At 60.6% G+C, this 250,267-nt stretch overlaps 15 protein-coding genes and 1 long non-coding RNA gene across 61 annotated transcripts; 8 read left to right on the top strand and 8 right to left on the bottom strand.

Moving 5' to 3' along the window:
* Positions 1–26,694: 26,694 nt before the first annotated feature.
* Positions 26,695–41,963, top strand: LOC309605873 (mucin-6-like; the record flags this gene model as incomplete). The annotated part of the gene is made up of 33 exons (XM_082342192.1): positions 26,695–26,752; positions 27,610–27,737; positions 29,329–29,677; positions 29,764–29,991; positions 30,399–30,639; positions 30,709–30,835; positions 31,138–31,228; positions 31,309–31,418; positions 31,592–31,799; positions 31,986–32,108; positions 32,600–32,720; positions 32,828–32,966; positions 33,055–33,159; positions 33,303–33,375; positions 33,463–33,600; positions 33,880–34,041; positions 34,120–34,214; positions 34,307–34,439; positions 34,526–34,775; positions 34,853–34,905; positions 34,997–35,106; positions 35,561–35,712; positions 35,861–36,002; positions 36,099–36,209; positions 36,560–36,745; positions 36,830–37,069; positions 37,193–37,349; positions 37,520–37,663; positions 37,890–37,952; positions 38,977–39,171; positions 39,267–39,494; positions 40,206–41,036; positions 41,950–41,963. 33 exons carry the CDS (start codon positions 26,695–26,697, stop codon positions 41,961–41,963), a joined length of 5,505 nt encoding a protein of 1,834 aa, XP_082198318.1.
* Positions 41,964–48,972: 7,009 nt separating this feature from the next.
* Positions 48,973–53,365, top strand: LOC309604997 (mucin-6-like). Its single transcript, XM_082340093.1, has 4 exons — positions 48,973–49,961; positions 51,526–51,564; positions 52,085–52,187; positions 52,514–53,365. The coding sequence occupies exons 1-4, from the start codon at positions 49,565–49,567 to the stop codon at positions 52,689–52,691; spliced, it is 717 nt and encodes a 238-aa protein (XP_082196219.1). The 5' UTR covers positions 48,973–49,564; the 3' UTR covers positions 52,692–53,365.
* A 1,837-nt stretch (positions 53,366–55,202) lies between these two features.
* Positions 55,203–118,424, bottom strand: AP2A2 (adaptor related protein complex 2 subunit alpha 2). 5 transcript variants are annotated; one of them, XM_082341981.1, is made up of 22 exons: positions 118,211–118,424; positions 92,404–92,472; positions 84,047–84,189; positions 82,463–82,656; positions 79,323–79,452; positions 76,212–76,313; positions 73,033–73,141; positions 71,565–71,715; positions 70,515–70,683; positions 68,851–68,988; positions 67,741–67,923; positions 67,093–67,190; positions 66,471–66,702; positions 66,189–66,362; positions 62,981–63,141; positions 60,311–60,393; positions 58,758–58,847; positions 57,961–58,084; positions 56,895–57,011; positions 56,737–56,806; positions 56,458–56,592; positions 55,203–55,602 (listed from the first exon to the last, which is right to left on the bottom strand). In XM_082341981.1, the coding sequence occupies exons 1-22, from the start codon at positions 118,275–118,277 to the stop codon at positions 55,525–55,527; spliced, it is 2,817 nt and encodes a 938-aa protein (XP_082198107.1). In that variant the 5' UTR covers positions 118,278–118,424; the 3' UTR covers positions 55,203–55,524. The 5 variants fall into 5 exon arrangements, with proteins under 5 accessions (XP_082198107.1, XP_082198108.1, XP_082198109.1 ...); XM_082341982.1 differs by having other exon boundaries at positions 71,565–71,712; XM_082341983.1 differs by lacking the exon at positions 118,211–118,424 and adding an exon at positions 97,201–97,234.
* Positions 111,127–118,001, bottom strand: LOC309605769. The gene is made up of 2 exons (XR_014231536.1): positions 115,884–118,001; positions 111,127–115,799 (listed from the first exon to the last, which is right to left on the bottom strand). It is a non-coding gene; the product is annotated as an uncharacterized lncRNA (long non-coding RNA).
* Positions 118,425–126,954: 8,530 nt separating the features above from the next.
* CHID1 (chitinase domain containing 1) lies at positions 126,955–151,297 on the top strand. 5 transcript variants are annotated; one of them, XM_082340747.1, is made up of 13 exons: positions 126,955–127,100; positions 129,886–130,039; positions 130,565–130,714; positions 130,974–131,106; positions 131,661–131,705; positions 132,497–132,603; positions 133,017–133,078; positions 136,089–136,181; positions 142,156–142,257; positions 142,783–142,938; positions 150,676–150,756; positions 150,935–150,977; positions 151,123–151,297. In XM_082340747.1, the coding sequence occupies exons 2-13, from the start codon at positions 129,929–129,931 to the stop codon at positions 151,219–151,221; spliced, it is 1,182 nt and encodes a 393-aa protein (XP_082196873.1). In that variant the 5' UTR covers positions 126,955–127,100; positions 129,886–129,928; the 3' UTR covers positions 151,222–151,297. The 5 variants fall into 5 exon arrangements, with proteins under 5 accessions (XP_082196873.1, XP_082196877.1, XP_082196876.1 ...); XM_082340748.1 differs by lacking the exon at positions 126,955–127,100 and adding an exon at positions 127,109–127,212; XM_082340751.1 differs by lacking the exon at positions 142,156–142,257.
* A 2,547-nt stretch (positions 151,298–153,844) lies between these two features.
* TSPAN4 (tetraspanin 4) lies at positions 153,845–175,052 on the bottom strand. Of its 11 annotated transcripts, none has more exons than XM_082340742.1 (11): positions 174,269–175,052; positions 168,808–168,903; positions 165,600–165,679; positions 162,820–163,001; positions 160,609–160,696; positions 157,838–158,029; positions 156,486–156,560; positions 155,493–155,594; positions 155,263–155,394; positions 155,107–155,190; positions 153,845–154,319 (listed from the first exon to the last, which is right to left on the bottom strand). In XM_082340742.1, exons 3-11 carry the CDS (start codon positions 165,660–165,662, stop codon positions 154,251–154,253), a joined length of 987 nt encoding a protein of 328 aa, XP_082196868.1. In that variant the 5' UTR covers positions 165,663–165,679; positions 168,808–168,903; positions 174,269–175,052; the 3' UTR covers positions 153,845–154,250. The 11 variants fall into 11 exon arrangements, with proteins under 11 accessions (XP_082196868.1, XP_082196865.1, XP_082196871.1 ...); XM_082340739.1 differs by lacking the exon at positions 174,269–175,052 and adding an exon at positions 173,659–173,807; XM_082340745.1 differs by lacking the exon at positions 174,269–175,052 and adding an exon at positions 173,326–173,620.
* POLR2L (RNA polymerase II, I and III subunit L) lies at positions 173,846–175,420 on the top strand. Its single transcript, XM_082340778.1, has 2 exons — positions 173,846–174,074; positions 175,145–175,420. Exons 1-2 carry the CDS (start codon positions 173,980–173,982, stop codon positions 175,251–175,253), a joined length of 204 nt encoding a protein of 67 aa, XP_082196904.1. The 5' UTR covers positions 173,846–173,979; the 3' UTR covers positions 175,254–175,420.
* A 1,263-nt stretch (positions 175,421–176,683) lies between these two features.
* CD151 (CD151 molecule (Raph blood group)) lies at positions 176,684–181,402 on the bottom strand. 3 transcript variants are annotated; one of them, XM_082340765.1, is made up of 9 exons: positions 181,250–181,402; positions 180,233–180,297; positions 179,311–179,395; positions 179,028–179,219; positions 178,589–178,663; positions 177,986–178,125; positions 177,725–177,883; positions 177,505–177,591; positions 176,684–177,420 (listed from the first exon to the last, which is right to left on the bottom strand). In XM_082340765.1, exons 3-9 carry the CDS (start codon positions 179,363–179,365, stop codon positions 177,361–177,363), a joined length of 768 nt encoding a protein of 255 aa, XP_082196891.1. In that variant the 5' UTR covers positions 179,366–179,395; positions 180,233–180,297; positions 181,250–181,402; the 3' UTR covers positions 176,684–177,360. The 3 variants fall into 3 exon arrangements, with proteins under 3 accessions (XP_082196891.1, XP_082196892.1, XP_082196893.1); XM_082340766.1 differs by having other exon boundaries at positions 177,986–178,090; positions 181,250–181,396; XM_082340767.1 differs by lacking the exons at positions 178,589–178,663; positions 181,250–181,402 and having other exon boundaries at positions 177,986–178,090.
* Positions 181,403–182,257: 855 nt separating this feature from the next.
* On the bottom strand, positions 182,258–188,378 carry CRACR2B (calcium release activated channel regulator 2B). Of its 8 annotated transcripts, none has more exons than XM_082340730.1 (10): positions 187,525–188,378; positions 185,445–185,668; positions 185,255–185,366; positions 184,639–184,828; positions 184,040–184,186; positions 183,821–183,911; positions 183,588–183,680; positions 183,213–183,401; positions 182,932–183,003; positions 182,258–182,750 (listed from the first exon to the last, which is right to left on the bottom strand). In XM_082340730.1, the coding sequence occupies exons 2-10, from the start codon at positions 185,607–185,609 to the stop codon at positions 182,520–182,522; spliced, it is 1,290 nt and encodes a 429-aa protein (XP_082196856.1). In that variant the 5' UTR covers positions 185,610–185,668; positions 187,525–188,378; the 3' UTR covers positions 182,258–182,519. The 8 variants fall into 8 exon arrangements, with proteins under 8 accessions (XP_082196856.1, XP_082196855.1, XP_082196857.1 ...); XM_082340729.1 differs by having other exon boundaries at positions 185,445–185,632; XM_082340731.1 differs by lacking the exon at positions 187,525–188,378 and adding an exon at positions 186,832–187,506 and having other exon boundaries at positions 185,445–185,632.
* A 152-nt stretch (positions 188,379–188,530) lies between these two features.
* PNPLA2 (patatin like domain 2, triacylglycerol lipase) lies at positions 188,531–193,596 on the bottom strand. The gene is made up of 9 exons (XM_082340727.1): positions 193,252–193,596; positions 191,259–191,491; positions 191,111–191,176; positions 190,543–190,752; positions 190,245–190,305; positions 189,956–190,132; positions 189,702–189,834; positions 189,373–189,495; positions 188,531–189,281 (listed from the first exon to the last, which is right to left on the bottom strand). The coding sequence occupies exons 1-9, from the start codon at positions 193,436–193,438 to the stop codon at positions 189,011–189,013; spliced, it is 1,461 nt and encodes a 486-aa protein (XP_082196853.1). The 5' UTR covers positions 193,439–193,596; the 3' UTR covers positions 188,531–189,010.
* A 3,267-nt stretch (positions 193,597–196,863) lies between these two features.
* RPLP2 (ribosomal protein lateral stalk subunit P2) lies at positions 196,864–198,845 on the bottom strand. 2 transcript variants are annotated; one of them, XM_082340777.1, is made up of 5 exons: positions 198,691–198,845; positions 198,382–198,505; positions 197,828–197,876; positions 197,080–197,178; positions 196,864–196,972 (listed from the first exon to the last, which is right to left on the bottom strand). In XM_082340777.1, the coding sequence occupies exons 2-5, from the start codon at positions 198,502–198,504 to the stop codon at positions 196,899–196,901; spliced, it is 345 nt and encodes a 114-aa protein (XP_082196903.1). In that variant the 5' UTR covers position 198,505; positions 198,691–198,845; the 3' UTR covers positions 196,864–196,898. The 2 variants fall into 2 exon arrangements, with proteins under 2 accessions (XP_082196903.1, XP_082196902.1); XM_082340776.1 differs by having other exon boundaries at positions 196,864–196,975; positions 198,691–198,842.
* PIDD1 (p53-induced death domain protein 1) lies at positions 198,823–211,105 on the top strand. Of its 9 annotated transcripts, none has more exons than XM_082340698.1 (17): positions 198,823–198,953; positions 199,032–199,168; positions 202,221–202,600; positions 203,037–203,450; positions 203,788–203,997; positions 204,084–204,138; positions 204,294–204,495; positions 204,573–204,698; positions 204,790–204,969; positions 205,048–205,195; positions 205,311–205,446; positions 205,526–205,676; positions 205,769–205,892; positions 205,970–206,088; positions 206,167–206,280; positions 206,419–206,618; positions 206,868–207,254. In XM_082340698.1, the coding sequence occupies exons 2-17, from the start codon at positions 199,143–199,145 to the stop codon at positions 207,124–207,126; spliced, it is 2,844 nt and encodes a 947-aa protein (XP_082196824.1). In that variant the 5' UTR covers positions 198,823–198,953; positions 199,032–199,142; the 3' UTR covers positions 207,127–207,254. The 9 variants fall into 9 exon arrangements, 7 of the variants coding, with proteins under 7 accessions (XP_082196824.1, XP_082196823.1, XP_082196828.1 ...); XM_082340697.1 differs by having other exon boundaries at positions 198,833–198,920; positions 199,032–201,565; XR_014231289.1 differs by lacking the exon at positions 198,823–198,953 and adding an exon at positions 210,990–211,105 and having other exon boundaries at positions 198,998–201,565; positions 206,868–207,177.
* On the top strand, positions 210,992–215,669 carry SLC25A22 (solute carrier family 25 member 22). 3 transcript variants are annotated; one of them, XM_082340754.1, is made up of 10 exons: positions 210,992–211,131; positions 211,228–211,353; positions 211,564–211,619; positions 212,033–212,138; positions 212,408–212,498; positions 213,159–213,277; positions 213,395–213,569; positions 213,652–213,806; positions 213,899–213,974; positions 214,053–215,669. In XM_082340754.1, exons 2-10 carry the CDS (start codon positions 211,329–211,331, stop codon positions 214,201–214,203), a joined length of 954 nt encoding a protein of 317 aa, XP_082196880.1. In that variant the 5' UTR covers positions 210,992–211,131; positions 211,228–211,328; the 3' UTR covers positions 214,204–215,669. The 3 variants fall into 3 exon arrangements, with proteins under 3 accessions (XP_082196880.1, XP_082196879.1, XP_082196878.1); XM_082340753.1 differs by lacking the exon at positions 212,033–212,138; XM_082340752.1 differs by lacking the exon at positions 212,033–212,138 and having other exon boundaries at positions 213,159–213,569.
* A 370-nt stretch (positions 215,670–216,039) lies between these two features.
* CEND1 (cell cycle exit and neuronal differentiation 1) lies at positions 216,040–218,555 on the top strand. Of its 2 annotated transcripts, none has more exons than XM_082340080.1 (2): positions 216,040–216,132; positions 217,513–218,555. In XM_082340080.1, exon 2 carries the CDS (start codon positions 217,610–217,612, stop codon positions 218,048–218,050), a length of 441 nt encoding a protein of 146 aa, XP_082196206.1. In that variant the 5' UTR covers positions 216,040–216,132; positions 217,513–217,609; the 3' UTR covers positions 218,051–218,555. The 2 variants fall into 2 exon arrangements, with proteins under 2 accessions (XP_082196206.1, XP_082196207.1); XM_082340081.1 differs by having other exon boundaries at positions 216,042–216,109.
* A 6,880-nt stretch (positions 218,556–225,435) lies between these two features.
* GATD1 (glutamine amidotransferase class 1 domain containing 1) lies at positions 225,436–232,392 on the top strand (the record flags this gene model as incomplete). Of its 7 annotated transcripts, none has more annotated exons than XM_082340760.1 (8): positions 225,560–225,735; positions 227,284–227,360; positions 227,815–227,920; positions 228,289–228,396; positions 229,532–229,626; positions 230,338–230,431; positions 230,600–230,711; positions 230,793–232,392. In XM_082340760.1, exons 1-8 carry the CDS (start codon positions 225,567–225,569, stop codon positions 230,797–230,799), a joined length of 768 nt encoding a protein of 255 aa, XP_082196886.1. In that variant the 5' UTR covers positions 225,560–225,566. The 7 variants fall into 7 exon arrangements, with proteins under 7 accessions (XP_082196888.1, XP_082196887.1, XP_082196886.1 ...); XM_082340763.1 differs by lacking the exon at positions 225,560–225,735 and adding an exon at positions 225,796–225,851; XM_082340761.1 differs by lacking the exon at positions 230,793–232,392 and having other exon boundaries at positions 225,557–225,735; positions 230,600–230,715.
* Positions 232,393–233,800: 1,408 nt separating this feature from the next.
* On the bottom strand, positions 233,801–249,863 carry TALDO1 (transaldolase 1). Its single transcript, XM_082340755.1, has 8 exons — positions 249,704–249,863; positions 238,805–238,928; positions 236,995–237,102; positions 236,637–236,768; positions 234,760–234,935; positions 234,474–234,671; positions 234,133–234,278; positions 233,801–234,006 (listed from the first exon to the last, which is right to left on the bottom strand). Exons 1-8 carry the CDS (start codon positions 249,798–249,800, stop codon positions 233,974–233,976), a joined length of 1,014 nt encoding a protein of 337 aa, XP_082196881.1. The 5' UTR covers positions 249,801–249,863; the 3' UTR covers positions 233,801–233,973.
* Positions 249,864–250,267: the final 404 nt, after the last annotated feature.

Below are 250,267 nucleotides of genomic sequence, written 5' to 3'. Positions count from 1 at the left end.
ACTCAGCACAGCCCCAAGTCTGAGAAGGTGGGGTCCTCCCTGGGGTCTGAGAAGGTAGGGTCCCCCTTGGTCTGAGAAGGTGGGGTTGGGTCCCCCCTGGGTCTGAGAAGGTGGGGTCCTGGGTCTGAGAAGGTGGGGTCGGGTCCTCCCTGGGTCTGAGAAGGCCGGCCCCATGGACCCTCTGGGTGGGGAAGCAGGTGTCCCAAGGCCCACACCCCTCTTGGCACAGACGCAGGTTCTCGGGTGGGACCCATGAGCAGTGCCATCAGGCGTGCGGACTGGGGTGGGCGCGGAGAGGGCAGGAGGGACGGAGCTGGCGGGAGGAGGTGGAGAGGGCTTGGTTCCCCCATGGGACCTCTGGTCAGTCTCCCGGCCGCTGGGCAAACTCAATCATGGCGGGTCCCTAGCAGGTAAGTCCCTGGAAAGTACCTGAATAGGACACCTGGGTGCTTAGACACGTCCATCCATCCGTCACTTTAACTCTTGTGGATGCAGGAAGAGGCCCCTCGGCCTGTGACGCTCCACTCAGTATGCTGGAGCCCCGTTCCCGCCCTACTGGGACCCCCACCCCTCGCTGAGGCAGAGTTGAGGAAACTGCCCAGGGTCCCTCTGTGACAAGGCTGTGACGCCCAAAGGCCACCAGGACACTACTCTGGCCAGCCACAGCCGGGGGCTGCTGAGGGGGCTGACTGCCTGCCCACCAGTCAGGTGGACCCGCCCGGGGCACAGACCCGCCCCGACACACACACGCACGCCGGCCTGGGCAGCCCCGGGCCTCCCCCCGCCAGGCCCCACACCCAGCAGTGTTTATCCCAACAGCACACTGTTCCCAGGACTACAGTCTCTGGAATCACAGTCTTGACCACAGGGAGGAGGCCACAGAGACATCACGAAACGCAGCCTAAAACAACTGTCCACTGCGGTCTGTCCACAAACCCTGCCTCATCAGGAAGTGGAAGGGTGGGGAATGGGGGCAGGGGTGGGGGGGGAGGGCGACTCATCAGGGAGTGGGAGGGAGGAGGGGCGGAGGGGGTCTATAAAAGAACAAGGATCTATATGTGTAGACCCTTCTCAGACCCTGGGCCCAACCCCGGGCCCTCGGCTCCGGTGGTCCGGCCACGGTGGGCAGATGGAGGGTGTGCCCAGGGAAGCCGTGGCTTCCTAGCCCTCTGGACACCCAAGGGAGCCCACAGCCCCAGCCAGCCACCGGACAGAGTCCCCGGTGGGTAAGCGTCTGAGGACTCGGAGGCAGGCAAACAAAATACCAGCCATGCCCACCCCCTCCCCATGTGCTCCCCGAGACAATGGAAAGGGTAACTCAGACCTGGCCAGCACCCTCAGAGGATCTGAAAGACCTGGGGGTGTGCAGGCCCAGGCCTCACACCACCTCCCCTGGCCTGCAAGGGTTTACAATAGGACACTACCTATCTGCCCCCGCCACGCTTGAAGAGTAGGCGGGTTAACACACAAAGGTGTTTGTTCCCATGCAAGTGGGGCAGGGCCAGGTCAGCGGGCTCTGCTCCTCCACCCACGGCACGGGCCCGGCCTCCCTGGGGGTAAAGGGCCGCTGCACCTCAGGAGACCAGTCACCTCCCAGCAGTCATCCCCGCCTCGAGACCTGGCCCTTACACTGACCATTGGCCTCACCACCCTGGCTGCGCTGCGTGACCACTGCTGGCCTGCAGGCTGTGAGCACCTTGAGGGCAGCAGCCTGTGTGGGCGAGCGTCACAGTAGACACTCAGTGGCTTTGCTTCCGGGTGGGTAGGTGGGTGGATCAGGAATCTCTGATTCCCTTACCATTAAAGTCCTCCACAACCTTGGGAGGCAGGCGCTCACACTGCTTCATTCTAGAGACAAGGAAACCAACGATCGGAGAAGGTGAAAGAGCCCCCCGAGCTCGCCCAGCCAGAGGCCACTCACAGTGGTCCTCTCCGCCCCCAGCCCACACTGTCCACCACTTGGCAATTGTGTGGCCATTTTTCAAGAAGGTTGACTGTTGCTCTTTGCGGAAACCAGTATGAGTAACAGAAAATCCGGTTCCTGGGTGGTGTCATAGCCCCAGGGGAGAAATCTGCTTCTCCTGCCTTCCTGGAGTGGTGCCCCAAGAACAGAGCACCACCCCCCCCCGCTTTTCCTGCACCCCCCACCAGTGAAGCTGATTCATCCATTTGCAATACAGTTAGATGGCTTTGTCACATTTCTGCACGCCATCCTGGGATCCCCCAACCTCCTAATTAGCTCTTGTATTTTGCATGCATTAAGGTTCACTATTTGTGCTGCAATGTTCTATGGGTTTTGACAAATACATAGTGTCATGCACCCCCATTATGTATCAAATCTCCCTTCACCTCCTAAACCCTCCCCACCAAAACCCCTGCAAGCACTGATCTTTTTCACCATCGCTATAGTTTTAGCTTGAATATATTTTTATGATTAATTTTAGATCTCTAACCGCTAAAATAACTCTAGAACGTCATGCAGCCATTATAAATTATGGCTATGATTTTCTGTTACAAGAAGGAAAACACTTAGGATTCACTGGTCTGGAAAACTCAGGACAAGTTTTGTCTAACAGAACCAATCTGAAATATTTTTTCGAAGTTTTACGGAGGTGAAATTGATATACAATAAAGTGTTGATTTGATCAGTTTTGACATAAATACACACCTGAAGCCATCGCCACCATCAGGACGGTCAATGTATGTACACCAGTCGCCCAGGAAATCTCATACCCCTTCCCCACGAACTGCTTCCTGGCCCCAAGGGTTAGCTTGCATCTTCTAGAATTTTATGTAAATAGATCCATACACAGGTACTGTTTTTTGGTTTTGGCTTCTTTCACTCAGCATAATTTTTTTTTTCCAAAAAAAGGTGACTTTTATTTTGGAGAGGTTATAGAAACAGACAATCACCCTTAGGAAAGCACCACTTCCAAATCAGTGGAGCAAAAGCCTTTGAAACCCTGGCCTATTTTCCGGATATATCCATATCTTTTGACTATTATAAATTCTGAGGTCTCTTCTGTACTTTTGTCTAAACTTTGAATTATTTTCCCTCTTATTTCCATTCATTGGGTCAGCCCGTATTCCTCACACACGTTGGTGGGGAAGAGAAAACTTACTTTGTGGGGATCTGCTTTCTGAACATGGGTGGTCAGTTTCTTAGGGGATCATCGACTGTTTTTTTTTTTTTCCCCTATTTTTTGGCCACGCTGCATGGCTTGCTGGATTTTAGTTGCCCGACCAGGAATCAAACCCGGGCCCCCTGCAGTTGAAGCGCGGAGTCCTAACCACTGGACAGCCAGGGAAGTCCCCATCAACTGGTTTTTATTGTGATTTTCCGGCTTCTGGTCTCTGGCTACTTCCTCTGTTTGCCGTTATTGCCGCCAGCTCTTCACAGAATCAGCATAATTATTTTGAGATGCACCCACAATGTTGCTTGCATGGATGGTTCATTCCTTTTTATTACTGAGTGGCTTTCTTTTGGGTGGAAATTCTTTCTTTTCTTTTGGGTGGAAATTCTGTTCATTTCTTCAGCTGCTGATGGCCTTTGGGCTGTTTCCAGTTTGGGACCATCACAGATCACACTGCCATGAGCGTGTGCACAGGCGTCTTTGCACTGACCTGGGAGCGGAGTGTCTGGACCACACAGCATGTGCGTGTTCCACTTTCTCCAAAACGGCCAGGCTGTTTCCAAAGGGGTTGTGCATCACATCCCCGCAGCGGTGGATGAGACCTCCCTGACCCTGTCCCAGCCACGCCTTTGGTCTTTTCCATTTTGGCTGTTCTAATAGGTGCATGGTGGTATCTCATCCTGGTTCGAATTTGCATTTCTATTCACTAATGAAGTTGAGAACATTTCCGTGTGCTTACCTGCTACCTACCTATCTTCTTTGGTAAACTGTCTGCTCAAATCTTTTGCCAATTATTTATTGGGTTATTTGGGTGGATTTTTTTAACTGAGTTCTAAGAGTGGTTTATCTATTCGAGATACCAGTTCGGTACTAGAGATACTCTTTGCAAATATTCTTCTTCCTCTCTGTGGCTTGTTTTGTTCAGTCTCTTAACAGTGCCTTTGGAAGAGTAGAAGGTTTTCATTTTGATGAGGTCCAGTTTATCCATTTACTCTTTTATGAATGGTGCCTTCGGGATGATAGGGTATCGGTAAGAAAGCTTTGCCCAACCCAAGGTCACAAATATTTTCTCCTGCATTTTCCTCTAGAAGTATTATACCTTTAGGTTTTACACAATGTATTTTGAGATTATTTTTGCATATGGTGTGAGGCATGGCCTGAAGTTTCCTTTCCTTTCCCAGTTGTTCCATCTCTTTCTGGACAAGGCTATCCTTGCTTCCCTGTGTTGCTCCTGTGTAAAAATTTAGTTTTTTATACATGTGAGTTTATTTCTGGACTCTCTCTTCTGTCACACTGATCTATTTGTCTATCTTTGTGCTAATACCACACTGTTCTGATCACTGTAGCTTTGCAATAATTCTAATATCACCTAAATCTCACCCTCTGATTTTGTTTTTCTTTTCCAGAATTGTGGGTTTTGTTTTGTTTTGTTTTGTTTGGCTATTCTCTGTCCTCCGCATTTCCATCTGAATTTTAGAATCACTTTGTCAATTTCTACGAAGAAAAAGCCTGCTAGTAGTGACTGAGATTGCATTGAATATATAGACCAGTTTGGGAAGAATTAAATCTTAGCAATACTGGGTCCTCCAACCCATGAACAAGGTACAACTCTCCATTTATTTAGATCTTTAATTTCTCTCAGCAATGTTTTATAGTTTTCAATGTACGGGTCTTTCGTTTCTTTTGTCAGATTTTTGTCTAAGTATTTCATGTTTTTTATCATATGGTAAATGGTCTTTTTCTGTCAATCTCTGATTGTTCCTAATATATAAAAATACAGTTGATTTTTGTGGTACCTACAACCTTGATAAACTCACCCACTAATTATAGTAGCTTTTTTGTATAGTTCAGGTTTTCTACATAGAAGATCATGTTACCTGTAACTAAAGGCAGTTTTACTTCTTCCTTTCCAGTCTAGTTCTTTTTTTTTTTCTTTCTCTTCCTGGGTGTACTGGCAATGACTCCCAGCACAATGTTGATTAGAACGGATAAGAGCAGGTGCCCTAATCTTGTTCCTGATTCCAGGGAAAAGCATTCAGTCTGTACGTATGACTCCAGCTGTAGGCTTTTTGAAGATGCTCTTTATCAGGTTGAGGAAGTTCTCTTCCATTTTCAGTTTGCTGACGGATTTTATCTGGAAGTGGTGTTGAAATCTGTTAAATGCCTTTTTCTGCCATCTATTGAGCTGATCCTATAATTTTTCTTCTTTAGTCTGGTAATATTGTGAATGATAGTGATTCATGAATGTTAAACCCACCCTGTATTCCTGGGAAAAAAAAACTTAGTCATGATTTTCATATGTTGCTGGATTTGATTTGCTAAAATTTTGTTTAGACGTTTTGCATCTATGTTCATGGGGGAGATGCTCTACAGTTTTTTTCCCCCTTGGGGTGTCTTTGTGTGGTTTTGGCATCAGGGTAATACTGGCCTCATAGAAAGAGTTGAGAATATTCCTTCTGAGGCTTCCCTGGTGGTGCAGTGGTTAAGAATCCACCTGCCAATGCAGGGGACACGGGTTTGAGCCCTGGTCCGGGAAGATCCCACATGCTGCGGAGCAACCAAGCCCGTGCACCACAACTACTGAGTCTGTGCTCTAGAACACGCGAGCCACAACTACTGAAGTCTATGCGCCCAGAGCCTGTGCTCCACAACAAGAGAGGCCACCGCAATGAGAAGCCCACACACCGCAAGGAAGAGTAGCCCCCGGTCGCCACAACTAGAGAAAGCCCGCATGCAGCAATGAAGACCCAACACAGCCAAAAGTAAGTAAGTAAATAAATAAATAATTCTTTTTAAAAAAATATTTCTTCTTTTTCAGTCTTTCTAGAAGAGTCTGTGCAGATTTGGTATTATTTCTTCCTTAAGTGCTTGATGGAATTCACCACTGAAGCAGTCTGGGTCTGGAGCTTTCTCTGTGGGGAGGCTTTTGGTTTTGTTTTGTTTTCTATTTCTTGAATATATAAGGCTCTTCAGTTATTTCTTCTTCTTGAGTGAATTATGTCTTTCAAGGAATTTGTCCATTTCACCCAAGTTGCTAAATTTATTGGCAGAAAATTGTTCATAATATTCCCTTATTATCCTTTTAATATCTATAGAATCTGTGGTGATGTCACCACTCTCATTCCTAATAATGGTAATTTGTGTCTTCTTTCTTTTTTTTCTATCAGTCTGGCTAGAGGTTTATCTATTTTATTGATCTTCTCAAAGACCCAGCTTTTGGGTTCCTTGCTTTTTTCTCTAGTACTTTGTTTGCTGTTTCATCTTATTAATGATATTCCTTTCTTCCACTTATTTGGATTTAATTTGCTCCTTTTCTTTTCTAATTTCTGAAGGTGGAGTCTGAGGCATTGATATGCGACCTTTCGTTCCTCTTTTCTATCGCAGCTGCTTCGTGCCTGACAGGTCCCCCAAACACTGCCTTCACAGCCTCCCCTCCTCCCTGGGGCTCTGTCTCTAGGGTGCCCATCTGCCCTCCAGTCTCTTTCCTGACTTTGGACCCCGGACTGACCTCGGAAATCCACCCAGTACCACTTACTGTCCCATCAGAAAAATGAAACCACAGAAGGTATTTCAAACAGACGAGATTCAGCACAGAGCTGGTTACGCAAGTGCTGGAGGTTGTGAGGACAAAAGGAGGCCTTGGGGGAGCTGCAAGAAGTAGCTTCCACCCCCAGGGCTGGGGGAGCAGAGAGGAGGGGCCTCCTGGGGCTAGGGCGCCGCTGGTGGTGGGACCGCCCAAGAGCCACCCTCTGGGACGGCAGGGACTCCAAGAGAAGCCAGAAAGGAGACGGGAGTTCCTCCTCTCTCTCCTCTCTCTCCCCTCCCCACCCACCAACGGTGCCTTCCAGGGATCCAGCCGGCCAGGGAGTCCAGAGACACAACTTGCAAAGTCCCAGCCACAGGTATAAATCAGCCATCACCCACAGCACAGCACCTCAAATCCAGCGTGTTCAAACCATAAACACAGGATAGATGATAGATACATAGATATATAGATGACAGATAGATAGGTGATAGATAATAGATAATAATAATCGTTATAATAATAATAGCTAGATAGGTGACAGATAGATGATAGATAGATGATAGATAGATAGATAGATGGATATAGGTAGAAAGGTGATAGGTAATAGATAATAATAGTAATAATAATAAGAGATAGGTGATAGATAGATAACAGACAGACAGATGGGAGATAGATAGACAGATGGGTGATAGATAGGTGATAGATAGATAGATAACAGACAGACAGATGGGAGATAGATAGATAGACAGATGGGTGATAGATGGGTGACAGACGTGTATGCAGTTGGTGTCTTTCTAGTGCTGTCCCCCGAGAGGGCCTGCAAACAGGACACCTCACAAGCAGTGACCACACCCAAAGCCCAGATCTGTGTTCTCAACACCACCCTCCAATAAAAGGAACCAGGGCTCCTTGGAGGAGTAGCCGAGCTTCTGGGCAAGAACATTGAGATGACCTAGAGCAGCATTGTGTGACGTCAGAGAATAAGCGTCCCCCCTAAGCGTCCACCATCAGGAACCAAGGCCTGCTGTCCTGCACCGGGCCTGGATGGATTAAGGGCCGTGAGGCTGGACCCCAGGACAGCCCACAGCCGTTAAAAATCAAGTTCGCAGTGAATATCTAATGTTTGATTTCATTTCCCCGATATACTGTTGGGAGAACGAGGTCATAAAACAGTCTAAGGTGACAGCCAGGGAAAGGGGGGAGCGCCCAGCGGGCCGGGGCATGAGGAGACCCACCAACACCCTTGAAGGCTCACCACACCCAGCAAGGGTGTCGCCAGCCCCGCAGACCCGCCATATTCCTCCAGGACGAAGGTCCCCGTCAGCCCGCCCACCAGCTGCCCCTGGGCCAGGCGGGCGACCCTGGCCCGCAGCCCCTTGGCCGGGCGGTGGGCGCTCCTTGCTGAGGAACCCTGTGGCCTCCAGCTGGTGGGGGTGTCCGTGGGCGGCTAGCAGTCACTCTTGATCCACGCTCACTGCAAGGGAAACACAGGCGCGGGAACCCTTGCCTCCTGGGACCGGGGGCTCAGGGCCCTGAGGCAGGGGCGGGGGAGCCGGGGTGTGGCCCCTCTGTAGGGGCCGGGATGGGACCCCCAGGCCGCTGACTGTTCAGAGAAGTTAATGTTATTTAGTAAAGAGAACTGGGTACAAATTGTCCCCAAGATGTTCAGACACAGAAACGGCTCCAGGAGCTGCACGGAAGAGCTGGGAGGGAGGCCATCAGGGCCAGGACGGCGGTCTGCGCGTCCAGCTCCTGGGCTGATGGAGCAGGGCCGGCGCTCAGAAAGGAGCAGTGTGTCTGGCGTCTCTCCAAACCCCTGCCACGTGGGTGTGGGCAGGGTGACGTCACACCACTCACAGAGACGCCAAGGCCAGGCTCGCCCAAGGCCATTAAACGCCTGCTTCCTGCCCCTCGGGGACCTCCTGACGCAATCACAGCACAGTAAAGATAGGACACCGGAAAGACAGGCAAACGTCAGTCCCCAGGCCCACATCCAGCATCCTGCCCGCCCCGGGCTGGGGGCTGGGGCCCTCCCTGACCGGACAGGGAGGCCTGGGCCTGAATCCCAGCTGCTCTCCAGGCCTTGGTTCTGAGACTCAAGACACACAGACACCTGGGCCCCGGGGGAAGCTCTGCAGGCCCTTCTAGGGGCAGGAGACCCCGGGACACCCTATCCTGGCAGAACCCCTGGGCCTCTGAGCAGACAGGCACCAAGGACAGGGGCTCCCCAGGGAAGAGGAGGCAGCAAGAGAGGGGCGCGGGAGCCCGGGCGGGAGTGTCTGGCAGGTGGCAAAGGGGCCTGGTCTGAGCCCTGGGGCCCGCCAAGGATGGACCTCAAGCTAGAGGCCAGGGCACCACACCCACCAGGCTGCCCATTGTCCAGAAAACAGACAATAACAAGTGCAGACGAGAACATGGAGAAACCAGAACCCCGTGCGCTGTTGGTGGGAATGTAAACTGGTGCAGCTGCTGTGGGAACGGTACAGAGGGTCCTCAAAAAATTTAAAACAGATCTGCCATTTGATCCGGCAATCCCACTTCTGGGTACGTCCCCAGAAGAAGTGAAAACAGGGACTCAGATACTTGCACACCCGTGTTCACAGCAGCTAAAACATGGAAGCAACCCAAGTGTCCACTGACGGACGAATGGGTACACAAAAGAAGGAAATTCTGACACGTACTGTAAATGTGGATGAATCTTGGGGACATTACACTCAGTGAAATAAGCCAGAAACAGAAGGACAAATCCTGTTTGATTCCACCCACGTGAGGTCGCTGGAGGAGTCCCATCCACAGAGACAGGAAGTAGACGGTGGGGATGAGGGGCTGGTGGAGGGGAGGGGAGTGAGTGTTTCATGGGGACAGGGTTTCGGTTTGGGAGGATGAACAAGTTCTGGAGGTGGATGGAGGTGATGGTCGCAGAACAACGCGAATGTGCTTCACGCCCCTGAGCTGTGCACTTAAACATGGCTAAAATTGTAAATTTTACGTTACGTGTACTTTACCAAAATAAAAAAACAGTTTTTTCAAAAGAGAGAGAAAATTTATTTGAAGTAATAAATAAATAAATGCAGGTCAGGGAAGCAGCCCCCAGTTGGGACCCCTCAGGGAGGGGCCCAGAGCAGGGGCAGGTCTATCGTGGGGCGCTCCGGCTGGGTCAGCACCTCTGCATGGGGGCAACATTGCCACCCCCCAAGGTCAGAGACCCCCCCCCAAGAAGGAGCATGCATTGTGGTTGGCAAGAAGGGGGTCCCCAGCAGGACAGGACGAGCTCCTCCACCTGAAGACCCCTTTACACCTTAAAAAGCATTGAGAGCCCCCAAAGAGCTTTGGTTTATGAGGGTGCTATCTCTCGATATTTGCCATGTTAGGCAATAAAACTGAGAAATTTTTTAAATGTTTATTTCAGTTAAAAATAAATACACTACATGCTAACATAAGTAACATTTTTACCCCCCAAAAGTATATTTTCAAAAAAAAAAAAAATTCAGTAAGAAGAGTGGCATGAATACACGTTTCTGCGAATCTCCCTGACATCAGGCTTCTCAGCAGCAGCTGGACGTCGTCACCACGTCTGCCTTCGGTCAGTTGCGAAACGTCGTCTTGGTCGAAGCATCCGGAGAAAATCCGGCCTCGCCCAGACTTGCAGCTGGAAAGGCAGGAGCACGTGAACAGCCTTTTGGGATCCTCGCGGACTTTCTCCTCTGCTCCGACACCAAACCCCGGCACGTGGCGTCTCTCGGGGCGGCTGCAGTCTGGACCGGGAGCCCACCCCGTGCACGGCTCACTGGGGCCCCGGGGACCCTCGGTCCATCTCGCCCCGTGGACGGGTCTCTGGCCGCCGTGATGCTGTAACATCGCGCATCGGTCGTTTGGAAAACGCTGGTTCAGAGTCTCCCATTCCATGTCCATGTGGAACTCACACTTACATCACAAGCTTGGAGAAAGGCCTTCAGGTCGGGAAGCTGTCTCGCTGATGCTGGCAGGTTCCAAAATTCTCATTCCCACTAGAGAGCTCGAGTTTACCGTGGCAACAAAGACTGTCCACTGTTTTTCTCGTTTTGGAGAAAACGTCTGCCAAGAACCCCGGTGTGAACAACCACGGCCCGTCGGTCAGTGGTTCTCACCCCTCGCCCGTCGCCCGAGCCCAGCGCAGCGGGACGCTCGCGCCACCCGACTCCTCACGCGCCAGGGCCCAGACTGAAGTCAGTTAAATTAGGAACGTTTGCTGAAAGCGCTTCTTTCCTTGGGAGTGTGTGGTGAGGAAGACGGGGGGCCCTGCCCCGTGGCGACACCGGGATCCTTGCTGAGGAGCCAACAGCTTTACACACTGGGGCTTTTGCACCGTCTGTGCCACGGGAGCCCAGTGAAAAAGGCAGATCACTCGGTCTTGTTATGAAAATAGTTTAGAGCTCTCAGCCTTCCCCCAAAAAATGTCTCGGGGACCGTGCTGGGGAGTGGCTGAGACGATGCATCACCTGATAATATTATTAGAATCACCCAGGTGAACACTGATGCCTGGGTGGGGACCCTGTCCAGGGGCAGTCAGCAAGGAGCTGGAAGAAACACTATAACCTCCCCCGATGTGGCCCCTTTCCAGACTAAAATATGAAAGTGATCATTTCTGCCTCAACTGACCCCACCTTCCTCAATCCAAGACGAGGCCAGGCCATGGAAGGGATGGACCCCGGGGCCCTGATCCCAGCTCAGGGCTGGCCAAGTGGACACACGCAGGCCCTGCCTTTTCTGGGCCTGTTTGCCTGCCTGGTCACTCTCCAGGCCTGTGCCCCACTGTTGGGTTGGGGGGGGCCTGTGTCTGCAGCCCCAGGGCCCCCAGGGGAGCCCCAGCCCCCACCGGCCCCCTCCCCAGGCCCACAGAGGAGCCTGCCAGGGCTTGGGCAGGCAGGCAATGCCACCCACACTCTCAAGGAACAAACAAAGGTGGCCATTCCTGGGAAGAGCTGACAGCTGGGGGCCAGGCTGGGGGCAAAGTCCGCCAGGGAGGGTCAGCAGTCCACGCCAAAGCCCCCACCCCGCCTGTTTATGGCCAGGTCCTGTTGGGGCACAGGTCCAGCGCCACCACCCTCCCTCCTCCCGGCATCTTCCAGAAGCCAGCCGGGGATCCCGGGGGCCAGGAGGCCCCGGCCAGGAGGACACCCACTTCTCACTTCCCAGAGATGGAGGAAACAGCCAGCTGTACCCCCATCCAGCTCACAGAATCGGGGGCAGTGTCACAGAGAGCAGAGGACAGGTGCTCCCATGGTCCAGGCTGCCCTCCGCCCCGGGTGGACGCGGGGAGCAGACGTCCTGGACGAGGCACATGGTCACACACTTGGGGTGCAGCCACAGTGGGGACCCACCTGCCTCCCCTGAGCCTCCATGTGTTAAGTCAGCTGAGGCTAGGGAAGAGGTGGATAGGGGAGGGTCCGGAGAATTGGGGGATCAGCCCAGAGTGCTGGGGTGGGTGGATTTAGGGAGGGAGGTGAGAATGGGGTTGGGGGTTAAGGGGTACAGCTTTGGGCACAGGGCAGGGTCTGAGGGCTACAGTGTTAGAGCCAAGGGGACCTGGGGTGGGAACTTAGGGCAGGTGTAGCAGGGGTGAATTCCCCCTGAATTCCCTGAAGGGGGGAAATTAGGATCCAGAACCCGGGGTCACCGTCACCCACTAAATGACGGGACGCACTGCTCTGGGAAGCAGTGAGGGCAGCAGGGTGGGACCCGGGCGCCCACCCCTGCGGCAGGGCCTCCAGTGGTCAGCTGGGGGGGGGCCTCCTCGTCCCTGCATCCTTCGCGAGGGCAGGGGAACGCCAGCCACATCCAGCCGACCCCTCCCTTCAGCCAGGGCCCAGGCAGCCACCGGGAGACCAGCTGCCCTCGGGCCCAGAGCCACCAGGTGGGGGCCACCAGGCATCTCCTTAACAGCTGGATGGGTCCTTGGTGCCTAGGCAGCCCATCTTGGCTCTGCCCCAGGGCGGGCCTGAGATGCAGAGCCTGGTGGCCCCACTTCTCCAGCCACAGGTAAGATCACCGGGGAAATCATTTCCTCCAGGCCCATCTATGGGCTGGGGCCGGGGGGACGATGACCATACCCACTCCCAACACCGCCCCCCACCCCGAGGCTCCTGCAAGTATCTCAACCAGGCAGCCCGCAGGGGCACCAAACAGCTGGGGTAAGGTGGGAGGGGGCGGGGGGGAGAGGAGCTCCGCCCAGGCGGCCCGGGTTGGGAGTGGACGTCGGGGGGGGATTCTGGAACCGCAGGTCCTCGCCGGCCCTCAGAGCCACAGCCCGCTGCTCGCGCCCGGGCCCCCACCCTCAGCGTGCTCTGCGTCCAGCTGGCACTCAATAAACACCCGAGGTTTCGGACGGCGGAGGGCGGTTCCATTGCACACTGTGGCACTTCCGGGCCCCCGTGTGGGCTGCCACTTCGTGCCCCCACCTGTGCCCTCTGGCCAGCGAGTGGCCCTGGGAGTGCGGGCAAGCTGCAGGGAGGGAACAGGGTCCTGGGGGGGAATCCCCGCAGACTCAGGCGGAACCTTAGTCTGGGGTGCAGGGGCGGGGGCTGCTGCCAGCCTGGGGGTCTTCAGGGACCTGGCGGTGGATGGGGGTCAGCTCTGAAACCGCACATCACCCTGGGGGGGCCATGAGCAGCGGGGGCGGGGAACCGGCCTCCTGTGTCTGCGGTCTGGTTGGCAGCTGCCCCTTCTGCACGTTCACAAGCAAGGGGGGGCTCGGCACAGCCATGGGGAACTTGGGACCCCCCCACCCTGGAGCCCGACACAGGGCCCGCCAGGCCCAGAGGTCCCAGGAGCCGGGCGGGCCCTTGCCCCCCACCCCCGGCGCCACCTCGTCTGCCCACCTCAGTGCTTCCTCTGGGCACTGGGCGCTGCTGCGGCCACACGTGCAGGGAGCTCGCCCCCCTCCCAGTCCCGGGTGTGCAGGAAGGGTCTCAGCATCCGGGAAGGCCCACACCTCGGCCAGCGTGACCGGCCCACGGAAGGTTCGGGAGGCGGGAGGCACGCGGGATGCCGATTTTGTGCAGCAGGTGGCGCCCAGCGTCCGCACATCTTCCGGGAGGAGAGCTGCGCGTGCGCCCTCGTGTGCCGGAGCGTGGGCGGGCCCGAGCGTGTGTGGGTGTGGCTGTGACTGAGCGGGTCACGCCCACTCGGACGGACCTTCGTGGGTGTGGCTCGAGTGGACCACGCCCACTCGGAGGTCCCCTGCGTCTGCATCTGGGCCTCAGTGGCCCTGGAACGGAGTGGGGGGCGGTCGGTCAGAGGGCTTCCCGCGGTCACCTGACCCCACCTGTCTCTGCACCGCGGCCCCTGTGACAGGTGGGCGCCGTCTGCTGCCGGGTCTGCGTCCTGCATGTGAGGCAGGCACACAGGCTGGGCCGGAGGGAGTCGGCCCCTCCGCTTCCTCCTGCCCGAACTTGGCCTCTCTCATCTGCACAGTGATGGTCAGGAAGCATCAGTCACTCTAAGCATTACACCCGGTGGGGACCCTTCCCCAGCTGGGCAGCCCTGCCCGTCCTGGCCCTGAGCCCTCCCTGCCCGGCCCTGCCCCACAGAGGGCCGCCCATCTCTGACCCTGTGCTTGGGGAACTGGGCGGCAGCGGGCAGGTGCAGGGGAAACTCCTGACGTTCGGCCAGATGAGCGCACGGAAGGCCATTGGGCATCCTGGCGGCCTCCCTCCTCCAGAGGGGAGCCCTACTCCACCCGGAGGCCCTGGGGCTCTGCCTGCAGCTCCCTGGGGATAGTCAGGGCTCTGAGGCCTCAGCCCACACCCTAGAAGGCCCTTCATGACCAGGCTACCTGGGGCCCACCTGGCCTGAGCCCTTCCCTGGGAAGCCAGGGGGCAGGATGAAGGCAGAAGGGCCACGCTGGTGGCCAGCCCCTGGGGCAGGGGACGCGGGAGGGTTCAGAAGTGCCCAGAATGATAGCCCCAGCTCTGGGGGTGGGAAGAGGTGGGACCCTGCCTGGAGTCGGCCACAGCGCCAGCCCCGCCCGTGGGCTGTGAAGCTTGGATGACTGGAACCTGCCCCTCCTTCCCTCAGAAAGGGCGCCTGTCCTCCCCAGGCGTGGCCACATCTGGCCTCGGCACAGCGGCCGTACAGAGAGCCTCTGGTGTCCCAACTTCCTATGGTGGGGAGTGCAGCTGTGAGTGGTGACCCCCCAGGAGGGGCCAGAGCCCCGCACAGCAGGCCCAGAGCTGGACCTGGAGCCAGGCCTAGTGCCTCAGTGCCGCGGGAGCAGGGACATGCCTTGTGCGCAGGCCTCGAGGAAGCGGATCTGGCCTCTGCACTAGCCGATTACAGAGCTGCCGAGGGGTAGAGTCAACAGAAAGCTCTCAAGGAGCCGCTGGGGGGGACTGCCCTACCCGTCACCTGTGGGCCAGAGTCACTCCGGGGGCAGCAGCACAGGAACGGGGCCCAGCGGGCAGGGCCGGACTCCAGGTGCCCCCACCAGCCACAAACACTCAAAGGGCAGAGCCCGGCGCAGGGCTGTAAGCGTGGACTGCAGTGACAGCCATTGCCGTGTTTCTTGTTATTATTGCTGGGAAGCCTACCCTTGTTCTACAAGCCGTGTGTGCCCAGTGAGGCTACAGCCAGAGGGCTGGGGGCTGACTCAGGCCAGCAAGGCCCAGGCCTGGGGGCACCGCATTCATCTCAGTGATACCCAGGAGGAGGGGAGGGGAGACTCCTACCCTGCGTGGTCCCCCAGCAGGTGGGGAGGCCCGAGGGAGAGAGATCCAGCTCAGAGGGTGTATCCATGGCCTCTGGAGGCCCCCCAGCAACTTCGGGCAGGACCCCCTGAGATGGGCATCTCCTTTGGGAGAGTGGTCCAGGATGTTGGCAGGATGGAGGGTACGGGCAGAGCCTTGGGAAGAACGGGCCTGCCCCACCCGTTCCCCACAGAGATGAGCAAGGTGCACAAGGTAGCCCCCCAAACAGTCTCCAAAGGAGAGAGGAGTCCCTGTACATGGCCTCCTGTGGAAATGCACAAATTTCCAGGTCGAAGTCCTGACCCCCAGCACCTCAGAATGGGACCTGACATGGAGGTAGGGTCCTTGCAGATGTAATTGCTTAAGATGAGGTCACACTGGAACAGGTGGGCCCTAATCTATACGAGTGGTGTCCTTATAAAAAGAGTGAACATTTTAGTCAGACACGCACACGTGGAGAAGGCCACGTGAAGATGCAGGCAGAGATGGGGGTGATGTGTCCACAGGCCATGGAACTCCAAAGGTAGCCAGGAAGCAGCAGGAAGAGGAGGGCTGTGGACCAGATGCTCCTCCCAGCCCCAGGGGACCCAAATCTGTTGACCCCTGATCTCAGACTTCAGCCTCTGGAACCGGGAGACAATAAATTCCAGGCATTCGAGGCACCCTGGAAAAGTAAAACAGGTGTCACGACAGTGCTGCCCAGCGTCTCACACACAGAAGACAGCCAGGAGGAGACACCGCAGAGGGCTAACGGCTAACAAACAGGGCGTGGGTGTGGGCAGAGGGACCCCGCGGGGCAGTGCTTCTCTTCTGGCTACTTTTCTGCATTTGCCCACATTCTGTTAGTGACTATGAACCACAATATAAGGTTTTTAGATTCCATCTCTTCAAGTTCTTCCAGCTCCAACCTCCAAAAAGAGTAACACAGGCTGAATGCACTCCCGCCTGAAACAACTAAAAGATGGGACGAAACATGGGAAACAACAGTGGTCAAGATGCTGGACATCAGGCAATGAAGAACAGGGATCCCAGGGGAGATGGGGCATGCACCAGGGGCGCCCTACAATTTCCCGGGTCACTGCCCTGAGATAGCTTCCAGGACAAGGTGCAGGGAGGGGACCAGGAGGAGCTCAGCTGAGGCCCCTGGACACCAAGGTAGCTGGAGTTCAGGGGATGCCGGAGAGGACAGGGCTGCAGAGAGTGAGCCCTGGGTGGGCAGAAGCTGCCCGAGACCCACGGGGCAGGACACACAAGGGAGGATATGCCCGGGCTGGGAGGAGCCACTTGCGGGGACCGGAGAGAGCAGTGGTCGGGGCTCCCACAGGCAGGGAGCAGCCACCACCTCCCCCCGAACCAGGCAATGCTGGAAAACCTCAGCATCACAGTGCAGCTGGTAGACACTCCCCAGCCCTGCCTGGACAGAGCACTGCTCCAGCCCCATCTGATGGTTCACAAAAGTAAGAGCTGAAAGACCGAACTGCATCCACGTACCTTAACCGTGTCCCAGAACAAAGCTCAAGAAGACAAAAATATCCAGCCCCCACAAGGTAAAATTCACAATGTCTGGCATCCAATCAAAAAGTACCAGGAAGGCAGAGGAAAAGGACAATTCAACCCGCAATCAGGAGAAAAATCAGTCATTCGAAACCAGCCTAAATCTGACATGGATGTTAGAATGAGCAGACAAAGACATTAAAACAGTTATTATAACTGTATTCCCTGTGTTGAAAAAGCCATAGAAAAGACTGACCATGTTAAGCAGAGACCAGAAAGATATATAGATAGATGGATGGATAGATAGATAGATGGACGGATAGATAGATAGATGGATGGATGGATGGATGGATGGATAGATAGATAGATAGATAGATAGATAGATGGATAGATAGAGATATATTTTAAAGATCCAAATTACAGTTCTAGGGATGAAAACCATGACCACGTATGAGATGAAAAATGCACTGGAGGGGTTAATGTCCAATTAGACCTGACAGAAGAAAAGATTCGTGAACCTGAAGACACAGCAATAGAAACTACCCAAAATGAAACACAAAAGACAAAAGATTCCAAAAACAAACAGCTCATGAGTGAACAGTGGGGCAAATTTAAGCAATTTAATTTACATGTAACTGGTTCCGCAAAGGAGAGAGAGACAGAAAACAGACTGAAGAAATAATGGCCAAAATTTGTTCAAAATAATGAAAACCAGAAGCCCACAGATGCTCAACACTCCCCAAGTACAAGAAACATGAAGAAAACTACACGAGACAAATCATCAAATTGCTCAAAACCAGTGATGAAAAGAGAATCTTAAAAGAATCCAGAGGGGGGAGCACACAGATGACGACGGAAACCAGCAGAGAAAAGGACAAAGAAGCGACCATCCTGAAAAGTATCTTCCAAAAACAGAGGCAAAGTGACAGTGTTCACAGATGTGCCACCATCACACAGGAGAGGTTCAGGCAGAAGGAAACAACACCTGATGGTTGCGCGGGTTCACACAGAAATGGAAGCAGCTGGAATGGCAATTACACAGGTAAATATATAGGATATAGGATTTTTTGCTTATTTTATTTAAATCTCTTTAAAAGATAACCGACTAAACAAAAATAATAACCACGTAGCTAGTGAGGGTCTATAACATGTGGAAGTAAAGTGCACACAGAGCACAGGAGGAGGGAGAAGGGGGCACAGCACTGTGGGTTCTCATCCCACATGCTGTGTCTCTAAAGGTGGGATCTGACAAGTTAAGGCAAACACTATAACCCTGACGGCGACAAAAATAACAAGACGAAGGATTCCAGCAAAGAAGGCAGCAAAGGAGGTAAAGTGGATTGTGAAAAACTGCTCAGTGGATCCAAAACAAGGCAGAAGAGATGGAAGAAATAGAAAACAAACAGCAAGATGGTGGGTTTTAACTGAACTGTGTCAATAATCGTATTCAGTGTAGCCTCTGAAACCCCAGTAAGAAGGTATGTGTTGTCAGCATAAAAAAGCAAGGCTCCTCTATCAGCTGCTCACTAGTCATTCAAAGTAAAAGGATAGAAAAAGACATGCAAACAGATGGGAGGAAAATGGAGCGGCCATGTTAACATCAGACAGAGTAGATTTCAGAGCAAAGGGTATCACCAGGGATAATGGAGGTCACTTCATCATGATAAAATCCGATTTCTTAGACGCAACGCTGGAAAAGCACGATCCGTAGAAGAAAACTTGGTAAATTGGGTTTTGTCAAGATTAACAACGTCTGCTCTTTGAAAGATACTATTCAGGATAAAAAGACAAGCCACAGACTAGGAGAAAATCTTTGCAAAGCCTCTATCTGGTAAAGGACTTCTATCCAGAATAGATAAAGAACCCTCAAAGCTGAATAACAAGTAAATAATCCAATTTTTCTAATGTGGAAAGATTTGAAGGACACGTGACCAAAGAAGACATATGGATGGCGAGTAAGCACGTGAATGCGAGACACCACTATCTGTAAGAATGGCTAAAATTTGAAAGACTGAGGGTGTCAAGTGCTGACGAGAATGTGGAGGAACCAGAAATCTCATCCGTGGCTGGCAGGGATGCAGATGGTGGGGTCACCCTGGAAAACAGTTTGGCTTAAAAACTCCAACAGATGCCAAACGTGCAATCCAGCCATGCCACCCCTGGGTATTTACCCGAGAGAAACAGGAGCATATGCCCAAGTGAGACCAGACACACCTGTTCCAGCAGCTCTATTTGTAATGGCCCCAAACTGGAAACATCCCAGTGGCCACCAGTGTGGGACAGAGAAGCAGGCCGGCTCACCCAAACCACTAAGTACTGCTCAGTGATAAAATGGAGCCAACGATTGGATCAAACTACGACATGGATGAATCTCAAAATAATTTCACTCAAAAAGCTGAGTGAAAGAAGCCAGAGCAAAAAGGTACATATTGTATGATTCTATTTACATAAAATTCTAGAAAATGCAAACAAATCTGCAGTGACAAAGAGCAGGTCCACAGCTGCTGCGGGTTTCGGACGGGTCGTTCCCAAGGGCACTGGACACTTCTGGGGATGGAGGTGACTGCTGTCCTGGTGGCGGTGATGTTTTCCCGGGTGTGTGCTTGGGTTGAAGCTGATCACACGGAACTCTTCAAGGACAGGCAGACTCATTTTATTGAGCTTGGCAAATATCACACTTTTTTTTTTTTCTTCTAAACAAACTGAAGGTTTGAGGCAACCCTGCGCCGAGCCAGCCTATTGGCGCCATTTTTCCAACAGCATTTGCTCACTTTGTTTCTCCGTGTCACATCCTGGTAATTCTCGCAGTATTTCAATCTTTTTCGTTATTATATTTGTTGTGGTGACCTGTGATTAATGATCTTTGCTAAGGGCTCCGATGATGGTTAGCATTTTTTATCAATAAAACATTTTTTCGTTAAGGTATGTGTAACGTGTGTGTGTCAGAAATCATGCTGTTGCACACTTAATAAACTACAGTAGACCATCCCTAAACTCTAAGATCACAGGGTCACAGGGACCCAGCTCCAAGCCTGGAGCAGACCGGGCAGCAGCTGGGAGGGGGCGTGTCGTGCCTCTGCAGCTGGGCTGGGACTGGGGCCCCAGCAGCCCCTGAGCCCTCCTGCACCTGCCTCCCATCTGAAACTCTGTGGAGTGAGGCCACGGCTTGTATACAGCAGGTGCTAGTGCCCCGAGCCAGGTTCCCAGGTGAACCGGCCCCCCAGGTCCCAGGGCTGGGCCATGGGGCTGCCTTCCCTGCGGCCCAGGCTTGGCCCTCCGGTCCCGCGAGCGCTGGAGCCCCTGGCAACTGCCTCCGTGCCCACAGCCCAGCGGCCACTCGCTGTCTGAGGCCTGCAGGTACCTGCATGACACCTCCCCCAGGTGACCAGAGTGACACCATGGCCGCCGGACAGCAAGTCTGGGCCCCAGGACTCCCCTGGGCCAGTGCCTGGCATGAGTGGCCCCGGAAGTCCACCTGGTCCCATATGGCACGTGCTGAATCCCCATGATCAGCCAGGCAGACTGGCCATTGTAAGCCTGGGAGCCTGGACCTGGGATCCTCCCCACCCGGCCCGGCCTGCTCTCCCTGCTTCCTGCCGGGTACCTGGATCGCTGCCCCACCACTTTGTGCAGGCCCCCCACCCTGCCATTCATCCGCAGTTTACCCACTTCTCCCAGCTCACGCTAGGCCCAGGACACCCTCTGGCCTGGCCCCGGCCCCCTCACCAGTGTCTCCACAGCTAAGCAGGCACTTCCGGCCTCGGCAGGGCCTCTCCCCACCCCAGATCCAACCCCGGGCCTTGAGGGTCTGGCTGCCCCTCCTCTAGCCCACCTCCTCCAGGAAGCCTTCCCGGGCTGCTCAGGGCCCTCCCAGCTCTGAGCTGTGTCTGCCCTCAGAGACCACTTGACTTGTGCTTCTGGGGTTCCTACCGGGCCCTCCAACCTGACAGCCCTCCACAACCTGGTACCACCCGTTTGGGGCTGCATGTTTGTGTTTCCCCAAAATTCATACGTTGAAGCCCTGACCCCAGGGTGATGGAATCGGGCCTTTGGGAGGCGATGAGGTCGTGAGCGTGGGGCCCCATGATGGCATCAGTGCCCTCCCCCCTCTTCCCACCAGACCCAGGAGGAGCCCTCACCAAAGCCCGGTCCCGGGGGGACCCTGACCTCGGACCTCAGTGTCCAAGGACTGTGAGAAGCGGTGTGTGTGGGCGAGCCACACGGTCCGGGGCTCTGTTCAGCAGCCCGACTGACCTGGGCACCCTGCTGAGAACGCCCCCCATGTGCTCCCCACCGCCCTCCCACCCCCCAACGGAGGGACGGATCGTGTGCACCAACCGGCACCACCACCTGGCCACCAGCTCCCAGGTCACACCCACGGCGGCCGGCAGCCCCTCACGGCCACCAGCGGAGGGCAAACACTCAGTACCCGCCACGTCCGCACCTGGAGCCACAAGCAGCCCGATAACCCCGGCCCGGTGTGAGGCTCCCGTCCCGCTGCTCCTGACCAACCTTATCTGTTTGCTTTTCACCCAACATCCGCTGGCACTCAGCACAGCACAGCACCGGGCGGGGGGCCGGGGGAGCCCGCTCAGCCGGGGGGGCCAGGGTGCGCTCTGAGCCGGCCCACAGCTGAGGGGCCGAGGGGGCAGGGGGCTCTGGCCAGAAGCTGAAGACGTCATAGTCTCCTCCGGCACCTTGGAGGTGGAGACTTCGGGACCCTCAGCTCAGGGCTGGAGGCGGGTGGGTGGCAAGCCAGGCCCAGGAGAAACGTGACTCGGAGCCCCTGAGGGGCAGCCCCGGGTCCCCGAGTGGGGTGGGAGTGGGAGTGGGTGCTGGTCAGGAGGGGCCACTCCACCGCCGTGGGGTCAGAGGTGCCCAGACTCCGAGTGGAGGAAGGATCGTTCAGAGCACGGGCCGGGGCCGGGGGGCACCCCGGGTGCTGACCGAAGAGCTGGGCCGGGCACTGCCTCCTGGGAGCACGTCTCCCCGACCCCAGCGCCGCTCCCCCCTGGCGGGAGGGGCAGGTGGCCAGGCCCCCATCCGGCCGGAGCTGCCTGGGCAGCAGATGGGCATCCAGCCCCAGGCCTGCTTTCCCAGCCCACCGTGTCTCAACCTGCCCCTCGGTCCCCTTGTGGTCCCCCCATCAGGCCCCAGCCCGGGGCCAGGCACCTAAAATATACACAAAGGACCAGAGGCCCTGGCCAGGAGCGGGGCGGAGGTGAGCCCGTCCAGGAGCACGGCTCCACCAAGCCTGTGGCAGTGACTCCCCCACCCCGGACCCCCTAACCTGTCCCAGCGCCAGTCCCGCGCCTCAGCCCCGCGCCTCAGCCCCCTCCTGCTGCCGCAGCCATGAAGTTCTGCCCGTCTGACAGCTACACGATGGGGCTGTGGGCGGCAGTCAGCACTGGGGCTGCCCTGCAGGGGCCCGCGTGGTGGGGGCAGCACACCCCCCAAATCCAGGCCCAGGAATCTGGGGGGAGAGCTGGGGCCCAGGGGTAGGCGCTGGGCTGGCGGGGAAGCCCTGGGCCCCCGGAGGAACGGCCTGCCCCAGCCCCTTGCAGCACCCTCCCTGGGTGCCCAGGCCGCTCGCCTGTGGCCCTGGCTCAGTGGTTTCACTTCTGCCCGGCAGGGTTGATCCCAGCAGCTCAGGATGGCGGTCTGGAAGGGCCAACGGGAAGCAGGAGTTGGCCGGGGAGCGGACAGGAGGCCAGGGAGCTGCAGGTAAGGTGGCTGGGACGTGGCGGGGAGAGCCTGGGTCACCCTCTCAGCCCTCAAGCGGCTGCTCCCAGCTGGCTCCAGGGTGGGGGTCTCGAGGAAGGGGCTGCAGGTGACTGGGGATCAAGAGCAACAGTGGGGAGGGGGGCCGGCCGGGACCCCAGCGGAGCAGCCTGCCCAGGACCTGCCCCCCCGGCCACACACAGGATGTTAGGGCAGGGCTGGGGCTGGGGTGGCTGGTGACTCCACCCCCAGGCCGAGGCCCCTCGGGGAATCTTTGCTCCGGCTACTCTGGACCCAGGGTCTCCTGGTCTGCACCATCTTCCCAAGCATCAGCTCTCAGGAGGGGCCCAGGCTCGGGGCACTGGCCACTCGAGGTCTCACAGCTCCCGCACGGCAAAGGCTCAGCCAGCCGGCCGCTCAGCGCTGGCCTCAACGCCGGGGTCCAGGACAGTTGCAACCTTGTGTCCCGACTCAGCAGGAAGTCACTGCTGGCTCTGCAGTGAAAGGCCCGTCATCCCAGCGCTCCTGTCCTTACAGTCCTACCTGCCACCCGGCCCACTCCCCAAACAGGCAGTGGCCACAAGGCTGACTCCCCTCCAGGCTGAAATCTTGCCCCAGCATGTGCTTCATGAAGCCACCGCCCTCAAGCCTCAGAGGTTGAAGCCCCCCTGCCCTCCCCCAGGACCACCGCATGTGCGGGGGGCGCCCAGAGGGGAGCTTCTGGAAGCACCTGCTGGTGTCCCCACCCAGGCCCTCGGCCCCAATCCCAGGGAGCCACGGCCTAGGGGACAGGGCCCACCCTCCCAACTGAGCCAGGAAGCTGGAAACGGTGTGTAGGGCCCTTTTCCTGGACAGGAAAAGGCTCTGGGGCTGGGGGTAGGCTCAGGGCAGGCTTCGGCCAGGGCTCAGGCCCCCTCGGGCTCCCTGCCTCATGGCGCCGGCGGGAGCCCTGGGGTGACCAGCGCTGCTCAGGACCGGCCACACAGGCGGAGGGAGCGAGGGCAGACAATCACCCGTGTGTCCGGGGTTCCGCTCCCCGAGGCCGGCCAGCGGGACGCACTCCTGTCGCCCAGGCTGCAGGGGCACGATGGCGAACAATGGCCACACACATGCTTATCTCCCCGCCACTGTTTGCTCAGCGCATTCCAGCGCCCCCAGGTCAGCAGGCAACAATGCCATGCTCTGTGGTTTCCCGCCAAACCACTGTGTAGAAAGGGAAAAGGGGCCTCAGCCCTGCCTTGCTGGGATGGAACTGAACCCGGGTGCCAGCAATGCTGAAAGGTCAGAGCTGTCCGCTAATTTCAGGGCCTGGGCCGCCTGCGGTGACAGATCCTGGACCGCACGGCATAACTTTCCCAGGAAACTCAAACCAAGTCACACGCACACATACACGGGCCTCTGATCCAGGCCCCGGGGGCAGCCGATTGCAATCCGGTGACATCCCACACCAGCAAGGGCCACGCCTGCAACCCTCAGGCTGCTGGGAGGTGACCCTGGGCCCCAATGAGGGAGCCCCTTGCCTGCCACAAGCCCCGCCCCACCCAGGACACAGGAGTGTCCGGAGACCACAGTCTGCCCCACCTGTCCCCTGATGTGTCCCGAGGCGTGGGCCCCCTGCAGGGGCTGGGACACACTGAGAACAGGCGGATGGGCCCGTGGGGGGAGGACCTGCTGGGAGACACAACAGCACCCAACGTGCAGGGTGCAGTCTGGAGAAGGGGACAGAGAAGGCTGTCAGAGGGGAGGGGAGGAGCCAGGGGACATCTGGGGGCCGTGTGCAGGACACCAAGGGCAGCAGACGCCAAGGCCCTGTGGTCGGGCGCCTGCTGGGCAAGGGCTGAAGCAGCTGGGGACCCGGAAGGGTCCGGGCAGAGGGATGGAACGGGGGCCATGAGAGAGAAAGGCTTGGGGCTTGATTCCACAGCCAGTCCTGGTGGCAGGGGGACCTCTGGGGGACAGCCCCACCCGGCCCATTCTGGAGCCTCGAACTGCCCACCGTGGGCTGCACCCAGGCCCCGGGGATGGCTTTGCCTGGTGGGAGACGGCCCGGGTGGCCTTCGGAGCCCCTGATTCCCTGCTTGTCCCGAGGCCCGATGGGCCGTCTCCCTGCAGCCCCCCAGTGTGCTCACCCTCGCGGGGCCCTGGCCAGGGCTGAGGCCGGAAGGGAGGGCCCAAGGGCCCACCCTCTTGCCCCTGAGAGCCCCCACCCACCAGCCTTCCCTGGCCCTCCGTCTGGAGCTGCATGAGTCCCCCTGTGAGCGGGAGCTCCCCGAGGGCAGGGGGAGCCCCCACGGAGGCCCCTCGGCAAAGCCCGGGCAGATGGCCACGTGAGCCCACTCATGCTCAGACCACAGGCCCCTTTCAGCACCATCCCTCCTGCAGGGACCCCAGCCGGGAGGGTCCGGGGTAGGGGCACCCAGGGGGGCCTCCCTGGGACCCCCCTTGCCCAGCCCTGCCTGGGCCGGGAGCATTCCTAGGCCTGGGGTTCTCCAAATGGGGTGCCAAGAGCATGGAGGAGAAATGACAGAGAACTGGGTCCCCAGAGCAGCCCGCGTGCCCGCCCGCCCACCAGGGCTGAGGCACCCCCCAGGCCAGCAGCTTGCCGAGAGCGGTTTCCTGTTAAAACAACTTTCTATTAAAACTAAAATGTATTTAAGGTAAATAACACAGAATCTTCTGCATCTGTGAGCCAGGAGGGGGTGGCCCCGCAGAGCTGGGTGGTCTGTGAGGTATGGGAAGGCCCCAGACACAGAGTCTCTGTGGAAGGAGCCCAGGTCCACGTGGGGCAGAACCGCCCCAAGAAGGCGGAAGCCCCCTGTGCCAGGCCCCCCGGGCTCCTACTCAGGGTCAGGATGCCCTGGAGAGGTCGGACCCACCCTGCTCCCTGACTGCGAGACGGTCCCGTGGAGAATTCAAAACACCTGTGCCCCGACCCTCGCCTCACCCTGACCCTGACCCTGATCATGACCCTCACCCTGACCCCTCGCATTGCGGGCGTGTGAGCTGCCCGTGGACAAGTGCCCACTGGCCCCACCCGCCTCCTGCTCCCCAGGGTGCCTCCCCCAGGAGCCATGTCCTTCTGTCCTTCTCCCCTGGGGGTGTGGGCACAGCCCCTGCTCCTCTGCCTGAGCGGGCTGGGCACCCTGAGGCTGGCACAGGAGATGCCCCCCCAAGGCCGCCTCACTCCTGCTGTGCCTGAAGCAAGCAGCTCAGAGCCATGTGGGTTCAGACAACCGTAATTAGGGGGCCCCAGGGTCCAGCAGGACCACTCTGCCCCTCCCACGACCCAAAGTCCCAGGGGGCCAGCTGAGAAGGGGGCCTCCAGCAACGAGCTGGCCAGCCAGGGCCCTGCACCCCAGGGATGTGGTGTCAGCCCCACAAGCTCCTCAGGCCTCCAGGGAGGCATCCATCTGAGTCCCAAGGCCAGCGGCCCATGCATGAGAGCCCCCAGCCTGGACCCCACCCCGAGGGGCAGTCTGGACTGGCTTGCCCTCTGGAGAGTCCCTGCCACTGGGCAGTCTTTCCTCCCAGGGTGGGGGTGGGACCCAGTGTGCTGGCACCTTGTAGGGGTCCTGGGTCCAGGTGAGGATGCAGCGCCCCCCCAGGAGCTCTCTGTGTAGCACCCTGGAGGGGGTGCCCAGGCGTCTCCCCCCACATGTCCTGGACAAGCCCCCTCTCAGTCCCCAGGTGCCCACGCTGACTCCCTGGACTGACCCCCAGGGAGACCCCTGGCAATCGAGGTTTACCCCTCGCCTCGAGTAAACACCGGAGATGTTTGCAGGACCCCGGAGGGTGTGTGCCAGCCCCCTGCTCAGGGGTGAGTGACAACGGGGCCGCTGCCCGCTGAAGAATTTTCCAAAGGCCAGGTCCTGATAAAGCAGCGCCCCAGATCCTGTTTGGCCACCACTGGACTGGCTGTCCATGGCAATTACCGGACGGGAGCGTGGGGCACAAGCAGGCGTGGCGGGGCAGGGCCCTTGGCCCCTATATAAGGCGTCGGGGGAGGCCACTCAGGCCGCACAGGTGCGGCGAGCCTGCCCAGTGTCCCGCAGTGGGAGGTGTCGGGTCCGGCAGTGACCGCTCTCCTCTCCGCGCCATGCTCGGGCCCCGGCTGCTGCTGTTCCTCTCCTGCGGGGGTGCCCTGCTCAGCGCCGGTGAGTGGGGGGGGGCCTGCAGGCCGTGCACCAGGGTTGGCCAGACACCCTCCGAGGGCCCCTGTGCGTGGGAAGTTCTCCCAGGCCTTCTCGCCTCTGCGGCTTGGCCGTGGGGACACTGACGAATGGGAACGGGAGGGGAAGCCGGGCCCAGGAGGCCTCTCCTCGCTCCGTGGCTGCCCCACACTTGCCGAGGCCCCGGTCTCCGCCGGCGGCCTCGGAGCCTGGCCCAGCCCGTGGGAATCAGAGGCGACAGACAGTCTCCTCCACAGTAGTGGGTGCGGCATGGGCGTGCGAGGCAGGGACAGTGCTGGGGCCTCAGCGCTCAGAGCCTGGCCCTGTCACTCTCCCCACTGGGCCCTGGGTCCCGAGATGCCTCTGGGGGTCCCCAAGGGGCAGCCAGAGGGCATGTAGGGGGCCTTGTCAAAAGACTGAGGAGAGATCCCGGCTCCACGGGGTCCTGGCTGCGAACAGACAAACCACGATGTGGGCTCTGGGCCTCAGTTTCCAGGTCTGTACAAGCGCGGGCGACGCCTCCCTTTTGTGTGGCTGCCGGGAGGATTGAAGACCTGGGAGGCTGGAAGGGGCCGCCCCGCCCGAGTGCCCCCAGCCTCACCCATCAGGCTGTTGGGACGGGGGTCCCCTTCCTCCTCCCACAGGTCCCTTCGGCCAACTCCCCCAGGCACGGCAGATGCCGCAGGCCTAGGAGGCGCTCACCCCGGCCCCGCCCCCCAGGAGGGGCCAGCCCCAAGGGGTCCCCAGTGGCCAGGGGGGAAGCCCCTTCCCGCTGACTGCAGGCGCCCGCCCCAGAGCCCCGGTCTCCGAGCCAGCGGGACTCGCTCCTGCCTGCCTCATAGGTCCTTGCCCCGCTGCCCTCTCCTTGGCGGCCCCAGAGCCCCACCAGCCTCAGCTAGGAGCCAGGGAGAAGCGCCAGGCCTGCCGTCTGGCCATGGCCCAGGCGCTGGGGGCAGGCTGGGGGCTCCGAGTAGAGCAGGCCCCCCCGGGCCCATTCCACCCCTTGCCTCCCACGAAGCCCCTTCCCCGCCCCCCAGGCACCAGCTTTCCCACCAAGGGTGGCTCTGAGCACTCAGGACCCCTGCCCATCTGAGGCCGCCTCCCTGGGCCCACCCCGGGCCCTGGGGACCCCCAGACCTGGACCCAGAACCAGGGCGAGGAGGGAGGTGCCCAGGAGCCACGCAGGGCGGGCTGTAGGCCAGCAAGTGTAGTGAGGGGCGTGGCTTTGGGGAGCCACGGGGGTCCAGGCTGTGAATGCTGCACGGGGCGGGGGGGACAGGGGCCTCTCCACATTTCAGCAAACACTCTTTGAGCACCGATTCCGTGCTGGCATCAGGGGGAGCGAGAGGCAGGCCCTGCCCTCCTGGACCAGAGGCCTCAAAGCACCAGTTCAGACATCAGGGTCTTGGGGGCTGGGGATTCCGGGACAGAGGCCCCTGAGCAGGGCCAGGGTTGACCCAGAACGGGCAGGCCATGCAGGGCTGCCAAGCGTGCAGAAGGAACAAACAGCGTGTGCCCCAGCCACCACAGGGCCCGTCCAGGGGCTGAGAAAGGCCAGGGGCGGCGGACCAGCCCGCCCTGCAGGCCCCGCGGGTCCCAGCCAGGGACCTGAGCGCGATGGGAAGCTCAGACAGTCCTAGGCGGGCAGCAGCAACGCTGCTGGGGGGCTGTTGTTCAGACGGTGGGGCCGCAGGGCCGGGCGGGGACTGGGCAGAGCCGAGGGCCGGAACGCAACAGGGCTCGGGACGCTGGTGCTGGGTGACAAGGCGGAGAAGGGAGGAGCCGCTGCGAGGGGGCACCTGGAAGTGACCCTCGGGGGCACAGTGGATGCGACTCTAGGCATCGTGGGGGCCAGCGGTGAGCCGAGAGGCGGGGCCCCAGGCGTGGACGTGCGTGGTGGGCACTGCAGAGGAAGGGGGCCAGGTGTCACCACCCGCCCAGCCTAGGGACCCTGTGCCATCGGGCAGGCACCCCTGCTCCCTGGTGTCACCCAGAGAAACAACGCTGGCAGCGACCAGCACCGTGACTCGGGAGGTCAGTGTCACCCAGGAACGCACAGACCCCGGGGAAAAGGGGGCGCGGTGGGGAGCAGGAGGGACGGGACCCCGGGGGGCCGCATTCAGCGGATGACCCTGCTGCCCGCCAGCACCGGGCCTCATCTCCCACGGGGCCCACGGGGCCGCAGGGAGGACTGCAGCAGGGCAGGGATGGGGGAGGCGAGGCTGGGCCCGTGCTTCCTGTCCCGACAGTCACCATGAGCAGCCTCACCGGGCATTTCTCTGGCGATGGCCAGCGCGCCGGGAGGTTGACAGGGAGGAAGGAAGCAAAGAAACAGCCACTTTTAGGGCCCAGAAGAGGGAGAAGTCCTCCGTGGGCCTCAGCCTCACTCAGCCTCTGAGCTGGCGGCAGAGCGGGCACGGACCCCAGAGGGAGTGGACCCGAGGTGGGCTGAGCTGGGAACTCGGCGGGTGTAGCCGGACAGCGGCACGCTGCCGGCCAAGTCACCCACCGACGCCCGGGCACCCCTGCCCAGCTCTCCCTGACCCTCCCGCCGCTTGCAGACCACCGAGCCCCTCTGGGCTCAGGGCTCCTCACCCCCACCTGCAGCTACCACCCCCCACGAGGCCCACACGGGAGCCCACTGGGAGCCAGCGCAGCCGGGAGCCCCTTTATCACGCGCCACCTGCGTGCGCAGCGCCCGGGCTTCTCTGGGGAGCGAGCCAGTGCCTGGAGCCCGGCAGGCAGACCTGCAGGTGCTGCGGGCCAGACGCCACCACGGACAGCCGGGGCGCAGCTCGCCCAGCCCTGAGCCCCACGCTCGGGACCCCGTCTCCCCAGGGACCTCCCGGCTCCCAGCGCCTGCGGCTGCCCCCTCCTCACCCTCTGGCCCCACTCACCACCCTTCCACGCGTGCGTGTGCCTGGGGGCAGGGCCTCATCCCCACTGTGTCCCCAGCCCCAGCAGGTGACAGCTCAGAGAGGTCCCTCTGAGGCGAGCAAAGGAAGGGACGGCGGGGACGGCGGAGCTTGTGCAGCCCAGGAGCGGCCCCGCTGGCGCTCCCCGCCGTGCCCCGGGCCCGGCTCACCCCAACCACGCTGCCGGCCACAGCCCTCGAGCAGAGCTGGGCAGCCCCACACTGACCGCGGGCCCTGTCCACGCAGGTCTGGACAACAGCTCCTTGGTGCCCCCAGGCCTCCAGAGGCTGAAGGACTCCCCGCAGACAGGTGAGGGTCACGGCAGCCCCCTGTCCCCGTGTCCACCGGCCACGGTCCTGCTACAGGGTAACCGTGTCTGGGGTTTCCACGAGAGGCTCCAGCTATGGAAGAGCCTCAGACCACCCTCGCCTGGGGGAGACAAGCCCCTGCTGCCCCTGCTGGATGGGGGCTAAGTTGCAGCTTCATGTCCTACAGACCCCAGGGCTGATGGCACCATAGACCCCAACCACAACAGAGGCCTGTGCTCCCGTAGGCAGGGGATGGGTGTGTGGGGCGGGGCCTTCTCCCGCCCACCCTAGGAGGGCCTAGAAATTGGGAAGCCTCTTGTCTCCCAGTGTGGGCTCCCCGGGGCCCCAGACCTGCCCCACCAGCCGGGAGGACGCAGGGCTCCGAGACCCCGCCCGCTCTCTCCGCAGCTCCAGACAGGGGCTGGTGCTCCACATGGGGGGCCAGCCACTTCTCCACCTTCGACGGCCACGTGTATGATTTCTCGGGGACCTGCAACTACATCTTTGCGGCCATGTGCAAGGATGCCTCGTCCACCTTCAGCGTGCAGCTACGGCGAGGGCCGAGCGGGAACATCTCCCGGGTCATCGTGGAGCTGGGGGCCTCTGTGGTCACTGTGGAGAAGGCGGTCATCTCCGTCAAGGACATGGGGTAGGCTGCAGAGCCGGGCCGGGCGGCTGGGGGCCCGAGGGGCGCCCGCTGACTGCTGTCACCCTGCAGGGCCGTCAGCCTGCCCTACACCAGCAACGGGCTCCAGATCACACCCTTCGGCCAGAGCGTGCGGCTGGTGGCCAAGCAGCTGGAGCTGGAGCTGGTGGTCATGTGGGGTCCGGGCACCCACCTCATGGTGAGGACGCGGCAGGGGTCGGGGGACCGGAGCTGCGGAGCTGCCCTCCTGGGGATGGGGGCCCTGACCCCGGCCAGGAGCCTGGGCTTTTTGTTGGCTCAGTTCCCTCCATCGAGCAAGAATGGAGGTCCCCTGGGAGGAGCCGGGCGGGCAGACCCTGGGGTGGCGTGGCGCCAGGACCCTCCCCGTGAGGGGTGCTCTGGGCCCCTGGAGCAGGCGTGAGCAGCTTCCGAGGGGTCCTGGGGCCCTGGGAGCCCTGTGCGCCTCCCCGCCCACCCGACGGCGGTGCCCGACCCCTCCAGGTCCTGGTGGAGAAGAAGCACATGGGCAAGATGTGTGGGCTGTGTGGGAACTTCGACGGTGAGAAGACAAATGAGTTTCTGAGCGAGGACGGTAGGTAGGGGGAAGTGGTGGGGAGACCCCTCTGTGGCCCAGCAACCATGGTGCTGACCTTGCCCCACCCCACACCGCAGGCCGACTCCTGGAACCCCCTAAGTACGCCGCCCTCCAGAAGCTGGATGACCCCAGCGAGATCTGTGCCTATGAGGCCAGCCCCAGCCCCCGGGTCCTGCAGGCAGGGAACGTAAGTGAGGCGGTCAGGCTCCCCGGGGCCGAGGGGGCCCTTCAGCCAGGGTGGGGCCGGCTCACGGGATCTGGCAGGGTCCCGAGGCCAACGACACCCCCAGACTTCCAAGTCACATGCGTGGTGTGGGATGTGGCCTTGACCCCTATGACCCTGAGTGTCCCTGTGCCCAGGCCCAGACCTGCATCCAGCTGCTGACCCTGGTGTCCCCCGAGTGCAACGTGCCCAAGGAGCCCTTCCTGCTGAGCTGCCAGGCGGACATGGCCACGTGTGCCCAACCCGGCCGGCACAACTGCAGCTGTGCCACGCTATCTGAGTACTCGCGCCAGTGCAGCATGGCCGGCCAGCCCGTCAACAGCTGGCGGGGCCCTGGCCTCTGTTGTGAGTCCTGGGGAGGGTCGGGGGGAGGGCCAGGGCTCCAGACACGATGCCCCCAATCCCCCCTTGTCTGTGAGACAGAGGAGATCCAGGTGGAGGAGGGGCTGGCCTAAGTCCTCGGCCAGGGTGGGGTGGGTGGCCAGGCCCTGGGCGCCCGACCCCTCTCACGAGGGCCACACGGGCCTGCAGCTGTGGGCCAGTGCCCAGCCAACCAGGTGTACCGGGAGTGCGGCGAGACCTGCGTGAGGACCTGCTCCAACCCGCAGCACAGCTGCTCCAGCTTCTGCACCTTCGGCTGCTTCTGCCCGGAAGGTGAGGACAGCTGCTCTCCCAGGACCCTTGGAAAGGAGCCCAGAGACAGGGCATCAGCTCCGCCCACACCCATGCTCGGAACCCCCGGACCCTCTGCTAGGACTTAGCCCGGGGAGGGCTCTGCCTGCACTGTGCTCACAGCCGCCCCGGGCCACGGCCGCATGTGCCCGTCCACGGGGAGTAAGGTGGTGGGCAGAGGCGGGGTCGGAGCTGGACAGGGCCCGCTGCCCAATGAGGAGCCGCACCTAGCACGAGGGGGCGGGAGTCTGCGAGGCAGGCGGGGCTGAAGGCGGAGGCTCTCCTGGGGCACGCCCCCAGCCCCGCCCCAGCCCCGCCCCAGCCCCGCCCCCCGCCCCCAGCCCCCAGCCCCCAGGCCCCCAGCCCCCGCCGCCCCCAGCCCCCACCGCAGGACAGGGTGGGGGAGGGGCTGCCCAGCAGGAGGGCGGGAGGGGTCTCCTTGCCCGCAGCCCCAGGGAGCCCCTCTCCTGCAGGTATGGTTCTGGACGACATCTCCAAAAACCACAGCTGCGTGCCTGTCCCCCAGTGCCCCTGCATGCTCAGCGGGGTGGTCTACGCCCCTGGGGAGGTCACGACAGCCGCCTGCCAGACCTGGTGAGTGCAGGGCAGCAGGAGAGGCGTGCAGGCAGGCAGGGGACAGGGGTGGGGACGCGGCGGCCTCAGCCCCGGGGGCCACCTGGGTCATGCCTCCTCGCCCACAGCCGGTGCTCCGGGGGCCACTGGGAGTGCGTGGAGCGGCCCTGCCCCAGGCGCTGTGCCCTGGAGGGCGGCTCCTTCGTCACCACATTCGACGCCAGGCCCTACCGCTTCCACGGCACCTGCACCTACATCCTCCTCCAGGTAGGACACGGCCTCCGCCCGGGGGCCCGCCACGGGGGGTCGCCGTGAGCACGCCGGGCCCCCCGTGCTGAGCCGCCCCTCCTCCCAGAGCCCCCAGCTCCCCGACGGGGGCTCGCTCATGGCCGTGTACGACCAGTCTGGGTACTCACGCTCGGAGACATCGCTGGCCGCTGTCATCTACATGTCCAGCCAGGTGAGGCCACCCCGCCTGCCACCTGCGCCCACCCAGGGCCCCGAGCAGATGCGTCCCAGCTTCCCCTTCACCCTGCCTGGCCCACGGGAGGCGGAGGCCTCCGCAACTCCCGGCCCCCCGTAACTCAGCCACCCTCCCCGCAGGACAAGATTGTGATTTCTCAGGACGAGGTGATCACCAACAACAGGGACACCAAGTGGCTGCCGTATAAGACTCGTACGTCCTCAGCCCCCACCCGGCACCCAGGGCCCCACGAGCCGGGTCCCAAAGCAGGCCGCCTGCTGAGGCCCCCTATCCCCTCAGGCAACATCACAGTCTTCAGGCAGACATCCACCCACATCCAGATGGTCACCACCTTCGGGCTGGAGCTCGTGATCCAGCTGTGGCCCGTGTTCCAGGTGTACATCACTGTCGGGCCCCAGTTCAGAGGCCAGACCAGAGGTGAGTCCCTCCCCCGGCTGCCCAGGGTCGGCCCGGCTGCCCCGTCCCCACCCGGCTCGGCCACTCCAGAGGAGGAGGGGCCCAGCAGAGCCCTGCACTGACCCAATGTGTCGGGCGCTCACGGCCCAGGCCGGCTCCACCTAGCCGGCTGGTCCTCCCAGGGGTGTAGCCAGCCATGGCCTCTCACCCTGGGCGTGGTTAGGGGCGAAGACGGGCTTTGGGGAGGGCGGGGCAGGACAGGGGCATGGGCCAGTCCACCCTCACGCCCGGCCGGCCCAGGGCTCTGCGGCAACTTCAACGGGGACACGACGGACGACTTCACAACCAGCGTGGGCATCGCCGAGGGCACCGCCTCGCTCTTCGTGGACTCCTGGCGGGCAGGAAACTGCCCAGCCGCGCTCGAGCGTGAGACTGACCCCTGCTCCATGAGCCAGCTCAACAGTGAGTGCCGTCCAGGAGGGCTGCGGGGTGGGCGGGAGACCCCAGCGGACGGCTGACCCACGCCGGCCTGCCCCCCAGAGGTGTGCGCGGAGACCCACTGCGCGGTGCTGGTGAAGAAGGGCACGGTGTTCGAGAAGTGCCATGCCGCCGTGGACCCCAAGCCCTTCTACAAGGTGGGCGGCCCCGTGGGCAGCGGGGGTGTGGGGGGCGCGGGGGGCACCCTTGGGGTCCTGGGTGGGCACCCACGGCCCCTGTCTGCCCACAGAGGTGCGTGTACCAGGCCTGCAACTACGAGGAGACCTTCCCGCACATCTGCGCCGCCCTGGGCGACTACGCCCTTGCATGCACCTCGCGGGGCGTCCTGCTCCAGGGCTGGAGGAGCAGCGTGGACAACTGCAGTGCGTACGGGCCGGCGGGGCTGGCGGGGATGGTGCCACCCCCCCCCCACACACACACACCGGGCCTGACTCCGGGTCCCCCGCAGGCACCCCTTGCACAGGCAACCAGACGTTCAGCTACGACAGCCAGGCCTGCGACCGCACGTGCCTGTCGCTGTCCGACCGTGAGGCTGAGTGCCACCCCAGCGCCGTGCCCGTGGACGGCTGCAACTGCCCCGAGGGCACCTACCTGAACCACAAGACCGAGTGTGTGCGTAAGGCCCAGTGTCCCTGCCTCCTGGACGGCTCCAAGTTCATCCTGGCCGACCAGTCCACCATGGTCAATGGCATCATCTGGTGAGCGAGGGGTCCAGAGGGCGGCCCCCGGCCTGCAGCCCAGCCCAGGCGGCGCTCACCGGGCCTCTCTCCCGCAGCTACTGCGTCAACGGGCGGCTGAGCTGCCCGGCACAGCCTCAGATGCTCTTGGGTACGTAGCTGCGGCCGAGGCTGGCGGAGTTGGACTGTGGGTGCCTCGGCTCCTCCAGGCCCGCCTCACCCCAGGCCCCTTGTCTCTGCAGCAACCTGCTCGGCCCCCAAGACGTTCCAGTCCTGCAGCCGGTCCTCGGAGGACAAGTTCGGGGCAGCCTGCGCCCCCACCTGTCAGATGCTGGCCACCGGCACCCCCTGTGTAAGACCGGTGGAGCGAGGGGCACGCGCGCTCCTCAGAGGGCAGGTCCCACTGCCTGGGGGTGCCGGGGACACCCTGGGCTAGATATTCCCACGGCAGACGCCCCAACATCTTCTCCTTGGCCCACAAGAAGATTCCCACAGACCCCTCATGAAAGGCGGGCCGTGCTCCATTCCCACCATCCCATGATGCACGTGACCGGTGGCGTGGCCGCCGTGTGCTCCTTTGTGAGCTCCCTGAGGACCGTGGGCCCTGCCAGCTTGGGGAGGGCATACAACAGCCCAGCCATGACGCAGAGGTGATGCCCCTCAGAGAGGGGCAGCTGTGCTAAGGGAAGGCCCAGAGCAGGATGGACGCAGGGAGCAGGTCTGGGGAGAATGCTGGGGAGTCTCAGAAGGTCCCAGGGCTGCAAGCAGGGCCACCCTCCAGGGGCCACTGACCCTCCTCCCTGCAGGTGCCCACCAAGTGTGAGCCTGGCTGTGTCTGTGCCAAGGGGCTCTACGAGAACGCCAACGGGCAGTGTGTGCCCCCCGAGGAGTGCCCGTGCGAGTTTGCAGGCGTCTCCTATCCCAAGGGCGCCGAGCTCCACACGGACTGCAAGAGCTGGTGAGCCGCAGCCCTACCCGCAGACCCTGGTGGCCCAACTGCCCGTGAGCCCTTGGGGCGGGCAGGGGTCCCTACCAACCCGTGAGGTCAGGGCCCTGCGGGGGTGCGTGTACCCCGGTCACCCCAGAATGCCCTGCTCCTCCCACAGCATCTGCTCTAGGGGGACATGGATGTGCCAGCAGAGTGCCCACTGCCCATCCACCTGTACCCTCTACGGGGAGGGCCACGTGGTCACCTTTGACGGGCAGCGCTTCGTGTTTGATGGCAACTGCGAGTACATCCTGGCCACAGTGAGTGCCGGCCTGGGCCCCAGGGGACCACAGGGGGGCCACGGGGGGCCCGGGGGGCCGCAGGGCCGGCTCCTCCTCAGCGCCGTCTCCCCACAGGACAGCTGCGGTGCCAGCGACTCGCAGCCCACCTTCAAGATCCTTACAGAGAACGTCGTGTGTGGGAAGTCAGGCGTCACCTGCTCGCGGGCCATCAAGATCTTCCTGGGGGTGAGCAGGCGGGTGGCCTTCCCAACCTCCCCCTGGGGCCCCAGGGCCTGGCCTCTCGGGGCCCTCACGGCCCTGTGCCCTGGCCTCCACGTCCACATCACGGCAGCAGTGTCCCCGGAATTGGACAACCGTGCAGCAGGGAGGGGTTCTCCCACAAGCCTGACCCTCAGCCCTTGGCACAGTTTCCAGTATGTTCTGGAACCTTCTGCCGGCAGCAGGCTCTAGAGGGCAGACCCCCCAGGCCAGGGCTGGCCCTGCCACGGAGAGCTCAGGCCGGGAGGCAGAGCCCAGCGGCACTTAGCGGCCACCCAGGACGTGGGCAGGCATCCTGTGACAGCCGCACCCCACAGGGCCTGTCCATCGTGCTGGCGGATAGGAACTACACGGTCAGCGGGGAGGACCCCAGCATGCACTTCCGGGTCAAGGCCAGCTCCCTGCACCTGGTGCTGGATGCCACCATCAGCAGCACGTACCACCTGACCCTCATCTGGAACAAGCACATGACCGTCTTCATCAAGATCGCCCGTGCCTCCCAGGTACCGCCGCCCCTGCCCCACAGCCCCAGGGAGTGGTGAGTCCCTGCCTGCCGGCCACCTGACACCTGACACCAGCACCCGCAGGACGCCCTCTGCGGCTTGTGCGGCAACTACAACGGGAACATGAAGGACGACTTCCAGACACGCAGCAAGTACCTGGCGTCCAGCGAGCTGGAGTTCGTGAACTCCTGGAAGGAGAGCCCGCTGTGCGGGGACACCACCTTCACGCTGGACCCCTGCAGCCTCAACACCTTCCGTCGCTCCTGGGCTGAGCGCAAGTGCGCCATCATCAACAGCCAGACCTTCGCCGCCTGCCACGGCCAGGTGCCCCCCCAAGTGCCCCGTCCTGCCCTGGCCGGCGCCCCGGGCTCCGCGGCCAAGCCGTCAGGGGAGGGGTGGCCGCGAGGAGCTTGGCCCCGGCCTGACGCTGAGGGCCGGCCCCCACAGGTGTACCGCCTGCCTTACTATGAGGCCTGCGTGCGCGACACGTGTGGGTGTGACGCCGGCGGGGACTGCGAGTGCCTGTGTGACGCCGTGGCCGCCTACGCCCAGGCCTGCCTGGACAAGGGCGTGTGCGTGGACTGGCGGTCCCCAGACTTCTGCCGTGAGTCCCGCGCCTGCCCAGAGGCCCCCGCGGGGCCACAGGCGGCATGTCCGGCTGCAGCGCTTCTCCCGGGCGGGCGGCACCCCCAGGGAGGCACAGGCGCCTGGGGCCCGCTGGCAGGTGCGGGCTCCCAGGCCAGCTCTGCCGCCTGATGGTGCCCTTCCCCCCAGCCATCTACTGCGACTTCTACAACACCCACACGCACGTGGGCGGCGGCAAGTACCAGTATGCCCAGGAGGCCAACTGTACATGGCACTACCAGCCATGCCTCTGCCCAGAGTGGCCGCAGAGCGTCCCGGGCGCCAACATCGAAGGTACTGGGCACAGAGAAGGAGACGGGAGGAGGGGCGGGCCTGGAGGGATTGGGAGTGCTGGCGGGCAGGATGTGGAGGCGTGTCTGACAGTGGGGACCCGGGCGGGCACCTGTGCCTGGGGATCGGGGGAGAGGCCGGCAGAGAGAGGGGAGGGACCAGGCCTGGGGAAGAGGGGCTTCTGGCTCTGGACACTGAGGTCTGCCTGTTCTCTGCACGCCCCCCTCAGGCTGCTACAACTGCTCCCAGAACGAGTACTTCGACCACGACAAGGGGATGTGCTTGCCATGCAGTAAGCTCAGCCCACTGCCCAAGAGCCCCCCATGCCCCCCCCCACAGAGCTCCCAGCTCCAGCCCAAACCTCTGGCCAGCCCCCTGGCACCCCCACTCCCCAGGGGCACAGCCAGAGACCAGGGCAGCCAGAGACACAGGGAAAGGGGTTGACCCTCGCCTCCCCTCCCCTCCGCAAACATCCACTCACCCAGCCTGCGGCCACAGGGCACACCCGGGTCCTGCCAGCCTGCTGGGGTGTGTGGGTGCAGAGCAGGACCTCCTGGGAGTTCGGCAACAGGCGGCCTGGTGGGCACTGGACACTACCTGCAGCTACCCTTGGGCAGCACCCCGGCTGGCCCCTCCACTCCCTGCCAGGCCCATCAATGCAGAGGTGGGGGGAGGGGAGAGAAGATGGGGAGGGGAGGAGGGTGGGGAGCAGGGGTCCCGGCACGTCTGCGGTACGTCCATCCCCCGTGTCCTCTGAGTCACACCCTGGGGACACAGCCGAAGGCTCTGAAGGGCCCAGGCAGGCGGAGGCGGGGCGGGAGGAAGCACCCCCGACCACCCCTCCTCTTGCAGCGTCATCGCCCACCGTGCCGCTGCCCACAGCAGGTGATTGCACACATGCAAGGTGCCAAGGTGAAGCAGGCTCTCTCCCAGGGCTCTTCCCCGGCTCCACCAGCCGGCCTGCAGCCGGCCCAGCCTGTGTCTGTCCGCCCAGCGGCAGCAGCCAGGCTTGCGGGTGTGGGGCGGGGCAGGGTGTACCTGGGCTGGCCCTGGGCTGCTCGGCACCGTGGGGCCAGCAAGTGCTGACCAGGAAGTCAGACAGGAGGGGCTCGGCAGGCCCCACTGGGCCCTGTTGCCTGGCCACCGAGCACAGCAGGGCCAAAGGACACATGCCCTGCCAGGGACCCCCACTGCCCTGAGGGCTCCTGCCCAGCCTGCGTGGCTTGGGGGCCCAGCAGGGAAGCGAAGGGCTCCTCCCAAAGGGAGTGCCAGAGCAGCTCCCTACCCCACAACAACAGCATGTGTGCCACACTCAGGCTTGCCTGGCACAGAAACCAGGCCCACCACAGCCACGGCCAGTACCACAGTGACCCCCAGCACCACTGGGCTGAGCTCCCCCAGACCCTCGCCAAGCTCCCCGGCCACACCTGAGGCCCCGACCCGGACACCCAGCCTTCCGGCCACAGCCACAGCCCCCACCACCCGGACACAACCAACATTCTCCTCGGGAGGTAAGGCCCCCGGGCCAGGGCCCCGGGGTGGGTGAGGAGGCGCCCGCGGCAGTGCGGACGGGGCTGAAGGGGATGTCGGGCGTTGTTCTCTGCAGAGTCGTCTCGAACCACCTCCACTGTCACCACACGGGCCACAGCAGCGCCGACCGCCACGGCCACTCAAAGGTCGACAGCCACAGCACCCACCGTGACCCGGGCCACAACGCAGCCCACAGGATCCTCCCCCAGCACAGCCACGCGGTCCACAGCTCGGTCCACGGCGCGAACCACAGCAGCCCCGCCAACCCCGGCAACATCAGGGACCTCCACAGTGTCCCCCGCAAGTAAGCATGCCACCACTGCCTGTCCCCACAGAGGGGCCTCGGCGGGGCAGCCCCAGCGCCCAGCCCAAGCTGTGTGGGGCCGCGTGGAAGACGGCAGCCTTGGGCCACCCCCACGACCACACAGGGCTGGCTCAGGCCCGAAGGAGGGGGCAGCCTGGCTGGCTAATCACACTCCTCTTTGCACATCTCCCCAGCCACAGCACCCAAGCCCCCACCCACCACGGCCACCCCCACCAAGGGAGTCCACAGGCCCCAGGGCAGACCAGGGCTCCAAAAGGCCCCTGACCCAAGTGCTGGCACCGACCCTGGGGCAGGGCCACAAACCTCCGATTCCCCTGACAGCAGGCGAGAAGAGAAGCCCTTTCCCGAGGCCAGTGGCAGGGGAGCCATGTAGGGACAGCCGAGCCCACCCGAACAACGGCCGCCCTGAGAGCAGCATTGAGGGGGCAGAGCCATGCAGGGCTGCTGGGGAGGGACCCCAAAACCCACTACAAGCAGCTAAGATGCAACAAGGGTCCACAGAGAATGCCGGGGTGGGGTTTGGGAGAGGAACGAGATAGTCATTCAGAAAACTCCTGGACACACCACCAGGGACACACAGAAGCCACATGTGAGAAAGACGATGTGGAAGGTGTGGGTGATGAACAGGTCACACCCCAAGATACGGTAACGAGGAGGAGGGAGTGAACTGACCACCACTGTTTTCTACAGCGTCCTCAACACACCGTTGGACCCCTGAAACCCCCGTCAGCCAGGAGACACAGCAGACGGACCCTCCACAACCCCCGGAGAGCACCACAGGCCACAGCACAATGCACACCAGTCCACTGTCAAGAGCCACCACTGCTAGGGCCGAGGGGAACACCAGTCACACCACACACTCTGCATCCAACCCCCTAACACACACCACCACGGCCACACCCACCACGCCACACATCCCTTTCAGGACTCACTCCACTCCCACCCGTTCTGTCCCCACTACCACCCACACAACAGGTCCGCCCACGGGAACGCCTTTCTGGACCACCACCACCTACCCCACCCCATCACACCCAGAGACCCTTCCCATCCACGTGTCAACATCTGCCACCTCCTCGGTGGCTTCAACCTCTCACCAAGTCATCACCCCAACAGAGTCCCATGCTACCTTCTCCACCCCAAAGCCAACTGGCACCCCACCCACATCGACACACGTCCCTGTCACAGAAACAGAGCCCACACCCAGAACCCCGCCACGGACAAAGACCACAACAAAGACCGCCACACCCACAGCCCCACCACTGACAGAGACCACAACAGGGACTGCCACACCCAGAACCCCGCCACTGACAAAGACCACAACAGAGACCACCACACCCACAGCCCCGCCACTGACAAAGACCACAACAGGGACCGCCACACCCAGAACCCCGCCACTGACAAAGACCACAACAGGGACCGCCACACTCACAGCTTCACCACTGACAAAGACCACAACAGGGAACACCACACCCACAGCACCACCACTGACAAAGACCACAACATGGACTGCCACACCCACAGGCCCACCACTGACAAAGACCACAACAGGGACCGCCACTCCCAGAACCCCGCCACTGACAAAGACCACAACAGGGACCGCCACACCCAGAACCCCGCCACTGACAAACACCACAACAGGGACCACCACACCCACAGCCCCGCCACTGACAAAGACCACAACAGGCACCGCCACACCCAGAACCCCACCACTGACAGAGACCACAACAGGGACCGCCACACCCAGAACCCTGCCACTGACAAAGACCACAACAGGGACCGCCACACCCAGAACCCCGCCACTGACAAAGACCACAACAGGGACCGCCACACCCAGAACCCCGCCACTGACAAAGACCACAACAGGGACCGCCACACCCACAGACCCACCACTGACAAAGACCACAACAGGGACCGCCACACCCACCGACCCGCCACTGACAAAGACCACAACAGGGACCACCACACCCACAGCCCCGCCACTGACAAAGAGCACCACACCCAGAAACCCGCCACTGACAAAGACCACAACAGGGACCGCCACACCCAGAACCCCGCCACTGACAAAGACCACAACAGGGACCACCACACCCACAGCCCCGCCACTGACAAAGACCACAACAGGCACCGCCACACCCAGAACCCCACCACTGACAGAGACCACAACAGGGACCGCCACACCCACAGACCCACCACTGACAAAGACCACAACAGGGACCGCCACACCCACAGACCCGCCACTGACAAAGACCACAACAGGGACCACCACACCCAGAACCCCGCCACTGACAAAGACCACAACAGGGACCACGCGAGCCCAGAACTCGGTCAGCACAGCCACAACCTCCACGGCCCCGGTATCACACTCTACTTCAAATGCCCTCCATGTAACCACGTCCCCACCATTCACCACCAACTCCCGTAAATCCACCACTAGAGGTGCAGGCGTGACACACACCACCACCGCCATCCACACTGGGCCACACACCCCTTTCACCACTCACTCCACCCCTACCCGTTCTGTCCCCACCACCTCCCAAACAACAGCTCCATCCACGGGAACACCCTTCCAGACCACTACCACCTACCCTATCACATCACACCCAGAGACCCTCCCCATCCATGTGTCAACATCTGCCACTTCTTTGGTGACTCCAACCTCTCACCGAGTCATCACCCCAACAAGGTCCCACACTACCTCCACCACTCCAAAGCCAACTGGCACCCCACCCACATCAACACACGTTCCTGCCACAGAAACAGAGCCCACACCCACAGCCACACCATTGACAAAGACCACAACAGAGACCACCACACCCACAACCCCGCCACTAACAAAGAGCACAACAGGGACCGCCACACCCACTGCCCCACTGTTGACGAAGACCACGACTGGGACCACGCGAGCCCAGAACTCGGTCAGCACAGCCACAACCTCCACGGCCCCGGTATCACACTCTACTTCAAATGCCCTCCATGTAACCACGTCCCCACCATTCACCACCATCTCCCTTAAATCCACCAGTAGAGGCACAGGGACACCCGTGACACACACCACCACGGCCACCCACACTGGGCCACACACCCCTTTCACCACTCACTCCATCCCCACCCGTTCTGTCCCCACCACTTCCCAAACAACAGCTCCATCCACAGGAACACCCTTGCAGACCACTACCACCTATCCCATCACATCACACCCAGAGACCCTTCCCATCCACGTGTCAACATCTGCCACCTCATCGGTGGCTCCAACCTCTCACCGAGTCATCACCCCAACAGAGTCCCATGCTACCTCCTCCACCCCAAAGCCAACTGGCACGCCACCCACATCGACACACGTCCCTGTCACAGAAACAGAGCCCACACCCAGAACCCCTCCACTGACAAAGACCACAACAGGGACCGCCACACCCAGAACCCTGCCACTGACAAAGACCACAACAAAGACTGCCACACCCACAGCCCCGCCACTGACAAAGACCACAACAGGGACTGCCACACCCACACACCCGCCACTGACAAAGACCACAACAGGGGCCACCACACCCAGAACCCCGCCACTGACAAAGACCACAACAGGGACCGCCACACCCACAGCCCCGCCACTGACAAAGACCACAACAGGGACCGCCACACCCAGAACCCCGCCACTGACAAAGACCACAACAGGGACCGCCACACCCACAGCCCCGCCACTGACAAAGACCACAACAGGGACCGCCACACCCAGAACCCCGCCACTGACAAAGACCACAACAGGGACCGCCACACCCACAGCCCCGCCACTGACAAAGACCACAACAGGGACCGCCACACCCACAGCCCTGCCACTGACAAAGACCACCACACCCAGAACCCCGCCACGGACAAAGACCACAACCAGGACCGCCACACCCAGAACCCCGCCACTGACAAAGACCACAACAGGGACCGCCACACCCACAGCCCCGCCACTGACAAAGACCACAACAGGGACCACCACACCCACAGCCCCGCCACTGACAAAGACCACAACAGGCACCGCCACACCCACAGGCCCACCACTGACAAAGACCACAACAGGGACCGCCACACCCAGAACCCCGCCACTGACAAAAACCACAACAGGGACCGCCACACTCACAGACCCACCACTGACAAAGACCACAACAGGGACCGCCACACCCACAGCCCCGCCACTGACAAAGACCACAACAGGGACCGCCACACCCAGAACCCCGCCACGGACAAAGACCACAACAGGGACTGCCACACGCACAGCCCCGCCACTGACAAAGTCCACAACAGGGACCGTCACACCCAGAACCCCGCCACTAACAAAGATCACAACAGGGACCGCCACACCCACTGCCCCCCCACTGACAAAGACCACAACAGGGACCGCCACACTCACAGCTGCACCACTGACAAAGACCACAACAGGGAACACCACACCAACAGCACCACCACTGACAAAGACCACAACAGGGACCGCCACACCCAGAACCCCGCCACAGACAAAGACCACAACAGGGACCGCCACACCCACAGCCCCGCCACTGACAAAGACCACAACAGGGACTGCCACACCCACAACCCCGCCACTGACAAAGACCACAAAAGGCACCGCCACACCCAGAACCTCGCCACTGACAAAGACCACAACCGGGACCGCCACACCCAGAACCCCGCCACTGACAAAGACTACAACAGGGACCGCCACACCCACTGCCCCGCCATTGACGAAGACCACGACAGGGACCACGCGAGCCCAGAACTCGGTCAGCACAGCCACAACCTCCACGGCCCCGGTATCACACTCTACTTCAAATGCCCTCCATGTAACCACATCCCCACCATTCACCACCATCTCCCTTAAATCCACCAGTAGAGGTGCAGGGACACCCGTGACACACACCGCCATGGCCACTCACACTGGGCCACACACCTCTTTCACCACTCACTCCATCCCCACCCGTTCTGTCCCCACCACTTCCCACACAACAGCTCCATCCACAGGAACACGCTTCCAGACCACTACCACCTATCCCATCACATCACACCCAGAGACCCTTCCCGTCCATGTGTCAACATTTGCCACTTCCTCAGTGACTCCAACCTCTCACCGAGTCATCACCCCAACAAGGTCCCACACTACCTCCACCACTCCAAAGCCAACTGGCACCCCACCCACATCGATACACGTCCCTGTCACAGAAACAGAGCCCACACCCACAGCCACACCATTGACAAAGACCACAACAGAGACCACCACACCCACAACCCCGCCACTAACAAAGAGCACAACAGGGACCGCCACACCCACTGCCCCACCATTGACGAAGACCACGACTGGGACCACGCGAGCCCAGAACTCGGTCAGCACAGCCACAACCTCCACAGCCCCGGTATCACACTCTACTTCAAATGCCCTCCATGTAACCACGTCCCCACCATTCACCACCATCTCCCTTAAATCCACCAGTAGAGGCACAGGGACACCCGTGACACACACCACCACGGCCACCCACACTGGGCCACACACCCCTTTCACCACTCACTCCATCCCCACCCGTTCTGTCCCCACCACTTCCCAAACAACAGCTCCATCCACAGGAACACCCTTCCAGACCACTACCACCTATCCCATCACATCACACCCAGAGACCCTTCCCATCCACGTGTCAACATCTGCCACCTCCTCGGCTCCAACCTCTCACCGAGTCATCACCCCAACAGAGTCCCATGCTACCTCCTCCACCCCAAAGCCAACTGGCACCCCACCCACATCGACACATGTCCCTGTCACAGAAACAGAGCCCACACCCACAGCCCCACCACTGACAAAAACCACAACAGGGACTGCCACACCCAGAACCCCGCCACTGACAAAGACCACAACAGGGACCGCCACACCCAGAACCCCACCACTGACAAAAACCACAACAGGGACTGCCACACCCAGAACCCCGCCACTGACAAAGACCACAACAAAGACTGCCACACCCAGAACCACGCCACTGACAAAGACCACAACAGGGACCGCCACACCCACAGCCCCGCCACTGACAAAGACCACAACAGGGACCGCCACACCCAGAACCCCGCCACTGGCAAAAACCACAACAGGGACCGCCACACCCAGAACCCCGCCACTGACAAAGACCACAACAAAGACTGCCACACCCAGAACCACGCCACTGACAAAGACCACAACAGGGACCGCCACACCCACAGCCCCGCCACTGACAAAGACCACAACAGGGACCGCCACACCCAGAACCCCGCCACTGACAAAGACCACAACAGGGACCGTCACACCCAGAACCCCGCCACTGACAAAGACCACAACAGGGACCGCCACACCCACAGGCCCGCCACTGACAAAGACCACAACAGGGACCGCCACACCCAGAACCCCGCCACTGACAAAGACCACAACAGGGACCGCCACATCCAGAACCCCGCCACTGACAAAGACCACAACAGGGACCGCCACACCCACAGCCCCGCCACTGACAAAGACCACAACAGGGACCGTCACACCCAGAACCCCACCACTGACAAAGACCACAACAGGGACTGCCGCACCCACAGCCCCGCCACTGACAAAGGCCACAACAGGGACCGCCACACCTAGAACCCCGCCACGGACAAAGACCACAACAGGGACCGCCACACCCACAGCCCCGCCACGGACAAAGTCCACAACAGGGACCGTCACACCCAGAACCCCGCCACTGACAAACATCACAACAGGGACCGCCACACCCACAGCCCCGCCACTGACAAAGACCACAACAGGGACTGCCACACCCAGAACCCCTCCACTGACAAAGACCACAACAGGGACCGCCACACCCAGAACCCCGCCACGGACAAAGACCACAACAGGGACCACCACACCCAGAACCCCTCCACTGACAAAGACCACAACAGGGACCACCACACCCAGAACCCCACCACTGACAAAGACCACAACAGGGACGTCCACACCCACAGCCCCGCCACTGACAAAGGCCACAACAGGGACCGCCACACCCAGAACCCCGCCACTGACAAAGACCACAACAGGGACCGCCACACCCACAGCCCCGCCACTGACAAAGACCACAACAGGGACCACCACACCCACAGCCCCGCCACTGACAAAGACCACAACAGGGACCGCCACACCCAGAACCCCGCCACTGACAAAGACCACAACAGGGACCGCCACACCCAGAACCCCGCCACTGACAAAGACCACAACAGGGACCGCCACACCCACAGCCCCGCCACTGACAAAGACCACAACAGGGACCGCCACACCCAGAACCCCGCCACTGTCAAAGACCACAACAGGGACCGCCACACCCAGAACCCCACCACTGACAAAGACCACAACAGGGACCGCCACACCCAGAACCCCACCACTGACAAAGACCACAACAGGGACCACCACACCCAGAACCCCGGCACTGACAAAGACCACAACAGGGACCGCCACACCCACAGCCCCGCCACGGACAAAGTCCACAACAGGGACCGTCACACCCAGAACCCCGCCACTGACAAACATCACAACAGGGACCGCCACACCCACAGCCCCGCCACTGACAAAGACCACAACAGGGACCGCCACACCCACAGCCCCGCCACTGACAAAGACCACAACAGGGACCGCCACACCCAGAACCCCGCCACTGACAAAGACCACAACAGGGCCTGCCACACCCACAGCCCCGCCACTGACAAAGACCACAACAGGGACCACCACACCCAGAACCCCGCCACTGACAAAGACCACAACAGGGACCGCCACATCCAGAACCCCGCCACTGACAAAGACCACAACAGGGACCGCCACACCCACAGCCCCGCCACTGACAAAGACCACAACAGGGACCGTCACACCCAGAACCCCAGCACTGACAAAGACCACAACAGGGACTGCCGCACCCACAGCCCCGCCACTGACAAAGGCCACAACAGGGACCGCCACACCCAGAACCCCGCCACTGACAAAGACCACAACAGGGACCGCCACACCCACAGCCCCGCCACTGACAAAGACCACAACAGGGACCGCCACACCCACAGCCCCGCCACTGACAAAGACCACAACAGGGACCGCCACACCCAGAACCCCGCCACTGACAAAGACCACAACAGGGACCGCCACACCCAGAACCCCGCCACTGACAAAGACCACAACAGGGACCGCCACACCCACAGCCCCGCCACTGACAAAGACCACAACAGGGACCGCCACACCCAGAACCCCGCCACTGACAAAGACCACAACAGGGACCGCCACACCCAGGACCCCGCCACTGACAAAGACCACAACAGGGACCGCCACACCCAGAACCCCGCCACTGACAAAGACCACAACAGGGACCGCCACACCCAGAACCCCACCACTGACAAAGACCACAACAGGGACCGCCACACCCACAGCCCCGCCACGGACAAAGTCCACAACAGGGACCGTCACACCCAGAACCCCGCCACTGACAAACATCACAACAGGGACCGCCACACCCACAGCCCCGCCACTGACAAAGACCACAACAGGGACCGCCACACCCAGAACCCCTCCACTGACAAAGACCACAACAGGGACCGCCACACCCAGAACCCCTCCACTGACAAAGACCACAACAGGGACCACCACACCCAGAACCCCTCCACTGACAAAGACCACAACAGGGACCACCACACCCAGAACCCCACCACTGACAAAGACCACAACAGGGACGTCCACACCCACAGCCCCGCCACTGACAAAGGCCACAACAGGGACCGCCACACCCAGAACCCCGCCACTGACAAAGACCACAACAGGGACCACCACACCCACAGCCCCGCCACTGACAAAGACCACAACAGGGACCACCACACCCACAGCCCCGCCACTGACAAAGACCACAACAGGGACCGCCACACCCAGAACCCCGCCACTGACAAAGACCACAACAGGGACCGCCACACCCAGAACCCCGCCACTGACAAAGACCACAACAGGGACCGCCACACCCACAGCCCCGCCACTGACAAAGACCACAACAGGGACCGCCACACCCAGAACCCCGCCACTGACAAAGACCACAACAGGGACCGCCACACCCAGAACCCCACCACTGACAAAGACCACAACAGGGACCGCCACACCCAGAACCCCACCACTGACAAAGACCACAACAGGGACCGCCACACCCAGCACCCCGCCACTGACAAAGACCACAACAGGGACCGCCACACCCACAGCCCCGCCACGGACAAAGTCCACAACAGGGACCGTCACACCCAGAACCCCGCCACTGACAAACATCACAACAGGGACCGCCACACCCACAGCCCCGCCACTGACAAAGACCACAACAGGGACCGCCACACCCACAGCCCCACCACTGACAAAGACCACAACAGGGACTGCCACACCCAGAACCCCGCCACTGACAAAGACCACAACAGGGACCACCACACCCAGAACCCCGCCACTGACAAAGACCACAACAGGGACCGCCACACCCACAGCCCCGCCACTGACAAAGACCACAACAGGGACCGTCACACCCAGAACCCCGCCACGGACAAAGACCACAACAGGGACCGCCACACCCACAGCCCCGCCACTGACAAAGACCACAACAGGGACCGTCACACCCACAGCCCCACCATTGACAAAGACCACAACAAGGACCACCCAAGCCCAGAACTCGGTCAGCACAGTACTACCACAAAACTCTAGCTTTAGCTCTACATTATCTTCTCCAACTCCTCTAAACCCAAGCCAAAGTCCTTTCACCACTTCTGTTTCTGTATCGAATCTTCCACATTACTCCTCGTCTTCATCCAGCACCTCCACTCTCTCCTCCCTGCCCACGACTTCCTCTCTTCCTTCTCACGTGTCCTCACACACCACTCCTCCTTTTATATCATCTTCCCCATCACCTTCAGCGGTTTCCACTTCACAGAGCATCCCAACCGTTAGTTCAGCTCCGCACAGCCCTTCCCCCTCTGCACCCGTGACCATATCACATACAGCCTCCCTGTCTACCAGCCCCTTTTCCCCAGCCACCATCATGCCTGTCAGGTCCTCCTTCTCACCTCCATCCTCTCCCACCCTGTCCCCTCTCCCCACTTCCAGTAGCACAGTCCTGCCTACCTCCCGGACCACAGCCAGCAACCCCACCTCCTCAGCTCTGTCCTCTCGGTCCACTACCTCACAGCCCACCTCTCTCACGACCCGAGCCCCTACGCAGGGCCTCCTGTCTTCTACCCTGGGGGTGACAGCCATCCCGAATTCTCCAGCCACCAACCTCACCACCAGACAGCCAAGTACCACCGGGTTGCCGGCCACCGTATTCCTGACCAGCTCCATCACTGCGCATGGAAGCTCCTCCTTGCCCACTGCCGGGTCCTTTTCCACCAGGGGCCAATCCATCTCCTCTCTCATCACATCTCTACCCAGTTCTCCAGGTGAGTGACATCTCTGCAGCCACCTCATGACCTGTGGTGCACACTTTTTCTCAGCTTTGTCTCTCCACTCTGGACAACACTCTGGGTCACTCCCATGGGCTCTCCGCCTTTTCTCGTCCCCTCACACTTCCTGATGACCCTATGGGCACTGCCTCTCGGCCTCTGCTCCCACCTCTGCTGCGCCCCATCATGACCTGCACACACCCCCAGAGGCTGGCCCAGCCCTTGCAGCAGGGGTGTCTCCTTTCCTCCCCCTAAAGCCTTCACTTTCCTTGCCTGGGGGTGGCCAGGCAGCACAGGGCACTGAGCAGACTCGGGGTCGGGCACAGCCTGGGGGAGCCCCCGCTCGGCCTCTGACCAGCCCTGGAGTGCCATTCCAGGTCTCTGAGCTTTGGTACTTCAGCTGTGCCCTGGGGGTGTCTAGAAGGACAGGGCCCCCACCAGCAGGCGGTGGCCAAGTCACATCTCCCCCAACCCCCTCTCCAGCCTGTCCTCTGCTGTATGTTGCTTACGTGTCCTCGGGGCCTCTCCTCAGCCTTTCTTGGCCAGGTCCCAGATCCTTTCTCCCCTCTTCTCAGGGCTCAGCTCCAGTGAATTCCAGTCTGGCCTAAATGGGCGCCTGGCCTCCCCCAGGTGGCCCCCTTCCCCACCTCAGGGCCTGACTGTCCTGCACCTGCCTCCCTCAGCCCCCCGCCCCTCCATGTCCCTGCTGCAGTCCTGGCCTCCCTTTGAGGTGACCCCCTCAGCAGCCTTCTACAGCGACCCTCTGCAGAGCTCAGAAGGACCTTGAGTTTCAACTCTCGCAACCCTCCCCCTGGTTGCAGAAAGCAGGCACGCGCCTCACCCCAGGTGATCGTCGGGGCCCGAGCTGGGACTAGCGGCCGGGGCACCTGCACTCCAGGGTTGGCGCCCACCCAGGTCTCAGTGCTGCAGGTGCCTCCAGCTCTGCTCTACTTTCCTGCCCCAGGCCTGCCTAAGCCCACCCTGTCCTCCAGGGACACCCCCTCCCCTGCACAGCCCCCGTCCCCTGGAGCGGGCTCCCCTCTCACACCCCCAGCCTTTCCCCGGCAGGACTGTCCACCACCGCATGACGGTGTTGAAAAAAGAAGTGTTTTCTCTTGTGGGACAAGGATGGGGTGGAGGCCGCCCATGAAGAGGGGACCCAGGACGTGGGGCGAGGGAGCAGGAGCTCAGGAGGGGAGGGGAGCTGGGGGCAGTGGGAGCCACAGCGAAGTACCCAGAGCCCCATCCCCGCTGGGCCTCTTGTTCCACCTCCACTGGAAAAGCAGGGCAGGCAGGGCTCGAGGCCACAGGGAGACCTTGGACGGGGGCAGGTGGGTAGGCAGGAGAGACGGTCCAGTCTTTGCCTTTTCACTCAAGTCCCACACTGGCAGCTCCTAATGGCAACACTGCTCTGCCGACTGTCGGGGCACCCACCACAGTCTGTCCCCTGGGACAGATGCAGGACAGAGCTCACAGCCAGGTCCACACCCCTGCAGGGAGCTCTTGTGACGCCAAGTGTCCCCTCAGGGGATGCTGATATCCTACCCAATCCCGACCGCAGGTACGGAGCCCAGCAGACCAGAAACACCTCTGCCCACAGGTTGGTGTCAGGCCAGGAGGGGAGGTGGAGAGGGAGGCTGGGGCCAGTGCTGGGAATCTGCCTCGTCCTCTGAGAAAACCCTTGACCCTGGGGGACTCCCAGTGTAGCCAACTTTCAGGAAGAAAACACACAACGAGAGACTTGGTATCAGGCTTTGTTCCCATGCAAAGCCATGAGGTCTGAGCTCAGTGGGGCTCGGACAAGGGGAGATGGCCTGGGGCAGGGGCCCAAGTGCAGGGTGGGGGCCCAGGGAAGATGCCACTGTGGGCACGAAAGTGCTGGTGGGTGCCCACACGGCCACATCCAGATCATCTAAGCTGTCGGGCACCTGGCAGCCTTCCCTTGGTGGAGCCGGCACTATCACCGTGCCACAGGAAAAGGGATTTAAAAACCCGAGGCCCAGAGCCAGGTATGTCAGTTCCTGCCCTTGAGAGGGCCAGGAGCGGAGCCCCCAGAGGCCACGCCTGTCCTCCAGCCCCACCGCGGGGCCGCCGTCTGATGCCTGCCTCTCGGCTCCCAGGGACCTGCAGCGTGAGGGAGTTTGAGGAAGAGGTCACTTACCAGGGGTGCACGGCCAACGTGACGGTGACCCGCTGCGAGGGCGTCTGCGCCTCCTCAGCCAGGTGAGTTGTCGGCCCCGTGCGGTCCTTGTCCAGGTCCCAGACTTGGAACCCGCCCTGCTCGACAGAGGCGCTCCTAGTGGAAGCTGGGGAAGATCCACCGAGAGCTCCCGGCCCAGGCAGCGTGCCGCCCCATCGGGTGGCCCCGGCCCGCACCCACCTCCACCACACCTGCCGGGAGCCGGGGAGGTCAGCGATGCGAGGCCAGCCCCTCCCCGAAGGCGCAGCCTGGGACCCTGGCGTCCACCTCTCCGAGCGACCGGGGAGGGGCAGGAGCGCTCCCGAGGCAGCGGCCCTGACCTGCGCTCCCCGCCGCCGCCCCTCCGCAGCTTCAACACCGACACCATGCGAGTGGACACCAACTGTAGCTGCTGCCACCCGCTCAGCTCCCACGAGAAGCAGCTCGTGCTGCCCTGCCCGGACCCCAGGGTGAGGGGACAGCGGCTGACGCTCACGCTGCAGGTATTCAGCAGCTGCACGTGCCGCTCCCAGCGCTGCAGAGACTAGAGACCTGGCCCCGGGAGTGAGGACCAAGCCGCGCCCCCGACACCCGCTCACCCCGACTCACTGTGCCCAGCAGCCCCTTTCCTAGGCACAGGGCATGGCCTCAAAGAGCCCTCAGATGCAGCTCCCCCGGGCATCTGAAGAGAAAGGGGCTGCAGGCGGGGGTCGTGCAGACCCTGACCAAACCCAGCAGGCTGCACTGGACTGCCAGCCTTGGGACTGCACGGGGCACTGCCCACGCTCCTCCACACAGCCTCCCGGCCTTTGAGGGCAGCCGTCCGGTCCTGCCGGGACCAGAACTCCGCCCCCGGTGGCAGGAGCCGGGAAGGCTGCTGCAGAGGGGGTTCCTGGGGAGACAGGGGCTGCCCAAGCAGAGAAGGGTTGGGGAGAGGCTCGGGTCACAGCGAGGAGAGGGGCCCTGGAGTCGGGGAAGGGAAGGGAGAGGCCAGCGTCACCGCCTGCCCACCAACAAAGCTCACCCTGGGGAGGGGACACCAGGCGCCTGTGCACCATGAGCCCCGCGTGAACAGACAACAAATAAACTGGCACTGGTCAAGGCACAAAGGCTCCTGAGCTCTGTTCCTGCTGTCTCCCACGCCCCTCGGGCATTCCTGAGTCCCCAGACCCACGGCCGGCCCATGGGGCTGGACCCGCACCAGTCTGGACCAAGAAGGGATGCCACTGCGGGCCCCCAGCCTTCCCCTCCCCTCCCCTCCCCTCCCCTGCAGGCCCTCTCACCCTTCCCAGCTCAGGACTACTCTCCTGTGAGGCCCTCCGTCCCGTGGGACCCTGTACCCTGCCTGTGGCTGGGGTCACCCCGCCTGAGCTCAGCAGGCTCACTCCCCAGGAAGGAACCCCTGGGCCCACTGGTCCCCTAGACCCAGGCCTCCAGAAGGCAGGCCCCCAACGCGCACCATGGAGTTGGGGGAGCCGAGGCCAGGCCGCGGGCCCCACCAGGATGAGTCCCACAGGCTCAACCCACGTCCCAAACCCAAGTGCAGAACAAAAGGCACGTCACCTCGACACACCTAAGCTTCCAGCCCCGTGACTGGGGAACAGGTTCCGGACGACGGGCCCGTGTCATCGGTTCTCAGCGCCCCATGCAGCCCCACAGGACGGGACCTCGAGCCGTGTGCCGGGCGCCTTTCCCTCCAAAGACCACACACATTCCGATCGCCATCCCAGCATTTGTTCTTCTTTGCTGATGGATGCTCACCCAGAACGGTGGGTGGAGGGAGGGCGTCGGCTGACATAAGAAACCAGCCCTGAGCTGGCAGTCCGAACACTGGAGCCCAAGCACCGCACACCGTCCAGCACCTTGAACAAAAGCACGACGGCCATGCCATCCGTCTGCAGTGCAAAGCGGTGCCACCAGCGGCCACGCTGCCACACGCGCAAGGCCTCAGCCTCCACAACTGCGCGCTGCAGGGGCCGCACAGGCTGGTGGGTGTGGGAACCTTGAGTGGGGCGTCCGCAGCGCGGGGGGCCCCAGTACCCGCATGGCGACTCCCAGAAGCTGCCTCCCCGCGACCCGCACCACGGCAGAGGGCCACTGTGTTGCCCTGCCCCACATGGTTTTCCCCACCGCGCGGCAGGGAGCCCGGTCCCTGCTGGAAAGCCAGGGTAACCAACAAGGGCCCCAGCTCTCCCTGGGCCCCTCAGTGCCGAAAGCAGACGTTGTCTGTCGAGGACAAACCTGCAGCCTGTGCCTGCCGCCCACCTGGTGCATCTGCCGCTAACAGGACACGGGCCCCCGCCTCGGCATCTCGAGGCGCAGGGGACGGCACGTGAGAGCCGCGCGCACGGGGCGGGGGCGGGGACAGGTGCCAGCTCATGCCCGCTCTGCTCTCTGCTTCCTGACCACACGCAGGCCTCCCTCCTCCCACTGCACAGGCCAAGGTCCACAGCACCCCAGCCTGCAATCATGACCCCGGCACATTTAGGCCACTGCACAGGGAAGAGACCAGCTCGCCTTCCAGAAATCTTCTCTGTTGGCCCACAACAAACGCTGCCATTACAATCAGGAACCAGTCCTGGGCCACTGTGGTGACGGTGCACTCATTTGAAACCCAAAGATGCATGAGGTTAGGTACACACCCTCTAGAGCCACCAGGAACCCTCCCCCCAGCACTGCACACATAAGGTCTCAGTCAGGCGGCTTTACAAATCTCACTTTAAGAACACAGTGCTGGGAAAAAGGAAAATACAATTAAATCTAGCCAGGATACGTGTTTTTGTTGATTGTCATTGAGAACACAACCCTGTCTAACTTCTAGATTCAGAACCCGGCCCCGGCAAGCCCCCAGGCACTGTGCTCTCACCCTGGCCGAGGTCGGCGCTTGGGCCCCATGTGGACATACCCATCAGACCCTGGGCCACCTCCCCGTCTCCCATCCAAGTAGCCAAGATCTATTCCCATGGCAGACAGAATGCCGCCTCTCCTCTCAGAGCATCAGAGATGAACTATCAGTAAGATAGCACCAGCATCTTGATAAAATTTCAAAAAACTTTCCATTTTCATTCAAACTTCTAAATTCCCTTTAATTTGTAGACTTAGCCACAGAACTGTCTTGATTTCTATAAGAGTGGATCCCGGGATCCACGCCCCTCTCCTCCTGACTGGGCAGGCCGGCTGGGTCCAGGTTGAGCCTGTTCTTCCTCAGCGGCACACAGGCTCCCCATCCATCCCCAGAAGGGACGAGGCCAGAGAAGCAGGGCTGGGAGGCGCCCGGGCTGCGACGCTAGACAGGGCATGGACTTGCAGCATGGCAACGAAGACGATAGTGGAGATGAAGAAAAACGCAGACACAGGAGCCTGACCCTCTGTCCTTGTTGATTAAAACTGTTCCGAAAGCAATTCACACAATCTCTGAGAGACGGTTTCTCTACTCGTCCGCAGCGTGAGTCGGTACATCTGAAACAGAGGACACAGCAGGTCAGTGGCGGTGCCAGGGCAGACACTGTGGGGCCAGCCCTGCCCCGCGGCCCCTCAAGGCCCCCTGCTCAGCCCTTCCCTGGAGGCGCCCACTGTTGACAGACTCAAGCCATCGAACACGCTTTCAGTGGCAAAAATAAAACAGCTTGACAATAACAAGTGCTCGTGTGCATGTGGACCAACTGGAACCTTCACGCGTGGCTGGTGGGCGTCTGAGACCGCATCGCTGTCGGGGCAGCAATGCTTACCGTGCCCGGACCCCATGAGCCGGCAATCCCACCCTGACTGTTCCCCATGTGAAATGAAAACACGGGCTGGTGGCACCGCCGGGGACAGGCGCCACCTCTTCCCGTTCCCAAGCAGTCCGTGTCCTACACAAAGGCACGCCCGGATGTTTGCAGCAGCCCTATTCAATGCCTCCTGAAACAGGGGCAGCCTGATGTCCATCGACAGGAGGGCTGGGCAAACCAGCGTGGCACCTCCCCGTAAAGGAGGGCCACGTGATCCACGAGGACCCACCGTGGACACGGCAGCAACACGGTGACTGCTGGAGCCCGGGGCCAGGCAGGCCCCACACTGGGCCACACGGCGCTGCCTCCTAGGGAGGCCGGGGCTGATGCGGGCGTGCCAGGGAACTTTCTGGGGCAGTGGAAATGTTACACGCACCAACAGGTGGTGGTGGTTACACAGGTGTACACATCTGTCGAAACACATCAAACTACCACATTTGGGATCTATCTGCACATCTCACTGTGTATGAATTACACCACAGTAAAAAAAAAAAAAAAAAAAAAAAATTTAAGCGTATTCAGCGATTCCCTCAAGGTGCTTGACCTGGGCTTGCAGATTCGGCTCCAAACGCAGTAAGCATCCAATCTGGGTGGTTTTGGTGTGTATGATACCGGCTCCCACAAAGTTTGCAGGATTAGGATCGACTTCCTCTAGGAGTGCAGAACCAAAGCCAATAATCTGTGGGAAGAACCGGGAGAAACAGGAGCCCCTTGCACCGGCGCCAGCAGAGGTGGAGGGTTCTCTGAGGGGAGAACCCGCCAGCCTCCTCCGAGGGCTCCGGTCGTGTCCCGACCCTGGGAACATCCACAGCAAGACCTTTACCTTGGCTTTGGTGATCTCTGTGTCCATTGGATGCTTCGCCTTGAAGATATTCTGCACTTCCTGCTGAGGACTGTGGGAAACAGAGGCCAGCGCGGGTGCCGTCAGCTGAGACAGAGCCGAGGCCCCCCGCCCATCCGGGGGCACAGGGCGCCACTCACTTGCTCAGCTGCTTCCAGCGCTGGAAGAAATCCTGAGAAGCCATTTCCGTGGGCTGGAAAAACTTGTTGAGTGTGATAGGCAGCTTCACAGACACATTCTGAAAGGTTCCCCCATACCTGTGAGCAACACAGAGGCATGCTGGGAAGAGTCCAGGTCCCGAGCATGCCACCTCCAGGGCACAGAGGGGCCGCGTGCAAAAGGTGGGGCGGAGAGATCTGGAAGGGCAGCCCGGGACTCCAGGGAGGCTGGTCCATCTCCGGCGCACCGTCATCGATGGCCGAGGACGTCGGGGAACGTGCCCTTGCCACCCCCGGCCAAGGCTGCCGGGCTGGTCGCACCACCGGGGACAGGCGCCACCTCTTCCCATTCCCGAGCAGTCCATGTCCTACAACTCCAAGTTTAAATCATGTGGGTTTTTTCTTTTTTCCATGAAAAGACTAAAAGAAAACAGTGCGCCTACGGAATGAAACAAAAATTCTGCACGTCTATTTCCCTATATTTTACAAAGTACACCATCTGCAGGTCTCTGTATACTTCGTATTTGGAAAGGTGCTTTTTCAAAATTTAACCTTACAAATAGCCAGCAGGGAAGGCTGGTGTGCACACTCTACCGCAGTCACTGAAAGATGGCAGGAACGAGCCGAGAAGCAACACAGACACGGCACAAAAAATCATCAAACCGGCCTGTGTGCTCAGAGTACAACACACAGGGGCTCACACACCCGACGAGGACCTGGAGGGCCCACCACCCTGCAGCTGACCTCTGGGGCAGCAGGCCGGGCAGCGCCGCGGCGCAACAGGCCCTCGGTCTCTGGCCTGAAAGCTCCGGGCCTTGGGAAGAAGGCCCCGCCCACCCGGCGTCCCAGACCCCGGGCACGCTTTCCCTCCCCCACTTCCCACACCCCCTGTAGCAGACGCCGGAGTGTGCACGGCAGGTCACCCCTCGGTCCTCACCACACCCTCTGAAGGAAGGATGCAGAGGTCCCACGTCACAGCCACGCACCAGCCCAGCCTGACACCCCCGCGGCCAGCAAGAGCGGCTGGTGCCTCGGCCGGGGCTCCCACCTGAACTGGATGTTGAGGACGGGCGCCTCGGTGAAGTCGGACACACACTCTATGTTGACGGCCTGCTGCACCTGCGCGCCCCCATCCACGGTGGGGTCCACGGGCTTGGTCTGCAGGCTCAGATGTGCGTGTGTCAAGGAAGCTGTGGCGACGCTGGGAACACAGGCTGAGCCCCGTGAGCCCCGAGGTCAGAGAGGCTCCAGAAGGGGCCCGGCAGGAGTCGGCGCTCACATCCTGACCTCGGACGAAACCTGCCGTACGTGTGTTTTTAATGACTATCCCGAAACACTTAGCTTTAACGGTCCACGTTTAAAACGTGCTTATCTTAAAATAAAAATAGATCTGGCCTGTAGTAAGGAGGTTCCCGCTTCACACGGCTTTTCCAGGGAAGGCGGCATCCTTGGTGGTCAAGCTGGGCCTCCTTCTCCCTCACTTTACCCGGGCGGCCCGTCCTCGCGGGAACAAGACACCTGGATGGCAAGGCTGACGGGCTGGAGAAGCTCACGTCCCAGTTCTGCCGTTTATATGGGACTGTCTCCGGTCGCAGCTCGTCCCAGGTGGCCCATCACTCGCTCTGCCTGGGCAGCAGCTCCCTGGGAGACTCCCCAAGGAGACCAGAGCCCCAGCGGATGTGGAGGCCGGAACAGGCCTGCATGAACTTCACCAGCGTCATAAACAAGCAACGTTGAGTGTGGGAAGGCCCCCTGAGGCTGCAGTAACAGCACCTGGAAACGTCCTCCTAGTCTACCCTCCACCCGCTTCTGCCAGGGGCCGAGGGGCAACGGAACCAAGGATATTGGCCTGGAGGTCGTCCGAACAGATGAGCGTAGGAGTAAAGCTCAGGAACTGCGTGGAGGTCTTATTACCGTAAAATATGAACATCCGGCCTGGAAGGAAGCAGAGGAGCTTGTTCCCGCGCCACAGCCCCCGCCCCACACAAGTGCCGCCCCGAGCCCGCGGCCTCGGCACTTGGGGGGCTCGGAGCCAGCACAGCAGAAACCGCCACACAGACCTCTGTGAACGTCTTTACGCCCTCAGAACTCAGAATGGAACGTGAACTTCCAACCTCCTGAAAAGGACGCACAGGTGGGCATGCCTCTCCCACAGCCTAAGAAACACCACGGCTCCTGGCTGACGCCACCGTGGCCCGGAGTCTAACCCCTTCATCAAATGAGAAACCAACACCTCCGTCCGTCCTCAGTGAGAAGGAGTCTGAGGGGCCCTGCGGGGCAGACGCGCTGCCTTCCCACCCTCCACTCGTTTCCGCAGACAAGGCTCCACGATGGTGCCAAGAGGGAGGCGGGGCCAGCAGCCCACAGGGCCCCTCGGCAGCAGCCCCAGTAGTCAGTGGGCATAATTTTGGGGGGCTGGGGGAAACAGAAGGCTTTTTTTAAAAATGGGGTAAAACATACAGTATACAGCCTGCAATTTACCATCTCAGCCACGTCTAGGTGCACAAGGCGGGGCACGAAGCACATGCACATGGTCGTGTTACCTTCCCCACCATCATCCCCGGAACGTTCGGTCTTCCCAAACGGACGCTCTGTCCCCATGAACACTCACTCCCCTCCCCTCCCCCACCCCGGGCCCCACCGTCTACTTCCTGTCTCTATGGATCTGACTCCTCCAGGGACCTCCTGGGAGTGGAATCAGACAGCATTTGTCCTCCTGTGACTGGATTATTTCACTGAGTGTAACGTCCTCAAGGTTCACCCTGTGTAGCCTGTGTCACAGTTTCCTTCCTTTTTAAGGCTGAGTAGTGTTCCGTTGTGTGTTTAAACCACATTTTGTGTATCCACTCAAATGGACGGACACTCGGGTTGCCTCCACCCTTTGGTGACTGTGAACGTGGGCGTGCGAGTACCTGTTCCAGTCGCTGCTTTCCTTTCAATTCTTTTGGGTAAATACCCAGAAGTGGGATTGCTAGGTCATATATATGGGAGTTCTATTTTTAGTTTTTTAAGAAACCTCCAGACTGTTTGCCACAGCAGCAAATACATCCCCCCAGCGCACAAGCTTCCAATTTCCCTACGTCCTCGCCAACACTTGTTTTGTTTTTTACAGCAGCCGTGCTGATGCGTGTGAGCTGGTACCTCGACGGGTCTGATTGCGTTTCTCAGACTATTAGTGATGCTGGGCACCTTTTCATGCTCTTTTGGACATCTGAATGTCTTCCTTAGAGAAATGTCTAAGACTTTTGCCCATTTCTCAACTGGGTTGTTTTTCTGTTGTTGATTTGGAGTCCTCTATATATTCTAGAAACTAGACCCTTTTGAGATATGTGATTTGGAAATACTTTCTCCTCATAACTTCTAAGAGAAGTTTTCATTAAGTAAAGTAAAACACGTACCTAAATTCTGCCGAAACTCAGACTTCAGTCCAATCTGAAGAAGCTGGTTTTCAAACAACACACCATTATTTTTACAGACAAACCTGGGGGACAAGGGACAGCATGTGAGTCACTCAAAGCCACCCACCCACCGAAAATACCAAGATCAGTTTTGAAAAAGGGTTTAAAGAACACGAAGACCAGAAAAACCTCTCTGGGACATGAGGGAAGGGAAAAGCAGCAAATATTCCAACAAACACCATTAAAAGCGCCCGCTAGAGATGGGAGGTAAGCTGAGAGGGTGACACGGCGCAACCAAGGAATGACCGCAGGAGCAGGTCGTCTGCCTTCCATGAAGGTGCTGCTCAACCGTGAACAGCTTCCACTGACTCAGGACACGGGCGCCACGGCAAAAGCACACACGTCTGTTCAGGTCGGCCCACAGGCTCGGCCACCTGACATGCCACCGGGGCTGTGCGCAGGCCACGCACACCCACGCCTACACCCAGGCGGCCCTCCCCGCGCCTCCCGTCCTCCCCTCCCCTCTCCCCCGCTCCCCCTTCCCCTGGTGCTGGGAAAGCTGGACAGCTACGTGGAAAAGCATGAGCCTAGAACATCTCACGCTACATACAAAAATAAACTCAGAATGGATTAAAGACTGACATGTAAGCCTGAAACCATAAAACTCCTAGAAGAGAACACAGGCAGAGCACACTTTGACATAAACCGCAGCAAATATTTTCTTGGATCTGCTCCTAAGGCAAAGGAAACAAATGCGAAGATAAACGAGACCTAATTAAACTTAAAAGCTTTTGCACAGCAAAGGAAATCATCAACAAAACAAAAAGACAACCTACTGAATGGGAGAAAATATTTGCAAATGGTAAGACCAATAAGAGGCTAATTTCCAAAACATATAAGCAGCTCATACAACCCAATATCGAAAAACCAAACAACCCAATTAAAAAACAGGCAGAAGACCTGAATAGACATTTTTCCAAAGAAGACATACAGATGCCAACAGGCACATGAAAAGATGCTCAACATCACTGGTCATCAGGGAAACGGGGATCAAACCCACAAAGAGACAACACGTCACACCTGTCAGAATGGCATCAGCAAGAAGCCCACAAGTAACAAATGCTGACGAGGACGTGGAGAAAAGGGAGCCCTGGCACACTGTTGGTGGGGACGTAAACTGGTGCAAACACTGGAGAACAGTATGGAGGTTCCTCCAAAAACTAAAAATACAGCTACCACATGATCCAGCAATTCCAGTCCTGGGTATATTCAAGGAGAATGAAAACACTAATTTGAAAAGATACACACACCCCAATATTCACAGCAGCATTATTTACACAAGTGAAGATATGGAAGCAACCTAAGTGTCTGTCAGCGGATGAGTGGATCAAGATGTGGTATAATATACAATGGAATACACACACACACACACATACACACACTCACTCAGTCAGCCATAACAAAAATGAAATTCTGTCATTTGCAACATGGATGGACTTGGAGGGCGTCATGCTAAGTGCAATAAGTCAGACAGAGAAAGACAAATACTGCATGCTGCCATTCACGTGTGGAATCTGAAAAATAAATGAATATAACAAAGCAGAAACAGACTCACAGATATAGAGAACAAACTAGTGGTTACCAGCAGGGAGAAGGAAGAGGAGAGAGGGAAGACAGGGTACGGGAGTAAGAGGTACAACCTGCTATGCATAAGATAGATAAGCTACAAGGACATATTGTACAGCACAGGGAAATACAGCCACTATTTTGTAATAACTTTAAACGGAATATAACCTAAAACAGTTGAGTCCCTACGTTGTACACCTGACACTAATATGATGTTGTAAACCAACTAACTATACCTCAGTTTAAAAAAAAGAGAGTCTGTTTTCAGCCAGAGACGGACAACCAGCGGCACTGCAAACCTGCCCTTCCCCAGTCATTTCCAACAAGCAACAGGAAAGACGAATTAGCACGCGGGGTGAACGGAGAGAGACTGGAGAAACTAGACAACCCAAGAACTCTTCCGTGGTCACAAAGACCGAGGACAAGCAGCCGCTCCTCGGAGACAACAGAACTCACACCCACGCTCCTCTCGGAGGGCGGCCCCCACCTCCTGGCTGGATTTAGATCCGCAGAGACAGGGGGACACAGAGCAAGCAGGGAAAAGCGACAGGACCCGCGCAGCAAAGCACGGCCAAGAGCAGCCTGGGATTTCGCCTTCAAAGTGGGGGAACGGGGCCAAGTCGACCGCACGCAGGACTCTGCTGGCCCACAGCAGGGGTGTGAACGTCGGGACACCGGTCAGACAGAGGTGACAAGGATGGAACGGGTCAGCGGAGGAGCAGGAAGTGGGCCTTGGAAGCAGACCCCACAGGACAAAGCAGTGACTGTGAACTGAAGAGCGTTTCTTCAAAAAAAAAAGCTAGGTGCCTGGAGGGCAGACACGGGGCGTGATCAGAGAGCCCAGGGGCACAGCACGGAGAGCAGAGTACAAGCGTCCGGCAGGGCAGGCGCAGCCCACAGCAGCAGAGAGCACGCGGGGCGCCCGCCGCTCCCTCACCCGCCCAGAGCCTGAGCCTCCTTCCTCCCTGAGGGCAGGGCGCCCAGGGCACAGGCCTGGCAGGGGCGGGGGGAGCCCCTGTCCTCGGGAGGCAGGCGGCAGACTACCTGGCGAAGTTGTCCTCGGAGCCGGGAGCCAGGGGAGCGACCGCGGAGGGTGAGTCTGAGAAAACGTCCACGAGCAGCCCGCCGGCGGAGGGTGGCGGTCCGGTGGGCACGGGGGGCGCAGGGCCCAGCCCCAGGAGGTCTGCTGACGGAGACGGCGTGGACTGGAAGAGAGGGCGGGGGGGGTCAGCGCGGAGGCTCCTGCGCCCCCCTCACCCTGAACAGGGGCGTCGGGCGGCAGAGAGGAGCCCGCGCACGTCACTGTGAACCACGTAACCAGGCTGCGAACACGACAGGAGTGAAAGCAAGCGGCTTAGGAGGGTGCGTCCTAATCGTTTCTATGTTCCATTTCGTTGCAGAGAAAAAGCAGATAAAACGCCTGCAGAACAGGGTTTTGTTTTTAAATAATTGCTTTTTTCCTTGTTTTGTCTTTTTTTGTTGTTGTTGAAGTATAGCTGATTTACAATGTTGTGCCTAAATAGCTGCTTTTTGATCCTAGGCAAAAGACAAAGAACAAAGCCAAAGCCCTTCCCAAATCACTCTCCAGACTCACACAGGAGACACCACAGTGCACTCACCATACGCTCACTCCCCAGACGTCCCCCCACCGGCTGCACAGAGAGCTGGCGCCGCCCCTGCCAGGGCGGACACGTTCCAGAAACGTGCAGGGTCCTGATGACCACGAGGATCGTGTCGCAGCAAGAACCAGGCCTGTGAGAACTCATCTGGAATGACGCTTAAATGTCCCACTGGACCGTCCTGAGGGCAAATATCCACTTACAGTCACCTGAGGCTACATCCGAGAGCTGCTTTTGGTCACTGCAGTGAACATCTTGCTCGGTTTTACGACACACTCCCTCATCTTTCCAGGAACGCGGCCACGCTGGCAGCCACGCTGAGAGCCAAAGGAGGCCAACGCCCTTTCTTTCTCAGGAGTGTGGATGCACCCACCCTGGGCACTGGCCAGTCCGCCCTCAGGCCATGCTGAGGACGTACACGCAGGAATCATTACGTTAGCATAAATAACTACTTATTTCCCTTTTATATTTAGAGCACTGCACTGAATTTCTAGCAAAATCACACATGTAGGCAGACGATCTTCTGTATGGATTCCACGCTGAGACAAAAGAGGCGTCACAGAACACGTGTCCCGTCCCGCAGAGAGGACGTGGGCCTGAGCCGGCTGAGAGCTCCGCTCCGCGTGCCGGGCCCTCCTTCCCGGGGCTCCAGGGCAGGCAGCACGCCAGGCCCACCCTGCGGCCGGAAGCGGGCGGCTCCGGGTGCAAGGGGCTCCTGGGTAGAGCGGACAGGCCAGGCCGGGCTCCCCAGGAGAAGGGGAGGGGGCCCCAGAGGAGCTGTCGAGCTTCATCAGAAGCTTCTGCGCCGTCGGGGAGAGTCTGGATGAAACGGCCACGGGGGCTCTCGGCCCTGCACCTGGGACGACACTCCCGCACACACAGCCCCTCACAACAGCCTCCCGCCAGCGAGGCCACCTTCGGGAGCCTGGCCACCCAAGGTTAGGAGCTGCTCCCGGGGGGCCCCGAGCCTCCTGTGAGTGACGCGAGAAAGGCCTCTGCCTGGGCCGCAGAACCCGCAGCCTGACGGGGTCACTGCACCTCTGCCACCTACTGCACAATGTCTCCACTGGTTCCCGAAGAACAGCGCAAATGCTTTTTAAAGTAGGAAAACCCTTCTGTCCCGTTAAGTCAAACACGGACAGACAAAAGCAAGGCTGCTCCTTGGGGAGGCCCCGCTAGGACGCCTGCTCCCTCCCCAGACCCCACGTGCAGGCTCCACCCTGCAGCACTGGGACCCCCCGCCTCTTCTCAGGACTCGGGGAGACCCTCCCCAAGGAGCCGGCCTGGCACCCACTCTGCACAGGTCACACCCGCTCGAAGCACCGCACACCACAGGGCGCAGGGCGGCTCCGGGCTCCTCCGCCAGCCCAAAGCCCCAGGAGGACTGGCGGCCTCCAGACAGCCACCCTCAAGGCGCACAGACAAGCACCCCGAAGCCACAGCTGAGCTGAGCTCCCAGGAAGGCCACAAAGAAAATCACTTCCTGGCGTGACCTGTGAGCCTAAACAAAAGGCATTCTGGCCGATATTACACAAAGCAAAAGGCGTCACAGGTTTTCTTGTAAAATCCAGACATCTCAATGCCACTTTGAGGCGGGGCCTCCCTTCTGAGTTTGAAGACAGGAGAAAGAAGACACCAGGAGGAGAATCCCAGCCAGGAGGGACCCCAGCCTCTTCTGTCCTGCTGCTTCTGCCTCAACTCCCCAGCCCCGTCAAGGCCTTCCCCCTGCCCCAGCTCCCTGAGCCGCGAGGACAAACGGGAACTCACATCCACAGGGCCACGAAGGGCGCCCCTGGAGAGAAGGTATCAGGGCTCAGGTGAGAGGTCCTGACTATGACGGGGCCCCAAGTCAAGGGCCAGGCCAGGTCTGAGCACAGGCCGCACGGCGGGCCCGAGGCCCCGGGGCACACAGGGAGATGTGGAGCCAGGCGAGCGGCCCCCCGCAGAGCACCAGGACTCAGACACGAGCACGCGCTGGATGAGCAAACCACCCGGGCCCCAGGCCGTCCGCACGCGGGCATGCGCCGCCCTCACAGACGCCGCCGGACAGTGTAAGCAGCACCGTCCATGGCGCTGGACCGGCGTCCTGGAGGGGAGACACAGCTCTCCAGGCTGCCTCCCGACGGGCCAAGCGTAAAGCCCAAGGTCCTCGGGAGCCGCGCGCAGGGCCACGGGGGCTGCTGCCCAGCCGGGCTCACGCACCTGCGCCCCGGGCTCCCTCCAGCGAGCCGAGAGAGGAAACCCAACTCTCCAAACGGCATGTTCCCCGACGAACGCCGAAGGACACGTTCTCAGGGCATCGTGCGCGAACAGCACGCGCGCTCTGATGTGCTCACTAGTGAAAAACCTCTGAGGACAGCAGGAGGCGGGTCCACTGGAAACCAGCGAGCGGCACGGGACTATACGGCAGTCGTGCAAGAGACGGGTGACCACGCCTTCTAAATCCAAAGCCGAGGGGAGACGTGGGAGCTGACCGCGGACCCCAGACAACCATCCGACAGACACAGTCTGGCCGACAGACACAGGTGTCTGGGTCAGCCCGCCCCCCAACGACAACAGTCCAGGGTCACGGATCTCGGGGACCAGGTGCCCCAGGAGCTCACGCAGGGTACGGCCCTCAGGAGGCGACCCACCGCGGCGCTGGTGCTGGACGGGGCGGGCTCAGGGCCCCCATTGACGTCGGCGCTCCTCTCCCGCTTGGCCTCCTCCAGGTCAGTCACCGTGCTGGGGCCCTTCTTCTTCTTGAGCTTGGCCAGGATAGAAGACTCACGTTCTGGAAACGGAGGCATCTCCTCCAGGACAGTCGCCTGGGGGGAAAGGAGTCCTGGGTGAGCGCAGCACAAAGCCCCATGGCCCCCGGCCCCCAGACAGGGCGGCCAAGGCGAGGCGTGGGGGAAGAGAGCAGCGTGGCGCACCAGGATGTCGGTGCTGGCGACGGTGCTGAGCCGCAGGTACTCGACGGCGCGCTGCTGCAGCTCCACGTCAGCGTTCTTCAGCTGGCTGTCACTGCGCAGCACGTCCTGGATGGTGCCCTTCACCTCCGGGAAGAGGTTCACGAACTTGATGTAGGTGGACAGGAGGAGCGCCCTGGTGGGGACGCTGCACAGGTGGAACTTGGAGTGCAGCAGGTGGAACTGGGTCAGGGGGCTGGGGGGGGCACACGGGGCACGGCGTCACCGCCACGCCTCACGCCCCGCCTGGCCCACCCCGCCGGAGCCTGACCCCCGCGCGTCCCCGCCGGACGGGGAGTGAGCGCGGAGTGACGCGGGGAGGTGAGCCCACGCTCCGCCAGAACCTGCGCGTTCCGGCTCCAGGCCGAGCCCAGGCTTCCCTCTGAAGAGCGCTGGCCATCGGCCACGCCTCCTTTCCCCCCAGAATCCCCGTGTTCCGTACAGTCAACCAGAGTGGACGTGCCCTCGCTCCGGGCTGTCCTGGGGAGCTCGGGACATCAGCTGGCCTCTACTAGGCCATCGGGTGAGAACCACTGGGCACAGGCCCGGCACTGGACGCGGGACTCCCGGCCCCCGGGTGACTCACCTGGATCTCGGGTCTCCTGCTATCAAGTTCCCAAACTCCCCTAGGATGTAGCCACCGACTTTGACCAGGTTCTCGTGGCATGCTGGGGCCTGCAGCGCCTACGGAAGAGCACACGCGGTGAGCCTGGTGCCCAGGCAGAGGAGGCACCGGTAGCGCTCGGCCTCCGGAGAAAGCCACCGAGCCGCGTGACGAGCCAGGAGAGCGGGCTCAGGCTGCCTTCCCGGGGAGCCTGCTGAGCCCCTCCCGAATGCACTCCCCGCCCCATCCTCCCTCCTGGCCACTTCGGCAGAGGAATCAGTAGCAGGGGAGCCCCACGGGCAGGGCCGGGGCCGACCCCACCCCTGGAATGAGAGCTGCTCCCAAAAACTGACGCTTGGGCCCTGGGCAGGGGTGGGGGCACACGGCCCTCGCCGACGGAGACCGCGAACCCCCCGTGGCGGCCCCACGCTTGCTCTCGGACACACAGAGGCCAGCCCGAGGCCCCGGCCCGGGCAGCTTGCTCAGGAGGCCGCTCGCTGACCGAGAGCCTCCCACCCGGGGCCGCCGTGCTGAAATCAGGGAGAGAGGGCACTGAGACTCCAGCGGAGGCAGGAGCAGTGCCGGAGCCCGGCCTGCGGGAAGGCTGGCGGGGGCGGGGCGGGGCCACACCTCAAACACCGTCTTGGCAGCGTAGCCCTGCACGTCGTCCCGGTTGATGACGATCTGGATGACGCGGTACCACACCTCCTCGCTCACGTAGTCGCCCGCGATGCGGATCAGGTTCAGGATGGTGTCCACGTACCACGTGTAGTCCACGGCGTACTTCTCCGCCAGGATGGCGACCTTCAGCACCTGCAGGGCACGGCCACTCAGGGAGGGCCTCAGAAGGGCCTGAACCCACGCCAAAGCGACCCCCACCTCTCAAAGGCGCCCGTAAGTCTAAGGTTCCAGGAGCAGACGTGGAAGGACGTGTCGAGGGAGAACAGGCGAGACGGGCACAGCTGCAGGAGGCACGGCGAGCCCCGCCAGCCCCGCCCACCCGGCCCGCGGCCGAGGCAGCCCCGCTGGCAAAGCGCCGGCCGCGCTCGCTGGGCCTCCTGCTCCAACAGCCCTTCTCACCGGCTCCCCAGGGCCCCTGCTCCGGGCTGTGGAAAGGAGACCCCTCACCTCCCCAGGGTACAGCCTCCTCCTGCACTGAGCCTGCCCTGAGCAGCACTGCCGCCGACCTGGAGCCCGGCCCCCCGCGCTGCCGCCCTCACGCCCACCTTCCCCAGCGTGACCTCCTGACCGCGCCCCAGAGGCCCCGTCCACCTGCTCTGCACACCCTCTGGCCTCCAAGTCGACCCTCCGTAACGACCCCAGAGCGTCGCTCCAGGACACCCGCCTCGTCACCGCCCTCGGCTTCAAGTCCTTCAAGCCCAGAGCTGGCCCCAAAGCTGGGCGCTGGGGGCCCCTCACTGCCACGCCGGCCTGTGTCTCCGCTGTGCCCACCCCCCACGCACGCCCTGCTCCCTCCGTGCTGAGCACCTGCCTCCTGGGACCTCTGCACAGGAGGGGGAGGCGGAGGAGGGGGAGGAGGGGAGGAGGGGGAGGGGAGGGCCTCTGCAAAGTGATTCTGAAAGACCGGAAGGCTCCACTGAAAACGCTGATAAAAAACTAAAGCAAAGGACTCTTCCATCCAGTATGCAGTAGACTCCCAACAAAGGCTGTAAGAAGGCACCTCAGCTGAGACACACAAGCATCGGTGCCGGTGACGACACAGAGGCCGCCAGAACTCACAATCTCTTCTCGGATAGAGTAGTCGGCCGTCTCCAAGTAGCTCAGCATCTCGGCCACGATCTGCTGGGCGTTGCTGCGGTCGCACATGGCGTAGAGGAGGTCCACGGCCCGCTGCCGCACGCTCACGTCCCGCTCCGTCTGGGGAACGAGCACAGAGCCAACAGCCACATGAAAGGAGCCTGGGCAGGGGACGGTGGCAGTCCGCTGTGACACATACCCTCCCATGGTCCCGAGCCGGGCGGCTCAGGCACACCCCCCCGACCCCGTCCCAATGCTCACTCGGAGCTCTCCCCACTCACCTCCCAAATCCAGGGCCCCGAGAGCCCCTCACTTGCCACCCCACTGCCCCCCTCACTCCGGCACTCGGACCAGGCGGCTCTGGACCGGCCAAGATCACGACCCCGCTCCATCCCCAGGGGGTGGGTCAGAGGCCGGCCCCTTCCGCGTCGCCTGAGAGCCTGTCCCCGTGCTGGCTCCCAGCCCCAGCGCGGAGCCTCAGAAACAAGAGCACGGCTGCTCCCCAGCACAGGACAGCATGAGAGGCGCTGCCGTGGGCCCAGCCACAGGCACGGCAAGAGCAAGTCTTTCTCATCCAGGCAGTGACCGAAAGAGACGCCAAAGCCACCCAGGAGGAATTCGAAACACCAGAAAGCGAAATTCCAAACCTTTGTACGGCCTCTTGTTCAAAACACACACCAAAAATGTCTATTCAGTACATGCAAAGCCAAAGGAACAGGGTCAGACGTGTTCTCAGCAGTAAGCCCAGGACCAAGACAGTGGGTTCTGTGGCTTCCCCACCTGCCTTCAGTTTTCTTTCTGTGGCTTCCCCACCTGCCTTCAGTTTTCTTTCTGTGGCTTCCCCACCTGCCTTCAGTTTTCTTTCTGTGGCTTCCCCACCTGCCTTCAGTTTTCTTTCTGTGGCTTCCCCACCTGCCTTCAGTTTTCTTTCTGTGGCTTCCCCACCTGCCTTCAGTTTTCTTTCTGTGGCTTCCCCACCTGCCTTCAGTTTTCTTTCTGTGGCTTCCCCACCTGCCTTCAGTTTTCTTTCTGTGGCTTCCCCACCTGCCTTCAGTTTTCTTTCTGTGGCTTCCCCACCTGCCTTCAGTTTTCTTTCTGTGGCTTCCCCACCTGCCTTCAGTTTTCTTTCTGTGGCTTCCCCACCTGCCTTCAGTTTTCTTTCTGTGGCTTCCCCACCTGCCTTCAGTTTTCTAACACGTAGGAATGCAGTGGATGTGGCTGTGTCGGACCCTGAGGAACCAACCCTCATTAGAGCAGAAGACCTCAGCTTGGCTCTTCCAGCTCTGGAATTTCAATTCCCTGGAAAAAGCAAATATTCTTCTGCAAGGAGTGAGTTTTCTCGGAGACGTGGACAAAATATTTCATCCTTCTACCAAAAAGAACAGTTTCTATTGATCCCAATTTTCATTGCGACTCTGCTCACGTGCCTGGCCCAGCAGGAGATGCCCTGTGTGGTCATGGTCTCTCGCGGGCAGAACCCAGAACCGCCCGGGGACGCACGCAGCCGGCCAGATTGCCCGGGGCCTGAGAGCACGGCCCCAAGTGACCGCGGGACCCCCCCCACCGGTAGCTCATGAGTGACAGCATGAGTGACACAGGGACAAGGCGCCCCCGTGGCCAGGCAGCCCCCGGAAGGGCACACTTGCCTTCAGGGCGCTGATGACCGTCTCGATGTGCGTCTTCACGGCCTCGTGGGAGAACTCGGAGCTGGCCAGCGCGCACATGCTCTCCAGGGCCAGGTAGCGCAGGTTGGTCTCCCGGTGCTGCAGGAACTGGCCCAGCTGGTTACAGGCGCGGACCAGCAGGTTTGGCTCGCTGTGCGGACGGGAGAGGTGGGTGGGCAGGGGTCCCCCATCAGCCTAGGCCGTGCCACGTTCACGGCCACCACGGCCTCCCGGGGCGCAAGGCCTGACGCTCACTCTGGTTGGCACCACACGAGGACCCGCGCCTCGCGTCCCCCAGAGCATTTCTGAGTGCATCTGCAGAACCCCTGACTCCAGAGGGTCGAGGGCAGCTGAGACCCTGAGCCTCCACGCCAAGCTGGCGGGGCGGGGGCGGCAGGGGGACCCGGCTTTCACCAAGCCTCACCCAGGGGGTGGCTCTCAGCCAGAGAACCCGCTTGGCCGACAGCCGGACAAAAGCCACGACGCCAAGAGACAGACGCACAGACAGAGATGATATAAAAGAGGTTACTGGCTATTTAAGTACCGACTACATGAAACTTGGCGTTAAGTCTCTGCTCGCTCTTTACTCTGCCCTCTGAACACAGTTAACAAGGACAAGGAGGCCCCTCCGAGAGGGACAGTCTTGTTACCGGTGCCCAGCCCCGTGGACCGCAGAGCTCAGGCAGCTGCACCTGGCGGAAGCGCTGCAGGAAGGCGGGGCCGCAGGAGCACCCCCCACCCCCTCCCCTCCCTCCGCCTCCCCCTCCCCTCCCCGTGCCACCTCCACACGCTTTCCCACCACAGCCTCGGACCAACAAAGCCTACAGGGCGCACGTGCTCACGCCGCATTCCCAGGTGGCCCTGGGAGCAGCGGGTCGGGCAGGACGCCCAAGAGAAGCCGGGGAGCCCTCTGGGGGAAGTGAGACCACGGCAGTCAAGCTCACGGCGTGGAGGCTCTGAGGCCAGAGCGCGCGCGGGGCGGCTCAGAGCGCGGCGCCCTCAGGCCGCCGGGGAGGGCGGCGCGGGGCCCACCTGTCGTGGTGGATGATGAGGCTGATGGCCTCGAAGAGCACGGCGTTCTTGGCGTTGGAGTGCTGCACCTTCTTGGACTTGGGCGGCTCCTGGGCCTTGTTCAGAATCGTCTCCAGGCACTCGGTGAGGCGGCCTCGCACTGCAGGGTCTTCTGGGCGAGACAGACAGACGTTGGCCCGGCTCCCCTCGGCCCGCACGGCCGCCCCACCTGCGTACTGGTACCCCTCATCTCACAACCCCAAAACGAAGGGCGAGGACCCCTACTCAAACCGTGTGGCTGCTTAAAATAAGAGGATTTGACAGCCAGGGTAACTACACGTACATTTTAACACAAATAACATACACAAGTTTTTGCTGAAATATAGATTATGTAAGTCAAGGAAAATAAAATCTCAGAGACATGGACAAAACACATGATATGAAAGTCTGAGGGAAGGGGGAGCAAAAGGTTTTTTCCTCTACCTGCTATTACCAATAGAAACAGAGAAAACACTATGAAGAGCAATAAAATGAGAAAGAAAATTTTAAAGTTCTAGTCAAACCAGAAGAAAAGAAATAACGGACCAAAAAAAGACTAAGAAAGCAATAAAAATACCAAAACTCCAGAAACTGTTGCAGCACATCTAAGGCACCTACCCAACCACCAGCTGCTCAGGGAGGGCAGGCCCTGCACACCTGAGCGGACGGAGGGCAGGGCCCCCAAAGCCGCCCCGGGATGGGGGGCAGGGGCCTGAAAGGAGGAGGAGGGTGATGAGATTCACCCCCATCGGGGGTCGGAGTCGCCCCAGGTCTCGGAATAAAGGAGGCAGAGGTCAGTTCCACGGAGAGAACTACTGCCGCAGGGGAGACGGGGGCGGCCGGCGGGCGGGAGGGGGAGGCAACGGTGGGGTCCCGCTCCCGCTCCCACGTGAGGGCTCTGCCGCAGGGTGTGCGGCTCACGCTTTAGCATAAAACAGACTCAGAATGGAAAGTTACTGGAATTTAACAAAGACATACCTTGTACAAACATAAATGAAGATTAAAATGTAAAGGTTACAACAATAAAACCATCTTTGTAGAGGCAATTTGGAAGTATTGAACACAAATTCTCTTGTGCATTCTTCAACCAGGAAATTCTATTTCTAGATACCTATCACACTAGTCAAACGTAACGTTTTAGAATAAAACACGAACATAACAATATCCGTGATGTGTACTTTAAGGTTACACAGATTGTTAACAACTTAGGATGTAAGGTGTCAAACAGTTTCCAGAATTACTCATAAAAACAGAGATCACCCCGAGCCGTACCAAAATTGTGATTTCTCTACCAGCTGCTGGGGAAAGCCAAGAGCCATGGCAGCATCACAGAAAGATCCCGAGAACAAGAGCCAGCACCGGAGAGGACTTTAAAGATAGCAAACAAGAGACCTAACCCTAACGCGCTGCAGTAAACCCCTGCGGAGAGGCCTCTGCTGCACGCTGTCACCTGGGGGCGGGTAGCACTGCAGGAGCCGCAGAAGTTTGACCGACAGCCAGGGAGCCGGGACGAAATAGTACGTGTAATCCTGGAGGTCTGTGGAGGCCGACGTCACGATCTGCAAAACAGCACGGGGGATGAGACACCGTGGGCAGGTGTGCTGAGAGCGTGCGGCGCACCTGTCTGTGTCTGAGGGGCAGGAGCACAGCCGCCCAGGCCCCAGGAGGAGCCACTGTGCGATGACGCCCCTCCCCCGCGGGACACAAACCCTGGGCACCGGACCCTCGAGAGCGCCACAGCGACCCCGCCCTCGGTACAGCGTTCTCGGAGCCTGGACTGGGAAAGTGCATTAAACGCAGAAGGGAGGCCTTCGGTCCCGGCCCTGCACCCACACCGCCCCGAGCACAGGCCCCGCCGCGAGCTGCCCAGGCCCGAGAGCAAGCGGCCTCCCATCACGCTGCCACCCGCCTGTCCCACACAGTCTGGGCAGGACAGACACCCTCTCAGCCTCCTGAACACGGGACTGTCCCTAAGGCAGCACACGCCCACCAACACGCAGCCCGGCGCCTCCCCACGTCCTGCGTCTGGGAGCTCGGAGCGGCTCCTGTCATAAAGCTCGCAGTGGAGACACTAGGTCATGAGTGACCTGAGACACGGCCACTCCTGCAGTGGGTGAGCTCCAAGCCGTGTAAAGCACTGACAAGACCAGCAGAAGCGGGTGCGGGCGCACCAAGTGGAAGAAGGACCGCGCCACCGCGTGGACACAGCCGGCCAACAAAGGCTGCCTTTCGAATACGTCTCATGCAGCTAATGCCACACTTAGAGACAAACTTACAGCTTTAAATGCACACAATGAAACAAATACAAAAACAAAAGCATTGAAGAATTCATCTCAAGGGTTCAGAAAGAGACTGGCAAATTAACCCAAAGAAAGTAGAGAAAACAATAAAGATATAAGCAGAAAGTAATAAGGTAGAAAAATCAAAATAGGACCAACAAAGTCAAAAGAAATTCTTACACACTTGATGAGATTAATCAAGCAAAAAATGAAAAGGGCAAATATCCAGCATCAAAATGGAGAAGAGAGACCTCAATATGAAGCCGACACACAGAATAACTTCCTGCCAATATGTCTGAATATTTACACAAGTTAGCAAATGTCAAGAATTGAATTTGAATTGAATGCATAATTAGAAGTTGTCTCACAAAGAAAACCCTAAATTCAAATGGCTTCACCAGTTAATCAATGATAAAAATGTTAGCAAAGATATAGAAAGGAATTTCCTTAATGTGGCAAAGAGAAGGAACACTGACAAAACCAGCCTACGTCGTACTTAACAGTGAAACATCATAGACCTTCCCCCTTCGAGAGTAGAAACAAGACACCAATTATCCCTCATGTTCAACACTGCAGTGGAGGTCCCGATTGGAGCCATAAAGCAGAAAGTATAAACAAATATGGACTGGGAAAGGAAAAAAACTGTCATGGTCCACAGACCACATGATGGAATACGAGGAAGACCCAAAGCAATCCACGTATCAATTACCAAAATTAATAGGTGAGTTTGGCAAAATTGCCAACATCAAGAGCAATAAACAAAAACCAACTGTGCAAACCAGCATACGCTATTGTATAATAACATTTACAGGGTGTCATTGAGAACAGCATTTTTTAAATAAAGTATATAAAGACAAGACGAATAAAAAATAAAAGAACCTCTACTCGAGAAGTTGAAACATTTTTGAGAGAAATTAAAGATTAAGTAAATGGAGAGAAATACCATGGTCATAGATTGAAAATCTCAATACTACATAGATTTGAATTCTCCCAAAACTGACCTACAGGTTAAAGGCAGCCCCAGTAGGATTCTGTTGAGTGGGGGAACACTGGCCCCACGAGGCATCAAATTAACCCAAAGTCACACCACTGGTGCAAAGATGTACAGAGAAACCAAGGGAGTGCAGCACAGACTCAGCTGCTGGTGTGGGACCAAGGGGCAGCACAGAGCCTGCGGGGAGGAAGCAGCACCACACAGAGACACCTGTCCCAGGTGGATCGTCGCCCTGCACGCGAGCCCTCAGACAGGGAACAACTTCAGACATGTAAGGACACGAAGGCATCAGCCATACAGGAAAGGATTAGTAAGTCTGACTATATTAAAATGTGGAATTTCTGATCATAGAAGACTTCATAAGAGACTGAAATGGCAAGTTACAGAGCAGGACAAGATTTTTAAACAGAGTAGGCTGAACCATACGAAGCTGGCATTTTTGTAGATCAATAATGGTTAAAAGTTGGCAATTCTGTTTGGTTCAACCCCATCTAACCAACAAAGTGCTCATATCTAAAATATATAAAGGGGACTTCCCTGGCGGTCCAGTGGCTAAGACTCCTCACTTCCAGCACTTCCACTGCAGGGGGCCCGGGGTCGATCCCTGGTCGGGAACTAAGATCCCACACGCCATGTGGCGCGGCCAAAAAATAAGTAAATATAAATGTAAAAAGAAATACGAAATTAAGGTAAATTAACAAAATAAAACAAGAACTTCTATAAAACAATGAAAAAGACAACGCCATGGGAAAGTGGGAGAAAGACTGGACAGGCTCTTCACAAAAGAAGGTATTCCAAGAGCTAGTAAACGTGCAAAGCTGCCCAGCTCGTAGGTAATCAGGAAAACGCAGACCAGATCACAACGCGAGAGGGCGCCCAGCGCTGGGTGGGGCCAGGCTCCTCAGTCACCTCCGGGGGAGGGCTAAGTGCTGGACAAGACAAGGCGCAGGCGGGCGGGGCACAGACGCTGCACGGCAGCAGGGACCAGCCGTCGGCGCGCGAAACAATTCGCCAACTTCACGTGTCGAGCAAAGCAAGCCAATCACAAAACGACATATGCTATGTGATCTTGCCACACAAAATTTAAAGCGCAGAGCTGAATGCAGTTTGAGGACGCTCCCTCCCCGTAGCGGGGCCAGGGGCTGAGCCGCCCCGCTCTGTGCACTCTGCTGCGCGAACAGGGCACTTCTGACAAAAAGGTCGAAAGAAAAGCCGATCAGCTATTAACCGAGACACGTCCACCCCTGAACTTACAAACTGACCCAAACCTCTTGCATTTCAAAAAGTACATATATTAATTAAAGAAAATAACTAAGACCAAAACCCACCGAGTTCTGTTCCCCTCGACGGACTTACTCTGCTTAACCTGGAGACGGCCAGAGAGACAGAGGTTTTAAACTCTTCCGGGTTCTTCTGTGCTAAGGTGGTGATGAGGCTGGCGGCGGCGGTCACCACGCCCTGAGAGGAGACACACACACATTTAGATGCCAAAGCTCCTGACGACACCCCCTCATTTTAAACTCATTTTCTAAACAGAACTTTAAACTCCGAGGAACAAAGGTAGAGGCAGCCCAGGGCCACCTCGGGCCCACTCTGATCAGCTCTCAATGTGCTTAGAAAGCGAGGTGCACACATAGGTTGTTTTCTTGTTCTAGTTTCTCTCTGAAAACCGGGAAATCCAGCACCCCTCTAGCCCAGACCCTGCCTCAGTGAAGGCCAGTGCGGGGCAGCGGCTCCGGGCCCCAGTCTCCACCCGCCCATCGCCTGCCTCTGCACTCGCTGCCCCAATCTAGATCATTCCGGGTGGGCACACCGTGTTCACACTCACATGAATCTTTACAACCCAAAACTGAGATCGTGTAAAACGGCAACTGAAAAGCCCATTCTTCCCCATTTTGAAGAGTGGTCCAAGCCGTGTCTCTGCCCTCTGTCCTGGAAGCACCACCGGGCCCGGATGAGACCCGACCCTCCCCACGGAGCCCCGCGGCCCCTGGCCTCAGCACACGGGGACCTTCCACGCAGCCCAGGGGAGTCTCTACCGACGTCCTGGGACACTAGTATTTACTCCCAGTAACTCACGTCTCCTGGAGGGAGACACTGGCTAAGTAGAGAAGGTCTCTTGCAAATATAAGAAAGAAGAGACAAAACGAATGACACCCATTGACGAAAACGGGCGTAAGGATGCCAACAAAGCTCCCTCGAATCATCACATAATCCCCCCAGTCCCTCCCCCTCCCCCACTCCTGAGCAGGGGGGAGAAGGCGGCAGAGTTTCTGCAGCGAGGCGGGGTCAGGCCTCACCAGAGGCCGCCGCCGTGCTATTCTCCCGTCGTTCTGATGGAAGCGCGAAAGCCACGCTACAGAAACGGACCTAACTGGCCTCACTGTCCGCTTCTCAGTGGGCAATAAGGGCCCAACACAGAGCTTTAACAAACAGGCATTTGCAACACGCGGCTTCCGCAGGGCAGAGTCTCTTTCACCGTGGCTTCTGAGTGTTTGGGACACAGCCTGCTTCCCCAGGAAGATTCACCTGCGGGATGAATCAGGCAACATTCTGACAAAAGTCAGTTGGGGCTGGTTGGCTCCCGAGGCGCCGTTCCTCACGTTCCCTGCGCGCCCGGTGGGTCTCCGCAGGAAGGCGGTGTGAGGAGAGGGCTGGGGGCCCACGCAGCCGTGGCTCTGCCGGCCCCCAGCCCCCCACCCCCGACCCGGGCCGCCTCCTCTCCCTGCTCGGGACACGGCTCGGGCCGCGCAGGACTCAGGGCGGGCCAGGCCTGGCACAGGGCTCCGCGCGTCACAGCCCTCCTGCCTCCTCGGCTGCTCTCAGAAGGGCTTGCTCCCTCTGGGTGGGCGAGTGACACTCTTCCTGGGGTTTCCTGACCTTGAGACCAAAGAAGCCAAATCTCACGCCTTTGGTGGCAAAGTCAGGAGGTGTGTGACACAGAAGCCACGGCCCCGCGGAGGACAGAGCGCAGGTGCAGAGAGCAGCAGAGGTGAAGGGAGAGCTGGCCGGCGGGCACGGCCTCACCCTGGGCTGGCTGAGACGCCCCTCCACCTCGCCCAACGCAAGCTGGGCTCCTGTGGCCTAGAACCACAAAGGTGCCAAGCAGTGCACCCGGCCACAGAGCGGGTACGTGAAAATACAAAAGCGAACGAAACAGCCGGGCACAGAAGCGTCAAAGGAGGAGAGCCTCCTGGCCGGCGAGACACGGCTCCGCCACCCTGGAAAGCGCTCGGTGTGGACGTCGCTGGCCTTGGGCCTCGGCACCTGTCGGCGTGTGGCTGCAGAAAGCTCCCCCGACAAGGCAGGAGTGATGACAACTCCTGGTAAAATGCCACGAACCGTACCCAAGAACGCCTGCTCAGAGCACTGGGCCGCGTCCCCGCCACACCTGGGCTCTGGACGGCCCTGCCTTGCCGTCGGCTCCGGGTTCAAGCCCGGACCTGTGCGAAGCTGTCCAACCTCTCTGAGCCTCAGTTTCCTCGTCTGCAAAACTGGAAAATGCCCCACGGCCTCCAGCCTGGCCTCCCGGCTCCACGGCAGGGCCTGAACCCGAAGAGATGGAGCACGGCCCGGCCCGAGGCCCCTGGCCCCGCAGCACGGCCTGCAGACGCCCCCTCCCCTCCGAGGAAGGGCTGCCCTGTGCAGACTCGAACGTTCCCGGTAAGCGTCGGAAACGACGGAGGGGCAGCGCGCCGGGCAGCGCAACAGGCGAGCCGCCCAACCACCAGCTCTCATCTCTGAGTCGACATGTGCCAATGGGTTACTTTTCATTTAATCTTTAAGGGAGATTTCTCTTCTGGGAAACAACGGAGTAACCAGCTAACGTGCTAACATCTATCAGCTCAGCAGGAAATTCTGTGTGGAACCTCGATTCTCTCGTTTGTACAACGGGATTCCGGCAGGACAAGGCCACTCTGACCAGCGTCATTTCCTACTCGGCCCCGCCTCCCGGTGTCAGCGTGGACAAGGGCCCGTGACTCACGGCCAACCACAGTCACCGAATGGCTCCACGTCTCCCTGCCCTGGCCTGCGGCGCGGGGAGGGCGCGGGGAGGGCGCGGGGAGGGCTCGGGCCTGGCTCAGGCACCAGCTATGTGCACTAGGCAGCCTGCACGCCAGAGCCCGGGGGGCCACAGGACGGCCCTCTGACAGCCTTGAGCAGGGTGCAGACAGGCACGCCTTGTGAAGCCCTCAGTGGACGCGGGGTTTCCAGAAGATGCTGGGCTATGCCTTGTTCGTCCCTGCAGCCGGCAAGCTGGAGACCCCCCAACGCCTGGGGACCGGGTGAGCCAGAGGCCCTGTCTAGCCCACCCTGTCTGTCCTCAGGGCAGGGGCTCCCGGGCCTGATGGACGGGTCGTGGACGTCGCCCCAAGCATCCGGAGTCACACGCAGCTGCTCGCACGGCGCTGGCCCGAAAGAGGCTGCTCCACGGGAGGGGCGGCAGCCTGGCCCAGGGGCACCTACCAAATGCTGGTCGTTGAGGAGGTGCACCACGCGGGACGTCCAGTCGCCCATGGGGACGAGGTCGGGGGACGTCCTGTACAAGCGCAGCAGGCACAGGGCGGCGCTCTGCTTCACGCTGTCCATGGCGTCTCTGCAAGGCAGACAGCAGTCACTCCTGTGCCCAGCCGGCGGCCCGGCCCAGAGCCCACGGACAACCGCCAGAGTCACCACGGGAGCAGAGGCGCACCCGTGCGGGGGCTGCAGGGACACTCAGGGCAAGGCCGCTTCAAGCTCTCCACGCAACAAGCTCAGGCCCACCTCCCGCGCTGGGTCTCGGTGGGGACCACGCCTGCACAGTGACAGACAGCCGTCCGCTCGAGGGGCCGCCTCCACGGACGTCGCCCCGAACACGGTGGACGGGAAGGGGTCCTGCCACCGTTAACCTGCCCCTCGCCGAAGCAGCGATCCCCAAGTGCCGTGCACGACCTCAGCTACGCAGGCTGACAGCTAACGTTCCAAGGACTGATTAACTGAATTACAGTATTTTTTAAGCTCACTTAATAACACACAGTCCAAAGGGGAGAGTATCAGAGAGCCTTGCACGGCCATGGAGCTGCGTGTCCACCTAGAGATCTCCTCCGCTACACGCCGGGCGGGCGCGGCAGCACACGGGAAGGCCCGGGAACAACTGCAGCTACGCCGGGCGAGGGGCGTCTGGAAGGTTTCCTGCCCTGGTTTTCGTGCTGACCGAGGACAGAGGCGGCCCCAACGCTGTTTCCCCTCCCCCCCTCCCCCTCCTCCCCCTCCCGAGCCCCCGCCCAGCGCTGCCACGCAGCCAGGCGAGCAGCAGGCCCACCGAGGAGCGCTCCGGACGGACGAGGCCGTCAAACTACGCCTGAGGAGAACCTGTCCACGCCCCCAAGTGCTGACAGAAGCAGTGGGGTTCCTGTTCCGTGGAGGGAAGAGCCGGGTCTGGGGGCTGTCATTACCATTTACCTCCTTTTAGCTTTTTTGTTCCTAAATAACTCCCAACGGATATGACAAACCCCTAAACTGCCCCCCATTCCATGCCAAAGAAAAATTCCTTCAGTAAAAACCTCTCTCTCGGATGTAAACCCTCTGGGGAGCAGGGGGAGACGCGTGTCCCTCTCTCTGGCCCCGCGCCGCGTGCACCAGGAGCAGCGGGCAGCGGCAACCTCCAGGCCTCGCGGCCTCCTGGGCGTCTGCCGTCTGCGCCCACACACTGCGGCTGAAAGAAGCCGGCCGGTTTCTACCGCGGGGCCTACCAGCTGGCGGCCCACCCTGCCCGTACAGCCTCTCCTGGTGGGAACACCGGAGGACGGTGCGAGGCAAGGAGACCGCTGCCCCCTGAGCTTCAACTCTGTCTCCAGTCGGGGCCCAGAGCTCAGTCCCGGCCTGGAGGGCGCCCCATCGTCCCTCCCTCCCCGACCTCCCGGCTCTGCCCGGCCGCCCTCAGCCTTGCAGCTCCACGCCCGGGCACCTCCGTCCCCACAACTCCACTTTGAGTCTATTGGGTCGCTGGATTTCAAGCGTTGGTCGTTTTTTTCAAGGAGGGCTTGCAGGTCCACACAACCTGAGCTTCTGGGGGGAAGAGCGGCTGCCTGTGATGCTGACGCTGAGAGAACGAGGCCGGCTCCCTGCACACCCTTCGCGATCTTCCTGCTGCAGGCTCTCTTCCCCACCTTGGGTTCGGCCCCTCCAGGCTGTGTCTCAGCACGCACCCTTCTGTGTCCGTTCAACCCGCAGTGCAATCCACCCTTTACTTCAGGGAAGTGTTCTGGAATTATCTGAACACTTGCAGAGATTACCTCTATTTTACATTTCACTCATCCAACAGGTATGTATTTACCGAGCCCAGGGAGCTTGCTTCTGAAAGCAGAGACCGGCAACACGCAGCCAGATTAACTGTGCCCCGGGCGGGGGCGGGGGCGGGGCTCGGGTGGGCGCAGGGCTGAAGGAGGGGGTCCGGACACAGCCGCCTCCTGACCGCCTCCAACCTCCAGCCCCGCCTGCCCCTCAGGCCCACTCTGATCACACCGCGTCTTTCTCCCACCTCGGTGACTTGATTCTCGGGGCACCCGCTGTGTTCTCTGCGTCTTGCGGTTCACAGGCATGTAACGGTGTCGCCTTGGTTCTCCACGTGCTTGCTCAGCTCTGCCACGCCTCTCCTGTGCTCGTGCTACTGGGGGTCCACCACCTCTGAGCTCTCACGTCCGGGAACGCTTTTTCCGTCAGGCAGTCCCGCGGCCTCTCTTCCAGCCTGGCTCCTCCAGGCCTGCAGCCACACAGCCGACGCTCCTTGGGCCTGTGGCCACCCTGCCACCGCACTGCTTCTTGCTCACGGCCAAGGTGCTCAGCCTGGCACAGCTGCCACCTCGGGCTGACCATTCTCTGTGCACCGTAGGGGGTGTAGCTGCATGCCTGGCCTCCACCCGTGAGATGCCAGGAAGACACCCGTTGTGGTGACAACCAAACGTGCTGGGGCAACAGCACTCACTGAGAACCCCGCGTCTACACCACGTGCTCTGGCGAGGTGTGGGCGTGCTTCCCGACACCCCCCGGCCTCTCCACGGCGCTGCCCGCGGGTCGTTCCCGCGTCCCCGTGGCCAGAGGCACTGGGAGGTGCCGAGCCCCGCTCCATGTGCTCGCGGGTCGTCCCAGAGAAGCCAGTCCCCTGAGTCCTGACGCGTCCCCTGGGCTGGGACCCCTATCCAGCCAGGCGTGCCGCCCGGGTGTGGGCTCTGGCTCACCCTCCCAAGGCGCAGAGCGTCCTGGAACAGGACGGGGGGCACGGCAGAGCCCAGCCCGGCACAGCACTGTTGGAAACTCTTCCAGACCTGCCTGCTCAGCCCGACTCGGCCTCCCTCCAGACTGGAGAGGATGGGGGTGCGGGGTGCTGGGAAGTCTCAGGATTGGGGTGCGCGAACGCTTCTGGGAAAGGGCGAGAAGGGGCCCCGTGCCCGCAGGACGGCCGCGCTCCCTCTGCCTGGACGGAAGGTCCACCTGGCCTCCCCATCTCCCCACCACGTAAGACGTGAGACGGGGAGGTTAGCGCACTCCGTAAATCCTTCAGCAGTCACGCAGTTGATCTACTTAACATGAGAGGTGGCCACACTCTCAACAGGGCACCGGACACATACCCGGCTACGAGGATTTTAGGGATCTCCCCCGCGAACGCCTCGGCCATCTCCCGGCTGCCCACGTTGGCGATGCAGTGCAGGGCCAGGCCCGTGAAGGTGGGGTTGCGGCTGCCCAGGTCGTTCTTGACGGCGTTGTTGATCAGGCGGATCAGCTCCGAGTTGGAGTTCACCAGCACCGAGATGAACAGGTAGCCCTGGGTTCCAGAGGGGCGAGAGAGCACAGCGCTCGCGACGGCCCGCGCGCCCCACACTCCAGGCAGACGTGCTCGGCCCTCAGCGAGCCCCAGCACCGTCTCAGTCTGCTTGGGGCGCTGCCGCCGGCAGGCCACGGAGGACCCAGCTGCCTTCCGCTGAACGTGCCAGCTCTGCCCCCGGATTCCGCCGCGAACGATTCTGTGGGACGAACCTAAGAGGCACTGTCCCCACCGGCATCAGACACCTTGGTGCTCCCCATCCCACTCACTCATCCACGGGGACCTGTGCTCACCACGGCCTGACCAGGACGGAAAGGCCTGCCTCAGCTGGAACAGGGACACTATGGTGATTTCCAGCAACCCGGCTGACTGCCGTTCTCCCCTCTCTCCACTCCGTCTCTGGGCCCCAGCTTCCGCTTACCACCAGGCCAAATTCCAGCCCCTTGTCACCCCCACTGTCCACGCCCTCCCCACGCAGGGGCACGCTGACCTCTCAGCCCCTGTCGGTCTCAGGAGGGGCTCGCCTCCTTCTCTGGGTTCCAGCCGCTCCACCCTTCCGCGTACGCGCCTTGACTGGGTGCTGCTGCTCTGTCTGCCCTGGCCCCCGGTGCACCCCTTGGCCTCAGTCTCAGCTCAGGACGGCCCCCCGGAAGCACTCCCTATTAGCCACCCGCCTCTCAGGGTCCGGAGGGTTCTACACGCCTCTTTCACTGGGCACTGCCCACAGCTCTATTCTCTGTGTACGGGGCTGTCTGATGCCGTCTCCCCCCTGGGACAGAGCAGGGTCCACACCTGCTTATGGGCATATGTCCCCAGGGACCCCCAGCACACTGCTGGGTCCGGCAGACACTCGATAAATTCCTGTTGAGTAAATACCAATACTTAACAGAACTCCTGGGGCATTTAGGGTATTTTTTCACTTTCTGTAAGTTAAATTTTTGGACAAGAGGAAAATGTTACTTTGTAACACTCAAGAAAACATACAAATAACGTTACTCCAAGAGAATGCAGGGCTACAATTACAAAGCCTGGGGTGGGCAGGGCCCAGGCACCCGGCCAGCTGGGAGCAAGGCGAGGACCCCTACCTGCCCTTGGCTCTCAAACCATGTGGGTGTGGGGCCTGGTTCAGAAACAGGCAGTGGCCGGAGGGGCCACTGGGTGAACTCATCTGGGACACGCATCAGCAAGGCGCTGAGGGGAAGGAAACGCTCTTCTCTGCCCTCTAAGGCGGACCCATGGGAAACGGCACCCCTCGCGTCAAATGGGGGTTTGGTGCAGCTCCCGCCTAAACCCACGGGAAATCCCCAGACTAGACGGAAGGTGCGGAGAAAGAGCAAGACACTGAACGGCCACCTAATGAGAAGAAACCCCCCCGCCCCCGCGCACTCACGATCTGCTTCTCGGTGTATCTGTTGGAGCTGAGCAGGTTCACGGCCTCCATGTGCCCAAAGTCAATGTCGTGGCCCAGGAGGAAGATGAAGAGCAGCTTGCACACATACTTCTTCTTGCTGTAGCCGTCCAGGGCCTTGTCGCCTGTGGAAAGGAGGCGGGGGCAGGGCAGAAACAAGACAGCGGGACATGCGGGGCCGGCCTCCAGGAGGCCAGCGTCGTGCGTGCACGGTGTTGCTAAGCCAGGTGCTGCACGTCGGAATCCTAATGTCTGGCTTCCCTGACAAAACAGAAGCCAGAACCCCTGCCTGGCAGCCGGAGCGCGGCCTTCCCAGGACGGCCCCGGGGCCTCACTCCCACCCGCCACAACCTTGCCAGGGCCACCCTGTCTTAACCAGCAGCTTAACCTTTTAAACACGTTTACTAATTTAGGCAGGCAGGTGAACACATTCTAAATAATCTTTCATTACACCCAGTTTTAGAACAAATCACCCACCCTAAAAGTCGCACACAAAAGGACCAGAAGGGCTTCTGTGTCTTCACCCTAATCACAGCACGACTACGCCTCTCACAGGAGACCACAGCAAGGCGGCTTCATGACATGTCGCTGGCAGAATATAAGATGCCATTTTAAAAAGGACCACTAAACACTGCCATTTTAAATACCAGAGGTTCTTATTTCCCCCGAGAAGTGTAAGACGTTCCTTAGCAGACTACAAAGATGACAGCCAGAGAGTCTGGCCGTCTTCCGAGCTAGGCATCACAGTGACGCCACTGCCACGCCATCAAGGGCCGGACACGGGAACCAGGACGACAAGGACAGCAAAGCTCCTCATGGTAAGGGGTCAGGTCGCTCGTGCTCCAGGGACAAGCGCTGGCCGACCTCAAAGCGCTGCCTAGAAGAAAGACCCCCCACCAAGATTTCCCGGGGTGACAGTGGATCACGAGTCAGCCAGCCAGCTGGACACCTTACACTGGGGAGCTCTGAGAAACCCTCCCTCCTTCCCAGCAGCAAACTGGCATATGGTTTAATGACCAAACAACATAACGTCAGACCAGGTCTGGCTCCCACCCCCACCCCCACTCGCTCATCTGTCTGCTGCACTCGAGGAGCCCAGCTCTGTCACTTCCTGGCTGGGACCCGTCCCCGTCTCCGTGGGACAGCATCTGCAGACGCAGGACACGCAGCCCACGGCAAGCAGCAGCCCCCCATCTCCTACCCACCCGGCCACCCCTCAAGAACCAGCCTGAGTTCCATCACCTCTGGAAGCCTCCTTTGACAAGCAAGCCAAAAGTGCCGCCCCCTCCTCTCACCCCCTGGAGAGTGGTCCCTGCCACTCAGAGCCCAGGGAACGGCTGGCCAGACTGTGTGCTGGATGCGGCCTGGAGGCCCAAGGGGCTCTTTCTCTGCTGCTTCAGGACCTGGACCCAGGGTCCCTCCCACAGCCCTGCCCAACGCTGGGAGACTTACAGATGCACGCACTTGAAGGCCAAGCGCACAGGAAGGTGAGGGCCACAGCGCAGGCAAGAACAGTCAAGGGTCTCGGCCCCGGTGCTGCCGTGACACGGGATAAGAGCCAGTGTCTCTAGGGAAACGCATCTGAGCCCTGGTGACCAAATCCTTCTGGAGGACTTTTAACTGTGATCCTTTTTCACCCTTTCTCTCACTGAGACTGGCGTTCAACCCTGACCCTAACCCTCAATGAGTATCTTCTCATGTTCAAAGAAGTAAAAAGACTAAGATGCCGAGGATGGACAAGGAGGGCGCCCCTGTCGTTTTCTGGAGCTCAGTTGAAGCACCCCGTGGGCTGTGAGATGCTTCAGAACTGCTGGCACCAGGGTATTAACCCTTCCCTCCCCGGCATCCCCACAGACCTGGGTGTCTTCTTCATTCTCCATAGCGCTTAACTGAATTCAGTCGTTAAAAAAGGGAAATGCAAATTAAAACCACAGTAAGGTGTCACTGCACACCCACTAGAAACACCAAGATTTAAAAGATTAACCATACCACATGCTGGTAAGAATGTGGAGGGACTGGGAACTCACACACGGCTGGCGGGGGCACAGAATGATGCAGCCACTCTGGAAAACATGTGGCAGGTTCTTAAAAGGTTAAACATCCACCTTCCACGTGGCCCGGCCACTCCATCCCCAGGTCCCTTCCCAATGGGAATGACACGAGGCGTACACACAAGTCCCGCACACCAGGACCCACGGCAGCTCCACGCCTAGCCGTCAGCACAGGAACAAACCCAGACGCCCACCCTGGCGAGCCAGCACACCGTGGGGCAACCCACCACGACGTGGGCAAACCCCAAACGCAAACGCAAGTCACAGCAAGCAGACACCAGAGGCCTCCCGCTGCCCGATTCCTTTCATGAGAAATTTCTAGGAAGAGCAGAAGTGCGGTGACAGAAAGCAGATCAGGGGCTGCTGGGGGCTAGGGAGGGGGTTAGGTGCAAAGGGACACGAGGGAACATTATGGGGGTGGGAATGTTCTCTGTTTTGTCTGTGGGGGTGGGTGCACGAACACATGCATTTTTGCCAAAATTCAAAGCGCACGCTTAAAACAAGTGAACTTTATTGTGAGCAAATTGTACATCAGAAAACCAATTTTTAAAAAATTACTCTGTCAAAATATCCCAGGAGAAAAAGAAGAGCAAAAGATGAAAGAACACGGGCAAGGGGCTTCCCTGGTGGCGCAGTGGTTAAGAATCCGCCTGCCAATGCAGGAGACATGGGTTCGAGCCCTGGTCCAGGAGGATCCCACATGCCGCAAAGCAGCTGGGCCCGCGCGCCACAACTACCAAGCCTGCGCTCTAGAGCCCGCGAACCACAACTACTGAGCCCACGCGCCACAACTACTGAAGCCCACACACCTAGAGCCCGTGCTCTGCAACAAGAGAAGCCACCGCAACGAGAAGCCCGCGCACTGCGGCAAAGAGTGGCCCCCACTCGCCACAACTAGAGAAAGCCTGTGCACAGCAACAAAGACCCAACACAGCCAAAAATAAATAAATAAAATAAATAAATTTATTTAAAAAAAAAAAAAGAACATGGGCAAAATGACGGCAAGCGGTGAAGCCAGGTGACGGCCGCCAGGCGGGGAAGGGAACAGCGCCCCCCCATACGTATACGTTCGCGTTCCCTCGATAAAATGGGGTGGCTTTTCCAAGTCTTTCTATACCTGTAAAAACATACATTCTTTACGGAAACGCTTTTTATTCATCTTTCTACCCCTGGCACCTGTGACTGAGTGAGCGCCCAGCAGTGAATGAGCAAGTGAGCGTCTGTTACCTGGTAAACCTCCGAAGGCCACCAGCCAGAAGACATTCTCCCACCTCTGGGCAGGACAACACAACAGCTGTTCTCTAGAGGTTCCAAGGTTGAGGGCAGGCCCACTACAGCCCTAATGACCTCCCACTCGGCGGCTTCCACAAGCAGGCCGGCCGGGCTGGCGGTGTGCAGAGCCGGGCAGGGTGGGCGCCCCACCCACAAGGGGCTCTGGGCCTGCCCGGGGAGACGAGCTTAGGCTAGAAGGTGACGCCACGTCCTCCCTCAGCGGTCGACAGCGCACGTGAGGGCATGGCCCGGCTCTGTCAAGGGCAAGGCTTTCACACGGGCGCTGCCCTGAGGCCCCGGGCCCTGCCCCAGCGTCACCACCTTTGTGTGTCTGCCGTCAAGGACTCCACCAGATGCCACGGCCACCTGCAGCCTGTGCACTCACCTGCACGCCCACTTCACCTTTCCTCTGTCTGCGTCCGGGACCATTTGTCTCTGGTCCGAAGCACATCCTTTAGACTCTCCTTCAGCACAGGCCTTCTGATGGGAAACTCTCCTTTTCTGTCTGGCAAAGGTCTTTTTTAGCCTCATTCTTAAAGGACATTGTTAGCCAGCTGCTACTGTCCAGCACTTTGGGACCATCCTCCGCTCCGCTGCCCCTCGTCCCTGTGACAAGTCGGCTTCCACGAGGCCCCTGTGAAGACGGCCCATCTCTTCCCCCTCTGGCAACTTCAAAGATTTCCCGTCTTGGGTTTCTGCATTTTCACAATAGCGTGTCTAGGTGTAGATTTCATCTTATTTATTTATTGTAACTGTGTTTATTGAATCTGAGGTTTAGTGCAGTTCATGAATTCTGGAAAGTTCTGTCACACCAGCCCCCCTTTCCTCCCAGGAGGTCACTTAACCCTGCAGGCCTCTGGACCACACGCCTGTGTCTCTCACCCGCTCTGCTGCTTTGCATTCAGGACGGGCTGTTTCCTGACCCATCTTTCAGAACACGCCTGTGGTTATAGCCACCCGAGTTCTTCATTTTAGTTCTGCATCTTTCAGTTCTAGAATTTCCATTTGGTCTTATTTCAAAATGTGCTATGTCACTTTTCATACTTCCCAAGCTTCCCACTGAACTTTTCCAGTTCGTCCTTTATTTCTTTAACCACAGTAAACCTAGTTCTTCCCTGTAACCGGAACCCGGCCTCGGAGGCCCCTGTGATGCTGTTCCTGCCGTCTCTGCGGTTCCTGCTGTGCAGCCTTGACTCTTTGCGTGCCTGACTGTCCGTGACTGGGTGCTGGACAACATCCTTGAGAAGCTACCTGTAGGAATCACTCAGCCTGTGATGGTAACCTCTTCCTCCAGAGCACTGCGTGCGAAGTCCCGCTGCAGGTCTGGGGCAGGACGGGCTCGCTCCCGGGTCTCTTCTGCCCTAAGGGCACCGCCTTTAGGGCCTCAGTTTAAAATGGAAGAAGGCCTCACACTGTGGGCTCTGGGATGACTCCCCTCCTAGACCCCAGCTACTCAACCTCAGCGCTGGGCCTCCTCAGGCCAGCTGGTTCTGGGGGGCTGTCCCGTGTGCAGTGGGGTGTCCGGAGGCCTCCCTGGCCTCCAGCCACTAGATGGCAGCAGCACGCCCATCCCCAGTCCCGATGGCCTTTGTCCCCTGGGGGCAAAATCACCCTGATGGACAACCGCCCCTCTAGACACTGAAGGTCACCCAAACCAGGCTCTGTTTCAGGGCTGCTCCCCTGGGGTTAGCAAACTCCCTCCCGGCACAGAGAGACGAGTGCTCTGCTTGCTTCCGTGGGCCACGACTTCTCTTCTCTTCTTGCCCTACGATGCTTTCAAGATTTTTTTAATACCGTGTCTCTTTTTAAGCCGCTTCCAGTGGAAGAGTTGCTTGAGGTGTGCGCTAGCCGACGTGGCAGCTTCAGCCGCATGGGGCTACTGAGTACTTGGCCTGCACTGGTCTGAACTGCATGTGTTCCATGCGGGACGTTCCAAAGACCGGGCATGAAAAACATGTAAAATATCTCAATAACCTTTTCTACGCATTACATGCTGCAATGATAATATTTTAGGTACACTAGATTAAATAAAATATATTAAATTTAGCTTCATCTGCTGCTTCTTACTCTTTTTTAATGTGGCTACCAGCAAACTGAGAATTCAGCGTGTGCCTGCGTTTCCGGTGGACAGCACGGACGGAGAAGTGCACGTGCAGCCCCCAGAGCGCATACTTCTGAGAACAAGGAGTAGGTTTTCCCTTGTCTGCTGCCACTCGGGGCACACACGCTCCATAAATGCCAACTGGTTAACAGAGAAGAGCGAGCCTCCTTCCCTACCCAGAAGGGCTCAGCTGAGACAGGCTCGGGGGCAGAAGAAACTACAGAAGTCTTGTTTGTCCCCAAACATTTAAAGACAGTTTGAAGATTCACCCTCTTCTAACCACATGGTGAACATCTCTTAGGCGCTGTGTTCCTCCCCAGGAATGCGCCCGTGTTTCCACACACACGCACACAGTTGCAGCAGCGGACACCACCCGCCCCTTCAGCGGAGGCCTGGAGGTGCCAGGAGTGGGTCAGCTCTGTCGGGGTCAGGATCTGCCTTCCTCGGCTTACGAGCCACGGCCAAGCAACGTCCCCAGCCCGTGCCAGACCCTCTACCAGGCAGTCTGCACTCTGAAGCTCCCTCGAGGGCTAGTGACAACGCTGACAGACCAACACCTCTATCTGCGGCGTCCCCTGCCTCCAGCCAACCTGCTTCCTCTGTTTCTAATCCGCGGTGTCACTCTCTAGTCAATCTTCCGTCCTCCAACCCCATCGCAGGGCCTGCTTCACAGAGAACCCAGCCTGAGGCCATCAGCACACCATTTACCGGCTGGGAAAAGAGGCGCAGAGGGGTTAAGTCACTCAACAGGGTAACCCAGCTAGTAACTGGCTATCAGAGCAGGTGCGAGCTGGGGGTAGTCAGGGCAGCCCAGCTCTCACCACCACATTATACGCCCCCTTTCAGGAAGCAGTGGACGTTCCAGACCCCTCACCAGAGAAGATACACAGACGGCAGATGAACACGTGAGAGGATGCTCCACGTCACAGGTCATCAGGGGAATGCATATGATAAAATATTATAAAATGCATATGATAAAATGCATATTATAAAATATTATAAAATGCATATTATAAAATAGTGTGTAGAGACACCTCTACACACTATCGCAGCAGCTCAAATCCAGACACTGACGACACCAAATGCAGCGAGGACGTGGAGCAACAGGAACTCTCGTCCAGCGCTGGTGGGGACGCGAATGGTGCAGCCACTGTGGGGGACAGCTGGGCTTTTTCTTACAAAATTACACATACCCTCACCATGTGATCAGCAATCATGCTCCTTGGTATTTACCCAAAGGAGCTGAAAACTTACGTCCACACTAAAACCTGCACACTGATGTTTTTAGCAATTTTATTCATAATTGCCAAAACTTGAAAACAACCAAGACGTCCTTCAATAGGTGGATGGATAAAGAAACTGTGGTACACTGGACAGTGGAATATTATCCAGCTAAAAAGAAATGAGCTGTCCGGCCACTAAAAGACATGAAGGAACCTTAAATGTATATAACTAAGTTAAAGAAGGCAACGGGAAAAGGCCATACACCATATGCTTCTAACTCTATGACATTCTGGAAAAGGCAAAACTACCAAGACAGTAAAGAGGTTAGTGGTTGCCAGGGGTCGAGGGAGGGAGAGGTGAATAAGGAGAGCCAAGAGGATCCTAGGGCAGTGAAAGTGCTCTGTGTGAGACTATAATGCTGGGCACTGTCGGCGTACATCCGTGCACACCCACAGAACGTACAACACGAAGGGACCCTAACGTGAAGTATCGATTTGGGGTGACGATGACGTGCCCATGTAGGTTCATCACTGTGACCAATGAACCGCTCTGGTAGGGAAGCAGATAATGGGGAGGCTGTGCATGTGTGGGGACGGGGTGGGTACAAGAAATCTCTGTACCTTCCTCTCAATTTTGCTGGGAACCTAAAACTGCTCTACAAAAAATTAAGTCCAAATTTAAAAAAATTTTTTAAGCAATGAAAGTTATAGACCACCCCCCACATACACACACACACACACACACACAAAACCAAACCATCCCACATACAATTTCAGAGTTTCACAGACCTTCTTAGCGGATCCTTGGGCCTGGTTAACAGTAAAGCATAATACCTTCCGAGGGCTCAGCAGGGGATATATGTTAGTAACAACTCAAATTCCACGAGTGTTCGCATCATCTGATCACACAGGACGTCCATTCTCAAACCCTGAAAAAGCTCCCACCCCAAGAAACCCTGTCTTCTGCTGCCCCCCGTTCCCTGGGGCTCGGTCCTGGCCCCCTCCTCTACTCATTCTTTCTGGGCAATTTCAGCCACTCCCGTGGCTAACGTCTGCTCAGAGACTTGAACGAGGTCTCAAATCTGTAAAACTCAACTGAAAAATTAAGGCTTAAGGGATTAACCGGTCTTTCATAAACATGTCCCAAGACTGAAAATCTACACTTGACAATTCCTCAAAGTGAGGGTGCTCAGGGGAGGCGCCCGCCCCAAATCCTGGCTCGCAGAGCGGCTGTCTCCCTGAGCGGATTCGACAACATGGTGCGTTACCCACTGCCGCAGAGGAAGACACATCCACGTTGGAAGAGCTTAGGTGACCGTGCAGGACTCCTACGCAGAGCAGTTCCCCCCCCGAGACGCACACCCCGCATCGGGTCCACTGGCTTACACGCTCCGGCACCCTGTGGAGCCGAGTCCGGGGCCGGGGGGAGACAGCCGCTCTACACAAGCGTCCTTCCAGCTCCAGGAAAAGGCAGGTCCCAGGAGGGGACCCGCTGTCTGATCAATTCTACACAAACCATCGAACGACTCCAGACTAACCACTGGCTTGACTTGAAACGCCAACAAAGCCAGGGCAGTAACGGTGCTGCCACCTTCACTTTGGTTTGAAGCGAAAAAGAAATAAAGATGAGATGAAGTCCCTACTTTATAAACTTGACAAAAGAACATTTCATGACAAAGATTCAACACTTACCTTTAAACTTTGATCTAATGTTTGCCAGCTCTTTGTTTATTCTCTTTATTTCTGCTTCTTTACTTTTGCCTAAAAAAAGAGAACACAAATGCATCTTGCTTTAACTGATTTCTAAACAAACACCCACTCCCTGACAAAATGGACACATCAGAATTAAATGCAGAATCACGGCTCTTAGGAGCCCAAGGAAAGAAGCAACCGGCCTCCACCTGAAGCCAGGCAGGAGGTGGGTGAGGCAGAAGCCGGGCTCTGACCCAGTCTGGTGCGGCCCCTCCCCGCCAGGACCGGCAAGTCCACGAAGCCCCCAGGGGAGAGGGGAGTTGCCACCCCACAGCACACGTTTAGCTCTGCCTTTTCGCCACAGTCCTGGACCTGGAGACTCTCAAAGCAGTGCTAGCTATCGTCATCAGCTACTAGTTTACTCCTAAAATTGACTTTTACTGCCACAGATAATTTTTAAAAGTATAAAGGTTTAACTACTGTAGGCTTCGAATTTTTTCTTTATGAAATTCACCAATCTACAAAATCTGATAGGTTCACTTTTATAATATTCAATGAAGTTTGGGAATCATCCAATACATTAAAAAAGGATGGAAGGTACATTAAACAAATACATGACAGTCACACTTCCCCTACGCCCTGCATCCAGTGCTAACTCGGCCTTCCTTCAACAAGTGTCGGCACGTGTGTTCCGTTTCAGCCCACCTTGACTAGGTGTGGCAACAGGCCTAGAGAGCAGAGACCATTTTTCCAGGGCCACACATCTCAACAAGTACTGTAAAAATGTAAGAAGCTGTTCATCACACAGGGCAGGTGAGTTGTAAGTTCACACTTGTGTAAATTTCCATCGCTTCTGGAAAGCAGGAATGAAGTTCACTATTAAAGGCCCTCCCCAGGCTAGCCCCTGGCTCGGTGACTCTATTCCCAGGGGAAGGAAAGGCTGCCACAGCAACCGCCCGCACTGGAGCACTGCCAGGCTGGGGCCTCACAGGTGCCCACACGCTGGGCTCGCCAGGCCGTCCTGCAGACTCGCCGCCCACCCGCCCAGCCTCCATCACTGCCGCTCTTGGAGCTTATCTCACCTCGCAGTGAGGCAACCTCCCACTCCCCAGGGCACTCCCACAACACATTATCTTTCACGACTAACTCGCTAATAAACAGGGTTTAACATCTGCCCAAGTGTAACGGAACCCTCCTTTGAGCCACTCCTACCCTAGAAAGCCCCTGGCCCAGACAGGGCACAGAGGCAGGCTACCCCCCAGGTGCTGTTCAAGGTGCCAGGACTTAGGTTAAAACAACACATCCTGCCCTCGGGAGCTGCCATTCCAAGTGGGGGGGAGGGGGGGGCTGCAGATCTTTAACAAAACAAGCCCGGCAGGCGGCTCTGGGGAACCAGGGGGGCAGCCAGGAGGGGACCCTGACCCTCCTTCTCAGCCCTGAGTGCCCTGCGGGGAGACAGCTCCCAGCTGTGCCCACTTCCTCATCTGGAAGAGGCGCCCCGAGAACCCAAGGGGGCACCGTGTACAGCAGCGGGCCTGATGCCCTGGGGCGGCGGGTTAAGGGCAAATTTTTTCTTAAGTTTTCCTGAAAAAGTAACACCTTTGCTGAAGTAGGCTTTTCTGACCTGACTGAAAGGGCCACGAAAACAAGGTCATGGGCGCCTCCTGCCCACAGCCTGGCTTGAGTGTGGACGGAGCACGGCGCACAGGAGGGCCCACGTGTGTGTGCAAGTGTGCGTGCCCGCGTGTGCACATTTGTGTGCGCGTGTGCTTCTTACAAGGGTGCAGGAACCTGTGTGTCTGTGCTGCTCTCCGGTACTCGCACTCTGCTCTACCCGCCCAAGCCCAAGGGAAACAGAGACCCCTGCGTGGCAGGAACTTGTGTTGTGCAGCGTCAAGACGGGTCCCATCCAGAGCAGAAATCATAAAAAGATTAGGAGGCGGTGGATAGGGGGCATCATGCTAAACAAACTACAGGGATCTATAGCTATTACCCGAGACTGGTAAATCACAAAATAAAACCAAAAGCATGTAGTTTGGAGTTTAGGGGTAACCAGCAGGAGAAACAGAAGCCAATGCATAAGCTGCACTCCCTCTGTGCAACAAGACCAGGGCTGGGCAAGAAGCTAGGGCTTTCCAACCAAAGCTTTTTTAAAATCAGCCCATTTACAGCAAACACACACACATCTGTTTCAATCAGGGGAGGTCAGGCTCCCCCAGAGGAGAGGCACAGGGGTCCGAGGACAAAAGCAGACTCTGATTCACTCTGCAACCAAGGGGAAATGACTCCGCATCTCTGAGCACAGCTCCCTCAAAAGGGAAACCACTAAAAGCCACAAGACCTCACAGCAATACATCTGGGCAAGGGGAGGTAGAAGGGAGAGCCCCAGACAGATCCGGGGGACTACACGGGGCGAAGCGTGAGCACCGGGGGCTGGCACAGTGACAAGGGACAGGGAGGGCCACAGAGGCCGGTGGACAGGGCCCAGGAGAGCCCGGAAGCACCGCCTGGTGAAGACGGTGGAGGAGGGAGTCTGTGCGGCAGGAAAGCCACCTTGGACCTTGCCCCCCACCCCTGCCACAGCCCAGAGGACGAACTCCACGTGAAACAAGCAAGTTACACTCCGCACAGAGACGGCAAGCAAGAGGCGGAAGAGCAAAGCAACACCCAGCAGACAGACAGCACACAGACCAGAGCAACACTGGGGCCTCCATCTCCAAACAAGCTGGAGAACAGTAAGAAAAACAGGGAAGACACTTAAAACTCCATAGAAAAACTCAGATGTTAGGTAAGAGAAATCAGGTAAATTAGAAATTTAAAAAATCATTTCAAAAATGCAGAATAAGAGGGACTTCCCTGGTGGTCCAGTGGTTAGGACCCTGCGCTCTCACTACTAAGGGCCCAGGTTCAATCCCTGGTCGGAGAACTAAGATCCCACAGGTTGCGTGGTGCATCCAAAAAAAAAAAAGAGGAATAAGAAACAGGAGGGCTTCCCTGGTGGCTCAGTGGTTAAGCATCTGCCTGCCAATGCAGGGGACACGGGTTCGAGCCCTGGTCCGAGAAGATCCCACATGCCGCGGAGCAACTAAGCCCATGCGCCACAACTACTGAGCCTGTGCTCTAGAGCCCGCGAGCCACAACTACTGAGCCCGTGAGCCACAACTACTGAAGCCCACGTGCCTAGAGCCTGTGCTCCGCAACAAGAGAAGCCACCGCAATGAGAAGCCCGCACACAAGAGTAGCCCCCGCTTGCCGCAACTAGAGAAAAAGCCTGCGCGCAGCAACAAAGACCCAATGCAGCCAAAAATAAATAAATTTTAAAAATAAATAAATTAAGAAACAGAAGGAACAGAAGAAGAAATAAACACAACAGAGGTCTGGAGAGAAACAGAAGATGAAAAGAATGAAAAGAAACAAAACTATTTAAAGCAAAAAGAAATGAATAAAGAGATAAAGGATACAGGAGAAAGTAGCAAATACTGAAAATGGACAAAGATGCAGCATGTGGACAGTAGGAGTCCCTGAGGAAGACAGCCAGCTGAGCAGTGCAACGGCCTAAAGCGCGTCATTTGAAAAAGCTTTCCTGAAACTAAACAAAGTAAATAAAAGATTTAAAACCACATAAAAAACCACACCACATACCTGGGAATACCGACCCCAAATAACACACACCAAAACATATTTTAATAAAACTATTGGACTTTAAAGGAAAAAAAAAAAAAATCCTGGGAATTTCCTGGCAGTCCAGTGGTTAGGACTCTGCACTCTCACTGCCAAGGTCCAGGTTCAATCCCTGGACGGGGATCTAAGATCCCACAAGCCACACGGCACGGCCAAAAAAAAAAAAAAACAAAAAAAAAAACAAGAAGAAAAAAAAAATCCTTTGAGGGCTTCCCTGGTGGCGCAGTGGTTGAGAATCTGCCTGCTAATGCAGGGGACACGGGTTCGAGCCCTGGTCTGGGAAGATCCCACATGCCGCGGAGCAACTAGCCCCGTGAGCCACAACTGCTGAGCCTGCGCGTCTGGAGCCTGTGCTCCGCAACAAGAGAGGCCACGATAGTGAGAGGCCCGCGCACCGCGATGAGGAGTGGCCCCCGCTTGCCGCAACTAGAGAAAGCCCTCGCACAGAAACGAAGACCCAACACAGCCATAAATAAATAAATAAAATAATTAAAAAAAAAAAAAAATCTTTTGAACATCTGGGAAAAAAGCAGCTGATACAAGGAAGAAACTCAGCTTTCCTCAGACCTCAGCCTGGCGCGGGCTCGGGTGTGGGCTAGACACCTGGCCCACCGACCGGACTATGCTGAGTGCCCTCACCACACAGGGGAGACAGGACCTCGGGGGCCAAGGACACAAGCCCACAAACGCTGGCCCCTGCTGGCTGGTGGGGCTGCTTCCACCCGACGGGGCGAGGCTGTGCCTGAGCGGCTGCCCTGGGAACACCCTTGGGAATCGCTCCCGTTGCCACACTCCCGTCCAAGGTGAGGCTTTAAAGAAAGTCGAGTATGGCCATGGGGGGCTGACACCGCACACAGATCAACGCGTTCAAATCAGACTTATGCCCGAAATTTACCGAACTGCCATCCTCCTCCAGGTGGTGAGGACACCTGGGAGAAACGCAAGCGCTGGGGCCCTGGGGGTCTTCCCCACCCCCAGTTCGTGCTCACTCAAGCTGCACTTCCCTCCCGACAGAAGCCCAGCCACCCCACACTGCTGGCAGCAGATCTAGCAATAAATCCGATCTTTCTAGATGAAGAATCAGCTCTGGGAGAACGGGAGAGGTCACTGCCCTACCCTGACTTCTGAAGCCCATTCTAACAGGGTAAAGGCATCAGCCAGAGTAGCTGGGACACGGTGACAAGTCTCGCCATGCCTGTAGCTTGACCTCTGTTCCACAGTGAAGAGGCTCTGGTCTCTGCCACCCTGTGCTGTCTCTACCTAAAACGCGGCAGGTCTGTCGGCCACAGAAAATACCAAGCTTCTAACAGGCAATTCCCACAGTGGATGTCGGCGCTCTGGTAGCTAATGAGTAACCTAGACTGTCCCACAACCACTGACCGAAAACAAGCTACAATTTGGTCCAGTAAATAGCAAAGAACGCACTCTAGGGGGACAAGCTTTGAAAAAAGCCCTTGGATTTCTAGAATGACCGCCCCTGGTCATTCTTCCGGAATAACATGCTGGTTGACGATTTCTTCTGGCCTGCAAGCTGAGCTCATCAACTGACAGGGCTAGTGTTCTGGGAACAGCCTGATTCCAGACAAAGGGCACAGGGGCCTATCACAGCTTATTATAACTAACACACCAAACCGCCAAAATCGCGCGGCAGGAAGTCTGAAATTTACAGTAAAATTTGGTCGAAATAAAGTTTAGTCTCTATATAAAATGATTTCACTGAGTAAGCCCAAAGCCCAAAACTGAGCAAACAAAAGCCTATTTTTGAAGGACGGTATCACTGTTAAAATGATACCGAAGGCGGTCAGCACAGCAGGAAGCAGAGCAAACTCTGGCAGCAAGCCTGCCCTGGAATGCCCCTCCGTGTCCCCAGGCCAGCAACCTAACCTCGCTGAGCCTCAGTTCTCCTTCTTCACATGAGGCACCACAGAGTGCTGTGATGAGGGCCGCACAGACGACCATCAAAAAGCACACACAGAGCAGCCTGCACGGGAGGCTGTCATGCACATCATCGGGACTATTCTCTCTGTTTTCTCTTTACTTGTGCACAGGAAGGATGGGCCTCCGAACAGAAAGCCTCAACAACAGCAGACTGGAACAAAAGACTGCAAAGAAGATTAAAAGCTGCTATGCCACAGAAGATAAAACCACGTTTGACCCTGACAAATGTTAACAGGTATATCTTATTTTAACAGCTTTAGTGTGATACAATTCACGTATCAAACAATTCACTCATTTAAATCACGTAACTCAATGACTTTGAGTATATTCAGAGTTCTGCATCCATCACCACTATCTAATTCTGGAAAATTTTCATCTCCCCCAAAAGAAACACCACACCCAACAGCAGTCATTCACCAACCCCTCCCTCCTCAGCCCCTAATCTCCTTTCCATCTCCATAGACTTACCTCCTCTAAACATTTCATATAAATACAATCTTTATATGTTCTTTTGTGATTGGCTTCTTTCACCACTTACAAAAGATAGCGTGATTGTTGTTTTTTTTTTTTAATATTTATTTATTTATTTGGCCGCGCAGGGTCTTAGTTGCGGCATTCGGGATCTTCATTGCCGTGTGTGGGATCTTTAGTTGTGGCATGCAGGATCTTCAGTTGCAGCATGTGGGATCTAGTTCCCTGACCAGGGATCAAGCCCGGGCCCCTGCATTGGGAGCTCGGAGTCTTAACCACTGGACCACCAGGGAAATCCCAATGATTGTTTTCAAGTATAGCGTTTTCAAGGTAGCATGAATCAGTACCTCATCCCTTTTCTCTGTTGAATAATACCACATTATATGAATATACCATATTTTGTTATCTGTTCATCACTTGATGAATTTGGGGCTTGTTACCACTTTTTGGCTATTAGGAATAATGTTGCTATGAACATTCGTGTACAAGTTTCTGTGTGAACGTACATTTTCATTTCTCTCGAGTGGACACCTAGGAGCAGAATTGCTGGGTCATATGACAATTCTGTGTTTAACACTGTGAGGAACTGACAAGATGTTTTCCCAAAAGGCAGCACCATTTTACATCACCACTATAAAAGAGCAAGGGTTCCAATTTCTCCACTTGCTATTGTCCATCACTTTTATTCTAGCCATCCTAGTTAGTGTGTGTGAAGTGGTATGTCATTGTGGGTTGTTTGGTTTTTTTTTTTTTGGCTGCACCACACAGCTTGCAGGGATCTTAGTTCCCTGACCAGGGATCGAACCCGGGCCCTTAGCAGTGAAAGCGCGGAGTCCTAACCACTGGACCGCCAGGGAAGCCCCTGGTGTGTTGTGATTTTATTTTCACTTATTTTTTTAATCTCCCTTGTGTTTTTTTCTTTGACCCACTGGTTATTTAGGAGGGTGTTTGATTTCCACATATTTGTGAATTTCCCAAATTTCCTCCTGTTACTGATTTCTAATTTCATTCCATTGTGGTTGGCAAACACACTTCATATGATTTCAATCTTTTTAAATTTACTGAGGCTTTTTTTTTATGGCTTAACATACAGTCTATTCTGAAGAATGTTCCATATGCACTTGAGAAAAACGTGTATATTCTGCACTTGTTGGGTGGAGCAGTCTATAGATGTCTGTTAGGTCTAGCTGACTTAGTGTTGTTCAAGTCTTCTATTCATTGCTGATTTTGTCTACTTGTATCTCTTACTGAAAGCAGGGTATTGAAGTCTCCAATTATTATTGTTGAAGTGTCTATTTCTCCCTTCAATTCTTCATGTATTTTTTAAAATTTATTTTTTTTATTTATTTATTTTTGGCTGCGTTGGGTCTTCGTTGCTGAGCATGGGCTTTCTCTAGTTGCAGAGAGCGGGGGCTACTCTTCATTTCGGTGTGGTGGCTACTCTTCTTGTGGAGCATGGGCTCTAGGCACGCGGGCTTCAGTAGTTGCGGCACGCGGGCTCAGCAGTTGCAGCTCGTGGGCTCTAGAGTGCAGGCTCAGTAGTGACGCACAGGCTTAGTTGCTCCGCAGCATGTGGGATCTTCCTGGACCAGGGTTCAAACCTGAGTCCCCTGCATTGGCAGGTGGATTCTTAACCACTGCACCACCAGGGAAGCCCCTCTTCATGTATTTTGCTTCATGCATTTTGAGCTCTGTTATTAGGTATGAATATGTTTAGAATTGGGAATTCCCTGGTGGTCCAGTGGTTAGGACTCGGCGCTTTCACTGTCATGGGCCCGGATTCAATCCCTGGTCAGGAAACTAAGATCCTGCAAGCCTTGAGGCTCGGCCAAAAAAAAAAAAGAAAAAAAAAGAATTGATATATCTTCTTGAGGGGCTGACGCTTTACCACAGTAAAATGTTGTTCTATGACTCTAACAACAATTTTTGTCTTAAAGTCTATTTTGTCTGATATTAGTATAGTTGCTCCACCTCTCTTCTGGTTACTATTTGCAAGGCACATCATTTTTCTTCCTTTCACTAGTATCTTTTGTTTGTATCTTTTAATCTATAGTGTCTTTCGAAGAAAGCATTTAGTCGGATCATGTTTTTTTTAACCCATTCTGCCAATCCTGCCTTTTAATTTGAGGGTTTAATCCGTTTACATTTAAGATAGTTTCTGATAAGATAGGGCTTACATCTGCCATTTTGCTGTTTTCTATATGTCTTCTGTCATGTTCCTGCATTCTTCCATCATTGTCTTCTTTTGCATTAAGAAGAATTTTTCAGTGCACCATTTCAATTCACTTGTTTCTTTTACTTTTTTTTTTTAGTTACTTTCCTAGTAATTGCCTGGGGATTATAATCAACACTTAACTTAAAACAATCTAGCTTGATACAAACTTAATTTTAGGGAATTCCCTGGCAGTCCAGTGGTTAGGACTTGGTGCCTTCACTGCCGTGGCCTGGGTTCAATCCCTGGTCAGGGAACTAAGATCCTGCAAGCCGCGCGGCGTGCCCAAAAAAAAAATTTTTTTTCCTCTTTCTTTCAACAGTTTGACTATGATGTGTCTAAGTATTGATCTCCTTGAGTGTATCCTATTTGGAGGTCATCTTGGATATGTAGATTAATGTTTGTCACCAAATTTGGGGAGTCTATGTCTTCAAATATTCTTTCTGCGTCTTTCTCCTACTTCTTTCTTTATGGGACTCCAGTTATGGGTGCGTCAGTACACTTGATGGTGTTCCACAGGTCTCCGAGGCTCTGTTCATTTTTCTTCATTCTTTTTACTTTCTGTTCCTCAGATTGGATCTGAACTTACCTTAACAGAGATCTTAATTTAATTATATTAACAAACCTATTCCCAAATTCACTGATTTCTTTCTTCTATCAGTTCAAATCTACTGTTGAGCCCCTCTAGTGAATTTTTCATTTTTTCATAGTTATTTTATTTTTCATAGTTATTGTATTTTCAACTCCAGAATTTCTATTTGGTGGTTTTTTTAAAATAATTTCTACCTTTTTATTGATAGCTTCTACTTGGTAAGATATTCTCATACATTAATTATTTAGACATAGTTTCTTTTATCTTTTAGTTCTTAGAACATATTTATAGTAGCCAATTTAAAGTCCTTGCCTAGTATTACTAAGTCCAACATCTGGACCCTTTCAAGGATAGTTTCTATTGACTACTTTTTTCCTGCGTATAGACCATATTTTCCTGTTTCTTTGTGCATCTCATAAGTTCTTATTGAAAACTAGTATTTCAGGTAATACACTGTGGCAACCCTGGAATTCAGACTCTCCTCTTTCCCAGGGACTGTTGTTGCTATAGTTATTTGTTTAGTGACTTTCCTCAACTAGTTCTGTAAAGTCTACAATTCCCTATAGTTTACAGTTACTATAAGTCTTTGCTCAGTTAGCTTAGTGGTCAGTTAATGATTGGTCAGGAATTTCTTTAAATGTGTTGAACTAATAAGTGTCCCAGACACTGCCAAGAAACTGTGCGAGTACTGAGGCACACCTTCGATACTCAGGCAGCTATAACTCTGCCTTTGCCTTCACTTCTTATTTGTGGAGGGACTCAAGATTAGAGAGAGGTGAGAGACTATGGCCCTCTCAAGTCTTTCCTAGGCATATGCACAGTCCTGCCTCTGTGCAGCCTTCGAGATCCACAGGAATCTATCAGAGCTTTTCAAAGCCCCCTAATAGCATGTCATTCTTCGTATCTTTCTTCTAAGATCTTGGCCAGGCTCTTGTTTGCCCCCAACTGTGATATTAACTGCCACTGATCGTTTGCCACAAAGACACTAAGGGTAGGGCTCTTCTCAGTGAGTGAGATCAAATAATGACAGCTCTGCAAATGGGGCTTTTCCAGAAAGCTGCAAGGCCAGTCAGAGTAACAACACTCTGAGAAGAGGACTTTTGAGGGGCTCCAAATCTCATCTGTCCCTTCCAATGGCTGCAAGGCTGCTGGTTTTCACAGTTACCATGGCTGTAAGGCTGACGGCTTTCAATGCTACCACAGATCATGGGAGAGGAGAATGACAGTAGGTCAAGTTGGAGGTTCAGCAGTTTTTCTTGAATAAATCTTCCTGAGATTATGTCAACCTTTGGTTCATTTCCAGAGTTCCATCAAAGTTTATTTTGACCATTTTTACCAGTGTTTTCACTGCTTTTCTGGAGGAGTAGATTTACAGAGGTCCTCACTCCACCATTCTTACTAAATGGCGTTTCTGCTATACAGTCAAAGCCACTATGAGTAAAGAGTACTTTACCATTCGCCCCCCTGTCAATTCTGATTTCTGTATCTCCAAAATCCACCCCTACCTTTCCACTCCTACTGCCTTGATTCAGACCCTTGCCATCTCCTCTAGACCAGAGCAATCAATCTTCTCCTCACTGGCTTTCCTGCCTTTAAACCTAGTCTAAAATCCATCCTTCACATTCAAAATTATTATTCTACTAATAAAAACTAAATTGTATAGTGTCACTCCCCTGTTTAAGATATACCAATGGCCCACGTCCCACAGAGGAAGCGCCCCATGATCTGGTTATGGCCTGCTCCTCCCACCGTGTTCTCCTGCCACCCCCCCGACCCACCAGGCACCACTCATCCCAGAAACCGCCCACGACGCCTCGAGTGTGTCCCGCTGCCATGCACGCCGCTCTGCACTGTGACGCATGGTGCTCCCCCCTTTCATGGACCCCCCACACCCTGTCAGCTCAGCAAGACCTGACCAAGGCCAGGCATTACCCCATGTCACGATGCCTGACCACCCTCTCCTGACCATCTGCAGCCCATCCTGCTGAGTTGACCATCCCTCACTTTCACTGTTCATCTCACACACGTACCACTCTGCGATACAAGGGCTTGAGCTACTCTGAGGAGAGAGATCATGTCTCATTATCTTCAGTGTTTAGCATGTGAGAAGAAAACAGCCACGACCTTTACAATGCTCTACACAGGCCCTATGACCCCTGTCTCCCCACCTCCAATACCCCCGACCTAACCTTCTACCTAACCTCCTTCTTGGCTCCCTATTGCAGACACACGGCCTCCTACTATTTCCTCCATACACTGGTTATCTCTCCCCCCCAGTGAAGGCCTTTGTACCTGCTGTTCCCTCTGTCTAAGATGTACCCCACCCCAATTTCTACATGACCCAGTGCCTTCAAGTCTTTTGCTCAGCTGTTACCTTTAAAGCAAGACCAATCCTGGTCAGCCTATTTGAAGTTGAAAACCCACAGCCCCATGTTCCCCATCACCTTCTCGCCTTAATTTTTCTCTCTTGTACTTATTGTCTTCTAACATATGATACGATTTTCTTTTTATTTTCTATCTCCATCCACCAGAATGTAAGCTCCATAGGAGTAGGCAGTTCTGTGTGTTTTATTCACCACTATAGCCCCTGGCATTTAATAGGTGCTCAACAGATATCTGGTGAGGAATGCACACCCAGTGTAGAGTGTGTGCTCAATGACAGCAGCAGACATCTGAGTACTTGTGCTAAAAACTGCCCCAAGAGCTTTTAAGCAGTTGAGCTAGGAAACAACTAATATTTACTGAGCACCAGAATTGCCACCAATGCGGGTGACGTTTTCATCTCCAACAGAAAACTCTCTCGAGGCCCTCCCTCTCCCTCACATCCATCCTATCAGGGAGTCTTGTCCATTTTTCCTCCAGAAAAAGACTCTATTCTCACCACCTCCACTGCCACCAACGTCTCTTGTGTGGACTGTAACAACTTCCACCTTCCACTCCGGCCTCCTCCAATCTATTTCCTCACAGAAGCCAGGGTGATCTTCACATACAGGTAGACCTGTCACTCACCTGATTCTCTTCAGCCGCCTCCTACAGGACACCTAAGAGGAACTCAGATTTCCCGTCAGGGAAGGGCCTCCAAGGCCCAGCAATCTGGCTCCTTTCTGCTCCTCTCCCTCTCACTCAGGATGCTCCAGCTGCACTTGGCTTTCAGGTCCTGAAGCAGAACTAGCCCTAGACTACCCCAGGCCCTTCTCCCCTCAGGACCCAGCTCACATGCTGCATCCTCAGAGAGGCCCTTTATGAACACCCTACCTAAGGGAGTCTCCCTTCCATCCTCCACCATGATGAAGTATATTCTAAAAATATTTCTATTTTTAAAAGTTTCACTTCAGGGTTTAAAGTAACTCTTTGGAAAAGTTAAGTATCCAAACTCTCCTGGATTGACTCATCATTACCCATAATAGAATCCACTGACTTCACCACAAAAACAAATTTCCATTTACTATATTCCACCACCGGCAAGAAACTGCCTCATTAACACAGACCATGTCTATGAAACAAAATCCTATGAGATGCCTATCTCCCCTGCTTTGATTTCTGGGTCTCAGAGTCCTATAAACTGAACCATAAGAAGTAGGTGTGCAGAAGTACAGGCTGCGGTGTTCTGTTAGCAGAGAACAAGGCCCACCCTGCTTGCCTTCCTCAGGTAAGAAGTAAGTGCCACAGAGTCACATGTTCTCTTTAAAGTTCTGCTTAGAAACTCGTGCCAAACGAGCTGCATAGTGAGAACCACCCACCCAAATTAATTTAATAATAAAAGGTATTATTGCTCCACTTAGGAAGTATAGAAGGTAAAAAGTGCAGAAAGTCAAATTATTCTCTCCCAAGACCTTCCCTCAAGGAGTGGTTAATCCAAAGTATAAATCCAAAGGTTATGAAGGTCTGCATGGTTGGTGGGTGCGTGTGTGTGTGTGTGTGTGTGTGTGTGTGTGTGTGTGTGTGTGTGTGTGTAACATATAAAATTAGTCAAAAACTTATTTAAAAGGAGAAAACTGTATGACAGGAGCGCAAGAGCAGTCGCCACAACAGCTCTGGACACTGGAAGGATGGCCAAGTGCTTCACTGACTCAGCCTGACAGAGCAGACTGGGACCCAGCCGCCCGCAAGAGGGGGAACCAGTAAAAAGCAAACCTTGTCCGTCACAGAACCTGACGCCAGGTGCCTCAGGAGGCGGCTATCAGGAAGTGGCCTGGAAGTCTACGTAAGGAGCCGCAGGCCCCTCCAGCGGACCCCAGAGCCAGGCCACCTCTAGCCCTAATCCCAGCAGAGGGCAACAGGCCCGCCCTCTGGAAAAGCAGGGACACAGGAGCTCTAGGCCTGGTGACGCCACCGCGTGCTGGGGTGAAGCTCCACACTCAGAAAACACGAGTGAGCGACGGACTCCCTGAATGGCGAGACGCCCACACCCAGAACGACGGCCGCCGGACTCCCCACACTCACTCTCCCCACCGAGCCGGAGCGGAGCCCGGAACGTCTTCTGGAGAACACGGCTGCCACGCAGCTTCCCTCCGTGAAACCGGGAGCCCTCGCCCGTCACCACACAGTGAGGCCTCCCCCAAAGTCCTACCCGTGCTGGCTGACACTGGTCCACGTGAGTGGACAGACACTGACCACCAGGCGCCCAGGACGGTCTCACAGCACGAGCCAGAGACCAAAACAAACCTACAGGAAAAGAATGCAGAGTAAAGAGGCTACGGAGAGAAGGAAACTCCAAAACAATCAATATTCTTACATAAATAAAAGAAAACACAGCTTTAAGAACCAGATGCCACCAAAAGAGGAGCACTCAGACAATAATAAAGCCCTCAGGGGGGCAGGGAGGGATAAATGAGGCGTTTGGGATTAACATATACACACTACTATATATAAAATAGATAACCAACAAGGACCTACTGTATAGCACAGGGAACTATACTCAATATTTTGTAATAACCTATAAGGAAAAAGAATCTTCTAAAAAATAGATATATATGTATGTATAACTAAATCACTTTACTGTACACCTGAAACTAACACAACATTGTAAATCAACTATACTTCAATTAAAAAAAAAAAGAGAGAGAGAGAGAAAGCCCTCAAAATGTGGAGAAAAGGGGGACTTCCCTGGCGGTCCGGTGGTTAAGACTCCACACTTCCAATGCAGGGAGCACAGGTTCAATCCCTGGTCCCCCGGTAGAGGAATTAAGATCCCACGTGCCGCACGTGGGGCCAAAAAAAAAAAATGTGGAGCAAAGGGAACCCTCTTCCACTGCTGATGGGAATGTAAATTGGTGCAGCCACTATGGAGAACAGCTATCACATGACCCAGCAATCGCACTCCTGGGCATACACCCAGAGAAAACTCTAATTCAAAAAGACACATGCAGGGCTTCCCCAGTGGCACAGTGGTTAAGAATCCGCCTGCCAATGCAGGGGACACGGGTTCGAGCCCTGGTCGGGGAAGATCCCACATGCTGTGGAGCAACTAAGTGCGTGCACCACAACTACTGAGCCTGTGCCCTAGAGCCCACGAGCCACAACTACTAAGCACATGTGCCACAACTACTGAAGCCCGTGAGCCTAGAGCCCGTGCTCTGCAACGAGAAGCCACCGCAGTGAGAAGCCCACGCACTGCAGTGAAGAGTAGCCCCTGCTCGCCGCAACTAGAGAAAGCCCGCGCGCAGCAATGAAGACCCAACACAGTCAAAAATAAATAAATAAATAAATTTATATTTAAAAAAAAAAAAAAAAGACACATGCACCCCAATGTTCATAGCAGCTCTGTTTACAATAGCCAAGACATGGAAATAACCTAAGTGTCCATCGACAGAGGAATGGGTATACATATGGTACATATATACAATGGAATACTACTCAGCCATGAAAAAGAGTGAAATAATGCCATGTGCAACAACATGGACAGACTAAGAGATGATCATACTAAGTGAAGTAAGTCAGACAAAGACAAATATCACATGGTATCACTTATATGTGGAATCTAAAATATGATACAAATGAACTTATTTACAAAAAAAAAAAGACTCACAGACATAGAGAACAGACTTACAATTACCAAAGGGGAAGGGCAGGAAGAGGGGGGATAAATTAGGAGTCTGGGATTAGCAGATACAAACTACTGTATACAAAATAGATAAACAACAAGGTCCTACTGTATAGCACAGGGAACTATATTCAATATCTTGTAATAACCTATGATGGAGAAGAATATGAAAAAGAATATATACGTATAACTGAATCACTTTGCTGTACACCAGAAACTAACACAACATTGTAAATCAACTATAGTTCAATAAAAAAAAAAAAGAAAGCCCTCAAATTGTAAAAGTGATAGGCGAAAGAAAAATTCAAAAGGGCTAGAGTCACAGAAAAAAGAATACCACAAAGACAAAGAAATGGAGGACGAGAGATAAAAGAGTAAGAAAATGTAAGCCAAGAGGTCCACATTTCAACTATTATTAGAGGATTACTGAAAAAGGAGAAAGTGAAAAGAAATTATCAAAGAAATAAAACAAAAACATTTCCCCAAACCCGAAGGACATGAATTTCCAGAATGAGTAAAGCCACTGAATGCCATACCTGGGCACAGCATGTTAACATTCCAAACCACTAAGAACTAACTAAGAGTAGAGCTATGCCTTCAAAACTGAGGAAAAGTTATTTCCAGTCTAGAATTCACCCAAGCCAAATTCTCAATTAAGTATGAAGGTAAAAAATGCTTTTGTTTTTTCAAAAACGCAAAACCTCAAAACCATTTTACCTCCTATGCACTCCTTCTCACGTGCACAAAAGATGTGCACCACCAAATCGAGTGCAAACCAGCACAAGCCCAGAGGACAGACAGGCAGACTCCAAAAAAACAGGAGTTCAGCCAGAGACAAAACCCTCAGGACTATGTGAAGGGAAGTCCCCAGAGGACAGTGTGAGCAACAACGACCTGTCCAGAAGACAAGAGAACTGACCACTCAGGAAGGGCGTTCCCGCCAGGGGAAGGAGGGGCTGAGAGGCCACCTGCTGTGTCCAATCACATTAAGGGGGATCTTACAGTCGTGTCCGAAAGCTTGGGGCTGAAGAGCAATGGGTGCGTTAAAAGGTAAGCAAAGTCAGGGACTTCCCTGGTGGTCCAGCGGTTAGGACTCTGTGTTCTTACTGCGGAGGGCCTGGGTTCAATCCCTGGTTGGGAAACTAAGATCCCATAAGCCGCGTGGCCCAGCCAGGAAAAAAAAAAAAAAGGGCAAGAGCTAACGCCAAACAAATTAAGAGTTGACCCATTAGATAAAGACGATGGTGTGTATACATATACACAATGGAATACTACTCAGCTATAAAAAAGAATGAAATAATGCCACTTGCAGCAACATGGATGCAACTAGAGATTATCATACTAAGTGAAATAAAAAGAGAAAGACAAATACCGTATGATATCACTTATATTTGGAACCTAAAATACGACGCAAATGAACTTATTTACGAAACAGAGTCACAAAAAGAACAGACTTGCGGTTGCCAAGAGGCAGGGGGTTGGGGAGGGATGGATTGGGAGTGTGGGATTAGCAGATGCAAACTATTATATATAGAATGAATAAACACCAAGGGCCTACTGTATAGCCCAGGGAACTATATTCAATATCCTGTAATAAACCATAATGGAAAAGAATATGAAAAAGAATACATATGTATAACGGAGTCACTTTGCTGTATAGCAGAAATTAACACAACACTGTAAATCAAATATAGTTCAATTAAAAAAAGTCAAACCATTATTCTCAGCTAAGAAGAATATTTTCAGACATTAATTAAATGTTACAGATTAATTAGATAAAATATCGTGACCTACTAGAGAATGGGAAAAGGAAAGCTTAGGTAAGTTAAATCCTCATCTTCCACAGTAAGAAGTTAATAAATAATGACTAAATGGGGAAAAACACCCATGAATGGTATGTAATTTAGAATAATCACATTTTTTAAAGTAAATATTAGAAGAGATGGATAAAAATGAAAATAATTGACTCAGAGGTTAGGAATGGGGGAATGAGGTGAGGGTCAAGTGTTTTATAATTAACTTCTTAAACTACATTCTTGATTTTAATTTTTTTCATTTTTTTAAACATTTAATTGAGGACAAGAAAATAGCAAAAATGAATATAATTCGGAAGACCTGCCCAAGTACTTACTATAACCCTACCCCTCTCCCTGCCATACCAAGATGAATGACCCCCCCAAACCTGCCAGCCCTGATCTTAGCTCCTCAGAAGATCTGGTCCCGCCAGAGCCACCGCTCCAACAGTCACCCTCCCCACGCTCCACTGCAGGGACCCCACGGGCCCATCCTTTCAGCTCACTACATCAGGTAAGCAAACTCTGAACCCCACTGCCCCGCCCCCAGGACTTACGACCCACTCTCTCTCTGTCCCTCTCCCCGTCCTCACCCCCTCTTACCAGCCTCAATCCCATAACATAAACCAAGTCCCGACCCTCCTCCATCTAAGCACTTGCTGGCCAAACCCCTCCCTGCTGAATCCAATTCATGGTCAACTGGCAGGTGAGCCTGGAGATGTGAGCGTGCCTGGTGACACACCCCCAGCTCTGCTGGGCTGGCCTCACATGTGAAGCCCAGGGAGGCCCTGCCAGCTCTTCCCAGGGGCCCCCTCACAGCTTCTCCTCCAACACCTCCTCCCTCCCCCATCACTGGTGGCTGGGGCACCTGGTCCCTCACCAGCACCACCGCCCCCTGCACCTCTGCCGCTCTCTGCCTCTCCACTTTCCCCCTGGCCCCTGTCATTCCCATCAGCCAACAAACACGGTCTACCTCCCACCTCCTAGCAGGTCCTCACCTTTCTCACCTGGTTCAGAGCCTCCTAACCGGTCTCCCCTGCTCTTCTCAACCCAGCAGTCAGGAGTTCTCCCCAGAGGTAAGTCCCGCCTCTGCTCACCCTGCACTGGCTCGGCCTGGTACACAGGGTGAAAGCCAGAGTTCTCCTAACCGGCTCCGAGATCCGCACCACGCGCCTCTCCCCATCCCCCGGCTCTGAAGTCCAGCCCCTGTGGCCTCCCCACCTGCCCACCAGCACCCCAGGGACACCTGACCCTCAGCTTCTCTATCTGAACTGCAACCCCCCTTTATTTTTCCCTTTATTTTCCCTTTAATATAGTATGTGATGCACTGTACGTTACACTTATTTACTTTATGTCTACCTCACTAGAACGTAAGCCACATGGGAGCACTCTTATCTGTTTTTTTGCTCCCTGTGTAAAATAGGAACCCAGTAATTTGCTGAGCAAATGAATTAATCTTAAAAAAGCGTTCCTGACCCCACTGTGATGGGAAGAATGCCCCCCGCAAAGACACCCACACCCCAGTACTAGGATCCCGTGAGTTACCTTGCAGGGCAAAAGGAACTCCGCAGATGTCACTAAGGCTGGGGAATGAGCCAGCCCACGCAAGCAGCCCAGTCTAATCGCAAGAGCCCTCCGAGCAGAGGCTCCCCCCGCCTGGAGGGAGAGGTCACAGAGAGCCAAATCTGGAGAGGGACTCCCCCAAGGGGCCCGGGGAGGGGCCGCGAGAGAAGGCACGTGGGGCCTGAGTGCAAGCAGCGTCACCCACAGAGTCTCCAGAGGGGCCCTGGTTTCAGCCTAGGAGACAGGCAGAGCACCCTGCTGCCAGGCCGTGCCCACTTCTGATCCACAGAACACGAGATGTTACAGGAGTGCTGCTGGACGCTGCTAAAAGCGTGCTCCTGTGTCAGGGCTGCAACAGGGGCCAACCTGCCTTCTACCCTCTGCATCACCACCTCTTTACAGCAAAGCTCCGAGAGACCTGAGACTCTAGTTTCCCAATTCTTCTCCTGTAAACCACCCCGTCGGGCTCAGCCCTGCTCAGTTCTCTCCTGTGACCCGCCTGACCAGCCCTCCTCACTGGCCCAGGCTGCCCAGCTGCTTAGGGCTGGCACGTCGGTAGCTCTGGCCGTCCGCCTGGAGAGCTGGCCCAGCACTGTGGTTCAGGGGAAAGACCTGGAGCCCAGCAGCTTGGGTCTGGGTCCTCGCGCAACCACTCCAGAGACAGGGCCCTGGGCTCCCGGGCCTCGGCTCCCTCCTCCGTAAAACAGGAAGGAACTCAGTGCCTGCTGTACAGTATCATCATGAAGATCAGATGTGTAAACAAAGGTAAAGCGCTTGTGATGATTTCCACCCCCTCGGTCAGCTTCCCAGGTCAGCTTCCCAGTCTCCTGGTATCAAAAGCCACCTATAAACAATGCAGCCGTGGTCTTACCTCTAGCCCAGACCTTGCCTCTGAATTCCAGTCTTGGCTGTCTAACTCCCCAAAACCTACTGGCCAGAAACAGGGATAGGATTTACCCTCCCACCTTAGGCAACTAAAAACCTGAACAAAATTATATGAAACAGTAGCTTTCAGACACTGGACAACAGACTATGGAAAACAGCGGTCACTGAGAGTCAGAAAACAAACAAGAGGAGCCTACGACTGCCCAGCTCACTGCCTGGGGACAGGGGACCCAAATGGAGCCCAGAGGTGTCACTGAAGTGAGGAGACGGGCACAGGAGGCTAGAATGCACATTCTTGCGAGAGCAGACAGACAAAATAGACGAGAAAAACCCATCTTGTCATTTATTCTGTCTGTCTACTCTCACAAGAATTTAAGTTTCTGAAAGTACAGAGATTTTGTCCATTTGGTTAAGCACTGAATCCCCAGTGCCTAGAATAATGCCCGCACACAATGGGCACCCAAAAGATTTCTCAAATGAACGAATGAATTAAACAATTATGTCAAAAAATAGAATCCAGAAAAATAAAGAAATAAATTTTGAAATACACACCTTCAAAACACCCTTCACTCTTGGGGTTATATCAAATTATAGCAAAACAACAAGAACATAATATGAAAAACAATGTTTCCTTGGCTACTTATAAAGCAGATTTATATTAGATCTACAGCAAATGCTACATCAGAGAACGCACATCAGACAGACGTCAGCTCCTACAAAAGAGCATCTCCTCCCTCTGTGACCAGCTTTCCCGTAAGACAGTTCAGGAAGCCACAGACGCAAGGGACCTACGGCCCCACCCCATGGACGACAACCTCAGAAAAGCCAAGCCTCGGGAACTGAACGACTCAGCACCAACGGACCCTCAGACAATCACCCTCCTACCTCCCTCTTCCTCCACGTTCTCAGTGCTGGGAAAGCTGGCTGTGCTACTCCAGGCAAGGACGACTCAAACTGTAGTAAAGTAATGAGGCGACGCAAGTTTGAACCCGGGAATGAACTGAACAGAAGCTGCCAGCTAACTGACAGAAGTCCCTGAGACTGTGAGAAATGTGCTCCAGGGAAGGAGGGCTTATGCAGACTACTTGGCCCAAGTCAGCACGTGCTCCATCCCCGGAGACGCTCGCTCTCACAGGCACAGTGAGGTTCAAAAGAAGGTTCTGATCTGGTTGTACTGTACAAGACTCCCTCCCCCCCAAAAAAGCTACTGAACTGTATTTTTCAATAGCAATAAATGCAATCTAAAAGTATTCCAAAATACTCATTTTCTTGCTCTATTTTTCCTACTGTGCTTTAAAAAAACTATTCAACATCAACATAGTGCCCTTTTTCAATGCTGTTTAAACTGCAATAGAAACACATAATTGCCCTCTGAATCCCATCACACAAAGGAAGGCCGGCCACAGAAAAAGCAAAACACAAATCCCCACACAGCACTGCCCGCCCTAAGGAGCTCAAGGTGCTGTAAGTACACTGAATAACTAAACCTCACGACACCCTTCTATTGCCATCAGAAAGGATTTTAAAGGGAAAAAAAAAAAAAGACCTTGCAATGCAAAATACAAGCCAAGCAACCCAATTTGGATTCTGGTCTCCACACTTTTAAGCAATCCTGCAGATGGGGGTAGGTGGAAAGAACCACACACGGGAAACATCCCGAATACAAGGAGAGGGCTGAACGCAAAACCACTGCAAGTCTCACTGGGGTTTTTTTGTTTGTCTGTTTGTTTGTTCTGGCCGCGCTGCATGGCTTGCAGGATCTTAGTTCCCCGACCAGGGATCAAACCTGGGCCCTCGGCAGTGAAAGCACTGGACCGCCAGGGAGTTCCCTCACTGGGTTTAAATGTCGGGCAAAATCAAGACTCCAGGCTGTCTAGGGCCACAATTTGCAAAAGTGAGAAAGAAAAAGGGACAGCATCAGGATCTGACCCAAACCACTGGCCAGAAGTTTCCGCCTTAATGAACACATCCAGCAGTCAGCCAGCCACTCCCTGTTTCCTGAGGTGCCAGGAGGCTAAGGGAGCTACACGGGGCCAGAACTGCGCCAGGGAAGAGGGTGTCAGCCTCCCTGCAAAGGGGCTCCTCTCCTTCTTGGGCACAGGGCAGCTGCAGGCACATCACTGCCCTCCTTAAATCTGTAGCACCCGGACTCACACAAGCTGCAAGGACCAGACCACGGGCCCACCCCACAGCTGTGTGTCTCCCACCGTCCCCACTGGCGGCTCCCGCAGAAGCCTCGGTGGCCCCGCTTCCCTCGCCGCATCTAGGTGCTGCGTAGAGGGGGTGCCCCATGGGCAGTGACGGTGCCTGGGGCAAGGCTGGGCCTCGCCTCTCCCTTGCTGGCACCCCACAGCACCATCCCCATACCCTTCTAGGTCCTCTTCCCAAGTCGGTCTCCAAGGCACCGTTTTAAAACAGGGCCGCTTCCTCCTTACGTGGTCTTTATTTGACGCACCTTGGCCGAACCCTTACGACCCTCTCTCCAGCACAGAGGGCGAGAGCTGATCTCTTCACACAGCCTCAGCTCCCACCTCCACGAGGGAATGCCCACTGGAACCTATCCCTCAATTCTCCTCCTAATAAAATGACACGTTTCAACTGTGCCAACCTTCATACCAAAGTCAGGAAGATTCTGAAAAGGGAAAACGCCAAAATCAGTAAATACAGTTTTGTAATCCGACGTTGTAGGCGTCACGTGGCCTAGCGGAAATTGCTCATTTCTGTTTCCCAGTGAGTACCATCCCGTTCACCGTGCTGAGCTGGCAGCGAAGTCATTTAACTTACTCCGCGCTGCAGCCGCCAGAGGCTGACAGAAGCCACTGACGTTCTAGCTCCCCATGCGGCGTCCGTGTCCAACGCCAGCGCTGACCAGAGGGAGGGGCAGGACGGGAGGGGCGCACGCCTGTCGCGGGAGTCCTGAGCACAGGAGGTGCTCGATACACACGGACGTGCTGGTGGGAACTCACCTCCCACCCTGTCTGTCCATCTGTCTGCAAGCACCTCAGGAGACCAGGGCTGCGTGCTCCATTTCTCGGAACCCCAGCAGCATTTCCACAACAAGCCCAGATGCCACCCATTATCCAAAACCTGAGGCCCACCTTGTCCCAGAACTCAGAACCGCTCAGCCTTTCGGAGGAAGCACAGCATGTGACCATGGGCCCCCAGGGTGTCCCGGAGGCCAGCTCACAGGGAAGGGACCCCACAGCTTCATGGCAGCACAGCGCCAGACAAGTCTGCCACAGACTCACAAAAAGACTTTCCACCCTTGGCGGCTTAGAAGTTTTGAAATCTGAGCTCTGGGAGGCCGGCCTTGTGCCCAAGAACCTGCAAGTGACATTCAAGGAACACAGAGCCCCTCCTGCTCAGAGCTCCCGCCAGAGCCCCTCTCTCTGGTCACAATAATGCAAAACGCCTTTCCCCACGGCACTCCTGAATCTTACCCTCGGGTCTGACCCTATTCGATTTTTTTAAAGCCCAGAAATGCCTTTTAATCCCACAAAGACAGCCTTTCCAATAATTCCGCAACTACAAAATCCTGACACGTGTCGGTGCCAAAAAAAACAGAGCGAAAATCATTTTAAGAGGAAAGAAAAGTAATGCTGAGTATGTGGCATGAGAACACTTATCACCAGGACATTTCAACGTCTCGTAAGAGAAGCAGAGTGACCCCCCCCCACCCCTTCAGAAGAGCCAGAAGGGAAACACAGGGAAGAATACACAGGTATTTCCTAGAAGCAGCAACCACCAGCCTTAGCAGAAACGTTCAACCAGACCAAAGCCTTCCTTCCTCCCCCAGCCTGGTGGTCCGTCCCTCCCAGGAGCCTCGTCACATACTTCCTAAATCGGTTTCTAAGGAATGTAAATTATGCAGAAGAGTGCAAAAGAAAACATGCAAGAAGAGCAATTTTTTCAAAAAGTCAGCATTTTTTAAATGTACAGACAAGAGTAAAATGAACCTTAATTTTTTTTTTTTTTTTTTGGCTGCGTTGGGTCTTCGTTGCTGTACACGGGCTTTCTCTAGTTGCAGTAAGCGGAGGCTACTCTTCCGTCGCGGTGCGCGGGCTTCTCACTGTGGTGGCTGCTCTTGCTGTGGAGCACAGGCTCTAGGCGCGCAGGCTTCAGTAGTTGCAGCACACGGGCTCAGTAGTTGTGGCTCACAGGCTTAGTTGCTCGGCGGCATGTGGGATCTTCCCGGACCAGGGCTCGAACCCGTGTCCCCTGCATTGGCAGGCAGACTCTCAACCACTGTGCCACCAGGGAAGTCCCCAAGTTAATTTTTGGGGCACGAAATTGGTTCGCTACCTGAGCCACAAAGCTCCACGGAACACGAGGACACGGACACGGGCACCTCTCAAATCCTGGAGCACAATCACGGCCACCAGCGCAAAGAGGCGCAGCACACAAGCCCGTCCACTGAAGCGGATCCCAAAGTGAGGCACAACCCGAGGCAGAGCTCGCTCCTAAGGCGGACATTCAAGAGACTACGTTGTGCAGAAAGGGAAAAGGGAGCTGCGATTTTAGGGCTGAAACGCTTCAGTGATACTTCAGCTCCAAATCCACCCATCCGTGTCAGTGGAGAAGACCAAGCTCCGTGGCCGTGGCCCCGGCTGCCCTCTCCCCACAGAGCCCGGCCACCTGGCTCACCCTCACAACAGGAAAGCAGAGCCGGCCAGGCAGGGGGCAGCAGGGACCCCTCTCCCTGCTACTAAGGGCTCGGCTCAGGGCAGCTCCAGCCAGGGCACGCTGTCCGATCCCATCTCCCAGTCAGACCTGCTCCTCCTCCCCGCTGTGTGCCCGCCGCCCGGCCTCGGCCCGCGATGCCCTTCAGCCAGTGCAGGCCCCAGATGGGCGCTGTCTCCTCATCCACCGGGTGCCGTCTCACGCCAGACACTGCCAGCTGGGGGGAGCACCGTGGTGGGCCGGACAGACGTGGCCCCCACCCCGTGGGGCTTCCACTGCGGGCCACGGGGCCACGAACTGCTGACGCTGCTCTGAGGGGAGAGGACAGCGCCGCGGCCAACAAGGGGGTAACAGGACGGAGAGGAAAGCTGGCTCTGAGGAGGGGGCCGTACTAAACAGAACCCCGCCGCCCACCCGCGCCCTCCGAAGGATTAGGCGCATCTTCTTCTTACAGATGCTCCGTCAAGGAAGACACTGTCTTATTCACGGGTCTACGCCAGGGACTCAGGGTGGGCGTGGGGGGGGCAGGGGTTGTGCCCTGCAGGGTAACAGCGGGAAACACTTTTGGTTGTCACAACTGAAGCATTTAGGCGGCAGAGGCCAGGGATGCTGCAAAGCACAGGACAGCACCGCACAGCCAGTGACCAGCCCCAAATGCCACCGTGCGGGGTGGGGACACTCTGTCTACACTCAGTCCACAGCCAAGTCTCCGCTATGTGGCAGACCCAGCACAGAACACATCTAGTTCGTAGATGATCACTTGTCCAAGAAAATGGGTTTCAATCTCAGTGACCTGCCCAATGCAATTTTCTTCCAAAATGGAAGGACAGATGTGATGGCTAATTTAAGGCGGCTAAGCTTTGGCCCAAGGGGTCTCCTGAAGCAGTAGCACACTCACAATTAGCTTTCCAAGACGCATTACGATTACGAATATTATTGTCTATGAAATCACATTACACAGCAAAGAAAGAGAAAAAGGATACTGCCCGACTTGTAAAAACACAGACCTCAGGGTGTGTTTCCACACCGATTTCTTGCAGAGAAAGGGAAGGGACAGAAAATCTAACCTTCCACAGTCTGGGTCCTCCATCCCAGTCTAAGGAGGTGACGGGATCAAGGGAGGGTTCAGGACAACAGCATTTACCAGTAGATGAAGTCACAAGCATTCTTTAAAACATACCGAAACCTCAGGTGTTGAAATCCACAAATGTCTGGTGGATAACAAACAAGAAATAAAACCAGACAGGAAACTGGCTTTGTGTCTATCTTTTTAACTACATAAAGGGGACAGCTACCTGAAAAGCAACAGGAGTTTCTGCGCACCAAAGTCAAATGTATCGGTGGACCAACAGTGCACCCACCGGCCTCCCGGCCGTTGCACTTTTTGGGGTGGATTTTTCCACTCCGAGGGGACACATATCGCTAAGAACACTGGCCCTGATGGAAGACGGCGGGCAGAGGAGCAGTTCCCCTAAGCCATCCCAACCCCCCACCGCCCGGTGTCCAGATTCCCTCGGGAACGAGTCATTTTAATCAGGGCCTAATAAGCCGCCAGAACCCGGGTCAAGGAGCTGCTTCCTCGGCAAGACGCGGGTTTCGCTAGTCCCACTCCCAGGGAAAAGCCACGCTGTTTTGGAAAACGCTGGGTTAAATGCTCCATTGCTAGAAAGACGGGCCGACTGCTCGAGATGACATCATGCTGGGGAGGGGCGCCTTCGCCAGAAGCCCCTCATTGGTGCCACAGACCCCGCGCGGCTGCGGAACGCCGCCCTCACCCCCGCACCCCTGACCCCGCCCCTACGCCAGGTCCTCACCTCGCTCCCCACCCGCCCCCCGCCCGCCAGGTCCGCGCCCCGGACCCCAGCCCCCGAAGGCCCCCGCCGGCCAGCCCTTCACCCCGGCCTGCGCCCCCACCCCACGCAGGCCGGGTCCGGGTCCCGGCCACTCACAGTTGCGGATGTCCGAGATGAAGACCGCCAGGCCCCGCATCCCGTCCCCCTTCGACACGGCCGGCATCTTCGGGCCCGGGGAGCGGCCTGGGCTGGCGGGCCCGGAGCAGGAGCGGGCCGCGGGCCGCGGGAGCGGGAGCGAGAGCGGGGAGGAGCCGCCTCAGCCGAGCCGCCCCAGGCTGCAGCGCCGCTTTCGGGGCCGCCGCCGCGCGCGCGCGCACGCACGCACGCTCGCAGCCGCACGCACGAGCACGCTCGCTCGCGCGGCCACAGATGGCGGCCGGGGCGCGGGGGCGAGCATGTCGGTGGCGGGCCCGTAAAGGCAGGCACGGGGCGGCCCCGAAGACCGATGCCGCGGGCGGGGCTGCGCTAGGAGATGCGAGTTCTCTTGCTCTGGGCCACCTCCGCCACGACCCCGCCCACCAGTCTCCACCGAGCCGGATCCCCAGTACCCTGATTCCCACCAGAGAACCCAGCGCCCGACCCCTGCCTGGGACGCACCGCCACCCTGACCCCACCGCCCCGACCCTTACCCCAGACCTCTCACCGCCCTGCCCAGCCGAAGTCCTGGGGCAGCTTGCTGCCGGCCTTGGGGGACCAGTCTCCATCAGAGCTCTGGGGGCCTGCTGCACATCACCTGGGCTGTCCAGAGCCAGCCCCTTCCTTTACAGAGGGCGAGCCGAGAAAACTCTCCACCCCCATCCCTTAACAGCACCAGGTGACCAGGGCCCAGTCTTGAATCCGATTCCTCACTGACCAACCACACCCTTTGCCACTGTTGGCACCATGCACCTCTGCAGCCTGGGGAGGTGGAGGTGAGGACGGCCACTGCGGCCCACCTGCAGCGCACTGCAGGGCCCTAGGCAGGCACAGAATCCAGGGAGTTTGGAGAGCAAGGGGCCCTGCTGAGCTCTCCTTCATGAAGTAGAATGGATTTGAAGAGGATCCTTCCTCATCTGGGATCACCCAGGCCCTGTACCTGGAACCAGCCCAGACCCACCCTGGCTCACTTCCTCAGTTCCCACTGAGAGCCCAGGCCCGGGTGGACCCTGGCCAGGAGGACAAAGCACCCAGGCTCTGGTCCTTTGGGACCCCTGGGGGGGAGCCGGAAGCCATGGAGACCCGAATCCTTATAAGGCAGCAATTTCACCACCTTCCAAGACCTTCCAAAGGGCTGGCCGGCAGAGGGCTTCCTGAGGGAGAGACCCCTAGGGCCTGCATCCCCAGGCCGGAAGATTATCCTACCACAGCCAGGCCAGGGGACTCAAAGGAGGAGACTGTGACCCACCCCTGGCAGCCACTCACAGGGCGGGGCAATGCAGAGAGGCTGCAGGGGCTCATGCAGGGCATGGACAGAGGGCAAGCTCAGCCCACGGTGCAGGGGCTTCTGGGAGGAGGGGCTTGGAGATGGGCAGGCATCCCACCTCCTCTCACTGCTGACCCTGGGCTTCCCAAGCCTCCTGGGATTCCTTCCCACCAGTGTGTGTGTATGTGTGGGGTGGTCCCAGAGCCTGATGAGACACACAGCTGGCAGTGCGAAAGCCCCTAACCTCCTGCCTCCTGCCCCGCCTTCACTGCCCTGCAGATCACTCAGTCGCCAGGCTTCGGGCCTGAGTCGATGCGGCCCTCCCTGAGCATGGTCACTCCTCAGCGAGGGACAGGTCACTTTCGGCAGCATGCAGTGCTTTGTTTCTTGGGTTGTTTGAACTGGACATGTGTCCCATTCTAGCCATTGCTGGTTCCCCGGCTCTCCTTCTGTGTCTAGCAGGAGGGGAGGGCCCCAACACTTGCATCGTAAAGGAGAAGAAATGAAAGCCAGGGAGCCCAGAGCCCGGAGCCGTGGTGTCCAGGGGGCTCCTGTGGCGTTAGCTGGCTGTGTCTCCACTTGTACCTGGGCCTGTCAGTTTTATGAGTGACCCAGTTTCCTTTCCATAATCTCTGGAGTGCGTTGCAGAAAATAACCTTCCAGAAAATTGGGGTTGGCAGCCTGGTCCAGGCGTGGCTAGAGGCCCTGAGCAGCCATGCGTGTTCAGGGACAGGATGTGGCGTCCTGGGCCCCCAGTGGCTACCTGTGCTGACCAGGAATGATATGCCAATGATATGAACTCTGTGGTGGGTGGGGACTTCGAAGGAAGCCCAACCACCTGGCGGACAGGGACGGGCTCAAGCCCCTGACCGCTCACCTTAGGGAGGTGGGAACCTGCCTATGACAGCGGGTCTCATCTCTCGCAGCCATAAAACTGAGCCCAGAGCCACACACGGCAGATTCAGATTGTTACAAAAGAGACACAGATGGGCTTCCCTGGTGGCGCAATGGTTAAGAATCCGCCTGCCAATGCAGGGGACACGGGTTCGAGCCCTGGTCCGGGAAGATCCCACATGCTGCAGAGCAACTAAGCCCGTGAGCCACAACTACTGAGCCCGTGTGCTGCAACTACTGAAGCCCATGCGCCTGGAGCCCGTGCTCCGCAACAAGGGAAGCCCTCGCAATGAGAAGCCCGCACACCACAATGAAGACCCAACACAGCCAAAAATAAATAAATAAATGAATAAATTTATTTAAAAAAAAAAAAAAGAGACACAGAAGGTGACTCTGTGGCCTCCCCGGCTGCACTCAGGAAAAGCTGGTGCACTGGTGGGGCCCAGAGAAGGGGGGTAGGGGGAATATGGCAGACCAGGGGACCCCGACCCCTACTTTCCAGGAGTCCCCATCACGCTTCACAGCCCCTTTCCCCTCTCTGGGCAAGGTTGTCCCCATACTTGAAGACCCTGTCATGACATCCCTTGAAGAGGTTACTTTGTAAGAGAAAAGTCAGTTCCCCCCAAAGCTCCCTGGCCCAGCTCCATCCCTTACGACCTGAGAGGGCCAAGTCCCAACACAAAGTCAGACTTGGGGACTTCCCTGGTGGCGCCATGGTTAAGAATCCGCCTGCCAGTGCAGGGGACATGGGTTCAAGCCCTGGTCCGGGAAGATCCCACATGCCACAGAGCAACTAAGCCTGTGTGCCACAACTACTGAGCCCACGAGCCACAACTACTGAGCCTGCATGCCACAACTACTGAAGCCTGTGTGCCTAGAGCCCATGCTCCGCAACAAGAGAAGCCACCACAATGAGAAGCCCACACACTGCAACAAAGAGTAGCCCCCGCTCACCGCAACTAGAGAGAGGCCGCGCACAGCAACGAAGACCCAACGCAACCAAAAATAAATAAATAAATAAATAAATACATAAATAAATACATAAATAAATAAATAAATTTATTTAAAAAAAAACAGTCAGACCCGGATTGGAAAGACTTAGCTGCCAGGAGAACTGCAGGAAGTTGAGTTTCTGTTGACCAAACTCTGCAGAATGTGTGTAGGATGGATTCTGAGAGAGTGGACCAGTCCCACAGGGCACCCAGCGATCTGGGTCAGCTGAGTCTGCCTGGGCAGCCGACTGCCTGGAAGCTGGACTCAGTGGCCCTGTGTTAAAACAAGGTTGAGATGCCAGAAATTCCTGCATATGCTGTAGAGAAAGGAATTCAGAGATGTATTATCTCCCAGTTCTGGAAGCTGGAAGTTGTTGATCAAGGTGTTAGCAGGGCTGGTTCCTTCTGAGGCTGTGACTGAGGATCTGACCCAGACCTCTGTCCTCGGCTTGTAGACGGCCATCTTTGCCCTGTGTCTCTTCACACCATCTTCCCTCGATGCATGTCTCTCTCTGTGTCCAAATTTCCCCTTTTAACAAAGACACCAGTCATGTTGGACCCGGGGCCCATCTTACCCCAGCACGAACTCATCTGAATTAATTACATCTGCAACGACCCCAAATAAGGTCCCATTCTGAGGACTTCAACATGTGAACTTTCAGGGGACACAATTCAACCCAAAACAGACGTTTGGCGACATGATTTTGAATCCTTGCCCCTCCTTTTCCATCCTACCTACTTGGAGCACGGTTCTGATGGCTGAAGCTCCATTTTGGACCACACCCTGCACTGCGCTAGCCCGCAAGCTGCCCGTGTTTGTGCCACTGTGGCTGGGGGCTCTGCTACACCGGCCAAACCTAGATACTAATTAACACCTATTCCCATGCCCGAGGGTGCTGTGTCATTGGGGTTTCTGGTGCTCTAGGGGCCTAGGACATGTCGGGATGCCCCCCACCATCCTGTCCTGTGGCCTGTCATCAAGACCACTTCACGTCCATTCCCCTTGGGCTTGAAGGGGCCTTACAAGCACTGTCAATCATCAGCCTCAGGAGCAACGCAGCTGATGACGCCAACCAGGGGAGGGGGGGAGCATCCCCCCAGGATGCTGCCAGTTCAGGCATCCTGTTCACCCCCAGAGCAGGGAATCATGACCTCCAGTCTCCCTAAGGTACCTGTTGAAAAATACACCCCTTGACCTTAAAGGCTGGATCAGCCATGCTGGTAGCCAGCCAGCCGTCCATCACTGAATGGGCCTCATATTGTGGGGTGTTTTGTGGCATCGCAGGCCGACATTCACCCACTGCAGCTCCTTCCTCTAAGGGCCCAACCAGGGTGGGCTGATGGAATATAAGCCAATTTTAAGATTAGCCTGAGAAAAACAGCTTTAGGAATGAAAACATACCTAAAAATATCAGTTCAGGCCTTTCAGCACCACTATAGTAGTTTCCTGCAGCTGCTATAACAGATAACCACAAGCTGATGGTTTAGGAACAGCAGAAATGGATTCTCTCACGGTTCTAGAGGCCGGAAGTCCAAGATCAAGATGTGTGCAGGGTTGGTTCCCCTAGAGGCTCTGAGGGGGACTCCATTTCCCGCCTCCTCTAGCTTCTGGTGGCTGCGGGACCCCTCAGCCCGTGGCCTTCTCCCCTGCGTCTGCATCTTGGACCTTCCTCTCTCTCCTCTTACAAGGATCTCAGTCACTGGACTGAGGTCTCACCCTAAATCCAAGATGGACTCCTCCCGAGATCCTAAGTCACATCTGCAGAGACTCTATTTCCAAAGAAGGTCACCGTCACAGGTGCTGTGGGTAGGGACGTGGACAACCTTCCAGGGTCCACCACTCCACGTGCCCCGTGACAGCCACCAAGAAACGCTGCCCATTTGGCTTTGTCGACACACGTACCACCCCTCCCCTTCGTTATGGGGTATTTTCACGTGGGTTGTGGGATGGCGAGAAGCATTAAAACCCATGACTGACACCACAGAGCACGCAACCCTGTGCATGGCCACTTGTCCATCGCAGAAGCCTACCTCGGGGCTTAGCACCTGCCCGGCCACTGGCTGGACACCTACATGCCAGACAGCACATGATGCCCAAGTCACGGCAGTCACCCCAGTCCTGGTCAGATGGGCTGGTGGGGGTGCGACACAGCAGATCTGCTGTGCTGGCTCTGGAGCCATATCTGGAAGCTTCCGCTGCACATGACACGCCCTGTTCCCTCTCCCTTCTTGCTCTGGACTTTGCTTATCCCAGCACCCAGGGAGGGTGTCTCCATCCACGAGCTGGAGGAGGGCTCGACAGCAGGAAATCCTTGCATGCGTCCCTCTTCCTGGCCCTCCGGCCTCAAAGCTGAATGTTATGCGGCCCAGGAGCGATAGGACAGTGATAGTGGCTTGGGCCCTGCCCTTGGCGTGACCCCCGGCCAAGCCTTCCCCATTAAAATAGGACAAGTCACGGGTGGCCCCTGCCAGGAAAACAACTTACCTTGTGCTGACTTGGCAAATGAAGAGAGGCTCAGGGCTGCCCACGGGGCCAGGGACCCCACCCTCGCCCTACCCGGGAGCACTGGCCACCCCAGGGAAGACACAAGCCTGACCCCAGAAGCCCCACGGCCACCGGGCACCTCCAGCAACAAGGTATGAGTGCTCTTGGGGTGTCGACCAGGTACTGGGCTCCCCATAGTAAGACAGGGATGCCCTCCAGGCCCTCCTGGAGAGGCAGCCTCAGACTGGGGATCCTCGGCTGGCCGGGTGCCCCCGAGGTGGGGTGCTCTGGCCCTGCAGGTGTCCCCAGAACATGGGGGAGGGGCCCAGTGGCAGCAGGAGAGCTTGTCTCTGAAGGCCCTCTTGCTCCATGGGGCCTGTATCTGCCCTTGCGTGTCCTCTGGTGCCCATTGCAACAGGCGGGGGACAAGGGGGAGGATGGAGCAAGGGTGGGCCAGACCTGGGCTCGCAGCTCAGAGCCTGGACCTGGCAGGGCAGGCTGTTCCTCAGGCAAGAGGGCCAGGGATGGGGGCTGAGGGTTAGGGTTTCGGGCCTGAGCGAGGAGTTTATACTCAGATTTACATTAAATTTAAATAATTAGGATTTGATTTATTAAAGTTATAATTTCAAAACCTAATTTTTTAACCTGCTAAGTTCAGTTTTACAAGTCCATATTCCCTTCATAAGCCTAGCAGATTTTATAGTTGTTTTTAAGGGGCCTCTGAATAATATTTGGTCCCATCGACAAACTCAAGCATTTTCAGCATTTCAAACTGAATTTATAAATTAAGTATCTTTCACTTCCATTTATGTACTCTAGCTTGTCTGAACTGACAACAAAATCTCAGGTGCTTCAAGAATGCATACACTCAATAGATTAAATATTTAAAATGGTGAACCCCAAGTTGTCTCAAATGTTCCAGAAACATGCACTACCAAATGTGTTCAAGTTTCACTTCATCTGTAAATGCTAACACTTTGGTTCAGATTCTCTTAAACCTTCCTATGCTTCATTCTAAATCTTCCTGTGGCTGGACCCATTTAAAGAAGTCACCTTTCAATCCAGGTGCTGGGGCCCCTTGGCACCAGCTCTGCCAGCTGGGAGGCTGACAGCTTTGTGCTCACAACTCCGAAGACCCCCAAACCCTGCCCAGTGGGGGCTCTGGAGAGGGGGGCTGGCGCCAGGTTCCCTGTCACTCCTTCCTGCCTGCTCTTGGGGTCTGCCGTGTTGGACCAGAATGAACCCTGAGTGGATTCTGCAATTCTTTTTTAATTTTTTTAAATTTTTATTTATTTATTTTTGGCTGCCCTGAGTCTTCGTAGCTGCGCTTGGGCTTTCTCCAGTTGCGGCGAGTGGAGGCTACTGTTCGCTGAGGTGCACGGGCTTCTCATTGCGATGGCTTCTCTTGTTGCGGAGCACAGGCTCTGGGCGCTCGAGCTTCAGTAGTTGTGGCGCATGGGCTTAGTTGCTCCGTGGCATGTGGGATCTTCCCGGACCAGGGCTCGAACCCGTGTCCCCTGCATTGGCAGGTGGATTCTTAACCACTGGACCACCAGGGAAGGCCAACTTTGCAGTTCTTTAGCTCCAAATATCTCTGCTCTCAAGGGATCCTAAGGCGACTAAATGTCTTCCTCACTAAGAGAACTTTGCCCTTGCTGGGATCTCCTTGGCATTCCTAGGGCTGCATCCAGCATTGCCTCCTGGGGCCCTCTCCAGAGCTCTGCCTGACCTGGGGTCACTACCCACAGGTCAGGCCTCAGGGCTGAGCTGGGTGCCAGGAACGCAGAGATGCCCAGTGACATTTGACGGTTGGTACATGACATGCTTCATCACACCCACCAGCCCCCAGCCCCTCCCTGGGAAGACCGTGAAGGTCGTCTGGCAGAAATAGGAGGAAGAGAAAGAAGGAAACCTGAGTAGGAAGAAAGAGAACGAAGTTCAGTTTAGGGAGTAGCCTCTTGAGCAGCAGAAATGGGGAAACAGCCGTGCAGCAGGTCCCAGGGCTGGCCGAGCAGGGACGGGCTATGCGGTTTTCTGCAGGAAACTGCTGGGAACAGCTAGGGATGGGTGGAGGATCTGTCAGCATGTATCAGGTGTAAAATGCCTTGTGATTAAAACTGCTGGCCACTGTGCCCTCAATCCGTCCCAGAGGCGCACTGACTCCCCTTGCTGGGGCTGAGATGTTGGCGGAGGGGGGGGGGGAGGTACTGTTAGCCTCTGGAGGGTTCCAGCTTTGTGGGATCTGCATGTGAGAAGTGCCACAGTTCCTGGAGGCGAGGACAGAGAGAGCACTGACTCTAGAATATGTGGGATTTACGATGTTCAGGGGCCATCCAGAGGGCCTGGAGCACGTGTCCCTGCTCCAGACAGCGTTGTGGGCACCACCGGCCCATGGATGGTGACCAAAACCAAAGAGTGAGAAGAGCTCACCCACGGAGACGTGGGGGCTGACGGAGGAGGGCTAGGCTGCGGGGCGGCCACCAGGCGGTAGGAGGAAAGCCTGGAGAGGCGATTCCCGCGTTCAAGAGAGAACGTGGAATTCCGGATGTCGAACCTGCGGGGCCCTGGAACCCACGGCGCTCCCTGGTGGTCACCCACGTGGTCGCAACGCGGACGTCGCACCGGGAGCCCAGCCCTCCACCGAGCGTGCGCTGGCGGGGCGTGGGGACCGCGCGCTCCCTGGAACCCAGACCCCCGCGCCAGCTGTCGAGCGAGGGCGTTAGGTTCCCGGGAGAGTCCGGGACCCGCGGAAGGCCGGGGTCGGCGCGCGCAACCACCTCTCGGTCCTCCCATCACCCAAGTCTGGACCCCACCCGCCCCGGGCGCGTCTCCTCATCTCCGCCCGCTTCCCCGCCCGGCCCGGCCCGGCCCGGCCCGGCCCACCCCGCTCCTTAGCCTCCTCCGCCCACATCATCAGCCCCGCCCTGTTCACCAGGCTCCGCCCCGCCCCGGTTCCGCCCCTCGACCTCGCTCCGCCCCACTCCCGCCCCTCTGCCCCGGCCCCGCCCTCCCCGTCCAGGCTCCTCCCCTCGGCTCGCCCCCACCCTCCCGCTCGGCCCCGCCCCCAGCGTGCCTTGCGTGGCGGCGGCCCGGAAGCTGGCGTGGCGCGGCGGCGGCGGCGTGCGGGCTTCCTGAGGCGGGACTTCCGACGGCGTTCGCGAGCGTCTTCCGGCAACGTTAGAAGGAGGTCAGTCCGGTCTCCGGGACATGAAGGTGAGCGGCGCGGCGGCGGCTGGCCCGGGTGGCGTCCGCGTCCCGCGTTCCGGCATCTGCTTCCCCGCCTCCTACGGCCTCCGTTCCCCTTCGCGGAGTGAGCGCGTGAGGGGTGCGTGTGAGAGCAGGAGGCGCGGCACGAGGGAGAAGGAGTGTGACAGCGGTGTGGACGAGAGGGAGTGTGTGAGCGGGTGTGTGTGAGGGAGTGTGAGAGGGGGTGTGACAGCGGGTGTGGACGAGAAAGGGGTGTGACAGCAGGTGTGGACGAGAGTGGGTGCGAGAGCAGGTGTGGACGAGAGGCGATGTGTGAGTGGGTGTGACAGCGGGTGTGGACGAGAGGGGATGTGAGAGCGGGTGTGAGTGAGTGTAAGAGCGGGTGTGGACGAAGGACGCAGGGCGGGAGCTTGCGGGCGCGAGCGGCAGCACATGGCGTGGCCGGCGTGGGGCCGGGACCCGGGGCGCGATGGGCCGCGCCGGGCTGCCTCCTTCTTGACCTCGGACCCCGGCCCTTGGAAGCTGCGGCCTTTGCCCGCTGGGAGGCGCCGCCTAGGCCTGAGCCCGGAGGCCAGGGGGCGGCGGGCGGGCGGGCGGCGAACCGAACCCCGTCGAGCTAGTGTCCTCCGCTCCCCCTGCGCATGGCAGGCTGCCTCGGGCTTCCTCCGCTGAGGGAACAAGACGGTGGCCCGCAGTGTGGACAGAACCCGAGGTTAACGTCCGCCGGGGCTGGGGTCTTCCTGCTCTTACGCCGCCTTCACTTCTAAGTGCACTCGGTCCTCCCCGCAGGAACATAGCTAGCTCCAGAATTTGTGCTCACAGGCGAGAATCTGTGACGGATTTTACCCGCGCTGTGGGGACGGCAGCATTCTGTTCACGGGTCAGTCGGCTCGGGGTCCTACCAGGTGTTGGTGATGGTCGCTCAGGGCATGGTGGTCAGCATTTCTCAAATTGCATGTCACTGAGCAGAGACAGGTTTGATGGATTAAAACCAGTATCTTAAGAATGAAGTGGAGGGCTTCCCTGGTGGCACGGTGATTAAGAATCCGCCTGCCAACGCAGGGGACACGGGTTTGAGCCCTGGTCCGGGAAGATCCCACATGCTGCGGAGCAGCTGGGCCCGTGCACCACAGCTCCTGAGCCCGCGTGCCACGACTACTGAAGCCCACGAGCCACAACTACTGAGCCTGCATACCACAACTACTGAAGCCCTTGCGCCTAGAGCCCGTGCTCCGCAACAAGAGAAGCCACCTCAATGAGAAACCCGCGCACCGCAACGAAGAGCAGCCCCCAGTTGCCGCAACTAGAGAAAGCCCGCGCACAGCAACAAAGACCCAACGCAGCCAAAAATAAATAAATAAATAAACTTATAATAAATAAGTAAACAGGACCCTGCTGTGCGTGTGCACTTTGTGCTGGTTGTACTAGGGGGTCGTGAGCACCGCGGTGCCCTCTGTGTTCTAGCATCTGGGAGTGCAGGGTATCAAACAGTGCTGCGGTGAGCATCTTCGAGCGTTTTCGACATAGGCGGGATGTCCCCCAAAGTGGGATTTTTGAAAAAAAAGAAACACATGTTGGAAAGTAATATTTGTGACCAGGTTGTCACCCGAAAAGGTCTGATCAACTTGAATTCTCAGGAACAGCTCTGAGAGTGAAGCTGCCCCAGGTGCTCAGGTTGCATCATTCTCTTAGTCCTTGCCAGTGCCTGGGGGCCGGTGAGGGGGGTGGGGACCAAAACGCACAGGTCGCTGTGCTGTCTTATCTCAGCGTCCGTTCCTTTGGTTGCTGGTGATGCTGCAGTGCTGTTTCTGTGGCTTGGGTGTGGGGGTGGGGTCTGTGTGTTATGGGGGGGGTCTGTATTATAGGGTGTCTCTGTGTGTTACACCTTTTCCCGTCCTTTCTGTATTTTATAGTGGGGCATTTTTTATTGGAGTGTCTTTTATTTTCAGTTTGTAAGAGTTCTTTGCGTGTTATGTGTAGATAAGGAATAGAAATTCATTGTCAAGCGTGGTCCAAGTATTTTCTTGTTTTGCGTATTATTTCTTTAAATTTGCTTTTTGTTGGGACTTCCCCGGTGGTCCAGTGGGTAAGACTCCGTGCTCCCTATGCCGCGGCCCGGGTTCGATGGCTGGTCAGGGAACTAGATCCCACATGCCTCAACTAAGAAGTACGCATGCTGAAACTAACAGGTCCCACATGCCACGACGACGATCCCACATGCTGCAACTAAGAGCCTGCACAGCCTAAATAAATAAATATTTTTTAAAAAAGCAAATAAATATGCTTTTTGTTTTCTAAGTGAAAGCTTCGTATTTTTACGTAGTACACTCTATTGATGTTTCCTATCACAACCTTTACTTTTGCTGACTGAGGTGGAAAAGCCTCCCCCCTCCAGCCCCCGTCCCTGAGTTTATGTACACAGGCACCGGTGTTTTCTTCTAGTCCTTTCCATGGCTCTGTTATTTTGCACTTAAGCCAATAGCTCGTAGCCAGAATATATTTGGGTTTGAGGGGGGTGGAGAGCCAATCTTTTCCTAGCTGGCGGGCTGTGGTTAGGGCGGCCCTGAGGCAGTGGGGCAGGGCTCACCGGCCTGTAGCAAGGAAGGCCCTTCCTGGTGTCTGAGGGGTGCCAGGGCCCAGCAGTGCTGACATCTGGACTCTGGCCATTGAGGCTGGCTCAGTGCCCAGCTTAGTGCTGGGAGGCCCCAGGCACCGTTAGGACCATTGCTGCAGTAGGCGGAGGGGACACCCTGCCTGCTGGGGGTCTCCACGGGCTCTGCTCTCTGTGCAGCCCCCTGGACCCCGAGGTTGGACCCTGCTGTGACACGCCCACCATGCGGGTGCTGCTCGGCACGCTCTGGCTTGCCCTGGCCTGCGGCTCTGTTCATGCCACCCTGTCGAAGTCAGATGCCAAAAAGGCTGCCTCGAAGACGCTGCTGGAGAAGGTAGGGGCAGTCTGGAGGCGGGCCGAAGGGCTGAGCCATCACGCCTCCTTGCCCGCTGGGGCTGTGAGCCGAGAGCTTGGCCTCTGGGCAGCCTGCGCTGTGCCACCCCAGGGCTCTGGCTGGCTGGCTGGCCTCGGCGGGAGCAGCTTCTGGTGCTGGGGCCCGAGGGTGCACCTGCCCCGCCTGGGCTGGCCTTCTGTGACGTGCCACGTTTCCGCCCTCACCCTGCCTTCTATTTCTTTTGACTCCTGCGCTCTTCTCTGCTTCACTGAGCAAATCAGACAAGAGCCACGCCGGGTTTGGCTGTGTCTTTGTGCCTTTTTTCTGGGGCAGCCCTGGGGGGGCAGAGTGAGTCTTCGGGGACTGTCAGCTCCTCAAGGCAGGCCTTTCCCTGCGGTCTCCTGGTCAGCAGCTCCGTGTTGATCCTGGGACACACCCCTGCTGAACAAGAGGACCGCTGCTGTCCCTGGGGTTCTGCCTGGGGGGCGAACCCTCACAGCTTCCTCCTTGCTCCTTCTGTTTCAGACTCAGTTTTCAGGCAAGCCCGTCCACGAGCGGGGTCTGGTGGTGACAGACCTTAGAGCCGAGGATGTGGTTCTCGAGCATCGCAGCTACTGCTCAGCGAAGGCCCACAAAAGGCACTTTGCTGGGGACATCCTGGGCTACGTCACGCCAGTAAGCCGGGCCCTGGGGTGGGCAGGGAGGTCCCAAGGACAAGGTGGCTGCTTGGGTCTGTCTTCGTTCTCACCTCCCCTGGCCGCCGCCGCCATGGGGGTGCGGCGGGAGCCATGCCTCCCAGAGAAGCGGCCGGGATCGCGCCAAGCGTCCTGTTCCCCGTGGCGTGGGCAGCCTTGCAGTGCCCCAGTCCCAAGGTGGCTCTCAGGCCCCCTGCCCCAGCTGCAAGCAGGCTCACCCATTCTCCGTTCTCTGCCAGTGGAACAGACACGGCTACGATGTCGCCAAGATCTTCGGGGGCAAGTTCACCCACATCGCGCCCGTGTGGCTGCAGCTGAAGAGGCACGGCCGCGAGATGTTTGAGGTCACGGGCCTTGACGACGTGGACCAAGGTGCTCGGCCCGCTGCTCGTCTGCGCTCGCCCCAGGGGTCGGGGAGGGTGTGAGTGTGTGCGAGCGCGATGACTCCCTGGCGTCGGCCCGCGTCCCTGTTGCCCTTGGGGGTTTGCACGCAGTGTCCAGGGAGGAGGCGTCCGGGACGGTGTCCAGGAGGGCGCGAGGCCTGGCTGTCCTGACAGCCGTGTTTTGCACCTTCGTTTGCACAGATGTCCTCCTTTTCGGGTTCAGAGGGAGGAGGTGTTAGCTGGCGGTGGGGTTCCCCGAGCTGGGAGGGCAGTGTGTTGGAGGACACAGCCGGGCAGCATCAGGGCCTGGCCTCTGGATGCCCCTCAGCTCTGCGAGATGGTCCCAGGCGCCTCGGAGTTGTCGCCCCTGGAGCAGCCACTTGCCCCTGGCCCTGGCCGTCCTGCAGGGCAAGGACGGGCAGTGCAGGGCCCGCAGACTCTCCCCTGCCCCCTCCCTTTGTTCTCCTCCTTGCGGGTAGGTCAAGTCTTCACGTGGGCAGGGGTTTGTGTCCCCACCTTGACTGGCTTCTCCACGTCCCACAGGGTGGATGCGGGCAGTCAGGAAGCAGGCCAAGGGCCTACGTGTGGGTGAGTCCAGTGGGCCGGCGGGGTCAGGGTTGTGGGCCCTTAGGCCATACACCACGGGTGGAGGTCCTGGAGCTCCCTGTGGGTGGGTGAGTGGCCCCGGAGTCTCCAAGCCTGTCTGGTAACCCAGGCTATGCTGTCTAGCACGTCGGTCACTCTCCCAGCGGCTCAGAAATGAGGCCGCCCCAGCCCAGCATTCGTGGCCCTCAGTCCAGCCAGAGCCCTGTGGCCCTCCCGCCCACCCAGCTCAGCCCACCAAGGCCAGCCCGCCTTCACCTGTGGTCTTGCCCTCCCATCGCTTCATTCACCCACGAGTGTTTATCGAGGGCCCCTGGGGGCTGCGCCCAAGGGTGACGCTCACCCTGCCCTGCCCGTCCGGGAGCTCATGGCTGGCGAGGGAGGGACCCATTGCAAAGTGCAGTGGGGTTTGGGGAGGAGGCTTGGGGGTCTAGGGGCACATAACAGCTGCGCAGGAGAAGCTGGGGGGGCAGGGGCCAGGAGGGGACCTGCAGTTGGATCAACAGGGAGCTGGTGGAGGATGGTCCAGCCAGAGGTGGGCAGCGAGGAGCCGGACGAGCCAGCATCTGGGCACTCAGAGGCCTGGTGTGTCGGGAGGAGAGAGTGCGCGTCTCCGTCCTTCCCCAGCGCCCCCTGGTGCCCCTCCCTCGCCCAGCCACCTTGCACTGGGATGACCGCACTGGGTGCTTGGCTGTGGTCACTCTGCTCTGGAGGCCAAGGGCCAGCCTGTGGGCAGGGCCGGCACAGGGGGTCACAGTCTGCGGGTCTGTCCCCAGTGCCTCGGCTCCGGTTCGAGGACTGGACGTACGAGGACTTCCAGAACGTCCTGGACAGCGAGGACGAGATCGAGGAGCTCAGCAGGACCGTCGTCCAGGTGGCCAAGGTGACTCGCGGTGCCTGCGCGGCCACCACCGGCTGCCCTGGGCTCCTTCTGGCCACCACGCGTCTCGGGAGCAGGGACTTCCCTTGGGCAGTGCCCAGCGGCCGGCTACCCTCCTGGGAGGGAACCCATCCTGGTAGCTGGTGCTGGGCTGCAGGGAGGGGAGAACTCTTCAGGACCCTGGGGTCAGGTTTGGGGGAGGCACACCAGTGGACGGGGCACACGAGAGCCCCAGCCCCTCTGCTCCTGGCTCCTTTGGGGATCCCCACGCCGCCTCCTTCAGAGAGGGGCTTCCACGCCTGCCACCTGGCCCTCGAGCTGAGGCCTCGTTGGGTGGGAGGAAGCGGGGCTGGCCCTGCGCCTCCCTCCCGCCCCTTCCTCCTGGGACCCTCCTCACCAGCTCCCGTTCCTCGCAGAGCCAGCACTTTGACGGCCTGGTGGTGGAGGTCTGGAACCAGCTGCTGATCCAGAAGCACGCGTGAGTGGGCTGTGGGCAGCGTGCGGGCCCCCAGGTGTCAGGAAGAGGCTGGAGGAAGGATGTGGGGGGACCTCGTGTGGGAGGAGGGCCTGCTTCCCACAGGCTGCCCCTGGGGGTGGGGATGGCACCCCGAGAAAGTCGGACACTGGCTCCAAGAGGCCTGGGAGCAGCTGCGGGCAGGTGGCCAGCTGAGACGCCCATGTGGTTGGCCTGGTGGAGCCTCCAGGGGACTTTGAGAAGAGGCGGCCGTGCAGGGCCAGGGGCCCTTGGAACAGGTGGCCACGGAGTCCTCTGGGAAAGAAATCTGCCGCCCAGTCCCACAGGCTCTGCATCAGCCGGCCTGGGAGGGTGCCGCATGGTCCCCTCGAAGCAGTATCCACCCTGCGCGTGAGGCTCACGGCCAGAGTGACCCGGCAGGGCGGGAGGGGGGGCATGTCCCCTGCAGGAGCGACTGCCCCTGGTTCTGTCAGGGCCATGGGGTCAGCCCCACGGGAGGCGGAGGAGAGACTGAGTTCCGCCCGGGGCGGCCTGCGTGCTGGGTGCCGCCCAGCGGCTGGTGCCGGGGCAGGACAGGCTGCAGCTGGTTCCGGAACTGGCTGTGCGCTCCCTTTCCTGCACCTGAGCCCCCACTCCTCCACATGTGCCAGCCCCCGGGGGGAGCCCTGGGCAGGGCTCCTCTTCTACTCTCCTGCAGCTGCAGGCGGCGCTCTGCCTGCTCGAAGACGGCGTCCGTGGGGTCTCCTGCCTCTCAGTGCAGAGGGAGGCGCATTGTCGAGGGGTCTGTGCGGGGGGTCAGGCCTCCTGCCCGAGGCCCAGAGGAAGCTGCGCCTGGAGCCAGGCGTGCCGGGGGCTCTCTGCCTGGGTGGGGGTAGGGAGACTCCGCTACTGGCCTCGGGAATGGGGGTGGCCTGGGCCCAGGCCCCCAGCCACGGCGCCTGCTTCTCGGTGCTCAGACCTTCGCCCTGGTGGGTGCTTCTGAAAGGCTCCTTCCCTGTCCACTTCTGCCCCGGGAGAGCCCCAAGGCTGGAGCTCAGGAGGAGGGTGGGCGGAGACAGGCAGGTTGAGAGCATGGGGGATACCCGTGTCTGTCGGGAGCTGACGTGGCACCTGCACGTCGGGCGCCCGGGCTTTTGGCCGAGAGACAGCCCCCGCCTCCCCGGCTCTGCCTCTGTGCTTGCTGGATGGTGGCCCTGCTGAGCAGACCGTACGGCACCTTCTGAGGAGGGGGTGCAGCTGGGCAAGGAGGTGCCGGAGCAGCCGGCAGCGCCTCTGCCCCGGGCGCTCCTGGCGGGGGCGGGGGAGGGCGGAGGCTGGCCAGCCTGGTAGATGGCTTTGGACACTGCCGCCTGGGAGCTGCTTCCCAGGACAGGCCTGGCCATGGCGGGCGTGACAGGGACGTCCATGCTCCTGTGCCCACCTGTCACCCTCTTGAGGCTTTTGTTTCCTACCCAAAGTGCCAGGTCACCCTGGAAAGGCCTGTTTGGTGTGATGCGAGGCAATGGCACCTTGTCCACGTGCCACCCTGGGCTGCGGGTCCCCCAGGCCCTCCCGTGAAGGCCTCCCGGGGAGGAGCGTGCAGGGGCTGCCTGGCGCTGGCGAGAGGCTTGCCTCCTGTGTTCACACCCAGCAAGCGGCTGGGCGGGCAACCGAGGGGAGACCCCAGGGACTCCGTCCCAGCAGACCACCCCCAGTCCCCGCCGAGCAGGTGCTTCCCCCGGGCCATGAGACCACCTCCCCCTTCTCTCAGAGAGGCAGTCCCCTGGGTGGTCCCAAAAGCCAGGAAGGCACCCAACAGTGACAGGTGCTGACAGCTTCTGGCCTCAGGGAGGTGCCGGCCCCCTCCAGCCTTTGTGCTCCCCCGAGGGCGCCCCTGACCACCTACAGTCACAGCCAGAGGGGAGTGACCTTGGCCCGGGATCACTCCCGCTGAGCGGGGGCCACCTGGGAGGCTCTGAGAGGCTGCCGCAGTCCAGTGGTCAGTGCACACCAGGCCCCACGGCAGCCTTGGCAGGATGACGGGCAGCTATGCGTGCCCCACCCCGCTTGCTCTTTGCGGACTTGCTCTGGGGCTGGGGGCCGGGACAGCTCCTCTGACCTGCCTGCGCTTGGTAGCGAGGGGGGCACTTGCGGCCCGTTCTCCAGACGGAGGTGGCTCCTGAGGGGCTGCAGTGAAGGACCCAGGTCGGTCACTGGGCCCACAGCCTCCCAGGCACAGTGACGAGGGCCTCCGGGACTAGGGTGTCCTGACGAGTGCTCCACTGTCCCACCAGACGTGCTGCCCGCCAGCCCCGAGGTACTGCCACATCCCACACACCTAGGGTCCAGGCGGCCCCGTGACACTGCTGTCTCCTCTGCCCCCTGCCTGGTGGCCCGCTGCCCACAGAGACGCTCCTCCCCCGCATCCCGGCACTCCCGGTTGAGCACACGCCAGTGCCCCCTCCTTCTTCCCCCCTGGGGCTGAGGCACACAGAGCTCTGTGTCCCGGTGTCTGCAGGGCCGGGGGTGGCTGTGCGAGGGGGCTGGGCCGGCCGCCGCCCTGGGGTGGGAGGTCAGGGCCCCCTGGGCACAAGGCCTCATCAGTGGAGCCGCCCCAGCGTCCTCATCTCAAGGCACCTCCTGGGTGCAGCAGGGCCCTCAGCACGGCCTGAGGCGTTTCGTGGCCCAGACTGACCTGGCCACCAGCAGGCCAGCAGGCCAGGTCCACGTGGGTCCTTCCTCACTCCCTGCCCGGCTGTGTGTCTGGGAGGGTCCAGAGGTGATGGGGCACCACACTGACCCCCCTCTGCTCTCCACCCTGCTCTTGTGGGGAGGGAGGGGGCTTGAGTGTGAGGACGGATGGGGGCTGGGCAGGCAGTTGAGGTGGAGGGCAACCCCCGCGGTGTCTGGCAGGCTCCCCTGGTGCATCCCCCCTGGAGCGCGTACCTCCAAGGCAGAACGCGGCCATGAGGGGCATCTGCCTGCAGCGGGTCTTGGCCCAGCTGCTCCTGACCTGTCCTCTGTTTCTTTGCAGGGGCCTCATTCACCTGCTCACCCACATGGCCGAGGCACTGCACCAGGCCCGGCTGCTCGCCTTCTTGGTCATCCCGCCCGCTGTCGCCCCTGGGTAAGTGCCGCGCTTGCTTGGCCAGGGGAGGCCCTTCCTGGTCAGTGTCCAGCCCCATCCAGGTACATACTGGCCACCGCGTGTGTGGCCGGGGCTCCCCATCAGCACAGTCGGACACCTCAGTGGCCTCAGCATGCCCTCATGGGTCAACGGGTCGAGGCTGCGTCCTTACACCTGAGCTCTTGAAACCGTGTTGTCTAGACTCGCTCCCCGCTCCCGCTGGTCCCCGGCGAGGCCCCGGGCACCGCGGTGCAGGGCCTGTGCCGCTTTAGGCCCCAGGGGGTCAGGGCTCCCGCAGCTTAGCCCAGCTGCCCGTGTCCTGCCTTGAGATTAGGACTTGGGCGCGGCTCCACCGATGAGGCCTTGTGATGAGGGGGCCCTGACCTCCCATCCCAGGGCGGCGGCCGGCCCAGCCCCCTCTCACAGCCACCCCCAGCCCTGCACACACCGGGACACAGAGCCCGGTGAGGCAGCTCTTCCAGAACCCCCGGGACAGGGAGGTGCGGGTCCCAGGTGCCAAGTCAGGTGGCCTGACTCCCACGTCCAGCCTGTGCTGGGCGCAGAAGAGGCCAGATCACAAAGTGAGGACCGAGGGCAGGCCCGGAGCCAAGTGGCGGGTCGATGGCGCACAGAGGCCCAGGGGTGCTGCCTGTGCTCTGCCTGGTCTCCGCTGGCTCCCGGGGCAGCCTGGGCCCTCAGTGCACTGCTCTGGAAGGACCGTTGTCCATGCATCTCGTCACCCCTGGCTGTCGGCTCGCTGTGCAGCGCGGGCCGGTTAACAGGAGCAGGTGGGCAGCTCTGGGACCCGAGCTCTCTGGCGGCCCTGATGCTCACAGGCCGATAGCCCCACACAAAGGAGCCTGCGGGCGCTCCGAGGCCAAGGCCGCGGCCACCACAGCCGGCGCCTGCTGCTCCCAGGTTGGCTGCCCGCCCTTTGCTTGGCGCTCACGCCCCCGGACCCCCCACGCATCACCGGAGGCCTGAGCTGTGCTCCCACCCAAGCCCAGGGGCCTCAGCCTCCCCCCCCGACTTTTCTCCCCACCTTTCCAGGGCCCTCAGCCTCGTGTGTGCTCCTGTGTGCAACACACGCGTGTGATAGGCCAGAAGCAGCAGGGGCCAACAGTCTTTCTAGGATGGGGGGCCCCGTTCTGGAAGAGCCGGGGGTGGCGGACACTCAGAGAGCCTGTGGGCTTGGCTGCAGATGCGGGCACCCGTTTCCGGGGTCTCCTGGTTTCTGTGATGGTTCGGGGTGGGATGCTGTGGCTGGTGGAGCCCCGGTTGCCCTTTGTGGTCGGGGGCCGTCGGTAGAGACAAGCTCCTTGGAAGCTGGGGCAGCCCTTCAGGCTCGGCTGGGGAGAGGTCGGTTGCCTGGTTGGGGGTGGGACCCGGGGGCCCTGCTTGCAGCCCCTCCCTGCTGACACCCCTCCACTCCCCAGAGCCTCGGGCCTCGCAGCTTCTGATGGTGCGGAGAGCAGACTCCCAGCCCACGTGCTGGAGAGTGTGTGTGTGTGTGTGTGTTGAGGGGGGTGACTGGGCCGGACGCCCATGGAGGGGCTGGTCTCTGGGCTTGGCCTGGAAGGGCAGGAGGGCTCGGGGCAGGGTGGGGAGCAGCTTTCCGGCTGGCACCCTCTCTGCCCAGGCATCCAGCCTGAGCTCCTGTCCCCTAGGCAGGAAGTAGATGGTGTGAGCCAGGGCCGCTCTCTCACCCTGCGGAGACCAGGGGAGGAAGTGCCGTCCACCTGGCAGCTGAGGAGGTGACCGGCAGGAGGAGACCGTGGCCAGGGCTGGAGGCATGGGTCCTGGGCACTGCCGCTGAGCTGTGGTCCAGTCTGGCCTACCCCTGCTGGCAGCCAGGGGTGTGTTTGGGGGGGCACAGGCCTGGGCTGCACCCCCGTGGCTGGCGAGCAAGCCCTGCTCTCTCCAGAGGCTCTGGCGGCTTCGGAGTTTGTCTCATCGTTGACTTTTGTTCTGCCACGCTTCTAGACAGCAGCCCCAGCAGAGGAGCCAGGGAGCCGTAAACAGTCTTTCTGGGGTTTTCTGCAGCATCAGTCGCTTCACAAAGGCTGCGCTGCCCCCCACGGGAACAGCAGCCCCAGGACGGGCTATGTGTGTGGCGCTGGGGCCGGTGTGCCTTTGCTGTTGTGTGCCTTGGTCTGGGGCCTCCCTCCAGGGGCTGCTGGCACAGCGGCCATCCTGACCTTGAGCCCTGCTCCCGAGGTCGCGGCTTGGCCCCCATCGACGTTCCAGCACCAGTCAGCTGGTTTAATCAGAGCCCTGGGCCGTCCTCGCTCCGGAGGGGGGCTCTGAGTTAGTTGTCGCCCCGGCTTCTCAGGCTGTGTCTTCTGAGAATCCAGCGCTCCCGGAACCCTCGGGAAAGGACTGGCCTCAGGCATGGAGGGCTGGCTTCCTTCCCAGGACCTGCCCTGCGGTGAGCTCGCATCCTCACGGGCAGGTGCCCACCTTGACGGGTGCTGCAGCCACCCCTGTGGTTTCCCGTGGTTTCGGGCAGGCCACCTCCCCACAGTCAGGAAGGGGATGGGTGGGGGTCCTTCTCTGGGTGGGGTTCCTCTGCACAGAGGCCGACCCCCGTTGGCATCCCCCGGGGGCCAGGGGTGGCCTGCAACCAGAGCGTGGGCTCGGCGGGGCACTGGGCAGGCGCGGACGCTGGCGGTCTAGGCTGGAGGGCTGGGGGCCGCACTCTGACGGGTGGGGCCGGGCCTGGGCCTGCGGGCCGGTGGTTCTGCTCCGGTCCTGTAGGGCAGCTGGGGGCTGGGGGGCTCGTGTTTTGGAGGCCCCCGTGCTGCCAAGCAGAGCAGCCGTGGAGGGACAGCACAGGAGGTGCTGCAGGGAGTGAGCAGGCCTGGGGCCTGGGAGACTGGGCCCGCGGGGAGCAGCGGTGGGGGCCGACAGCAGGCCCGCCTTCTGCACGTGCCTGGCTGGGTGCCCACCTGGGCCACTGTGCGCGAGGCCCTGCAGGCGGTGTCTGGGGACCAGACAAGGTCAGGCAGTGTGGCTGGTGGCAGGGCCAGTGACCGTGCACGGAGCCTGCACTGGTCCTGAGGGTGATCAGCCTGGAGCAGGCTGGCCGGGGCAGGACTGGGGTGTCCAGCTCAACAGGCAGCGTTTCGACCTCGAGGGTGGATAGTGGGGGTGGCTTCGTGGTGTCGGGAGGGATGCCCGTAGGGGAGAGGGGACAGAGGGTAGAGCCGTGGGTTTAAGCAATGGGGAGCTGTTATGGGATTCTCTGGGGCGGGGCACTCAGCACCGCATAAGGAGGGGTCTCCAGCAGGTCGGGGGCAGCAAGGGGTTGATGTGCGCCTGTGGCCCTGATGCCCGGCCCATGCCGCTCCAGTGAGGGGGCCAAGCCCTGAGATGGTGCCGGTTAGGGCGATGGAAGAGGGAGGCGTCCACCGTGTGGGTGAAGCAGGAGGGGCAGGGGGCTAGGGGTCTTGGGGAGGGGCGAGACCCTAGAGGCAGGCCGGGGAGGGGACTGACAGACCCTGTGCCTTCTCCCCCGAGCAGGGCTGTAGGGTCCCCCGTGCGGGCGAGCCGCCTCATGTCTGGGGGGAAACCGTCTAGAGCAGCGGTCCCCAACCTTCTTGGCACCAGGGACCGGTTTCGTGGAGGACAGTTTTTGCACGGGTGGGGGGCGGGGGGTGGCTCAGGCGGTCGTGCAAGCGACGGGGAGCGGAGCGGCAGGTGAAGCCCCGCTCGCTCGCCCACCGCTCGCCTCCTGCTGTGCGGCCCGTTCCTGACAGGCCGCGGACCAGTTGCCGTCCGAGGACAGGGGGTTGGGGACCCCTGGCCTAGAGGCCACACCGTGTCCTTTGTCCGTGGCCACGTGGAGAGGGGATGCCAGGCCACACGACGTCCACCAGGGCCACCTCTCACTCTGCAACGCCCGAGGAGACGCGGGTGCTGCCCCAGCCCCGCCTCTGGCAGCTCCAGGGTCTCGGGGTGAAGGATCCCACACGGCAGCCCGGCCTTCTGGATGGGAGGGGTGCCTGCAGTCAGACGGGCGGTGACTCGGTGAGAAGCACCTGGCAGCCCGGGGCGCCCGGACATGAGGCGTGGCCGGAGGCCATGAGGTGGTCAGAGCCTTGGGAAGCAGAGGAAGCCAGGGCGGCCCCTGCAGCCCTTTGGGCCGCGCGCTTGATGTCGGCAGGAGCGGCGGCCCCCGGCCTGGTGGGCGCAGGCCGCACAGAGCAGAGCCTGCCTCTGACGGGGCTGCAGCTGAAACCAGCAAAGGCGGCGGCTCGGGGAGTCATGCGGGATGGGAGCCTGCACCAGCCTCCTCCCAGCAGCGGACTTCTTGGAACAGAGTGTGACTGGGAGAAGGGGCTTGGAAAACTCCACCCTCCCTGACCCCCGTGGCCGTGTTGAGAGTGTGTCTAAGAAGTAATCGGCCAGTGAAAGTGAGGCTGTTTGCTGTGCTGAGCGGCTTTGAGCAGAAGAGTTTCTTTTTATGGGGTGAGCGAGGCCGGCAGGGTAGCAGGCCTCCTGGTGCCCGCCCCCCCCGGAGTTCGTTGCCCCCTGCCCCTCTGCCTGCCTTAGTCCTGTCCCTCGCCGGCCTCCCCTTCACACCTGGTACCAGCGCTTCCAGGACCTCTGCGGGTGGGGTCCCCTCTTCCAGTTGAGCAGGGAACGCCTCCTGGGAGGCCCCGGTGCTGCAGTGACCAGGACATGGGACACAGGGGCATAGTCCCTGCTGGGCCACTGCACTGCTCAGCTCGCAACCCTGCCTCCCCTTGTGAGCCATTGACTCCAGAAACGGTAGGGCTGGATGTCCATGGGTTCCTGAGCGAACGTCCACCTGGGGACGGGTGAGCTTTTGAATTGTGGAAACATCTTCCTGGAGCTGATGGCATCCGCTTTTTCTGGGGTGCCCCAGGCCCCGAGGTCCCAGGCCCTCCTCACACAGGCCCCGTCTCCATCTCTGGGGCTGAGCCGGGAGGAAAACGCCATCTGCCGGGCCTGGTGTCTTCTAGCTGACTTTAGGGGCCCGGTCTGGAGTGTGGCCACAGGGAGCGTGGCTGTCGCTGCCTGGTGAAGCCTCTGCTCCCCAGGCGTGTCCGCGAGCTCCCTGCCACGGCAGGTGCCCGTCACTGAGTCTTGCTCTATCCACTCAGGGGCGGCTTTGGGGTCCCGGAGTCGCTGGCTGGTGCTGCGGGTCCTCAGGTTCCACGGGTGCCTCGTGTCTCGGGGGGGGCCTGGGCCTGGCCTCCTGGCTGCTCCCTCCAAAGGTGGCGGCCCGGGCAGGCTTTGCTCAGCTGGAGTGGGCAGCCTTGAGATGGGGTATCTCAGGGCTGCCTGGACCCCGTGGAGCCGGTGACCATGGCTGAGGTGCACGCAGCGGGCCGCCCCCGCCCCCGCCCCCGCCCCTGCCCCGGGATTGGAGGTGCTGGCTGAGAGGAGGGATCCTCTCTCTGCCCACATTGTCGGGGGAGCAGAGAGCCCCGCCACCCTGGGACAAGGCTGCAGCCCTAGGGGCTGCTGCAGGCAGAGCGGGTGGGCTAGCGGACCAGGTGTGTCCAGCAGACAGGCCACCTGGGCTCCCGCCTGCCCCAGGCCTGAGGCCTCGGGAGGGAGGGCGCTCTGCTCATGGCACCGTGCTCGCAGCTGAGATGAAGCGGGGCTGGCCTCCTGTGCCCACGTAGGGATGGGCCCTCCCGGAGCTGGGCTGATCGCGATCTCCAGTGCACTGGTCAGGAGGGGAGCCGGGTCTCTGCTGGACCTCCGGCAGCAGGCTCTGCCCGTCGGGACCCAGCTGCGGGCCGTCCCCTGTAACCGAGCGCCGGGTCACTCTCCAGGGAAAGTGACCTGAGGTGTCTTCCTGGCGTGGGGGAGGAAGGGGCGTGAGCTGGGAGCCCGCACGGCCGGCTTGCCGTGCCCTCTGCTGAGCCCAGGTGTCAGCTGGGGCGGGGCTGGAGGGGCTGTGCGAGCTGGGTGTGGTGACCGTGCCGTCTCACTGCAGGACCAACAAGCTGGGCATGTTCACGCACAAGGAGCTTGAGCAGCTGGCCCCCGTGCTGGATGGCTTCAGCCTCATGACCTATGACTACTCCACAGCGCAGCAGTGAGTGGGGGCACCCCGGGGCCCCGTGCGCTCTGGCTTGGCGCAGAGATGCTCCCCCAACCGGGGGCCTGGACGCTCAGGCGAGGTCCAGCTTCCCACAAGCCTGCTCAGGGCCACGCTGTGTCAGCTCTTGGTTCTAGGCACATGAAGGGCCCGGTCTCTTCTTCCCAAAGCCCACAGTCAGCCTTGCATTGGGCGACCTTCTCCTTTTTGGGGTCACAGGGCAGCAGGCACCCCCATGGGAGTGCCATCCCGGGGTGTCCATCCACGCCTGTGCGACCCTGGCTGCCACGTGGTGGCTGCGGTGCTGGGCCTGCCTCTCTGCCCAGGAGAAGGTGCTCCCGTGGCCGGGGGCGTCATGCTGCTGCCTCTGTCCATCTCGGGCCTTCACCTGAGCCTTCGGCTGGCTGCAGGGGCCCGCCTGTCTGCTGCCGTCCTTCCCACTCCGTGTGTGGGCCCCACCCCAACCTGGGGCACCCTGAGGCCTCTGCCTGCCGCTGAACCCACTTCTCCTTGGCCCTGCAGGGCCGGCCCCAGTGCACCACTGTCCTGGGTGCGAGCCTGCGTCCAGGTCCTGGACCCCAAGTCCAAGTGGCGGAGCAAGATCCTGCTGGGACTCAACTTCTACGGCATGGACTACTCAGCCTCCAAGGACACCCGCGAGCCCGTCATCGGGGCCAGGTGAGCCGGCGGCTGGCCCGTGCCAGGTGGCTTCCTGTGCCGTCTGCCACGGCGCCCTCGTGTCAGGAGGTGTGCGTCTCCCAGAGGTGAGGGGGTGCGGCGAGGAGGAGGCCTGGCAGGGTCTGACCACGTACCGGGCACCTGCAGGGTGCTGTCGCAGTGCCCTTTCTTCCCCTGGGTCGGTGGGGGTGTGGCCCCCATCTGGCAGGAGCAGCATGCGGGCCCCCCGGCCTCCTCTCCTTCAGCCTGAAGGACGCCCTTTGTGTTGCTTGCTGTGCATTTCTACCAGTGCTGAATCCTCTTCCATTTTATCTTGCTGGGTTTTGGGGAGATGTTTGTGCTGGATGTGGGGTTCTGGGTTGCCAGCTTGTTCCAGGACCTTGACGGTGTTGCTTCGTCATCTTCCTGTGCATTCTGTCCCACGAGACACTCGTCACCCGGTTTCTCCACACGTATCACCACCAAGCGCCTCCACGTAGGCTTCTTTACATTTTTTCCTCCTGGTTTCCCTTGAGTTTTTTAGATTTGTGCATTTATCCTTTTCATCATATTTGGGAAGATTATAGTCTATTTTTTCTATTATTTTTCTTGTCCCTCCCTTTCTCTCCTCTTCTAGGCCCATAAGTACTCGTGTGTTAGGCCAGTCTGTTTGTCCCCCCATCCGCTGACACTCATTTTATTTTTTTGGCCTCTGTTTTCTTCTGTTCAGTTTTCCTTGCTGTCTTCAAGCCCACAGACCGTTTCTTGGTCGCGCCTCGTCCGGGGCTTTTCCTTCCCACGTGTCGTAGTAGCTCTCTTGTCAGGCAGTGTGTGTGGGGCTGAGCCTCTGCGTCTCCTCTCAGCACTGGGTGAGGATGGTTGCCTGGCGTTGGGCCCGTCTGGGGTCCATTCAACCCTGTCCCCTTCCCGTGGTCCCGTCGAGCCAGCTCTCTGTGCGCCTCTGCTCCGGGCTGGACGCTGTGAGTTTCGCTTGGCTAGGTGTTGGGCATCTGGGGTTCCTGACCCTCTGCTTTCGCGCTGGGTGCTGTCACGTCCCCTGGACACCAAGAGTTGTACGCTTCTCTCAGGGACCTGGTTCCGTCAGCAGAGATGGTCCCGAGGCCGTGACCTGAGCGCGTGTGCCCACTGTTCCCCACCGTTTGCAGGGTCACTTGCAGGCCCACTCGCCGCAGGGACACACGTGTCAGCCCAGGCAGGGGTCAGGCGCCGAATGCCAGCTGCCCGCCGGGCTGTCCGCGCCCGTCGTCCACAGTGACTCCCTCATGTCTGCCCTGGGGGAGGGACAGAGGCTGCTGGGTTGGCCTGTGCCTGGACTCGTGGGTCCTGGAGGGCTGCTCCCAGCCCGCCCCCCCAGTGGGGTGGGGCTCCCGTTGCCTGGGTCCCTTTTGTGCTGAAGGCAGGGCCTCCAGGACAAGGAGGAGCGGATTGGGCCCCTCCAGGGGTGGGACATCGGAGGGGTGGGACATCGGAGTCAGCCGTGCCTTCCCGACCCTGCCCCGTGCACACAGCTGGTGCGAGGGCCTGGGCTCCAGCGCAGGCCTGCGAGCCCCTCCTCCCTAGGGCCTGGCCCTCTGCTGAGGGAGCCCTGTGGATGGCGGGAGCCAGGCCGGTAGGCGCTGCCCTGGAGCAGCCCAAGCCTACCCCATGTCCCCGCAGCAGAGGGGCTCTCGGCCCCCGGCGCCTGTGCCTCGGATCCGCCCCGCCCATCTGTCCTCCCGGTCATGGCTGCTGTCTGCTCCTCGTGCGCTGCCCCTTCCCCACCACAGCCTTTCCGGATGTGGGGCTCCTGGGAGCGTCCCTGACAGGGTCCCCGGCTCGGGGGGCGTCGGGCGGAGCTGCGTCTGGAGCTCGGGCTCCCGGCACCAGGCCCTAGGGTTTCAGGAGCTGGAGCAGGAGGGCGTTCTCTCCCGCTGCAGAGGCAGGGTCAGCAGCCAGGGCCGCCTGGCGCCCCACTTCTCCAGTCCCCGACTCTGCCGGCCAGGGCCTATGGGCAGGGCAGGAGGTGTTGGCCTTGGGGTGCCACCCACCTCTGCTCAGGCCGCCACACAGGTACCACGGCCGGGCTTGAGCCACAGAAATACGTCGTCTCCAGCCCTGGAGGCTGGAGTCTCAGACCCAGGTGTGGGCAGGGCTGGTCCTCCTGAGGCCTCTCTCCTCGGCATGTAGACGGCCGTCTCCTCTCTGTGTCCTCGTGGGGTCGTTGCTCTGTGTGTGCCTGTCTCCTGACTTCCTTTTTTTATAAGCACACAGTCCTGTGGGGTTAGGGCCATCCCAGGGTACCTCAATCATCTTACATTAAACATTTCTTTAAAGGCCCCACTTCCAAATATAGTCACATACTGAGGTTCTGGGGGTTAGGACGCAACATATGGACTGGGGGGACACGGTTCATCTCTAACACCGCTTGAGGAGTGAAGAGCTGTAATTTCCTCACTAAATGTGGGCCTTGCAGTAACTTACGAGGTGGAGTTGTTGCAGCCATTAACCCAGCTCGTGGGGCCCGGCGACAAAGGCACCACGCGGCCCCTGCCGGTTCTGAGGAGAGGCTGGGAGGCGGGCGGGGGGAGTCTGGTTACGAAGACGTGTGTTTAGCGAGAGCCCAGGTGCGCACGTACACACACGCATACAGACTGCCCCCAGCCAGGGACGGACGGCTGCATCGCCCCATCCGGGCCCCACCCCAGCTGAGCAGGTCCGCCCACCAGTCGTGCCCCCACTGATGACGGCCAGGCCTGGAGGCAGAGGAGGGAGGTGGGCCTGTGCGGGGGCGGTGGAGAGGGTGCCCCCAGGCCTGGGGGCATGGCTGGGCTGTGTGTCAGGGACTGCCCTGCCCAGACCTCCTGCAGGCCGCCACCCACCTCACCTGGACCTAGCAGGTGCCGGCTCAGCAGGGCCTCCCAAGGGTCCGAGCAGGCTGAGTGCCGGGCGGCAGGGCTGCGGCTCCCACCTCAGGGGTGCGTGGAGGTCAGGCAGCGGCGCCCGCTCAGGTCCTACCCGGTGAGTTTGTCCTGTGGACGGGCTGAGGGGGGCCCGGATGGAGTCGACAGGCCCGTGAAGGGCTGACTGCTGTCCCCGGGGGTCGTGTTGACGTCTGGGGGGGGAGGGCCGTGGTGTGGGGATGCCCGGAGTCCCCCCGTGCGTGGGCGGTGGGGCTGCTGCCGGCCTGAGCTGGGGGACCAGGACGTCGCCGAGCCCCTCTCCTCCCCAGGCCTCAGCCACTCCGCGGGATGGGGCCGAGGTCAGGCCGGTGCAGTGAGACCAGGCCGGGGGCACTGTGCGTCTGGCGGAGGCTCCCTGACGCTCCTCATCCTGTGGTGGGTGGGCGCCGCAGGACCCGCCACACCCGGAGCCTGCACCAAGGCTTCGCCCTCCCGCGGCCCGGGTGCCCCCACCCCACCGCTTCCTCCTCCCTCCCAGGGCCCTGGCCGGCCATCTGCCGCCTGCTGCCCGCACCCTGGGTGAGCCTTGGACAGGGGATGGGGCCCCCAGCTGGCCCCTGGGGTTGCACTTGACCTCCTTTGTCCACAGCCTGATTTCTTCCAGCCCTCCCCCGGCGTGCAGGGCGGGGTTGACCCCTGGGCTCAGGGCCTTGGGGCTCTGGGGGTCGTGGGGAGAGGCCTCTCCCAGGGCTGGTCAGCAGCCCTCCACCTCCCAGGGCCGGATCATTCGGATCTGGGGAACCAGATGGGCAGGCTTACCGAGGCTGCCTGCAGATGGGTGCCTGTTCCGTGGGAGAGGGGAGGGCTGCCTCTGCAGCGGGTGAGCGCGCCCACCCAGGTCCGGCCCCCCCCAGAAACACAGCTCACCAGGGTGCGCCCCTCAGCCGGTCTCCACCCCGGAGCTCACTGCAACGGCCTCTGTTCACTGGGCAGACGACAGGCCAGGTGCGAGGGGCAGGTGAGCCTTGTGGCCGCCGGAGTCTCTCCATCTCTTCCGCTGCCAGCCCAGGCCAGCCTGGCCAAGGATTACCTGCCCTCCCGCCTCAGCCTCTCCAACGCTGAGACCCTGGCCTTCTGTGGCAGGTGTCCCCGGTCCCCTCAGGCAGTGGGGGATTAGCGGCCTCACCATCTGCTCCCGCGCACACAGAGCCAGGACCCCGAGGCAGGGGCGGGAGGCCAGCTCTGTCAGGCCGGGGTTGGCCTTCTGGCCTCCAGCAGCCAGGACCACAATCTGTGCCTGCCACGGCGGGAGGGGGTGGAGGGCAGGCTGTTTGTGCACATTCTGGGTTCTCCATTGACCCCCCAGCTTCTGTTCGCCTTCCCTGGGTGATACGCAGACCCCATCGTGACCACGGCCAGGCTCCTGTGTGCGTGGCCTCGTCACTCCCCAACTTTGAGGAGTCTGGGCGGCCGTGAAACACCCCAGGAGGGGCCAGGGCTCCCCTGCCTGCAGGCTCACGTCACCCAACGTGCAGTTCTGGGTGTTGATCCGTGGGTCCGCACGGCTGCCAAGCCCCCATTCTGGGAGGCCCTCACACTGCCCTGGCGGCCAGGGTGCCCGGCTAGCCCCGTGAGCGCCCTCAAGCCAAGTGGGCACCCATACTCCTGCATCTTTGGGACCCACAGCCCCACGCCGCCGGGCCTGCCCTGCCCCTGCCTCCCAGGGACCTCAAGGAGAGCCAGTCCCAGCAGAACACGGCCAGATGGGTCCCCGAGGGTGGGCCACGTCTGGCAGACCTCCTGCCCCTGCTCAGAGGACTCTTCTTGGGCCAGGGTGCCAGTCAAGGGCACAGAGGCTCGGGGAAGCTCTCCCTGTGTGGCCGTCCTGCGCCGGGGTCTCGCTCTGCCTAGGGGCGACTGGTCCCAGGGCTGCCTGTCGCAGCGCTCTCCCGTGGCTCTGGGCCTTCTCCGTCCCTGCGCCGCGCTCTTTGCTGAGGTCCTTTGCTTCTCCACTGGCTTGTGTGATCTCAGAGCCTGTCCTGGTCCTCTGTGAGCATCCCGCTCTTGCTTCCCAGCCGGGGTCTCCCCGTGCACCTTTGACCCTGACCGCTTTCCCGGTGCCTCTGCTCAGGGTATCTGCTAGCCCTTGCGTCGGAGGCACAGCTGGGAACGGTCCCGCTGCTTGCAGGTGGGGGCCTGGGACCCAGGGGCGGGGGCGGGGGGCACCTTCTCTCGTCACCCGCAGCGGCACCCACTGGACCCCCTGTGTGGGCCTCCGGCGGGGGGCCCTGCCCCTTCCACACGCCCCTTTCCGGCCCAGCCTGGGAAGGCCGTCACCAGGGGCCGTGGAATCCTGGCCGCGTGCTGCGGGGACTGCAGGGGAAACCGGGGCAGGGCTGACCGCTCTCCTCGGTGCCCAGGAAGGTCACCTGCCCAGAAGGTGGGCCAGCAAGTCAGGTGCCCCCCCGGGGCGTGCCCGAGCCAGGTCCTCAGGCCGGCTCAGAAGCGGTGCCATCCGGGGCAGGCTCCAGCCGTGGGTCACAGTGCCAGCGGCCTCTCCGCCCAGGGCACACAGGTGGCTTAGACTTGGCCAGATGAGGTCAGGCCCTTCAGTTCTCGTGGGGTCACAGCGGAGAGCACCGGGCACCGCAGGCCCCGCCAGCCGAGGCAGAGGCCTCTCTAGGCTTTCCTTCTGGGGCGGGGTGCCCCCTTCCTCCTCCGTCCCCCCATCTCCCTTCTTCCCCCTCACCCACACAGCCTGATCACCTCTCTTCAGCTGGTCTCTGCTCGCTCTTCTGGAAACTGGGGGACGTGCACCTCGTCTCGGTGCCCTGAATCCTCCACCGACCCGTTGGGGGTGTCTTCGTCTACGATTCTGTCCGCCATTCCTTGAACCCTTCGCTCCAAAGCCCGAGAACTTTTTTGAGTGGGGGCGGTATGAGTCACGCCCTGTAAACCCCCCACTGCAAAGCGCACACCTGCGCGGCATTTAGTCCGTTCTCAGGGTCGTGCAGCCGCCACCTCCAATTCCGGAACGCTTGGTAGCAGCCCCCGACCCCTGGGGCACTAATCTGTGTTGCCTGTGGACTCATCTCGTCCGGACATTTCATGGAAACAGTCACCCGGCGTGTGGCCGAGGGCTTCCGCTTTAGTTCAGGGGAACGCTCAGGGCCCATCTGTACCGTTTCCCTCCGTTCATCCCCGCCCCCCGCCCCGCCCCGCCCCGGCCTCCTCCTCCTCCCAGGCAGGCCCCTGCCACCCTGACCCTCAGCCCCCGTGGCCCTGCTCTTCCTCCTGGACTGCCTGCCTGGGGGCCGTCTGCACAGCTGTCTCTCTGCCCCCACGCTGGCTCACACCCCACTCTGCTGCTCCGTGTTCCCGGGGCTGCACTCAGGCGAGTGTGAGGGCCTGTGTGGCCCCAGCCCTGGCACCGCCAAGCCTCGGCCTTCAGAGGGGAGGGACCAGGTGCTCTCAGGGGTCTGGCTGAACCCCGAAAGAGACCCCAGCCTCGGCTGTCCCCACAGCCTCACCACCTCCAGCAGGTAGCAGATTTTGAGGGGCGGCCCCGGAGGAGGAGTGCACAGCCAGAGCTCCCCAGACGTGAGGGCCCAGAGCCACCTGCCCGCCAGCATCTGCCCTGGGACTCGGGGGCTCAGGGTCAGGCTGCGTCAGGATGCCCCGCCCTTCCCCACACATCCCGTCCCCCCACGTGCCACGTTTGTCTCAGCCATGTAGCCAACATTGGATCAAAAGCTGCAGATGACATCAAGCATCCCAAGAGCGTTGTGCTAATTAAGTATAACGCAATAATTTTGGACGATTCGAGCTGGTTGATGGGGGTCGTGGCTGTTCCTGGCCCAGGCCCCGTGGGAGCAAATCCGGACGTCCCCTGGACGGCCACCACCTCATTTCCCACTGCTCTGTCCGGCCCCGAGCCCCTGCCGATGTGTAAGTTGCAGCCTGGAGCATCGCAGCCCCCTCCCTGGGCCCAGGCTGCAGGTCTCCGGCCTGTCTGGGCATCGACTGCATGCCAGGGAGACACGGGGTGAGCTGGAGACCCCAGTTGTCCTGGCCATGCGGCACCTTGGGCACCGGCCTGTCCTCTGTGTGTCCTCTGTTGGGCGGGGAGGGGTTCCCAACCCCTGCTCCTGGCAGTGAGGCGGGACCTCCCGTGGGCTCGGGGCAGCTGTGTCCACAGCAAGGAGGCAGGCCGAGGACAACTTGGCCTCTGAAAGGGCCCGGAAACCACTGCCCTGGACTGTTGTCCCCCCGGGCGGGGGGGACGGGGGAGGGCAGTGCCGAGGCTGCCCCCAGTTCTCGTTCATCCTCAGGCCTGCGGCTGGCCCCGAACCTCCCCCGCAGCTGCAGAAGTTGCTGCTTCTGCAGCACCCCAGGCCAACCCCGGGAGCGCCTGCCCACACCACCGGCCCAGCAGGCACCACGCCCACAGCGCGGGGCCTGCGCTCCACCTGCACGCAGTGCCGCCAGCTTGGGGTGCGGCAGTGAGCTCTGAAGCACAGCCACGGCCTATGCTCACATCTCAGCAGCCTCTCGGGGTCTCTGTCCTCCCCCTACCCCCAGTGAGGACCCGGCCGCCGCAGCCCCGGCCCGAGTGTTCCAGACCCCGTCCCATGGTCCTGCTTCCTGGCTTTTCTTCGTGTCTGGGCCACAGGCGTGGCCCTCCCACCTGGCCCAGTGTGCTGCAGGCACTCCGCAGACCATCGGGGGATGACACCCCGCGTCCTGCTGCCCTTGGGTGGCCTCACCCTTTCCGTGATGGCAGAGGCCACCTCCACCCCGTCCAGGTGCTCAGGTGGGCAGGGGAGGGCCCCCCGCACCCACACCCGGCCTCCCCCAGGTACATCCAGACGCTGAAGGACCACCGGCCCCAGATGGTGTGGGACAGCCAGGCCGCAGAGCACTTCTTCGAGTACAAGAAGTGAGTGTCTGGGGGAGGCCCCGGGCTATGCGGGCCTCGAGCTCTGCCTCTGCCCCTGAGGGCCGGCGTGGCCTGAGGAGGGGCGCCTGAGGCCTTGGCTGGAGGGGGAGGCGGGGCGGGGAGAAGCAGAGGCGGGTGGGAGTTGGGCCGGCGGACTGAGGGTTCTGCTGTCTTGCAGAAGCCGCGGTGGGAGGCACGTCGTCTTCTACCCGACGCTGAAGGTGCGTGTGGGCCCTGACACTGGGCGTGGGGGCAGCAGACACAAGCCCTCCCCCAGCAACCCTGGCCCTCAGCTGGGCTGCGGTGGGCAGGGGTCGGCAGGTGGCCCACGGGGGCAGGGTGGGGCCGACACTCCCTCTGCCTCAGTCCTTGCAGGTGCGGCTGGAGCTGGCCAGGGAGCTGGGCGTCGGGCTGTCCATCTGGGAGCTGGGCCAGGGCCTGGACTACTTCTACGACCTGCTGTAGGCCTGGCCTGGAGCCGGCCTGAGCTTTTCCAAGAGACGGAGGGACTGACAGGCGAAATACAGACTCTTCCATTTCCCGTGCTGTGTGCGCTACAGCCTCGGGCGGGGGCAGGGCGGCCTGGGACCCCGGGCTCCTCATCAGTGACGGGGGCGGGGGGTGGGGGGCAGCGGGCCCTGAGGATGCAGGCCTCTCTGGCCCAGCCCTGGCTGTCTGTCCGCTGGTGGCCGGGGAGGGCGGGACCCACAGTCCCCACCCCACAGGCTGGCAGGGGGTCCTGCACGGCCAGCAGATCGCTGCGGGTCTGGAGGCTCCGGGACAGCCCCAGGCTCCCCGACACGTGGACGCTCCAGTGGGCATCACCCCGGGGCCGTGCAGAGGGGCCCCGGCCTCCCCCTGCGGGCGCTGGCTCACCCTGCCTGCCTGGGAGCCCGATGGACACCACACAGCGAGGGTGGGGGTGCCACGGCGGAGACCGGGGCTCCGAGAGGCTGGCCCCGCCCCACAGTGGTGCGGTGGGCTGGGTGGTCACTGTGGAACGACAGCTCGCCGCAGGCCCGCTGCCCGCTGGGAACGGCCCTGCTCCCAGGAGGGAGCACTGGGAGAAGCCCTGGGTTGCCGGGAGTCGAAGGACAGCCGACCCCCAGCCCTCGCCCCCTCAGTGGGCCCGCTGGCTCCAAGCAGACAAATCTGTCTGTGACGGTGCTGCTTGCTGGACCCGCTGGTCAGACGCTGTGCGTGAGCCCAGGTGCAGCGGCTGTGGGACGTGACTGGGGGAGGGTCCTGAGGGGACGTGTATCTGTCCTCGGGGTCAGGGCCTGGCGGGGCCCTCGGCACCTGTCCCAAGGAAGAACCCTGCTGCTCGTGGTGGGGCTGGAGGTCTGGCCTCGTGGCCCCCCAGCGGAAACTAGGTTGGCTGGCGGCAGCCCACCTGGACACCCCACTTCTACCAGCGTGGGCTTCAGGCGGGCACTTGGGATGGTAGGTCAGATGCCCCCCCCCACCTGCCTGTGCCAGCCTGTCTCCCCAAGGCCCTCAGCCCCACGCTGCCTGCTGCACCCCTGGCTGTGGTCCCAAGGGCAGGGCTGTAGGCCGGTCCCCACAGCTTCAAAGGCCGGCTCGGGAGGGGAGCAAGGAGGCCGTCGCACCGGGAGTGGGCGCTGGGCTGTGGTGCGGGGCGGTCTGCAGGAGTTGGGGCGTGAGGGGGCAAGGCCAGTTGTGGGCCCACAGCGTGCTCGGTGTCTGTGGACGTGCAGCCAGCTGGGTGGCCGGATGCCGGGTGCCTGGGAGGTTCCTCATCCTAGGCTTGGAGGACGGGGAAACCAGCGAAGGGGGAGGGGGCCTGGGAACCCCACGGAGGCGCGGGCCAGCGCGTGGCAGCAGGCAGGGCTGGCCCCGGGTTAAACAGGCCCTGTGTGTCCCACTGGGACCTCAGCACAGCCGGGGCTGCCAAGGCAGCTCGGGGGCCATGAGAGAAGCTGAGTCGGGGCTGGGCGTGAGGGTCTGGTGTCCGCAAGTCTGCGCCTGAGACGCGCGGGGATGACTGAGCACAGGCGAGCAGTGGCTTTCACCAAGCGGAGCTGGAGAGGTGCAGACGGGGACCTGGGCAGAGGGCAGAGGGCGCTGGCAGGGCTGGGGGGATGGCCTGGCTGGACTCTGCTCACTTCCTTCCTGCTTGTTTGCTGTGGTGCCTGAGAACGGTTTGGTTTTGGTGTGTGAACCGCTCGCTAACTCTGTTACTTCTGCTGGAACGGTCCCCGGCCTTCTGGTGGCTTCCATGGAGTGAGGACTGGGGAGGCCAGTGGGGCGTGGGGTGGGGGTCCAAGGGCCAGGAGGGGCTGGGCACCTTGGTGGTCTGGGTTGCGCCGGGGTCAGTGCCTGGCTAGGCGTCACCAGGCAGGTCTGCCACACAGCAAGGATGCAGAGGGGGTGGGGCCACAGGGCCGGCAGGCGTACGGGCTGGAAAGAGTGTGGGGTGCCATTTGGGGGGTCAGATGCCCCACAGCTAGTGAGGCCCTTGGGAGGGGCCCATCCCCCAGCCTGGACCCCCAGACCCACCACCCTCCTCACTTCCCATCAGTCGTGTCCTCAGGAAGCCCCGCCCCACCTTTGAGGTGGTTTGACGCAGTTTGACCGTTTCTCTGATTCTGGGCCTTGTGACAACTGCTTCGCTGCCAACAGCCTACTTATTTGCAAAATCCGTGAGTGACACTTAAGGGACAAAGTTCCCAGGAACGAAATAGGAATAGAGAACAGGAAAGATGGAGCTGAGCTCCACTTTGGGAGGACACCCCTGGGGGAGGGGGAGGCCCTGAGGCTGGATGGGGGCCACCCCACATCAGGAGAGGGGTGTCCGCAGCACGGGCCATGGGTGGGTCAGTGAGGCTCAGGGCCGTTCTCTGACACGGCTTTGAGCCAGCCTCACTGAGGTTCTCTTGCCAACCTCTGCGGGCGCAGGGGCCACCGTCTGTCTGGTCAGGGAGCTCCCCCCGCTGGGCCCGCGCACATCCCAGAGCCCCACTCGGGCACCAGGCCGGTATCGGTGGGCGGAGGACCCACGGCCACACAGGGCCTGTCTGGTGTGGCCCCCCCGGGGTCAGGGCAGTGAGAGACACGGCTGGGGGGCTGCTGCCCACACACTTTATTAAGACCCACGCAGAGCCGGCCCTGGCCCCGCTGTGGAATGTGGGTGGACGGGGCTGCAGACCCGCCTCGAGCACCAGGACCAGTGGTCAACCCCTCACCTCCCACCCCAGCCCCCTGCCCGGGACAGGGCTGCGGGGGAAGACATTGCTCTGGAGGACGCCTGGGTGTAAGAAGCGCCAGAAGCCCCTCCCGGCCCCAGCCCCGGCCGCGCGGCCGCGCTCACAGGCCTGGCTGGGAGCCCTGGGGGCGCTGGCTGCCTGCTCCTCCCGTGCCCATGCCTGGGCTGGTGAGAGGTCCTGTAGTGGGAGAGGCAGGTGGGGACACGGTCATCTCCCCAGGGGCGACGTCCTTCGGCAGCGAAGCAGGGGTGGCGGGCAGCTGGCAGCCTACGCGCAGTAGGTGTCAGCCTTCACCACCTGGCAGTACATTGTCATGGCGAAGGTCAGGCCCAAGATCTGTGGGGAGAGGCGGGGCTGGGCAGGGCTGCTCCAGGGGCGACAGCCCGCAGCAGGCACCCCGACCCCACACCACAGCTTCCCAGGTGGCCTGGAGCCCCCTTCCCTGGGGCAGCCTCGGGCAGGGCCTGCCCCCCACGGGCCCCTTGGTGTCAGCCCCAGACCTGCCTTCCCTTTGGGCTGGGTTTGGCCACCCTGGGCTCAGCTGGTGGTCTCAGGGCCTACGGGTTCCAGGCTAGGCCCCCAGCAGCTGCCCTCTGCCTCTTTGTCAAACTGCCATCATCCCTTAGGGAGTGTTTGTCTGGGACCCCTGTCTGCACCCCAAAAACGGGGGCTGCCCTGACACTGCTTGACCTCGAGCTCCCCCAGGGTCCCGGCACTCGGGTCTTGCATGGGGGTTGGGGAGCAGGGGCGGGCTGGCTGGACTTCACACCAGGGCCTGGGCCGCCCACCTCACTCTGCACTGGGCAGTCCTGTGACCACCGCCCACCATGGCCACTGGGCAGGGCCTGCAGGAGTGGGGCTGGCACGTGGGCCCTCAGCAGCGGCATCCAGTCTGTGCTTCCGCCCACAAGGAGACGGTAGGGCCCTCTGCTCGGGAGTCCGGGGCGGCCTGCCCTCTGAGGCATCCAAGGTCACCTCCCCATGGACATCGTTCCTGACTATCCCCTGTGAGCCCCACCTCCGCGTGGGGCCCCACACTCCTCTGCTGCTTTGTCCTTGGGCTCAGGGCCGTCACACAGGTGCTGGGTAGCCGGGGCCGGGGCTGGGGTGGGTCCCCGCGTACCTGAACCAGTGCTGTGCACAGCCCAAAGACGCCCACGGCCAGCAGGTTCTCCTGGAGCCACACCTTCACCGTCTCGTAACACGGCTGCAGGAAGAGCAGGCATCACAGGGGCTGCGAGGCCGGCCCTCCACCCACAGTCCCCGGGGCCAGGCTCACCGCCTTCCACCAGGTGCCGGGTGCATGCAGCCCGCAGCTCTCGCTGAACTCCAGGCAGCAGGAGTCGGGCACGCGCGTGGCGTTGTAGACCTCGAACCAGTCCGTGTAGCTGGAGACCCCGCAGCAGCGGAACTGCGGGAGGGGTGGGCTGGGACTGTGCGCAGGAGGGGGACACATCCCCGCCCCGGCCACGCCCCCCACCTACACGCCCCGGCCACACCCCGACTCACGTCTGTCTGGATGATGCTCCAGGCGTTGGTGAGGCCCACGTTGCCCGGGGTGCCATACAGGTGCAGGCCCTTCTTCAGGTCCTGCTGTGCATACCTGTCGATCTGCAGGACGGCGGGGCCACCCAGCGGCCAGCTCCACCTACCTCGTCCAGACCCCCGCCCGCCCCGGCCCCCTGTGCCTTCTGTCCCCCTCCCTGCGGTCACCTCCTCCCAGAAGCCCCCACCAGGCTCTGGCCTTTGCCCCAAGGTTTCCCTGGGCCTCCCGTGGTGCCGAGCACGGGATCCAAGTCAGACACGTCAGCTAATGTACAGATGGAGACGGTCGGGCACAGAAACCCTTGGGGCTGTGTCTGCACACACCGGTTACAACCCACACGGCTCCGTGCTGCCAACCGAGAGCGCCCAGATCTTGGTTCCTAAGAGCATTCGTTCTCCAATAAAGGAACCAGGCTCCCTGGAGAAACGGCCGATTCCAGGGCTGGGGCAGGGAACCCCCAAGATGGGCCTGGAGTGTCTTCTAGCACCAGAGAGGAGGGAGGTGCTCTGAGGGGCAGGTCAGGGACGCGGGAGCCAACTGAGAGCTCCAGCCGCCAAAGCCAAACAGGATGAGCAAAAAATAACAGTCTTGGAGTATAACCCAGAGAATAAAACACACGTAAATGAGCCCTCGCTTATGTAAATGAACAACTGTATGGGAGTGGGGGATGGGAGATTTTTCCCCTCCAGCTGACACGCAGCTGAGACAGGAGCAGGGGACCCAGCCCGGGCCACCTGGGAGCTCAGAAACCTTCCGGAGCCTCCAGGCCTGGCCTCCTGGGGTTGCAGTTAGAAGCACACCCACGGCCCGCGTCCCAGTGTCTGTGCACGCAGAGCTGGGGGTCCCTGGCCTGGGTTCTCAGCCCCTCCTGCGTCCTCGCCGCCCACAGCACCTGGCCCTCGCTGGTGGGCAGGGGGGAGCGCCCACACCCACACCTGCAGCGGGGGCAGCGGTACCTTGTCAGTGTAGGCGAAGAAGAGGATGGCGAGGGATGTCTCCAGCAGGAACACCAGCAGCAGCAGCACAAAGAACTGAGGGCGAGGAGGCAGCCTCAGCGAGCCGGCCCCCCACTGCCCCCGGGGGCGGGGCCGCAAACCTCAGACACGTGCCCCCAGCCAGGCCTGCAGCCTGGAGACCACCAGGCCCCTCGTGCTGCCCCACCTCCCTCGGAACCCTCCCGTCTCCATCCCAGGGGATGGAGACCGTCGTCTCTCGCCCGACCTCTGCGCACAAGCCTCACACCTTGAAGCACACGCGTGTGGCCTGCGCCTGTGTCCTTGTGATGGGCAGCCAGGTGGAGCGACGCCCCGGGAGCCCCCATCCAGGGAGTGGGTCCAACTGCAGTGACCCCCAGCCCCCAGGTCATGTCCCCAAGGGCAGCCGGGGGGGCAGTGCCCTCTCAAGCAGGACCAAGCTGGAGGAGCCACCACCCCTGACTGCTCAGACCGTTCACAGGGTGGCAGACTCCACTCGGGCACCCGCAGAGGCACAGCCCTGGCGCCACGACCGGGCTGAGCAGTGGAGCCTGCCGGCACCTCCTTTCCCGCCACGTCGCTCCCCAAGAAAGGAGGGCGGGGGAGTGGGGCCAGAAGCCAGGGTAAGTGGGGCACACCGCTCTTTGAAGCCCCACTGGCCCCATGGGGCCCCTGGACAGAGTGGGGAGAAGGGACAGTGCCAGGGGAGCGGGCCCGGTCCTCTCCTGGGGTGCCCGATCTTGTCCCCCCTCAACCTGGGCCCACGCTGCCCCAGGAGGCACCAGCCTCCGAACTCCAAGTCACCCTGTGGGAAAGGCCAGGGTCGGGGCCCCACCCGCACCCCAGCTTCCTCCTTCGTCCAAGGGGCCGAAGCCACACCCTACCCGCTGCTCCGGGGGGTCCAAGCCCCGACGGGAACATCTGGAACGTGCTGGACACTTGCGGAAGCTGCACAGATTGGGGACGTGCCCTCTGAGACCCTCTGGAGGCCCCACCCGTGACAAAGGCCCCATTTGAAGCAGGTGATTTAGGACCTGGGTGGCCGCCAGAGGCCTCTGTGCTGGGCACACTAATAGGTAGGGAGCCCGGCCCAGGGATCATTTTCCTCCATTATCTGTGATTAACGTTCCCACCTCTAAATCCATCTCCAAAGCTGAGGGTCCTGGGGGGCCAAGAGGGCTGGGACAGGAGCTGGAGAGGGGGTCTTGGAGGAGACGGAGGGGCCCTGCCCGGCACACGTGTGGGTGGTGTCCGTGTCCGTCAGGGGAGGCCTCCCCCGCGCACCGGCCCCCCCCACCGCGTCCCGCCCAGCGTGCCCCTCCCCCCGGACTCACGGTAAGCAGAAGGCATTTGTTCTCCTTGATGGCCCCGATGCAGCCCACAAAGCCGATGGCCATCACGAAGGTGCCGGCGACGATAAGCAGGTTGGCGGCCGACAGGGACGGGAAGGAGGAGGACAAGGTGGCGAAGTTCCCCTGCGTGGCCGCCAGCCAGATGCCGACGCCGAGGATGCCGCAGCCGCCCAGCTGGGCCCCGGACAGGGCGAGAGGGACAGCGGGAGCAGGAGGTGAGAAGCCCACCAGACCCCTGTGGCAGACCCCGGGCACCCTCGCTGCCCTGCTGACCTCCCAGTCTTGTCCTGTTACCCGGGCTGGATCCCCCCCACACGCCCTCGGCCCCAGCTGTCCCCTAGGAGGTGCAGTCCCTTGAGCCCCTGCCGGCCCGCTCCCTGGCCCCCTCCCGTCGACCACTGGAGCTTTTATTGAACTTCGTAATTGCTCATTATCACAAAAATCGATTAAAACAGTAGGAAGAGGCAGAGAAGGGCAGGCGGCGATGAATCCGGGGACGGCTCTTGGCCTCGGGGGACAGGGGCGAGCCAGTGCGGCCGCCAAGGGCGCTGTGGCTCCAGCCCCCGGGGCTCTGAGCCTCTGGGTCGTCTCCAGATGAAACGGGAGCACGTGTCCAGGGCCGGGCTGCGGGCGGGCAGCCCCCCCACATGGCTGACCAGCCCCTGGACCTACGGCAACCTGGGCTTTAGGAGACCACCTGGGGACTGATGCCTACGGGCTGGCAGCCCTGGGGGCCCTGCCCCACTCAGAACTGGGCAGCACATGGGGCCCCGCACCCCCCGGGACCAGGAGCCTCCTCGACATATGGCCTTGACCCTGGCAGGGACCCCCCCACCCCAGACTCAGGCCGGATGGGCCCTGAGACCCCTGCCTGAGGAGACTTCCGCCTCCCCGCCCCCACCAGCAGGCAGCCCTGGCTACAGGGGTGGGGATGGGGGACGCTGCTCCGCTCTCACTAACCCACCAGGGAGCACACACCGTGCGTGAAGCCTGGCCGGCAGGAGACTGCAATTATGGGGCGGGGGGGCGGTGGTGCAGCTCCCAGCCCAAGAGCAGGGGCAGCCGCGGGGTCCCCGAGGGGTGGGCGGGCGCCAGGGGCTCTGGCCCAGGCCTCCTGCTGGCGTCTAAGGTCCCTCTGGGCCTCGCCGGGGCTGGCTGAGCGGGCCAGGAGAGCCCCCGGGCTGGAATGATAACCCCCCATGGGGGTCCGGTCAGCTCAGGGCCAACACAGCGCTCCTCTCTGACCCCCACCCCATCCCTCTTTGCACCTTCCACCAAAACAAGAGCTTCTGTCTAAAAATTATAAACCACCCACTCTGGATGCTCCTGGCTGAGGGTGGGGCCTGGGTGGCAGCGCTAAGCACGCCAGACAGGACGGGGCTCTCGTGCCCTGGCCTGTTCATCCTGCCCATCTGAGCCCTCCTCGGGGCGGGGTGGGGGCTGCAGCTCTGGGCATGTGCCCGGGGTGGGGGGCGGTGGCGGGGGGACCAGCAGCCAGGCTGGGGACACTGGCAGCAGGTGACGGCCCAGAGGATCCAGCCTCACCCCAGAGCTGGGCTTGGGCACAGCCCCAGCTATGGTGGGGCCTGCTGGCTGTACGGAGACGTGTGTGCCCCCCACCTGTGGGATGGGGATGACCCCCGTGTGGCAGGCCCCGGCCAGCGGTGCGGGGACAGCGCTGTCCACGGTGCTGACCGCCGGCAAGGCCACCGTGAGGGAGCAAGACCGGCCACCAGCGCCGCTGGGCACCCACACCTGCCCAGGGCGTGCCATGATGGGACACAGAAGAGGCTGGGGCAGGTGCTGGCTCCCTCAACCCTCCCACCCGGCCTGCAGGTGAGGAACGGGGAGCCGAGGGGCTGTCCCCGGTCTCAGGGGCGCTCCGAGGACGCCGGGGGAAGGCTGGAGCTGGGAGCAGCCAGTGGGGCCCTTGCAGACCTGCGCAGCCAAGAGAGCGCTCCCCTGGCCTCTGGCCGGGACTGGGGCAGGGGAGGGACCCTGGGGCAGAGGCCAGGGAGGGTGAGCGTGGGGGCAGCCTCCCCTTGGAGGGAGCTGAAGTCGGGCCACTCTGGCTGCAGGAAACAGCGACCGGCCAGGCTGTCCTGGGCCCTCGCCCAGCCCACACACGTCCGTCCCCTGCAGAGCCCAGCAGCACCCCCTCTGGGAGGGTTACGTCTCCGGGCTGAGCCCCCAGGCCAGGGCCCCGGCGGGGTGGGTGGGGCTGCCTCTGAGCAGAGAGGAGAATTGTTATTTAAAACCAAACGGCTGCCCAGATGGCTCTGCCTTCAAGGGCGGCGCGGATGGCTCCTGTCAGCAGGAAAATGAGCCCCTCCGAGCTCCCTGGCCCCGTGGGGACGCGTGGAAGGGCACGGGGAGGACACCGCGGCAAAGTCGCTGTGGAGGCGGCGGGGGGGAGGGGGGCGTCCGGGTCGGGGGTATCCTGGAGGGGCTGGGCGCTGCCCCCAGCCTTGGTGCAAACAGACTTCTTCAATTAAGACCCCACAAAGCATCCTCACCTCCGGCTCCGAGATGGCAGGAGAGACACCCGCCGGCTGTCACCCAGGTGCTGCCGTCACACGCACTGTGACGCGGACACACAGCCCACGTCCCTCACCATCACACAGTTTCACCCACAACACGCACACACGTCACCGACATGCTGCCCCGAAGCCCCAGGCGCCCCCTGTTCAAGCACATCCAGTCACCAGAAACTCAGCGCTAACGGGATGCATGCACGTGGCTAATAAAACTACCTGTAATTTAGAAACTGTTTCTGCGTAGGCAGCTTTTAAAACATTTTCCAGGAAAATTACAGCCTCCGAGTACAGGAGAAGATGGGCCCTGTTAGACCCAGACAGAACATCAAACTCAGGACAGGTGGGGCTGAAGTCCCGGGAAGGCTGGGCACTCCAGGTCCCTCCCAGGACAGGGCGGCCGGGACTCCACCCCACCCTCCCCGTGTCCCACGCTGCACCTCCCCAGCCCCGCTCATCGCTGCCTGGGCCAGACAGAGGCCCAGGCGGGGCCCAGGAGCAGACCCCAACCCCACGACAGCCTGGGAGAGGAGCCCAGCCCACCCATCGGGGTCCCCCATCCCTGCGGCCGCCAGGGCGCACACCCTGCCCACCTGTCCCCACAGGAACCCAGCCCATCGCCTGGCATGTTCTCCCCACTTCCTGCTCTTTTCTTGTCCACACGTTTTGGGGGCTGGCCTAGGTCTTGGCAGGTGGGGCCACTTGGTGAGGCCCATGTGGGGAGGGTGCCAGCCGGCCCTCCGCTGCTGCCCCTCCAGCCACATGGCTCAGGGTGGCAGATGGCCGGGCAGCTGGCCAGGTCCTCGGAACGGGGTGGAGGGCTGGGTGCCCACAGGGGCCAAGCCTGTGTCCAGAAGCCCCTCCCCCGGTAGCCTGCACAATCTTGGGGTGGGGGCCGGGCATGGTGGGGTGACACGCCCCTCCCGGCCAAGAACAGCCACAGGACACGGGGAGAACCCATCTCTATGAAGTTCAAGAATGGCAAAATGTATCCCCTGCGCCAGAAGTCAGGTCTGCAAGGGCCCAAGGCAGGGGCTGGGGGCACTGAATGCAGGGGCTCAGGGACCATCCTGGCTGGATGTCGTTCCCCAGGTGACATCTCCTCAAGCTGTCCACTGAAATCTATGCAACTGACTGTAATTAGTTTCCTTAAACTCCAGCAAGCCCCACATCCCCCCAGGCTCCAAGATGAGAGGACTGGCTCCAGCCCATCAGGGAGGAGGCCCCACTGACCAGGGACCCCCTGAGGCTGGTGTCCAAGGAGGAGGAGCGGTGCCCTGCCAGGGCAGCCGGGGAGCAGACAGGGGGCAGGGCCTCGGATGGGGAGGTGGGGCCGGGCCCCCAGGCCTCTCCCCTGCCCCCTGCCCCCTGCCCCGCTTAGTGGCTGAGGCCACACCTCTCTGCCCCAGACAGAACTCCCAGGGCCCCCGACCAACTGCTGCCACCAACTTCCTAATGGGAGTGGGACGATTCAGAAATGGATGCTCATGCAGGGCCGACATCTTGTGGCATCCTGACCCCTGACCTGACCAGGACGGCCAAGGACCCCCGCTTCGGGCTGCCCACCCACCCCGGCTCGGGGTCCCCAGGCAGCAGGACCCCCACTGTCCTGCCCCACCCTGTTGCAGGAAGAAACCGGAGCCAGAACACACAGACGCCCCCAGCACCTCCAGAAGGCTGGGGCCAAGAGGAGCCACGGGGTCAGGTCTGCAGGTCCCCGGCCCTGCACCGTGACCTCCAGCAGGGCACCCTGCACGTGCCTGTTTCCCCGACTGCGGCGGGGCTGGGGGAGGTGGTCCCCCAGCCCTGCACAGCCCTTTGCCAGCATCTTCCACCAGTCTCGGGGCGTCTTGCCCAGAGGCCAGCGACAGCAGGCCAGGCCTCGGTCTGTAGCTCATCAAAGGGGAAAACCAAGGCCCCCCTGTGGTGCTGCTGGGGAAACTGAGGACCCCAGGAGGGCAGGACTTGCCCAGAAGCCTGGGCGGCAGGCAGGGCTCGACCCCCGGCCCAGCCACACACACAGACCCTGCCCACACTGCAGGGGGAGGCGGAGCAGGGAGGAGCCCAGAGGCAAGACCAGGAGGCACCCCCGCCAGGGAAGCAGGGCGCCGGGCCCTCAGCTGGGCGGGTGCGGGCTGGGCTACACGGCTGAGGCCTGGGTGCGGCCCCCCGGCCACGGAGCCCGGAAGCACCTTCCCCTTTCAGAGCCAGCCCTGCCTCTGCCCAGGACCACCCCAGACCAACAAGACCACCCCTGGGGCCACAGAAACTGCCCCTGGGGGAGCCCTGAGCACCCACCCAGAGCTGGAGAGGGGGAGGGAGAGCACCCCAGGGGCGGCTCAGCCCCCGCCCCCGCACACAGCCCTACTCACCGGGAGACACCGCTGACCCAAGGACCCCGGCCCGAAGCGGCCCACCACCTGTGCACACCTGGAGGAGGGCAGCTGTGTCCCCAGTGGCGCTGTCCCTGCCCCGTGAGGGCCTGGCTGCCGCAGGAGGGCAGGTGGAGGTCTGGGTGTCGGTCGGCACCTGGGCCTCTCCTCCCCTGGGTGCCCCTGCTGCCCGCCGGCACCTTCTTGGCTCCCCGTCTCAGGGCACCCGAGCTGCAGTCCCTGGTGACAACGGGCGGGCGTGTTTCCTCTCCCGAGATGGGCCAGTGACCCACAGGCCACGCAGGACCAGGACAGATGCGTGAGGTCTTCCAGCCCCACTGGTACCCGAGGCTGGAGGCCTCAACCCTGCCCTTCCAGAAGCCCCCAGGGAAAACCCGGCAAACAGGGCACACAGAGCCGATTAACTTCAGAGCCCGCCCCTCCCCCATCCTCAGCCAGGGGCGCTGCCCGCACTGGGGACCGAGGGGGAGGGGCGGGCTGGCGTGGCTGGAGGAGGCGAGCTTAGGCCCGGGCAGGGAGACCTGCCCGGCGTGCAGGGCCTAATGGGGCCAGGTGTGGGTGACAGGGCCTTGCGGGGGTCTGCCTGTGGACAGTGGGGGCTTTGAGGTGACTCCTGAAGGAAAGGGGTGCCCGGCAGGGGCTGGGGGGCAGGAGGAAGCCACAGGGAGGTCAGTGCATCTTGACCTCCAAGCAGGTCCACGGGCCGGGATCCTCATTCCCACTTCGCCTCAGCTCCTCCCAAGTGGGAAATGGGGGGGGACCTACCCCTCCTGCGGGGACTCCGCACCCCCAGACAGCAAACGAGCCAGGCTCCCGGGGAAGGGGTGCTCTAGCCCCACCCCACCCCACCCACCTGCAGCCTCTGTCACCAGCAGCAATGGCCTAGTTGACACCTGCACAGGGACCGGGAGGGATGGACGTCCCGCCAGCCTCTCGACCATGCTCACCACCCCTGGCCTCAGCGTGTTTCCCGTGGGTCCCCGCTCTGACCCCCAGGCCTCGAACCCCGCTGGGCACCAAGGTGGGGTGTGGAGAGGCCAAGACAGCACACTGGCAGGGGCCCAGTTTGCTTGGCTGGGGAGTGTAATTGGATAATAAAAGGGAACTGGATTTTCTAGCCCAGGAGGGGATCCCAGGGGGTTCCTGAATTGTTCTTTCCTGGGCTGAGGACATCATCCACGGCAGGAATCAGTGGAGTGCGTCCGCCCTGCAGCTGGTACGGAGGCTCCTTCAGGGTTCACAGGGCAGACACAGTTCAGCCTGGGGGCCCATTAGGGTGGGCTGCTCTCAGGGCACAGGCCCCCTCGAGGGGCCCCCTCTCCTTTTCCGGGCAAGCAGGTACCCGGGTCACTGGGGAGGTCAGGGAAGGGGAGAAGCAGGTCCTGCCCACCACCTGGGACCATCCCCCACACCCACTGCCCATCCCCCAGTCAGTCCACCACCCTCACTGCTCCCCACCACCACACCTACGGCTGCCAGCTCTGGTCACACTGTCACCTGCAGCCTTCTCCTGTCACACTGCCCTAAGGCACACTGACCCTGCCAGCAGCCCACCGCTCACTACACTTGCGCCCACTGCATCGGTCAGTGTCCCCCGCCAAGAGAAAACAGTCACCTCTGCACATGCCTGGGCACAGCTCCAGCTGTACCCACCTCTGCTGCTGGCTCCTGGTCTCTCGGGGGGCTCCTCCGCTCTGGGCCCGGGCCTTGCCCCTCCCAGGAGCCCCTTGCAGAGAACAACTCTTCGGGTGACTGCCTCGGGAGGGGGCAACTGGGGCAGGAGCCTCCCAGGCTGGCCACCCCTCCCAGCGACCCTCCCACTTCCCAGGCCAGGGTCCAGGAGAGAAAGGATGTGCAGAAATGCGGCCCCGGTTTCTGAGCATTTCGCCTTAACTGGACCTCATGCACATGAGCTTACAATTGACAGCCTCCTTCTGGGGTCCAGAGCCCAGGCCGGAGCGAAAGCCACGCCCCCTCACTCCCAGTTGTGGCAGAAGGGTGGGAGCAGGAAGTGACCTTGGCATCAGCTCTCCACCAACCCTCCCCCAGCCCAGCCAGTGGGGCCCAGGCCTGGCCAGGCGTGCTCCAGGTGGTCAGGTGTGACACCTGCCACAGCCCGAGCCCAACACCCTCCCTGCCGTTTGGGTCTGGGTGGCAACTGTGTCCTCCAGTTTGGGGGGACGGGGGCCACCCTGTAGCGCCAACACCTCTACTCTGGACACAGGCACCTCCTCTGAGCAAACCCAACCCACCTCAGCAAAAGTTATGGAAGCCCCGGTCTCCTGCCGACTGCTCATCCCTCCCAGGGTCTGGTCCAGCCGGAGGGCTCACCCACACACCCTCCCTCTCCCTTCCCTGCTTCGGGAGGCTGGGGACCGTCTCCCCCACGCCCCGCCCAGCCCCTCCCCAAGTGCGGTCCCTGGAGCCAGGGAGGCCGGTCTGCCGGGGAGGCGAGTGCAGAAAGGACATGGTCTGCGCCCACGAAGAGGGAGAGAAGGGGCCGGAGGGGAAGGCACCAGCGGCTCAGCGCACAGACAGGGGCTCACACCCGGTAGAGGCCAGGCGCAGGGCCCCACGCCGACCTGCGGCAGGTGCGGGACACGGCCGGTCTCAGGAAGAGACAGAGAGGGGAGAGGACGCGGGGCGGCCGCCCAGAGCGCAGAGGCCCGGCGGACCCCAGCGGCACCGGAAACCCTCCCCAAGGGCCGGTCCAGCCCTGGCCCCCGGCGACCCCAGGCACACCCCCCAGTCTGCGTCGCGGGTGTCTCCCCCGCATTCCAGCGCGAGCAGCGACCCCGGGGCCCCGCCGCCACTCACCCAGAAGAGCAGGTTGAAGGCGAACATGAGGTACTTGACGCCCTGCAGGCAGCCGCGCGCCATGCTGCAGCGCTTCAGCTCTAGGAGGAAGATGAAGGACAGGTCCAAGTAGAAGACCACGTACTTGTTGCCCTTGGGCGACGTGTAGCGCGCCTGGGCCGCCTTGGGGCCGGGGTTGGCGTGCAGGCCAAAGAAGGGGCCGCCGCGCGCGAAGCCCGGCTCCTTGCCCGGCGGCGACGGGCTGCGCCGGTACGGGGACTCGTCCGTGCTCGAGCGGCGCATCGCGCGGGGCCGCCGGGGCCGCCCCAGGCTCCGCGCCCCGGCCCGCGCTGGCACCGGGCGCACCGCTCCGCTCGGACCCGCGGCGGGCCCGGGACACCGGCCGGCCCGCCACAGCCCCGGCCCCGGCCCCGCCCCGCGTTCGCCCGCCCGCCTGCCCGCCAATCCGCGCCGGCCCCGCCCCCGCGCGGACCCCCGCCCCGCCCCTTCCCCGCCTCGCCGCCCCGCCCCTTCCCCGCCTCGCCGCCCCGCCCCTCAGATCCGACCGCTCCGCCCCGCGCCGGCCAATCGCAGCCCCCGGACGGTGTCCCCGCGCCGCCCTCGGCCCTCGGCCCGCGCCGGCGCCCCTCGCTCTCCCCTCCCCTTCCCCGCCCGGCCCGGGAAGCGCGGTAGGGGGCTACGGGCGGGCGTCCAGGCAGCTCTCAGCCCCGGGTGCGACAGCCCGGGCCTTGCCCCGAAGCCGCAGCGCGCCGGGACCCCGCTGCCGGCTGGGCTCTGAGGCCTCCGACCGCAAGCGAAACGCAAAGCGCTATGCAAATGAGGGGTGACCCAGTTGCTGTCTGGTGGCGACTAGCGGCAGCTCCGGCCCGGGCCCCCGGCCCAGATCGAAGTAGCGCGGGGAATGCAGCTGGAACCCACCGGGGTGCACACTCTCCAGCGGCCCACCCTGGGCTGAGCGAGCGCTGCGCGGGGACCCCAAAGCTCCCGCAGCTCACATAGGACGGGGGTCAGCCTGGGGGATCCAACCTGGGGGGCGGTCCTGGGAGAAGGAGCAGAGTTGCGGTTTGAAGGACAAGCCCCTCAGAGGGGCCAGGGCGAGGGAGAACAAGCGGGGAGGGTGCTCTGGGGCACCCTGGGTGCCCAGAGGGTGGGTCACTCTGCAAGGCATAAGGGGAGGTTTTCAGACTTAAAGGGAGGGGCCGGACACACAGGAGTGCAGGAGTCATCACTGGGCACCCAGAGACAGGCCGCATGCAAGGCTGGCGGCCCACTCCAGGCCCAGAGCTCACGCAGGCCCCCCTGTCCTCCTGCCATGGTCCCATCTCGCTGGGCAGGGAGCAGGCCCGGCCTCACCGGCATGTGACATGTGCCCGTGACACATGTCACACAGGACCCCCTCTCTGGTTTGACGCTCTGCTGCCACTGTCTTGAAACTCTCCATGATTTTTGACCAAGAGGCCCTGAACTTCATTTGGCACCAGGCCCTCCCAGACACATCCACGCAAGCCGGGTGACAGGGACACACGATGCTCCAAGGCCCCTTGCACCGGCGGTGTGGTGTGCACACGTGCTGCCGTGCAGACAGACAGGCGCCAGGAGCAGCCTAGAAGTCACGGGGGGAGACTCCCCTCAGCTGTGCCTCCACAGCCCACCTACTGGTGGGGGCCCTGGGGCGCGTGGGGAGGGCCTCGGCACGGGGCCCAGGTGCCTCCTCGCCCTCTGCCCTGGGCCTCTCAGCTCAGCAGGGGAGCCAGGCTTGGCGGAGAGTGGCCGCAGGCCTGGATGCACCCCGCACCCTGGACTGGGTCTTCCCAGTCACTGAGGCCGCCCACTGGTGGCGTCCACACCATAGGATGGTCCCAGAAACTGAAGTCCAAAGAGGGAAGGACTCGCCCAAGGTCAGCAGAACTCAGATGGGAGAAGAGAGGAAAAGAAGTGGGGGAATAAGAAGGAGGAGGAAGGTGGGGGCGGGGGAGGAGGACTGTCAGTGACAAAGTGACAGATTGAGAGATTGAGAGGTGCCTGAGGTAGCACGTCTGGGGGATGTCTGCTGGGCTGGGGGCCCAGTGAGGTCTGGCAGCCCTGTGGGGCCCTGAGGACCACTGCACCAGCCCTGCGCTGCCCCCGGCGGGCTCTGAGGAGAACTGCAGCTCAAGCCCCCAGGGCGGTGTCCTAGCAAGGTCCTCCCTGAGCCCAGCTGGCCCTGGCAGGGAGTGGGGACAGGAGAGCCCCAGCGTCCCTGCCCTGCCCACATGCCAGCCAGCCTGGGGCTTCCCACAGTCCCTCCACCCTGTCCTCCGCCAAGGATTCTTTGGCGTGTCTGGACCCCTGGAAAGGGATACAACGGTGACCACGCACCAGGGGCCCAGTAGAGAAGTGAGCCTTGGAGGGCCCCCATCTGGGCCCTGTAGAGACCACTGGCCGCAGCTCTGCCCAGAGAGCAAGTGGCAGCCGGTGACCCCTGGAGATCCTGGTGAACTCCAGCAGCCTCTGGCTACTTTCCCTTGGCCCAGCTCAGCCAGCCCCACACGCCCAAGCCAGGGATGGACACTCAGGGCCCCGAGAGTCACAATGCATGAGAGGGCCTGCGCTCAGCATGCACACTGGACACAGGAGGGCTGAGGAGGGCTGAAGGATGTGCCTGTCTCCCCAGCCTGGCCCCAGGGCAGGGCCTCTGAGGACAAGGGTGGGGTCCTCCCCCCGTTGCCCGTCCTCCGCTTCATCACACTGCAGCTCAGGACAGGGGTGGAAGGCCGGCCCGTGTTCCCACGATGGGGCCCAGCACCCAGGCTGCCCTCTCCCCCACCTCACTCAGCCAACACCATGCCAACGCCCCCAAATTCCTGCCAAGCCCTCTCCTGTCTCTAAAACCTGTACCCATCACCTCAGGTGAGCCTGAGTCTGAGCTGAGATTAAACCAGAAAACCACCAAGCATGCCAGGGACGATGGCAATGAGGACGTGAGCACATCAAGGCCACCAAGTGGGGCGCTTCCCAGCCAGCCCAGGGACCTGTCCTCAAAGTCCAGCCGTTCCTCCAGCAGTGGGACCCCGGTGAGACATGCTGAGAGGGTGACAGCTGGCTGGCTCAGCCTCGGGCTGTCCCGGGACCAGGAGAGTATCCAGCCAGCAAGGCCCTTGGGCCAGGCGTGGGGGAGACCAGGAGGCCACCCAGCGCTGCCCCCACTGCCCCACGGGCCGCGACGTACCTGGGCTTGTGGCAGGGAAGAAGGCAGGCGGTGCCCGGCGCCCCTGACGGCCGGCCAGGCGGCAGGTGAGCAGTCAGCAAGGCCAAAACCGGAGCTCTGTGGAAGGAAGACGGGCAGAACGGAGGCCGAGCTGCACCTCATCCCCAGCCTCTGTGGGGCTCTCCACTCAGGACCGGGTCCCTGCAGGGGCAGCTGGGGGCTGGGTGGTGGTGCACTCAGACTCAGGGGACCAGAGCACCAACCAGCGGCCCAGACCAGGGGGCTGCATCCCCACCCTCTGGTCACTCAGCCTTCTGAGATGCCCTGGCAGACACAAGAGTGCCCACATGGGGATGTGCACACAGAGAACACACATGTCCAGAGATGTGGACACACACGCGGACTGAGGACCATCCAGCCCCCAGCGGTCCTGGAGCCCTGAGACCAGCCGGCATTGTCCACTCATCCCGAGGTGCTCGGCACCCCACGCCCTCCTGGGTTCCCAGCAGACAGATGCCATGAGCCACCAGCCTTACGCTCTCCCCAGGGAGCCAGCAGGCGATGACTCACACGGGGCCCATGGATCTGCCGTTGGCGCTCAAAGGGGGATTCTGTCCTCCCCTACCAGCCAGGGATTGCGTGGGGGGGGCCCCAAGCTCACACGCCCCGCCCCTCACACCTCACCCCTCAGACCAGAGGCTCCTTGCAGCCTGGGGATGGGGCAGGTGTCTTTCCAGCGGCCCAGGGGCAGGAGGGGACAGCCACACTGGCACATGCCCACCCCCTCACAGCCATGCCCTCGTGGGCAGCCCACTGCCAGCCGGTCCACTCACACCCACACCTGGGGCAGACATGAAGCCACTGAGCGGGTGGAGGCCCCGGCAACCTGAGACCTGTCCCTTCATTTAGGGGGACGAATGGCACCCACCACGGTGGGGCGAGGAGGCACGTGGGCCCAGGGTCCGGGACCCCCCCCGCCCCCCCAGCAACCGCTGTGCCTGGGAAAGACGCGTCCGTGGAGGGGTTTCAGGTCCATTGACACATCGAGGGCAATGAGTGGGAGGGACGTGCCCCTCCCATGTTCTTTGATGAACCCCCTCCCCAGGAACTGAGGGGCCCAAAGCCCATAGCCACACCGCAGAAGCAAAGGACCATGCATCGCAGCCCACCACCCTCCAGGCCCAAGGCTGCGTCTGCACGCCCCGCACCCCCAGACCCGGGCGTCGGGGGGACGGGCCTCCCCGTCAGGCCCTACTGGGCAGCTCCACCAGCACCCCTCACGGCCGCCCACCCTCCTGGCCCCCACCCCAAAGGCACCCCTGGACCCTCCATGAATAACCTCCCCGCCTTCCGGCCCCCACAGCGCCCCTGCATGAGTCCGGGGCCCCCAGCCCCATCTCGGGCAGCCCAGGCACAAGCCTGCGGTCAGGGTATGGGTGCAGGGCCCGACAGCACCGGGCTGGCTCTCTCCCTCACCCAGGCCCAGCCTCCTCCTCCAGGAAGCCTCCTTGCCCCATTCCCTGCTCCGGGCTTCCTTTGAGCACAGGTTCCGACAGGCCTGCGTCCCCCGGAATGGCACGTGCAGCCGGCAATCGGGATGGGGCTGAATGAGAACCCCATGACAGACCCTCCCGCAGCCTGCCAGCCCTAGGCTGGGCCTTCTGAATTCTCCGGGGCCCCAGGGCGGGGGCAGGTGGGGACCCTGGGGGAGCGTGAGCCACACGGAGGTCATGGGTGCCTACCTGGCCAGACCAAGGTCTAACTCAGAGAAGGACCTCCCCGAACGCCGAAACAGAGCTTGCCCTGGCGGCCTTGGAGGCCTGGGGTGGGCAGGCAGCTCCCAGTGGCGTGGCCGCCCTGAGCCTCAGCAGCGGGCCGGCCCGGAGCGCACACCCCAGCGGGCAGCGCGGGGTGGAGAGCTGAGTCGGCCCGCCTACCCCGGCCCCCAGGCCAAGCCGGCTCTGAGGCGGCTTTGAGGAGCCAGGAGGGCCCCGCCAACACAAACAGGCCTGTGGTGTCGGCCTTCCTGCTGCCACTCCGGCCCGCACACCCTCCCACCTCCCCCCACCCAAACTGCAGTCCCTGGGGCTGGGAGACACCCCCTCCAGGGGAGGGGTCCGCGAGGAAGAGGCCGCCGAGGGGCCCCCAGGCTTTCCCTGGGCCCACCGAGGCCAAGCCCAAGCTCAGGGCCCTCCCCTACCAGCCTGCAGCTCCCGCGCACCCCAGGCCCCAGGAACACCCTTCTCCGGTGCCCACAGTGTACGCGCCCACCTCAGCGCTGACACCCCCCCCCCGCCCCCTCCTGAGCGGTGCCCTCGGGGAGCCCCATGTGGGGCCAGGCTGGCAGACGAACACATGATCACGTTCCCAAAGGCCCTGGGCCCGGCCTGTCCACAGGGTCGTTAGGCTGGGCCAGCTCAGCCTCAATCACGCCTGCAAATACCACCACTCTCGAGGCCCCAGCCCCCAGGGCCCAGAGGGTTACCATAGGTGCTGCAGGCAGGCGACCCCGTCGGACCCTGGGGAAGCGTCTGAGCACCCGGCTCACCCCACCGCGTGAGCACACGTCTACCCAAGGCAGCCGGGGCTCCGGGCTGAGCCTGGGACCCCCAGGCCCACACAGCCAGTATGGGGACCCTCCAGCTGGGCAGCGTCTGGTTCCACCCACGCTTCACAGATGGGGAAGCGGAGGCTGTAATCCAGGACCAGGGGGCAGGGTCAGCTGACTCCCAGCCTGTTTCCAGGACAACACTCAGGGCCAGAGGTTCTCGGCAGCTAAAACTTCAATCACTGATTTCCCCTTGTCCCCTGCCTGCCCTGAAGTGACCCTCCTCTAGCAGGAAACAGGGCTCTTGGGTTCCAGACCACATGTGAGTACAGCCCTCCCTCCCTGTGCCCCCGCCCCTGGGGGCAGGACACCGCATTCTCGGAAAACCAGCGCCTCACTCTCCCTGCCCCACCTCCGGCCCTTCCCAGAGGTCTGGGCCACATCTGTGCTCACACCCCACTGCCCCTGCAGGCAGGCCTGGCCCCGCTACCCCCGACCCCATGTGTTGGGCTCCCGGGGCGCCCTCCTGCCCCTGCCCACCCTGAGGAGAGCCAGGTCCATGCCCCAGCCTGCCCCCCCACACACACACACGAAGGGGCCAGCCGAGCAGGGGGCAGGGCTGACCTCTGAGGCTCCTCTGGGTCCTCAGGTCTAGCCTGTCCAGGCCTGAGCCAGGGCAGTGTGGAGACGGAGGGTCAAGTGCCCCAAGGGGCCTCTGTGCACATGTGTGTAGGGGGCCTGCACACAGGCAGTCACACTGCTCCCCGTGGCCTCTCCTGGGAAATCAGGGAGCTCGAGGGAGGAGACTCCCCCCAATCTACACACAGCTCTCAGAATTCCAGGAATGTCAGCTTGGCTCTCGGGCCCCTCAGTCTCTGGGAGTAAACAACTTCTGGGGCCAGAGCAGGGTGAGGCGGACCATAGGCCCCTCCTCCAGGAAGCCTTCTGCCCACACCCGCTCCTGCTCCCGAAGAGCTACCCAGATGGCATCCCAGATCCCTCCCCTGTTTCCCTCACCTCCACAGGTGCGGCAGCCTCTACAGCTGAGCCCGGTTCCAACCCCAGGCCACTGTGACTCAAGGCCCCTGCCCCGGCCAGGGACAGGATGTGTCCCGTCAGCCTGGGAAGGGGGGGCATTGGGCAGGGAGGTGGCCTCTGCTCGTGGCTCCGCACGTGGCAGGGTGGGGGATGGCAAACGTCACTGGGGAGGCTGTCAGGGCCCAAACTTCAGACGGGCAGAAGCTCTGATCAACCTCTCCAGGACCCTGGGGACCCCCATCTCCCTGCCCCTCAACTAAATCCAAACTCCGTCACCCACCTTGAGAGGACTGTCAGGCCCCACCCACCCCAACCAGAAATCCAGATGCCCCAGGCCAGCAAATGTGCCCAGACTCTGCATAGGTGCCTAGGTTACAGGGGCCACTGTGAGACACATCCACCTTCCTCAGCCCAAAGCTCACCTCCTCCAGGGAGCCTTCCCTGCTTCTCACGGCACACAGCCACAGGATCGGGGGCTCACCCCAGGCCATCTCCAGAGACACAGCCTCCCCTCCCTTTAAATCCTTCATGGCTCCTGCTCCATCACCTCCAGTTCCGACACCTACTCTCTCCCACAGGTACAGCCTCCAGGCCTCAGCCCATGGGTCCCCTTTGCCGGTATCTGTCCTGCTCCTTCACACACACTCGGGATCCCTTGTCAAGGCTCAGCTCAAAGGACACCACTTCCACGACGACCCCCTGACCACCCTCCCAGTCCTCAGAGATCCGACGCTCCCAGATCGCAGGCGCCCGACTCATCAGAGCCTGGCCTGGGACGGGTGCAGCCAGCCCCATCCCGCACCCCCTCGCAGCCCCTCCCCCGGGAAGAAGGCAGGAGGGACAGGGGCGAAGCGGACCGAAGCGGCGCTGGGGGTTGGAGCGGCCAGCTGAGCCCGCCACCCGCCGGGTCACTCGCACCGCGCCCTCCCGCCGTCAGGGATACGGGCAACTACCGGGCCGGGACCGTTACTGTGGGGGCAATCGGGCTGGGCGGCGACTCCGAGGGTCCTCCAAACTCAGCGCAAAGACCCCCGAGTGTCCACGGGCAGCGGCTCCAGGTGGAGAGACCCTCCCCCCTTCCTGGTCCCCACTGGCCGCCGGTCGGCCGCTCTCCTCGCCCGCAGCGGGGTCGCCGCGCCCCGGCCCGGCCCGCAACTTGTTGCTGAGACTCGGCTCGGGCTCTGCGCTCGGGGCCTGAAATTCGCGCCGGCTCGGCTTGGGCCTGGGCCCGGCTCGGGCGCGCGGGCAGCGGGACCCGGACTGCATCCCCGCCGGGGGCGCTATACCTGCGGGCCGTCAGCTCGTCGCGCAGCTGTCAGTCATGCGGACACGAGAAACGCGAACGCCGCCGCCGGGCCCTTACGGCCCCGCCCGGACGCCGTAGGCCGGGATGTACCAAAGTGGCAGGCGGGGGGCGTCGCCTGCTCCTGCCGCGGCCGCACGGGCCTCGGAAACTCGTCGCGGAGGAAAGCGGATGCCAACGGCACCAGGGAGGGCGGACGGCCGGGGACCCCCCGCGCCATGGGCGCGCCCGGGGCGGGGCTGGAGCCGAGGGCGGAAGCGCCGCAGGATCGAGGAGTTTGGCTGCTGACTGCTGCGGTGCCGCCATGATCATCCCTGTGCGCTGCTTCACGTGCGGCAAGATCGTCGGCAACAAGTGGGAGGCCTACCTGGGGCTGCTGCAGGCCGAGTACACCGAGGGGTGAGGCGCCGGGCCGGCCTGGGAGGGCCTCCAGCGCGGTCGGGAAGCGCTCCCCGGGCCGCCAGCCTGCGGGGCAGGGGGGGTGGGTCCCGGCCTGAGGGGCCTGGGGGGACGGGTCCCGGCCCGCGGGGTCGGTGTGTCGGGCCGGTGTCGGGGGGGTCCCAGTCTGCAGGGCGGGGGCGGGGGCTACTCACATCAGATTCCAGGTGACCCTGGGCGGGGGAGCTATCAGTCCCGGAGTCTTTTCCATCCCTGTTCTCCGGATCTGCTCTCAGGAAAGCGCACCCCCCCGCCCCCTTAGTTTGGGGAGGGGAGGGAGTCGGGCGTCAAGCTGCTGCTGTCTGGGGACTCCTAGGTATCCTGGCGAGTCTCGCCGCCTCCACGGCAAATAAGCCCTCAGCCGCCTCTGTCCACCTGCTCCCTAACTTCTTCTCCCCGCTGTTAGGCCCACCCCCGTGTGCTGCAGACTCACTGGCTTTTTTTAGGACATAGGACACGCTTCCTGACCACATACGCCTCATCATCAGGCTATCGTGGGGGTCCCTCTTCTGTGCTTACTTACCCCTTAGCACTGCACTTACCACCGTGCCTGTCTGAGTCTCTACCCTGGACTAGAGCCTGACCTTGGGCCCCTGTGTGGACAGCCCCATCCTCATCACATTTGAACCTCTGGGTCCCAGGGTGTGCCAGGGAGGCGTAGGCTCTTAGTGCAAGTGTATCGGATGAATGGGGAAGCGATGGATGGCCTTAGTATTTGCGCCAGGTTCCGAGGAGGCTGCTGAAATGACCAGAGTGCAAGTGAATGCTGGCAGCCTGTACGGGACCCCTCCCCAGGATGCCCCAAGCAGGGGCCACCCGACCTGGCCTCCCCTTTCCCAAGCCACCGCGTTGTCTGCACACCAGAAGCCTTGAGGGTGACGGGCGGCGTCTCTGGAAAATGAGAGAGGTGTCTCCCTCCCCGACATGGGGAGCAGAGCCCACGGCAGCTGAGCAGGGCTTGCTGCAGCCGAGGCAAGGTCCTCCATCTGCCAGGACGAACAGGCTGCAGCCAGCTTTCTCCTCGCCCTCAGGGACGCCCTGGATGCGCTGGGCCTGAAGCGCTACTGCTGCCGCCGCATGCTGCTGGCCCACGTGGACCTGATCGAGAAGCTGCTCAACTACGCGCCCCTGGAGAAGTGACCCCGGCCCGGCAGGCCGCGTCTCGCCCACGGCTCGTTCCCTGGATGTGTGGGGAGCCGGAAGCAAGGCCCGCCCGCGTGCCCGTGGCCCTGTTGGCATGGGTCTCCCTCTCTGGAAAGAACCATCCAGTAAATGTTTTTGAGGGCCAGAAGGAGGTCCTGACAGTTGGCCTGGCTCTGTGGGACTCCCTGCCGCCCATTCCTGTGTCCTGCCTCGAGCATGAGGCCGCCTGGGGGTAGGTGTGGCCCTCACAGCCTGGGAGGAGGGAGGGCCATCCCCACGGAAGCGCTCAGCCTGGGGCTGCTTTCCTCCAGGGCTTGCGCTCGGCTCCACACAAGGCACAAGGCACAGATGTCGGGAGTGCTTGGGTTGGGGGCACGGGGGCGCTGGCGTCCCCACAGCGGTGTTCCGGGCGCCCTTTAGGCTGAGGACAGAGGCCCTCACCTCCTCCCCCCCGCCCCGCCCGGTGTCTAAAGAACCTCGAGGTCTTCTGAGCTCTGAGTAGAGTGCCCGCTGTGGGCACAGACGCCCATCTTGAGGGTGCTGCTGCCAGCAGCTTCCAGGCTGCACCCAAGGCCAGCAGCCCGCCCCCCTCCACAGACAGCCCTGAGATCCCCACAGTGGGCGGAGGGGCCCTGAGGAGGCTCTGCTGGCCGTCTGGGCTGGACGGGCTCTCGGTGCCCCAGGCACTGACGTGCCACCCTGTGAACCAGCCAGAGAGCTGTCTCTCGGGGGTCTCTGTCCTGTTGCGGCTCAGGCTGAGGCTCAGAACGGGAAGCTGCCGCCTTGGCGGGGGTCAGACAGGCCCTGGTGCCCGGCAGGGGGCAGGGCCGTGTGGTTAGGGAGGGAGGCACCCTTCCCCGGGCACCTTCCTCAGGGCTGGCCCAGCTGCCCGGACGCCTGAAGCAGGGTCCCCTGAATGCGGGTGAGGGGACCACGGGCGGGAGATGGGGTCTGCGCAACGGTGTGAGGAGCTGGGCGGCCCCTGGGCGACAGGGCACGAGGGCCACGCCCTGGCTGCCACTCCAGGCCCAGCGCCCCTTCCGGCCCCGGCTCCCACTGCCAACACACGTCCTGCCAGACGTGGCCCGGAGTCGCTCCTGAGACAGCAGCCCCAGCACCTTCTCCCGTTCCTGATTCCTGCGCCGTGGCCAGAAAGGCCCCTGGAAGCCACAAGCAGCCCCGGCTACTCCCCGAGGTCTAGCCCCACTTCCTCTGGGGCTCTGGCCACACCACCAGCTTTGCATCAGAGAACGGCTGAGGTGCTGCATCAAGGCCTGTCCCCAGCCACCTCTTCCTTGAGTCCCCTTGGCCCACAGCTGGCCCCCTGTCCTCTGTTGTGGCCCTGGGTGGGGGGGTGCCACTGTCCACTCTGCCGGACGTGACGGCCCTGGGGACCAGAACTGTCACCACCGTAGTAAGTTCAGCCATCCGTTCCACAGACGTTTATTGGGCACCTACCACACAGCAGGAGCAGTCCTAGGCATCGTCAGGCGGCAGTGAATAAAACGCGCAGGACGCCTGCCTCCGGGGAAGAGGTGACAACAGTGAACTAGTGATACGAGGCCTTTAGATGGTGGTGAGAGCAGCGAGAACACAGCAGGGGGAGCAGCAGAGGCTTGGCCCGGGAGAACTCTTGCTTGGTTTTCCCCAGGGGCTGGAGGTGGCTTGCTTGAGGAGAAGCCCCCAGTACCTGAGGGGCCTGGGGACAGGCACACGGGGCTCCCCGCTGGGCCAGCCCATTTCTGCCCATCTTGGCCCCTCTGACCGAACCCAGGCCTCAGGGAGCAACCCGAGGCCACGACCCCGGCCCGCACCCACCCAGCCCAGCAGACAGGCAGACAGGCGGGGCCGACCCCAGGCCTTGGGACTTTGGTGTGCAGCTAAAGGCACTTGAAGCTGCCTCCGGGATTTGGGGGTCCCCAGAGGTCACGGTGATGGCACGGTGCGGGTGGGGGGCCCAGCCACGAGAACACCAGGGGGAGACCCTGGCAGGCGAGGGGCGGAGCCACGTCCTGGACCGTAGCTCCCTGGCCGTCAGTAGTCAGCGCACGCCAGCGCACGCGAGAAGCTGCAGCGCACACGGAGGGCCGGCCCGCGGGCAGGGTCAGTAGTGCTCCAGCTTCAGGCTCTTGTACAGGCAGCACGTGAAGATCATGCCGAACACCTGAGCACGGGGCCAGCATGAGCAGACGTGGCCGCCAGCACCTCGCGTCCCAGCACCCGCCGGCCCGCCCTGCCGTGCCCGCACCTGCACGCAGGCGATGCCGAGGCCCACGGCCCCGATGATCCTCAGGTGCTCCTGGATGAAGGTCTCCAGCTTGGTGATGCAGCCGCCCTGCGGGAGCGGGGCAGGGGGTGTGCGCTGAAGGCAGCAAGTCGTCCGGCCCCCTCGGGTGTCGGGCCACACCAGCCCCCAGCATCCCGGGCACCAGGGCCCTGGGCGTCTCAGCAGGCCCCCGCCGGCCTACCTCCACCTTGTAGATGTTGGAGGCGTGGTCGCGTTGCCCGCAGCCGGCCACCACGGTCTTGCAGCAGCTGTCAGGGACCACGCGGCCGCCTGCCTCGCCCGAGCGGATCCACTCACTGTCCCGCCAGTCCTGCGAGTTGTTGCTGCCACAGCAGTGGAACTGCAGCGAGAACACGGCCCAGGCTGAGCCCTGACCGCCCGCCCCTGCGGCTGGGGCTCCCGCACACGTCTGGGGAGGTGCCTCCCTGCACCACCCACCCACCTCCTGCTGCAGCTTGTCCACAGCGCTGGTCACGCCCTCGTGGCCCAGCTGATGGTACCGCTTGGTCATGGTGTCCTTCAGGTTCTCCTTGAGCTCTGCGTTCAGCTGGGGTGAGGGGGTGACAGCTTCAGCCACAAAGTCTAAGACTCTCCAAGGTGGGGCAGAATGGGAGTGGGCACAGACGGGAGAGAGGCGCAGGGTCAGGGCTGGGGTCAGACGCATGGCTCAGATGGCCATGGGGAGGGTCGCGGGCAGGGAGGGCGCTCCAGATCCCGTGGACACCTGCCTCCCCCGCCAGGGCCCCCAAGCAGGCAGCTTGGGTGCTGCGGGCAGGCTGTCCATCCCCGTGATCCACCCTCCCCCTAGGACCCAGTCCCCACCTCCAGGGCCTGATGACACGATGCTCAGCGCTGGAGCCTGTGGGGTCCTGTGTGCATGTGCGCGCCTTGCCTGTGTATGTGTGTGTCCCCGTGTGTGGGTGTCTGTGTCCCCGTGTGTGTGTACACGTCGCCTGCGTGTGCGTATCCATCTCGCTGCACGTGCGTGTCCCTGTGTGTGCCCGTGCACGTCCACGTCGCCTCACGGCCTGTCTGAGCCCCTCACCTGCTGGTAGTAGACATAGGCCAGGACTCCCGCAATGATCTCCAGCAGAAAGATGATGAGGAGCAGGATGAAGTACTGGGGGGAGGGGCAGGGCCCAGTGAGATGGGGTGGGACACGGACACCCCCGGTCCGTGAGGACTCCCCGGGCCCAGGCACGACGGAGCAGGTGAGGGCTGGGGGACCGCCAGGACCCCCGATGCTCTCTCTCAGGTGTCTTCCCTCCGCTGGCCCAGCTGGGATGTGGGGACCCACAGGACTGGGCAGGTGGGAAGGGACGCCCCCCAGGTGAGCACAGCAGAGTCTATCCTGCGGTGTCACACTCGACCCCCATCAGTCCCTCCTAAGGGACCCAGAGCCAGCCCCCGGCAGCCTGGCAGGGAGCCCTGGCAGGTACCCGCAGCCCCACCCCCGCCCCCAGTGCCAGCCAGACCCTGCTGACCAGACGCAGCAGGTCCCTCCGCTCCTTGAAGGTGGCGCAGCAGCCCAGAACCCCAGTCACCATGACGACAACGCCCGCCACCACCAGGATGTAGGCTGTGGCCAGGTAGGTGCCCGAGGCCAGCAGGCTGATGTAGTCGCTCTTGAGGGCCAGTGTCCAGATGCCCACGGCCATGACGGCCAGACCAGCCAGCTGTGGGCAGTGCACACCGGTCACCACACCTGGCCCCAGGTCTGAGCCCCAGGCCAGGCTCCTCTCGAGGCTGGGGAAGGGGGTGCCTCACCCAGAAGCAGCAGTTGAAGGTGAAGAGCAGGTACTTGAGGCAGATGGTGCCACATGTCGTGGTCTTCTCGCCGAACTCGCCCATCCTGGGGCAGGGAGGACGGCCAGACACCAGCGGGGACAGAAGGAGGGGACACAGATGTCCAGACCAGCCCCAGGGTGGGGCCAAGCCAACTGCCTGCCCGGGTGAAGGCTCTGGGAGAATGTCCAGGGCAACCAGGACACTTCCTGCGAAGGCCGCTCAGGAGCCTCCACCCCCACTGCAGCGAGGGCAGATGGGGTGCCCACAGCCTAGCTGAAGGCCGGGGGGCCAGGCTTCCCTGACCAGAGCCCAAGCACGGTGCGGGGGGGCCTGGAGGACCCCCAACCATCACGGGTTGACTCACCCCTCTGGCAGCCAGGGTAGGAAGCCCCAGCAGGCACCTCGGGGTGAGCTCATGCAGGCTCCCCACCCCGCCCCAAGCATTCCCCGGGCCCCACGTCACAGGCTGGCAGGAACCCACCGGCTGCTGGTGGGGAGGAGGCCGCTCAAAGATGGACCGACCTGCCCCTCGCTAGCCTAGTCCCGAGGCCTTAGGAAAGCCCCTCAGGGCTCTGTGAAAGGACAGGCCTTCCTTCCTCCCAGCGGGGGCAAGTGGAGCTGGCAGACACACACCCGCCCAGACCTGGGGGGTGCTTCCTGTGCTGGTCCTCATTACGGGAATGGGGACAGCCACACCGACCCCAGGGAGAAGTGGAGCTACTGGCTGTGCTCCTCCCCAGAGGCACCCCAGCGCCACCCCACCCACTCTGCTCTGGGGTGTCCTCATTGTGGGGGGAGTGGCTGTGGGACACAGATGACAGCTGAGCGCCCAGGGCCATGTTTCCAGACAGACACAGTGCCTCCCAGAGCCAGACTTCTATCCACCCCGCCCAGCACTCACCTGGCTGGTGGGGATGTCTCGTCTGTAAGGCAGGCGGATGGAAGTTCCCGCCCAAGGAGCCTCCGCTAGAAGGGCAGGGACAGGTCACAGGTCTGGCTCAACCTGGATGGTCAGGATCCCGCCACCCCTCTTTCTGGCCGACCCAGGCACTGGACCCGAGCTGGCCTTCCAGAGCAGGCAGCGTCCACCCCCTGCCCGTGGCTGAGAGGGGAGCGGCCAGGCCCGGTATTTTGGTCTGGGGCACAGCGGGGCAGGGCAGAGGACGTTTCTGGACAGTCCGATCCTGGGAGTGACCGCACGCCTTCTCCAGGCCCCCACCCTGAGCCTTGGCACCAGGCCTGTCACTGCCCCTTCCCCCACCAAGCAGCAGTAGCTGCAGCCTGAAAAGAAAAAGAGGCGCAGACCGCCAACACAGACGGGGTGTGGAAGCCCCACGTGCCGCAGACCTGGGCCTGCCCTGGGGTCCCAGGCCTCCCGGGGAGGCTGCTTCCAGACACAGATCCGGCCCCCACGGCCCGCCCGCGGGCGACCGGCTGAGGAGGGGCCCCTCTTTCCGGGAGTGCTTGGCGGAGATGATCCCCAAGGGAAAGGGCCAGCCAGAAATAGCTCCCGCGGCCCGGGACAGAGCCGCCCCACCCACGTCCCCCGCAGCCCAACCGGACCCAAGGTGGGGGACCCCGACTCGGCTCCAGCCAGGCCGCGTGAGGAATTCGCGATGAAGTCACCGCCGCCGCCGCCGCCCCCCCCCACGCCCGGGCGAGGCGAACGGCCCGCCCGCTCGCACCGGGCGGAGGGGAGGGCACCGGTGTCTGCGCACAGTGAGCGGGTTGCTCGGGAGGAGCTCTTGGCCGGAAGGGGCCGCCAGGCCCGTCCGGAGACCCGGGAGGCGCCTCGCCCTCGCCCGGCGGACCCTCTGCCCGCCCGGCCTCCGGGCGCCCGCCTCCCTCCGGAAGCGGCCTGCAGGGCCGCCAGGCGCGCAGCTTCTCCCGGCCGGGCCGGGCCGGGCGGTGCACTCACCGGCCACGCGTCCGAGTCGGGCCGGCGGCGGCGGCGGCGGCGGCGGCGGCGGCGGCGGCGGCGGCGGCGGCGGCTCGGATCGCGGAGAACGCGCGACCGACCGGGGGCTTGCGAGCGAGACGCGCCGGGCCGCTCAGGGCCCCGCCCCGGGCCCGGAGGCCCCGCCCACGGCCGCGACGCGGGGCAGGTCAGAACAGCGCTCGGCGCGAGCGGGCGGAACACCAGCGGGGGCGGGCCCGGGGGTCCGCCCGAGGCGGCGGGGGCCGGGCGGGCTCCGGCCAGGGGGCGCCCACAGCCCCGCCGGCCCATGCCCTCGGGAGGAGCTGCGCTGGGGGCGCGGCGGGAGGCTGCAGGAGTCGACGGAACAGATGCGGGCCTGGGGGGAGGCTCTGGAGGTGCGGTCAGATGCAGACAGGAGTCTCTCTGGGCGCCGTTGGGAGGACGGCCTGGAGGGGAGGCCTGGGGTCAGTGTGAGAGAGTGTCCAGTTTGGAGGGCATCGCCTGGGAGTGGTGGGGGGAGGTGAAGGAGAGAGGGCAGAGGCTGCCGACCCGCTGCGCTGGGGAGCTGAGAGCGGGAGTAGAAGGGGAAGGGGAGTCCCAGGCGGGCCCTGAGGCGGCACAGTCGCTGGGAGCGGCTCTCCGTGGCCAGTGGGCAGCACTCATCCCCAGCTCCCTGCCCGAGGCTCGCGCTGGCAGGGCGGAGGGGCACGGGGGACAGCTCAGGCCTACCGCCGGCACCTCCACTCAGGACTCCAGTGGGCTGAGCTAGCCCACCCAGGACTGTGTGTGGACTGGCATGGGGAGGGGTTGGCTGACTGAGGCTGGGGGCGGGCAGGGAACCCCGCCTGCTGCTTCCTGGGAGTCAGTGGCCTCAGTCCCTTGGTTCCTACAGCTTTGACGGACAGTGAGGGCTTGGGGACATGACCGGGGACACGCGTGGACGATGGAAACCTCATGCGTGTACCTCTCAAATGTTGTGGCTCCCACACACACAGGAGGCCGAGGAGGTCGAAGTCAGTGGACTTTATTTGGAAGAGGGGGTTTTCTGCTGGTTTTGATGGGATGGGGGTAGGGTGAGGACTGGCAGGGAGGCACGGTGAGACCCTGACCACCCAGGATTAGTTCCTTCACGTCTGCAAGTCAGGCAGGCCAGGCAGCCTACTGGGTAGAGCCCACGTCCTGGATGGGCAGCCCCCAGCCACGAGGAGTCGCCTTCAAGGGGCAGCTTCTCCGAGTAACCAAGTAACGCCCAGTGAGTCACTCGGGCTGGTCAGCGGGCACTGGGAAGGTGGCCAGAGCCGCGTCTGGGGGGGCGAGCCCAGCTACTACAACAGCAGCAGCAGCAGGCGGGCCCCAGCAGCGGGGCCGTGGTCAGAGCCTTCCTGCGGCCACTGCCCAGCCGCTTGGCCTCACAGACGTCCTTCTCGTCTCGTAGCCTCGTGTTCAGCTCCCTGAGGAATAGGAGTCCAAGGGCTCTGAGAGGTCTCAAGAGGCAGCATTCCTAGGTGGGGAATGCAGGCACGGGCTCTGGTGCTCCCTCAGACCAGAAGAGAGGTGTCTGTCTGGGGCTGCAGCATGAGGGATGGAGGGCAGACACAAGGAAGGACTTCCTCGCAGTGGGATGGGGCAGTGAGCGGGACTGTTTGGGAGCTAGGAGCTGCGCTGGCCCCTTCCTGACGCACCTGAGCAGTTCCAGTTGCCGCAGGAGGCTGAGCTTCTCTTTCTGCATGTTCCTCGAGACCGCGACCACGTCTCTGCAGGACGGAGGTGATGATTTGGGTGCAGGGAGGCTCCTCGGGGTGCCCCACGACCCCCTGGAGGACCCTGCCCCACGGAGACCCTGGAGGCGGGGCTGGGACAGGGTGGGATGGAAGCCCTGAGCTCCAAGCGCGACCCTTCTCGGGGTCCGCCCCTGAGGGTCCGCCCCTGAGTGCCCGCCCCCCCAGCCCCCCACCCCCGGCACCGTTGGGTTTGCTCCCGACGGCCCAGCAAGTCGCTCTCCAGTCTGCGGAGCTGCTCTTGCGCCACTTCCAGTTGCGCCCGCAGCGCCTCGTTGGCCAGCCACAGCTGGGCGTTCTGCGCCTGCGCCTCCAGCTGCTCGGTGGTACGGGCCTGCAGCTGCTGTTCCAACTGGGGTGTGGGGGGATCGAGGCTGGAGAGAACCCCCCCACGTCCCCGGGATGCTGCGTTTGCCCCTGACTCCCAACAATTCCGGGGCTGGGAACATAGGCCCAAGGGCCTCAAGGACGCCGGGGAGTGCATGGGGGACGGTGAGGATGGGGCCTGGGCTGGACCGCTGTGCACGCCTCCCGGCCGGGACCGCCCGGCAGCCGCTCACCTCCCGCTGCCGCAGCCCCGCGCGTTCCAGCTCCTGCTCGCGACTCTGCAGCTCCAGCTCTAGGCGGCCTCTCCGCTCCTCCCGGGGGACGTCCTAGGATGGGCGGGGACACCTGAGCCCCCGCGGGCGGCGGAGCGGCAGGGGCGCGGGTGGGACCACTTCGGAGAAGGCGGGGCCGGGGAGGCCCGCGCGTCCGGGGTTGGGCTGGGCGCGGGGCGGCGCTGCGGGCCCACCTGACTCCGCAGGCGCTGGCGCTGCTCGCGAAGTTGCTGCTCCATATCTTCGTACAGACATCGCACCTCCCTCTCGTGCTCGCTCTCCCGCCTTCGGGAAACCGGGGGTGAGACAGCTGCTTAGAACCTGCCAACAGTACAGCCCTCGGCCCCGCCTCTACCACCTCGCAGAACCCCTCCACCTGGCCCTCAGGCCGCCCCCAGCCCGCCAGCCCTCACCGCCGCAGCGCCTGCTCCAGGCCCTCCCGCTCTCGGGCCGCTTCCTCCAGGCAGGCCGACGCCCGCATCAGAACGTCCTCGAAGGAGCCCAGCAGTTCGGGTCGCTCACGCTGCAGCTGGGTCCAGAGCGTCCGAATTGCCCGCTGCCTGGGGGTGGGGGTGGGGGTGGGGGTGGGGGTGGGTGGGGAGGGCAGAGGCTGAAGCTGAAGCGGGGACTCCCCACCCCACCCTGCAGGGTAAGAAGCCCCCAGAGGCCCCCGTAGTCTTGCACAAGCAGGGCATCCCTCTCCTGGGTGCTTTCACCCTTGCGGGGGTCTGTGCCTGTGCGGGGCTTGTGTGGCCAGGAGGTGTGTGTGCGTGGGGTTGTGTCCTTGTGTACACAGGGCTGTGCCTGTGCTGGGCGCAGCCCTGGCTGCTGCCTCCTGAAATGCAAATTCTGTGGGAAATCACGCCCGGCACGCAGTAGCTGCAGCTGAGAGGGAAGGACCGGCCCAGACCCGGCCTAGGGACCCTGCCTGGGAACAGACACGCAGGCGACGCGGACAGGCAGCATGCAGGTGGACGTGAGGGTGATGGGACCCGGGCCAGCACCGACTCACTCGCCCAGGACCCGGGCCACCCCCAGCTGCACCAGTGCAGAGCAGAATCTCTCCTCCTCCTCCTCCTCCTCGTCCTCCTCCTCCAGGGAGCCCCCGGTGCCTTGCACATCCGACCAGCCCGCCTCGAAGGTTTCCTCTGGAGCCTGGGAGGGCAGAGCACCCGGGGCAGGCTCCACCCCCACCAATTTCCCTGCGGGCATGGGAGGGAGAGATCACCGGGCTGTGGCTTACCACCCGCAGCCCAGCCCACCCCCGCCCCCCGCGTATCCTGCCCTTTCTCTGAGCCCAGTTTCCTGTTTTTCTTCCTTATTTTGGTCCAATTCTTGTCCTGGGAATGGGAGGTGACGGCTGGGCTCAGGCCAAAATGCGGCATGCCTGGCTCCCAGCCCCACCTGGGTTTGGCTCAGGGAGCAGGTCATCTCCACATATGCCACAGCATCTGGGGGGTTTCCCGTGGTGCCTGAGTGTACAGACACCGGCCTGTGCTCCGGAGGGAGGCCAGGGAGAAGCACGGGCTTCCACCCATGTGGGCTGTGGGCCCCAGAGAGTCCCACATGTCCCAGCGGAGGGCGTCTGAGCAGTGGGGTAGGGGGTGGGGCTCAGGGGCCGGGCTCACCCAGGCCAAGGCAGAACTCCCGAGCGGTGAGGAAGCCGGTGTGCGCCTGGTCCAGACTTTCGAACACAGCCTCCAGCTGTTCGGGCGTGAGGGGCAGGTCGCTCTGCAGGCCCTGGCCGGGCAAGGATGGCAAGGCTGAGTAGCCAAGGTCAGCCCTGGGGTGGAAGGCCTCTTGGGGCTGGGGGCTCACCTGCAGGTCGTGCCGGGTGATGAAGCCCTTGGCCTCCTTGTCGCACAGCAGAAACAGCTCCTGGGCCTGCTCCAGTGTCGCTGCCAGTGGCCCTGGGCCGCGCCCCTCATCCCACCCTTCCTCCTCCTGGGCCTCCCCAGCCCCAGGCTTCCCGGGGCTGGCCATGGCGGGGGTCTCAGCCTTGGGCGCTGTGAAGCCAAAGAGAAGTCAGGGCCTGAGCAGAACTGAGAAATGAGGGGAGAGGAGAAGCGGAGGCAGAGAGGGTGAGGGGCAAGGGTGGCTGAGGGCTAAGCTGGAGCGGTGGGGAGCAGAGGAGCCTCCCTGCCCCCATGGGAAGGTGGAGGCCCAGAGAGGAGGGGCAGCTGGGGGAGGTGTGGCCCAACTGCAGGTGGTGGGGCTGGCGCGAGGTGGCATGGGTGGAGCCTGCAGGCTCAGGGCCACCCAGGGAGCCAGCGGGTGCAGGAGAGGATGTGCTGGGGGGAGGGGGCAGGGGGGCAGCTATAGATCTTGTGATGGAAAATGAGGAGGTGGGGGCTTGGGTGAGAGAATGGTCAGCTGCCGAGAAGCTGAACAGGTCCTGGAGTCGGGGCCTGGAGACCGGGCGGACCGGGCTGGGCCAGTGGGGGTATCAGCCAATCCCGGCTAAGTCCTTAGCCTCTGAGTCTGGGCCTCTGGGCCCTGCTTCCAGCCAGCTGGCAGGCGGGTGAGCTCCTCCCTCCCTGCCTGCAGCCCCGCCCACCAGTACCAGGCTCCAAGGGGTGCAGGTGCAGGGTCCCGCCTGGGCCACGATGCCTTCTGTGGCCCTTGTCAGGAACAAGCCCAGAGTCTAGCTTAACAGGCCCTCCTGCTGGCACTATGCCCTCCACCAGACTGGCCTCCCTCCCATGGGGGCGCCCTGCCCCCTAATCAGACCACCCGTCATTCCCACGACACCTGGACCCCAGAGTTCCCAAAGCTAACCCCCAGCGTGGCGACAGCCCCCCACCTGGGACCCTGGGGTCCTCTCCCCCCAGTCCAGGACTGTGATTCTCTCTCCCCACCCATTCCTGGGGGATGCAGGAGGCGACCTCCAAAGAGGGCAGGTCTGAGGAAGGCCGAGAGGAGGGGCCACAGGGGCGGAGACATCTCTCCCTCATGCCGTCGCCTTCCCCGGGCAGGCTCCACGGGACCGGGGGGCCATCCCAGCCGGAAGCTGAGCTGTGGCCGGGCCGGGGAGCGGGGGGAAGGGCTGCCTGAGCCCCCGCACCCTGGGGCCTAGCCCACTCTGCCCCCGCCAGTGTGTGCCCCAAGGGGCCCCGGAGTCCCTGACCACGACACGCGGGGATCGGCGCGCCTTGCGGTGACAGGACGGAGCCAATGCGGGCGTGCGGACGGGCCGGGCGCCTACCTGCGAGTTTCGCCACCGCACCCGCCACACACTAGGCTGTTCTCCTGCGGGCACCGGGACCCCGGCAGCGCCGGCCCGGGCGGAGCCGCCGCCGTGTCCCCGCCTCTCGGCATTGCCCCGGTGGCCCAGCGCTCGCCTCATAGCCCGCCCCCCCCACCCCCGCATACGGCCCGACCCCCGAGTGTCTGTCCTGGCAGAGTCCGAGCGCATAGTGGGGGGATGACCCTGGGGACCCTTCCTGCACAGGGCCAAAGTTGGGGGGCAGTCCTGAGGATCCCGATTTAAGGCGCCAAAGTGTGTGCAGGAAAAAGGCAGGAAATAGACCAAAATATTTTCAATGGTTTTCTCTAGAAGTGGGGTGACTTTCCTTTCTTCCCTGTACTTCTCCAATTTTTTTTCCATTTTTAAACAATAAACGTATACTATACAAGAAAATGGTACTTAAATCAGCGGCATAGATGCCTGTGCGTGTGAGGGTGAGTGGCTGGGGGGGGGAGCAGGAGGTCCTCGTCTCAGCAGGTGCCCCAAGCACTCCTTTGGGGGCATAGCCCTGACTCAGGTTCCTGTTGGGGTAGGGCTGCCAGAAGGTTCTGGGTGGGGCCTGTGTGTGACCTTCCTACAGGGGAGGAGGGGGGTAGAAAATCCCATCATCTTCCCAGGGGTCCTCCTCCCCGGCCCCAGCCTGGCACCCACCTGGAGCGGTTGGCCTCACAGAGCTGTCCCGGCAGCGTTGGGGGGCTGGAGGCCTCTGCCTCTTCAGGGGCCGGGGATCCTGCTGAACTAGAATAGGTTGGGCCTATAGGACAGGACCTTGAGACCAAGGGGGGGTGGCCCCTGGCACAGGTGCACGGGGACCTGCTGAGCCGGCTCTCCCAGTCCTGCAGTCCCACTACCGACCGTTATTGTTGGCTGGGGGCTACTGCCGCCGCCCCATGCCTCGAGGGGAAAGGGCAGAAGGGCAGGTGCCAGCTGAACCTGGCAGGACTAACAGCTCTGGACCTCCAGCCAAGTGCCCAGCTCTGCTCAGGCGCCCGTCACCCCATGTGCCCTTGTGATCACCAAGGAGGGCTGGTTACATCCCCTCAGACTGCCCAGGCAGGGCACAGAAGGCCTTCAGGAAATCACGTCTCCCCCAGAACAAGATCCAGCCCCCTTTGGCGCAGACCTCGCCCCGCCCAACATTCACAGATCCCTCCTGTATACCGGCAGGAGACTGGGGACACAGTGTGGGGGGAGGGGGACAGGGGAACGAGGTGTGTGCACCAGGAACGAGGCTCCTGGTGACAAGGGCAAGACCCGCACCACCCACAGAACCTTGGGCCAAACACCCCCAGTGGAGCAGGCCCCCAGCGCTCAGCTTGGGAAATCAGCCCCACGCCCCCAGGGCACCATGGAGCAGAGGTGCAGACGCCACCTTGGTAAGAAACTGAACAGTTCCGTTTTTATCTTGCAAGGATCTTGGTCCCCAGTACTTCTGCTGGCCCTTGGAAAGCTGTGCCCAAGGGTCCCAGCCAGAGGAGTGCGCTGCAGCCTAGGAAGCCCGCAGTGCTTTGAGGGGGAGTCCCAGGCCCGGCTGGCAGGGCCGGAGTGCCAGGCTCGAGGAGAGCGGGAGTCCAGGAAGGACTGGCCTGAGGCTGGACACTGGGGGGGTCAGCTGGGGGCGGCGGGGGTCGCGGGCGTCACATACGAGTGAAGGAGGTAAGGCTGAGCGATGGCATTTATTACATCTGCTTTGGCAAAAATAAATAATTCACACACATTCTTCAGCCAAACGAGAAAAATGTGGAGGGGGGAGCAGGGGCAAAGCTCTCAGGAGTAATACTGCACTCGCGGGTGTGGGCGTCGGCAGGGGCCGCAGGTGCAGGAGCCCCCAGCCCGCCTTCCCCAGCCCCAGGGCGGCGGGGCCTGGAAGGGGAGGTTAAGGCACAGGCAGGGGACCCTCTGCGAGGGGAGGGCTACTCCACTCCCCTCCCTCTTCAGTGCAGCGAGTTAGTGGTTGGTTGACAGCAAAGCCCCCTCGGGCAGCGTGAGGGACCCCCATCTCCTCACTCTGCAGGGGGAACGGAGAGAGGCCGCGGAGGGGGAGCTCAGCTGGCCCCGGGGCCCCGCCTCACGGGGCAAGGAAGCTGGGGGGCCCGGCCCTCGGCGCCGGGGGCGGGCAAGGCCGAGCGGGCAGCTCTCAGCAAGGGGGCGAGCCGGGCGGGTGCTGCGGGGGCGAGAGGGCCGCGCCGGCAGGGGTGCGCATGCGCAGGGCGTCCTGCGGGAAGGCCACGTTGGTGCAGAAGAGGCCCAGCAGCAACTGCCGCTGGCACTCCTCCCACTTCGCCAGCACGTCCCCCAGCGACAGGCTGTTGCGCATCCAGCTGGGCAGCGCCTCGCTGTAGACGGCACAGGACAGTGGCACGGAGGGCAGCGACCGGGTGCGGCGCAGCTCCACCTGCTCCGACAGCCTGCGGGTGGGGAAAGGACCGAGGGAGGGAGGGCTTTCGTGGGGGCCCCGGAGGCTGCGGGCCGGGGTGGACATGGCAGCAAGGAGCTCACCTGGAGGGCAGGTGGCTGCCCAGCTTCCTCTTGGCGCGCATCACCAGGTACTGGCAGATGCTGCCCGTCTGCTCCTTCATCCAGCGGATGTCCTCGGGAACGTCGGGCAGCCACTCCAGCAAGCTGGGGCGGGGGACAAGGCATGGCCTCAGGGGCTGTGGCCCAAACCTCACACCCACCCCACCCCACCTCCGTCTGTGCCTGGCTTCTGGGACCCTGACGTGGCATCTCTGAAGCCCCTTAAACCGGCCACCTTTCTCTTCCCTGAGTGCCCACCACCCGGGGATGATCCAGAGTTGGTCCCTGCACCCCTTCCCCCTGCCCCGCACCGGATGGTAAAGGACACGGCGCTCTCCAGCGGCAGAGTGTAAGGCACCATCATGGCCGTGGCCAGACGCACGGGCAGCATGTTGGAGAGCGTGGTCAGCAGGTCTGTGGGTTCCATGCAGGCGTCCAGCAGGGCTGTGGGTGCAGGAGGGAGGTTGGTAGGAGGTCGGTGGGGGAGGGAGGTGGAGCCCAGGACTCCTCTGCTCCTCTGCCCCCCGTCCCGCCAGGTCCCCCCTCTCCCGCCAACCCCACATACCCTCGTTGAGCCTCGAGGGCAGGTGCTCCAGGATGTGATCCTCCCCAGGTGGCGGCAAGTGCTCCTTCACTCCGGTCCTCTCCGTGGCCACCTCGGCCTCCTGTGTGTCCTCAGCCTCGGGGGCAGGAGGGCGGGTGGGAGGCAGCGCCAGCAAGGGGTTGGGCCGGTTCAGGAGGCCTGGGGCAGGGACAGGGGGGACCCGATACGCGATCAGCACGGCTGAGGCCAGCTGGCCCACAGAGGACGGCCACGCAGAGCCCACCCAGCTGCCCAGGCAGCCCCCACGCACCGTTCCGCCGCAGGAAGCGCAGGCCATCCCTGTAGCCCTGCTTGCACATCTCTCGAAGCACCTGAGACAGGGGGATGCATAAACTGGGGCAGAGGAGCCAGACGTGCCTGATAGAGTCCCCAGTGTCCCTGAACCACCACCCCACCCCGCCCCACTCCAAGCTAACTTGGATTCAGGACCAGATCCAGGTTGGACAGAGGCTGGATGGGTTGCCCCAGTGGAGAGGTTGTGTGGGCCGTAGCCAGGAGAGGCCCCCGGGGAGCTGTCCCCGGTGCCCGGTGGGGAGGTCTGGTCTCACCAGGGGCTCAGGCGGGAACAGGGCCTTGGAGAGACGGTAGAGGTTGCGCAGATTGAACTGGATGCTGGTGTTGGTGACACGGAGCTCGTGGATGTTGGTGGAGCTGTCCTGTGGGCAGATGTCACTCTCGCCCGAGAACGGGGACACTGTGATGGTGTTCTTGAGCTCGTAGAGTGGCAGGTTGTCTGAGATGCCGCCATCCACGTAGCGCTGTGGCAGGGACACGGGGTCACACGGGGACAGGCCTGCAGGGTGAGTTGGGCTGCCCCCCAGCCGCCTCAGGCCCCCCCCCAGTGGCTATTTCATTTGGGCGTTTCACCCACTGGGCACTGGCCACTGAGCAGATGGCCAGACAGTGGGGGGGTGGGGAACAGCCACAGGAAAGGTGCATCTGCGCAGGGCTGGCCTGGCTCTTGAGTAACTCTGGGGGAAGTGAGGCAACAGGCAGTGGCAGGAGTGAGGGGCTGGGGTGGGGAGGCACAGATGGCTTCCTCCCCGCCTCCCTGACCCACAGCCCACAGAGGAGCCGACTCTCGTCACCCAGGAAAGGTGCCCAGGAGATACTCACTACCCCCTGGAGGGAAGGAGGAATGAGGCCACAGTACACAGGGATGAAAGCGCTGCAGACGTTGGCCTGTGGGGCAGGGACAGAGGGGAACAGTGAGCAGGGGCTTTGGGGTTCCTACTGAACCCCCAGTGTGGCCCCCAGGGCCCACCTGGATGAGCTCCTCCTTGGAGTTGAAGTGGGTTATAATGACGTTCTCGCCGTCGGAGACGCGGGTCAGGGAGATGCCCAGGCGGCCACTGGCGCGCTCGTAGCCATCAGCAGGCAGGGTCTTCAGCAGGCAGCCCCGGATGATCTTCACCAGGTTGAAGGAGGGGTGCAGTGGGCCCAAGAACCGCTTCCGGGCCTCCTTCGACACCTCGATGATGTTGGCACCAGCCTCACCTGGAGCAGCAGGGGCAAGGGTCAGGGGCCGGCACTCCTGGGCTTTGCACACTCCCCAGGGCTCCAGACCCAGGGTCCACGGCACAGACTCTCGGCACCCCTTTCTACCCTAGAGGAGTCTCAGCGTCCACCGTGGAGCCTGGCCCACAGCTGGGGCTTCTGCCACCTGCTCCCGGGGAGAGAGGGGCTCCTGGGAGGGCAGACGGCTGGGGCCACGGCTTACCCTCTGCCCAGTATTTCCCAACTGCCCGCCCTGATCTGTGAGTCACTGGACCTGGCGTGACATGGCACCCAGCCCCCACCCCGGGGAAGGGTAGAAGGCAGAGGCTCAACTCTGACCAGGCTCAGCCTTCACCCGCTTGGCCAGATCCAGATGCACCGACCCCAGTGCAGCCCAGGGGTCCCACAGGCCCAGGGGCGTGAGGTTGGACGTAGTGGGGCCTCATCACTCCTGGGGAAGCACGCTCGCATCCCACTGCAGCCAAGAGCAAGCAACCCCCCGACATTTCTCTTGGGGGCCCGTGGGCACTGGCCTAGGACAAAGCCAGGGTGGGAGCAGGCCCAGGAACAGGCAGGGAGCAGCAAGGCCTTGGGGAGAAGCCGAGGACCATCCCCCAGGTCAGGAGTGGGGCAGGGTGGCGCCAACACCTGCCAAGTTGTGGGGACTCCAGCTGCCCAAGACCACTCCCACCCGTGAGAAAGAGGTTTCTTGGGAGTGGGGTGGGGGAGGCGCCATGGGACCATGTCCTCAACTAGGTACCACGGACCTGAGACCAGCACGGCGGTCTGAGAAGCACTTGCCTGAAAGCCTCCGTGCGTAGGAGGGGCAGGGCCACAGTGGTGAATTCCCAGGTCCCAAAAATGTAGAGCTGTGCTCCTTCCACCCCACCCTCCTCAGGGGAAAGGTCACCGGCAGGGTGCAGAGGAGAACACTGGACAGGCTCCTGCTGGGCAGGGCATTCCAGAAGCTAATGACCCCTCTGTTACTTTGGCTGCCCTAGTCGGCTGGGCGCCGGGCAGCATTCCCGGTACTCCGCGTGCTGAAAACATCACTCGCACTGCCCGCCGGAAGTGTGTGGGTGGAGGAAGCCGACTCCGGGGCTGCACAGTCCTAAAGCACCTCTCACCCCACGGAGTGATTAAAAACGTCTGGCCGCAGTCCACAGAGGGCCCCAGGCGCCAGGAAGGCGAGGGCGGCAGAGAGCTTGCGCTGGCCGGGCCCAGGCCTGACCTGCCGGCTCCTCCTCTAGGGTCCCTCGGGAGGCACCAGGCCACAGTGCCCAGACGCGCTCCTCAGAGGCCAACCCTTTCCCAGCCCCGGGGCCATGGCAGTCCGGAATGCCGTAGCCCCAGGAGACAGTGACCGCTGCCACCCGGGCGGCTGCCCGGGGCAGGAGGACGGCCTAGGCCCCTCCCCCGACTCTCGCGGTCCCGCCCACGAACTGCTTTCTCTTTCCAACGAAATAGCTCATGCTGCACCTGCCCGCCCCCCAACCTTTGCGCCCGAGGGGCGGGCCCTAGGCGGCAGCCTCCGCTCAGAGGCGCGCAGGGCCCTACCCCAATCCCCGGGCACCCTCGGAGCAAAACAAGGCAGGCCCCGCCCCTCGTCGGCGTCCGGGATTGGAGCCTCGGTCGGGGTCCCGGGCAGAGACCCCAAGAGCCCCACGGCCCCCGCGGCCCAGCCCGCTGCTCTGTGCGGACGGAGCGGGGCCCTCCACGCTCACGAGGAGCACACGCCAGCCCCCGCCGGCCCCGCTCACCCAGGCAGGCCCCGGTGACCAGCGCCGTGGCCGTGAGCGCCCCGGCCGAGGCGCCGTAGATGTGCGTGGCGTTGGCCACCAGGAAGGACGCGTGCTCGCAGAGGCAGGAGGCCACGCCGATGTGGTAGACACCGAGGAAGCCGCAGCCTGCGAACGAGATGTTCCATGTCGTCTCCTTGGGGAACATCGCGGCGGACCGCCGGGCTCCCGGGCTCCGCGGGCGGCCGGCCTCGCTGTGCGCTGTGCGCCGCGCGCTCGCCGCTCGCTCTGGAGCCGGGGCCAGAGCCGGCCGGCCGGCCCCGCAGTCACTGTGGTTCGGGGTCTCAGCCAGCGGAGTTGGAGAAGCTGCCGGGGGAGGAGGCGGAGGCGGTGATTTTTAGCGGGGGGCGGAGCGGAGCCGGCACGCGCGGCCCAATTGGGGCGCGCGGGGAACGGCCGCGCCCTCGGGGCGGGCCCTGGAGCCCGGTCCCTGGCCCCGAGGCCCCACCCAGGCCGAAGCCCGGCCCCGAGGCCACGCCCCTCTCCGGAAGCCCGTCTCGACCCAGAGACCCCGCCCCCGGCCCTTCCCCCCCCGCCCTTCCCCCCCCGCCCTTGCCCCCCCCCGCCCTTCCCCCCCCGCCCCCCCCGCCGCCCGCTGTCCAGGCCACTGGGCCCTGAGGCGCGACACCTGCGGCCCCGCCAAAGACACTGGCCAGGCCCGGACGAGAGTCCACATCCTCGACCTCCCGCTGCCTCCCCATTTGCCCACCCCGCCATCGTCGACGGCGGGAGGGGACACCAAGTGGCCCAGGGGTGTGGGGATGGTCGAGCTCAGGTCCGGGACGACCGCAGTCTGAGCTGGATACCCACGAGGGGAGGGCCCTGCTGTCTGGGCAGCATCCGCCCCCTCCCTCGGGGGTCAGCCTACAACACCAACCCAGGACACTGAGGAGCTCGCCGAGGGTCAGGGACCTGAAGGACCCACCGACTCATCCACAGACTTACCCATAAACATACAGAGCTGCACGCGAATCACACACAGACAACTTCTAGAGATAACACCGGCGTGGTAGACCCACACCGGACATCCCAGCCCTGCCCGCCACGCACCCAGCTCCACCTTGGCACTAACCTGGCTTCGACCTCCGTCCTGCCCCAGCTCCTCAGGCTGTGGGGTCTACGTGGGTATGACTCAAGCCCTGTCCCGCCTCACTAATTGTCCCAACAGGTGGAGCACTCCTGGTGATGTCACCCTCCCGCCCCTCTTCCGCATTTTTCTCCTGGACTGTAGGGCAGGCCTACCCTGGCTTGGATCCAGGGGCCAGCCCTGCACCTCACCCCACCTCCCAAACGAGGGGCTTGTCTATGCTGGGCAGTGGGTGGCCAGTGTGCATCCGTCTCCCCAGGAACACTAGCTCCTCTGGCTGGAGCTTGGCTCAGGACCCAGCTTGGGGCTGCGCCCCTCCCCCCCACCCCGCCTGGCCCCGAGGCCCAGGTGGAGAAGCCAGAGCAGGGCCTCCCCAGGACAGGGCCATCTGGCGTCATGCCACCCAGCCCTCAGCCTCTGTGCTCCAAGCCACCCATACTTAGCACCATGTGCGCCTGGCATGGGGACCAGCACGGGTCTCCATGAGCAGGGAGCAAAGTCAACACAAACCCTGCCCCACTTGGGGGAGGGGATGGGAGAGATGGTTTCTATTAAGTTCAAATAAGGACTGAGAAGGGTGAAGAGGTGTGTGGACACTATTAACATGGGAAAGCAAAGGGCCACCCACCTACAGGACGTTCGAAGGCCCTGGGTGGGGGAATTAGGAGAGGGGAGCCCAGGTCTGGGTGCTGTGGGTGCTGGGAATGGGGAAGGCAGGGGTATGAGGGAATTTGACTTAGAACCCCAAATGGTTGGGTGGGACGGCGGCACAGTGCAGAGGATGTGGCCCCATAAGGGTGACTGAGCCCTTGGGGATGCTGCTGGATGCAGCAGGGGACAAGGGGTGTGACACAGTGGGGATGGAACAGACCCCCAGGGCCAGCCTGCAAAGTTCAGGGGTTCACCAGGGTGCCACCAAGGAGGACCGGGACGGTGCAAGCTGAGCCAGGAACCTAAGCAGGCCATCCCCACAACCTGCTCCAAGGACAGGCCAGAGCCCATGCCCTCCCCGTTTCCAAGGGACTGTGGGGCTTGAAGGGTGGCGCTACCCCAGTGCGGGGAGACCTCTGCTCCCATTTCCACACCCTGGCTGACTTGTTTTGGGTACATATCCCTCCCACCAGGCCCCAGGAGCTCTGCAGCCAGGAACAGGGTGGCCCTTCCTAGAATCCTGGCTGGGGGTGGGAGTGGACCTGCCCCCCTCCCAGTCTGCACAGAGAAGCCCTGGTGTCTGATGACTGCCAGCCAGGTGTCATGCCCCCACTCCCATGGTGTCCTCTGGCCCACACACGGCCCTTCTCTTCAGCCTCCAAGGCTGGGGTTGTGAGCTCTGCCCCTGGACCCTGCATCACTCCTCTGGGGGGCCGTCTCTACCCTAACCTTGGACCATGGCCCCTTGCCACCTGTGTCTCTGGGTACCCACAGCCCCACTTGTCATCCCACTCATACTTTCCCCTTGCAGCCCACACTGCTAGGACCCCTCATCCCCCCTTAGCCCCATGTCCCACACCCCCTCCCCCGAGGCCCTGTCCTAATCCCCACTCCTCTGGATAGCAAAAAGGCCATCAGTCCTCTCCCTCCACCCATGAACACCCCTGTCCTGGGGCCTCTTCCTGAGGGAGGGCCCCCCACGCACCCAGCCCTGCTGTCTCGTGCTACACTCATTACTCTCCTCCAGAACTACAAGCCCATAGAGGCAAGTCCTTCACACATGCCTACCATGTGGTGGGCACATGGCAGGTGCCCACCACACCACAGCCTTCAGAAAGCAAAGCTGAGCATCTACGGGGTGGCCTGGCACTGGTGGGCGACTGCCAATAGCTGTAGGGCCAGGATGGCGCCTGGGTGGGCAGTGGGAGGGCCTCTCCCCTCTGCCCCACATTCTAGGCCAGAGCCTGGCAGAAAGGGCATGGGCAGGCCCGACACAAAAGGACACAGCAAGCATGCAGCCCAACACCGCTGCCCACAAACCACTTCTGAATCTGCCCAGCAAAGGTACTGGCCCACCAGACAGCTAGGCACACAGGCTCAGCGGAGGAAGTCCAAGTTGCTCAGGGGATTAGGTGGAGCCAGGGCACTGACCCCCACAGTGACATCTGCGGACCACACACCCACCACCACATCTCCTCTTGTGCATAACTGAGGGCTCTCCCAGCCTTGTGGGAGCTGCTGGCCTCAACTGGCCAGACCCACCTCGCAGAGACCACCCACTCCGGCTTTTCAAGTGTTCATGGGTGTCCCCCTGAAGGCCTCGTTTCCTAGGAAGGCCCTGGCAGTCCACAGGAGCCAGGACCATGCCCAAGAAGGGGGCTCAAGGCTTGGCCACACTCAAGACCCACAGAAAGCGCCCCCCGTCCAGGCACTCCACTCCTGGCTCTTCAGGCACCCCGCTCCACCTCATCGAGCGAGGGCCTTTGTTCGTCCCGGGATGAGACTAGGATGCAGAGACCACACTCCGACAAAGCGCTCACAGGCAGCTCAAGAAATACGTAAACAGGGTTTTATTTGCAGGAGGAGAACTCTAGTCAAACAAGCCGAACCCCATGTCGTCATCTGACTCTTCTGACTCCTCCTTCTTCTCCTCCTTCTTCTCCTCTGCTGCGGAGAGAAAGCGAGCGGTGAGAAACGCCCGCGGTGCAGGCCACGCTCCCAGCAGAGACCCCAGTGCGTCTGCAGCGCCAGCTGCCTGAGCCTCCACTTACCTGCGGCTGGGGCCGAACCCGCAGCAGGAGCTGCAGCTCCTGGGGCCGCAGAGACGGCCACAGCCCCGCCAGCAGGCACGCTGGCCAGCTTGCCAATGCCTACAGAAACCAGAAAGGAGAGGTGAGACCACAGCAGGAGCCTGGCCTCAACGTTACTCAAGAGTAACGAGACACTTAGTCCAACGTATTAGGATCCACATCATAGGTTCCTGTTCTCCCAGACAGGAGGGTCTGTTGTCACTCCCAGAAATTGGCTTCTAGGAATCCCTCCAGCAGGGCTACAAGACCACAGCGCCCTACCCTGGAGGTAAGCTAGGCAAACATGTTTACGATCAGGCAGGTAAAGTCCGCTGCCCCAGTGTCCAGCAGCGAGCTCACACACCAGGCCGTCTGCTGAGCTGGCTTTGCCCCGTCACGGACCCAAGGACAGAACAGTTCCCCAAGAGCTCAACTTCCAGACAAGTCTCACCTACTCCAGTCTGACACCACAGGGCAGGGGCCTGTGGTCAGCCCTAGCACCCCAAGAAGGGGTGGAGAGACTTGTTCACGAAAGCCCAGTGAGAGCATGGGCGCCCTGTCCCGGGGCTGTCTAGAAGCGCCCGTGGCATGAGCCCACCGAAACCCCGCTCACTCCTCTGGGTAAGGCTTCTAGGGTGCTCTGGTCCACAAGCGAAACCTGGCAGGTCACAGGCTGACCGGCAGGAATTAGGATGGACCGTGAAAAAGAAAGCCCCGGACACAACCTCACCCTGGGCAATGACGTCCTCGATGTTCTTTCCGTTCAGCTCACTGATGACCTAAAAGAGAGAAGTGGCCTAGTTTACGAGAGGCCTATCATCACACCCCTGCCCCCAACACAGCCCTCACCACCGACTCAGGACAGGTGAACCGAGACGCCCTGCATGTAAAAACTAACACCAAAACTTACTGCTGGGAAAGGATGCAAAATATCTCACTTTACACTCAGTATGTGTCAAAGTAAGTTTCACCAAGTTGGGTGAAATAAGATCAAAATAAACGTCACCGCTTTCATTAAAAAAGAAAAACAAAACTACTAAGAAACCTTCAATTACACGTGACTTGTGTTTCTACTGAGCCACGCTGAGATTTGGCTTCACCCCCACTTTTTCTTCTTCCGGGTTGTACCGGTACATCAGGACAACCCCAAAACCACATGGGCTGGTAGATATCAGCGGGAACCTACACTTTCCCAAAGGGAAACGCCGAGTCGGGTAAGGGAGGGGTCCCCCTGTGCGGAGTACAAAGCAGACCGGGGGCTTCGGGCCCCAGCGAGGCGGCTACCTTATTGAGCCGGTCGTCGTCCGCCTCGATGCCCACGCTGTCCAGGATCTTCTTGATGTCCTTGGCGTTGGGGGAGGAATTGCCCCCGAGGGCGGCCAGCAGGTAGGAGGCGACGTAGCGCATCCTGCGGCGCGAGGAGAAGGCGGCGGCGTTACAGGGAGGCCTCCCACCCCGACCCCGGCCCGTGCGCGGGCGCGCGTGGCTCGGTCCGGGGACCCCGCAGAGGCTCGGCTCGCGCCCTGCCCCGCCCCCCCTCCCTCCGCTGCACTCCCGGCCCGGCCCGCGCCCCGGCCTGCCCGCCCCACTAACTTGGCGGCGGCGGAGAAGCCTCGCGCGTGCGACTTCAGCGGCGTCAGGGACGGAAAGGAAGGCGCCGGTGCGGGGGGCGGGGGTAATTCGCTACCCAGAAGCCTCCGGAACCTGCGCGCAGCGCCCCTTGAGGGCGCCTCCTAGTGATGTCAGACGGTGCCTAGCCCAGGAGGACGCAGGTGACGCCATTATCCCGTCTTGTCCCGCAGCCACCACCGGAAAGGCGAAAGGTAGTTCCGGCCCGCCTTCTTGTATACAGTGGGGTGAGTGCCCCTCGAGATCCCTGGGGGAAGCGGGGTAAAGCGAGGCGCGAGTCCGAAGTACAGCGTTTTTCCCTTTAGGGCTCCCAGGATGCCACGCGGCGCCTACAGTTCCCACCATGCAGCGCAGCCTCCACGCCCTGGACGCATCTCTGCGGGAGAGGCCGACGCGGCCGGCGAACTACAAGTCCCATGGTGCATGGCTACCGGAAGCGCGGGTACGCTGATGCCTGCGCTGGCCGCACGTGGCCCGGGCGTTATTGCACTGGTCCAGCCCGCTGACCTTCTGGGTCTCAGGTGGTTCCCAGCCGCGGGGACACGAGTTCGCTGTCCGGCCCGCCCAGTGGGGTGGGCGAGCCGCTCCGCGCGCTCACACCGCGGAACCGAGCCGCTGCTCGCCCCCCAGCGCCTTGGTGGTGGCTCTGGCCGAAGCTGGGAGGCCCTGTCACCGCTGCCCCGAGGAACGGAGCCAGGAGTGCTGAAGCCCGCGTGACTCCCCTCCCCCCCCCCCCCGCCCTGCCACCCCGCCCTGGCCTTGTCGGCTCGGGACAGATCTCAGGGTCCACGCGGACGTAGCACACGTCACTCATTCACTCTCCGTGTCAGGAACCCTGCTGCAGGCTGGCGTCGGTCCTGAGAGGGAACAGATCCGGTTCTGCCTCCGCAGAACTCAGGTTCTAGTGCGGGGACACACAAAAGTAAATAAACGAGGCAGTCCCAGGCTGACACTGCCACGGGGCTGAAGGATGAGAAGGAGCCGGCCCTGCGAAGATGTGGGGCGAGCGTCAGGCCCCAGGGGTCAGATGCAAAGGCCCAACTAAGGTGGCCGGAGATGGGTTCAGAGGCAGCAGCCAGCCCATTCGGGCTCTGACAGCAGGTGAACCCACGTGTTAGCGCCAAGCACTGGTTTGTTAACGCAAGCCACACGGTACAACCCCCCCCCCCCCGCCCCCCGCCGTCGTGTAGATGAGGTCAGGCGTAGAAAGGTTTTCTTGCTCAGGGTCACACAGCTGCGGTAAAGTGGGGAAACCATTTGGGAAGGATGGGACTTAACTGCAATCACACAAGAAAGTGTTGTGATTGTTTTTATTTAAATTTTTTAATGGTAAAATAATACATAACGTAAAACCATTTTTAAAAATTTTATTTATTTATGGCTGTGTTGGGTCTTCGTTTGTGTGCCAGGGCTTTCTCTAGTTGCAGCAAGTGGGGGCCACTCTTCATCACGGTGCGCGGGCCTCTCACTATCGCGGTCTCTCTTGTTGCGGAGCACAGGCTCCAGACGCGCAGGCTCAGCAATTGTGGCTCACGGGCCTTGTCGCTCCGCGGCACGTGGGATCTTCCCAGACCAGGGCTCGAACCCATGTCCCCTGCATTGGCAGGTAGATTCTCAACCACTGCGCCACCAGGGAAGCCCAAAACTTACCATTTTAATCATGCAATTTAGGGACACTAGGTGCATTGACATTGTTGTGCAATCATCACCCCCATCTAGCTCCAGAACTTCTCAAACAGAACTCCATACACATTAAACAGTAACTTCCCATTCCCCTCCCCCAGCCCCTGGCCCCCACCATTTTACTTTCCGTTTCTATGTATGTGACTGCTCTAGGGACTTTACAGAAGTGGAATCATACAGCATTTGTCCTTTTGTGTCTGGCTTATTTCTTTTAGAGTAATGCTCTCAAGGTTCATCCACATTATAGCATGTGTCAGGATTTCATTTCTTTTTAAGGCTGAGTAATGTTCCTGTGATTGTTTTTTTGTTTGTTTTAAATTCTTCTGGCAGCTATGTGGAAACTGAAGGGGGGATAGGAGCTGGGGAGAATGGAGGCCTGGCGGGAACTGCCCATCTGGGTGGGAGGGATGGCGGTAGCTGGGGAGGGTGGAGGAAAGAGGGTGCACACAGTATCATTTGGGGCAGAACAGGCAGGAGCAGATGTGTTCATGTGTCCGTTTATAGGCACCGACTGTGCGGGGTGAGGAAGCAGGAGTGGGGAAAGTTCTCTTGAGAGTCAGACAGACCTGGTTAGCGCTCACCAGCTAGTGGCCTTGGGCAACATCTGATCTCTCGGAGCCGCCTTTTCCTTCCTTGTGAGATGCGGAAAGATAGGAGGCAGCATGTGAGGAAGCCCACTGCTGGGGGCATGTGACCCACAGTGATCACCATAAAAGTAGGGCCATTGGAGCTGGGGCCCAGGCTCTGCAGGGCTTGAGAGGAGGCCTTTGGGGCTGGCTTGGGACATTCTCAGAGCTGTCCTCTGGCAGGAGGTAGGTGTGGGGCAGCAGCTTTGATCAGCACCCAATACGCCCTGCAGCCAGAGATCGCACTAGCTCATTTCAACATGGGGCCGGGAATGCACAGCCCTATAGTAGAGCGGGCCCGGGGCCCGAGAACCTCTGAAAGGTTGGGTTTGGTGGCGCGCAACGCGGGCCCTCCCGCGGAAGGCTGGACGGCAGAGGCACGCAGGCCTACAGGAAGCTGAGTGCAGCAGGGCGGCGACCGGCGGAGGGCGGGCGGGAGGGACACTGAGATCCCGGCCTGCGGACCCTCGGCGGACATGAGGCGAGCTTCCGATGCGGCGGGGCCCGGAAACGCGCCGCCGGGAGCGCAGGTGACGCGCGGGCCGCGGGCGCGCCGTGGGGAGGGCGGCGGGGGAGGGCGTGCTCTCCCGCCCGGGACCCGCCCCGAGCGGTGGGGGCCGCGACTGCGCGGTGCACCGACCTCCTCCGCGGACCGAGGTGCGAGCTGGAAGTGGCGGGGAGCCCACCTCCAGGCGCCAGGAAGTGGGGTCCGGTCCTTAGGAACCCCCTCACACTCACTGCTCTGACATACGCGGGCACGATCACCCGGCCCTTGCCTGGAACACCGGCCCCACGTGGTAGATGAGAGCCGGGACCTCTGGTCAAAGCCGAGGAATGTGAAGGTTGGAGGTGGGGCTGGACCCAGAGGGGGTGGGGGGTGGAATAGGACCTGACATCTCTAAGAGTCCCTTGTCAAGTTTCCAGATTTGGGACGTGAAGCCTCACTTTTCCCCCCTCCCTCAAGCACGTCCCCAGGCCCCTCTGCACACAGAGGTCTCCCTGCCTGCTGCCTTCCCAGCGGGAGTCCTATTCCCCGGCCCCATTTCAGCGATGATCTGTCCAGCCTAGGCTTTGGGCTCTGGACCAGCTGGCCTGGCTCAAGAGCTCCCCCCAGCCAGCGTCCCCCTTCCTCTGGCTAGAGGACGCCCAGCCCCCTCCTACCCACTCCTCCCCCTGACTCTGCAGCCTCCCTGGGCCCTGCCTGAGCAGGCCTGCCTGGCGAGCTGGGACATGTCTGGCCCCCGAGGACAGCCGGTGGGCGATGGCTGCGGTGGCGGAGGGGCTGGAGCCCGAGACAGCGGCTGTAGAAGATGCTGTAAGAGATGCTACAGATGCTGCGGATGCAGGACTGGGGGCACCCCCTCTCCTGGTTGGGAACCGGCTGAGCCTGGACCTATACCCCAGGGGCTGCCACCGGCTGCTGCACCTGTGTGCCCAGCAGGTCCGTCAGCTGCTGGAGGTGGAGTTCCTGCGGCTGAGTGGCCACGAGGACCCTCAGCTGCTGCAGGCCACCCTGGCGCGTCTGCCCTGGAGCCTGCCACGCCTCCGCTCCCTGGTCCTCAAAGGTGAGCCCCACCTGGTCCCAGCCTCGTCGCTAGCTCCTGCCTCTGCTTCTTGGTCCTGAAAGGCAAACCCCGGTCCCAACCTCATCACTGTTCTCTGCACAGCGCTACCCAACCCCTTTTCCCCCAAGAGGAAGGTGGCTGAGCCTGGGCTCCTGGACCTGGCAGCTGCCAGTGGGGTCTCCAGCAGACCCCGGTGTGGGTATTTTTCCTGGGGTGGGTCACGGGTGATGACTGTCAGCTGAGTCGAGCCTGTGTTGTCTGTCGCTGCCTCCTTCATCTGCTGGTGACTCTCCAGTATCTGTGTCCATCTCTCGCTGTCTTGGTGGGGTTGGGGTGGAGGTCTGTGTTTCCATGCACCTGTTTCCCTGGCTGGCAGGGCTGAGCTGGGACCTGGGACTCTGGCTCTGAGGGCCATGTCTGCCTTTCCCCCACCCAGGTGGGCAACATCGGGACGCTCTGGGTGCCTGCCTCCGGGGCTCCCTCGCCACGCTGCCCGCCAGCCTGAGTGGCCTAGCCCACTTGGCCCACCTGGACCTGAGCTTCAACAGCCTGGAGACGTTGCCAGCCTGTGTCCCGCAGTTGTGTGGCCTGGGTGCCCTCCTGCTCTCTCATAACTGCCTCTCAGAGCTGCCTGAGGCCCTGGGGGCCCTCCCCGCCCTCACCTTCCTCGCTGCCACCCACAACCGCCTGCAAACGCTGCCCACAGCACTGGGGTCCTTGTCCACCCTGCAGCGCCTCGATCTCTCTGAGAACCTGCTGGATGCTCTGCCCCCGGAGATCGGAGGCCTGAGCAGCCTGGCCGAGCTCAACCTGGCCTCCAACCGGCTGCAGGGCCTCCCTGCCTCCCTTGGTGAGTCGCAGCCTTGGCCCCTGGGCCTGATGGGCCTGACGGCCTGTCGGCCACTGCCCAACCTGCCCTGTCCCGCAGCCCTCTCTCCGCAGGGCCTCGCGCGCACAGGCTGGCCCACCTTGAGCCTTCGCCCCCCTCGGCAGCCCTTGCTTGCCCCCCACTTCCCTGGCTGTTGAGGCTCCCTGCGCAGGCCTGCCCGAGCTCTCTCGTCCAGGCAAAGGGCAGAGACTGAAAGGGCTTCTCTGGGAGGCCCCAGCGTGAGCGGCCTGGCCTGGCGCTCCAGGGGTGGGGTGGCCCTGTGCGGTCCTCCGCTGGCCCTAAGCTGGCGCTCCTGCAGCGGGCCTGCGGTCCCTACGGCTCCTCGTTCTGCACAGCAACCTTCTGGCTTCGGTGCCTGCCAGCCTGGCTCGCCTCCCGCTGCTCACCCGGCTCGACCTGAGGGACAACCAGCTCCAGGACGTGCCCCCCGAGCTACTGGATGCCCCCTTCGTGCGCCTGCAAGGAAACCCCCTGGGTGGGCCTAGCCCTGCCCCCCACAGTCCTCCAGGTAGGCTCGCTGGTGGGGACGGGGGCAGACCACAGACAGGGCGCAGGTGTTGCCACCATCCTAACAACCCATCTGCCCTTCCACAGGGACACCCGTGGTCCCAGAAATGCCCAGACTGTTGCTGACTTCAGATCTGGACAGGTATGGTGTGGAGGAGGGGCCGGGCTGCAGAAGCATCTGTCCACTCTGTACACCTGCCCGTGCCTCGGGGATCTCCTAGAGTTGCCCAGGGTGCCAGACTCAGACATATGGGACCCTGCTGCGTCTGACCCGATGTCCACCCTGTCTTCCCTCAGCTTCGCCGTGACCCCCCTAGGCTGCTCTGTGACCCTGGCCTGCGGTGTCCGCCTGCAGTTCCCCGTGGGAGCCACTGCTACCCCTGTTACCGTCCGCTATCGACTGTGGCTGCCAGAGCCACGCCTCGTCCCCCTGGGTCCCCATGACTCTCTGCTCAGTGGTGTCCTGGAGCTGCAGCCCCACGGGGTGGCCTTCCAGAAGGCACGGCCAGGGCGGGTCGGGGCCGGTGAGGAGGGCCCAGGCGTGGCCCTGGCACTCACACCACGCTTGCCTGGCAGGAGGTGGGCCTGTGGCTGCTCTTTGTGCCCCCACGGGCCCGGCGTTGCCGTGAGGTGGTGGTCAGGACCCTGAGTGACAATAGCTGGAGTGACCTGGAGACCCACCTGGAGGAAGAGGCGCCCAAGGTGAGGGCTGTCCAGGCCCATCTGGGAAGGGAGCATCTCTGCCTTCGCCCAGCTGTCCCTGACCCTGTCCCTATGCACCCCCCACGCCCAGCGGCTCTGGGCTCGCTGCCAGGTGCCCCACTTCTCCTGGTTCCTCGTGGTTTCGCGCCCTGTGTCTGACGCCTGCCTGGTGCCACCAGAGGGGACATTGCTGTGCTCCTCAGGACATCCTGGGGTCAAGGTCACATTCCCCCCTGGGGCCACTGAGGAGCCCCGTCATGTCCGCATGCAGGTATGGGCAGGGCAGCTGCCAAGGGTGGCGGGTGGTGCCTGGGCACAGAGGTGATCGCTCGGGTGCCCTCTGCTCCAGGTGGTGCGCGTGGGCAGCAGAGAACTGCCGGCCCTGCTGGGAGAGCCTGAGGCGGCCACCAGCCCCCTGCTCTACCTCTCCCAGAGCGGCCCCCCCAGCTTCCTTCGGCCGGTCACCGTGCAACTGCCTCTGCCCCCTGGCGTCACAGGTGAGAGGCGGCTGTGTGGCCTCCTGGACTTGTAGCCACGGGGTGGGGGGGACAGTTCTCAGAAGGGGGGCCCCGGGCAGGGAGGCCTCAGCCTGTGGCCCCCTGCCACCCACAGGCCTGAGTCTGGACCGCTCGCACCTGCACCTGCTGTACCGGGCCCCTCCCGCGGCCACCTGGGATGACATCACGGCGCAGGTGGCGCTGGAGCTCACCCACCTGTATGCTCGCTTCCAGGTCACGCGCTTCTCCTGGTCAGTGCCCCCCCCCCGCTTCCTCGGTCCCCCACCCCCGCCCCGGTCTGCGCACCCCGCTCACCCCCAGCCTTCCCAGGTACTGGCTCTGGTACACCACCAAGACCTGCGTGGGGGGCCTGGCGCGGAAGGCCTGGGAGCGGCTGCGGCTGCACCGCGTGAACCTCATTGCGCTGCAGAGGCGCCGGGACCCCGAGCAGGTCCTGCTGCAGTGCCTGCCCCGCAACAAGGTGGGGGCGGGGGCAGAAGGCTGGGAGGGCGGGGCGGGGGCCGGGGGCCAGGGCAGGGCATCGGGCTCCCAGCCAGTGGGTCATCCTCGCAGGTGGATAGCACCTTGCGGCGGCTGCTGGAGCGGTACCGCGGCCCGGAGCCCTCAGACACCGTGGAGATGTTTGAGGGTGAGAAGTTCTTCGCTGCCTTCGAGAGGGGCATCGACGTGGATGCCGGTAGGCTCCCTGCGCCCGGAGAAGGGACCCTGGGGCCTGTCCCCGCAGTCCCTGCTGAGCCCACCCCCTGCCCCCAGACCGTCCAGACTGTGTGGAGGGCAGGGTGTGCTTCGTCTTCTACTCACACCTGAAGAACCTGAAGGAGGTGTACGTGACCACAACCCTGGACCGGCGGGCTCAGGCCGTGAGGGGCCAGGTGGGCCAACGGGGTAGGGCCCCCCGGGCTGCCTGGGCCGAGGCCGGAGCACTGAAGCCCACCTCATCCCACCCACAGGTGTCCTTCTACCGGGGAGAGGTGCCAGAGGAGGTGCCTGAGGAGGCGGGGGCTGCTCGGCAGAAGAGGGGTGCAGACGCCCCGTGGATGGCCACTCTGCCCATCAAGCTGCCGGTGCGGCCTGGCGGGGGGAGCGTGTGTGAAGGGGGAAGGGGGTGGCCAGGGGTATGTGCCTGGGCACAGAGGTGGTCGCTCGGGTGCCCTCTGCTCCTGGCGGGGCCAGGGCTCACTGCCACTGCGTCCTCCCCACAGAGACTGCGGGGATCCGAGGGCCCAGGGCAGGGGGCTGGCCTCTCCCTGGCACCTCTGAACCTGGGCGACGCCGAGACTGGGTTCCTGACACAGAGCAACCTGCTAAATGTGGCCGGCCGCCTGGGCCCTGACTGGCCAGCCGTGGCCCTGCACCTGGGTTTGCCCTACCGTGAGCTGCAGCGCATCCGGCATGAGTTCCGGTGAGTTCTTTTGAGCCTCCCTTCCCACTGCTGGCCTGCCTACTGGAGGCTGGCTGAAGTTCTGTGCAGGGGAGGTGGGGGCAGGGCAAATAGTCAGGAAAGGGAGGGTCTGGCCACCCCTGGCCCGGGGAGAAAGGAACCCATCTTGGGAGGGTGATCAAGACCCTGGGTGTGGCGGGTGGTCCTGGGCTGGGCCCCTCCCTCACCATTCCCCTGTCCTCCCGCCTCACCATTCCCCTGTCCCCCCAGGGATGACCTGGATGGGCAGATCCGCCATATGCTCTTCTCCTGGGCTGAGCGCCAGGCTGGGCAGCCAGGGGCCGTGGGGCTCCTCGTGCAGGCCCTGGAGCAGAGTGACCGGCGGGACGTGGCCGAAGAGGTGCGGGCTGTCTTGGAGCTTGGCCGCCGCAAGTACCAGGAGGGCATCCAGCGCACAAGCCTGGCCCCCGGGGACCTTGGCCCACCTGGCTCTTCAGCATCACAATCCGCCGAGCCTGCCCAGGCCTAGAACCTACCGACTTTGGGCTGGTCCCTGACATCCTTTGGCCAATAGTTAGAGGTGCCCACTTTCAAACCTTCCCTGGGTATGGGGACAGTGACCCTCTCCTCCTTGTGTAACAAACGTGCACCATCCTGGCTGCTGTCTCAGAGCTCAGTTTATTTGCTGGGTGGAGAGGCAGGCGGAAGGCGCGCGGAGGCCAGGTCAGAGGCCTGGCCCCTGCTGCGAGGCGGCCTGTGCACGGGCTTCCCCACAGCCCTCGCTCCTGCTTGTCTCCGGCCCAGCGCCTCCTCTTGGTCCTGATCTCTGCGAGAGAGGGGGCCCCAGCTACAAAGTAACGGTCGCAGCCCCGATGGATACAAAGTCACCCTGTGCGGGATTGCACATCTGCCCTTTGGTGGCGGTGAGGGGCGGGTGCTTGGCCAGTTCAGTCCCCTCCCAGCACCGCTCCTCCCCTAGGACACCTCGTCCCAGCGCACCTCGCCATCCGCTGGCCCGACGGGAATAGTCCCTGGTCCCCGGCCCATGGACGGGCGCGAGGCCGGACACGCAGGGAAGACCCTTGGGGACCTAGGGTGAGGCCTTGGCGCTGGGCTGTGGCCCGCCGGGCGCAGTGGCCGCGGCGGCCGGGAGAGGGAGCCGGAGGCCGCGAGCGGGCCGAGGACCGGGGGCGGAGCGCGCGCGGCGCCGAGCGGACGCGCCCCCGCGCTTAGGTGAAGCCGGGCGCGCGTCGCGGCGGGGAGGCGAGAGCGGCGGCGGCGGCGGCGGCGGCGGCGGCAGAGCGCGCGGTGAGTGCCCGCGGGGCGGCTCCCTTCCGCGGCGCCCACCCGAGTGCAGCCCGGCTACGGGGGCGAGGGGCACCACGACGGCTGTGGGAGGTGACATCTGCCCGGACGAGGAGGCTCTTGCGGGGCCCGCGCCGGCGGATGCTGCGACCCGCTGCCGCTGGAGTGTGGGAGGCCGTGCTCGGCCCCGGGCGGTGCCGGGCGCGCTCCCCGCGCACACGTGTCCCCGCGGGGTAGGAGACGGGGGCCGGTGGCCAAGGAACAGAAGCCCGGCCGTAGGGGGGACACACGTGGGGCCCTGCTGGACGTATGTGGACACGTGCTTGGCTGGAGTCGCCATCGCCTGGAGGGGGACAGCGTGGCTGTCCGGGCCCCGTCCGGACCCCCTCCAGCGAGACGGGGAGTTGAGCCGTCCTCCAAGCGGAGCCCTGAACTCCCACCCCGCACCTCCTTTGTCACCGGCTTGGCGCCCCTCCAGATGGCTGGACAGAAAGCGCCTCCCCGGGGGGAAGGCGCTGGGGGAGATTGAATGGGGAGCAAGTGGCCAGCCCCAGACTCTGAGCCTCACCCCCATTGCCTTTTTTGGGGGGGTTGGGGGAGCTCAGCGGCTTCATTTGTGGGAGATTTTACCTCTGGGGGGCCTGGAAGCAGCAGCATCGTCCTGTGGGTGGTCTCTGTGAGCTGCGATGTCCACAGCCTTGCCTGCAACCCCACTTTACCAGGCTGCGGGGAACCGGAGGGGGTACAGGGAGGGCTGACAGCCCTGGGGCCTCAGGCCTGGCTGTGGCTGCCAGGTTTCTATGGCAACATGGGGGCGCAAGGGGAGGGCCCTCCAAGCTGTCTCATGAGCAGGGTGTGGGAACACTGAGTGAGGACAGAAAAAGGAGCGTTCAGGGTCCGGAGGACCCCTTGCCAATCGTCCCCCGGCAGAGCCCACTCGCCCCACTGTTCTCAGTTCTGCAACCGTCTTCCCCATTCCAGCCGGCAGAGTGTGATGTGGGACCCCAGAGCTGCCTGTCTTCCTGGGACAACTGCTCTCCTCCCCACCTTGGATAGTCTGTCTGACTTCCGGGGCCCCCATCATCCAAATGTCCCTTACCCCAGACGGGAGGCAGGGCTCACTCAGTCCCCATAGGGCAGGATGTGGACTTTGCCCCCAAGGGTCTGGGACAGCGGAGAGAGGCGGCTGTGGCCAGTCTACACCTGGAGGGTGGGGGAGGGTGGGGGTGGGAAGAGAGGGTCAGGTTGAAGTGCAGAGGTCAGACTCCTCTCTGCAGGGTGGGGCATGGAGAAGCAGGTCCTGGCACTGAGGCCCTGGGCGAGTGGGGGGGGGTGTGTGCAGCTTGGCAGGGCAGAGGGCTCTGGGAGTGCTGGTTCCCATGCCCTCTGGACCTGCCAGGTGAACAGGCCTATGGGTGGCAGCCAGTGGCCTCTGAGGCCCAGCCACCCCCTCCCTGGCCTTTCCAGCAGACAAGCATGTCTTTCTCTGCTCCAGCATGAGTCTTCCCTGAAGTTCACCTTCCCCCAAAAGACCCACAAGTCCCACAGGCACGAGTGGACACAGACCCATCTCCACCCCATGGCACCAGATTCCCCATGCCTGGGCACAGAGAGAGCCCTATCCTTGGGGTCCCAGGGCCCTAGGCAGATGCAGCCTGCAGGCTGCAGACAGAAACCCATGGGGCAGCTGGGGGCACGGTGGTCAGGGTCTGGGGTCCCTGTGAACCGGTTGCGTGGCTTGGCTGGGTCAGCCCGAGTCTGACCCACTGCCCCACGGGCTGGAGGGGGCTCCGAGGCCAGTCCCTGCCTCCCAGAAGCTGTCACACCCCCTTCTCATCCCTTCTCCCACAGGGGCAGGGAGCCTCATCCCGCCCAAAGTGAAAGAGAAAGTCACCACCCCCCTCAGGCCCGCCCCGCCCCGCCCCGCCCCGCAGCCAATCCCCGCAGCCGGCGCCGCCCTCGGCCGCTGGATCTCCTCCGCCCGCCCGCGGGCTGTAGTCTCGGAGGAGGAGCCGGTCCGGTGCACCTTGGGGTGAGCGGGACCGCGGCGGGGGGCCGAGGGGCTGATGAGGAGGCAGGGGACATCCCGGCCCAGGAAAGCTGAGGTGAAGGTCACCAGTCCTCGGAGGGACGACAGGTGTGAGCCAGCCGTGTGACCCTGGGTGGCAGAGCTTCGGGTGGGAGCCTGTGACAGCTGGCCTCTGAGGGGGCCAGAGTGGGGGGGGAGGACCCCACAGCCCAGTTTTTATGGCTGTGCCCCCCCATAGGAGGCCCCCGAGGCTGGCTCTGGCTCCCCAACCCTGCCCCTAGAGAGAGGGGCCTCTTGTCTCTGCACCCCTGGAGTAGCTGGGGGACTAGCCCCAGGGAGCCTCGGAAGGTCAGCCATCCCCCTCCCAGAGGTCCTGGTCGCTGGCTTCCTCCGTGTGTGTGTGGGTGGGTGTGTGGGTGTGTGTGTGGGTGTGTGGGTGTGAGTCTGGGGGTGAAATTCCTGGGAGGGTGGGCACAGGGCTGGCTGTGGCTGCATTGGCGCTTCTCCGGTCACCAGGGGAGCGGATGGTCTGGGGGTCCAGCGTGGAGTTGACACGGGAGTGGGGGCAGCATCTACCGGGCAGCTGTGAGCTGAGCCCCAGTGTGGATCCCGGGGCACTCTCACCCCCCTCCTGAAGAGGGCAGGCCCCCGCTGCCTCTGCTCAAGGATGGGGGCCGTCACAGCCCAGTCCAGGGGTGCAGGTGCCCTGACCGGAGTGCTGGCCCCGTCCCCTGCTGCTGCCTCCCCAGAGGCGCCTGGCCCTTTAAAGGGCTCCGCGCACGTGAGCGAGCGAGGCCAGCTGGGAGGACGCAGCCGGTGGAGGGGGCCTGGAGGGGAAGCCGGGTGGCCCAGGGATGGGGCCAAGCGGCAGCGCTTCACCGCACATTGCACGCCCAGGACGTGCGGAGGGCCCCAGCCTGGGAGGGGGCGCTGCAGGGAGGGGCTCGGTGCCCCTTCAGGAGACCTGGGAGGGAGGCTGGGGGGGCTTTCTCCTCTGGTGTGCCTCTGAGTGGTGGGTCTGCCCACCCCCGCTGATCCCAGGCCCCTCTTTCTTCTAGGACAGAAGTGTTGGTTTTCAAGCTCCCCTGGAAGTAGAGGACCGCCCCTCCCCCTCCTCCAGCACCACCTCCCCTGTCTGGCATCCACCTCTGCGGCTTCTACCTGAGTGCTCCCGAGTTAAATGGCTGATAAGCAGATCAGGTCAGAACCCGACCCAGCCTCACCCCACCCCTGCCCTCTCCTCCCCGCCGACCTATGGCCGAGGAGGTCGTCCTGACACTTCCTCTGCCCACACAGTCTGCCAGCCAAGCTCATCAATGGCGGCATCGCTGGGCTGATCGGGGTCACCTGCGTGTTCCCCATCGACCTGGCCAAGACGAGGCTGCAGAACCAGCAGAATGGCCAGCGTCTGTACACCAGCATGTGAGCCTGCCGGGCGGGGGGTAGCGGGCGTGGAGCCATGGGTGTGGGGCAGACTTCTGCGCTCTGCTCCCGTGTCCCCCCCCCCTCCTGTTAAACCAAAGGGGAAACTGAGGGGGGGCAGGCCTGGGGGAGCTCCTCCCCGGGTCAGGGCTGGGGCCGTTGCTGGATGCCAGGCTGATCCCCTGCTCGCTCCCACCCCCTGGGCTGTAGGTCTGACTGCCTCATCAAGACCATCCGCTCAGAGGGCTACTTCGGGATGTACCGCGGTGAGGCTGGGCACGGGGGAGACCTGGGTAGCACCCTCCTGCAGCCCCAGAGGGGTCCTACCGTAGCAGCGGGGAGGCAGGTGGGAAGCCAGGGCAGGGCAGCGTACCTGGGCCTGGTGTGACAGTGTGGACCTGTCCCGTGGGGGCTGGCTGCACTTGCACCGGGGGTCATCAGCCGGGCCCTGGGTGCTGGGGGGACAGGGGGTGGGATCTCTGGGGCACAGCAGTTCTCAGCCCCGTCCCCCACTCACTACCAGTGCACAGCATGGCAGGACACTCTACCACAGTGGCCGCAGCCCCCTCCCCTGCCTCCCGGGATGGGTGGGACCCTGTCTGTGCCAGGAGATTGGGAGGGATGGGGTCATTACTGCAAAGCAGCTTAGGAGACAATCTCCAAGCCTGGATTTGCCCAGATGCTGTGCAGCCCTGAGTCCTCGCCGCTGAGAGGGGCTCGCCACTGCCTCCCCAGCTCTGACCTGCGCCAGGCCGGACGTGGCCTTACCCAGAGCCCCAACACGAGCACGTCTGTAGCCCAGGGGAGGTGTCCCTCAGGGAGGCCGCCCACTGGACTGGGAGGGTTATGTGGGAGGCTGAGCGGAGTGCCTGAAGAAGGCACTGCCTGGCCTGCTGGTGCCACCCCCGCCAGGCACAAATGTGGGCGAGAGGGCAGGAGGATGCAGCCCAGGAGTGACGGGGGGCAGGCTTTGTCAACTGGGAGGCGACTGCCGGCGGAGAGCCTCCCCAGCCCAGGCCACTGACCTGTCTGTGCTCCCCCGTGTGCCACACAGGCGCCGCCGTGAACCTGACCCTCGTCACCCCCGAGAAGGCCATCAAGCTGGCAGCCAATGACTTCTTCCGATATCAGCTCTCCAAGGACGGGTGAGGGGCTCGGCCGGCTGCTGGGGGCCAGGGTTGTGAGGGGGAGGGGTCTGTGCTTCCAGACAAAGGACGAAGGCTCTGTCCTCCTGGGGCCCCTCTCCCTGACCTTGCAGGGCCTCCTCTTCCTCTTCCTCCCCTCTCCTCCCTCTCCTCCTCCTCCCCTCCTCCTCCTCCCATCCTGCTCCCCCTCCTCCTCCTGCTCCCCCCTCCTCCTCCCCCTCCTCCCCCTCCTCCTCTGTCCCCAGATGCTGAGTCATTGGTGCCCAAGCCCCAGGGGTCCTTGGCCCCCAGCCACTGCCTGATACCCCTTGTAGGTTGGGATTTGGGGGGCACTGACCAGTTTTCCCCATCACCCAAGGGTGGGGCTGAAAGGGCAGTAGTCCCTTGGAGCACTTGAACCGCCCCCCCGACTCCATTTCTCTTTGCTCAACACCGGCCCCTCGGCCCTTCCCTGGCCCTGCCAGGAGCCATCTGTCTCTTGGGCTCAGCGCCTGTTGCTGGAGAGCCTGGAGGGTGTCTGAGGCTGTGGGGATCTGTACCCCACAGGGCTGCCTCCGCCTCCACCCCTCCCATGCCTCCTCACTCCCGGGCGCACTGGGAGGCCCCCTGGGCAGCAGGGGCCTCTGACTCTTCCTTGAAGCCCCACCCTCTTTACTACAGGAAGAAGTTGACCCTGTTCAAGGAGATGCTGGCGGGCTGTGGGGCCGGCACCTGCCAGGTGATCGTGACCACCCCCATGGAGATGCTGAAGATCCAGCTCCAGGACGCGGGCCGCATTGGTGAGGGCGCGGGGCGGCAGGGCAGCTGGGCGGGGGAACTAGCCAGGCCCCTGCCCTGCTACCACCTCGTGCCGCGTGCCGAGAGGGAGACCAGCAGGCCGTCCCCTTTCTCCCCAGCCGCCCAGAGGAAGACCCTATCTGGCCAGGCCCAGCTTTCCGGCGGACGGGGTGCCCAGCCCTCCATGGAGGCTCCAGCTGCACCCCGGCCCACAGCCACTCAGCTGACCCGGGACCTGCTGCAGAGCCACGGCATCGCCGGCCTCTACAAGGGACTGGGGGCCACGCTGCTCAGGTGGGGGGTCAGGGAGGGTCGGGAGCGGCCCGCCCACCTGCCCCCCACCTCCCAGCCAGTCACCACCGCCCTCCCTCCGCAGGGACGTCCCCTTCTCCATCGTCTACTTCCCCCTCTTTGCCAACCTGAACCAGCTGGGCCGGCCGGCATCTGGGGAGAAGTCTCCTTTCTACGTGTCCTTCCTGGCCGGCTGCGTGGCTGGGAGCACGGCTGCCGTGGCTGTCAACCCCTGTGACGGTCAGTGCCCAGGCCTGGGCCCGGGTCGGGGACGGGGCTGAGGAGTGGGGTCGGCGGTGAGGGGCCCACACTGACCCGCACGCCCCCTGCAGTGGTGAAGACCCGGCTCCAGACGCTCCAGCGCGGCGTCAACGAGGACACCTACTCGGGGTTCCTGGACTGCGCCAGGTGGGCGAGGCCCCGGGGGGTGCGGGGCGGGGGTGGGGCGGCCCCAGCCCTGCGGCTCTGACCCCCCTCTCCCCACAGGAAGATCTTGCGGAACGAGGGCCCCACAGCCTTCCTGAAGGGTGCTTACTGCCGCGCCCTGGTCATCGCCCCGCTGTTCGGCATTGCTCAGGTGGTCTACTTCCTGGGCATCGCCGAGACCCTGCTGGGGCTGCCGCGAGTCCAGCCCTGAGCCTGGCAGCCACCCCACGCCCTCCAGCTGAGCGGGACCAGAGTGGGGCCAGGGCCAGGCAACCCCCCCGGATGATGCGAGAGAGTCTCTCCCCACATGGACTTGGGGTGGGGGAGGAAGGGGTGCAGGGTCCACACAGTGTGCACACGTGGGTCTGGTGGGGTCCTGCCTGCACGACCGCTGGGATCAATGTCTTACTTATGTAGAAAACTCAGAAATCTTTACATTCCTGGAGCCAGCCCTGCCCACCTTTGCCCCCGCCTGACCCCCAGGGACAGAGCTGGTCTCTGGACTGGGGGCCCCCAGGCCTGGGCTGGGCAAGCTGGACCCTCCCCTCCAGTCTACCAGCTCCCGTCCCCGAGGCTTGGCCCCTAGTCCACAGAGGGGACCCTGCACAAACCTATTTATTAACTTGCTGAGCACAAGTGGCTCTGTCCATCCCTCCGTCTGTCCGTCCAGCCTCCCCTGCTGCTGTTCTCGCCTTGGCCAGCCTTGCGGGAGGATTGGGCTCTCCTGCCCCCCATATTGAGCCAGGAATCCTAGGCTGGGGGTCACCCTGCGTTCTGACTCCCAGGACAGGTTCCCCGCCCCCACTGTGGGACCCAGCCTCCCTCCTGGTAGGCCCCTTGGCCTCCACCCCAGGCTGGGGATCCAGAGCGTGTGAAGTCAGGGCGCATGTACGAATGTTGTGGGGAGCAGCTGGTGGCAGCCCTTTGCTGGCCTGGCCCCTCAGGGATGGGGCTGTTGGGGGGACTGCTGCCCTTCCCCACGTGGCCAGGCGTGTGTGTGTGCGTGCGTGCGTGTGTGTGTGCGCGCGCACGCACGTGTGCTGTGTGTGCCCTAGACTCCCCACTGCCCCCGTCCAGAAATTCATCTCTCCGGCCTGCCCCCTCCTGCTGCACCTTTAGTAGACCCCTCTTCTGAGACCACCACCCTGGTGCAGGATTGGCCATAGGGGAGGGCAGGCACGAGGACCAGTCTGGAGCCTGGGAGCATCTGCTCCTCTTGCAGGGGTGCCAGGAGCTGCCCCTCCAGTCTTCCCAGGGCCCACCCCGCTCTCTGGGCCTCTGCACACGGCCCCCCCAACACTTAGTAAAGCTCCGCCCTCCCAGCGCCCCCCCCCACTGATGTTGTGAATTGAGGCAGAGGCTCACCCTGCCCTGCCGTGTCCCCAGCCACGTGATCGTGTTGGTGATTGATCTGATGTGCCGGTGCTGTGTTCCCCCACCCCCCGGGCCCCCTCCCTGGAGGCCCCTTCCCAGTGACACTACCTGGGGCTCAGGCCTGGGCCCCCCAGTTCACGGTTGTTCCTGGGAGCTGCCCTCTCCCGTCACATCTGTACCTTGGAAGCTGCTGCTGCTGCTGCTTACAGAATTATATTTTTTTTCTTTCAAATTCAAGAGTTTTAAGAAGTTGTAACTTTTGTGTCTTGTCATGTAAGAAGATAAATAAATATTCTAAATAGATGCCTCTTCTCTGAGACTCTGGTAGGGGTGAGGAGGGGAAGGGCGCCCTCCTGGTAACTGGCTCCCCTCACCCGGCAGTCCTGGGTCCGTCTGCCCACCCACTGACGGGCACACTGGCTGGAGGGGGTCCTGGGCGGAGTGGCCTCCTGACTCCCTCACAATCTGGGATGGGGTTGTGGAAAAGCTAGCCTCGGCCCCTCACCTCCCTGACTCTAAGCTGCCCTTGGGATCAAAAGCGGAGCTGGGTTTGGGGGCCCCAGAGGTCTCAGCCAGCCCGGGGCGCTGTGGTGGCCGAGAGCAGGTGGGCGGAGCCAGCGCTGATGCGGTCCCCGCCCCTCTTCCTGCACCGGAAGCAGTGCATTGTGGGAAACTCCCAGTCCTTCATCCGCAGCCGCCGCCCGCCGCCCGCCGTGGTCCCGCGGAGAGCGCGCTGCGCCGAGGTGGGATCGCCGGGAGCAGCAGCGTAAGGCGGCGGGGACTCCGCGGGGTGGGGGCGTTGGGCGGGGGTGGGGTGGGGGCGTTGGGCCCCGCAGGAAGAAGCAGCGGTTCTCCGCTATGAAGGTCACCAGGGGCCCTCCGGGGCCCTTGCTCTCTCGGGCACAGCGGCCTGGAGGGGGAGGGGGAGCCGGGTGACGTTAGTATGAGCCAGAAATAACCAAGGGTCTGGGGGAGGTGGAGAGTGGACCCCCTGCCCTTTGCAAACTTGATGCCCAGCAGCTGGGTCCCCCTCCAGAATGGCAGGGGTGAGAGGCTGCTGGGGTTCCCCGGGAAGTAGGACAGCAGCTGGGCCTCTCATCAGGACACCCCCATCACGCCGTGACCTTCAGGCGACCTTCACTGTGGTTAGTGTGCATTGCCAGGGTGGGGACCTGGGGCTGCCACCCCCCACGCAGGCTCCCTCTCCCTGAGGGTGGAGGTGGGAGTTCTCAGCCTCCTGAAGAAGCGGCAGACCGCCGGTGTCTGGGTGTCCAGGGAGGGAAGACTCAGGTCCAGAGTGGCGAGGCCCGCAGTCCCCCTGCCCTCCCCAGACATTGAGGATCTGGGCCAGGCCTTCCCTACAGCCCAGAGCCCCCGTCCTCTGCCCGGCCCAGATTCGGGGACGCTGAGGCTGATGACAGGGGGCCTGCCCACCCCAGACTCACACCAGGGATTCCCTCCACTCCCAGAGGCAGGCGTGGCCTCAGGGTCACGGAGGACTTCCCGCTCTTAGGCCGGAGCAGGCAAGGCCGGCCATGGGGGTGGGTGCCCGGCGCTGGGGGCAGTAGATGGCTGGCTGGGAGGCACAGGCCTGTCACTGCCACCCTGGCTTCTCCAGCCTTCTGAGAAGACACCCTGGTTTTGTCACATCCAGGTCCTGGCGGCCTTGGGCCCATTCCTACCCCACCAAGGCCCAAGAGCCCAGACTCTGGGTTCCCACCCTGCCCTGCCTACCCCCCAGCCCACCCAGCCCTGAGAAGGGTACACAGTCAGTTCTGCCCAGGCCCACGGGGCTGCTGTCCACCTCCCCTGACCGCACACCCTTCTCAGGGCTGGGTGGGCTCTCTTCCCCACGCTGGGCCACCGTGATGGACACGGCACACGTGTGGGCAAGACCATGTCACAGATGAGGAAACTGAAGCCTCTGCCTGGTCTCATCCCGACACCCCAGCCCAAAGGGGCCCACAGCCCCTGCTTGTGTGCTTGGAGGGGCTTCTCAGAAGGTGGGTGAAGCCGGAAGGAGGCCGAGCCCTGGAAGAAGAGGGTCCAGAGAACTGAACAGGGTCTCTATAGGGACAAGGAGGTGGGAGCTGGACAGGACGCCAAGTCTCTTGTCCCAGCCTCGTTGGGTCTCCCCCCCACCCAGGCTCATAGGATGCCCAGGGGTGAACTGTCCTGAGCTGCTGCGGTCTAGACACCTGCCTGTCCACGCACACCCCGTGCAGCCCGCCAGCACACCCACCATGGAGTCCAGAGGCAAGTCGACCAGCAGCCCCAAGGCCGACACCAAGGCTGCTGCTGAGGCCCGAGCACCCACCGCTGCAGATGGGAAAGCCCCCTCGGCTAAGCCAGGGAAGAAGGAGGCCCAAGTGGAGAAACAGGAGCCTCCGGCGGCCCCCACCCTGCCACCTGCCAAGAAGACCCCGGCCAAGGCAGACCCTGCCCTCCTCAACAACCACAGCAACCTGAAGCCGGCCCCCGCAGCCCCCAGCAGCCCCGATGCAGCCCCCGAGCCCAAGGGCCCTGGGGATGGGGCTGAGGAGGGCGAGGCCCCCAGCGGGGGCCCAGGGGGCCAAGACCCCTGCCCTTTCGAGAACTTGACCCCCCTGTTTGTGGCTGGGGGCATGGCTGTGGCAGCTGCAGCCCTGATTCTTGGTGTGGCCTTCCTGGTCCGAAAGAAATGATGGCTGGTGCCCAGGTGGGGGCACAGCCACTTCCTGTACAGACCTCGGGAATCTAGTGCATGCCAAGTTCACACACAGCTATCTATACATACGTAATACATATACTTGTGTACCCCCCATATACACGCAGAGGAAGAGAGAGAGGGACAGGCCCCCTGCCAACAGTGGAAACCAACCTCCCTCGGTCGGTCAGTCCCCAGCACTTTCCCCTCCGAACCTGGGGGCAGAAGGAGCCCAGGCTCTGTGGGTTACAGAGCAGCACGGGTGGAGCCCTGACATGGGGTGGAGGCTCAGCCTGGACCAGGGCACCTGAGGGCGGAGGAAGGAGTGGGCCGAGTGTGGCCCGCCTGCCCATGGGCCCCAGTGGTTCTGTGGGCTTCCTGGCAGCAACGTCCCGATGAGCCCCCAGGGTGGGTGCCCCCAGGGCTGGGCAGGTGTCTGGGATGGGTTCTGACCTGGGTCCAGCCCACGTGGGGACATTAAAGCGTGTGGCTGTTTCACTCTCCCCATTTCTGCTCTTTGCTTGCAGCCGGGGGTGGGGCGTTCATCTGGGGGGGCTGACTCCGGGGGGCTGACCTCAGGCGGGCGGAGTTTCCGAGCCACTTGCCCGGTCGCCTGAGCCCTGGCTGGGTGGACAGACAGCCCGAAGGCTGGTGTCGGGAGGGGCTCCCCAAGTTTACCTTCTAGCTGGGCCCCCACATTTCCTGCCCTGACCCCCATCCCACCCTGCAGCAGTTGTCCTGCGGGCAGCTGAGGGCCTGGCAGGGAGGGAGCTGTGCCGGCCTAGCCCCCCACAGACGGCGCCTGCTGCCTCACCCAGCGTCCTCGGAGTCTCACAAGCGTATACATGCAATAACACAGGTAGAGTAGAACCGCTTGGCGGGTGACCATCACCCACGTCCGCTGCCCCACTGTACCTGCAGGGAGACCATGCTTTGCTGGGCCCGTGGCACGGCGGCAGTGGGCGCTGTGGGAGCCTGATGTGCCCTTGCCTGGCCAGCCGGCCACTGGAACCCCGGGCCTGAGAGGAGGCCGAGTCTGAAATAAACTCTAATTATCTAAAGGCTGGGCTGGCGTCCTCACCTGCACGCGGCCGGGACAGGCTGGGGCTGCCTGTCTGGGTGTGTGGGGTGTCATGTATCCACAACGAGGGCCTCCAGGGAGGGGCAGGGACCCCCAGGTGCCCCTCACCGGCCCTTCCTGCCACCTCCGTGCCCTCGATCCTGGTGGGCTCTACCCACAGCCCCGCCCAGGGCCTGGCCCCTCCCAGACAGCCACAGCCAGGCCTTCCTGCAGGCCCTGACCCTAGATGGACACCCAGGGGCCGCAGGACCCACCCCCAGGCCCAGGCTGCCGGCCGCAGCGTGGGGTCGAGCTGTACTGGAGCCACGTTGGGAGGGGAAGGGGGACCTTGGCCCTCGGTCGTCCTCTCCAGCTGGGGACTTTCTCCATCCCTCTCTTCGGTGAGCTCGCCACTCTGGGGGAGTGGGGAGGTCGCTGCAGGGAGGGGGGGGGTCCCTCCTCTCATCACCTTCCACCCGCAGCTCCCTGCCCACCATGGCCAGGTGTCCAACTGGGGGAGTTGCGTGGGCGTGGGCTCATGGGGAGGAAGGCCCCCAGGCTCCAGAAGTGCTCTGCGGGCTTTGTCACCCTGGGCCCCACGGACTTCCTCAAGCTGGTTGGGGGCACGTCTCTCCCTTCTTTTCCAGGTACTCATCCCCCACTGGTGCACCCATACCTCAGGCCCAGACAAGTCCAGAGCCCTTCCTTGGGGTGAACACACCCCAAACAGACCTGACACCCTTGCCCTGAGCCATCTGGCCTGAGCTTGGCCACAAACAGCAGGCGGGCGGTACCCACACCCGCAGCCTCCAGCCCGCCTGTCCCACGGGCGCCGGGGCTGCCACTTGCCTCCCTTCTCCAGCCAGCCAGCCCCCTCTCCCCTTCTCTCTGTTCTGCTTGCACCTTAAATGCAAACAAACGAGAATCCTTCTGCCATTTTAGGGGACTTGGGGCAGGACGGAGGTGACTGTGAAGGTGAGCTCTGTCACCTTCAGCTGGACACCCAGGGCTCGGTCCTCCCGACGCGGTGATGTTCTCCCCGTGTTGCTGCCTCATTTTACTTTTCGATTCTCTATTAAAGGATGTTCAGGTTGTTTCAGAATTTTTGCAACTTTAGACAAAAAAATAACGGAAACCCTTGTCCTGCCCCGGTGCCCTGTGTCTCTGGGCATCCTGCGTGCACATCTGACCTTTATTTTATTGTGGTAAAATGTACATTATATAAAATTCACCATTTTATCTTAAACTTTTCGGTGCACAGGGCTTTGGCATTAATCACATCCACACTGCTGTGCTAGCATCACACCATCTGCCTCCGGAAATCATTCATCGTCCCAAACTGACAGTCTGTCCCCATTAAACACTCACTCCCCATTCCCTCACCCCCACCCCCGGCCCTCACCATCTACTTTCTGTCTCTATGAATGACGACTCTGGGGATGTCATGTGAGTGGAATCACACAGGATTTGTCCTTCTGTGTCTGGCTTATTCACTGAGCCTAATGTCCCCAAGCTTCATCCATGTTGTAGCCTGTGTCAGGATCTCCTTCCCTTTAAGGCTGACTATCCCATCATATGCATGGACCACCTTTTGTGTGTCCGTCATTCACTGATGGGCACTGGGCTGCCTCTACCTGTAAGGCTGCTGTGAACATGGGTGTGTGCACACCTGAGGCCCTCCCTGTGGTTCTCCTGGGACTCGCCCAGAGGTAGGCCACACTGTGTGTGCACCTTAAACTCGGCTGCCCTGTCTCGTGCCTATGAGTCGGCCACGAGAGGAGAGCTCCCCTCTCTTGGTGACACAGGAGCAGGTGAAGCACTCAAGGTTTTAAAGCCCATCTGGGGACTTCCCTGGTAGTGCAGTGGTTAAGTATCCGCCTGCCAGTGCAGGGGACAAGGGTTCGCACCCTGGTCCGGGAAGGTCCCACATGCCGTGGAGCAACTAAGCCTGTGCGCCACAACTACTGAGCCTGCGCTCTAGAGCCTGCGAGCCACAACTACTGAGCCCGCATGCCACAACTACTGAAGCCCGTGCGCCTAGAGCCCACGCTCTGCAACATAAGAAGCCACTGCAGTGAGAAGCCCGCGCGCCGCAACGAAGAGTAGCCCCCACTAGCCGCGACTAGAGAAAGTCCACACGCAGCAACAAAGACCCAACACAGCCAAAAATAAATAAATAAATAAATAAAATAAAAAATAAAAATAAAGTCCGTCTGAACGGGGGAAGCTGGCCACTTCTGGTTGTTTCTGTTTGCACTGATCCAACTGCTACTTTTCACCAGGTTCTTGGCCATCTGGGCCTTGCCTTTTCTGATTTCTTTTTTTTTTTTTTAAGATTTTTATTTTATTTACTTATTTTTGGCTGTATTGGGTCTTGGTTGCTGCTCGCGGGCTTCCTCTAGTTGTGGCGAGTGGGGGCTACTCTTCGTTGTGGTGCGTGGGCTTCTCATTGCGGTGGCTTCTCTTTGTTGTGGAGCACGGGCTCTAGGCACGCAGGCTCGGTAGTTGTGGCTCTCAGGTTCAGTAGTTGTGGCTCATGGGATCTAGAGCGCAGGCTCAGTAGTTGTGGCGCACGGGCTTAGTTGCTCTGCGACATGTGGGATCTTCCCGGACCAGGGCTCGAACCCGTGTCCCCTGCATTGGCAGGCAGATTCTTAACCACTGCGCCACCAGGGAAGTCCTCTTTATGTGTTTTATATTCCAAGCCTTCATCAAATGGCACTTATCTGCATTCAGTGGCTGGCTTACACCTCACTCTGTTTCCTGCATCTAGAAGTTCCAAAATCTCAGTTTATCACACAGAACTGTTGTTCCCTTTACCATGCAAGTTTTGGAATCTCGGTTAGAAGGATTCTCCCTTGTTGTAGTCTAATACTCTTGGCATTTACTCACATTTAGGCCTTTAACGCATCTGGACCTTAGGTTTTGTGTGGAGTAAGCTGGAGAGCTTGTGGTCTTTCTTTCTCACCAGCAGGTGTGATGGGCCAGCCTCAGGCGGTGGACGGTCCCCCTAGCCCCATGGTGACTCTGTCTCCTGCTGTCACTTCCCACACAGCCAGGGCCTATCCTGAGCCTGGGTCTGCCTGCACCTGCCCCAAGGCCACACTGTAGTTTTGTGATATCACTTTGTAACCATCTCCTGTTTCTTCTGAGGCTCCGCTTCTCGTTCACAGCATCTCTAAGCTTGAGGAGTGTAGGCATGCTTCCAAAATGAGAAAAAAAACCCAAAACGAACAAACAAACAAAAACAACCTCTTGGGGATGCCCAGGCTAACTTAAGTTACTTTTATTACAGAACTGCTTTTATTTCTTTATTTTTATTACAGAACTACTTTTATTTATTTATTTATTTATTTGGCTGCATCGGGTCTTAGTTGCAGCGTGCGGGCTCCAGAGGGCGCGGGCTCGGTAGTTGCGGCACGCGGGCTTAGTTGCCCCGCGGCACGTGGGATCTTAGTTCCCTGACCAGGGATCGAACCCGAATCCCCTGCATTGGAAGGCAGATGCTTAACCACTGGACCACCAAGGAAGTCCCAGAACTACTTTTAAGGTCTAAACAAAATACCACCTATAAAAAGTATTCAGTGTATAAAGAGTACACACTGTAAATCCCACTCGAACTTACAAGGACACCTGAAAACCAGGAGAACTCAGATGGCAGCAGTGTCTCCAGGGACGGAGGCCCCACTGGGCTGGGCACTGAGGGAGGGGCTACCAGGATAACCTGTGTCACACATGGGGTCACTGTATAGGGACGCAAAAGGTGTAGGGATCCAGTTTGCTTTCCTCTCTAGCACCCTCTCCTCTCCCGAGCGTAACTTCCCTTTGGGGACCCCACCCTGGCACGCATCCTCGGTGTGCCCAGGGGTGGGGATGCCAATGCCTCAGGAGCCTGCCCTCTGCAGACATGGGCATGGCCAGGTAGGGGCCTCTGGAAACGCTCTTCCTCCAGCAGGGCAGAACAACCGAGGCCTGGGGAGGGCAGAGGTGCGGGCGGCTCACTACTGCGGACCCTCCCCCTGGCTGCTGCATCGGGCCTCTCTGATTCCTGGGCCTTCAGCCCACCCCTGGCCCCGAGGCTCCCTGACCTCAGGGAGGTCCCAGGGCCGGGCAGGCAGAGGCTCCCTGCGCCCCAGTGACTGGTCCGGCTGTGCCTGGGCTTCCTGTCTGGTGCCTTCGGCCCCTGGAGCCAGTGCTGGCTGCCCGAGGGCTGCTGAGCAGAGCGAAAGCCTCACCACCTCCTCATGCCACGCCCCCCGCCCCCGGCCCACATGCCACGCTCCCCGCTCCCGGCCCCGCTCCCGGCCCCGGCATCAGGCACCTGTCCCGGCAGGAGAGAAGTGCACGCCTGTGTGTTGCAGAGAGCGCTGAGGGGACGTCCCTGGGATCCACCCCGGCACGTGGGAACAAAGCCTGGGTGTAAGTCGGCCCCCCCGCTCCAGCCCAGTGGTACCCGGAGGTGTGTTTGAGGGGAACCCCGTTCAGACCCTCCTCTGGATCCTCCAGGTGACCGCTGCTCCGTCCTGATGTCCTGGGCATTGGGATGGGCCAGCTTGAGACAGAACCCACCTCCCTGTCACATCACCCCACTCCAGGCCACAGATCGCCACTGCCTGCCCAACTGCCTGATGTCCTCCGGCCAGGCCCTGGCAGCCTGGGGTCAGACAGTGGAACCAGCTGATCTGTCCTCTCAACAGTACTGCTGAAGCCCCACCCGAGGCAGAGGGACCCTGTGCCCAGCCCGCTGTCCTGGCCTCAGCCGCCCCAGGCTTTAGGGGCTGGTGCAGGGTCTGCATAACCCACAGGTGCTTGAGTTCTAAGTCTCTGGATCCCACCCTGCCCAGCCTCGGCCAAAAGAGAACCCGGAACTGAGGGGCCTTAGCCCTGCTGGGAAGAGGGATGCATCCTGGGCCTGGGACATGGGCCACTCTGCCTGCTGCCTGGGTAGCTGGCCTGCCCATGACACACCCACCCTGAGAGAGCCCCAATCCCAAGTCCTTATATGGGAGGCCCACTCGGCAGTCAGGCTGAGCTAACAAAGGGGCACTCAGGGCAGTCCTTGCGTGGGGTGTTCTCAGAACGGGAGAACTGGGTAGACAGTGCCTTAGTGCCCATGGGCTTTGACGGATGGTTAGGAGTTTGATGGGCAGAGAGGCACTCCAGCATTCCAGAGGTAGGAATAGGAAGTGCAAAGGCTCCCAGGAAAAGGCTCAGGCGTGCTCTGAAAAGAGGAAGTTGCCAGGGGAGCAAAAGCAGGGGTGACCTGAAGCACTGGTCACCAAGCCCCCCAGGAATGGCCCCCCACTCACCCGGCCTTGGCTTCCAGGGTGAGCAAGTTCCAGAGACAGGAGTGAAACGCTGGTGCAGGACAATAGGACCTGTGATCCCCATGTACCTTGTGCCTCAGGGTCCCAAACAAGTGCAAGAGCCCAGGTTCAAGGGCGTCACAACCCCCAACAGCAGAGCCCCTGTGCCCAACCCCCAGGCCTCCCCCACCTTCACCTGCCCCACCCGGGCGCTCGCTATTGGACAAGGAGGTACCTGAATAGCGTGTAGATGATGCCGGGGGGAAGTGGGTGAGCCTACACCTCAGGTGTGACCCAGGGCAAGGGCTGTGGGATGGGGCTCAGCAGGACGGGTGGGGGCTCTGAAGGGGGAGCCCCAACCTCTCAGGTCTAGATCCTTCCCAGGAGACAGTCACCAGGTCTGGGCTGTTGGCTGCAGATCTGTCTGGTCCCCAGGCCCTCCTGCATCTGCTCCGAGAGGAGGAGTCACCTGCCAGTCACTCCCCTGCAGCAGCCGCCATCACCCCCAGGTGTGCACGGCCATCTGGCCCAGATGTGGGTCCTGAGGCCGGGCCTGAGTAACAGGCCCCACCTCAACCGCAGGGGGTGGGGTGTGAGGGACAGGAGCCGCCCCCTGGGATGGGAACCCACTCAGGAAAGGGCGGCGAGACTGCAACCCCACCTGGGGGGCACCCCAGTCATCATGACAGGTCATCTTGTGTGTGTCCTCCCCACTGGACACGGGGGCAGACACGGAGAGGCAGGCCACTGCCAGACCCAGAATGAGGCTTCTGGCTCGTGAGGCCCCGTGCCACCACGGCTGCCTCTGTGCAGGATGCCCCTCCCAACTCCACATGCCACGTGGGACCCGTACCCTCGCAGGCTGGCCTGCGCGGCCCTGGACTGGGCTCGGGAAGGGGAAGGAACCGTGCCTCTGACCGCGGGCAGGAGTCGGGCCAGGGGTCTGCTCAGGGCTGCTGAGGGATCTGGCCCGAGAAGACCCTCGGAGGCCTCTCCTGCGGCCCCGCGCCCACGCTCAGACCTCTCCGCGGGCCCGCCGGGGCCACGAGGCGGACAGCGTCGGAGGAGTAGCCCGGGCAGACCTTGACCTGGACTCCGACCCGGACCAGGGCTGGGAGGGAGAGGCGGGGCGGGAGGCGGGATGGCGCATGCGCCCGGCGCGGCTCAGCCCAGCCCCCAGGCCGCCGCGGCCCTTGACCTTGCCCCTGCCACGCTCCGCGCACGCGCAGGCCGCACAGGCCGTGGCTGGGCCCATGGCGTCCGAGCGGCTCCCGAACCGGCCGGCCTGCCTCCTCGTGGCCAGCGGCGCCGCCGAAGGTGAGACTCGAGAGGGCGGGGCGGGCGGGGCCGGGGGCCGTCTGCCGCGAGTGCTTCCGCCCGGGCCGAACCTTTGTGGAGACGAGAACCGGGGATGACGGCCCGCCGCGGGTCTGGTCAGTACGCCGGGCCGCCGCCCTGGGGGAGCCGGGGAGGCGGGGCGGCGAGGGCAGTGGTGTCTCCTCCCCGCACCCTCTCCGCTGCCCGCCGGCCCGGCACACGGCCCGGAGGACGAGGGTTGGGGAGGGGCGAGTCCGGTGGGCTCGCGGGCGCCGTGGCTGGTGGGGCCCGGTTCTCCGCCAAGGCCTCCGGGTGCTCAGGGTCAGCAGGGGAGGAACGAGCCGGTGAGGGTGGCTGGCGCACTTCCTGGGTCCTCCCCTTGCTGCCTCCATCGCAGAGGAGTGATGAGCCCAAAGTCGAATGGCGGGGAGGTGGAGAACCAGGGTTGGGACCCAGGATCCGACTCTGGAGTCTGTCCCCGTCTTGACTTCTGTAGCTGCCCAAGTGGGCGAGGGAGTGAGGACCGCGGGTCATGGGGTCACAGTGTGCTGAGCCCCAGGGCCCCTGAGCTGTCCCCAGAATGAGGGATGGAGGAACTGAGGGACGCCCCCCGCCCCCGCATGGGGAGTTCAAGGGTGAGCTATCGAGAGTGGGGTTCAGTCCTGAAGACGTAGGTGGCTGGTCGGAGTGGGGTAAGGGTGAGGAGGGGCCGCACTGGCTTGGCTGTGCCACGGGGAAGGGGTGCTGAGGACATGGGGTGGGACACAGCTCTGACAAGGCTCCTGCGCTCTGTGGGCAGGACGAGCGGGCCCTCCAGAGTCCCTTCAGGGGACCCTGGGGCGGGGCGGGTCGGGGTGGGAGGGCTGGAGGAACTGGGCAGAACTGGGGAGACCATCTTTGCCCTATTTGTGGACTCTTTACGATGAATGTGTATTAATTTGTAAGAGTGAATAAAGGTGAAGGCGAGGTTTCGGGATTGGGTCCCTCGATTAAATAAAGGTGGAGGGATGCAGATCAAGTCCCTTTAGAAGCAGGCGTCTCTGGTGGGGGCCTCAGCTCCCAGCAGCCGGGAGCCTTCGGACTGGGCATGGGCAGAAGAGGCTGCACGCAGCCCCGGGGCCGGGACGGTAGGCAGGACCCGGGAACTCGGTGACAAAAGGAGCCAGCGTCCCCCGGCCTGTGCAGAGGAGACCAGACGCACCGTGCTTCCTGCTGACACCTGCTGCGGCCCCACCTCCACGGGCACAGGCCTCGCTCACTGCTGCTGCTCTGTGGCTGCCTTCGGGGGTGGGGCTGGTGCTCAGCCCGTGTGGTTCGGTGCGTAGACAAGCAGAGTGTCAGGGAACCTCATGCGTGGGTTTGCCTTCTGGAAAGGACTTTAGTGGTCAGGCTGGGGAGACAGCCCCCTGAGGGGGGCCGGGGGGCTAGGGCTGCTACCCCAGCCATGTGAGGGGTGGGCCCCGGGGGGAGGTGGGGCTAGGGGCTGCTCCCCAGAGTGGTCCGGGGCCGGGAGGAGCCCTGCACCCACCGGGCCGCATCTCCTCGCAGGCGTGTCGGCCCAGTCCTTCCTCCACTGCTTCACACTGGCCAGCGCCGCCTTCAATCTGCAGGTGGCCACCCCCGGGGTAAGTCCAGCCACCCTTTTCTCCAGGAGAGCGTTTCACGCCCCGGGAGGAGCCGGGAGCCAGCTTGGGCTGAGGGCCCAGGACCCAAGTGGCACCATCTAGTTCTCTTCCCCATTTTCTGAGACCTTTGGTCACGTGTGAGTGAGGGTGGCACAGACCTGCCATTGGGAGGACTTCTCGGCCCTCGATAGTGTGGAACTCAGGGTCACAGAAGTGACCCATCAGGTGTTTCTCACTGCACTAAGGGTCACCCCTGAGGTGGGTAGGACACTTGCTTCCACTTTATAAGCAGGAGACTGAGGCCACCCAGGGGCAGGAGGGGGTTCGGTGTGGCGAGGCTTGCCGAGGGGCTGGGCGGTCGGGTCCCTTTGTCCCGAGGGACTGCTGTCAGTCCCAGCCCTTGTCAGCATTTTCTTGAGCCAATAGCGGGGCGTCTCATGCTGGGCTCCTGCAGGGGAAGACCATGGACTTCGTGGACGTGAACGAGAGCAACGCGCGCTGGGTGCAGGACTTCCGCCTCAAGGCCTACGCCAGCCCCGCCAAGCTCGAGTCCATCGATGGTGCGGGGCCTTGGGGGTCTGGGTGGGGGGGTGGTTCCAGCTGGGGTCATGGCCCCAAAGTGCTCGCTCACTCTGTTCCTGGAGCATCCGGGGGCTTGTCACGAAGCACTGTGGCCATCCAGGGCCGTGTCCGGTCCTGCGTCCTGTGGCCAGAGTTCTCCAGCTCGGTCTGGGGGAGGGAGTTGGCAGGCACACAGAGGTGGTTTGTGGGCCTCGGGAGCCTTAGCCCACATGGGGATAAGTGACACAATCCTTGTGACACGGTGGCTGGCAGGAGCAGAGAGGAGCTGGGCTGGTGGCCGTGTAGGGCCTGGTCCCAGCTGGCGACCTCGCCGCCTGTGACTGACGGGGCTGTGGTCTCCTGCCAGGTGCCCGGTACCACGCCCTCCTGATTCCCAGCTGTCCTGGGGCTCTGGCTGACCTGGCCAGCAGTGGGTCCCTGGCTCGCATCCTGCAGCACTTCCGCTCCGAGAGCAGTAGGTGGCCCCCGGGACTGGGGTTGGGGCGTGTACGCAGATTCGCTGGGAGTGGGGCTCCACCTACAGGGAGGAGAGGCGGGGAGATGCCCAGTGAGGGGCGTGGGAGGTGATGGCCATGGACTGCGGGGTTCAGGTTTTGTTGCTGGAGATGCCAGGCCATTTCAGGAGCCAGATAGGGTAGGTGTGAAGAGCCATGATTCTGACCAGTGAGCAGACAAGTTTAGTCAGCATGTGTACACACACACACACACACACACACACACACACACACACACACACACACACACACACACACACACACACACACACACACACACACACACACACACACACACACACATTCGGGAGGGGCATCCTTTCCCCACGCCTCCTTCCCCGACTTTGTGCGCATCAGGCCGCTGCCCCTGTGGTCCCTCTGCCCGGCTCCCGCGGGGGCTCATGGCTGGGGACGCTTACCCCCCCAGACGGGCAGGCAGGATGCTGGCTTTGTTCCCGGTGGGCTTTGGGCTCGGAGGCCGGTGGGGTGGGGCGGCTGGGAGGACTTCTGCTCTGTGGAGACATGGCGCACTGCCCTGGCCTGGCATTGGCAGTGATGGGCAAGTTGCTGCGATGGGGCTGGGATGCTCGTTAGGGCCCAACAGGCAAACCCAGGGGCTCCACACAGCGTCCTTTGTTCGTGGGAATGGGGCCTCCTCTCCCCAGGCAGCGATTGTCTGAGCCGCCTCGGCCGTGGGAACTCACTCATGCCAGGCTGCCCTGAGAGGGAGGCTCGGAGCCAGGGGCCTGCGGGGCAAGAGGAGGGCCGGGGCGCCTCCCCCTGCTGCTTTCGGAGGCGGGGGGCTCCCAGGCGGGCTGCCCCGCGGTGCCTAGAGGCCAAGTCGGGGCCTGGAGCCGGGCGGGTGGTTCTGCGGGGCAGAGGGTGGCAGTGCTCCGGTGTGACAGGTGCACCTGGCACCCGCCTTCCTCCTTGTTGTACCTGTTTCTTGGCCACGAGAACGGCTTGAGGGGATCTGGGCTCTAAACAAATCCTAGTTCTGAGTTGTGTCTGGGGAGGGGAGCCAGGGGAGTGGGCGTGTTGGCAGGGGCCTGGGCGGCTTCCAGCGTCTCACGCTGGCCTTGACCCTGCTTCCAGAGCCCATCTGTGCTGTGGGCCACGGCGTTGCCGCCCTCTGCTGTGCCACCAATGAGGACAGGTCCTGGGTGTTCCAAGGCTACAGCGTCACGGGGGTGAGTGCGCTGCAGGGGTGCTGGGCTGTGGACGGGGATGGAAGATGTGCACACGCATCTGAGAGCAGGGGGACTGGCTGGGGGCCTGCTGGGGGGCCCAGGGTCCCCTCCGGTGGTGGCAGCAGTCGTTTGCCCAGATGGGGCTCTTGGTTACCAGCACGGGGCAGGGGGTGGGGAGCAGGGGTCCTTCGGGGCCTTGTTTCGTGCCTGTTGAGTGTGTCACTCCTTTCGGGTCCAGGAAGCGGTGCCGCCACTTGGGCAGAGGGCCTGGCTGGACGTGGAGCCAGAGTCCGGGTCCTGGGGCAGGTCTGGGGGGGTCTGCCCGGCGAGGACTGAGGCCTAGGCGCGGGGGCTGCACGGGGCCGGCCTGGCCGGTGGCTGGGAGAGGACAGGAGGAGAGGGGCAGGGGCTCTCCTCTGGGGGGGACCTCAGTCACCACCCCTCGCGTGGCTCTGTGCTCGACCTCCAGCCCTGCTGCTCGTTGAAGGGCTCTGCCCTGAGGTCACCTGCCCGGCTCATTCTGGTCACCCGTGTGCCCCGATGCTGGGCGAGGCGGTGACAGGCAGCTTCCGCCCCACGGTGGCCTTGTCACCTCAGGCCACCCCACGGCGGGAGAGCCTCAGCCCCAGCCCCTGCTGCGGGCCCCTCCACCCTCAGCAGCCCCCACGTGGTGGGCGTGGCCCCCTGAGCCTGGGTGCCCTTCCCCCGCAGCCTTCCGTGTACGAGCTCGTCCGGGCGCCCGGCTTCGCCCACCTGCCCCTGGTTGTGGAGGACTTCGTGAAGGACGCGGGGGCCTGCTTCAGTGGTGAGTGGGGGCCCTGGCCAGGCCCGCCTGCTGGGGCTGAGTGTCCCAAGGACCTGGGGGGCCAGCCCTTGACCACGAGTCCCCAGCCCGGGAGGGCAGGTGCGGGAGCGTCTCGGGAGCCGGCCCAGCACGCGGCCTGAGGCCTGGGCCCCCGGGGGTCTCCTGCAGCCAGCGAGCCCGACGCCGTGCACGTGGTGCTGGACCGCCACCTGGTCACTGGCCAGAACGCCGGCTCCACCGTCCCGGCCGTGCAGAACCTGCTCTTCCTCTGCGGCAGCCGGTGAGGGGCTTGGCCTGGGTGGCGGGTGGGACGCTGCCTTGTGACCGGCCCCTTTGCCTTGACCCGGCCTCCGTCCCACAGGAAGTGAGGTGGCCCCGAGCTGAGCCCGCCAGCGGATGCCGCCACCTCCAGATGTCCCGGGTGTCCCCAGAGGCAGCTGGACTCTCAGGCCTCCGGGGACCCCGCCTCCACGACACCCCGGCCTGGCTTGCTGGGGGCTCTGAGAATCCTCCCTGAGGGGTGAAGGCTCTGGGGGAGGGGCTGAGCCCCCAGCCCTGCAGAGTCTCCTCAGGGAGGGGTGGGGAGCGCCAAGGGGCCCGCTGGCGGCCGGCTGGTCCTGGAGCATTCTGAGTGCCCCACGGAGGGTCAGCTGTGGGTCCGGGCTGGGGTCTTGGCTCCCCTGCCCGTCCCTGTTCACCCTGGCGGGGGGAGCAGAGGCTGAGCCCTCCTGGAAGCTGGGTGCCTGCCGGCTGCGATCCCAGGGTCCCGCTTCTGTGCTGAGGCTCCTCCCAGGCCTCCCTGCGGGCTCCCCAGGCCTTTGGGCGCTGGGGGGGGCTGGGTGGGGAGGGCCCCGCTGGCTGGTGCTGAAGAACCTGCTCTCACCCTAACCCTTGCCTAGTGCACGGTTTCAAACGTGATGGCGACCCCATGTTAAGGCCGGGATGGACCTTGGGGTGGTTGCTGCAGTGTCACCGCGTCCCTTCTGATGGTGAGAGAAACACTTAATTGTGGACACAACACACGGCCCTGCCCAGGTGGCCTCGGGTCCTGACGGCCGAGCCTGGTTTTGCAGCCGCTCTGCCTGTTTCAAGGTGGACGTGACGGAGCCGAGTTCCACTTGGAAGGCGGCCTTGAGTGTGGCTGGCTGGGCCGGGTTGGCAGGGGCGGCGACCGTCCTGGGGAGGCCAGGTGGCTGCCCGGCCAGCCGAGTCCCAGTGCAGCCTGGTCGCGCTCCAGCTTCCCCAGGGCACCTGTCCTGGCCTGCGGCCCTCGGCTGGGGCCTCCTGGAGCTGCTCTGGCCCCGTGTGTGTCACCATCCTTGTCTCAGCCTGACTAGCTCTGCCGCATCCAACCCCTCAGAACAAAGGAGGAGGAAGCGGGGCGCCCCGAGTCGGAGGCGATGCTCCCCGTGCCAGGGCCCCTGCCGCCTGCTGGCCTGCTGTGTGCACACGTGGGGCCTGGGCAGCCCCATCGGTCATCCCGTGTTTGCAGTCCTCACATCACGGAGTCACGGACATCTCTGGACAAAAAGCTTTTTTCAAATGATGACGCCTTCTGACTGTGCAGACCAGGACCCAGGCGGGCTCTGCGGGGGCCCCTCCACAGCCCTGCTCCCTGGTGGCTGGTGCTCTCTGAGTCTGCCCCACTGGCTGCTCCTGGATATGCCAGGTCCAGGGCACTGGGGTGGCCACTGGGCGGGTGCAGGTGCCTGTGCCCCCGGGGGTTCCCCACATGCCCGGGGTGTTTAAAATAGACCCTGAGGTTTATCCAAGAGAAAGAAAGACCCTACAACTCCACAAAAACAATGCGTGAACATCCGTGGTGTTTTTCGCGATAAGTTGTAGCTTCCATAAAAGGAGCATTCTTACTACTGAACAATATTAATGTCCATGTGGTGGACCCTTGGAAACGTCATGCTCAGCAAAGGAAACCAGACAGATATGAAAAATCCAAAAATTCAGAGCGGATCAGTCATTTGTGGCTGGGAATGGGGGCAGATCGGGGGACAAGCATGTTCTAAGGTGCTGGCTACACAGGGTTGTACCTGTGAGCAGGTGGGCTTCATGTCTGTCACTGGCATCCACGGTCTCCATCCTGAGGCCCCAGGCCAGGCAAGATGGTGAGCTGAGACCTCCACATCCTCCTAGGACACAGCCCTTTGATCAGCTCAGGGGGAGGGGGCTGCAGGAAGCCTTAGCCCCCTGACCCGACCTGGCCAGGCAGCTGGGGGGCTGGGGGCGAGAAGCCCTGCCCACCTCAGCAGGTCCCTGTGCTGTGGCACCCACCCCCACCAAACCCAAGACCACCCCCTCAGCACCAGGATGGGTGGGGCAGCCTGGGCAGGCTAGGTGGCCTGAGGGGTGTGGCCCAGGGTGGCGCCTGTCCCCTGAGCCCTGCCTGCTCAGCACTGCCCCTGCCTTTGGGGAGGGTGGCAACTGCAGAACCACAAGCCCCAGCCACCTGCTCCAACCCCAGCAGACGGGGGTTCTGGGAGCGCCACTCACTTGCAGGGAGCCATGGGGAACAAGCCCGGCCCAGCAGGGGCCCCCAGGGCAGGGGTGGGGGGCACAGGGGCTCCCCGTTGACCCTCAGCCAGACCCAGGGCAGCGTCCCACAGGCCTGTCCTGACACCTGGCTCCACTGGCGCAGACCTGGAGGGCCAGCCGGGGCCCCTTCCACCCACCTCGTGCCCCCAGGCAGTCTCACCCAGACCCTGCGTCGTCCCCCCCCCCCCCACCGCTTCACTGATCCAGGAACAGAGGCTGGTCCCAGGGGAGAGGAAGGGGCTGCCCTGTGGACCACCCATCACCGCCCCCCACCAACCCCTTCCCAGTGCAGCACACCTGTCGCTTGAAAAGTCCAGAGGGTGCAAGTAAAGTGTCTTCACAAGCTGTGCCCTGCCTCTGCTCGGGGTTTGAGGATTGGAAGCCCTGCTCAGCGCACACTATGCTACGCTGTCCCCACAAGGTGGCGCCATCGCCCCACAGGAACCCGGGGCCTGTGGAAGGTCCCGGCTGTGCCTCCGCCCCAGGGCAGCGCGGAGAGGCTCAGGGGCACGGGGGCCGTCCCGACAGCAGGAGGCGCTGACGCAGAGGCTCCTCTCTGCGGGCCCGGCCCCCGCACAGCTCCAGAGGGCCCCTGGCACCCTCCCACCCAACTCCGCAAGCACAGCCTGCAAGCCCCGGGGCCGTCAGGCTCCAGACACAGAGGAAGTGCTCAGGCAGCTCCCCGCCTTCTGTGTCAAGGCTCCCAGAAGCAGGTGAGGGGCTGTCACCCCTGCCTGGAGGCCCCCAGGGGGGCTCTTGACCCAACCCTGCCTCCATCGGGCCAGGCTGCAGCCGGCGGAGGGGAAAGGAGGCACACACGGGAACGAAAAGTGACGCCTTTAATGCGCTGAGCAGAATTTTACATAAAATCGGAAATCTGTGATTCATCCCCGCTCCGATTAGTAAAAAAAATCCAAGATTCGTCGCAATGCATGTGCAATTAGGCCCCAATTCAAAGTCGGCGGCATATCTGCGGTCCAGCCTCAGGTGCCAAGCTATTTTCCGTTCTCCGCGCTGAACATTCGTTCCTAGAGACGGGCGACGGGCGGTGTGTGACCCGGTGTGCCGTCCCCTCCCCGTCCCCCTCCCCTCCCCCCCCCCCCGCCAGGCCCCCCCCCACCCCGACCATAACCCTGGTAACCCTGGGCTCTCACCGTCAGCATCCGCTCCAGCTTCACAGCGTCCGCAGCGAACCTGCGGATCCCGTCTGAGAGCTTCTCCACGGCCATGCGGTCCTCGTTGTGCAGCCAGCGGAAGGCCTTCTCGTCCAGGTGGACCTTCTCCAGGTCACTGGCCTGGGCTGGGGGAGGGCACGCGCCGGGGCCTTGGGCTCAGAGCCGCCCTAAGGCCCCTGCCTGGCGCCACCCCCACGGCAGGTGGGCTGGACAGCAGGTGAGTGCAGGCTGGCCCTGCGGCTCTAGGCTCCACACCCTCAGGTGACGGAGGCACCGGTGTCCCCATGGGGGCCTTGAGCGGGGCGGGGGGGGCTTCTTACCTGCCTTGACCGAGAGCGTGGGCGCCAGCTTGCTGTGGTCCTTGAGCAGCTCCCCCAGGAGCTGGGGTGAGATGGTGAGGAAGTCGCAGCCCGCCAGGGCCTTGATCTCGCCCGTGTTGCGGAAGGAGGCGCCCATGACGACGGTCTCGTAGCCGAACTTCTTGTAATAGTTGTAGATCTTGGTGACGCTCTTCACTCCTGGGGGGACATGCCCGGAGCTGCCACGCCCGCCGCCGGGAGCTGACGGCGCGGCACTCCTCCGCCCCCGCCTCCGAGTGCTACTCACCGGGGTCCTCCAGGGGCTCAAAGGACTTCTTGTCCGTGTTGGCCACGTGCCAGTCGAGGATGCGGCCCACGAAGGGGGAGATGAGTGTCACCCCCGCCTCGGCGCAGGCCACGGCCTGGGCGAAGGAGAAGAGCAGCGTCATGTTGCAGTGGACGCCGTGCTGCTCCTCCAGCTGCCTGTGGGGGGGGGAGGGCGGCATGAGCAGCGGGCACACAGCGAGAAACGCTCACGATTCAGCAACTGAAAAGGCAGGAACAGGGTCGCCCCACCCTCGTTAAGAACAACTCTGGGGGCTTCCCTGGTGGTGCAGTGGTTAAGAATCCGCCTGCCAACGGAAGGGACACGGGTTCGAGCCCTGGTCTGGGAAGATCCCACATGCCGCGGAGCAACTAAGCCCGTGTGCCACAACTACTGAGCCCGCGTGCCACAACTACTGAAGCTCATGAGCCTAGAGCCTGTGCTTGTCTACAAGAGAAGCCACCGCAATGAGAAGCCCGTGCACCACAAAAAAGAGTAGCCCCCGCTCGCCACAACCAGAGACAGCCCACGCGCAACTAAGGCCCAATTCAGCCAAAAATAAATAAAATAATTCAAAAACAAAACAAACGAAAAACCCTCCAAAAAACTCTGGAGGAACTTCCCTGGTGGTCCAGTGGGTAAGACTCCACGCTCTCAATGCAGGGGGCCCAGGTTCGATCCCTGGTTGGGAAACTAGATCCTGCGCGCATGCTTCAACTAAGAAGTCCGCAGGCCTCAACAAAGACCCAGAATAGCCAAAAATAAATAAATAGATATTTAAAAACAAAAATGTGTGGAGTTGAAATTAGTTCGTTTTACTAAAAAAAAAAAACAACTCTGGAACATTCACCAGGGCTCTCTCTGGCTAGTGAGTTGTGGGTGACCAGAACTTCCTTCATCAAACCGGCAATTCAAAACAGGGACAAAGGCGAGAGGTTCCCTGAGAGCCACAGACCCGGTCCCTCACCTCGTCACAGAATCAGCTCCGACTGCAGCGCCATCCTGCCTCGGTCCCACCCAGAGCCCGCGGCCTCCCGGCCCCACTGCTCCCCCTCGCCCTTCTGGGCCACCCTGCAGAAAGTCAGTCACCCACGTGACGTCCTGGGGTCGACCGTGAGAACAGGGCCCCGGCCCCACTCTGCAACAGCTGTGTCCCTGTCCCAACGGACAGCTTCAGAGGCACTTCTGCTGCCTGGCCGCAGGAAGGTGGTCACGAAGTGCAGCTGAGGGGGCACAGGGCAGCCTCGATGGCCGACACCATGACCACAGCACCAGCAACTCCGCCCTCCAGTGTGTGCCCACCAGAGACGGCACCAAAGCTCGAGCACACGTGCTCACAGCAGCACTACCCTCGACAGCGCCAAAGGCAGGACAACCACACGTCCCTTGAAGGATGGACTCAGAAAATGCAGTGTATACACACGAGCGAACAAAAGTTTTAAGAGGAATGCAGCCCCAACACACGCACGGCACATGTGAACCTTGAACACATGCCCAGCAAGGGAAGCCAGACACAAAGGCCACGTACTGCGCGATTCCATCACGTGGAAGAGTCCAGAACAGGCGCGTCCAGAGGCAGAAGGTTGCAGGAGTGGAACAGATAACACAGGGACCCCGCTGGTGCACAAGGGGCGCTCCCAGGACAGCCGAGCATGGCCCTGCGGGGGGTGGGGGGGCGGGGGGGAGCGGCGCCAGAGCAGCTCCCTGTCTGCACCTGCTTCTACCTCCTCTGCCCTGAGCACGGCTGCTGGGAAACGACTTATGTTCGACAACGTGTGGCATCGCACGGGGCCTGCTCCCCGAGGCCCACCCGGGACGGGCAGAGTCCCCACCAGCTCCCTCCTCACAGGGACACTTACTTTCCAGCCTGGATTCCTTCCCAGGTGGACGACAGCTTTATCAGAATCCGGTCCTTGCTGATCCCAGCCTCCTTGTACAGGTCGATGAGGCGCTGGGCGCGGGCCACCATAGCATCCTTATCGAAGGAGAGCCTGCGGGGGCAGGGCCGTGACAGGGGCACCCGGCAGCCAGCCACGGGGTGCGTGGCGTGCCCGGCTCGGAGCAGCTTAGCAGGACTGATATTCGAGCAGGGGCCGGAGGCAAGCAGCTCACGGGGATCAGCGGCCACGGCAGCACCTGGGCGCCACGTGGGGAGCCACGGACTGAAAAGCAGCTGCTGCCCTCGGCCCACGTCACCTGTCAGCCCTGCGTCCTTACCTTGCATCCACTTCTGTGGATACGCGGCCTGGAATTTTCTTCAGTATTTCTGCTCCAAACAGCACAAAAAGTTTATCAGTAGCATTTGTAATCTGTTCCTCTTGTGATCTGAAATTCCAGGGAAAAAATTAGGTTAGAAGCTTGTTAGATTTAAATGCACAGGATTCTACAAAACAAATTCTGTTATTCATTTCCCAAATTCTTTTCCCTCCATCTTTTTTCTTAAAATAATTTTTTTTAATTGTGGCAAAACACACATAGCATAAAACTTACCATCTTAACCTTTTTTTTTTTTAACTTTGGCCATGCCACACAGCTTGCAGGATCTCAGTTCCCCGACCAGGGACTGAACCTGGGCCACGGCAGTGAGACTGCAGGGTCCTAACCACTAGGCCACCAGGGAACTCCCCCCATCTTAACCATTTTTTTTTTTTTAAATGAGATTTGTTGGGTTTTTTTTTTTTTTAATTAATTAATTTATTTTTTGGCTGTGTTGGGTCTCTGTTGCTGTGCACCGGCTTTCTCTAGTTGTGGCGAGCGGGGGCTACTCTTCGTTGCGGTGTGTGGGCTTCTCATTGCAGTGGCTTCTCCTGTTGCGGAGCACGGGCTCTAGGCGTGCGGGCTCAGTAGTTGTGGCTTGCAGGCTCTAGAGCGCAGGCTCAGTAGTTGTGGCTCACGGGCTTAGTGGCTCCACGGCATGTGGGATCTTCCAGGACCAGGGCTTGAACCCGTGTCCCCTGCACTGGCAGGCGGATTCTCAACCACTGTGCCACCAGGGAAGCCCTATCTTAACCATTTTTAAGTGACTAGTTAGGGGCATACTGTGGTGCAACCATCCCTGCCTTCCATTCTCCACGTTTTCATCCTCCCAAACTGAACCCCTTCATCTTTGGGGACTTGAACAAAACAGTCTTTCCAACCTCTTTGAAGCTACCTGGGCAGATGAGTAAGGTACATGATGCTGTTCCAAAACGGACCAGAAAGATCTCCAGCCCGCGTGTCACGGGCTGGACACGGGAGCAGGGCCAGTCTGGTGATCACTAAGGGCACCAACTTGTCACCAATTCCAGGAATACCAAGAAGGGACAGGGAAGCAGCCAGGATGGGCAGGGGGGGCAGGGGGTGGCACATGGTGGGGGCAGGGCGGTCCAGTGCACGGAGCAGCCGTCACACACACACCTGCACACCGCCTGACCTCAGCACACAGGAGCGCCAGAAAGGGACAGGCCAGCCCAGCGTGGCTCCTGCCAGGGGCCACTGACCCCTGCAGGCTCACTCTCAGCTGGGCAGTATCGCCCGGATGAAAACTTAAAATGACATCCAGCAAAGGCCAATCTGCGGAGAGGAGAGCCAGTCTGTGGTCGCTGGCAGACGCTCCAGGGAACCTTCTAGGAGGTGCAGAGGCTCCAGGACTGGGTTGTGACTGTGGCTGCACCACCGCATAAACTGACCAGAATGAATCGGACAGTGCACTTAATGAATCTCACTCCAGCAGAACTGCTAAAACATAACAAAACGCCAGAAAGCAGGTCCACGGTCGCCAGGGCTGGGGAGACTGACTGCAAAAGCGGGGAGGGACTTCTGGGGTGGTGTCTACACGTTCCTGCAAATAAAACTCAACGAACTGTACACGCACAATGGGTATTGCCTGCTACGTGTAAATAACACGTCGGCTATTTCTTTCCTGACAAAAAGAAACAGGAAAGCAGACAGCATTCCCTCCCTGAGTCTAAGACACCTGACAACGAAACTCAGGGAGGGAGGGAAGCGACCAGACCAGCTGAGGGCTGCTGCCCGGACCCGCACTCACCCGCCCAGCCTCCGGCCGTGGGCAACGGCCTCCTCCACCAGCTCCTGGTAGGCGGGCATCTGCGCTGCGGCTAGGATCAGGGACGGGTTGGTGGTGGCATCCTGGGGCTTGTACTCGTCGATGGCTAGGGAAATAATTGTGGAAAGCGGGGAAGTAAGTGGAGTGCTCGCTTCCAGCCAGCAACCCGAGCCAACCCCTGTAAGCCCTAAACATGTAAACAGAGTCCAGCATGTCTTCTGAGCCAGGGTGTGGCCGCACTTCACACGGAAGGCTGGCCAAGAAGCAGCTGCGTGCACAGTGAGAAAGCGACAAGAGACTAAAGCCAGGGAGCAGATGTGCCGAGGGCCCAGGGCCGCCCAGCGCCGGAGCAAGAAGGGAGGTGGCCGCCCGACAGCGTGGGCACCCAGGTCTGTATTCTCCTTTAACACACTAGCACCTTCTTGGTAACCAGGCCAGGAAGTCCAAGGAGTCTTGCGGCCCAGGCTCACGGGGTAGCACAGAGCTCAGGTTCACCAACCTCAGCTTCCAGGATTAGCTGGTTCAGTAAGCTGATTGGGCAAGTTAGAATTGTCAGAGTATCCTCTGATGACAAAACTACAGAGATGGAGAACGGGAACAGGGAAGGGGGGCGGCTCTCAGGGCCGAGGGAGGTCTCTGTGGCCGGGGAACAGCCGTGTCCTACCTGTCCTGGTGGCTACAAGAACCTATGCACTATAAAACCGCCACAGAGCATGCCCCCTCCTCTGTGCAGGTGGAAACCGGTGGACACGGAGCCGGCCTGAAGCCTGTTCACGGTGTCATGCTAGTGCCAAGTTCCTGCTTCTGATGTCACACCACGGCCACACAAAACGTCACCACTGGGGGACAATGGGTGAAGGATTCATGGGACTCTATGGGCTCATTTTGCAACTTCCTAAAAGTCTATAATTATTTCAAAATGACAAGTTAAGAAAAAGTACTCTGGAGCAGAACTTACACAGATGTGTTAAAACCCAGAGTAATGCACTGAAACTGGTGCCTTTCATCATATAAAATTATACCTTGATAAAGCTGACTTTTAGCAAAATTAAAAACAAAACCAGAGAGAGGATTAACCAAGATGGCGGAGTAGAAGGACGTGCTCTCACTCCCTCTTGCGAGAGCACCAGAATCACAACTGGCTGCTGGACAATCATTGACAGGAAGCCCCTGGACTTCACCAAGGAGGATACCCCACGTCCAAGGACAGAGGAGAAGCCACAGTGAGACGGTAGGAGGGGCGCAATCAGAGTAAAATCAAATCCCATAACTGCTGGGTGGGTGACTCACAGACTGGCAAACACTTATACCACAGAAGTCCACCCACTGGAGTGAAGGTTCTGAGCCCCACGTCAGGCTTCCCAACCTGGGGGTCCGGCAACGGGAGGAGGAATTCCTAGAGAATCAGACTTTGAAGCCTAGTGGGAATTGATTCCAGGACTTTGACAGGACTGGGGGAAACAGAGACCCCACTCTTGGAGGGCACACACAAAGTAATGTGTGCATCGGGACCCAGGGGAAGAAGCAGTGACCCTGGGGGAGACTGAACCAGACCTACCTGCTGGTGTTGGGGGGTCTCCTGCAGAGGCGAGTGGTGGCTCTGTTTTACCGTGGGGATAAGGACACTGGCAGCAGAGGTTCTGGGAAGTTCTCCTTGGCGTGAGCCCTCCCAGAGTCTGCCATTAACCCCACCAAAGAGCACCGGTAGGCTCCAGTGTTGGGTTGCCTCAGGCAAAACAACCAACAGGGAGGGAACCCAGCCCCACCCATCAACAGTCAAGTGGATTAAGGTTTTACTGAGCTCTGACCGCCACAGCAACAGGGAGGGAACCCAGCCCCACCCATCAACAGTCAAGTGGATTAAGGTTTTACTGAGCTCTGACCGCCACAGCAACAGTCAGCTCTACCCACCACCAGAGCCTCCCATCAAGCCTCTTAGATAGCCTCAACCACCAGAGGGCAGACAGCAGAAGCAAGAAAAACTACAATCCTGCAGCCTGTGGACCAAAAACCACAGTTACAGAAAGATAGAGAAGATGAAAAGGCAGAGGGCTATGTACCAGATGAAGGAACAAGAAAAAACCCCAGAAAAACAACTAAACGAAGTGGAGATAGGCAACCTTCCAGAAAAAGAATTCAGAATAATGATAGTGAAGATGATCCAGGACCTCGGAATAAGAATGGAAGCAAAGATTGAGAAGATGCAAGAAATGATTAACAAAGACCTAGAAGAATTAAAGAACAAACAAACAGAGATGACCAATACAATAACTGAAATGAAAACTACACTAGAAGGAATCAATAGCAGAATAACTGAGGCAGAAGAACGGATAAGTGACCTGGAAGACAGAATGGTGGAATTCACTGCTGCGGAACAGACTAAAGAAAAAAGAATGAAAAGAAATGAAGACAGCCTAAGAGACCTCTGGGACAACATTAAACGCAACAACATTCGCATTATAGGGGTCCCAGAAGGAGAAGAGAGAGAGAAGGGATCAGAGAAAATATTTGAAGAGATTATAGTCGAAAACTTCCCTAACATGGGAAAGGAAATAGCCACCCAAGTCCAGGAAGCCCAGAGAGTCCCATACAGAATAAACCCAAGGAGAAACACGCCAAGACACATAGTAATCAAAGTGGCAAAAATTAAAGACAAAGAAAAATTATTGAAAGCAGCAAGGGAAAAGTGACAAATAACATACAAGGGAACTCCCATAAGGTTAACAGTTGATTTCTCAGCAGAAACTCTGCAAGCCAGAAGGGAGTGGCATGATATACTTAAAGTGATGAAAGGGAAGAACCTACAACCAAGATTACTCTACCCGGCAAGGATCTCATTTAGATTTGATGGAGAAATCAAAAGCTTTACAGACAAGCAAAAGCTAAGAGAATTCAGCACCACCAAACCAGCTCTACAACAAATGCTAAAGGAACTTCTCTAAGTGGGAAACACAAGAGAAGAAAAGGACCTACAAAAACAAACCCAAAACAATTAAGAAAATGGTCATAGGAACATACATATCGATAATTACCTTAAACGTGAATGGATTAAATGCCCCAACCAAAAGACATAGACTGGCTGAATGGATACAAAAACAAGACCCATATATATGCTGTCTACAAGAGACCCACTTTAGACCTAGGGACACATACAGACTGAAAGTGAGGGGATGGAAAAAGATATTCCATGCAAATGGAAATCAAAAGAAAGCTGGAGTAGCTATACTCATATCAGATAAAATAGACTTTAAAATAAAGAATGTTACAAGAGACAAGGAAGGACACTACATAATGATCCAGGGATCAATCCAAGAAGAAGATACAACAATTATATATGCACCCAACATAGGAGCACCTCAATACATAAGGCAACTGCTAACAGCCATAAAAGAGGAAATCGACAGTAACACAATAATAGTGGGGGACTTTAACACCTCACTTACACCAATGGACAGATCATCCAAAATGAAAATAAATAAGGAAACAGAAGCTTTAAATGACACAATAGACCAGATAGATTTAATTGATATATATCGGACATTCCATCCAAAAACAGCAGATTACACGTTCTTCTCAAGTGCGCACGGAACATTCTCCAGGATAGATCACATCTTGGGTCACAAATCAAGCCTCAGTAAATTTAAGAAAATTGAAAATCATATCAAGCATCTTTTCTGACCACAACGCTATGAGATTAGAAATGAATTACAGGGAAAAAAACGTAAAAAAGACAAACACATGGAGGCTAAACAATACGTTATTAAATAACCAAGAGATCACTGAAGAAATCAAAGAGGAAATAAAAAAATACCTAGAGACAAATGACAATGAAAACACGACGACCCAAAACCTATGGGATGCAGCAAAAGCGGTTCTAAGAGGGAAGTTTATAGCTATACAAGCCTACCTAAAGAAACAAGAAAAATCTCAAGTAAACAATCTAACCTTACACCTAAAGAAACTAGAGAAAGAAGAACAAACAAAACCCAAAGTTAGCAGAAGGAAAGAAATCATAAAGATCAGAGCAGAAATAAATGAAATAGAAACAAAGAAAACAATAGCAAAGATCAATAAAACTAAAAGTTGGTTCTTTGAGAAGATAAACAAAATTGATAAGCCATTAGCCAGACTCATCAAGAAAAAGAGGGAGAGGACTCAAATCAATAAAATCAGAAATGAAAAAGGAGAAGTTACAACAGACACCGCAGAAATACAAAGCATCCTAAGAGACTACTACAAGCAACTTTATGCCAATAAAATGGACAACCTGGAAGAAATGGACAAATTCTTAGAAAGGTATAACCTTCCAAAACTGAATCAGGAAGAAACAGAAAATATGAACAGACCAATCACAAGTAATGAAATTGAAACTGTGATTAAAAATCTTCCAACAAACAAAAGTCCAGGACCAGATGGCTTCACAGGTGAATTCTATCAAACATTTAGAGAAGAGCTAACACCCATCCTTCTCAAACTCTTCCAAAAAATTGCAGAGGAAGGAACACTCCCAAACTCATTCTATGAGGCCACCATCACCCTGATACCAAAACCAGACAAAGACACTACAAAAAAAGAAAATTACAGACCAATATCACTGATGAATATAGATGCAAAAATCCTCAACAAAATACTAGCAAACAGAATCCAACAACACATTAAAAGGACCATACACCATGATCAAGTGGGATTTATCCCAGGGATGCAAGGATTCTTCAACATACGCAAATCAATCAATGTGATACACCATATTAACAAATTGAAGAAGAAAAACCATATGATCATCTCAATAGATGCAGAAAAAGCTTTTGACAAAATTCAACACCCATTTCTGATAAAAACTCTCCAGAAAGTGGGCATAGAGGGAACCTACCTCAACATAATAAAGGCCATATATGACAAACCCACAGCAAACATCATTCTCAATGGTGAAAAACTGAAAGCATTTCCTCTAAGATCAGGAACGAGACAAGGATGTCCACTCTCACCACTATTATTCAACATAGTTCTGGAAGTCCTAGCCACGGCAATCAGAAAAGAAAAAGAAATAAAAGGAATACAAATTGGAAAAGAGGAAGTAAAACTGTCACTGTTTGCGGATGACATGATACTATACATAGAGAATCCTAAAACTGCCACCAGAAAACTGCTAGAGCTAATTAATGAATATGGTAAAGTTGCAGGATACAAAATTAATGCACAGAAATCTCTTGCATTCCTATACACTAATGATGAAAAATCTGAAAGAGAAATTATGGAAACACTCCCATTTACCACTGCAACAAAAAGAATAAAATACCTAGGAATAAACCTACCTAGGGAGACAAAAGACCTGTATGCAGAAAACTATAAGACACTGATGAAAGAAATTAAAGATGATACCAACAGATGGAGAGATATACCATGTTCTTGGATTGGAAGAATCAACATTGTGAAAATGAGTATACTACCCAAAGCAATCTACAGATTCAATGCAATCCCTATCAAATTACCAATGGCATTTTTTACGGAGCTAGAACAAATCATCTTAAAATTTGTATGGAGACACAAAAGACCCCGAATAGCCAAAGCAGTCTTGAGGGAAAAAAATGGAGCTGGAGGAATCAGACTCCCTGACTTCAGACTATACTACAAAGCTACAGTAATCAAGACAATATGGTACTGGCACAAAAACAGAAACATAGATCAATGGAACAAGCTAGAAAGCCCAGAGATTAACCCACGCACCTATGGTCAACTAATCTATGACAAAGGAGGCAAAGATATACAATGGAGAAAAGACAGTCTCTTCAATAAGTGGTGCTGGGAAAACTGGACAGCTACATGTAAAAGAATGAAATTAGAATACTCCCTAACACCATACACAAAAATAAACTCAAAATGGATTAGAGACCTAAATATAAGACTGGACACTATAAAACTCTTAGAGGAAAACATAGGAAGAACACTCTTTGACATAAATCACAGCAAGATCTTTTTTGATCCACCTCCTAGAGTAATGGAAATAAAAACAAAAATAAACAAGTGGGACCTAATGAAACTTCAAAGCTTTTGCACAGCAAAGGAAACCATAAACAAGACGAAAAGACAACCCTCAGAATGGGAGAAAATATTTGCAAATGAATCAACGGACAAAGGATTAATCTCCAAAATATATAAACAGCTCATTCAGCTCAATATCAAAGAAACAAACACCCCAATCCAAAAATGGGCAGAAGACCTAAATAGACATTTCTCCAAAGAAGACATACAGACGGCCACGAAGCAGATGAAAAGATGCTCAACATCACTAATTATTAGAGAAATGCAAATCAAAACTACAATGAGGTATCACCTCACTCCTGTTAGAATGGGCATCATCAGAAAATCTACAAACAACAAATGCTGGAGAGGGTGTGGAGAAAAGGGAAACCTCTTGCACTGTTGGTGGGAATGTAAATTGATACAGCCACTATGGAGAACAATATGGAGGTTCCTTAAAAAACTAAAAATAGAATTACCATATGACCCAGCAATCCCACTACTGGGCATATACCCAGAGAAAACCGTAATTCAAAAAGACACATGCACCCGAATGTTCATTGCAGCACTATTTACAATAGCCAGGTCATGGAAGCAACCTAAATGCCCATCAACAGACGAATGGATAAAGAAGAGGTGGTACATATATACAATGGAATATTACTCAGCCATAAAAAGGAACGAAATTGAGTCATTTGTTGAGACGTGGATGGATCTAGAGACTGTCATACAGAGTGAAGTAAGTCAGAAAGAGAAAAACAAATATCGTATATTAATGCATGTATGTGGAACCTAGAAAAATGGTACAGATGAGCCAGTTTGCAGGGCAGAAGTTGAGACACAGATGTAGAGAATGGACATATGGACACAAAGGGGGGAAAACTGCGGTGAGGTGGGGATGGTGGTGTGCTGAATTGGGCGATTGGGATTGACATGTATACACTGATGTGTATAAAACTGATGCCTAATAAGAACCTGCAGTATAAAAAAACAAACAAAACAACTAATACTAAACTTTCATTGGGTTATTTGTAGGGAAATATGTTAATATAAATGTTTCAGACATTACATGAAATTTCTAAAAATCTTATATTTGTATTTGTATGGAAATATGTATGGAAATATGTTAATATAAATGTTTCAGACATTACATGAAATTTCTAAAAATCTTATATTTGTATTTGTATGGAAATATGTATGGAAATATGTTAATATAAATGTTTCAGACATTACATGAAATTTCTAAATATCTTATATGTTCTGGTATAATGTTGTAAGTAATAATCCTAGTTATTACTTTAAAATGTATATCTCAGAAATAACTAATTTTCTTGTCAACTGCATTATTATGAACTTTCATCAAATCTTTAACCGTGGTCATTTTTAAGTCTTTTGTCATTTACAGACAGTTCTGGGTGTACTCTGATGATTTTGCAAATATGTTCCTATAAAAGGGTTTCATCTTCTAGAAATTCATGGAAAAGACTCTGACAAGTACAGGTTTCTGGTAACTGACTGTACTGCTGAACTGAATGAATAAGCATTTTCAGAACTCTAATGAAAAACTGATGAACTCATAAAAGTGCTAACGAAAGATCAAGATGAAAAAAAAATTAATTACATGGGACTGAGTGAACTGATGAGGATGAGTATAATTTTTGTGACTTTCTGTCTGAATTTAAAAAAAAAAAAAATCCCACAAGGACTCAGAGGCAAAGAATATACAAATCAATTTTCACTGCAAAGTAAAGGAGCTGTTACAGTGGAGGATTACTGGACTGAATGTCAATATTATGACATAGTATGAGTGTGTTTCATGTTTGGTAATTGCAATCATTGTTGTTTTTGTTGTGGTCATCCATGTACAATGCTTGGTGTCAGTCTATTTATCTCTTGTAAAAATAAAATACAGTGTGTGTGTGTGTGAAAAAAAAAAAAAAAAAATTAAATGCGATAACCTGCCTAAAGCACTTAGGATGGTGCCTGGTGCGCAGTGAGGGCTGTGCCTAGCAAGGAAGAGAGGGGCTGGTGGATTGAGACCAGGGAAAGTGGGTGTTGCCCAGCGCCTTACTTGCTGTTTCTTACATCCTGAACTCACAAAGTAAGTATATTTTTAATAGTAGTTTTAGAATTCTTGTTTATAGACATGATTAAAAAAAGATGATAGAACTCTCAAAAAAAAAACAAAAAACAAACAAACAAAAAAAAACAAAACCAAACCAAGGGGGCTTCCCTGTTGGCGCAGTGGTTAAGAATCTGCCTGCCCATGCAGGGGACACGGGTTTGAGCCCTGGTCCGGGAAGATCCCACATGCCGCGGAGCAACTAAGCCTGTGCGCCATAACTACTGGGCCTGCGCTCTAGAGCCGGTGAGCCACAACTACTGAGCCCGTGTGCCACAACTACTGAAGCCTGCGCGCCTAGAGCCCGTGCTCTGCAATAAGAGAAGCCACCGCGATGAGAAGCCTGTGCACCGCAACCAAGAGTAGCCCCCGCTCACCGCAACTAGAGAAAGACCGCGTGCAGCAACGAAGACCCAACGCAGCCAAAAATAAATAAATTTATTTAAAACACAAACAAACAAAACCAAGACCTATCTGGGGTCAACAGATGGACTTCAGACTCCACGGACCCTTACACTGAACACAAAACCGGGTGTGGGGCATCATTCTGGGAAGAGCATCCACAGCCTTGATTGTATTTTCAAAGAGGCCCACGACTCCCCGAAGGTAAGAACCTTCAGTTCATAAAGTGACCACAAACCGAATTTACAGGGGCTTCCCTGGTGGTCCAGTGGTTAAGACTCTGTACTTCCAATGTAGGAGGCCGTGGGTTCGATTCCTGGTCGGGGAACTAAGATCCCACATGCCAGGCGACACGGCCAAAAAATAAAAATAAAACCAAAAAACCCACAAATTTACAACTATGTAAGATTTATGGGTATACATTATCAACAAATGTATTTTTTAATAAAGTTCTTAACATTCACTTAGAAATCTTTTTTTTTTTTAATTAATTAATTTATTTATTTTTGGCTGTGTTGGGTCTTTGTTGCGGTGCGCGGGCTTCTCATTGCGGTGGCTTCTCGTTGCGGAGCACGGGCTCTAGGCGTGTGGGCTTCAGTAGTTGTGGCTCACCGGCTCTAGAGCGCAGGCTCAGTAGTTGTGGCGTAGGGACTTAGTTGCTCCGCAGCACGTGGGATCTTCCTGGACCAGAGCTCGAAGCCGTGTCCCCTGCACTGGCAGGCGGATTCTTAACCACTGCACCACCAGGGAAGCCCTCACTTAGAAATCTTAAATGTCAGCACTTGGGTTTAGATATTTCTAAAAAGAAAGAGGGAAAAAAAAAAAAAAAAGCAAGCATTCCTCAGGACCCCTCCCGCCTTGTTGGCCCTACACTGACAGAAGGTGTAACAAGACCAGCCATCCTTCGGCTGCTGCCTGGTGAGACCCGACAGGAAACAATACAGACCAGGGCTTTGTCAACTCACAAAAATGGGAAATATTCCATGCTAAGAAGGTGCAGAAATACATGCAGCCACTTTTCCAGCACCCTCTATCCTAGTGATGTCATTGCCAGAGGCCTGGATCAGGGAGGCAGGGAGGGGGTAGAAAGAAGACCGTGGCCTCCCGGGTGAGCAGGAGCTGGAATCTCCCAGGGCCCCCAGCTCTGACCAGGCGGGGACCTTCTGGCAGATGGTTTAAAGTACAGGTTGGACTCAAGCCGATCACTGTTTCCAGCTTTTATACTGAAGCAGCTAAACATGCTTACTCACTCTCCTAGGCTCTGCTAGATAAAGACTTACTCTTACCAAAGAGGAATTAAAGCCTGTTTCTCAAGTCACCATGAGAAAGCAGAAAAGAGAGGAAGTCCCTTCCGTACTGTGTGCCCCACAGCACTCATACCCAGAGAATTTCATGATTTTCCTGAAAATCTTAATTGTTCACAGCCTAACAGAATGGAGGTTCACCTAGTCTGTGTTTCCACTGCAGAGGGAGGAAAAGCTAAGTCCCCCAGCTGCCTCCAAGGAACATGATTCAAAGTCAGGAAACTCTAAATCTGGGACAAGCTTTGCTTTCCTCGGCGCATGGGGTTTTATCCCCGCAGCTCCTTGGCCCAACGTGGTGAAAGTCTAACTGGCCCGCACCGGCCGCAGGCGCCAGCGTGCTCAGCTGGCCCCTGGGTAGGGGTGGAAAGTGTGTGCAACACGAGGTTTCAAAAGCAGGTGGCGTCCTTCGCAGTTCCTGGGCCCAGAACTAGCTCATGTTCCTGCTCAGCGGTCAACATTCGCGCAACAAAACTACCCCGTGTAACCACAAACGGTCCGCAGCTCCAAGGCGGACCTGGAGTCTCTCCCCAAATCAAAGCATTTGGACACTGTCCCCTGACGCACTGGCGGCTCACGGCGGGCTCCCGCGAGCTACCAGCAGCGCGGAGGGGACGGCGGCCCCGGGCCGAAGGCGAAGGGGGGCCGAGCATGGGCGCCGAGGGCGGGGAGCGAGGGAGAAGGCGGGCGGGAAACGCGGGGGCGGAGAGCGAAGAGGGGTCGGGGCACCGGGAACAGGGGGCCGGGGGCGGGGGACGAAAGAGAAGGGGTACCGGGAATGGGGGGGCGAAGGAGGGAGCCGGGGTGAAGAGGGCGGGAGGCGAGGGAGAAGGGAGCGGAGGGACCGGGTAAGAGGCGCCGAGGCGAACCGGGGCCGACTTCGCGGCCAGGGAGGCCTGGTGGCCCGGCCCGCCCCCGCCCCTCACTTGCACGCTCGCGCCCCCTGCACCTCGCCCCGCCGCCCCTCACCCCGGGGCCGGCCGGCGCTCGGCGCGCACGAAGCCCCTCTCTTGGAGCTCGGGGCCAGCGCAGCCTCACCGTGAAAGTCGCCCGTGTCGGCCACCACGGTGGTGAACTGCTTGAGCTGGTCCAGCGCGCTCTCCATCCTCTGCCGCTTTACCGGGGACCCGGACATGGCGAGCGGCGGCGGGAGCGGACGGCCCACAATGCCCCGCGGGCCCTGCCCGCGTGCGCGGCCAATCCAAGCGCGGCGCGGGAGGGCGGGCCTGCGCGCCGGCGCCCGGGCGAGGCCCCGCCCCCGAGACGGCGCCCCCGCCCCCCGGAGCAGTACCTGATCTGTGCGGCTGAGGTCTCCCGGGAGATGCGCCTCTGGGGCGGTGCCTCCGGAGAGATACGCCCCCCCGGGGCGATGTGTCCCCAGGGCGGCGCCCCCGGAGCGACGAGTCCCGCCGGGAGAAGCGTCCCGGAGACGGTGCCCCGCCCCCGGGGCGGTGCCCTCAGAGCGTTGGTTTCCCCCGGAGGGATGCGGCCCCCCGCAGCTGTGACCCTGAAGTGATGCCCCCTTCCAGTGATTCACCCCTCCAGTGATGCGCCCCTCGGGGCAGTGATACCCGGAGTGATGCGCCCTCCTGGAGCGGTGCC

This window comes from Balaenoptera borealis, assembly GCF_965194805.1.
Source record: "Balaenoptera borealis genome assembly, chromosome: 11".
NCBI classification, from domain to species: Eukaryota; Metazoa; Chordata; class Mammalia; order Artiodactyla; family Balaenopteridae; genus Balaenoptera; species Balaenoptera borealis.
Note: the sequence above shows the minus strand (reverse complement) of the source record. Positions and strands in the feature narration are given on the sequence as shown.

Coding starts and splice junctions, on each gene's coding strand:
- LOC309604997 (XM_082340093.1), top strand. CDS start 49,565: ATGCCTGTCAGGTCCTCCTTCTCACCTCCATCCTCTCCCACCCTGTCC. Junction 51,565..52,084: donor AGAAACACCTCTGCCCACAG/GTTGGTGTCAGG, acceptor CTCGGCTCCCAG/GGACCTGCAGCGTGAGGGAG. Junction 52,188..52,513: donor GTCTGCGCCTCCTCAGCCAG/GTGAGTTGTCGG, acceptor GCCCCTCCGCAG/CTTCAACACCGACACCATGC.
- TALDO1 (XM_082340755.1), bottom strand. CDS start 249,800: ATGTCCGGGTCCCCGGTAAAGCGGCAGAGGATGGAGAGCGCGCTGGAC. Junction 234,936..236,636: donor GAAGGAATCCAGGCTGGAAA/GTAAGTGTCCCT, acceptor CCCCCCCCACAG/GCAGCTGGAGGAGCAGCACG. Junction 234,007..234,132: donor AGCTGGAGCGGATGCTGACG/GTGAGAGCCCAG, acceptor GCCCGTCTCTAG/GAACGAATGTTCAGCGCGGA.
- AP2A2 (XM_082341981.1), bottom strand. CDS start 118,277: ATGCCGGCCGTGTCGAAGGGGGACGGGATGCGGGGCCTGGCGGTCTTC. Junction 67,191..67,740: donor CTGCCAAGACGGTGTTTGAG/GTGTGGCCCCGC, acceptor GCTCTTCCGTAG/GCGCTGCAGGCCCCAGCATG. Junction 57,012..57,960: donor GTCCTCAACATCCAGTTCAG/GTGGGAGCCCCG, acceptor TGTTGCTCACAG/GTATGGGGGAACCTTTCAGA.
- TSPAN4 (XM_082340736.1), bottom strand. CDS start 165,881: ATGCGCCGCTCGAGCACGGACGAGTCCCCGTACCGGCGCAGCCCGTCG. Junction 155,595..156,485: donor TCTTCGCCTACACTGACAAG/GTACCGCTGCCC, acceptor GCCGTCCTGCAG/ATCGACAGGTATGCACAGCA. Junction 155,191..155,262: donor CCGGCACCTGGTGGAAGGCG/GTGAGCCTGGCC, acceptor CTCTTCCTGCAG/CCGTGTTACGAGACGGTGAA.
- PIDD1 (XM_082340697.1), top strand. CDS start 201,528: ATGCGGCGGGGCCCGGAAACGCGCCGCCGGGAGCGCAG. Junction 201,566..202,220: donor ACGCGCCGCCGGGAGCGCAG/GTGACGCGCGGG, acceptor CTGACTCTGCAG/CCTCCCTGGGCCCTGCCTGA. Junction 204,496..204,572: donor ACGGGGTGGCCTTCCAGAAG/GCACGGCCAGGG, acceptor CTTGCCTGGCAG/GAGGTGGGCCTGTGGCTGCT.
- CHID1 (XM_082340747.1), top strand. CDS start 129,929: ATGCGGGTGCTGCTCGGCACGCTCTGGCTTGCCCTGGCCTGCGGCTCT. Junction 130,040..130,564: donor CGAAGACGCTGCTGGAGAAG/GTAGGGGCAGTC, acceptor CTTCTGTTTCAG/ACTCAGTTTTCAGGCAAGCC. Junction 130,715..130,973: donor TCCTGGGCTACGTCACGCCA/GTAAGCCGGGCC, acceptor GTTCTCTGCCAG/TGGAACAGACACGGCTACGA.
- PNPLA2 (XM_082340727.1), bottom strand. CDS start 193,438: ATGTTCCCCAAGGAGACGACATGGAACATCTCGTTCGCAGGCTGCGGC. Junction 191,492..193,251: donor GGTCACCGGGGCCTGCCTGG/GTGAGCGGGGCC, acceptor CTGCTGCTCCAG/GTGAGGCTGGTGCCAACATC. Junction 189,835..189,955: donor GCCCTCGAGGCTCAACGAGG/GTATGTGGGGTT, acceptor CTGCACCCACAG/CCCTGCTGGACGCCTGCATG.
- POLR2L (XM_082340778.1), top strand. CDS start 173,980: ATGATCATCCCTGTGCGCTGCTTCACGTGCGGCAAGATCGTCGGCAAC. Junction 174,075..175,144: donor CAGGCCGAGTACACCGAGGG/GTGAGGCGCCGG, acceptor CCTCGCCCTCAG/GGACGCCCTGGATGCGCTGG.
- RPLP2 (XM_082340776.1), bottom strand. CDS start 198,504: ATGCGCTACGTCGCCTCCTACCTGCTGGCCGCCCTCGGGGGCAATTCC. Junction 197,877..198,381: donor ACGACGACCGGCTCAATAAG/GTAGCCGCCTCG, acceptor TCTCTCTTTTAG/GTCATCAGTGAGCTGAACGG. Junction 196,976..197,079: donor GGGTTCGGCCCCAGCCGCAG/GTAAGTGGAGGC, acceptor TTCTCTCCGCAG/CAGAGGAGAAGAAGGAGGAG.
- SLC25A22 (XM_082340752.1), top strand. CDS start 211,112: ATGGCTGATAAGCAGATCAG. Junction 211,620..212,407: donor CTACTTCGGGATGTACCGCG/GTGAGGCTGGGC, acceptor TGTGCCACACAG/GCGCCGCCGTGAACCTGACC. Junction 213,807..213,898: donor GGCTGTCAACCCCTGTGACG/GTCAGTGCCCAG, acceptor CGCCCCCTGCAG/TGGTGAAGACCCGGCTCCAG.
- CD151 (XM_082340765.1), bottom strand. CDS start 179,365: ATGTGGCACCATCTGCCTCAAGTACCTGCTCTTCACCTTCAACTGCTG. Junction 178,664..179,027: donor GGAGGGACCTGCTGCGTCTG/GTCAGCAGGGTC, acceptor CCCTCCCCCCAG/TACTTCATCCTGCTCCTCAT. Junction 177,884..177,985: donor TGGACAAGCTGCAGCAGGAG/GTGGGTGGGTGG, acceptor TTCTCGCTGCAG/TTCCACTGCTGTGGCAGCAA.
- CEND1 (XM_082340080.1), top strand. CDS start 217,610: ATGGAGTCCAGAGGCAAGTCGACCAGCAGCCCCAAGGCCGACACCAAG.
- CRACR2B (XM_082340730.1), bottom strand. CDS start 185,609: ATGGCCAGCCCCGGGAAGCCTGGGGCTGGGGAGGCCCAGGAGGAGGAA. Junction 183,004..183,212: donor CGTCGGGAGCAAACCCAACG/GTGCCGGGGGTG, acceptor TCCGTCCTGCAG/AGACGTGGTCGCGGTCTCGA. Junction 182,751..182,931: donor CGGCAACTGGAACTGCTCAG/GTGCGTCAGGAA, acceptor TTCCCCACCTAG/GAATGCTGCCTCTTGAGACC.